At 53.0% G+C, this 243,793-nt stretch overlaps 4 protein-coding genes and 1 non-coding gene across 16 annotated transcripts; 4 read left to right on the top strand and 1 right to left on the bottom strand.

Annotated features, from left to right (window-relative positions):
* Positions 1–613: 613 nt before the first annotated feature.
* OTOG (otogelin) lies at positions 614–95,620 on the bottom strand. Its single transcript, XM_003365430.4, has 55 exons — positions 95,509–95,620; positions 94,795–94,889; positions 91,314–91,389; positions 90,123–90,215; positions 89,785–89,939; positions 87,905–88,023; positions 86,412–86,617; positions 85,423–85,553; positions 85,072–85,178; positions 84,548–84,657; positions 84,029–84,157; positions 83,065–83,173; positions 82,736–82,782; positions 82,130–82,275; positions 76,598–76,730; positions 75,532–75,709; positions 73,642–73,766; positions 72,536–72,748; positions 71,011–71,203; positions 70,046–70,120; positions 69,726–69,769; positions 67,921–68,074; positions 61,140–61,247; positions 56,103–56,241; positions 54,313–54,447; positions 53,858–54,004; positions 53,432–53,551; positions 51,431–51,547; positions 50,577–50,733; positions 47,878–47,904; positions 45,163–45,330; positions 40,724–41,002; positions 38,392–38,509; positions 37,586–37,665; positions 35,321–37,092; positions 34,308–34,476; positions 33,835–33,980; positions 33,187–33,276; positions 18,635–18,818; positions 16,129–16,349; positions 15,747–15,885; positions 14,172–14,366; positions 13,748–13,960; positions 13,052–13,156; positions 12,756–12,863; positions 12,277–12,378; positions 9,581–9,679; positions 8,470–8,510; positions 7,326–7,401; positions 7,025–7,203; positions 6,139–6,243; positions 5,864–5,983; positions 4,624–4,669; positions 2,308–2,387; positions 614–2,174 (listed from the first exon to the last, which is right to left on the bottom strand). Exons 1-55 carry the CDS (start codon positions 95,618–95,620, stop codon positions 1,974–1,976), a joined length of 8,736 nt encoding a protein of 2,911 aa, XP_003365478.3. The 3' UTR covers positions 614–1,973.
* LOC111774528 (small nucleolar RNA SNORD89) lies at positions 29,061–29,176 on the top strand. Its single transcript, XR_002809524.1, has one exon. It is a non-coding gene; the product is annotated as a small nucleolar RNA SNORD89 (small nucleolar RNA).
* A 2,486-nt stretch (positions 95,621–98,106) lies between the features above and the next one.
* On the top strand, positions 98,107–145,915 carry USH1C (USH1 protein network component harmonin). 3 transcript variants are annotated; one of them, XM_014741869.3, is made up of 26 exons: positions 98,107–98,482; positions 108,773–108,840; positions 110,231–110,374; positions 110,511–110,649; positions 114,219–114,327; positions 114,451–114,475; positions 114,666–114,723; positions 115,028–115,122; positions 116,462–116,546; positions 117,500–117,559; positions 117,716–117,772; positions 118,091–118,233; positions 119,262–119,327; positions 119,707–119,831; positions 122,976–123,049; positions 127,989–128,141; positions 129,409–129,525; positions 130,061–130,543; positions 133,874–133,993; positions 134,968–135,018; positions 137,626–137,667; positions 138,209–138,262; positions 138,599–138,698; positions 141,389–141,495; positions 142,834–142,889; positions 145,481–145,915. In XM_014741869.3, the coding sequence occupies exons 1-26, from the start codon at positions 98,447–98,449 to the stop codon at positions 145,491–145,493; spliced, it is 2,580 nt and encodes an 859-aa protein (XP_014597355.3). In that variant the 5' UTR covers positions 98,107–98,446; the 3' UTR covers positions 145,494–145,915. The 3 variants fall into 3 exon arrangements, with proteins under 3 accessions (XP_014597355.3, XP_070129523.1, XP_014597356.3); XM_070273422.1 differs by lacking the exons at positions 122,976–123,049; positions 145,481–145,915 and adding exons at positions 124,155–124,204; positions 144,219–144,357 and having other exon boundaries at positions 141,389–141,501; XM_014741870.3 differs by lacking the exon at positions 134,968–135,018.
* Positions 145,916–160,704: 14,789 nt separating this feature from the next.
* On the top strand, positions 160,705–236,227 carry ABCC8 (ATP binding cassette subfamily C member 8). 10 transcript variants are annotated; one of them, XM_070273417.1, is made up of 41 exons: positions 160,933–161,034; positions 161,129–161,425; positions 161,624–161,748; positions 163,274–163,415; positions 168,067–168,188; positions 173,317–173,483; positions 175,393–175,635; positions 176,531–176,719; positions 183,720–183,884; positions 186,617–186,772; positions 190,748–190,882; positions 191,230–191,392; positions 200,673–200,713; positions 201,927–202,072; positions 204,221–204,326; positions 204,483–204,599; positions 204,996–205,071; positions 205,815–205,920; positions 214,038–214,073; positions 215,693–215,728; positions 216,409–216,507; positions 217,581–217,665; positions 218,357–218,437; positions 220,042–220,179; positions 221,644–221,769; positions 222,667–222,766; positions 222,996–223,237; positions 223,328–223,494; positions 224,594–224,663; positions 225,128–225,285; positions 227,078–227,170; positions 230,985–231,087; positions 231,693–231,806; positions 232,165–232,285; positions 232,409–232,539; positions 233,077–233,155; positions 233,359–233,467; positions 233,868–233,971; positions 234,778–234,911; positions 235,396–235,458; positions 235,984–236,227. In XM_070273417.1, exons 4-41 carry the CDS (start codon positions 163,363–163,365, stop codon positions 236,119–236,121), a joined length of 4,512 nt encoding a protein of 1,503 aa, XP_070129518.1. In that variant the 5' UTR covers positions 160,933–161,034; positions 161,129–161,425; positions 161,624–161,748; positions 163,274–163,362; the 3' UTR covers positions 236,122–236,227. The 10 variants fall into 10 exon arrangements, with proteins under 10 accessions (XP_070129522.1, XP_070129518.1, XP_070129519.1 ...); XM_070273420.1 differs by having other exon boundaries at positions 160,949–161,034; positions 214,041–214,073; XM_070273421.1 differs by lacking the exon at positions 161,129–161,425 and having other exon boundaries at positions 160,705–161,034; positions 214,041–214,073.
* A 4,210-nt stretch (positions 236,228–240,437) lies between these two features.
* KCNJ11 (potassium inwardly rectifying channel subfamily J member 11) lies at positions 240,438–241,765 on the top strand. Its single transcript, NM_001257071.2, is given in 1 exon segment — positions 240,438–241,765. A coding segment is annotated over 1 exon segment (1,173 nt). The 5' UTR covers positions 240,438–240,592.
* The last annotated feature ends 2,028 nt before the right edge of the window (positions 241,766–243,793 follow it).

Here is a 243,793-nt window from a genome sequence, read left to right as displayed (position 1 = left end):
CAGGCCCTGGGAGTTTCCCCCTCTTGTTGGTGGGTGCTCCCTCAGACCTCCCCTCGCCTCCTCCTCCCCACATGGGACAACCCAGAAAAGCATTCTCCCAGTTGTCCCTTAGATGTACCAATGGTCCTTTAAAGTTGAAAGGTCACTAAGAACCCAATCCCTGGATTCCCCCTAAATCTAGAAGAGTCAACAGTGGCTGCAAAAACTTACTGAGCTCTCTGAGAGAACCACAGGGAAATAAATACAGAAACGTTGAGAGGCCAACATGGAACCTACACTTAGGGCCTGTCCCGTCCACATGCTGGGTGAGAGGCATCTATCTGTCCCTGGCCCCACAGAGCTGGGACCACAATTCAGGCCCCCTACCTGGGTGCCAGCTGCCCACCTCCCAATGTCCTCTTCCTTCTTCTCACCCCTTCCCCTAGAAGCCAGTCTCCTATCAGTTCAGTTCCAACCAGGAGACACCCACTGAGGGCCTGCTCTGAGGGGGGCACAGTGCTGGGCACAGGTGGGACAGGAGAAATCAGGGTGACCCCCCAGGGCCATAAAATAGGGTCTTCTCTTCACAGCTGAAACTACTTCAGATTCAAAGAAAAGCTGAAACCCTCAGAGATGCTCAGACGGCTGATGTCTTCCCGTGGTTTATTGGATATATAAACAGAATATAGATACAGGAACAAAGAGGCTGCCAGAACAGCTGGGGACCATCCTGGCACAGACCCCAAACCCCAGCCCTAGGGGCACTAGGGCAGCTACACATCTCCAGACATGTAAGGCAGTGGTGGGACCTGAACAACATCATGTTCACGCCCTTTGGACCCATCAACACAAAGTGGCATAGGGGGACGGGCGCAGAGTGGGGTGTGGAGGGAGCCCTAGCCCTGGCTTTAGGAAGGACACTCTGGTTCCGAGACAGGCTCTGACAAATGCTCAGAGACAGGATGCACACGTACAGGGCCTGCATTTTCCACCGGCAGACACTCTCCTGCTAAACAGTCCCATGAAGCAGAGAGCCGGGGATTGGCTGAGCCACAAAACTCACACTTGGGCCTCTCCAGAGACCAGCTCTGCTGTCTCCTTGGAGGAAAGGCACAATGCAAAGCCAGGAGCTGCCCTTGCAGGCTCAAGGTACCATTAAACCACCTAGGGCCTTGGATGGGTGGGCTGTTCACCAACATTGAGATGAGCTGTGCTGGACCCTCTCTGAGGAGGTCATTCCCTCCCATCACCACCTCAGGAGAGCCAGCCCACGTGGGAGGAAGGGGGTGGGGGGTGAGGGTGGGTACAGAGTAGCCATGGGCCTGCTCTTCTAAATCCTTTCCTGAATTACAACGTCAATAACACAATACCAGGGCATCCCTCTTGCTGCTACAGGGGACGTGAAGGTCACCAAGCCCACTCCCCAGTCTCTGTGCCTTCCTCACAGATGTCCGTGAGAGGACCTGGGCCTGGGAACACCGCCTTTGCTTCTGGGTGGCTATACACAGGCCTGCGTGTTGCAATTAAAGCCCCCTTTCCTTTCACTGTGTCTGTGGTTCTCCCATGGTCAAAAGGGCCAAGAAAGAGAATGGGCCACCACGTCGTGGCCCTGCACTTGGTGTTGGGTCCAGCTCTGGTTCCAGCTTCTCAGGAAAACCCTCACCCCCTCCCACAAACAGTTCAGCCAGTCATAGATGTGCAGGGGCTACCGCCCCTCATCTAGGCCCATTCCAGACCTCGAGCCAGGGGCGGAGCTGAGTTCCTCGAGCCCTCAGCTGGGGCACTTTCCCATGTGTGGAGAAGGGGGAACCCACAGAGGGAGCCAGGATGGGTAGGTGTGACCTGTTTCCGTCACTCTCTGTGCCTCTGCTCGCCATTCCATGCTCAGCACGGACAGCTCTCCACACCTTTAGTGCCTCCCCCAACCCCATCCTGGGCCCCTGGGCCAGCCGGATGCAGACAGAAGTGGTCCAGCCAGCCCCAGCTGCCAGGCCTCAGGACCACTGGCAGGCACAGTCGGTGGGCTCCTGCACCGTGTAGGGAACCCAGGTGGCGTTGGTGGCGCAGAAGAGCTGCACGGAGCGCCGCTGCAGGCCGACCTCGCGGCAGCACTTGCAGAAGCGAGCGTAGGCGTTGATGTTGTAGTTGTAGATGCTGGCGGATGGGCACCGCCCATCGCAGGACACCAGGTTCACCTGGAGACAGGCAGGCCAGTGAGGCCACTGTGTAGCTCCCACCCCCAAAATCCCCTCCATCCTCATCCTTGGCTGCCCCTCCCCACTGCCAGGTGGGTGCTGCCCCCCTTCCTGCAATGTGGGTGCCACGTACGGGGGTGTTGCTCCTGCATTCATTCTTGCGAATGGTCATGCGGATGGTCACCTTCTTGCAGGAGCGCCCGTCCTCTTTACCTGGGGGGACAGGGTGGGTGAGGCAGCCGCGGCTAAGAGGCACTCCGGGGCAGCAGGACAGGCCACACTGGGGCAGTGAGTATCTGCTGGAGAGCCCGCTACCAGCCTAAGTGGCCCTGCATTAGAGCGCCTCCCCACCAGGGAAAGCCTGTCACTCAGCGCCCTGGGAGGAGGAGCAGGCAGGGAAGCAGGGGAGACAGAGGAGGAGGCCCGGCTGGCCTCAGGGCCTCTGGGCCAGTGAAGAGGATTTGGGGACAAAGCAGGCTGCGTCCCCACCCCAGCCCCAGCCCCTGAGCATGTCCTCCCCCCTCTCTGAGCTTCAGCTTTTCTACTCTGACAGGGCTTCTAGCGTTAAGATTCTGCGATTTCCTGAAGGAATGGAAACCCCAGTCCCTAGCACGAAGCTTGCAGACAGTAGGCTCCCTCAGTTTTCTTATCCATCAGATGGGGCCAGGGAGTCACCCACCTCACACAACATCACAGGGGTGGAAACTGATGAACTTCCTCTGCCTGGACCACGCCCCCTACAGACAACCAATCGTGTGGCTCGTTCACACCCTCACCTGCTCAAATATCTCCTCACCGAGGCCTTTCCTGATCCCCTTCTTGAAACTGCAACGTCCTCCCGCATCCAGTCCTCCCTCCCTGACCCTCCCGGGCCTTGTTTCTATCTAAGGCACTGTCACCATCCAATCAGAGACACACTTACAATGATGCCCGTGGGACATAAGCTCTAGGGCTTTCTTTTGCATGGGATCCTTCCACAAATTCTTGTGAATTCTTTTCTCATTCTAACTAAATAATCACTTCCACACCTCAATTTGGATTTGTAAGTTTGTGTTCTTTTTCTTAATGATGCCCCCTAAGTTTCAGGCTCCGTGAAACCAGATGCATCCATCCTATTATATATTTTACAGTCTCTCCCACTACAACGTCAGCTCCACGAGGTCTCATTTATGCTGTGTCCACTGTGCCTAGAACAGGGCCTGGCATACTGGTGCTCAATAAATATTTGCCGGATGCATGGACTCGCTCTGTGAGCCCAGGGTGCCCGCCGGAAATGGGGTGGAATCCTTTCTTCTGGCCTCTGGGCCTCACCACAATAGATTTCCTGCCACACCGGCTGGAGGACTCCTGATACTCTTTCCTCCCTCTCTGCTCCCAGGAAGCAGGAGAAGTGAGGTTGTCCTGGCCTTGGCCCTTTGGGTGCTGGACTGAGACCAGCTGAGTGACCAGCAGGAGCAAAGCTGTGGTGGCATTGGGCGTTGGTGGGCACCAGGTGAGCGGGCACCGCTGAAGCATTCCCATGAAAGCCCAGGGGATGCAGCTCGCCACCCAGCGTGCACTGTTGGCCCAACAGCCTTCACCAGAGGCAGGGAGCAGGGGCACTGCCCTCCCCTCCCCCACCACCAGAGCGCAGGGCCACCTAGCAGAGGGGACATTGTTGGAAATAGCCATGCGGCTGCCCGCCTCCAGCCCCGTGGGCTTCCGAGAGGAGTACCTGGGCTGCAGTGGACACTAACCCGAGGAGGAGAGGCGGGGCTAACGGGGACCACAGGAAACAGGGTCCCCGGGGAACCTGGGGAGAGGGACATGCGTCACAGGTCATAAGGGAGCACACGGGACATTCAGGGAACATGAGCTGTGGGTCAGGGATCAGCCAAAGAGGCAGTGAGCAGCTTTCTTAGAGCATGTCATGGGGGCACAAAAGGGTCCCAAATCCTACCGCCCTCCAAGTTAGGCTCTGAGGGCCCTGGGGGAGGGGAGGAGTGTGGGCAAAAGTCCTAAGGCTGTTGGGATGTGCATGCACGTGTGGTTGGTGGCTGCAGGCTCCAGGGCCCGTGTGCGAGGACAGAGGCACAGAGCTCTCACTCAAGGTCAGTCAGGGACCCTGCAGGCCTGAATCCCACCCAGGAGGCACCTCCAAGACAGGGCTCCTGACCACATGGGGGAATTCACCTGGGGGGCATCTGGGCTGGGGGTCTTGGCAGGGTCAGGAGGAGGCAGAGTGTCTGACCTCCTGGACCCAGGGTCCCTTGCCTCCAACAGGAAGCAGAGGCCTGGTGGTGGGACAGGGACATGAGCGTTGGGGGGATGTGTCATTCCTTCATTTACTCACCCCTGAAGAGCTACCACCAGAGGTGCCAGGCAAGGAACCTGTCTCTCTGAACCCAGCCACGACACCCTGTCCCCCCACCAGAGCCCCTCACTCCTGCGCCCCACCATGCTCACTCACATGTCCTGCAGCATCCTTCCAAGGAAGGTACCACTGAGCCCCCAACCTAGAGGGAGAACAGGGGAGGTAGAGGGAGACCCCACCCCAGGCCAGGAGCCACCGTCCCAGCAAGAGGCAAAGAGTCCCAGAGCCTTGACTCTTTTCCTCCCGTGATGCCCCAGGGCAGGAGCTCCAGGCCCTGCCGGCCATCAGGCCCTGACCAGCAGGAGAAGGGGCCCCTGGGCTGACCATGGGAGAGGCATGGGGCTAATGTCACTGGTTGGGACACTGGCACTAAGGCTGCCCATGGCCCACAGTGCGGCCGGAGGCTGGGTGAACGAAGATGGTGTGAGGCCCTGTCTCTCCAGTGGCAGCTCCCCTCATGGCCCCTCCTCCATCGGGGCTCCCTGGCACAGAGGAGGGCAGTGGTGCAGGGGTGGACCCACTTGGTCAGTGGCCTGGGCTCTGTCTCAGCCCTGGATAAGCTGCCCCTTCCCTCTGGGCTTAGTGTTTCCATCCCTAAAATGGGGACAATTACCCCAATCGCCCTCCTCCTCTCTTGTGACATGGATAAAACAAAGCATGTGACAGTTCACTGTAAGTCACTGTGTGTGTGCGTGTCTCAGTGCATGTGTGTGATTGAGCATGTGTGTGCACTTGTGTGATTTTTCGCATGAGTGTGTGTATGAAAGTATGATTGGGTGTGTGTATATGTTTTCTAGATAAGATCAGAAATCTTTAAATGTCCAATATTAATCTCAGGAGCTTTAATAATTCAACAACAACCCCGAACCCTCCAGGAAATCCTTTTCCTTGAGTTGTGCCCAAGTGACAGCTGTCCATGCTCGAACTGCGTGTCTGTGCGGTGTGTGTGCAAGAGTGCCTTGGTGTGTGACGGTGTGTGGTGTGCACACTCGCGTGCTGAGGTGTTAAGGGCCCTGTGCAACGTGTGGTACGTGTGAGTAGCCGACTACCTGTGTTGGTGTGTATGTGAATGTGCCTAGAACATGTGACAGTGGATGTCTGCGTGCACCTGCTTGTGGTTGTGTGATGTGTGAGGATGTGGGCTGTGATGCGGTCAGAGCAAAAATGCATGGAGAGAGGTGGCGTTGGGGTGGGGAGCAGGTACAGGCTCTAGGGAACCCGCCTCCTACACCCCTACACACAGGACCTCCCCTCCCTCCCCTGCAACACCCCCATGAGCAAGACAGTTGGTGCCCCTGGCCTCAGGTCACGCAGCACGGAAGGGGCTGGCACTGACCTTGGCACACTCGGTCTCGTTGAGTGGTGGGCAGCTGATGGGCGAGCGGACCAGCACAACGCCCAGGGGAGTGCTGCTGCAGTGGTGGCGGGCGCAGTCTGAGATCCACGACGCCCCGGGCTGGAGGGCACAGAGGTGGGCCATGAGGACTTGCGGCCAGATGGATGGCCTGAGTGAACTGGCAGGGCACAGCTCTGAAGACCGGTGTGGCCCAGGGCCCCGTCTGGACCCAGCTCTGGGGCACCTTCCCGGGTGGGCAGACGGGGGCTGCATACCAAGAACAGGGAGGTGGTGCCGTTGGGGAAAGTGAAGAGGCAGGACACATTCCTGCAGGAGCCGCAGCAGGCCGCCAGGTCCCGTGGGTGCTCATACTCCTGGTTCTGCAGGGCGGGGCAGGACCGGGTGGGCCTCAGCCACACGCCCACCCCTACCCTCCTGCCTCCCCACTGTGTGCTTGCCGCTGAGCCCAGAGCCCAGAGCAGGGCCCCCTGCAGATGCTCGGGCAGGGGCTCTCAGCCTCCTCTGTCTCAGGCAGGAAGGTCGCCCTTGTGTCTGCCCTAACCGTCCTGTACTGCAGTTCCTGGGCCCGGCCCCGGGAGACAAAGAGCATTTCCACCCCTTTCAGAGACAGCATTGCTGGCGATCAACGGCGCTGGTTTTGGTTCCAGATAGGCCTCGGTTTGAGTTCCAGTTCCTGTGGGACTTGTGACAAACAACTGGACCTCCCTAAACCTCAGTTTTCTCATCTGAAAAATGGGAATAATTCTAACTCCTTTTATCCAACTAATATTTATTTAGCCCTTACTAGAAGCCAGTCACTGTCGTGCGTACTGGGCATGTAGAAGTGCTCGACAATGGTGGCACCACAAACACACCGACCACGAGGACCGGGAAGGTGCCAGGCACGAGCAGGTGCTTAACAACGTGTGCTGTCTCTGTCGATGCCCACCTTCCCTCCTGGCCTCTCCCAGCCCAGCCCAGCCCCCTTCTCAGCACTTTCCACAGAGGTCTCTGAGGTCCGGCCTGACGCCCACTCTCCAGACTTGTCTAGAGAGCTTGGGGCAAGTTCCAAGGGCACCCACCACCCCGATTCCTGGGGCACCTGGGTTCCCAGGCCAATCCTCCTGACCCCCCATGCTCCCACACCGCACCGCACCCTACCGCCTCGCAGCGGACGTCACACAGCACGGAGGTGGTGTTGATCTGGTAGAAACTGGTAAGAGGGTCGAGCACGTCGGTGCAGCGGGAGGTGTGGCACACGCCATCTGCTGAGAGCTCCACCACCGTCTGGCCTGGCTGCATCACCCCCAGCTCACGGCTCAGACACACGGGGGCCTTCACTGGATGGGCATGCAGGGTGGCAAGAGTCACCGAGAGCCCGGCACCCTCCCACCCGGGCCCAGCCGGGCCCTGTGGCTCACCCATTCCAGCCCTTCCCCAGGGCCCTCTCTTCTCCACTCACCACACTCATATTTGGCGCAGCCACACACGTTCTCCATGCTCTGCATGAACTCCTCGTCCAGCTGGGACTTCTCCCACTGAGTGGGGCAGAGGCATTCAGCACCCTGGGGTGGGGAGGCCCAGCCCGCCCCAGGGAGCAGTCTGCCACCTGGGCCCCTCTCTGTCAGTCACCTCCTGGCAGCTGTAGGCCTAGGGGCCCCTGGCACCCTCCCTCCGAGGGAGAAGTGCCACGTGGCTCCCGAGCCTCCCGGCTGAGGAGCACTCCCAGCGTCCTCTCCGGGGCCTCAGGCCTCTCCTGTCATCCCAAGCACCCACTGGCTTCATCAACAAAGGACCACTGCGTGGCTCATACTATTTCCCTTCCTCCTTCACCAGCTGAGGGGAGAAGAGGATGGGACAGGGGACAAAGTGAGAGGAAACGTGTGCTGGGGTGGGGGGAATACATGGAATCCAGAAAACTATGTAAAAAACATAACTTTAAACATAACTTTACATTTCTTAAAGTATTTTCACTTCCCTCAGTGGTCGTGCAGCCTGGTGGTTAATGGCATAGTCTCTGGGGTCAGATTTCCTGGATCCCAATCCTGGCTCTATGATTTACTAGCTACATGACCTTAACCTTAAGTTTCCTTGTTTGTACAATTGAGAAAATTACAGAATTAACCTCACTGGGTTGTCACGAGAATTAGTAGGATAATAGGAAAGTTCCTGGCATGTAGTTAGCTCTCAATAAACATTAGCTACTGCCATGAGTATTGTCATCACCATCGTCACTGTCCTCACCATCTCCACCATCACCAGCAGCAGCATCATCCTCACCATCATCACTACAGGATCACTATCATCATCATCCTCACCATCTCCACCATCACCACCACCACCACCACCACCATCATAACCAGCATCTTTATCATCATCCTTGTCATAATCATCATCATCATGGTACTTAATCCTCACCACAACTCTGAAGCACGATCATGCCCACCGCTCCCAGAAAGCAGAGCTTGGGACAACAATGCTGACTTGCAATCAAAGGCTCTTTGCATCGATTGAAGGAATAGGGCCTCCAGGGGAAGGGGTGGATAGAGAGGAGAGGAAAGGGGGAGGCAGACCAGGGAGAGTAGGGAGGGCCAGGGTCTCCATACCAGGTGGCACCGAGGCACCGGGATTGTGTCGCAGTCACACTCTGAAAAACAGGAGGGGCCAGGACCCACCTCACCAGAGATGTCCAGGCAGAGGTCCCCCTGAGCCTCCCAGACCCCTCACTGCAGGCATAGCCCCTCCTCCAGCCTCGCTCTATCCTTGCATGGGGCTGCAGCTCCCCTTGCATTGGTCAGGTAGCGCAGTGATGGGTCCTAAGGCCAAGCCGCACACCGGGCATGGAGTGAGGATAAACAGGCACACGGACCAATCACAAGTTCCCTTTAGTCATCGGGGCTTCATCCCTCCCCGTGCTCCAGAGCCCATTCTAGAACTGACGTGGAGCCTCTCCAGGAAGGAACACGGCAAAGGAGTGAGGGAATTCTGACCATCTGCATCTCTCAAATATATCTTCTGCCAAGCTCAGTTTTACTGCTCCGAGCCTTTGCCTGTGGGCAGGTCCAGCTCTAAGCTATGAGGCACCAGCAGCAAACTGAAGGGACACACCAGCTCTAGCTTCAGGGTGAGGAGAGAGCAAGGTCAGAGGGGCCGGGAAACACCCTCTGGGTCACTCACTCCTGCAAGTGCCTGCTCAATGCTCTGTGCTCTGGGGACAACACAATGAATGAAACAGACTAGAATCTCTGCCCTCGTGAGGTTTACATTCTAGGCCTGGAAAAGGACAAGCAAAAGATCCAGAAGCAAAATAGAGTTTCTCAACTCTTTTTTAAGTAGCACTTTTATATAAAGTTCTGATGTTCATTACTGATCCCTGACACTCCCACCTGCTTCCCAAAAGGATTTGCGGTGGATTTTAATAAAAATTATGTTTACTATCAGGCAGTTGAAATAAAGCTTTTTAAGATGGAAAACTTTTCTGGAACAAAGAACTTGCTTTTTGCCTTTTTTTTATCCTGAGGAGAAAAAGATGTAGGAATGCTGGGCACTCAGAGATTCGGTGCAGGGGGCAGGAGGGCAATCTGGGCGGCTTCCCTCTGGTGACTCTGGAGGGACAGAATCTGAGGCACGTGGACAGTGGGGGGCCTCGGGTCCTCCCTCCTCACACGGGCCCTGGGTCCCCACCTGTGGGGAGGGTGTCCCCGCCCAGGGACCTACCACAGGATTTGTAGGGGCAGCAGCGGTCTGGGCTCCACACCTCCACCAGGGCTGTACCCATGCCACACTGCACGTGGGGGCAGCGGAAGCTCTCACACACTGCGTGGGAGGGGAGGTGGGGGACACGTTTGTCACAGATGCCTCGGAGCATGAATCCTCAGCAATGCAACATCAGCTAAGAAGGGGTGCCTCCGGCTCCTCCTTAGGTCCCCCCAGTGTCCTCAGACACCCTCCAGGGCTGGAGTCCAGAGAAGGCCGGGCTCCTGCAGTCTCCCCGTAGAACTATGCCGACAGGGAAGGTTTCCCTCTAGGGGAGGACACGAGTCCTCCCACCCTGTGGAAGCCATCCCCTTGTAGCCCACGCCAGCCTGTGGCTTCAGCCAATGCTCCGCTCGGGCTCACACTTCCCTTCCTACTAGTGTCCAGGCAGCCCCCTCCTGACTTAGGCTTCCTCGGCCATTCTCATCTACTGAGAGACCAAGGCGAGGAGGGAGGCAATCTCTGGGCACAACTTTGTGGTGGGGAGGGGAGGTGAAGATGAAAGACTGTGAGACTTATGTGACTGACTACTAGCAACATTATTGGCACAGGTGAGGACTATCAACCGGTGTTTCAAACAATTAGGAGGTGGAGGGGGAGAAGGACATTCATATAGCGTCAAAGTAATAGGTTACTTTCTGGCTGAAAGAGGAAAAACGAAAACGTAAGATGAAGGGATCTGACAGTCACCACCCTGATCCATGGCCAAGGTCAACAGCACTCACAGTGGCTCAGCCACGCAGTCGGTGTCGCCCGATGTGATGTACTTTGCAGCCCGTGTTCTGTCTAGCCAAAAACTTTTAACTTGAATCCACCAAGACTTAGATCGAAATTCCAGTTTACAGGAAGCACAAAGCGCCGAGGAACAAGGTAAACAGTACCAAGAGGAAGCAACTGGATAAATCCAGAGGGCGAGACCTTCTGCAGGACTACAGCCCAAACTCTACAATTTCGTGTCACACAGAAAAAGAGACCTGTGCTAGATGAAAAGATATTTAAGAGATATAATGTTAATGTGTGGCCCTGGATTGGGTCCTGGATTGGAGAAGCCAGAGGAATCATGGACTGGGTATGACATAACTTGAAAATTTATTAACATGGAAAGGTAAAGATCATGTTTTCCCAGCTAAAAAAGAGCGTGTACAATACGACCTCTTTTTGGTAAACACACATATACAAAGGCATAGAGAATATCTGGAAGGATGTGGACTAAAGCGTTGACAGCGGAGTGTCTGGCAGGGGGAAGGCAGTATTTTCTTTTTCTTGTATTCACCTGGACTTTGTACTTTCTACCAGGGATGGACAGTGCCCTTGTAGTAAAAGCACAATGAAGACCGAAGGTAATAATATCAACAGCCTCCATTCACTGAGCACCTACCGTATGCCAAGGACCATTAGGTACCTCACACGTGCCATCTCTAACCTTCCCCCTTCACAACAGCCCCTCGAGGCACATACTACTACGGCCATTTTACAAATGAGGACCCTTGGCTCGGAGGGTTAGCACCTTGCCCAGGCCACACGGATAGAAATGGCAGAACTGGGACTCAAGCCATGACTGACTGACGAAGCCTGTCCTCAGTCCACAATACCAGACGACCTCCTGAGAAACACGGGAGGCACGTGAACAAGAGAGGGAGGCTGAGGAGGAGAGTGAAGAGAGAAGCAGGAAGAGGAGAAAAGAGAGGAGAAGGACACTGACGCTCTGCTCAGATCAGCTCTGTGAACACTTGTGCCCAGTGGCCTCTGAGACTCCGGGTGGAGCCGACGGGCCAGGTGTGGCCTGGTCTTGGGGGACTCTCCACGGGAGTCTCCATTGCTTCAAAGGCGGTTCTTGACATTGAACCAGTCAGGGCTGTCCGTGGGGTGTCCTGGCCCCTCACCTACACTGCTCTGTGCAAGTGAGGTCCACCCCACGTTTTTCCTACAGTCAGTGTGCAAAGCAGTGTCTGTGAATTAAATTAAATTTAACCATTTTGTTAACTTTCACCCATTAGGTTTGCTTAAAGTCCGTAATGCTGGCTGTACTATTCTTAATACGTACTACTAAGGTTCCATGTACACAGTACACACTACACAAAGGTACTATGTACACAGCACATGGTATGTACATCAAACACACAGTACCATGTCCTGTAAAAATATCAGAAAGGGCCCACTCTTGTTTATCATCACAAAATAAAAGAGCTTCAGAGGCTTCAAAACACAGGGTCTCCAGGAGCAGCCTCCAGGAGCGGGCTCTGTGGTAACAGTGGTGAAACGGACCCTGAAGCAGGGCGCTTGAGTCAGGCAGAGAAGGACTGAGGATCCACGCTGGGGGACTGGAGTGGCCTAAGCATGTGTCCCTCAGCCTAGGCCTCTCCTGGCCCTTGAGGACCTCCATGGAAGAGGCAGGGAGCGTCTTCGTGAAGCCTCAGAGCCATCTGTGTCATAGCCTGGACCCCCATCCACCTCCCATGGCCTGGCCCAGCTTCCTCGGGTGGGGCCTCCCCCCATGGCTGCTCCACGCTTCGGAGCACACCCCTTGGGCGCTCCCTGTTACCCTCTGTCCCATTCCCATTGGTCCTGGGGGAGGACTTTGTGAAGGGGCCCAGTGACACATAAAAGGGCCCCTGGAGCCCCTTCTGGCCACGGCCCCATGTCCAGCCAGCACTCACCACACTGGTAGAGAGGGCAGCAGAGCTCCGTGGTGTTCCTGTCCACCGTGAGCGCCTCTCCTTCCTGACACTCGGGGATCGGGTCTGGGCAGTCGCCACAGGCTGAGCGGGGAGAGGGGCCACCACTGTCACAGGCAGTCCCCTTCACGGGGGGCACTCAAAAACCCCGTTGCAACATGAGGTAGACTAACGGCACCGTTTCACATCTTATGTGACCTGTCCTGGAGTCAGAATCTGGAAGTTCTCCCTCACGTTCACCGAAAGTCTTGCACTAAACCAGCACCACATCCCCACGCTCAGTAATCTACAGGGGGATCCGCCTTCTCTCCCTCCCACACCACTTTCTGGACTTCTCCCTGTGCCCACCCATCCCGAAGAACCCCACTCTTTCCTCCCAGCCACCCGAGGAAGCAGTAGTGAGGAGGAGGGGGGCTGTGGTCCAGGCGTGCATGCTGACACTGGACGGCATGTCCACCCACCACAGAAGTAGGAGGTGCAGCACGAGTCCCCCAGGCGGCCCGCAATCAGGGTCTGGTCCTGGCGGCAGCTGGGGACTAGCTCGGCCTCACACAGGTCTGGGTCACACTCTAGGGAAAAGACAGAAGTTAGGTTGGGAGCAGATCCTGCCTGGCCACATCTGGGCCCCCACCCCAGCTCTGCTTTAATCTCCAGCCAGAACCCAGTCCCCAGAGCTGTCCCTGCCCCCTATCCTAGCTGCAGGGCTCCCCCACCCCCAGGTGGTGGGTACGCCCCTTTCCCGCCCAGGACCTCTCACCGCAGCTGTAGCTGGGGCAGCAGGAGTCCTCCTGGAAGTGGGTGAGGAGCCGGTGGCCTGGGCGGCAGGTGGGGGCGAGGCCTTCACACAGGGTCTGGTTACACACTGGCCCGGAGGCCACAGGACCTGTCACTTGGAGGCCGGGACTCCCCCCAGCCTCCAGCACTGCCCAGACACCCTGGACACCTGGTCCCTGTTACTCCCCCAGGACCCACGTTTCTGGAAGGGGCCTCCCGAGGTCACACAGAGGGTCCAGGATTGGGACAGAAGAGCAAAAAGAGTTAGCATTCATCAAGATGGACCATGTGCCAGCTGCCGTTCCCCATCAGTTCTGACTTCTGTAATTCTCACAATAACCCAGAAGGTGGGTACTATGACCAGCCTCGTGTTACAGGAGAATCCACTGAGGCACAGAGGATGTTAAGTGACCTGCCGAGGCCACAAGACTTCTGGGAGGTGGAGGAGGAATCTACCAGGCCGCCTAGCCCCAGAGCCCGCGCCTTGACGCCCTACCACACACTGACTCAGAAGGCGCAGCGGCTGCCTCCCAGGTGGGGTTCGCCACTCCCCCTAAGGCAGTCCCACAGACACTTCCACCGCCCCAGGCCTTGTCCTATCCATCAAGGTCAGTAGGTCGAGCAGGAGCCTTTATCCGTCTCATGGGTGAGGTCCAGGGAAGCGAAGGGTGGGACTCACCACAAACAGCCCCCAGGCAGCAGGGATCCTCGGTGGGCAGGAGCAAGGCCACCTCCCCGAACCGCGGGCAGCTCTCGGGGCGGGGACCTGGGCACTCCAGGTCCACTGGGACGATGGTGTCTGGGGCTTGGCACCGGTGCTGGCAGCATCCACTGAGGGAGCTGTTCCATGTCTCCCCTAGGGCCCGCGGCACCCCCGTGCTGTCGGTGCAGGCTGCAGTGGGGGCATGGCGGGGCACAGGGGACTGAGGATGGTAGGGAGACCCAGACTGTCCCAGGCTAGACCCTCCCTGGGATGCTGACTACCCCTAAAGCAGACCTGGAGGGACAGAGATGGACCCCAGCCATGGGCAGCAGGAGGGTGAAGGAGACCCTAGGGGGAGGCCAGCTTTGGAGGGCCCCACCCCGGGAGGGGAGGAACCTACCACATTTCTCCTCAGGGATGCAGAGCGCTGAGTGGCGCCGGTGCAAGATGGTGCCCTCAGAGCAGACGCAGCCCTCTCCCAGCACCTGGCACTGCTCCGGGTCCAGTGGGCCCAGCATCCCATCCTGGCACGTCTTGGGGGGCTCGCAGGCTGCCACACATGCCTGGTATGTGGAGTCACTGGAGCACAGGAAGGCTGCAGGGGCACAGCGGGCACCAGGCCTAGCTCAGACCCCAGGCAGGGTGAGGAGTGGGCTCAGAGCATCATCCGTGCCTCAGTGGACAATGCAGAGGGGTTTGGTGTCATTGCCTCCTTTCTCTAGGTCAGGAGTCAACAAAGCACAGCCCACAGCCCAAATCCGGCCTGCAGCCTGTTTTTGCAAATAAAGACTTATTAAAACACAGCCACGCCCATTCATTTACCCATTGTACTACAGGGGCAGAGTTGAGTAGTTGTGACAGAGACCACAGGGCCAGAAAAGCCTCAGATATTTACGATCTGGCCCTTTACAGAAAACGGTTGCCAACCCCATGCTCTAGATCAGTGTTTTCAAACTTTCTTGACTGTAAAAACTAGATTTTACATTGTAGTTCAACACACACGTGCATGTGGAACAGTGGTCCACAAACCTGCTTCAAAAGAATCACTTGGGAGCTTTTGAAAAACCACTGCCGGGACCCCAGCCCAGACCCACGGCGTCCGACTCTCTGATTGCGGGGCCTGAGCATTAGCACTTCTTGAAGTTCCCTGGGTGATTTCAAAGGGTAGCTAGGACTGAGAATCACTGCTACATTGAAACAAAAACCTTTATCACGAAATAAAACTTAATCGTTCTAGGTACAGTACACACTAGCATTTTCTATTCTACTCTATTGCATTTCTAATGCTGGTGCTGACCCCCAAAACTGATTTCAGACCCACTGAGTTGGGACCCACAGTTTGAAAAACACTGCTGTAGATGATTTGCTCTTTTCCTCTTTTATCCGTCTTACTATAGGTGTGGTCTTTCCGGGAGCCGTTTCCAGCCTTTCTGGACATGTTCACATTTATAACTCAAACTGCTGGGCCGGTCCATCCCTGCCCACTCCACTAATGAACCCTGCTGGGGGTGGAGACGAGGTGGGTCTCACTTCCTTCCTCGAGGAAGGAGGGGAGAAGCCGAAAGAAGAGAAAGATGACCAAAAACGAAGAGAAAGGAACTAATATACGCTGGATGGTAACCATATGATGGGCGCGTGCGAGGTCTTCCATACGCATCATTTCATATCATCTTCAAACAACCCTAGCGGGAGCTATTATTACTGTCCCATCGTACAGATGAGGCAAGGAGACTCAGAGCAATTAAATAATAAATAAGTGAGATTTATTTGACATATCAATATAAATTATAATAAAAATAAATTTGTTAATTTATAAGATATTTCTAAATTTATTAATTAATATAAATGAATGAATAATTAAACCTGGGAAAGCCCAGTCTTGGACTTAGGTCTGTGAGCCTCTTCTCACTCTGACAGGGGGTGGAAGCAACAGAAACCACAGAGGAGACCCTCCCAAGCCCCCACCTCAACTCACGGCAGTAGTCGGAGCGCCGCCACTTGATGCACACGTGGAACTTGTGGCACATGGCCACGTACACAGTCAGTGCCACGCAGGGCTGCTGCACGTACTTGGTGTCCCGGATCCACAGGTCACAGAACGACTCTGGGGGTACCTGGGCACACGCAGCAGGCAGTGTTGCCTACCCGGCTGCCCCACATTCCAGGGCCCAGCCCCTCCCAGCCCTGCCCAGGGGACACCAAGCCTCTGCGGGCTCCCAATCTGGTCCCAAGCTCAACACCTCCGGGAGCTCACCCAGACTGACGCCTCCCTGCACCAGGCATTGGTCCCTGTGCTGGCAGGTCCCTGCCATTCCCAGCCCAGGGGTCCCCCCATGGCAGACCCAGTTGACACATACAAAGCGGTGGCAGGCGCTGAAGGTGCGGTTGGACACCATGCGCAAGCAGGGCGAGCAGTCGGCCGTGGCACAGCTGTCTGGGCGGAAGCGTGTCTGGCCCACTGAGGTCAGGGAGCTGGGCACCTGCCAGCTGTCCAGAAACGGAGCAGGATCCTCAGCTCCACTCACCACAGAACCATCCTGCAGGGTGAGGTCATTGGCTGCGTCCCCATCACAGATACCTGAAAGGGCAGAATGATCCCCATAGCCATAACAATCACCACCACTCCCAGGTCCCCAGCTGTCACTCTGCATATTCCTCACAACAATTCTTTGAGGCTGGTATTACTATTATCCCCATTTTATAGATGAGGAAAATGTGGCAGAAAGAAGCTAAGAAACCTGCTGTGTAAGAAAATGTCTTTGTTCTTAGGAAATACACACCAAAGTACTTAGGGATAAAGGGATACAATGTCTCGAACTTACTTTCAAGTGGTCCAGAAAAAATGCATATATATATATATATAAATATTGCATATGCATACAAAAATGCATATATATAAATGTATATATATAGAGAGAGAGAGACACGCAAATGGGGCAAAATGTGAACAATCAGTAAATCTCGGTAAAAGGTACATGGGAGTTCTTTATACTATTTTTGCAACTTCTCAGTTTGACATTCTATCAAAATAAAAAGTTACCCCAGAAAACCTGCGTTAGCAGAGACTGCTAGTTAATTATCACCCCTGTTTCTTCCTCCTCCTGGGAAGTCAGCCAGGCTATTTTCCCAGGCTCCCTGTGGCCGGGTGAGACCATGTGACTGAGTCCCAGCCACTGGAATGTGCATGAAGGTGATGGGCACCACTTCCAGGCCCGGTCCATAAAAACTCCCCAACTCTTTTCCCTCCTGTGGAGTTGGAAGCTCGTGCTGAAAATGGCAGAGCCACAAGACGGAAGGAATCCAGGTCTCTGAGGCATCACTCTCCATCTGGGAATAAACTATTGTTATTAAGGCACTGAGCTGGGGGTAGGACTGAAGTTTATCTGTCACAGCTTCTAACATGATCTGAACTCCCAGCCTCACCTCTCACTCCAGGCTGTAGACACACACACTTGCCTGCCCTTGATTGAAACACTTCCACAGAAGTCCTCCCTTCCAGGGCCCCTCAGATGCACCCGTCCATGGCCTTCCCAACTCTGTGTACAAGGTTTGGTTTACAGGTCTGTCTTTCACAAAAGCCTCCAGCTCTGAGTGCAAGGACTTATCTCCTTTAGATCTCCCCCTCCTAGTGTCCCCCAGGTTGCCTAGCAGGGTGCCCAGGAAACCAAGTGTTACTTTGGATAAAACAGAGATATAAACTAGCTGACTTTGCTCTGACAACCCCAGCCACCGGTTTTGTGAATATAAAGCACGACTTAATACAAAACCCTTAGATTTTATCAACGATCCGAATGATCACATTTTTGGTCTTGGCATGGAGTCACTGAAGGGTGTCACAAACGCATCCTAGGGAGGAAGTAGCCCGCAGGATTACTGCTGACCACAGCCCTCCTCCTCAGGCACAAACAGTAGAGGAAGAAATGGCGAGAAACGGATGGCAGAGGTGGTGGTGATTGGGGGTGTGTGTGTGTGTGTAAGGAGACTTGTTTGTGTCAGTAAGAATGGGAGTTTCGTAAAACAGGGATTTTTGTTTGTTTTGCGTACTGTTCTGCCCCCAGTGACTGGTACATGGTAAATGTTTGCGCAAATGAAAGAATGAGCATGGAGCAGGCTTACATGTGTTAGTCCATGAGTAGGGGGCATTTTGAATACAGGGGCGTGAGAGTCAGTGAATGAAATGGGTGCAGATTTATGAACAGAGGGCATGCAAGTATGTATGTGTGTATCCTATGTCATCCATCACCATCATCATGGCAGTCTGTCATGGAGTGCCCCATGGGGCTCACATCCTTCTGTCTCTGCAAGGAGCAGTAGTCTACACTTAGACTCCTCCCGTACCCCTTTTTCTTGTCAAAATACATCTAGTCCCTTAAGGTATGCTCTCTGCAATCATACTGTGGTCTGAAGAGCATTAGTTCTATGTGTTGTGGCAGCTCTGCTGTGTGACCTTAGGCAAACCACTTAACCTCTCTGAGCCTCCTTTCTTCTTTATTTCAATGGCCAACAGTCAGGACTGTTGTCTGGATAACCTAGAACAAATGAGATCAGAGCGTGGAAGTGCTTTGTGAAGTGCCCAGGCATTTGCGGACGGGAAGGATTATCTGGTATTAGGGAGTTATCAGGGGAGCTGACAGACAATGTCGGCTGAAGTGACAAGAGGCTGAGGACAGAGCCCTGTGCCATCTCCCTGCTGCAGCTTCAGCCCCAGAATGCAGGACATTAGTTCTCAGCCCTGGCAGCCCCCCTGGTCCCACCTCTGGCCTGGTGCTCTGTCTCAGCTTTCCCTGGTCCAGGGTGCCCTGTGTCTGGGGGCAGAGATGGACCCAGGAAGCAGCCCCCTCCCCCAGCTGGGTCCCACCTCACCGCACAGGCCACGGCCCCGGGCCTCGCTGGCTTTGCTGGCCTCCAGGATCATGAGTCCCGAACTGTGGAGCCACTGGATCTGGATGTGTGATGGCGTCTGGATCACGTACATGTGGCCTGTGTCCTCAATTCGGAACCCGTATCTGCTCACTGGGGGCCACACAGCCTGAGAGTCCACAGTCACCTTGTAGGGGGGAGGTGTTCAATGTGAGCATGGCTTGTCTGTCTGTCTGTCCATTCCATCCATGCATTTATTCAACAGACATTTATTAAGCACCTGCTATGTGCCAGGCTCTGTTTCAGGCACATGCAGCCAAGACACAGCCCAAGGTGGCACGGGAGAATTCTGAGAACATTTTTAGGAGCACAAAACAATGAAACAAGAAATGCAACAGCTGGAGGCAGGCTGCATCTCTTTGCCCAAATAAACGCTGATCCTGAGCTTCCTCATCATTCTACTCTTTCCTCATTCTGCTCAGATCATTTCTTCTGGGATGTTCTCCCTAAACCCTCAGCCTCTGGGTTGGGCGCCCCTTCTCTGAGGTCTCCCCATCTCTGCACTGGCCATGAAGACAGAATCTGTCTGTTCCCTCATCGAGGCCCCGGTGGACTGTGAGTTTCTTACGGGCAGAAACTATGTCTCCTTCACCTTTGGGTCCCCCGCATCTGCCTTTGGGCCCGACACAAACCGGGGTTCAATCACTGTTTGTTAAATACGCAACATACTCCAAGTCTCTCAAACACTTTAAATTCAAAGCTACAACCTCAGCTGCCATGTTGACAAGGTTAAATTTGGATGTATTATGGATTATTAGTTTTACTTTTTAGAAATTGGAGATGAAAAGATTAGGGTGTTAAAATATTTCTAATGACTTTACCCCTCCTCCAAGAATCACTGTTTTACTAAGCATTTGGCAAATTATCCAGCCCATGACCCACTGTGTTGAAGTAGAGGGCGCCTCAGCCCAGCAGTCAGAAAACTTTGACCTTGGGGAAGTTCTGGGCTCTCTCAGGGCCTGAGCCTTCCTAGCTGTGCAGACAGGGGCTTGGGCTGATGACCCTGGGGCGCGCTCCCAGCTCTGGGAGTGAATAATCGTATCTGAAGCCCAGAGGTCCTCACCTGTGTTCGCAGGACTCTGGGTCCAAGTAAGGACCAGGGACAAAAGTTTCAAAACTAACGACTTGGACTTTGGCTTCTGAGCAAGATGGAGTGACAAGGACTGGATTTACCCTCTTGCCTTAAACAACCAAAAACCCTCACAAAATCGATGGAACAACAGCTTTCAGACACTGAACAGGCGGCTGTGCAGGAGAGCGATTCTCAAGAAGGGAAACAAACGCGGTGAGCCTTATGACTGCCAAGCTCACTGCTTAGAGAAGGTGCCCAGGCCACGGGGCAGGAAGGAGGAACCCAGGAGAGCCCAGTGGTCTCCCCAAGGTCGTGAGACTAGCGTCGGGAGTTGACAGAGGCCAAGAGAGCTCGACTTTTCAGGGCAAGAGCACTGAAAAGGAGAGAGCTGCGGAGAGTGAGTGAGAGACACAGAGAGAGAAGACAGCTGGGGACAGGGAGGGAGGGAGAAGAGAGAATACTGAACAGTGTATGCAGATGAGAAAACTCCTTGCGGCCAGGGAAAGACCCACCTGATGCAAGCAGACAAAGTCCTCAGCGCTTACCCCAGGTGGGAACAGCTACAGCTACTGCCAGCTAGAGAGGAAAAAACCCCTAATTCATAGGGAATAAGCCGAGGATGCAGAAGGCGGCTTCAGTACTGAGGAATTATTCCTCAGAAGAAAGAATAAAATCACACTTAGAGAAAAGGCTACTCTGGCTCCACCCAATGGGCTTAAAAGCAAGCCTCAAAAGGATCAACTGTTTCCAAGCAGTACAACTGTTACGAAGCTCAAGAATATTTCTAAAAAGAAGAGAAACGAGTATCCAGCATCCAACAAGACAAAACCCACAATGTCTGGAATCCAATGAAAAAAACTGTCAGGCATGCAAAGAAGCAGGAAAATACAACCCACAACGATGGGGAAAATCAATCCACATTGACACATTTAATAGAATTAGTAGACAAGGACACAAAAATAACTATTAAAACTATATTCTATATGTTCAAGAAAGTAGAGGAAAACATAAGACTGTTAAGGTGAGATGTGGAAGATTAAAAAAGACCCAAATCAAACTTCTAGAGATGAAAAATACAATTAATGTCTGAGATAAAAAATACACTGGATGGGATTAACAGATGATTAGACACTGTAGGTGAAAATACTAATAAACTTAAATACAGAGCAACAGATGCTATCCAAAATTAAACACGGAAAGGAAAAAAGACTGGAAAAAAATGATGAACAGAACATAAGTGTGGAACAACTTCAAGTGGCCTAATATACATGTAATTGGAATCCCCATAAGAGAAATGAATTACCAGGCATATCATAACCAAATTGCTTAAAAACACTGATAGAAGGAAAACTGTAAAAGCGGTCAGAGGAAAAGACATGTACAGAGGAACAAAGATAAGAATGACAGAGGTTTTTTATTAGAAATAAGCAAGGCAAAAAGACAATGGAACTCCATAGCAGCACTATTTACAACCGCTGCCAAAAGGCAGAAACAGCCCAAGTGTCCATCAATGGATGAGTGGGAAAACCAACTGTGGTATATACGTAGAGTGGAATATTATTCAGCCATAAAAAGGAATGAAGTACTCATAGATGCTACCTCAAAAACATGATGCTAAGTGAAAGAAGCCAGGCACAAAAAGTCACATAGTGTATGACTCCATTTACATGAAATATCCAGAATAAGCAAATTTATAGACAGAATGCATATTGGTGGCTTACAGGGGCTAGGAGATAGGCAAATGGGGAACAACTGCTTAATGGGTAGAAGGTTTCCTTTTGGGGTGATGAAAATATTTTGGGATTAGATAGGGGTGGTGGTTGTACAACATTGTGAATGTACTAAATGGTGCTGAACTGTTAACATTAAAATGGTTAATTTTATGTTATGTCAATTTCACCTCAATTAAAAAGAAAAGACAGTGGGGCAAAATCTTTAAAGTACTGAGAGAAAAATTAAAGTCAACCTGTAATTCTGAACCCAGTGAAAATAACTTTAAAAAATGAAGGTGAGATCAAGACTTTTTCAGACACACAAAAGCTGAAAGAATTTATCACCAGCAGACCTGCACGGTGAGAGTGTTAAAGGGAGTCCTTCAGGCAGAAGAAAGGTGGTATCCAGTGAAAATCCACATCTACCCAAAGGAATAGCCAGAAACGGTAAATATGTGAATAATATAAACTTTTCTTATTTTAAAAATCATGTTAGGGGGCCAGCCTGGTCACATAGCAGTTAAGTTCGTGTGCTCCGCTTCGGGGACCTGGGTTCACCAGTTTGGATCCCAGGCACGGACCTGCACACTGCTCATCAAGCCACACTGTGGCAGGTATCCCACACATAAAATAGAGGAAGATGGACACAGATGTTAGCTCACGGCCAATCTTCATCAGCAAAAAGAGCAGGGTTGGTGGTGGCTGTTAGCTCAGGGCTAATCTTCCTCAAAAAAGAAAAACCACATTAAAAGATAAGTGGCTGCTTAAGGAAAAAAATAATCACAATGCACTTGGAGTTTATAACAAACATAGAAGTAAAATGTATGACAACAGTAGCACAAAGGCAGGACACTGTTATTAAGGTTCTCATGCTGTACGTGATTGAGTATATTACTTGAGCTTGACTGACAAGTTAAAAATATATACTAAATACATTTAAAATACTATACTATACTATAGTAAAAACTCTACAGCTGCCACTGAAAGAGAAGAATAAAAATGTATAGATAATAATCCAATATAGGAGATGAAATGGAATCATTAAGAATAATCCAAAAGAAGGCAGAAAAAGAGGAAAGGGAGGGGAATGAGGAAGAAATGGGACAAAGAGAAGACAAATAGCAACATCATGGTACATACAAACCCAACCATGTTGATGACCAAGTTAAATGTAAATGGTCTAAACATCTGCAATTAAAAGGCAGACACCTGCAGACTAGATAAGAGCAAAAGAAGATCCAACTATTCACTCCCTACAAAATTCCATCTTTAAGTAAAAAGACACAAATAGTTTAAAAGAAAAAGGATGGAAGAAGATATATCTTAGATATAGACATTAGGTAAACATGCTAGCACTAATCAAAAGAAAGCTGGAGAAGCTCTTACAGACAAGTCAAACAAAACAGAATCCAGACGAAGACTTTTACCAGGATAAAAAGGCCATTTCATACTGATAAAGGAGTGAATTCAAGAGGACATAACAATCCTAAGTGTTATGCACCCAACAACAGATTTTCAAAATTTGTGAATAAAAAACTGATAAAACTCCAGGGAGAAATAGACAAATAAACAATTATAATCAGAAACTTCAACATCCTCTCCTCAGTAATTGATAGAACAAGTATACAGACATAGTAAGGATTAGAAGGCTTGAACAACACTATCAGCCAGCTTGACCTAACTGACATGCACAGAACACTCCACCCCACTCAACAACAGAATACACGTTTGCCAAGATAGAGTATATTCTGGTACGTAAAACAAACCTCCTCAAATTTAAAAGGGTTCAAGTTAGACAAAGTATGTCCTCTGAACACAATGGAATTAAATTATAAATTAATTACAAAGATATCTGGAAAATCACCAAATATTTGGGGACAAAAGAAAACACTTATAAAGAACCCACAGGCCAAATAAAAATCAAAAGGGGAATTTAAAAGTATTTTGAGCTTAATGAAAATAAAAACGCAACATACCAAAATTTGTAAGATGCAGCTAAATCACTACCTAAAGGGAAAATTGTAGTACTAAATGTGGGTTTTTTTTGTTTTTTTGGTGAGTACAATTCGCCCTGAACTAACATTTGTTGCCAATCTTCCTCGTTTTTTTTTTCTTCCCAAAGCCCCACTGCATAGTTGTAAATCCTAGCTGTAAGTCATTCTAGTTCTTCTATGTGGGATGTTGCCACAGCATGGCTTGATGAGCAGTGTGTAGGTCCACACCCTGGATCTGATCTAGTGAACCCTGGGCCACTGAGGTGGAGTGCATGAACTTAACCACTCAGCCATGGGGCTGGCCCCCCAAAGGCTTATATTAGAAAAAGAAGAAAGGCCTTAAATCAGTGACCTAGGCTGCCACCTTAATAAATCAGAAAAAAAGAGTAAAGTGAACCTAAAGTACGGAGAAGAAAGAAAATAATAAAGAGCAGAAATCAATGAAATAGAAAAAAAACAATAGAGAAAACCAATAAAACCATTTTTTTGAGACAAGCAATAAATTTGATAAACCTTTAGCCAGACTGGTCAGGAAAAAAAGAAATGATACAAATCACCTGGGGCCGGCCCCATGGCCAGTGGTTAAGTTCACATGCTCTGCTTTGGCAGCCCAGGGTTTCGCTGGTTCGAATCCTGGGCGTGGACATGGTACCGCTCATCAAGCCATGCTGAGGTGGCATCCCACATGCTACAACTAGAAGGACCCACAACTAAAATATACAACATGTACTGGGGGGATTTGGGAGAAAAAGGAAAAAATAAAATCTTAAAAAAAAAGAAAAGATACAAATGACTAATATCAGGAATGAGACAAGGTACACAGATACAGATCCTACAGACAAAAGGATAGCAAGAGTATATGAAGAACAACTTAATGCCTATAAATCTGACAACTTGGATGAAATGCACAAATTCTGTGAAAGATGCAAACTACCCAAGCTCAACAAAGAAGAAATAGGCAACCAGACTAGCCCTATATCTTTTAAAGAAATTTAATATGTATTTTAAAACCTCCCCAAAAGAAAACTCCAGGCCCAGATGGCTTCACTTGAATTCTACCAAATACTTAAGGATGAAATAATAGTATTACCATGTCTACACTAACTCTTCTAGAAAATTAAAAAGACATGTATAGAACACTCCATCCAAAAGCAGCAGAATACACATTCTTCTCAAGTGCGCATGGAACATTCTCAAGGATAGACCATATGTTGGGAAACAAGGCAAGCCTCTATAAATTTTAAAAAATTGAAATAATAACAAGCATCTTCTCTGATCATAATGCTATAAAGCTAGAAATTAATTACAAGAAAAAAATCTGAGAAAGGGACAAAGATGTGGAGACTAAACAATACACTATTGAACAAGCAATGGATCATTGAAGAAATTAAAGAAGAAATCAAAAAATATCTGGAGACAAATAAAAATGATAACATGCCATACCAACTCATATGGGATGCAGCAAAAGCTGTATTAAGAGGGAAATTCATCGCAATACAGGCACACCTTAACAAACAAGAAAAATCCTAACTAAGCAATCTCAAATTACACCTAACTGAATTAGAAAAAGAACAAGCAAAGCCCAAAGTTAGCAGAAGGAGAGAAATAATAAAAATCAGAGCAGAAATAAATGCTGTTGAAACAAAAAAGGCAGTAGAAAGGATCAATGAAACAAAGAGCTGGTTCTTTGAGAAGATAAAATTGACAAACCCCTAGCCAGACTTACAAATAAAAAGAAAGAGAAAGCTCAAATAAACAAAATCAGAAATGAAGAAGGAGAAATAACAACAGACTCCACAGAAATACAACGGATTATAAGAGAATACTACGAAAAACTATACACCAACAAAATGGATAACCTAGAGGAAATGGATAAATTCTTAGACTCTTACAACCTCCCAAAGCTAAGCCAAGAAGAAGCAGACAATCTGAACAGACCACTCATAAGGAAAGAGACTGAAACAGCAATCAAAAGCATCCCAAAGAATAAAACCCCAGGATCAGACACCTTTCCTGGGGAATTCTACCAGACTTTCAGAGAGGATTTCATACCCATCCTTTTCAAGCTATTCCAAAAATTAGGGGAGATGCAACACTTCCTAACACATTCTATGTGGCTAACATCACACTGATACCAACGCCTGACAAGGACAGCCAAAAAAAGAGAACTACAGGCCAATATCGCTGATGAACATAGATGCAAAAATTCTCAACAAAATTTTGGCAACCCGAATTCAGCAGTACATCAAAAGTATCTGGGGCCGGCCCGGTGGCGCAGCAGTTAAGTGCGCACATTCCGCTTCAGCGGCCCGGGGTTCGCCGGTTCGGATCCCGGGTGCCGACATGGCACTGTTTGGCAAGCCATGATGTGGTAGGCATTCCACATATGAGAGGAAGATGGGCACAGATGTTAGCTCAGGGTCAGCCTTCCTCAGCAAAAAGAGGAGGATTGCCAGCAGTTAGCTCAGGGCTAATCTCCCTCAAAAGAGAAAAAAGGTATCATACATCACGATCAAGTGGGATTCATACCAGGGACACAGGGATGGTCCAACATCCACAAATCAATCAACGTGATACACCACATCAACAAACTGAGGAATAAAAACCACATGATCATCTCAATAGATGCAGAGAACGCATTTGACAAGATCCAACAGCCATTTATGATAAAAACTCTTAACAAAATGGGGACAGAAGGAAATTATCTCAACATAATAAAGGCTATATATGACAGACCCACAGCCAACATCATCATCAATGGGCAAAAACTGAGCACCGTCCCCCTGAAAACAGGAATGAGACAAGGATGCCCTTTATCACCGCTCTTATTCAACATAGTACCGGAGGTTTTGGCCAGAGCAATTAGGCAAGAGAAAGGAATAAAAGAAATCCAAATAGGGAGGGAAGAAGTGAAACTCTTGCTGTTTGCAGATGACATGATCTTATATATAGAAAACCCTGAAAAATCCATTGGAAAACTAATAGAAATAATTAACAACTACAGTAAAGTTGCAGGGTACAGAGTCAACTTACAAAAATCAGTTGTTTTTCTATACTCCAACAACGAACTTACAGAAAGAGAACGAAAAGTATAATTCCATTTGCAATCGCAACTAAAAAAATAAAGTACCTAGGAATAAATTTAACCAAGGAGATGAAGGACTTATACAAAGAAAACTGCAAGACATTGCTGAGAGAAACTGATAATGACTTAAAGAGATTCCTTGCTCATGGATTGGAAGAATAAACATAGTTAAAATGTCCATATTACCCAAAGCAATCTACAGATTCAATGCAATCCCTATCAGAATCCCAATGACATTCTTCACGGAAATAGAGCAAAGAATACTAAAATTCATATGGGGCAATCAAAGACCCTGAATTGCTAAGGCAATCCTGAGAAAAAGGAACAAACCTGGAGGTATCACAATCCCTGACTTCAAAATGTACTACAAAGCCATAGTGACCAAAACAGTGTGGTACTGGTACAAAAAGAGGCACACAGATCAATGGAACAGAACTGAAAGCCCAGAAATAAAACCACACATCTATGGTCAGCTAATCTTCGACAAAGGTGCCAAGAACATGCAATGGAGAAAAGATAGTCTCTTCAATAAATGGTGTTGGGAAAACTGGACAGCCACATACAAAAGGTAGACCACTATCTCACACCATACACAAAAATAAACTCAAAATGGATCAAAGACTTGAAGATACGTCCTGAACCTATAAAACTCCTGGAAGACAATATTGGTAGTATGCTCTTTGACATTGAACTACAAAGGATCTTTTCAAATACCGTGTCCTCTCAGACAAAGGAAACAAAAGAAAAAATAAACAAGTGGGAATTCATCAGACTAAAAAGCTTCTGCAACGCAAAAGAAACTAGGATCAAAACAAAGAGACAACCCATCAATTGGGAGAAAATATTTGCAAATCATATATCTAACAAGGGGTTAATCTCCATAATATATAAGGAACTCACACAAACGAACAATAAAAAAGCAAACAACCTGATCAAAAAGTGGGCAGAGGATATGAACAGACATTTTTCCAAAGATATACAGATGGCCAATAAACACATGAAAAGATGGTCAACATCACTAATCATCAGGGAAACGCAAATCAAAACTACACTAAGATACCATCTTACGCCTGTTAAAATGGCTATAATCACTAAGACTACAAATAACAAATGTTGGAGAGAGTGTGGAGAGAAGGGAACCCTCACACACTGCTGGTGGGAATGCAAACTGGTGCAACCACTATGGAAAACAGTATGGGTATGCCTCAAAAAACTAAAAATAGACCTACCATATGACCCAGCCATCCCACTACTGGGTATCTACCCAAACAATTTGAAACCAACAATCCAAAGTAACATATGCACCCCTATGTTCATCGAAGCACTATTCACACTAGCCAAGACCTGGAAGCAACCCAAGTGCCCATGGACTGATGATAAGATAAAGAATACGTGGTATATATGTACAATGGAATACTCCTCAGCCAGAAAAGAAGACAAATTCATCCCATTTGCAATAACATGGAAGGACCTAGAGGGAATTGTGCTAAGCGAAATAAGCCAGTCTGAGACAGACAAACACCAGATGATATCACTCATGTGGAATATAAACAAGTACTGGGACAAAGAAAATAGCTCAGTGGTTACCAGGGGAAGGGGGGGCACTAGAGGTGAAGGGGAGCCCTTACATGGTGACAGTCAAGAAATAATGTACAAATGAAATCTCACATTGATGTAAACTATTATGAACTCAATAAAAAAGAAATAACCAAAAAAAAAAAAAAGATTCAGAAGAACAACAACAAAAAAAGGGGAGGGGAAATATTTTCCAATTCATTATATGAGGCCTGCGTTACTCTGGCATCAAAACTAAACTAACATATTATAGGAAAATTTAGACTAATACACCTCAAGGAGATGCAACAATATATAAAAAGGGTAACATATTCTTATCAAGTGAAGTTAATTCCAGGAATGCAAGACTGGTTTAACATTTGAAAATCAAAATAATTCATCATATTAATAGTCTAAAGAAGACCAGTGGAATATTATTCAGTGCTAAAAAGAAATGAGCTATCAAGCCATGAAAAGACATGGAGGAAACTTAAGTGCATATTACTAAGCAAAAGAAGTTAATCTGAAAAGCCTACATACTATATAATTCCAACTATCTGACATTCTGCAAAAGGCAAAACTATGGAGACAGTAGAAAGATCAGCGGTTATGGGGAGGGGATGAACAGGCAGAGCAGAAAGGATTTTGAGGGCAGTGCAAATACTCTGCATAATATTATAACGATGAATATATGTCATTATACATTTGCCCAAACCCATAGAATGTACAACACCCGGAGTGAACCCTACAGTAAACTATAGACTTTGGGTGATTAACATGTGTTAATGTAGGTTCATCACTGGTGACAAATGCACCATTCTGGTGAGTGGTGCTGATAATGGGGGAGGCTATGCATGTGTAGGGGCAGGGGTATATGAGAAATCTCCGTATCTGCCTCTCAATTTTGTTGTGAGCCTTAAACTGTTCTAAAAAATTAAGTACAAAAAAATAGTCTGAGGAATGGTGACAATAAAAGGCTAAATTGTGGTGTCTCCATCAGTAGTTTGCTCTCTTTGTGGGTGCCCCACGACAAAATCTCCTGAAGCAAACCACTGGTCTGACCTCAGTAACATCAAGATTGAAGTTCCATACCTTCAGGAAGCTTTCCAAGCAGGAATGGTCAAGAAAGGCATTCTCACAGACAGCTCAAATACTTTTAAGAAAAAATAATCAGTGAAACTCACACAACATTGGGGCCTAAACGAGCAGTAAATACCTCTCTGTGTACTTTACAATATCCTTGCTGAATCAAGGACTGCCAGAATCATAAGACAATAATAATAACAGACCTTCAAAATTGGTAATTGGAAGATATTAAAGCTGGAAAATTGAAACTAGAAAATCCAGAGAATCCAAGAATTTTTTTAACATGACAGTTAAATTGAACTCATCTGATCACACTTAAAATTTGATTGCACAGTTATTAAATCCCAGGATTATAGTTTCTTTTGCTTAAGGTAAACTGTCTTCTACTTTTAAACATGTTTAATGAAGAAACTTTTTCTATTGTTGTAAATGTTTGACTTAGTTTTTTTTTAAAATAAAATGTTCTCTAAATAAAACTATTCTTTGTAAGCAATTTATTAAAAATAAATTTGAAAATCTTTCCTCTTTCATGTAAACACAAAAAATATTGTGATCTTGTAAAAGAAGGTCTAAAAAAGAAAAAGAATATGATTCTCTCAATAGATGCACAAAAAAAACATTTGACAAAATTCAATAACTGCTCAAGGTAATAATAACTCTCGGAAAACTACAATGAGAAGGAGACTTTCTTAACCCGACAAAGGACATCTACCAAAAGCAAATAACTAGCTCCATTCTTTACAGTGAAAGACTGAACACCTTCTCCCTAAGATCAGACACAAAACAAGGATGTTGGCTGTCAATCCCTCTTACTCAACATCATACTAGAGGTCCAGCTAGTGCAACGAGCAAGAAAAATAAATAAAAAACATACACATTGGCAAGTACGAAATAAAACTGTCTCTATTTGGAGAAGACAAAATCGTCTATCTAGAAAAAAATGAAGAATCTACAAGAACTAATAAGTGAGTTTAACAAGGTTGTAAGATACAAGGTCAACATGCAAAAATCATGTGTACACACAACCAGCTAAACAAAAACTCAATGGTGTTTTTACAAACACAAAAATCAGTTGTATTTGCACATATTACAATGAGCAGTTAGAAAGCAAAATAAAAACAATAGAATCATTTATAATAGCAGCAAAAATATGAAATATTTAGAGATAAATCTAACAAAATATGTGCAAGATTCTTACACTGAAAACTAAAAAACACCAATGAAAAAATCAGAGAAGACCTAAACTAATAGAGAGATGTACCATGTTCATGGATTGGAAAACTCACTAATGTTTAGATTGCACTTCTCCCCCCAAATAACTATATATTTAAACCAATTCCAATCAAAATCCTAGCACAATGTTTTCTAGAAATCAACAAGCTGATTCTAAATTTATATGGAAAGATACAGGATTAAAATAACCAAGACAACTTTTGAAAAGGAAGAAAGTTGGAAGACTCATACTATCTAATTTAATAAAAAGCAACAGTTATCTGGACAGTGTGGCATTGGTGAAAGGCCAAATATATAGATTAATGGAACAATATTAAAAGTCTAGAAATAAACCCAAACATTAACAGTCAATTGATTTTTGACAAAGACGCACAGACAAATTCAATGGAGACAGGATAGCCTCTTCAACAAACGGTGCTGGAACAATTGAGTATCCATATGCAAAAAAGTGAATCTTGACCCACACCTAACACCATTTATAAAAATTGACTTAAAACACAACATACACCTTAAAGTAATGCCTAAAACTATAAAACTTCTAGAAGAAAACATAAGAGAAAATCTTTGAGACTTTGCCAAAGGTTTGTTAGATCAACATCAAAATCATGATCTATAAAAGAAAAAATTGGTAACTGGACTCCCTCAAAACCAATAACTTCTGGGAGCCAGCCCAGTGGCATAGTGGTTAAGTTCACACACTCCATTTCAGCAGCCCGGGGTTCGTGAGTGCGGATCCCAGGCATGGACCTTCACACTGCTCATCAAGCCATGCTGTGGCAGCATCCCACATACACAACAGAGGAAGACTGGCACAGATGTTAGCTCAGGGACAATCTTCCTTACCAAAAAAAAAATAATAATAAATTAAAAATAAATTTTTAAAAACATCTAATAACTTCTGCCCTTTGAAATACACTGGTAGGGGCCAGGCCATGGCCAGGTGGCTAAGTCTGTGCACTCTGCTTCAGTGGCCCAGGGTTTCGCCAGTTTGGCTCCTGGATGCGGACATGGCACTGCTTATCAGGCCATGCTGAGGTGGTGTCCCACATGGCACAACCAGAGGCACTCACAACTGGAATATACAGCTTGTACTGGGGGGCTTTAGGGAGAAGAAGAAGGAAAAAAAAAAAAAGACTGGCAATAGTTGTTAGCTCAGGTGCCAATCTTTAAGAAGAAAAAAAAAGAAAAACACTTGTAGGTGAACAAAAGAACATGCCATAGGTCAGGAGATAATATTTATGTCTAATAAAGGACTTGTAACCAAAATATACAAAGAATTCCCAAACTCAATAAAACAGACAACATAATCTTTAAAATGCACAAAAGATTTGAACAGACACTTCGCCAAAGAAGACATACCATGGAAAATAAACCTTTTCTGAGTAATTAGGGAAATGCAAACTAAAAACGTGAGATCCTATTATACACTGATTAGAATGACCGAAAAAAATAAAAGGAAATGGATGCTACAAAGTGCTGGGAAGGATGTGAAACAACCAGAACTCTCACACGTGGTTGGCAGGAATGCTAAATGCCCACTTTGGAAAATAATCTGGCAAGTTATTGTAAAGTTAAACATCCCCTTACCATACACCCAGCCATCCACTCCTGGTGACTCTATCCATCAAAACCTTTACATAAATGTTTATTTGTTTTCACCAAAAACTGGAAACAACCCAAAGGTCTTTCAAGCGGCAAATGGGTAAACTAATGGTGGTATATCCATACAATGGAATACTACTCAACAACCAAAAAGACCAAACTACTGATATGTGCAGCAACATGGGTGACTCTCTCTACACACTCTCATTCCATTTACATGGCATTCTGGAAAAAGCAAAACTATAGGGACAGAAGACAGTGTTTGTCAGGGGGTGGGACGAGGGGTTGACAACAAAATGGCACAGGGCAATGTTTGGGGGTGATGGAGCTGTTCTACATCATGATTGTGATGGTGGTTACACAACTGTGGTTGTTTGTTAAAATCTGTAGAATTGCACACAAACAAAGGTAAATTTTACTGTACGTAAACTATACCTTAATTTTTAAAAGTGGAAAAATAAAAATTAGTAAGGCATGAAACCAGGGAGTTTTTTTTTTTTTTTGCTTAAGCTTCCATCTCCTAGAAAATCCACTGCCCTGAGCCCTGCTCCTGAGAGCCCCACAGGACGTGGTGGCCCCTGTGTTTGGTTCAAGGGCAGATTCCACCAGGAGCCCTGCAGGCCTTGGCTCACGAACGGGTGGGGAGAGGCAGGAGTTTGGGACCTAAAGAGGAGACGAATTACCTCCTCTCGCCCACCTCTTGGCAGGAGCAGAGGCAGACCCCCGGCTGAAGTATCTCATACCCGGCCTCCTTGACAGAGCCGGGCTTCATGTGAAGTTAATGAAGCTTAAATTTAGGACTCCTCACTTACATAGTGCCCTTCTTGGGAGGGGCCCTAGGAATGTGTTCACATGGCCGTGTAATTTTCTAAAAATTGCAGAAGCAAGATATTTTAACCACAATCATTTAAGGCTACTGTCTCTTCCACCCTAACTTCCTCTCCGTCACAATATTCCTCCTGGTATTTTTTCTCTCTTGACATCAGGTGGACACAAGTATTCTAAGTAAAATCACTTCCACTCATTATTTTTCTCTAAGAGGGTCCCCTCCCCACGCCTGCCTCCAGTCGTGCACGGGCCTCAAGGCCCCCGGCCCACGCCCTGCCCCTCTGCTGACTGCTGGCTTGCCCGGGGCACCAGCTCTGCGATGGCCTCACCTTCCGGTTGAAGCGGTCGATGATGACCTGATGGGTCAGGTGAGTCACATTCAGCAACACCAGACAGAACGGGGGCCAGTTGAGGTGTCCCTGCAGAGAGAGCCCAGCCCTCATCAACCCAGGGCCCAGTCCTGCCACATCCTCACCCTGGACAGCAAGTGCCAGCACTCCCTGACCACGCCCCCCTCCAACAATATGCCGGGGCACCCACGGGGACTGTGCAGATGGTACAGGATCCCACGGAACATTTCTGGCTTCACCTAACCTCACGCAAGCCCAGCTGAAATAAAAAAAGCTGCTTCCTTCCACCTGGCTCAGGGGGGCATCCTAGCAGGCGATCCCTGCAGCTGGCACCCTTGACCACAGGCCGCATCCCTGGAGTGGCACCCCAGTTCCTGGGCACGTCAGTGCTGGCCACATGGGTCTAGGCAGCTGGCACAAGCTGGGGTGGCGCAGACCCCGGGAAGAGCCAGGAGTGGTACACTTCACTCACCCTTTCCCCATGCACCCCTTCCAGAACACCGCTGGGGGAGAGAGGGAGCTTCTGCATCTGTCCTAATGTCTGACCTCTCAAAACCCAACTCACTGCTCAATCTCCCCTTCAAGCCGAGTCAAACCCCTGAGTCCCGAAAAGCAGGGGGCAGTCACCAGATTGGCACTTTTGCAGTCAAGGACGTGGACGGTGACAATTTCGTCTGGGCTCTGGCTGAGGATGTAGATGGCCTCCTTGAACAGGGCAACATGGCTCCCATCGAAGGTCACGAAGCTCAGGTCAGGGAAGATTGAGCATCGGCCTGGGGGAGGGGCACGGATGAGAACAAACAGATGCCACCAGGGCCAAGGCCGCCCAGGAATATGGGGCAGGTGTCTGGGCCTTTTCCTGGGTGATTTGGAGGCCCTGGGGGCTGGAGGGACGCTCAGAGCAGGCGTCACACAGAGATCAGAGGTCGAGAGGGTAGGAAATCTGCCAGGTCAAGGGTCACACTGAGAGATCCCACGGGAGGGCACATTCAGATCATTGTTACCCTGAGGCCAGGGAGCACCCAGGTCAGGGGCAGAGGTCACGCTGGGGTGGGGGTAGGCAGGGGACCCAGGAGGCTCAGGTGGACCCCAGGACTCACAGGCACATTCCCAGAGTGGGCAGCATCGGTCCCCGCCCACCCTCACAGCGAGGCCCAGGACCCCACAGCGAGGGGGTGTGGCACCCTGGGGACAGTGCTGGGACTGGTTCACACGGATCAGCTGGCCCTCCAGGCAGATGTGGCGGACGCAGTCCTGCTCGGCGATTGGCTGGAGCACAGGGTGGAGGGACAGCCTGAGTGCAGCCCCTCTCTCCCCTGCCTCACTCACCCCCGGCCTGAGGGCACAAGATCCTTTCCGACCCAAGCTCTAGGAGGGCAGGGGCCCTGAGGGGAAACTCCAAGGGAGTGGTGCCCTCACCCTCCACCCACCCAACATGCCACTGGGCCCGGGGCTAGGCTGAGCGCTAGATCAGGGGTCAGGGGACTGACTCCAGAGACTTCTACCTGGCCCGTGCCAAGAACTCCGGGCACACAGACGTGCAGACACACTAGCTCACACTCACAGAAACCCAAGCACACCCATATGTGTTTGCACACATGAGCACACACACATACAACACTGTTTTTATCTCTCTTTCTCACAAATGCACAGTTACACACTCTCTTAACACTACATAACACGCACACGGGTATGTGAGCACTCCCACTGAGTCTCACCCATGTGGACACAAATGTGTGTACACATAGTCCCACACAGGTACACAGACACAAACATGCACACCCTGGCACACCCATGCTGTCACACTCTGGGAGTTACACGGCACCATCCAATCAGCCCCTGGGGCCCAGATGGAGCACAGTGTGACCCTGCTATGGCATCAGGGGCCCAGAGGAACCTGGAGGATTTTTCAGGCACCAGAAGCTTGGGGCAGGGGCGAGGACGGCAACTAAACCGTCTCGCAGCCTGGCAGCAGGTTAAGAAGAAGCTGCAGCGGGCCTGGCCCCTCGCCCAGGAATGTGAGGCCGTGGGGGCGTCTAAGCCCAGTGGCACGGAGGAGAGCAGGCACAGACGGTCCCCATCCAGATGGCCAGAACCCTGACGAGTCACTCACGACACAGGCGGCAGATGTATCGGCCTCAGCGGTGGTGGTCGAGGCCGCGGCTGAACTCTCCGTGATGCTCTGGGCTGGGGCCGAGCGTGCAGACTGCTCAGTGGTGGCTTCCCCCACTGGCTCTACCGGGACCTGTCCCGCCAAGGTCCCTTGGGCCTCAGGCAGCAGAGGGAGTGAGACCAGCGCGCTCTCTCGGGAGGCCGTCCTGGCTGAGACGCGGCTCGGTGGAGAGGACGTGGGCACCCCTGGCGCCGTGCTGGCCCTGGGGCCCTCGGCCTCGGCTGCCAAGGTGGCAAGAGTGTGGGCCACAGCAGGCACGAGCTCCATGGGCGCGCCCTGGGGCAGAGACACCTGCTTGGACAGGACAGCCATCTTTTCCGTGGTGCTCTTTCGGGGGGCGACTGACACTGTGGAGGCTGCCCCCTCAGCCATGGCCACCACTCCAGAGGTTGGCAATGTGGCTCCCAGAAGCTGGCTTGGAGCTGTGCCTGTGGCCTGAGGGACTGTGTGACTGGGCGGGTGCACCTGGGCCATAACAGCTGAGGTGACAGGCAGTCCTGGGCTGAGTGTCCGAGCAGGTGGGGTCGTGGCCACGGAGAGAGATGTGGCCTGTTGCTGGAGTGGAGGGGAGCTGATGGAGCCTTTGGGGCCTGGTGTGGCCACTGGGGCAGACGTGCCCACCTTGGCCAGGGGCAGGCTGGTGTCGGGAGGCAGGCCAGAGAGGAGCTGGGGTGGCCGAGTTGACTCCAAAGACATGAAGGATGTGGCCCCCAGCCCATGAGCCACTGTGGACAGGCTGGTGGCAGCTGGAGTCCCTGCAGGCAGAGCTGGGGGCTGGGTGGCTGTGGTGGTGTGCCGGGCGGGGCGGGGCGGGGCAGTGGGGAGCGGGCTTGGAAGTGGGGACACTGGCAGGCCCATGGGCTGGCCGGGCCCAGGTTGGACCTTCTCTGTGGATGGCACTATCTCCACTCTCTTGGTCACCAGGGGACTGACAGGAACCTGTTCTGCTGTTCCAGCTTTGGCTGGGGGGCTGCTGGGACTGGAAAAGCTCTGGGCCGCTATGGGCTGGGGGATCCCTGTCCCATTCATGACCTTCGTTACTGCAGGTGTCAGCAAAGCCTCCTGGGATCCTGAGGAAGTGGGGGGCCTAGAGGTCACTCCAGGGGAAGCCACAGGCCTGGAGGAGGGACTTGCAGGCAACTCCAGGCTCGGAAGAGGCTGGAGGGGTGTTGTCTTAACAGGCAAGGAGCCAGGGCCTAGGACCGTCACAGCTTTGGTCGTGAGTGGGGAGTGAGGTCCGGGGGTTGGCTGGGACAAGACTGTGATGTTGGGGCTCCCTGCAAAGGTCACAGTCACCCTGGTCGTCTCCATGGCACCCGACTCCATGCCAGGTGTGAGAGTCCTTCTCAAAAGGGGGAGGGATGAGGACTCTGGGGCATGGGCAGTGGCCAGGCGGCTGGCAGTCACTCTCTTGCTGGCTGGGGCCTCTGTGGGGTGGCCAGGGAGGTTAGATGCAGTGACCCCCAGCGGCTGCTGCAGAGTGGCCTGGGTAGGGCCTGGAGACAGTGTAGGCCCCTCAGTGGCTGCCATGGGTGGGTTCAGGGCTGTGGTGAGTGGGGCAGCTGGGGTGAGTGCTGGCCTGTGGGAGGGCACCCCGGGAGTTTCCTGTGGAAACTGTAGCTCCTTGTCACTGGGGGTGGGCAGCTCTTGACTGGGAGGCAGGGTCTCATTGCCAAGGGCCTCTGTGGGAACCAAGACCGCAGGCTCCACACCTGGGGCAGACAAGAGAAGAGGCGCAGAGGATGGGGGTCATTGCTGGGCAGGGCTGTGATGTGGGCTTCCTGGACTGGCACCCTAAGTGAGGGAGGGAAGGCAGCTTCCAACGTCCAGTCAGGCTGCCTGACCAACCCAGCGGCCTCCATCACGTGGCATTAGATGACTCAGAGAACTCAGCCTGTCTGGATTCTGTCCCATACCTCAACCCCTGAGCCCAGAGTCAAGAGACCTCAGGTCTAAGTCTGGCTGTACTGTGTTCTCACCATGTGACCCCTAAGCCAGTTCCTTGCCCACCCTGGGCTTCATTTTTCCCGTGAAATAGGGAGAATGGACAGGATGAGGTCTCCGCCTGCTCTACAGGGTCCTCCCAGAGGGCACTGTGCTGACCCTGCATTTCCAGGGACCTGGGGCTCTGGGCATGACTGGTCAATGAGACTCCGGGAATTTTCAGGAAATCCAAGGGAGGGGTGAGAAATCCTGGCCACTCACAGTCCTCCAAGTAGACGCATCTCCGTGTGACTTCATCCAGGACCTTGGGGGCGGGGCACGCAGGCACACAGCCTTCCACCCTGAGGACAGAGTAGGGAGCAGGTAAGCGGTCTGCAGGAGGGGAGGGTCACCTCTTCTCACCTGGATGGAGCACAGGCCTCACCCTTTCTTATGACACATGCGTGTGTATTTATCACGTACACACTCACATGAGCCTCCATGAAGACACTGTGTGCAAGAGCATACATACCCAAACATAGATGCCACACACTCGGCCCCTCCGACGGAGACGGAAACAGAAACAAGGTCTGCGTGTGCACACACCCATACACACTCACATGCATCTCCACTTAGGCACATTCTCACCTACCTCCTCCACACCCGCAGGACTCAACAATATTCACACAGTTACATATATGTTCACACAGACTGCCGAAACAGCGGTGTACACACCCTCGTGCAAACACTCAGCTGCACCAACACCCAAATACATGCAACTCATACGCATGTACATATGCACAACTGTGTACAGCCCATGCACACTTGTCCACCCACACAAACACACACAGGGCTCAGCTATATGCACATTATGCAAGATATTCACATACGTTCATATACAGCAGGTTCACCCTGGTACGCATATCTCCATACACACAGCACACGAAACATGCATACACAAATATATGAGTAAACACACACACCTCAGTACACGCTCACACCTACACCCACAGACTACACATGAGCCCATTCATGCCCGTGTATGCCCAAGCCCGCTGGTGCACACACTGGACCCCACGCCACCTCACCTGGGCACGTCCCGGCAGCTGGCTGCCCAGGGGTCCCGGCAGGTCTGGAAGCAGGGACTGGCACAGGCATCGTAGCGCCACTCACAGGCGGGGTAGGCAACCCCCGAGGGCCTGGCATCTGGAAAGGTGACCCGCCCCGGAGTCCCGAGACAGAGTGAGACTGGGCATGAGCTCCGGGTCAGGTGCCAGAGCGCAGAGGGAATCCAGCTCAGACCCTGCCCACCCTGCCCCGTGGGATGGACAAATGGACTCACGCAGGAAAAGCGAAGACAAATAAAAGCCAACCTCAGAGGAAACTGTGTTCCTGAGAGTTGGGGTCGGCACCTGGGGGATCCTTGGGATGGGGCTCTGGGAACTTGTTGAAGGGGCTGAGGACTGGGGCAGCTGTGGGGTTCGGCTTTGAGGGGTGGCCAAGGAGGAGGCTGGGGCCCCTGATCTCGGCATAAGGATGCCCTGTCACCCTGCCCCTCTGGGACATTGGTGGCCAGGCTTGCCCCGCCCCCCAGGACACAGTCTCCTCCTTGCCCTGCCACTGGCCAGGCCACCGCAGACCTCCATGGAGGCAACAGGCTTCCCCTGGAGTGGTGAGGCCTTGGGGGAATCCCTTCCCCTCTCAGCCCAAGGCCCTGCGACAGGGGAGAGCTGCTCTTCGCCAGGCCCTGCCCTCTCTGTCCCCAGGGGGCCTCCCTGGACTAGCCTCCTTGTAAGGCCATCTCAGGCCCTGGCAGGTGCAGTGTGTGTCTGAGTCTGCCCTTGTTGCCCCCCATTGTTGGGACTAATAACAATAACAACAACAACAGCCAACTCTTAAACAGCACCAAGCACTATACTCAACCTTTCCCAAGGATTTCTCCCTCAATCCTCACAATAACCTCACGAAGCAGCTCTATTATCATCCCCATTTTATGAATGAGAAACTGAGGCACAGATGATGCTGGGAAAACCAAACTCTCCCAGGGAGATTTCCTCGAGAAAGGCCCTCTGGCCAGTGCCTTGACAAATGAGGGCCTCAGGGAAAGTCTGTAGCCTTGGGGGGCTTTGAGGCAGACAAGACCCCAGGCTACCCTGGCACAAATGACCAGTCTCTGAAACCACGGCCTGAGCAGGGAGTGCGGGCAGGCCTGAGCAGGCTGGAGGCAGCAGCCCCTTCCTGATTTCCTAATCCCCACACTGCTGTGGACTGCGAAGAATTCTGCTTTTCCAAGATCCTTGAGACCAGAACTGAGAGCTTATGTATGGGGCACACCTGCTACGAGCCAGGCCCTGAGCAAAGCCTGGGAGAGACAGTCAATCCTCCCAATTACCTTTTGTGGTAAGTACGCCCGTCACACAGGAGAAGAGAGAGTCAGGGAGATGCGGTTCTCCTCCAAGGGCTGAGGACCAGGGTCAGGATTCAAACCCAAAGCTGTCTAGCTTCAAACCTGGCCTCATTCCACTCTTGCCTGGTGTCTTCCGGAAGGGACACAAGTCCTGCCGTTAAGGCAGAGAGGAATCTGCCCTGGGTGGGGTTCATTGGTGGACTCGACAGATGATGCTGAATGTGAGAATGAGCTGGCCCCGCCCTGGTGTGTATATGTATGTCTGTGTGTGTGTGCATGGGGAGCGAGGGGTGCAGGGGTGATAAATGAAAAGGCTGGCTGGAGATACATGTACACATGGGCATATGTAAACAGATCTACGCATACAGCATGAGGTGTCCTCACAGGCATGAACATACATGTGCACATGAAGGAGAGAGGCTGGCCTGGAGCGGTAAAGAAACTGTGATCACTTGCTCCAGAGTTTAGGCAGAGAACAAATACTTTTGGGACAGACCCACCTGGCAGGGGGCTGGCAAAGCCCTGGAACCCATTGGTCTCAGCTGGAGAGGGCACAGAGCTGCCCTATCACTGCCCAGGGCCCTGGGCCTCCCAGAGGGGACAGGGGAGGCTGCTGCCTCCTCAGCCTGGTGCCCCAGTGGGCGGTCTTTGAGCTCGCGGGGCAGGCAAATGTCCCCATCAGCAAGAAACCTGAGCCAGCGGGCTACACAAGCTGCAGCCACCATCACTTCTCGCCTTGCTTCCACAAGGGCCACCCTATTTTTAGACTGTGTAATTGGCCTGTGGGAGTAGGCAGGACCCAGGAAGCTGGCTGGGCCCCAAGCCACACTGCCCACGGCTCCCTAGGCCGCCAACATGGAGGCCCGGCCACCTCCCAGCTCAGGGGTAGCACCCATGTGTCCTCCCTGTGCCAGGAGAGTGAGGAGTTGGTTTCTTGGGGGCAGTTGGAAGGGTGAGGTGGGGAGAGGGCAGCTGTGCAAAGGGCCGAGGGTGATGGCAGGGTGGACACCTACCCAGAAGGCGGAAGAGGGTGCCCCGGCGGAATGCCTCTGTGTGCTCGTACACCCGCAGGACCAGCGTGGGGCCCGACACGTAGAGGAAGCACCCGGGCTCCGCCAGGGACTCCAGGGCCACCAGGCCTGCCCGCCACATTCCCCGGTGCAACGAGAAGGAGGCACGGTGGTGGAAGGCATCGCTGCCCTGCCACTTAGCCAGCTCCAGAGACCCATTGGCTGTGACGTGGAGGAAGAAGTTGGGTCTGTCCGCTGCCTCCAGAGATACCACATCCAGGTCTGCAGAGAGCCACGTGGGTAAGGTCAGTGCAAGAGGGGTGCAGATGGGGGGCAGATGCCCAGGCACGCGTCTGCACTTTCAGTGACTCGGGACAGCAACACACCCTGTGCATCAGCTGGGCCCTGCTCCTCCGTGCCTGCCTCACCTCCCCTCGGCCCACCTACAGCTGTCCGCTGGCTGCCCCTCTGGCACACCATCTCTTCCCGAGGGAGGTGGAAGGACAGAGAAGCTGCCCACTGCCACACCTCGGGGAGTGATGGACTATCTTCCCCTCTCCCTCTCCCCTTCTTTCCCCTCTCTCCTTTCTTCTTCCCGCCCTCCCTCCTTCCTTTTTTCCTCTCTCCCTCTTGCAGACATTTCTGATGACCCTCCGTGTACCAGGTGCTATTGTAGATGCTGGGCATACAGCAGGGAATGGGACAGACAGAAATGGCCAGGACAGACAGAAATGGCTGCCTGGTGGAGTTGCATTCTAATGGACACACTGGACAAGCTGGGGTTTGGTGACCTGCCAGGTTTCAGTCTTCTTGGTCCTGCTCCTCCCAGAATCCCAGAGGGTCAGAGCTGGTGGGCCTAGGGGACGTTGAGGCCAACCCACAGAGGGGAACACAGCATCCCAGAGAGGGGAAGGGGCTTGCCCAGAGGCCCAGAGCTGGTCTCCAATGTCCTCTCTCCTGTCTCCAGAAGGGCCCATTTCTGGAGTGGGGCTTGCTGCTGGGTGGCCCGTCCCCAAGCCCACAAGCAGGTGCACAGGATGGGCCTGAGTCTGGAGTCCCCACCTACCACGCTGGCTGTGTGGTGGGCAAGTGAGTCCCTGCCTCTGGGCCTTGAGGGCTAAACTGTGTGACAGGCCTAGCCTGGGGCCCGGCCCGTGTTCCCTCCCTTTTATGTGCCCCTGTGTTCCCGGGAGGGACTGTGGAGAGTCCCTGCTGCACCCCAGGCGGTTGTGAGGGACCATGAGGCAGCTGAAGGGAGAGCTCATTAGTAACGTCAGTAACGACAAATGCTCTTCATGAGTGACTCGCCACGTGCCAGGCACGTGGCCCAGCAGGCCCCCACCTGCAGGTTTTATTAAATTCCGGGAGAGCCCTGGGAGGCAGCGAATTCACTCATTCTGCAGCTCACGCTGACTGAAGGCCCACCGTGTGCCAGGCACTGTTCTAGGCAGTGGGGATGTGACAGGGACAAAACAACAGAAATCCCTGCCCTCATGGAGCTTACATGCAAGTGGCGGGAGAATAAACATAATGAACAAGTCACTTCTATAACTTGAGAAGATGATGCTGCGTTATCCCATTTTACAGATGAGGGAACTGAGGCCTAGAGTCACCCTGATGGTGGAGGCAGGATTGGAACCCAGGACCTTAATCACTGAAGCCAGCCCCAAGGATGGGTTCCAGGAGCAGGCAGGACAGAGGGTAGAGCACCAAGTCCCAGTCCCAGCTCTGCTCACATTCACTATGTAGCCTCAGGCAAGTCACCTCCCATCTCTGGGCCTCGGCTTCCTTCTCTGTGAAGACTGGGGTTGGCCTAGATCAAGGGTCTCAAGTGTTTGCCCTGAAGTCCTCCTAATGGGAGAGAGGCTGAGACCCAGGCCTTGAGGGACAAAATATAGGGTTTTACCTTAAACATTCAAGTGACTTTTGCCATCCATTCTCTAAATTTCATTTTTTAAAAAATCTGTTTGGGAGGCAATATGGCATAGCATTCAAAGAGAGGACTGGAGCCAAAGGCTGGCTGCTGTCCCTAACAAGCGATGCGCCCTTGGGTGAATTACCCAGCCTCTCTGGGCCTCAGTCCTTGCATCTGTAAACTGGGAAAGTAACGGCACCTGCCTCCTAAGACCGCTGCGAGGATTAACCAAGTTATTCCACATGAAGCACTTAGCGCCTGGCACAGGCTAAGTGCTACAGAAGATGAGCTGTTATTATTAATAAATAACCTCCCCCCAAATCGTCAAGTAAAATTGAGTTTCCAGGGAGATGTGCCAGGCTGGGGCCGGCATCCCTTCAGCACACTCTAGAGGACATTAAGGCCCCGAGAGTGAGAGGCTCAGGCTAAGTGACTACTGAATCCTCCTCTCTGTGAGATTCTTTTCTCCATTTCTTCCCATCACCACCTTTCCCATCCCTCAAGGCCCAATGCAAGGGACACCTTCTCCATACAGACACCCCAGATCTCACCTGGAAGGCACTTTCTCTTCTGCTGTCAGTACCCTGGGCATGGTACAAGGGAAAGAGCACAGGATAGGGTAGGCTGGGAGCCTGATTCCTCACTGGGCCCTGCCCCCAGCTGCCATGAGACCCAGGCCTGCCTGAGATGGAGGATGGACTTCACAGCCTCGGGGGATGCTGTCTATAGTGATGCTCTCCAAGGCCAGGCTACTCAGGGGTCCTGCTTAACATGCCCATAAAACTTCTGGAAAATCAACAGCCCCTCTGGACTAGACCTTGTCTACGGGACTAAAACATTGAATGGAGAAAAGAAAATCCCCAGTAGGGAGACGGCCTACTGCACCTGGAAGGTTGTAAGACACCTTCCTTCACACAGGACCACACAGATCTGGGGATCAGCAATGTCGAGGGAGGGAGCATTCTGTTTTGGGGTACTGGGGCGCTTCTGGCCCCTCTGTGGCCCAGGCCCTGGCTCCTTACTCCCGGGTTTTCTTGTTCAGTGGTGTGATTCCTCCTGGCACCTCCTACTGTACCTCCGGCTCACAGCACCATGAACATCACCGACAGCTGGGGACACTGGCTGTGCCCAGGGCTGGGCAGGAGCTAGGGTCCCTCCCTTCTTTAAAGCCCTTCCATGGCTCCCCACTGCCCTTGGGATAAAGACCTAACTCCTGAGCTTGGCTTACAGTCTCTTCCTGGCTCCTTCCCACCCCTTGAGGGAACAGCACTTATTCTAAGAAGCCTCTCCTGACTCCCCAAGACTGAGTTAGGGGCTCCTCCCAAGTGTTCCCAGAGGACTTGCAACTGCCTTTGACCATGTCTGTCTCCTGGACGGGCCTGTGGACTTCTTGGGGACAGGGATGCTGTCCCTTACATCACTAATTCCCCACTGTCCAGCTCTGTGCCTGGCATGAGAATGGGGCTCAATGAAAGGGAGGGAGGCAAGGAGAGAGGAAGAGGGTGAGAGGGAGGGGAGGAGGACGGTAATGCGGGGGGGGGGGAAGAGAGAGAGACCCTCATAACTAGATAAACTGCAGACCCTGAGCAACTGAGAAAGGAAATTCTTAGATTGGGATAAACTCTCTGATAAGTGTCTTGGTTCAACATTCGAGTGGATGCTGGGATTGGCTACATGGACCATCCCTGTGATTAGGCAGATACTGACTAGACGAGGCCAGCAGGATATGGGGAAGAAACCCTGATCACAGAGATGACACACACTAGGATACACACAATGGCCACAGAAGAGAAGGCTTCCTAGCACTGGTGGACTGAGGCTTTGGCTGGCCCAGGGCCCAGCACAGATACCACCCAGGGGTCACTCCCCAGCAGGCAAGGTTCTGCCACCCCTCAAGCACTACTGGACTCTGAAGAGAGGACAGTGCCCGCTAAAAGCCAAGTCCTTCAGGTCTACTGGCGGTCTGAGACCCAGGAGGCTGGGGCTGGTTCCAGGAGTGCTCCAGTCTGTGTGACCCACAGCCAAGAATTCAGGATCATACCCTGAGCAAATCAAGAGCCTGCTCCTCTATTCAGAGGAGAAGGCCCCGCCTGAGTCAATACATCAGCATGCTCCCCTCTGGCATGGAAAGTCTATCCAGTCTTAAAAATAAAGGGGGGAGGAGGAGGAGAAGGAGAAGGAGGAGGAGGAGGAGGAGGAGGAGGAGGAGGAGGAGGAGAGAGAGACAGGGAGAGGAAGTAGTCGTCGTTCCCACCCGGCTTTTCTGGAACATAGCCTTTGTGTCAAGCAAGGTACGAAGGTACATCTGGACCTTGGCCTCCCTGGTTTCTTCGGGAAGAAGACGGAAGGTGTTTCTTTGAAGAGGCTCAGAGGCTGACCCGGAACCCTGTCTCACCTGGGAAAGGGGCACCGTGGGAGCCCCACATTTCTCCGGCCACCTGGATGGCTTAGAGCCCAGCATCCTCCCCTTCCCTGGCAGCTGCCTCCCTCCACCACGGGCTGCAGTGGGGCCGGAGGTGGGCCTTACCGTGGGCCTTGGCCTTGTAAAGCGCAGCCGTCAGCAGGAAGTTCACGATGTCCCTGGGTACCACATCCTTTGCACTCACTAGGACTACAGCACCGCCCGCCACCTTCACAGCCACCAGGGCACCACCGGCCGCCAAGCTGGCCAGCTGGTAAGGGCCCTTCCCTAGTGCTGGAGAGAAGGGGCCCAGTCACCAGCACTGCCTCCCTGGCCCTTGCCTACCTCTCATCCCTACCTGCCCACCCCCACCAGAGGTGGGGAAAAGAGAGGGTGCCGAGGAGGGGCTCTGGGTCACTTCCCTCACCCCAGTCCCCAGGGACCTTGATTTGCATGAGAAGGAGGGGACAGGGACCCCAGGCTGTTAGACCCTGATGGGAACTGACCCTCTACACAGCACCTGAATCGTTTCACAGGGAGCCTGGGAAGAGGCCACCCATGGGGAGCATCTCAGCCCCCAAAGTCTCTCTGTTGGCCTGTCCCACTGCCTGAGACTCTGCCACTCCAGGCACTGCTCTATCAGGGGCGCCGCTGAGAGAAGTCAGCAGACCTAGTCCCTGCCCACCCCAGGGATGAGGCTGGGAAGGCCTGGGCTCCACGTCAGGGTTTCCTTATTGCACACGTGTGTCAGTCTGGTGTCTCCTGGGTTCCTGCAGCTGCTGGTATAGGCTGGCGCAGGGCATGGATTTCCTGGACAACTGCAGCAGCCTTGTAACCCACCTCCCTCCCTCTGGGGTGCCCCATGCTCCAGTGCCTCCTCCTCACAATGCCTGAGTCACCTTCCCAGCCACACTCCCTGCTGGGACAGGGCTCCTGTCCTGTTGATGGCTCCCCATTAGCCTCAGGATAGACTCCAAGAGCCCAGCTTGAATTCAGGGGGCCTTCACGCCCCAACCCCTGCCTACCTCCCACCTCCCCACACCCTGCCCCTGCCTCCCTGAACTTCTCCAGCTCTTCCTTGAAAGAGCCCTGCTGTGTCCCGCCTCATGTCTCCACTCGTGCTGTCCCACCCACTCAGTGTAGTCCTCCCCGTTTTGTGCCTGGCAAATGCCTACTCAGTCTCGGGCCCAGCTCAAATGTCACCTCCTTGGTGAAGCTGTCTCTGCACCCCCTCCCACCACATACGAATGTCATCTGTCCTCCTCTGCACCCCGCCAGCCCCTAGAGCACAGCGCACACTGAGCCCAGCTCTCATGACAAGGGTCTTGATCGGGGCTCCACGTGTGTTTCCCCTACTAGACAGGAGGCAGGCGGTGCAACGCTGGTAAGTGGTTAGCAACCAGCTCTCAAAAAACAAACAAACAAAACCCCAATTTGTAGTGTTTGCTGATTTTCATGGTGTAAATACTCCCACCGGTGGCCAGTTTCAAACCACCAACCGAATGTGGAGTCGGACACACAGTTGGTTCTAGGGGGCCGGTGCGGGCTGGCTCCAGCGCACCCCTGCTGCATCTCATTGACCACTGCTTCCCCGCACCTGGCAGGGGCCTGGACCAGAGAAAACGTTGGCAGAAGAACAGAGCAAGGAATGGATGGGTGGGTGGTGGGCGGGTGGAGGATGCTGGAAACAGCCTGTCCTTTCCCAGTTACTGCCACCTAAAATGCCACAGAAGGGAGAAAACTCTGCTCCGAGCTGTTTTGCTGAAATGTCTTGCCTGATGTCAGACAGACCTTGCCTGTCCCAGGGATGCAAGTCTCCCAGTACAGACTCATTCCTTTAGGGCTGAAAGGTTTCGGCAGTCAGGAGCTCCTAGGCACTGTGGTCACCGTGAATCACCATGCTACTCCCTGGCCCAGCCCTCATCACGCAGACCCGCTAACTGGTATCCTTGTCTCTAATGTGCCCCCTCCATTTCACCTGCTATACTCTGCCAGGGGGATGTTTCTCAAGCCATAATCTGATAATGCAGGTAGCTGAGGACAAAGCCTCGGGCCTCTCTGCTCACATAGGCCTGCTTCTGGCAGGATGATGCCTGGAAGGAGGGGTGGGGACTCGAAGTCCAAGGGGACTGGTACCAGGGCCTGATGAGCATCTACCTCCGCCAAGGTCTGACCTCAGCCCAACTGGACAAAGATCAGTGCTGAAAACTACTCCCAGGCAGCCTCCCCCACTGTCCACGACCCCAGGGATTAAACTGACTAATTGGCTCTAACACTGGACATTAACCTTCCTGGGGTCCTTAGTCATGGCCAGTGTTTTCACCCTCATGAATACAGGGGTGGGCGCACATCCTGGTGCCCTGCGAGCTTGACGACACTTGAAGATGACCTGACAGGCTGAGCTGAGCCATAAGCTTTGCCCAGCCATCCTCAGGAAGGGCAGTTTGTATTTGCCTGGTTTGCCAACTTAGACCTTCAGGAAACCCAAGACGATGTTCCGCGGGCCTGATGAGCTAGACTGTGAAGGCCAGAGGGCAGCACACTGGTGCAAATTGGGTCTTTACTTCCTGTGAAGCTGCCCTGGCTGAGCACAACCCCTGGGAAGCTGGCCTGGCCTGGGCTCCTGACAGAGGCTGCAGGGGCTGCTGGGGACAGAGCTCTGGGGCATCCCTGGCCCCTGCACTGTCAAAGCTCTCTCTGAATGATGCAGTCCCTCCCTGCCCCGTGTCAAGGCTCTTCCAGGGCCAGCGGGGCCTCAGGATGGCTGATGCTGCTGTGGCACCAGGGCAGAACTGGCAGTACCCCAGCCCCCGAGGCTCCACTTGGGTAGGTCGGGCTTACCTTTGTTAAAGAAGTCACAGTCATACGCTGAAAGAGAGGAAACAGAGACTCCTTGAGAATCCTAGGATGGATGGACAGAACCAAGTCCCCCAGCATCCCAGCTCTCCCTCCTTCCCCAAGGGCGGGACCTGGCCTGCCCCCCAAACTCCAAGATTCAGGCACGGTCATTGGATTCAGATGTCTTAAGGTGTAGGAAATACAAGGGCTCCTCTCTGCGCCCCCAGCACAAAGCTCAAAGCCTTGCCCAGAGGAGGCACTCAGCATGTATCAAAAGAATGAATGAATAAATGCTGGACGGGAGGGTGTGCTTTGTGTGGCACCAAAGGGCAAGATTAGAATCAAGGAGTGGAAGCTCAGTCAGAAATGTTGTGGAGGTCCTGGAGGAATGCAAGCACAAGATGTAAGTCGGTCTTTCAGGAGCCCCAGGAGAGAAGGGACCAGGGGCCTCCAGGATCCAAGACTTTTTCAGGCCCCTGCGTGCAGTCTCCATCAGGCTCGGACAAGCTCCTCAAGCGTGTGCTCAGCTTGCCCTCTAGTGGCCCAGCCCAGCACCACAGCCTGTCCCTATGGCACCTCGGCCATGGATTCCGCAGTCCACTGGGGAAAGCTGGGGTCCTTGCAGGGGGCACCTAAAGCCAGGAGCAAGGCCATGAGGAGCCAGTTGGGTAGACTTGGGACAAAGGCTGAGGAGGGGCCTCCCTCACTGATAGGCGTGGTCTGAAAAGAGACACTAGCTCCGCCCCATACCCCAAACCCCGTGATCAACACTATTCCTTTGCATCTGGCATCGCGCTCTGGAAGGAGCTCTAGGAGGCAGGAGATTGACCCACCATGTGGCTATGGCCAAGCCCTGCTTCTCCTCACTTGCGGACTCAGAAGACTGAACATCTCTGAGGCTCTGGTTTCAAGTATGCAGCAGGTCAACAGGAGGTAGCCCAGAAAAGTCACCAAGAGCCAGCTCTCTAGAGTCACACCTGGGTTCAAATCCCATCTCTCTCACTCATCAGCTGTGCATGCTGGGACAAGTTACTCAACCTCTCTGAAATTTAGTGCCCTCCTCCTTGAGATAGGCCCACCACTAGTATCTGCCCCATAGACCTGCGAGGCCTGGACCAGGGCAAGGGAAGTTCTCACCTCAGGTGCAAAATTTAAGAGGGTGCCAAAAACCTCAGTAATCAAGATATATAATATTTTAATACAATATTCTTAAAATTTAAAAATTAATGCAAAATATCTATGATGAAGAAAATGTCCAGGTTTTAAAATAGACTGGATCGGTGACAGTGTCTTGCCAAGCCATAACTGGAGCCTGAGGCAAAAGGAAATGTCAATAATATTGATCCTGTCATTACTTGCAACTTTGATATCCTGTTCATCAAAGATACTTTTCCATTAGTTTTGATTTTTAAGAAATATTGTCTTCAAATATGATTTCTCATGAATACTGAGTTTTTTGGTGCCCCCGTAAATCTTGTGCCCCAGGGAGCACCTCGCTCGCCCGACCATAGTCCCTGGATATTAAGTGAGTTGCTGCACAGTGGATCCTCAGTGAACGTGTGCTTCCTCCCTCTGAGGGATTTATACGGGAGAAGCAGAGGGAGAAGCAGGCTGACAAGGCCGCAGGGCATCTGCGGAGGGAGGGGCTCAGGCAGAGAAAGGAGCCGAAGGCAGGTTCCGCTCCATCTGCTTCCTGAGGTCGTCCTGCTTGAAGCCCCGGGCTCAGGACACCCCAGCACCCACGTCCCCACGAAAAACGACAGCAACCTCAGCAGCAGCCAGAGCACCGGGCCAAGAGCTTTCCCTGCACAATCTCACTTAATCCTGCCTCACCTGCCAGGCAGGGACAGTCTTCGACTGTGACCCAGGGTGTGAGGGACGTGCCCCAGGTCACCCAGCCTGGTCACCAGATGGTCTGGCCCCAGAGCCTAACAACCACAGCACCGCAGAAGGAGGTGTGCTCGCACCAGGAGACCCACTGGGGTGCAGGAACAAACAACGTCCCATGTATTTTATTTCATCTTTCAAATATTTACTTTCGTATCTGTTTTGTGATACACATTTACACTACCAATACTATACATATGTATGTGTATTTATATATGTATATATATGTGTGTTCAAAATATTTTTACCTCGTAGGAGTATGCAACCAAAAGCATCTGCAGACCACTGCTGCTCTAAATAAACTGATATCTTGTGCTGCCTCTGAGGGAGCCTGCGTGTCTCAGCTGACAAAGGGCTTATACATTCACTGTCGCATTTGATCCTCACAAGAAACCTGGTTGGGCAGGACTATTCCTATTTTTCAGATGAGAAAACTGAGCTCAGAGAGGTTGGGCGACTTGTTTGAGGTCACACAGCTTATAAAAGGTAGCTCTAGGTCTGGAACCCAGGGCTCCTGACTCTCTAGTAAAGTGGTTAGGAGCACAGGCTTGCAGCCAGATACTGGAGATGAGGCCTGACTCCACCACTAACCTGTGTGACCTTGAGCATGTTACTTAATCACTCTCTCACCTGTTTCTCCAATTGTGAAACAGGAACAGGGTAGTTGTAAGAATTCAATGAATGATACACACAAAGCGGTTGGTGTCTGGTACACACTAAGGACGCAGTAAGTGCTAGCCAGAGGGATGGTACCCACAGGCCTGCCCACAGAGGGGTTCCACCCTCCCCCTCAGATGATCAGTCTGGACACTCACGGCAGAGGCGCGGGGTCCGCCAGTCAATGGCCACCCCGTGCTGGCAGCACTGGTGGGCATAGGCAGACACACTGGCACAGAAGCACTCACAGTCACCGCCCCGGCTGCACCCACACGTGTCCGTCAGGCAGTTTGAGTAAAACCAAGTGACGTCAACCTGGAGGAGGTCAGAAGTCAGAGGTCAGAGGACAGATCCTGGATGTTAGCCCTGCAGCTTCTCGGCTGATGCCAGTCAGCCTCAGGGGGCAGCATAAACATGAAGGGACCACAGGATGGAGTGAGCTACCGTGTGGGGTGACAGAAGGGCGGTGAGTTCGGAGGAAAGCAATAATTCCATGGCCCAGGCAGACCCCACCTGGAGAACTAAGCTCTCTGCTTCCTTGGGCCTGGGCTATTGGATCTGGTGGCCGAGGAACAGACACGGGGTAAGAATCGCTGGCCAGGCCAACAACAGCCCAGGACAGTCTGACAACAGCCTTTGAGGCCCTGGAGCGTGCCAGGCAGAGCCAGCGCCGGCTCTCCCGTCTCCACTGAGGGCAGAGCAGGCAGGGCCGAGGGCACAGCAGGAGGGGTTCGGGTTTACTGCTCAGAAGAACTTCCCAATCGGGAGGGAGGGTGGGAGTGAGACAGGCTTGCAAAGGGCACAGAAGCTCTGTTTGTCTGGCCAGCTGTCCCTGGTTGTCTGGGACAGGACAGACTCAGCCGAGTAGGCTGGAGGCAGGGGAACAGCAGAGGTGGGTCTTCCCTCTAGACCTGAGGGGGTCTCTCCTGAGGTGTCGGGGGGGTGGTCTGAGAGCGGCAAGGGTCCCGGGGAGCAGAAGGGGCTCAGGAGCACGGGGGCTGAGTCCACTCACCACAGGGTGGCAGGTCTCGAACACCTCACTGAGCAGGACGTTGCACTCCTTTTTGGCAAATGGTTCTCGGAGAGGATTCAGGACACATGTGTCCCGGGGGTCGAGGGTGTCTGGACACTGAGGGTCAAAGGCAGGGCTGTTGCCCTCCCTACCCTCCAGATGCCCGTGGCCTCATGTGGCGAACAGATGCCTAGAGTGGCCCCGTTGATCTCCACCCCCTGGGGTTCAGATCCTTGTACAATCCCTTCCCGAGGGACCTATGACTTGCTTCACACCAACAGAAGACAGCCGAGGTGACGGGACAGATGTGGTCAGGTGCGTGTTATTACATGCTTATGGTACACGAGACGGTAGAGCCCATCTTGCCGGAGTCTCCCCCTTGCTGGCTGTGAGGAAGCAGGCAGCCATGCTGGGGAACCTCATGTGGTGGGAATGGGGGTGGTCTGTATCAGCTGAGGGTGGTCTCTAGCCAACAGCTAGCAAAAAGAATTGAAGCTCTCAGCTCTGCGGTTGCAAGTAACTGAATGCTGCCAAGAACCACGTGAGCAGGAAGCAGATCCTTCCCCAGCTGACCCTGCAGATGAGAGCCTGGCCCTGGCTAACAGCTTGACTGCAGCTTGTGATGCCCTAAACAGAGAACCATGCCACGCCGTGCCCTGACTCCTGACCTGCAGACACTGAGAAAATACGTGTGTGTGCAGTTGCATGCTGCTAAGTCTGTAGTAATACTGTTACACAGCTATCGATAACTAATACAGATTTCCTCAATGTCCACCAACCTCTGCCTGCAGGCCTATTTTCACTGGAGCCCCCAGGGTATGCCAAAGGTGATTCTCAAGAGAGAAACAGCAGTGGTGGGTGAGAGGAGGGGAGCAATAAAGGTCAGCCACCTACTCAGCTTCTCTAAAATGGGGACGGGTTAGAGCACACCTTTCTGAGGCTGTGAGAACGGCCTTGTCCCATCCATCTCAGGATTATACTGAGCTGCAGGCCATGACTAACTGCTCCCCCAACCCAAGTCTACACAGGTTCACCTCCGTCTGCTCCCCAACGGAGGATTAGGGACCTAAAACCACTCAATCCAGGAAAGGCAAATATGTAACACTCATATCGCCACTCTCCACAGCTGCACTCACGGCAGACAGAAATAATCAATCACAGTTCTCCTTCCAGCTGAGCCTGACACAAGTCTTAGGTATTTCTCAACAAAGCTTCCCAGGCAGCCTCTTCTGACTGATCAGAGCTGTCACACGAGGTCAAATCTATTCATCATCCTTCTCCTGGCATAGCCCCTTCACTTCACAGAGGACGACAGAGAAGATGGGACTTACTCAGGGTCACCCAGCAAGTCACTGGATGATCCGAGACAAGAACCCAGGCCTCCTGCTCTCAGTTCAGTGCTGTTTCCCCCACAGCTCACAGCTTGGCAGCCTCAGTCAGACATCTCCCAAACTTCAAGGACACCCCCCTCATTGCTGCCTCTGCTAATGTCGTCCTCCCTCTCAGAGGCCTTCTCTCTGTTACAGTCATCCTTCCAAATGTGGCCTATCCTTTAAGTACAACCTAGTCCCACCCGCTTCAGGAAGCCTTCTCTGATCGGCTCAACCCACACTGGTCTCTCTTGGTTTCTCCTCGTCACTAGACTTAGTGCCAGGCACCGAGGGCTCAGAGATGGGTAAGACAGTCATGCCCCACAAGGCTCCCCTTCCTTTCTAGTGCTCTTCTATCCGAGGACAGAGACTTTGTCTCCTTCTATTTCCCACCCTTCCACTAGGGCTTGGTCCAGGGCAGATGTGCAGCCCAATTTGTGAGATGGGACTGTGCGTGTCCTCAGGCCACAGGACAGAGTCTAGGGCTGTGGGTGCCGGGTCAGAGGCGGGAGAGCAGCTGCAGGGGCAGCCTCCCACCAATGGCCCTCTTCCCTGACCTGGGGCCAGTTCTCTCAGCCCTGCCCAGGGCCCAGCTGGGTGACAGGAGTGAGCCCAGTTGGGGAAGCTTTACCTCGACTGCAGCCCAACTGCTACCAAACTCCTGGGGGTTAGTTAACTCGAGGTTCTCTGGGGTCCTCATCTCATTGATGGTTTTTAAGTCAAAGTTCCCACAGAGTCCCGCCAGCTGGCCCTGAAAGAAGAGAGGACACCAGGGTCAGTTACAGGCACACGAGGGGTGAACCATGGGCAGAGGGGTCACCACGAGTCCAGGAGTCTGTCACAGACCCAGTCATGACTCCTGGGGTCATAGTGTGAAGAGGGACAGGACAAAGGTCAGAGGAGAAGGGGCACAGAGCAGTGTGGGGAGGACAGGACAGAAAGCATGACGCTCCTGTCTCCTCAGTGAGGGTACAGTTCACCCAAGGACACTCAGTGGCTTGGCTCATCCCCAGGCAGGAGCAGGGGGCCCCTTAAGAGTTATTTGTCATGCAACTACCTGCCACTGTGGCCCAGCCTGGATGTGCACCGTGGTCCTCTGGTCCCATAAGAGGGTGATGTGCTCCCGTGGGAAATGCACCAGTGTGAAAAACCCTGCTTGCCATGTGTGGACCTCCTGGTCCTCGTCCAGGAAGCTCTCAGGACTCTAGGGGGACAGAGATGGTCATTCCTGAGGCCTGAGTATCCCCCAAAACCTGGCTCAGCTGGGCCTGGCTACCAATCACTGCCCCCGCACCCCCACCAGGACCTCACCAACTCCTCTGCCGCCCTCACGCCCTGACATTGACCTCTGTGTTCCTGACCCTGGCCAAGGAATTCAGTCTGGCCTGCTGACGCAATGGTGCTTCAAGAGAAAGTGCTGTGGCAAAGAAACCAGTCCATAGCCCTCTTCAGCCCTCAGCCCCCGTAAACCTGCAAACTGTCTACACAACCTTCCCCCACACCCGCCCTTACGGGATTTCCTGAGTCGTCATGAAAGAGGATGAGTGAGTTCCCCACACTGATGGAGACAAACTTCCTGCAGATGATGCCAGAGCTGTAGCAGTTTACATTCTCTACAATCACGGAGAAGCTGAAATCTGATGTGCTCTGGGGAGAAAGTAACTTAGTTCAATAAAACTGGGGAGAGAAGAGATTCCGCTGACAGGCACAGAGGTAGCGGGACGTGGACTCGGAAGTCAGGTTTTTGATCCACTTCTGCTTATGAGCTGTGTGACTTTGGACAATTTAGTTCAGTTCTCTGAAGCTCAATATAATTTTTGGGTGCCTGGTGCAGTGTTCAGCATATAGTGATGTTCCAAAAAGTATCTGATGAATGAATGACTGAATATATAATAGGGATGACTGGGGTTGACAGGGGTGTGGGGGAGCGGTGCTGTCTTACATGCACTGAAGAGGGCACTGTAAGCCTCTCCCGAGGGCAATTTGCAGGCAGTGAACAACATTCTCAATGTATGTAACTTTTTATAGCAATTCCACTTCTAAGAGTCTAGAGACATATCCACACAAGAATTCACTGAGCATTTAAATATTGGCAACAACCTAAATGTCCATCAATGGCAAATAATAAAACAAAGTAGAACACATCTTTTCTATAGAATTCTATAGAAAGAAGAAAGAAAAAGTATGCAACGACTGTATGAGATTATGTCCAAAGTATACTATTAAGTGAAAAAAGCAAACTGCAGAATCCTATTCATACAATCTGAACAAAGTATGTGTGTGTGTATGTGAGTGCGAGCACGTGTCTGTCTCCTGGAAAACGATCTGGCAGGATTCACACCTGACTGTTATGAGTGGTCATTCATCAAGGAACGGGAAGAGAAGAGATGTGAAGAGGAATTTTTTTTTTTAAGATATGCTTCTGTACTGTTCTGAATGTTAGTGACAAGCATGCATTACCTTTGAAATTCAAAAAATAAAATAAAGTCAGTAATCTTTGTCTTGTGGAGTTATTGAAATTATGTGAAAGACCCCAGTAAAGTGCCTGCCCCACAGGTAGGACTCACTCCATAACAGGTTTGTTGTCATCATTATTATTATTACTGTTATTTTCAGTATTATATAATGAGATGGACAGGCCCTTAGCAAAACCAAGGCCCCCTGGCTGTGTCTCTGGCACTCTCCCACCTGCCTTGTTGGCACCCTTTTCTCCTTCTGGAAGGGATCCTGCCTCTACTGTGCCAGCCCCACATCACCATTCCTTTTCCTCCAGGTGAGCTGACAGCTTTAACACGTGGCTCCTCAAGCATATCAACTCTGCAGTCAGATTTCTTAGTTCAAACCTGCCCCCAGTTCTGCCACTGACTAGCTTCCCTAGGCTCAAGTTGCCACATGTATCCCATGCGGTCAGTAAACTCTCCCTTGTAGTGTTGCTGTGAGAATTCAGTGAAGCAATGTTTGAAAATGGCTCAGGTGACCACCAGGCTTATACTAAAGGCTCTAAAAGCATCCACTCTCACTATTACAGACAGAAAAACTACTGGCCCCGACAGGCAAGGTTATATGGAGAGTGGACAGGCTGTGGGGCACATTATGACTGCTGGGCTCTGTCCAGCCCTGATCTTGCTCCTCAGCACTTCTTTCAGTGTCTAGAGAGCCACACCCCAGGGCTCAGATCTCCCCACGACCCAATTATGCGTCAGACTGCAGTCCAGAACATCAACATGCCCAGAGGTCCTCAGCCTCAACCCCTCTGGTCCCCACGGAGCCTGCTGGGCAGACAGACACCTCCAGGAGCTCACCTTGACCAGGTGCACTTTGCATGCCCCCACGAAGTCAAACGGGAGCCCATCAAAGGTGCGGTAATGCCGGTCGCCGTAGGCCGTGCAGGTGGAGGCACAGGGGTGCAGGGTGCACTGGAAGGAGCCGTGCTGGCATACGCTGAAACACACACACCCAGACCAGCTCGCGGGGCACACCCACACCTGGACTATCCACCACAGAGCCAAGCCTATCAGGTGCCCACTATGTGCCCCTGGGCCAGGGGTCAGCAACATTATCAGCCTCCAACAGAAGCTGCCGAGTGGGACTGCGAGTCCCCATTTTATGTAGGAGACACAGGGCTCATGGAGGTTAAGGAGCACATGGCCAATAAATAATGGAGCTGAGACTGAACCCAGAGCTATCTGACTCCAAAGTCCACATGCTCTTTACCACTCCAACCATTCATTCATCCATTCATTCAACAAGTATTAGGCACCTACCATATCCCAGGCATTATTCCAGGAGTTTGAGACACATCAGTAAACAAAATGGCAAAAACCCTCTGCCTTTGTGAAGCTTAGATTCTAGAGGGAGAAGATACACGCTAAATAATAAAAATAAGTAAGCATGAGTAAGTAACACAGCGTGTTAGAAGGCGACGAGTGCTATGGGGGAAAGGAGCAGGATCCAGGGGATTGGGAATGTGTGGGGTGGCACGCAATTTTAAACAGGGTGGTCAGAGGGACATCGTGCTTTGCTGAGAGAAGGAGTGTTTGGGGGATTTGATCACGGGGATGACATGATCTGAAGCAAGTTCCACGCTGGCTGCCATGCTGAGTCTAAGCTGAAGGAGGCCGAGGACGGAAGCAGGAAGACCAGTTGGGAGACTATTCCACAATCAGGGAAGAGATGACGACAGTGGCTCGGAACAGGGTAACAGCAGAGGAAGGAATGAGAAGTATCAGATTCTGGATCTACTTGGGAGGTAGAACCAGAAGGATTTGCAGACAGCTTGGATGTAGGTAGTAAGAGAGGATGTAGGTAGTAAGGACTCAGGGATGACTCCAGGTTTTTCAGCTTGAGCAACTGGAAGAATGAACCCAGACCGGGGAAGCTGAGCAAGGAGCAAGTCCGAGGGAAAGATCAGGTGTTCAGTCTTGGACATGCTGAGTTTGAGACATACACGTGGCGATGTCAAGTGGGCAGTTGGGGGTGTGAGTCTGCAGTTCAGGAGTGAGATTTGGACCACAGGCAGAAGTTTGGGAGTCATCTGCATATGGATGGGCCTTATCACCTTGAGACCAGGTGAGTTCACCAAGGGAGTGAGTATAAATACAGAAGCTTCTTGGGGCACTCCCAACACTAAGAATTTGGAGAAGAGGAAGAACCAGCAAAGAAACCTGAGACGGAGCAGTAAGAGAAGTAGGAGGAAGACCAGGAGGGTGGGGAGTCCCAGAGCTATGTGAAGAAATGCATGAAGGGAGAGGGGATGAAAACAAGGGATCAATGCGGTCAAATGCCGCCAACAGGTCTAGGAAGAGGAGGACCACGAAACGGACATTGGATATAGCAATATGGAGATGACTGGTGATCTAGATAGGAACAGTTCTGGAGGAATGGTTAGGAAAATGCCTGACTGCACTGGGCTGAGGGAGAATGGGAGAAGAGGAATTAGAAACAGCAGGTATAAGAAACTTTTTTGAGAAGTTCTACAGTAAAAGGGTAGCAAAGAAATGGAGCCCTTACTGGGGGGTTGGAAGTTTTTCAAACCTCTTTTTATGTTGATGGGGATGATCTAGTGAGGAAGGAAAAACTGACTATATGGGAGAGAAAGGGGAGGCATTCTTAGTGGTGCCCTTGAGTGAGAGAGGGGTGGGATCTAAAGCAGAGGTGAAGGAACTGGCTTTAGATCGGAGCACAGACACTCAGTTCATCTTTGGTATAGGTGGAAGGCAGAATAGAGGGTACAGAGTCTGGAAAGTTCTCTCCTGATGGCTTCAATTTTCTCAGTGAAACAGGAAGCAAGATCATCAGCTGAGAGTGAGGAGAGGGGAGTTGGTGCCGGGGCTTTGAAGAAGGAGCAGAAAGTGTGAGCCAGTCACCTAGGGGGATGAAAGAGAGAACTAGACCAAGGAAACATAGCGTGAGGGCTGGCCAGCCTGGAGACCTTTTCCGAGGTGGAGAGTCACGAATTTAGAGTGAGATGATGCTGCTTGGTTATGTGCTCCTCCAGCCACTCTCAGCTGCAATGGATGCAGGTGCAAAAGGCGGGTGTCATCAGGGGACGACTTCGCCAAACAAGTAGGGCCAAGCTGGAGAAGGGCAAGAGAACTGAGGTTGTATTCAAGGAAGTGGGCACAGTGCCAGACTGTGGGCCCAGAACAAACAGAAGGGAAGATATCAAGGGGCTGAGAGGCAGTGGAGAGCTGGTAGGGTCCATGGATTAGAAACCTGGCTGGAGGTGAAGGATTGAGGGTGTCAGGGTACTAGAGGGAGTGGAGGAAGACAGAAGGTGAGGTGAGAGGCATGAAATTTGGATATGGGCTGGCTGAGTTATTGGGAATGGCACAATCTAGGGGATGACCACTCACACCGCTAGCTTGGAGATAAGATCACTGGAAAAGAGAAGATGAAGAAATTATGATGTCAGGATAGCATTAGCATCTTTAATGGATACTGAAGTCTCCAAGAATTAGGGCAGGAGTAGGGTTGGATAAAGGGGACGGTATCTGGAGCTAAAATCTTCAGGAGTAAAGGGCATGACCTGGGGCTCCTTGTAAGACAACAACAATGAGGGGCAGGCTCTCTCCAATCACACACCATATACACACCTGGTCATTCACTGAGTCCTCACTCCCTAAGCCTGTGCACACATCCAGTCACACACCCACCTACACGACTCATTACAACCCAGGTGTGTAAGCAGTGCTGCCAATGCTCCCACCATGGCTGACTTCACGCTACCAACATGATATCACTGAACATGGAGCTGGGAAGAGATGGAAGCCAGGCCCCATCCTGGTAAACAGATCCCATCCAACACTCAAGCCCCATCAGCCCAGACACCCTTCAGCACCCACCTCCCCAGTGGAGAGCAGCCGGAATGTGAGTCACAGTGCCGTGTCCTTCCAGAGGGAGTGTTGGGAAAGTTTGTACATGTATTAGGAAGGTGGAATGTGAAAGACTGAGTTAAAACGTAAAAACTTGCCCAGATGTCTCTCAGTCCATTAAGGGAGAAAAGAGCCACTCTATGGCCAGTCGGCCTCTTGCATAAAGACAGAGCCTCTTTACGTCAAGGTTCTAAACCCTAAAATAACCCCAGCCTTTTGGTCCTGGCTCCTGATTCTCCCCCCACCATTTCACAGCACAAAGTGCTCACAGGAGAGGATTCAACAGAGCACAGCCATCCTCCTGCCTGGGCCTGGGAGTGCTGGTACGGTGGCTGGCATCCCGTGAAGTGACCAAGTGAGTCAGTCCTTGAGCCTGAGCCCGCTGGGCGAATCCAGGCTGGCTGGCCCCATCTCTCACCACACTCACCGGGCACCGATAGTCAGCTCTGGCCCACCAGTCACAAACTCCCACGAACACTGGAGTACACAGCCTGCACAGAGCTCTGTGTCCTGACTTACACCCACAGACTTCTGGGGTCAGACAGCCAGAGCTCTGACCTTATAAATACACCCTGAGATATCTGGGGAAACCAGCCTTGGAGTGGATGGGCTTGACTGTGACTCTGCTGCTGACATGGAAAGAAATGCCATGGCCATCCTGTGGGCCAGAGAAAGAGGACAGTTTCAACCCCAGCATGGGATAGAGACTGGGGACCATGCTTTAGCTAATCGGATGGGTCTCCAAGATGGAACCTCCTCCAGCTTCTCTGCTGGGCCCTTGGGCCCCAGTGCCAGGGACTTCCAGCCCATCCAGCCCACGTCAGGCCGCCCATGGCTGGTCTTGACATTGGAACGGTGACCAAGTTTTCTCCCCCAAATCAGGGTACCAGTTTATCATTACTCACCTCCTCCCCTCAGAGCTCTCTCACTCCTCCATTGTTCCTGACCCTGAGGCCAAACGAGGCTGCCTCCCACACCCCTCACTGTCATCTCCACAAAGAACTGAATGTCCCTGAGATGAGGAAATCTCACCCAGAGGTAGGGGAAGGAGCCAAGCATCTTCTCAGATCTTAGTGTGGCTATGACAGCAGCGGGACAACAGAGGACCTGCTCATCCCCTCGCCACACCTGGGACTCCTCAACGCAGCCAGCTGGAGCACACGTGCCTGTGCACACTCACATGTGCACACACTCACTAAGCTGAGAGAAATCCCTAGGTCTAGGAGGCCTTCCTTGGCCTGTAAGAGATGAAAGAGTTCAGCAGAGCCAGCTGGCTGGGGACACACTCATCTCCAAACACCAGACTGGGAGCCAGTACACCAAGCTACTTCACACAGGATCTTGTGCCCAGCCTGACCGCTTTGGACAGTCATTGGAACATGATGTGGGACTAGGGCAGAAAGAGGGTTCCACTGGTTGGGGGACTCTGCTGGAATGAGCTGAGCAGACCTCTCTCAGGGGTCCTGGTCCCATCTCCTTTTCCTCCTCATCTTAGCCCCACTATCTAGCTGATGTGCTCTGGTCATTGTTCGGAGAGTTGCTCTGAGATGTCCCCTGGGCCCCTGGGTCCTGGAGACACATCCAGGGCTGAAGGGGCACTGGGACTATCTAGTCATTACATGCATGTGCAGGTGCATTCACATATCCAGTCTATGCATTTTGGATTTGTGCCCACATGTGTTCATACAAATATGCAAACATACTGTCATGGTTACAAATATGCATGTACACATATTCATATACATGTCTGAACAAATTCACATTCATGAAAATACTCACAAAAATACCCCCCAAAATTCTTTCTATGCATACACTTGTATATGTACACAAACTCTACATAACACAACACAAAACACGAATACAAACATAGTGGAAGGCGGAATGCTAGACCGGGCTCATGATCCTGCATCCCATATCCATCCTCACCCCTAGCAAAAGGCAGAGCCTAGATGGAGCCTGACTTACCAGGTATGGCAGGGGGATATAACCTGGTCCCCAGGGAAATACTCCTTCCCCTTCCAAGTGCATGGGCACTCCTCTGGCAGGAAACATGCGTCCCCATGTCTGAGTAGGCTGTAGGGACATAGCAAGCGGGTGGTCAGGACAGTACCTTTCCCATATCTGCCATTTGTGGAGGACCCTGCATCCTCATGGATGCCCTGGGGTAGCTGCCAGTAGTTACCCTAGAAGAGACTGGCCATGTACCCACTACCATCCTGCTGCTGCCCAATGGGATTCAGAGGTTCCTTAGTAACTGGAAAAACCAGAGACAGACTTGGCCCATCTTGGAAGTCTCTGCTATCCACCAGGAGCAAGGCTCAGCTCTACCAGCCACATCCCCCCGGCCAGGCTGGATGCCAGTTGCCTCTTAGGCACAAGCTACATACTAACGAACAGACCACAGACGTGACCATTGACCCTCCCGCCCAGGGTGCCCATAGAGCAACCAGCAGACCTGCACTGAAAGAAATGTTGAAGGGAGTTTTCCAGGAGGATGGAAATTCAGATCCACATGAAGGAATGAAGAGCTCCCAAAATGGAAATTATATTGGCAAATATAAAAAAAAAATTATTCATTTCTTTAAGAGATAACTAAGCATTTAGAGCAAGATTATTGTCAATGAATTGTGGGGTTTATAAAATATGTAGAAGTAAAATGTATGACAATAATAGTACAAAGGACAAGAAGGGAGTAAATAAAAGTATACTGTTGCAAGTATTCTACACAAAGTGGTAAAATACCATTCATGGTAGACTGTGATAAGTGAAAGATACATACTGTAATCTCTAGAAGAACCACAAAAAATAAAAAGACCAAGACATATAGTTAAAATGAAATAAAGGAGACAAAATAGACTACTAAAAAATACTTAACCCAAAAGAAGGTAGAAAAGAAGAAAAAACAAACAATAGGACAAACTGATAACAAATAAGATGGTAGTATTAAACCTAATCCAATTACATTAAATGCAAATGCAATTAAAAGAGGAAAGGGTGACATTGGCTAAAAAAAGCAAGACGCAACTATATTATTTTTATAAAAGACACAACTGAACTATAAAGGCACAGATAAGTTAAAAGTAAAATGATGGAAAATGATACCAAGCAAACAACAATCATAAGAAAGATGGAGCAACTATGTTAACATCAGACAAAGCAGACTTCAAGGCAAGTAGCATTAACAGCAATAGACAGAGATATTTCATAACGAGTCAACTTATTAAGAGAACATAACAATCCTAAATGGGCATGCACTAAGTAACAGAGCTTCAAAAAACACAAGCAAAACTCACTAAACTAAAAGGAAAAAAGAGATAAATCCACAGTTGTAATTGGAGATTTCAACATGCCTCTCCATTAATGATAGAATAGGCAAAAAAATCATCAAAGATGTAGAAGATTTGAACAACCAGACCTAAATGACAATTAAAGAACTATCTAATAACAGCAAAATGCACGTTATTTTCAAGCATACATGGGAAGTTCACCATGACAACTATATTCTGGACCATAAAAAACTCAATAAATTTCAAAGGTTTGAAATCACATGAAGTATATTCTCTGACCACAACGAAATTACATTAGAAATAGGGAACAAATCAATATAAGGAAAATCCCAAATACTTTTAAATTTAGTAACATTTTTAAATAACCCATAGATCAAAGGAAATTAGAAAATATTACCAAAAAAGAACGAAAGCACAATGCATCAAAATTTGTAGAGTGCAGCTAAAGCAGTGCTTACAGGGAAATTTATAGAATTAAATGCTTGTATGAGAAAATAATAAAGGATTACAATCAAAATTTAAACTAGAAATATAAGAGCAAGTAAATCCAAAGTAAGTAGTAAGAAGGAAATAATAAAGATAAGAGCAGAAATCAGTGAAATAAGAAAACAGAAAAACCAGAAGTTGGTTCCTGTTCAGTCTAGCTGAAAAAAGGAAAAAAATAAAATCTTTAAAAAGAAAATGGGCAAAAGACTTGAATGGACACTTCAAAAAGGAAGATATATAAGTGGCCAAAAAGCACATGAGAAAGTACTCATCATTAGTCATTAGGGAAATATAAACTGAAACCACAATGAGATATGACTACGTTCTCATTAAAATAACAGAAATGAAAACACCAAGTGTTAATGAGCATGTGGAGCAGTCAGAATTCTCATGCGGTGAGACTGTGAAATCATACAAATGCTCTAGAAAATAGTCTGGCAGTTTCTTATGTAGTTAAACATAAATCTACCCCAGGACCCACCCAAGAGGAAGACATTATAGCCTTATTCAAAACAGTCCCAAACTGGAAACAACCCAAATATCCATCAACATTTAATGGATGAAGGAATTATTGTATATACATACAATGGAATATTACTGAGCAATAAAAAGAAACAAACTACCAGAAAATGAAACAATGTAGGTCAACCTCACAAACATATGCTAAGGAAAAGAAGCCTGACATGGAAGGGTAGGTACTGTATGACTAGATTTTCATGAAGTTCTAGAATAGGCAGAGCCTATCTATGCTGAAATGAAGAACTACAGTGCGGGGGGTGGGGGGGGTTGCGGAGAGGATCGCCTGGGAAAAGACATAGGGCATGAGGGTATTTTTTTGAGGTGCTAGAAGTGTTCTAGATCTTCATGGGGGTGTGGGTCACAAGGGGGTATAAATTTGTCAAAGCTTAGCAAACTGTATACTCAGAATCTGTGCATTTTACTGTATATAAATTATGCTTCACTTTAAAAAAATTAAAAAAGGAAAAAAACCCTGTGAGGCATCAAAAGCTGATTGGAAGCTCCCTATTTAAGGGGGGGCCAGAATTTCATTGGGGAACCCCCAAAACATGAATTTCTGTAGTTTTTTTTCTCTTGGCCCAGCCAATTTTCGAGAAAAGAGTCCTCTTTTTCTCTAGCCTAGGAGGCAAAGGCTTTGATGCCACCATCCTGGGAACCAATGTGGGGAAGAGGACAGGGTCCCTGTAGGCTTTCACTTCATCTCCCTGTTGCATCTTATTCCTCCTGGTGCCCCCAAGATCAAAGTCTAGAAACTCTTACCACCTTTCTCCTGCGAAATGAGCCTGGGGCAGTTGAGTGACCGCAGGGGGTCGCAGAGGGAATCTGGAAGGTTAACGGCTCCATATATAGACTTGCAACTCATCCTCCTGTCTCCCTCCCACCACCCCATCTTCTGAGACGCCTGGAGCCTCCTGTTCCTGAAGCTGTCAACACGACATAGGTTGCTTCTCCTTGAACTTCTCCTCTGCAGGCATCAGCTGTCAACCTCTGCTCCGCAAGGTCAGTTCCTACACATCTACCCTCATTCCTTCTTCAAAACTATTGACCCATCTCATGCCACCAACACTCCCACTCCTGTTCTCTTTGTCCCTAGGGATTTATACTGTTTTAAACTCCATTACCAACATTTCATTGTGGTTGTGGGAGGAAACAGTAAAAAAAAAAAAAAAAAAAAAAGCATGTGCTTAATCCACTATGTTTTCCCTGAAGCCACTTAACCTTTCTAAACCTTTGTTTTTTCATGAGTAACATGGGAATAATGACACCTTCCCCTCAAGGACATTAGGAGAATTTAATTATAGACCTGGGCACACTGCCTAGCGCCTAGCAGATACACAGCAGTGGCTTCTCGGCCCTCCTTTCCCTAGAATTGCATCAGACATCAGCGATGGGCTGGCTCACCACCTTCCACCTTCAACCCCAGGCCCTGTCTCTCGCCCCTTCCTGAGGGGTCATGCCGCCGCCCACCGTCCGCTCCTGGCCCTTTGCAGACCTTCCTGCATCCATGAGCACCTGCTGTGAGCCGCCCCCCCCCCCCCCCCCAGAGAGGAGCATGCAGAGAGGAGCTTTGGCCTCTGTCCTCGAGGTGCCCTCAATCTGTGGAGCATCCTCGTCTTACCTGTTAGGGAACCCTGTCCTTCCGGGATCCCTCAGGGGGCATTTGCAAATGCACAGAATCCAAATGAAGGAGGACAATGCTGTCTACTCATGTAGAGAGCTTACTCTGTGCCATTCTACAGATGGGCAAACTGAGACTCAGGCATGTTGACTAACTCATCCAGTAAGTAGTGGAATCAGGATTCAAGCATGACTCCAGAGTCCGTGCTCAAAATCACTATGCTACACTGCCGAGCGGCCCCAGAGCCCTTGGCTCAGCACCAAGATTCAAAGAAATCTGGAGAGGCACAGAACGCCCCAGATGCCTGCAGTGGCCCAGGGTCATTTGGAGCAATACAGAGCACCTAGAAGTTCCTAGAAACACTATGGAGAGAGGCGTGGGGCCCAGGGGCCCAGAGGTCCTGGGCAGGGTTGTTATGACAGTGCCCGGGCGTCACTGGGAGCCCTATCCCAGCTCCCAAGAAGATGTTCCCGGAGGGCAGGAAGTGTCTGCCTTTCCTTCACAAGTTGAGACTGTGATAACTTCCCTTTGACAAGCACCCGTGGGATGTGTGTAAGCTCCTCATGGGGCATTTGATACAGCACATGAGCCACTGGGGCAGACACCCCAAGAGGTGATGAGGGCTCAACACCCGGAAGGGGAAGGAACAGTCTTACAGAGCGCTGACTACACAGAGCTGGGCTCCCTGTGGCCATTGTCCCAGTTAAATCTCACAGGAACCTGTACGGTGGGTGTTACTACCCTCCATTCACAGACGGATTCAGAAAATTAAGTGACTTGTCTGGCGTCACATAGCTAGCGGCAAACATTAAGGTAACTGGGTTGGGGGCCTGACGGCCCCACCCCCACCCCTTTGGCCCTGGCCCTTGGATGGTGGATGCTCTTGGCACAGCACCAGGACCTGGACAGAACTTCGAAAGGCCTGGAGCAGAGGAGGATTTTGGAAGTGCCCACTCAGACTGGTCCTGCAAACAGCCAGTGGGGCCTGAGAGACGAGAAAACTGATGCCCAAGTGGCCCTATAACTTGTCAAAGGTCACCCAGCCTGTTAGAGCCTTTGGAGCCTGGCACTGAAAAGGGAACCCCCTCTAGCTTTGAGATCTTCTGAGTTAAACTAACCCCTAGGGTCGGCTGATGCTTTAGAACCTTGCTCCTCAAAGTGTGGTCCCCAGACCAGCAGCATCGGCATCTCCCGGGAGCTTGTTAGAAGTACAGAGTCTCGGGTGAAGATCCAGGGGCACATTCACGTTTGAGGACTACAGCCTTAGAGACTACAAACCACTTTCATGAAAGGGATCTTGCCGAATCCTTCATTCCCCAAGCCCCTCTGGGAGGGACCGTCAACCCCCATTTTACAGATGAGGACGCGCTCAGAGAGGTCACACAGAGTCACTGGCAGAACCCAGCCCAGCTCTCCCAGTTCGGTCACCTCTCCCAGTTCCACCTTGCCTCAGTGGCCTTGCCATCATGTTTGGCAGCGAGTGACCCACAGTTCCTGACCCCAGAGGCCCTGGTCCTCCCTGTGCTTGGACTGAGAGGCAGCTTATGCACACAAGGATGGTGCCACAAGAGGCCTTCAATGAAAGACTCTCCTCACAAGCTCCTCTGGGGCCCAAGTGGCAGCAGGTGGTGTCTGCACCCTGTGAGTTGGGCCTAGGCTCCAGTGCGAGTTCTCAAGACCCCACAGGAGTCTCTTGTGGATACCCTTGCCCGGGAAGGGGCAGGCTCATTAGCTACATTGTGACCTCTGTGCAGGGGACCAGACCCTGGGCCTCACAGAGCTGGCACACTCTGGCCAAAGGGCAGGGTTTGGAGTAAGCTGAGTTAGGTTTGAGTCACAGCTTCTTGGGCAGACCACTTCCCTTCCCCTTGCCCCGGCCTCAGTTTCTTCATCTGCAAAATGAGAATAATGATCCTCCCCTCCCCTCTCCCAGGGATGCTCTGAGATTGAAGGAGATAATATCAAATTGTTTTATAAATAGTAAAGCTCTGACTGTTCCTTCCTCTTCCCACCTTAGAGGCCTGGCCCTCATTTCACTTCCCCTGGTGGCCAGGCCTGGGCCAGGGCTCCCAGCTGACCACTGGTCTCGGCATAGGCTAAAGGACACAGCAAACTGCTGCCCAGTCACGGGATGAGGCGCCCACTGTCTTCTCAGCCCAGACCTGAAGCAAGACCAGCACCAGGAATGAGAACTGGCAGAGGGGGGCGCTGGGACCCTGCCGCCACCTAGGCGTACGGAGCACCCATGAGGCACCCCACCAGACTCAGCACGTACGGACCTCACAGCTTTAATGGTGGTGCCGGGCACCCAGGAGGGAGACGACTTCCACTGGCTGAGGCCTTTCTTTTTTGAGTATTATGGGACACCAGCCCTCCACCTGGTATGAATTTTGCAGGGAAAGAGGCTGACAGCTGAAGCACGGGAGTGTTTCATGGTCTCCAGCCCATTAGATTTCTAGAGCACACGAGACACCCCACCCAGTGCTTCCAATTCAGCATCTCATTTAATCCTCACAACAACCTGCTGAAGTGGCATTATTATTATTATTATTATTATTCCCATTTTACAGATGAAAAACTGAGCCTCAGAGAGGCCAGGCCCCTTCCCTGTCCAAGGCCACACATTGGCAAGCAGCAGAGCCAGTAGAATTTGCTCCAGGTTGGCTCCCCATGCCCCTGCTCTTTCTCAGATTCCTCGCTGGCATTACGTTGTCACTGGCCAGCCCTGGGCTAGTGCCTCCATGCAAGCCTGTGTGAGGTCTTCCCTGCCCCTCCTGATGGTCCCTGGTTCTGCCAGCCTCCAGGAGTGGGAGACCGTGGCAACATGGATACACACCCTTGGGGACAGGCGCATCCTGAGAGGCAGGGGCCACGGGCTGGCACGCTCAGGTTCAGCAGCTGCTGCTCACATGTCCTCTCTCTGCTCAGCTCGGGGTCCGTGTGCTGGTCACTGCAGTTCACGAAGACCTGGCCTGCTGGGCAGGCAGCAGCTGGAAGAGGAAAGGGTGGGTGCTGAAAAGAGCCTGGACACTCAGCAAGATGCTTGGAACACCTGGGCCTGGGGGAGGACTCCTGGGCGGCAGGGGTGGCCAGGGAGACCTAGAGAGCCGGCATCTGGGGAACTCAGGAAGAGAGGGGACTCTGATGCTTTCTCAGGCCCGGCCGCTCCTGAGGCATTCCCTGGGCTCCCAGATGCACATCATGGGGAGCAGGAGGGATGCATGCTGTCACACAGCAGGACAACCACCGCCACTGCCAGTACCAGTTACTGAACATGTCCTCTCCACCAGGTACTACTCCAGGTACTTCAAGGGCATTTTCTTATTTAGTCCTGCAACAACTCTCTGTGGTATTTTCGTCCCCCATTTTCCCATATAATGGAGAGAGGCCACTTCTGCTTTCAAAAGGCAAGATCAAGCAAGAGGAAGCGCCCCAGAGGATCTGGCAGAGGAGCCAGAAAGAAGACAGTCATGAGTGTGGCAGGGTGGCCTGAGGACTTTTAACACAAGGAAGTCAATTTCACATTACCTATACAACAGTCTCCCTTTATCTGCAGAGGACACATTCCAAGACCCCCAGTGGATGCCTGAAACCGCAGATAGTAGCAAACCCTACAGCAATCACCCCCTTATCCGCGGTTTTGCTTTCATCATCCGCGGTTTGGCCATCCAGGGTTAACTGAAACCGCGGAGAGTGGAGGGCACATTCATACCTGTGTGAGTGAGGTTTGTTCAGAAAGATCGATACAAGGAGCTGAGTTCTATGCCCAGCTGGAGATGGAGCAGAAAGGAATAGCACAGGAGAGGAAACGAAAGTCCCAAAGAAGCGGAAATCTGAAGCCACAAGCTACAAAAAGAAAACCACCCTTAGGAATATATATATGGATCATGGGGCGAATGTAGGAATCTGAGTTATATACAAAAGAGGAAGTGAAGGCTCAGAGGGAGAGGTGAAGTGAGGTACCCAGGGCTGCACAGCTAGTGAGGGCTGGGCAGGATTTGAACCCAGGGCTGCCTGACTCTGGAGGCCCTGTTCTTTGCCACCTGCATATGATTATTCTCCCACCCTCTCTGTGCCACTCCCTGTCCTTAGTGGCCTCTCCCACCCCAGGAGGCCCTCCCTGAAGGCTCCAGCCTCCTGCTCTACCACCTCCAAGCCCCTCACAGGCTGACCCAGCACCCTGCCAGCCCACCCCCACCTCCACTGCCTGGGAGAGTCTTAAAGGCCCGCCCGTGCTCCCCATCTCCGTGACCCCACGTCCAGCGCTGCGCCAGTAGAGAGTCAACCTCAGGAGACATGTGACGGCTCAGATCAAGGAAAACCAGGACCCAGGGGAGGCCAAGCGACTGTCCAGACACCCTTGCTGGTTGCCCCTGCGGGAGACAGTCTCAGCCTCTCCTCAAGAAGCAGGAGGGACAGCCACAAGGGTGAGGCAGAGGTTGGGACAGGATTTCTGGGTGCCACCCTCCAAGATGGAGCCTTTCCCGAGAGAGAAAGGAATACAGAAGGCTCAGCGTGAGGCATGATGCGGGTGAGCTCTCCCCGTCCTGGTCTGTCCTCAAGTTCCCCCCTCACCTCTCCGTATCCCCACTACCATGGGGGAGCCCCCAGAAGAGCCCATCCCCTTCCAGCCACCCTTACCTGGGGCTCTGCTATCACAGCTCATGACTCCATCTCTGCAGTGGCTGCAAAAAGAGAGAGAGAGGGTGGCACCAGGGTTAGCCGACCCAGTCACTGCAGAGCCCAGACACGGAACCCCGGTCACTGCAGAACCCGGCGTCCCCGAGTCGCTGCACTCAGAGCACTGCAGGGTTCAGACAAATACCCCCACTTCTGTCCCTGGTCCCCGCACAGAGGCAGGGGTGGGTGTCGTTTCATGGAAAGTCCCGCTCAGCTGCATTTTCTTCAGTCAGCAACGTCCAGTTAGAGAGGACAATAATGTTGTTACCTAGGGAGCTCACCAGTGGCCCAGAGATGGGATGTCGCTGTCTCCAGGGGGGTAGTCCACTCCTTGGAAGTGGCAGGAACACTGGTTCCTATAAAGCCCGGGGAACAGAGAAAGGTGAACTCAGAAGCTGGGGCAGGGACTGCCAAGGACAGGGACCCCACCCCTCAGCCAGCCAGGCGCATAAGGACACAGAGAGAAGTAACAGCAACTACTCTGACATGTGACACTTCTCTATGGAGTGAGGAAGCCAGCGTGGCACCGGGACAGAGGTCAGGGCTGAGTCCCAGATTCGGGGGCCAGCCACCAAGCTTAGACAAGAACATGCCCACAGCCCGGCCTCGGGACTGTCCCCTCGTCACCTCTGCTGGGAGCACTCTTCCCTCAGGTCTCTGCTCAAATGTCACCTCATCAGAAAGGCCTTCCTTCCAGCTCACCTCATATGACACAACAGTAGCCCCTCCCCGCCCCCAGGATCCCCTGTCCTCACGCTGCTCTATTTGGCTTTGTGGCTCTTGTTCTCACCAGACCCCTCAAGTGTCTATCTTATTATCTTATTATCTGCCTTATCTTATTATCTGGCTTATTATCTGCCTCTCCACCTAGAAGGGGAGCTCCCCAGGACAGGATTCTGTTTTGCTTGTTGCTGAACTCCCAGGGCCTGGAAATATCTGGAACTTAGTGAAAAGTCAATAAATATTTGTGGCAGAAGAGGGAGATGAGGGGAGAGACGGTACTGGCCCTGTGGGGTTGTTCCGTCTTGTGGGCAAGCCGGCTGGAGTGGCCTGAAGAACCAGAGTGGAGGCAAGAGGCCTGGGAGTGGGGAGGGGTCCAGAGGAGGGAGCCCACCCATGAAGGTCTGCCCTGCGACCGTGAGATGAAGTAGGGACAGGAGAGGCCCAGGCAGGCTCCCGTCTCCGGTGCCTTGGAGACCCCCAGCCTCCTCATCACCTCACACAGGGGTCAAGACAGCCCGCTCACCTGGGGACACAGAGGTCAGTGTGGGTATCCAGATAGGTGTCCGGTGGGCAGGCACAGCCCTCCACACACTCGTCCCTGCTGAGGTCACTGCCACCATCAACCCCACAGGCCTCAGGGCTGGCCAGGTCCTGGCAGGTTTGTCCACACAGGGCCACGCAGGGGCTATATTCCTTGGTGGCCTCACAGGACAGTGCTGTAGTAGGAAATGGAACTGTGCTTTGTCTCCCTTGTCCCCACAACCGTGTGGGGTGGGGTCATCATCCTGATGAGGAAAACTGAGAACCAGAGAGGTTAAAACACTTGCCCAAGGTCACATGGCAGGTCAAGGTCAGAGTTGGGATTTGAACCCAGGTCTGACCTTAGCATCCCGCTGTCCCCACTAAACCAGATGGCAGAGTGGCAAGAGTGGGACCAACCTCCCAAGTTCAGCCTGGCTCCTGCCATTGGTGTTTCTTTTTCTGCAGGGCATTCCTTTGAGGTAGTGATATTGGGGGAGGGGTGGAGGTCACTGCCCCCTGACAGCCCTACACCCACCCCATCACTCTCACAAACACCTGTACACGCACAGGTGTGCATTACACACCCTTCTGCACCTCTCACCTCTATGGCTATAACACACGCGGGCTGTGAAGATCAATTGTGCCCCGTCTAGCAGCCTCTCGGGGGCCTTCTGTCCAAAGACTCAGAGCTGCCCTCTTCTCACCTGGCCACGCCCCCTCCCCAGGGTCTCCCACACCCAGTCAGAGGCAGCAGATCCGCTGAGTCTGTCAAGCTCAGTTGTTCTCACCTAGGCTGCACGTCAAAGCTACCTGGGAGCTTTTAAAGATGCTGATATCCGGCCCCCACTGCCAGACATGTTGCTTTCATTGATACTGGATGTGACCGGATATGGATGTTTTTTAAAAGTTCCCATGGTGAGTCCAACATGCAGCCAGGGTTAAGAACCACTGGTCTTGTCCAATCACCTCTGGAGAAACTTTGACTCAGAAAGGGGCAGGGCCTTGCCAGGGACACACAGCAATTACCTGGAAGGCTGCAGACCTCCTGACACCCAGTACTGTGCCTCTTCCATTTATCTAACAAACATTTGCTAAAAGCTTACTGAGAGTGGGGCCCTGTGCTCGAGCTGGGGGCACAGAGACAACTAAGACGTGGGGAGGGGCGTGGCCTGGGGTGGAGTGGGCCCCATGCACCTGAGGGCCACGGGAGCCAGCGATCCTGAGGAAGCTCACTGTGGCTGCAATGAGAAGAGGCTGTAGGGAAGCCTACTCGGTAGCTCTGACAAGGGGGTGGCCATGGAGGTGGTGAGAAGCTGGTGACTTTGGGATTGACAGGACTGGTGATGGACTGAAGGTGAGGGTAAGAGAGAAGCAGTCACATGTCACACATCCCAGGAGGAGAAACAGTTTGTGAGGAGGGGTGCCAGGTTGAAGGAGACTGTGGGATGGCCTGGGGTTGGCGGGGAGCAGTGCACGGAGGGGGCAGGTGGACTCGGGGCTGGGGCTTGGGCAGGCCGGGCACTCACCACAGGCGGGCAGGCGCGCACGGAAGGGCACAGGGAGCCCATGGCGCCGGCACAGGCGGGCATAGTGGGCCAGCGTGGCACACAGACAGGGCTGCCCGCAGCGGCAGGCGTCCCGGCGGCACTGCTCGAAGTAGGGCACAGGGCTCAGGTAGGTGGCGCAGGGCGCAAACAGCTCGCCCGTGAGCACGCTGCAGGACTGCACCGCATAGGAGGCTGGAGGCAGGACAGGGGTCGGGGCACATGTCTGGTTTGCTGGTGCCCCAGGCCCCAGCCTCTTCCTCCCTCCCGAGAGCTCAGGGGTCTGTGTGGGTGGGAGTGTGTGTGCGCGTGTGTGTACGTATGTACATGTGCACATGCATTCACGCAATGCATTCCACCTTGTGCCACCAAGAACCCATATTGATGGAAGGAGACACAGGAGTGCACAGACAGACAGAAATCCCTGCCAGCATGGAGCTTACACTCTGGTCGGAGGAGAGCATCACCAAACAATTCAGAGAGTAAATAAGAAGGTGAAGACTCTAAGAAGAGAGAGAAGGCTAGGAAGGATAGGGAGTGTGAGGTGGGGCAGGAAGGACAATTGTGACTTTAAATCAGGTGGTCAGGAGGCCTCAGTGGGTGGATGATGCTTGAGCAAAAACTTGAAAGAGGTGAGGGAATGAGGCACGTGTTTATGAGGGAACAGCATTCTAGGCGGAGGGAACAGCAAGTGCAAAGCCTGGAGAAGAGAGCAGAACTGGCCGTGTAGGAGGAACGGCAAGGATGCCAGTGGGGCTGGAGCATGGTGAGGGGCAGAGGAGGAGGAGGCAAGCTAAAGGGATGGGCAGAGAGTGGAGGGCCTGGGGGTCCACTGTGAGGACATGGACTTTTGCCCTGAGGTGGGGGAGCCAGTACAAACGTGTGTGACAAATGTGACAGTGCTAGACTGTGAGGGTTCTCATGTGCCTAACCCTCCCCAGAAGGGGACTCCAGTCTCCTCCCTGCAGCTCCCCCTTTTCTGATCACTCCAACCCCATCTGACCAGCATCCTCATGCCCAGGGTTCCCATCCCCTCTCCCAAACCAGTCCCACCCACTTCCTCCCCTCTCCCCCTCCCGCCACCTCACCGGCTTGCAGGTGCACATCACAGGGGTCCAGTGAGGAGCCAGAGACCAGCGGCGAGCAGGCAGACAATGTTTTCCAAGAATTGCCAAAGAGTTGTGCAGTGCTCTCCGGCACACCCACTGGGGACCTGAAGCCATGGCACAGCCACATTCACACACTTGCTGGTGTGGACCCAGGCAAACATACAGCACACACCCAGGTAAGTACTACTTAGTCATGTACACACACACACACACACACACACAAAGCCCAAGCACGAGCACACACCTCAGAGGCACACACGCACCCACTCAAATATCTAACAGACATAGGCCCACATACACCACTTGCACAAACCCTCAACACACACACACACACACACACAGAACAAATATATGCCAGACATGCAAACAGCCAAGGGGGTGTAGCCAGTCACATTCAAACACATACAATTATGGATGTGCGCATGTGCGCACGCGCGCGCACACACACACACACACACACACACACACACACACACACACACACGACATTTAACAGGTTCCGAAGGGGTATAAAATGGGCTTGGGGGCACACTGTGCCCTGCCTTCACCATCCACCCCCAGCTCTTCATGTCAGAATGAGAGAAACAGGGATACCATGAACCAAGTTTCGCTGGGTAAAGACTTCCTCCTCCCTTCTCCACCGGCAGTTCCTGAAAACTCCTTTGCCCTGTCTTTCTCTCTAGGTAGGACGTAGTCACAGAGGGGCAATAAAGGGAGGAAGGGGGAGAAGCATGTTTCCAAGACATCACCAGTCTCCAAGAGCCACCAAACCTAAGTGTAGATGGTAGAATGGAGAGAGATTACGGCACCCATGGAGGGTGGGGGGCGGGCTAACCCGCATTACTGCTCCAGGGAGCAGTCGGTTACACAGAGCAATATTTTCCCCCTGAGTTCACATTTAGGAGGGTGGCAAGCAGCCCACACACTAAACCAAGTCCTGCCCCCACCATTTGGGCCAGCTGCCCTGACATCAGCCCCACCAGGCAAGACACAGCAGAATGCTCCATTTAAAAATGTGCACGCATTGAAAGCTCTCAGCTTTTTCTCGTTCTTGTTTTTCTGACCAAATCTGAATTCTCATATCTGGCTCAAGAAGGTCTCTCCTGTTTCCTTCTGCATCATCTAATTTACGTAACTCGAAGGACTGGCCAGAACCTCCAGCCTTCAAGATGAACCCTTTGTTCTCCTTTCTGGAAGGTGGGACTCTTGTCCCCTCCCAAGTTCCTAAACTGTGTCCACGCCCAGACAGTCTTCCTCTCAACTCTCTGTCAGCCCGAGGGGATAGCCTTCCCCTGAATATTGGGAGGTTTGCAGGTGCAAACCTCAAGCACCAGGCAGGAAAGGTACGCGGGTGGACTGGCCCTGTGGGACAAAAAGAAGGAATCTGGGCATCACTGGCTCACTGGGGGTTTACACTCGCCCAAAGGTGTTCACAGTCAATTAAAACAAAGAAAACCACGAGCCAAATCAAATCCAGCTTGAGGACCACCAATTGTAAGACCTCACTATAAAACAGCATTTCTGAAGGTATGGTCCACAGACCTCACATACTAGAATCTCAGTGGTGCTTATTAAAAATGAGATTCTCGGGCTCCACCCTAAATCAGATTGAGGGGTGGAACCCAGGAATCAGCATTTCAACCAGCTGCTCCCCAGGTGAGTCTACACAGAGAAGACTCTGAACACTGCCTTGAAGAAACATACTTAGAGTTAAACGTAGAGGAATAAATACTCAACACTGCACGTCAGGCACCGCGAGAACTCAGGGAAATTTGGGAAAGAAGCTTTCAGGTAGCGCCTTCGGAAGCTCGGCCCTAAGGGGCTTCCTTCCCCCCTCCTTCGGGTTCCGGGGCAGGGGGGGGCACGTACAGGAAGTCGTCCTGCGTGTTGCCGTTGAAGGTGCCGCAGAGGCCCACTGTGTCCTCCACCCATCGCTGGTCCACCTGCAGGTACAGCCGCAATCCTTCCCGGTCGTAGAGCACCTGCACACCCACGTTGGTCCTCACCCGCAGGAACACGGAGGACAGCCTCCGGATCTCAAAGGCGTCTGGGCACAGAACCGGAAGGGGGATGTCGGAAGTTTCGCCAACGGGCACCACACCCACCGCCTCCACCTGCGTGACCCACTCCCACCCCCATACCTACCCAGACCAGTCTTTGCACATGGCCAAGCCCTGCCAAGTGGCTGGTTTGGGGAGCCGTGAGGAAACTCTGTTCAATGATGAAATCAGGACCCAGGGATTATCTACCATGGCAGCCCCAGCTGAGACATATCTTGTAGCATCAAGTGCCAGTTAAAGCTTTGCTTCCCTAAGGAACTGTTTCTTTCTCTAGCAAAGGAGATTCTGTAACTGCCCGTTCTTTTCACAATGGCCACCAGGATGCTCACAATATGATTTATATTCAATTATAGCGATTTTAAATTTTAGATTCAATTGTAGTGCATTTTACAGCCTTTGTGGCTTGCTTGTCTTTGGCCTCTTTATACCCCTTTCTCCCCCATTCCTTTCAATCTTGAGCCTATGTTCTTTATTTTTTATTTTCTCTGGTGCCATTTTATTTCTCAATAGTTTTGCCATTTTTGTTATTAGATGTGCTTCCTACGATCTACCACAAATCCCTTTTGGAATCAGACAGGATAATAAGTAATTAATAAAAGAATAGTGAGAGTAGGGATGGAAAACAGCTCCATTCGTATCCTAATGTTAGGAGATGCCATCATACTTCTATGAAGCCTATTGTCATGGAGTGGGGACAAAGACCATTTTATGAGTCCAGAGTCCACTTTCCTGGGACCAGGGTGCCCCCTGGCCTGATTCACCCAGTACTGGAATGTGAGCCCTTGTCCATGTGGCAGTGCCTCTGGCCAGTGGAGCCTGGAAGAAGAGGCCTAGGCAGCCAACTCCGAGCTAGCTGTTGTCCACCAAAGCCTTACCATCCATGTAGGGTGGGGTGACCTTGTACTGGTCAAAGAGAAGGACATCCCCCGCTTGGGTCAGGGTCACCTGCCTCCGAGGGTCCTGATGCAGAATCACTGACACTGACTGGACACAGACTCCATCCCGGTTCTGGAGAGAGAGAGGAAGGCCAATGGGGCAGGGTCAGTCTGTTTGTCCTGCTGGTCCCAACAGAGCCCTCCGGGAGCAGGGAGTCTAGGGCAGTTTGAGGCCAGGGGTAGGCTCCTCATAGTAACAGAGCCCCAAAGGACACCAGGGGTCCTCTAACCAAATGCCCTCATCTGAGGAATGGGAAGGCAGGGGCTCAGACTGGAGAAGGTTAGTGGCAGAGCTGGGATAATGCAAATAGCAATGACAGTCAGCTCTCAGTCTCTGCTCTGCTCTATGATGCAGAGAAGAGATGGACCCTGGATGGCCCAGGGGCTAGCCTCAGAAACAATGGCCTCCCCACTCGACTGCAATCCAGGACTTTAATTTCATCCATTTATGGGTGTTTATATAGCACTTTCCCATAGAGTATCATACTCCACTCAGAGGCAGGCAGGAAATGGGCTAATATTCTCTGGGCCTCAGGTTCTCATCTTTGAAATGGGTACCACACACTGGGCCCATTCAAACCTCCCTTCCACAGGAAGACATCCACCCAATCATACAGTGATGACATGACAGATAGAGTCCCTGCCCTCATGGAAAGTACGTATTCGTGTGGGACACAGATATTAAACAAGTAGTTACAAAGGAGGTTATTTAATTATTATTGTGATCAATGCTGCAAATAGGTATAGGGTGCTAGGAAAGCATATAGCAAAGGAACCAAACTTAGTCTGCAGAGGTAGGAAAGAGCATCCTAGGGAAAGATAATAATGTAAAAATAATCACAACAATAATAAAACTCAATAATACTATAATTTATTATAATAACAGCTAACTTCAGTAGAGTTACTATGTTCAGGCACTGTTCTAATCTTTTTATATATACTTACTCACTTAATCCTCATAGTAGTCCTATTCAGTAAGTACTAGTAACATTCCCACTGTGCAGATCAGAGGCATGGGGAAAAAGTGACATTTGAGCTGAGGTCTGAAGGGTGCAGAGAAGCTAGCTGGGCAAAGGGAGATGGGGAGGAGGGAAACTTCCAGGCAGAGGGAGGAGCCTGTACAAAATTCCCTGACACAAGAAGGCACCGAATGCATTCAAGGACATCAAAGAAGACCAGAGCGGGCAGAGCCCACTGGGCAAAGTGGTTTAAGATAAGGTTCAAGGGGTAGTTAGGGGCCGGCCTTAGGCTGAGCTTTGTAGTATTTTTGGACTTTATCCAAAGTCCAAAGACAACTACAGAAAATGTAACAGGAAAGGGATACAATCAAGCAGTGACATGAAATGATCAAGGCTTGAAACTTTTCAGAAAGACATTGTGCAACAAGCTACAACCTTCCTTCCAAGTTCCCTCCCAAGGGGACAGAAAATCCCCGAAGAGCTCAAAATTATTGTGTCTAAAATATCACCTCCTTTGTCAAACCCGCTTATCCTCCGGTCCCCTCTGAACATGTCACTGGTGCAGGAAGAAAGCCTGTGCACCCTTTAGTTAAAGTCTGGGGTTCAAGTTCTGATGTCACCGAAAGCTCTGAGACCTTGAAGAGCTCACTTCATTTATCCAAACCTCAGTTCTCTCCTCTGCAAAATAGAGATACAGCAATACTTGGTTGCTCTACCTGGTTTGACATAGATAAGCAAATGTGCCTGAAATACTTTGGAGCTTGCATTTGTCAAAGCTCAGAGAGCTTTACAGCATAAAGAATGAATCTTAATGTATGCAATTTAAAAAAATCTTGTAGGAGGTCAGGGGATCCCAGGATGGAATGCTGACTGTGACAAAAGAATCTAACGGTGTTATAAACATATGGAACAACCTCACTGAAAGGGTGCAGGGAGTGGCATTGACCTAAGTAACTTTGGAAATAAGTGGGCTTACACAGTGCATAAGCACTGTACTCTAGTTGATGAAGTTATTTCCCCTGGAGACATGGGACAATAATTCTGATACTCCTGTACATATATACTGGAAATGAGCAGTTAGATAAATACATGGCAGAAGGTGGAAGCCAGATTTCTGCCTGTTGGAGTGGGTATTTACAGATAAGCAAGGAGAGGAGGCTAGAATGATCCATATGGTAATGGATTGGAGTTGGCACATCAATGTGAATTCATGTTTAGCACATACAGATAGAGGGGAATATTTATAGAAATGTGGATGGATATACATTGATTATATAAGGATATACATAGGTTATACATGTGTTTCCTTTCTCTGTCAGCTGAGAGGGCCTAAAAGAAATGATACCCAGGTAGCCATGAGCACACCTAGTGCCCCAGATCTTGGTTTCTAATGCCATTCCCCAATAAAAGGAAACAAGAGAGCCTGGTAATATTTTTGCTGAAATGGCTGATTCTAGGAATGGGACAGGAAATATACAAGATGAGCCTGGTGCATCTTGTAGGACCACAAAGTAAAAAAGTACACGCACACACAATGATGGGGGCATGTCAAAGGGACAAGGAGCCAACCAAAAGACTGCCCAATAGCCAAGCTGGAATACTTTGAGTAAGAAAATAAAGAAGTATTGGATTATTATCCAAAGTATAAAATAAATATCCATGTGTCCATGCTGATAAAAATAGATGATTGAAAAAATATGTGAGGGAGAAAAAAACAAATCTCCTATGCAGAAAATATTCCGAATAATTTCTGTAGATTCTCTGCCTTCGAGGAGAGGGAACATAACTCCCCACTCTCTAAGTGTGAGCTACACACAGGGACTTCCTTTCACAGAGCACAGGATGGAAGGGGGGAAAGGAGTAACTTTCCAGTAGAGAGCCCCGACAAACACGACCTCAGCCAGGTGACTAAGGTCAACATCAACAGTGGTAAACCACGTTGCTTGTATGTACCCTTGATAAGATGCAATGAAAATGTCACTTTACCTCTGATAGTCCTCCCCAAAAACCACAACGCTACTCTAACCATGAGAAAATCATACAAATTCCAATAGAGGGGGATTCTGCAAAATGCCTGACAGTACTCCTCAAAACTTTCAAGGTCATCATAGATAAAGTCTGAGGAACTGTGACAGCCAAGAAGAGCCTGAGGAGACACGATATCTCAATGTAATGTGGTTTCCTGGAGCAGAAAAACGACGTGAGTTTAAAAAAAGGAAAAGAAAATCTGAATAAGGTATGGACTTAGTTAATATTGGTTTACTATTTGAAACAAATGTACCATACTAATGTATCATGTTTAATAACAGGGAAAACTGGGTGTGGGGTATACGGGAACTCTATAGACTATCTTTGCATTTTTCTGTAAAACCTAAAGCTGTTCTAAAAAATAAAGGCTACTTAAGAAATACTTTGAAGGCTGTAAACACTACACTGATTCTGGGGTGGGTGTATCAGGAGGCTGGGACAGGCTTCCCGGACAACATCCAACCTTGGGTCCGGCTCAGCTCTGCCTCCTGCTGGCCGTGGGTTCAGGAAGGCCCCAACCCTCTGCAGGCCTGTCTCATCATATTTAAAATGGGGAGAATAATAACAACTACCACGCGAGGATATCTTGAGCCTTAAACTAGAGGTTGTATGCAAAAGTGATCAGTCAACGTTCAAAGCACTGTGCAAGCATTTCATCATCCTCCTCCTGTCTGTTAATGTCCTCACCCACCCCATTCTGTTCACCCAGGATTGAAACCACAACTTCATCTTTGACTCTTTCTGCTTCTCTCCCACACACTCTCCACTTTACCAGCCACAGTTAGTCAGCTGCCAAATCCTTCTGCTTTTGCCTTAATGCATTCTAGAACATTCCAACCTCACTGCTTTTCTCATATGATCTAATCCTCCTCGAGTGCCTGTCCTCTCTATCCTCAAACATGCATTTCTTACTTCTATTTATCTTTTTAGGCCCACTTTTTAGGTCACTCAGCTCCAATGCCACCTCTACCATGAGGCTTTCCCTGAGTCTTTCTTCCGACCTGTAGGAATATTTCTTCCTCCACAGAACACCCCACTTACAGCACTGATCACGTTGTGTCGTATACTGAACAGCCGACCTGAGGACATGACTGACTCCCCCATCAGGCTGTGAGCCCTAGGGACCGGGGTCTGATTCGTCTGTGTAACCCTCACCGTGCTCCACACAGGGCTGGCACAAAGCTGGCCCTCCTTCGGTTCAACAGCTTGGATGAAGTCACAAGGAGGAGACCTGGCTCGCAGTATCGAGAGGCGCAGTCCAGCAGCGTGCAGGTTACCTCAGGCCGAGGCTGGCCGGCCACCATCAGGAACGTGGTAGAGAGGGTGCTGGGTAAGGGACCCCTCAGGTATTCTAAGACTCAGGATGCGGTGAGCAGGAAGGAGCCCAGCGGGGCTGTCTCTCTCTGCTTTGCCTTTTCTTTTGCCACCCTCAGATGTGACAGGAGTGACCTGACTTTTGAGGATAAGTATTCTCCTGACTCAGAGAACAGTCAAGGGCAGGGCCAGGCTATTCTCTGGCAGAGAGAGGGGAGGGGGTCACTGAGGCCTAAAGAGGAAGAAAGCCCAGCCCCCAACCTTTTCCACAGCCCAGCCCGGGTTCCCAGGGCCAGGGAGGGCACCTCCAGCGGATGTCTGCTCCCACTCAGGACCCTCAGTGCTGGGGTCTGGAGAAGGCCAGGGAGGTGGGATTGGGGGGCGGTTGCCTTGACTGTGGGGGTGAACCTTTGCTCTGTTATGAGAGTGGAGCTTGAGTGCAGCCCAGACCAGGGCTTGTGGGTCAGCTCAGCACGGGCAACTCAGGGGCAATGCAGTCACCACTGAGAGACAAACCGACCCACATCTACGCTAGACCTGCAAGGTGGCCATTTTCTCGTTATGTTCACAAGTGGCTGACACAAGTCAGGGGTCACCTCCTCTAGGAAGCCTTTCCTGATCCACCCCCTCCTCCTGCCTGACGCCCGACTAAAACAAGCAGAAGTTCCCCCATGGAGATCTACCGGTACTTTCCACGTTGTCACAACTCCTATAACACAGTGGGTTATGGGGTCACTTGTCTGCCTCACCCACTAAACTGTAAGGCCGAGGAGAGCAGAGCCAGGTCTAGTTTATCACCAAGTCTCCAAGACCCACATAGCTTCTGGCACAAACAGATGTTCAGTGTTTGCTGAATGAATGAATGAATGAATACAGAGATGTTGAAGGTACAGTCCAAGGAAGCAGAGCAGATTAAGTTGAATTAGACCCATTTTAGAGATTTTTTAAACACTGAGGCCCAGGAAAGTGAGTGACTCTTAGCCAGCAGATGTTCTAGAGCCAGAACCCAGACTCTCGGCGCCTGTCTCTGCCCAGAGAGAAGAGACAGCAGGGTGAGTGGGCTGAGGAAAGACCTGGGGCCCTGCCCAAAATCCCCAGCCTCTGTAGGGGCAGATAGGGGCAGAGGGCAGGGGTGGCTGGCTGGATTGGGCCTGCGGTCCCCAGTCCTTACCAGACCACATGGGGCGTTCTGCAGTGTCACTGTGAAGGTGCCTGAGGAGCGGCTCTTGGCCAGGATGTACTGACACGTGGCAGGGAACGTGTACCGGCGGCCATCAAAGGTCGTGAAGTGGATGTCGCCAGTCACTGAACATTCGGCTGAGGGGCAGAGAAAGGCAGCTGACCCGTGGGAGCTGTCCCAAGGGACTGCCTCTGCCCTGCAGGCTCTGAGCACGAGGGGGAGACAGCATCCCGTCCTCAGGAATCAGGGCAGTGTGGGAGCCCCGATCAGTGGGGAGACACAGCGCCGCCCCACAGTCCTGTCTGACGGGAGATGCAGCCCTGCCCTGGGCATCTCCCTCTGACAGGAGACCAGGCTCTGAGTGTGGAGGCCTGTCTCGCTCCAAGCCCCCAAGCTCAGGAAGGTCCTTAGAAATACAGGACCCCATGAAAAACCCTCCCTGACAAGGGGGGGAGCAATCTTAATCAGGCCAAGCGGCTCTGAGGAACTGAGTGACCACCCCCTGTCCCACCAGCAGGCCTGGCCTCGCAGAGCACCTCTGCCCAAAAGCTGTGAGGCTAGAGTAAGGGGCAGCGTGCAGGCGGGGGTCAGACGTACCTGGGCAAACAGATGTGCTGCACACCCACTTGCCCGCAGTACAGGTGCTGAAACACAGAGATAAGGAGGCAGGGCTCACCTCCAGGCCTGGCATAGATGCTGGTGGACCACAGGGTCCACAGAGCTCCTGCCCCCCGCCCTCAGCCTTCCCATCTCTGAATGGGTGGTGGCAATTCCCCTACGGATTAGATCTAATGAGATCTCCTGCGACTCAGGGATGCTGAGTTAAGGTCCCCATGTTGTCAGGGCTCCCAGACCCCAGAAGGGCAGCCCTAGTGGAAGGCCCTGGAAGTCACCGCCTCTCCCCACCCCCAGCAGTGGACACAGACCAGGCATTGCAGTCTTCTTTCACCACAGAGCCAGTTGGGTACAGGGTCCCACGGAACTCACAGGGACACTCAGCTGGTGCCACGCAGCCCCCGTCCTCCAAGATCAGCCCTACGATGACAGCAAAGGCCCACTTAACTCACCCCTACTCCTGTTCACAAACCTTTCATGGCTCCCTACAGCCTGTGATAAAGATCCCCTCATCCAAGCTCTTTCACCACCGAGGCTGCTTTCAAACTTTCTCCTGTATAAATCCTTGGCTCAGGCCAGATCTGAATCCCCTCTGAGCAACTAATCTCACCTCCAGACCTCTACTCAGAGAACTACCCACCTCAAACAACCTGCATACTGACTAACTTCCCCCTCCACTCTTGAAAGCCTGTCACTGCATCTAGAACTAGCTTAGGAGCCACCTCCTCCAGGAAGCCTTCCCTGACAATCTCTCCCCCAACTGAATTCCTGTCTCTCTTCTTGTCTGAACCCATGAGCTGGTCCTCATCACACTACACCTTAGACTGGAGCGTGCATGTAAGTGTCTTATCACTGCAACCAGACCCCCAAAGTCAATGAATGTATCTTTATATTTTTTTATCCCAACCCCCCCCCCCCAGCCAAGTGAGCTGCACACTGTAGGTGGGCTGCAAATTTATACACCGTGAAAACAGTACATGGATGAATGTTTACACAAATGCATGTATGATGAGTGAATGAATGAATGACTTGTCCTCATCTATACACCTTAAAAAGCTCAGTCCTGATACAATTAAATACCCCATGAACCTCTCAAGAGCCTAGTTCCGCCACACCCTCACCTCCCTTAAGCCATTCATTCATTTATTCATTTACTGGTCATTCGCCTCTTCCTTCATTCATTCCACAAACAGGCATCCACTGAGCCCTTGCTTCACGCTCATCCGTGCCAGGCCAGGAAGACTCTGACAGGCATCCACTCTGCCCCTAGCATACCATCGGGGCAGTAGCAGCCGTCCACACAGGCGATCTCGCTGTCCACGCAGGACGCCCGGGTCTGGCAGGAGGCGGGGCAGCAGGCGATGCACTCATTGTAGACAAAGCCCTTCTCCTTGCAGCGCACGGCTCGGGAGGAAGGGAGCAGCACGCCTGTCGGCTCCTTACTGGCCCCTGCTCTGCCAGGCCCAACACAGCCCCTTCCCCAGGCCCTGGGGTGGGGGTGAGGGGGCTTTGCTTTTCCTGATCCCCTAGTTCCCATGGGAACACTGGGCAACCAGGAAACTGGCGAGAGCCTGGGAGGCTCTGAGAACAACCCTCATCCTCCTCTGGGGCCCAGGCCAGGCCCTTCCGCTCTGAGCCTCAGTATTCCCATCCGTCACATGAGGACAGGACCTCAGGGCTTAAAGCTCCGACAACCATGGCTCTGAGCGGGACAGGATGTTGAGCTGAGGCCTGAGAATGCCACCTCCAGCCCTGGGCTGCACCCCTCCCTGCCCAACCCCGGGCTGCACCTACTGCACTGCCGGAGCTGGGTCCTCCAGCCCTGCAGGGGCCGCCCCGCCTGGGCACACGCCCTGGCATACTCCGCCAGCGCCCGGCACCAGGTGGCTTCATCACCCACTGACCTGTGCGGGGAGACTGAGGGTCACCCTGGAGCAAGGCCCGATCTGCCCCCAGCCCTCCAGCCCCTCCAGAGACTGCCAGGGCTCAGGGCACCCCTCCTCCCCACACAGCTGGGAAAGGGAGCCAGGGAAGGCATCGAGGCATACTGAACCCCGACTGGAGGCAGGAAACCTGGGTTCTAGTCCCAGCGTTGCCACCAACTCGTGTGACCCTGAGGGGGTCACGCCCCATTTCTGGGCCTCGGTGAAGAGGAAGCCCTGTCCCACCCATGCAGATAAGAACTTCAGAGCTTTGGGAGGCCTGTCCATCTGCCTGGGATTATCAGGCTTAGTGGCCCATGTGCTGAGCCTCCCGCAATACTGGGAGAGGTCTCCCCACAACCCAATGCCGCCCACTCACTGCAGCTGCCCACTCACTGGCAGAGATCGCTGGTACAGCTGGCCGTGAAGGGCAGAGGGCTCACGTAGGGGTGGCAGGCATCAAAGGGCGGTCGCAGCAGCACCTCACACTGGTCGTACACACCCTGGGGCAAGGGCCGGGAGTGGAGCAGGGGCTTGCAGGGCCAGGCACAGCCCTCTGACTTCGCCAGTCCCAGATGGAACACCAACTCAGGCCCCAGAGAGAGAAAGAGGAGGGTGGAGAGGAGAGGGAAGGGACCATGGGCACAAACAACCCTGCGTCCCTGCAGCCGGTGGGAAACCAACCTAAGCCAGGCACTCAGGTGGGGGGTCAGGAGCCAGGGTGGGGGCTCTCCCCAGGGTCCAGACCTGCATGGTTCCCGGGCTCTGCTGCAGGCACGGTGGGCGAGGCAGGAAGGAGGTTGTGGGCCCTGGAGGCTGGTTGGGGGCCTGCGCTTGCCAGCTGTGCACAAACTCAGCCACATCATCCGTCAGCTTCCCTGTCGGGGAAAGCCAGCATGACCATGGGTAGGGGGCGGGGCAGGGGGCACAGAGGGCTCTGGGGGAAGGCAGGTGGAGCCACAGAGATGCCAAGAGTGAGGCAAGGAGTTGAAGAATCTGGCCTCCTGAGCTCCCATCCCAATCTGCATTTCCCAACAGATCCACTCTCCTGAAAAAGGTGATTGGTAATAAAAGTCAAGAATGCTCAGAACTTGCAATAGCTCCCTACTGCTCCAAACTCAGGGAAGGCGACGCCCTGCAATCAGAGAACTAGCATGTGAGCCTGGACAAGCTCCTGCACTGCTCTGAGTCTCAGTTTCCCTATATGTCAAATGGGGCCGACAATCCCATGAGACTATTGCTATAAAGACTACATGAGATGATGCATGTGACGCGTTCAGCATGTTCCCTGTGTTCAAAGGTGTCACTTCCCTCTTCAGGTCACAGTCCCCACGATTTGACCCTGCACCCTTCACTTTTACTTCTTACCACTCCTCTGTAGGTACCGTCATCTGCAGCTGGGCCCTTTCTCTTCCTGGCTCTCTCTGGCTCTCTGCTCCCTGCCCCCTACCCCTCACACCCACACCCACACACCTCGCAGGGTCAGTCCCATTAGATCCTCACACAACCCCGGTGAGACTTCTCATCAGGACTATTTTACAGATGAGGAAACTGAGGTCGAGTGGTTAAGAACGTGCCTGAGGCCGCACCCTTGATAGTAAGGGGCTCTGGCTTCCCATTAGGTCTTTAGTACCCTGACCCCAGGGTCCTGCCCCAAGGCCTCTCCCACCCCTCGGGCATCACCTGTCCCTCACCCCCACCAAGACCCCTCAGAGGTCACCCGCCTTGCACCTCACCATAGCTGGTCACCAGGTCATCCTGGGGGTCGGCATTGTTGTTCCCACACAGCCCATGGGTCCAGCCCAGGAACTCTGGGCTCATCTTGATGTAGACAGCCGAGGCGCCATCCCAGGCCAGTGTGAAGGCCGACTGATGCTGCACGAGGACGTAGCCGGCAAGCCGCTGCAGACGCACGCTCCCCATCACGTGTGGCAGCTGGACCCTGCAGGATACAGCCCAGAGCCTCAGGGCATCCACACCACCCCAACTAGCCCAGTCCCTTCACCAAAGGACCCACTGTCCCTTCCTGCACGACCCATCATGTACACGGCACCTGCCTCATCCATGCAGCCACTGGTACCACAGGATCCGAGGACCCCACTTTCCCTCCCCATGACCTCTTGGGGGCCCAGAAGTCCACCATTAGAGAGGGATTCCTTTGTCTTCAGAGTTTTAAAATTGCTTATTAAAATTGCAATTTCCCTGGCAGGGATAAATCTCAGAGTTCCCTTCTCCTAGACAGGAGAGATGGTATAAGCAGACACCTACTTTATTTTTTGTGTAGGGAGGGCAAGAATGGAGTGGGGAGAGAAAAAGCTGAGAGAGAAGAACAGGGGGTGAAAGAAAAGACGCAGGGCCACAGCAATCTTGACACTGTCCCAGTTTTCTGGTACAGGGTTTCCTTGCCAATCTGGAATTTGGCGATTTTCAACTCAGCTGAAAGTCAGGAAAGGAAAACAATAGAAGCATCTAACCTGCCAAAACTGGTACCAAAAGATCCATACGCCAACCCTTATTCATAGGAGGAACCTTGGGCCTTCACTTTATGCCCAGCCCCAGCAAGCGTGGTTACCCCATTTCCAGGTATGAAGCAGGAAACGAGAGAGGGGAGACGGGTCATTGCAGGAAGACCACTCACCCCCAGGAGCAACATAAAGGGACAGTGGACAGCCAGGGAATGAAAGGACAGTGAAGAAGAGACGAAAGAAAGATTTCAGAGAGGACCACCGTCTGGGGCCATTTAGGGTGGGACCAACCAGTCCCCATTCCTCATGGGGCCCCCCAACAAGGTAAGTGCTGGGACATCACTTGTCTCTGTCATCAGAAAAGGGTGAAAGCGTGCTCAGTATGTGCTCTGAGGAGACTTGAACTGTGTATGCTCTATTCAGGAAGATTTCTTTCAAATTGTGGAAGAAAAAAAATGAAGCATTCTTATAGTGGAAAGCTCTCAGCTATCTAGAAAACTCTGCTATTTTCCTGAAAACCCACTGTCTGGAAACCCATGGGGCCTGAGAGTTCCAGAAAATCTCGAGGGACTCATCTTTCTGCAAACCCTGCAGATTAGAAACCCGGCTGGTCTGCCAGTGTGTTCCTGCCCTAATGGTGGAAACTCTGCTGTTTGCCCCCAGAAAACAATTTCCTTTAGGTTTGAGAAGGGCGAGTGCTCACCCATCCCCCACCAATAGTGCCAGCAAGTAGGAGCGCTCAGGGCGGAAGGTGTCATAGTTACCTCACGCCTCCATGGGTGACCTCCTTGGCCAGATGGATCTCCTGCTCACCCGCCAAGAAGAGGCTGACAGACCTGGAGCAGGTGTAGGGCGAGGAGCCACACTGCGGGTCGTTGTGCACCTGTGTGGGGGGTTCAGAGGCCAGTGTGCAAGGTCCTGCCACAGCCTGGCCCTGAGCTTCGGTTCTGGGCCCAGACGCCCCTTATTGAGCTTCCGCTAATGCTAATCGCCTGCCCTCTGCGTGCCAAGCACCCTTCCTCTGTGATCCCTCCCAGGCCCCACCACACCACAGGCAGGTCAGAGCTGTGATTATCTGCATTTCAGAGAGGAGGCAGCTGCTGCTCAGACAGGTGGCACACACACAGCCAGGGTGTTAACCCAGGTATGACGGCTCAAATTCAGGGCTCCTTCCAGTACATTGTGCGGTCTCTTTTTTTCTGGATTTTTTTGTTTATCCATCCCAGGTCATCCAACCAGATAGAAAGCCCAGGTAGACACTCACACTATCTGACACTCATGCAGAACGAACACGCCTCCCTCACATATTCACTCATAGGGCACCCTCAATGCACACACTATAAACACACTCCTAGCACAGCCCTGGAGGCACAGTTAGGCCCTCCCCTGCACACGCAGACACACACGGCACTCCTGTGCCACCGTCACACACACATCTCCTCTGCCCCCTGCTCAGACAGAACCCATACCTCCAAGGCCATAGGACCCAAGGGGGTGGGGGGAGGCTCCCGGAGTTCAGAAAAAGGTCGCAAATGTGTCTCTTCCACGTGTGGAGACCCTTCCCAGGAGTGAACCTTCCACTAGATTACTCTTAAATGTGGTCAAGCAGGCTGGAGCCACTTCAACTAAAAGTGGGAGCTCTGAGAGCCATCCCATAGTCTAATCAAGTATTTTTCAAACTTTTTTGACCATAACCCACAGTAAGAAATATAAATATATACATAACAAAACAAAAGTTTTACAAAATAATATTTACCCCATTAATGTGTAATGCATTCTTATAATATTTTCTAGTCTCTTTGTTTTTTCTTTTTTCCTTTTTTGGTACTGGTTGTGACTCATTAAGTTGATTTCATAATCCAGTCCAATGCGTGGCACCCAATTAGTCTACGTAATTGTGGCACATCCATCATGAAATGATGTAGTCATCAAAAACTCTCATGTGTGGTCCCCCAAGGTAGAGAGGGCAGAATTGGTCAGAGTCCCCAGCCCATCCAGAGCACGGCCCCCAGGGCCCAGGGCAGCCTCTTGGCAGGTCTCTGCCTGAGACAGAAGGGGCATGCCCCGCTGGCAGAGGGGTGACACTGAGCACCAGGCTCTCCCCAAACTCCCAGCTCTAGGCCCTAACTCAGTACTGACCAAGGTGCCCTTCAGCAGAGCTGGCTCCCCAGGTCGACCTCTCTCCAGGTGGAGGTGTACTGACCTGCGCCTGAAAGTGACTCCCCGTGCATCACACGGGGCAAGCGTGTAAATCAGGTCTGCCAGACAGGGAGTCACACACGTGTTCGTATACAAGACAAACTTTTACTGAGCACCAATCCAGGTACTGGGAACACAAATGGAAAGATGTGGCCCCTGGGCTGGAAAGCCTACATCTGGTAGAGGAGACCAACCCAGAAACAGACCTCTGTAAGAGAAACGCAATGGCAGTGTAATGATGTGGAACTTTGGCTACACAGGGAAGAGCCCCTGAGCGAGCTCAGGAGTTCAGGGCATCCAGGAAGGAGTGGGTGAGAGAGAACTGTGGAGCCCCCAGCTCCTTCCAGGAGCAGACTGTCTAACTAGGACAAGCAACGCCCAGGCCAGCTCAACCTCCAGGGCCCAGTGGAGGCTTCCAAGACAGGCAGGGCAGGGGAGACCTCACCTGGACTGAGAAGGTCTGCCCCTCGGGTTCATGGCGCCCCATCAGCGTGTAGCTCCCCTTCCCAGAGAGGTAGTAGTAGAGGCCATCAAACGTCTCTACATGGTGCTGTCCCCACGCCCGGCAGATGCTGTCCCGCTCAGGGCCGGCATTGTACACTGAGCCAGGGAAGAGAGAACGCCTCTGTAGAGCTGCAGTGGGCATCAGTCAGAGACTAATGGATTCTAGCCCTGGCATGGCCACTCCCATCCCCCCACCAGCCCAGGATCCCCAGACCTCATGTCCACAGCTTTTCCTGAACCCATGGCTCATCCCAGGAGTGGGATGGAGCCCAGACCCACCCATCTGGCAGCGCGGCCCAGTGGCATTGAAGCGTCTGCAGTCACAGAAGGCTGGGTGCACACACTCACCACCGTTGAAGCAGGAGAACAAGTCTGTAAGGGAGACACAGAAGGCACCTCCCTATCAAGCCGAGATTGGCAGAACCCAGGGACGTAGCACCTCCCTCTTGCGAGGGCACCAGGCCCCAGCCCTCCCAGGGCTACACAGACCTCAGATCCCCATCACAGGTAGCCCACACATTCCTTAGGAGATAGCCTTAATGGGGGCACAAACAGTGCCTCAGATGACTGCCTGGCCCCCTCCCTGGTAAGTAGGTAGGGTGGGGTCTCAGAGAACTTACCTTCGAAATGCACCAAGTGGCCCCCAGGTCAGCCCACCTGGGCCTTCAGCTCCCTAAGCCAGAAGTTCCTGGCTGCCAGGCAAGGCAGGCAGAACTGAGCATATGGAGCCTGCCTATGGGGAGAGCAGGAAGACTGCTCGAGATCGTCAAGTACTGCTCTCCTCACTGCTCATAAGCTCAGGGGACGAGGCCAAGGCATAAACCGGGGGCTGCAGGAGAAGCCTCATACTTGGAACACCGTAGAGAGAAAGGCCACAGAGGATGAGAAGACAGAGCACAGCAAAGTGCGGTGAGGAAAGGAGCCATGAGGTGAGAGGAGAGGCCATGGACACAGGACAGGGTGAGGGGAGAGGCCACAGACACAGGACAGGTGAGGGGAGAGGCCACAGACACAGTACAGGGTGAGGGGAGAGGCCATGGACATAGGACAAGCGAGAGGAGAGGTCACGGACACAGGATGGGGTGAGGGGAGAGGCCACAGACATAGGACAGGGTGAAGGGCAATGCCACAGAACGTAGAAAGAGGCCACAGAAACAGGGTGATGTGGAGGAGACAACAACCACTAAGCACGGAAGCACAGCATCACTGGGATCAGAGACTGTGAGTGAGGAAAGCCACAGGCCCACGGTCATCAGAACAGGACACTAGAGAGGAAGTGCTCCTTGGTCAGCAAGGGGAAAGCAGAGTGGAGTTGGAGGCCAAGGCTTGGGACGGTGGAAAGAGGCCTCGTGCAAAGAAAGGAGGTCACAAGAGGCCCCGAGGGAAGCCCTGACCTGCCGTCACAGGCCTCTCGGTGGGCCAAGGTCCTCCCTCGCACAGCCCACAGGCCAAAGGGAGGCAGCCACTTACAAGATGGTGCACATTTGGCCCGATGCAGCCGCCTTTCCCAGGAAGACATGGCCAACGAGTCCAGGGCTTCAGCCTTCTTTTAAGACAGAAGGAAGAGAAGGCGATCAAGGGCTGACCTCAGGGAGGGCAACCTTCCTGGAGGTTACAGCCCTTCCTGTCCATCACCTGGATGGAGGGAGGCCCCCTCGCCCTCAGTGCCCCTCCACCTCCCCAGGCCCATCTCCGAGAGGTATGAAGAGGTATGGATTTTCAGGCCTGCTCGAGGCCCAAAGGAGTGAGGCTGGTTTTTACCCTCCAAAGTGGCCTCTTGGTGGCCTGACCACACCCCCTCCCCTCCATGCTCCAATATCCCCCAGTCTCCCCACCTCCTCCCCTCCCTAGTAAACCTTTGTGACCGCCACAGCCCCACACAAAACCCCCTTGTCTGGAGAACAAACACAGTTCCTCCTCGCCACAGAAACCACATGGGGCAGAGCTAAGAAACAAAGGCAGCCCCTCACCCCAGGGCAAGGGAGCATCTCACCCCACCTGCCACCCAACCTTCCTTTGGGGCTCTTCCAACAGCAACAACAGTGCCTCACAGATCACTACCCACGGGCCTCAGAACTCAGCTCCACGTCAGGACGCTCCCTGACACCACAAATGTGAGGAGGACACAGGCAAAGCATAGCTCAGAAACCCTATTTTCCGGACCAGAAATCCCAATGCTTGGTCTCTCGAGATATAAGCCATCTGAAATTAGGGCTGTACTGGACATAACATGCATTCAGTCACCACCGCATGGCTAACTGACTAGGAGACCTGGCCTCTCGGAACTCCTGCCTAATGTCACCTGGACTGGGGCCCTGGGCACAGCAGTCTCTCCCTCTCGGAGCCTCAGACTCCTCATTTGTACAACTAACCAGAGCTGCCCCGGCCAGACGCACAGAACAGGATGAAGTCCCTGCCCTCACAGAGCTCGTGTTCTCGTTCCCAGGGCCAAGAAGGCACAAACCACACTGAGCGTGTTTGCGTCATGTGTCTTCCTCCCCCTTGTCATCTCCGCAGCCCCAGACTGAATCCCCAGCCTCCAGTGAAGAACTGGGAACATAGAAAGTATCCAGAACCTTTGGTCCCCGAGCCCAACCCCAATCGTTGCCCCTCCTTGCTGGCCAAGTCTCTCCACCTCATCCCCGGGCACTCGTCCCCTCCCTCTCACTGTCCTGCTGACCCCCTGAGAGGTCACTGGCCCCTCCTCGGCCAGGATTCTCATCCCACTTTGGCCGTGGTTCCTGGGCCCTCCTGGACTCTCCTGACGGTGCAGACCCCAGGAGTCAGGCTTCCACCCTGGTCATAAGCGATCTCATGGGGCCTCAAAGACCACAGGAAATGGGAAAGAGCAGCGGGGAAAATGGCCAACACCAACGTCCCACGGTCCCCAGAGAACCCAGTTAAACTTGGTCTTTGTATCTCTTCACTCTGCACCTCCACCTCCAATGTGGCCTCTGAGGCTGTGGTTAGAGGGCAAGACGGCCTGATCTGCAGAATCGAGGCCACTTTCTGGAGAAAAGTTTAAATCCTGTCCAAACGCTTAGCTTCACCTTTATGCGATGAACCCCTCTGACAATCCAGTGAAGCCTACAGGCCCAGTCTCAGAATAATGTTTATAAATATATAAAATAAAGTGTAAGATGACAAAGGACATTGACTATATTGCACTAAGGTTATAAAAATATTTTGTAAAAACGTGTGACAATAATATTAGTACTTCTTTATTAACACATTAAATAACAAGATCTAAGCATCAGGTCCTATCACTGCCAGAATTCTGAAGCAGTGAACATAAAGGAGAGCGAGGGACATCAACGCCACCTGTAAGGTGATATGACAATATCTGTGATTTCTGTTGGGGACAGTTGCCAACACTGCTAATACTCTTATGGTTTGTAGCCTATAGCAATAAATGAAGGGAATGCTAAATTTCAGCTAGACTAAGATTCCTGTAAATAACAACGCATTTTTACCCATCCAAGTTCGTGGACCCTGGGTCTACACCATCCATTCTCTGGGGAATGACTGAGCTCTGTGGGAGTGAGGCAGCATTGAAATGAAGGTCGGTGGGCTGCTGGTCTGGGACCCCCTCCCGTACCCATGAGGGCATTCCAGGCAGAAGCCTTTGAAGAGTCCCCGGGTTCACTTTCTAGCTAATGGCCTCAATCCCCTCAACTCCAGTTGCCTTAAAGTAGGGCCACTCCAACCCTTTATTTGTTCTAAGGAGTAATGTGAGAAACCTGCTGGGGTTGCCTGGTCCAGATGCTCCCCAAGGAAAAGGCGGGGGCCTACCCTGGAATCTAGCAAGGAAAGAAACCCGCCAGGGGAATGAGCTGCTTGGGTAAGGATCATTTCCTCCACTAAAATGCAGAGATCCCTTGAGTCCTGTGGGGCATTCATGGTGTGGGGAGACAAGCCAGCTCCACCTGCTCCCTGAGGGCCCTGGCACCTACCTCGATTTCCCCATCGAGAAACAGAAGGATAACATTATCTTTCAACTCAAACCGTACCTGACTGTGATTCTAAAACTTAGCGCCTGGAAAAGTGGGCAAACGAGAAATAAAAAACCCAGATAACTCACAGGTTAGAGAACGATTGCCCCCTCCCACCTTGGGACCTTCATATCTATTTCCAAAGGACAGGTATCTGGAACACATTGTTTTCCATTATGAATGATGCTCCCCAACCTGCTGGCACAAGGAGGTACCCAGAGCTAATCCCTAGGGCCAGGGCGCATGAGCTGAGGCTCAAGACGGTCTAGGGACCAGCTGCAGGTGGGCTGGATTTGTAAGATGTCTGCGGTTATAGAAAGCAGACAAATGCAAGCCAGGGTTAGACAGAGAACCTGAGACTCCCGGTTCACAGACCAAAGACATCTGGCAAAGGGGGAGAACAAGCTGCCACCTCTCCTGAGAGCATGGAGGAGCTCGCGGGGTGGGCAGTGGGGAATGGTCAAGACTCAGAGTACAGAGTTCGGGGCTCTGCTTCTCAACCAACCTTTCCTTGCAAACCCCACCAGGTGGCCGAGGTTTTGTCTCTCCTCTCAGGGCAGCATTGCTGGGGCACTGCTCGGGGAATGGAGAGGGGCCTCTGACAGGGTTTAGGGTTTTCCATGCCAGGCAGGGAAAAGAGAACTCCAGTCTCCCAAACCTTCACCTTCCTACTTTCACCCAGGGGAGGGGAGAGCTCAGCTGTCTCCTGATGGTGCCTTCATGCCCTCCTCCTCTAAAAAAAAAAAAAAACTCAGCTGGCTGCAGGGCCCCAGGAGATTAGGAAAGTGGGAATGGATGTGTCTTATGAATTTGCATACTTCAGACACCTACTAGGAACCTTGTGAATAGCTGCAGAGACAGCCATCCTGCAACCTCTAGAGCTCCCAGCCAGCCTCTGACCCAGACAGAAATAAGCTTCCATCCACCCAGTGAAGCCCCCTTCCCTGGGCCCTCCTTACCTGGCCTCCCATCACTGCTGTAGCATCCCCTACGGCAAGGATCGCCTCCTGATGGCTATGGCTGGATGAGAAACAAGATTGGCATGGGCGAGGGACTAGGAATGGGCCATGCCTCCCCACCTCTCCCAGACCCATCCACCCTCTGTGCTAACCCCTGGGATCACCCATACCAGGAATAAAGATGGGAGCAGCGGGTGGGGCAGCCACAAGCTCCCACCTACTCACCTGGGATCCTGGTTTGGCTCAGGCTGCAGCTCTGCATTGCCCCGGGGTGTGGGTGCTGCACCTGGGGAGGGGGTTACTCTTCACTCAAGCTATGGCTCCCTTCGTTGGGCCTCCCACACGGGTCCCCCACCTGCTAGGAAGCCTCTCCCACATCCCCAGGCATCCCCCCATTCTCTCTCACCACAGCCTTCTCAAATCCTTTCTCCCCCTCCCTGGCGACTCTTCTCCAGCAAGGGTCTCCCTCTTTCCTCCCACTCTCCGTGCCCCACTGTTGTGTAGTTCCCCACCTTGGGTCTCTTCCACCCATTGCCCTGGCTGTCGCTGGCCTCTCTTCCCTTCTCTGCTCCCTCTCTCCCCGACCCTCTCCCTGGCTGTCCCCCTGTCCTCCCTCAAACCTTCTCTCCTTCCTTCGTCTCTCGAACCTGCCCAGGCCCTTTCGCCTAAACGTTCCCTCAGGCCCTGGCCTCCCCTAGCCCACCCCTCTCTCACCGAGAGACTGGACCCGCAGAGACTGCCCTGCGGGCTCGGCCCGGACCTGCCAAACGCAAGCGAGCAGCAGGCAGAGCGCCGGCGCGGGGGTGCGCGGGGCTGGAGCCCCCATCGGGGCGGGGGGACTGGGAAGCCTGAGCGCGGGCCGGGATCGGAGTGCCTCTCCCGGCGAAGGCAGGGTCACACCTCCACCCGTTGGCCGCTGTTCCTCCAGCTCTCTAGCCCCAGGGTTCCCTCGGCCCCTCCTCCCAGGCGCTTGGCTCCTCCCCGACCTTGAGAAACAGGACTGCCCAGCTCATTACCATAATTTAGGCGCCTGACGGTGGCCCAGCCTTCGCCCTCCTTGGCCTGGGGCTGCCTCTCCCCAGGGAGGCTGGATTCAGATCACTCAACCCTAAGTCCCCTGGGGGAGCAGGGAGGCAGCGTGTGCAGCCTCCAACATCCCTTACTCCTCAGAGATCCACAGCTCAGGAACCTGGGTCCTGGAAGCCCCTTACACCAGAGCCCAAATGCTGGTGTGAGACTGGTCTTCTGTTCTCCTTTTACAGAGGTCCTGGGACATGCCACTCAGTGGTCAGTGGCCAGTAGCAGAACCAGGGCTCAGGCCTACAGAGTCCTAGCCTGTGCTCCCACACTCCCCATTACAGCCTCCTGGGTCCCCAAATCCCCACCCTGCTCCCAGCTGTGAGCCCCTCCAGGGATGGATCCTGCCTTAGTCTTCTGCATGTCCAGCACTAGCTCAGGCCCCAGCTCTACAAAGGCCGACTGAATGACAGCAGTGCCTCACACTCCCATATTATTGCTCCCATCAAAGCCAGTCTTCTGCAAAAATAGCTCTAATTTTGTGATCAGGTATGCTCTCTCTCCAGGAGGAACATTAAAATAGTGGAAATGGGGGCCTGAGAGCCTTGGTAGTCTTTGTATCATTCTCTTGGCCAACTGAGCGGTGGAACACCAACTAGATGCCGGGACTTGCTGCTGATGATGATGACAGTGGTCGTGGTGGTGATGATGGCCCCAGTAGATCCCTGGGCAGGGGTATAGATTTGGGATGCATGCATTCATTCATTTATTCATCCATTCAACAAATTTGTTGAGCACCTATTCCTCGCCACACACTATTCTGGAAATATAGTGGTAAATAACGCACACATAGCTATTCCCACACAGGGCATTTGAAGCCATGGGCATGGATGGAAAGGTGAAGGGAGAGCCAAGGGTGGAGACTTAAAGAACACTGGTTAAGGAACGGGTGGAGGCAGGGCCGTCTCAGAGGAAGCTGGAAAAGGAGCACTTGCAGGAGAGGAGAACCAGGACCCTGTGCTGTCCTCAAAACAAAGAGGGGAGCATTTTAAGAAGAATAGAGTCTGGGGGGGGGGAGGTCATATAAAGTAAGGACTCGCGTGCCAGTGGATGGCATTCCCCCTCGTAAGGGCAGTTGCGACTGTGTCTGGACTCTAAAAATTAAATAAACAGCCATATGACATAGTTATGAAATGTAGGGAATGAACAAAAAGAAGTTGGAGGGAAGAATATTTTATGTGTCTTTCCTGGACCCTTGACAATCCCACAAGTCTTTCCCTTTATCTCTGACTTAACTAGTTAGTACTAAGGTGAGAACATGGATAATATTTTAAGGTTTTTCTCAAGGAGGGATTTACATGTTAAACTAGACAATAATTTAGCCCAAATAAAAATAGTCTGCTGCATGACTTCCGCTTTTCGGGGTGGGATGCAAAGGAGGGGGTCTTTAGGCGCCCCTGAAGTTACCCTGATTTGGGCTGCTGTTCATCTCCTGTCCCATGCCCCCGACATGGTGCCATCAGGTCAGGCCCCCACCCTGCGGCAAATCCAGGCAAAAGTTCCATATCTAAAGGTCCCCAGTCTCCCCATTCACACCTGGTTTATCGCCCCTCTTCTGGGCCCCCGATTTCCTCTCAGTCTGTCCCAGGCTTGGTTCATTGTCTGCACCCCAGCACTAGGCCTAGGAGTTGAGCAAACCTTGGTTGAATTGAATCAAATGAACTAGATGGATCTGGGCCCTGGGTAAAGGTCAGCGGTAAATCAGGACGTCATTGCCAGGCCTTTCCATGCTTCAGTGAGTGAGAGAGAGAGAGAGAGAGTGTGTGTGTGTGTGTGTGTGTGTAGAGGGCACGTGGACTGGGGGAGGTTGGTTGAGGAAGGGCACTCCAAGCTGGCTCAGGCCTCTGCGGGCCACAGTAAGACCCAGCCCCGAGGAATTCACAGATTAAAGTGAGAAAGGCCCACGGAAGAGGCCATTTTGGAATGTACGCTGAAGGTGAAATGCGTGACAAGGGGTGACAGCCTCAGGCGGGCGAATGGGCCTCTATTTGTGTATCCAGAGAAAACTGACTAGATTAGCCCACCCCCTACCCACCGATGTGAGAGTCTCAGGACCTCTGTATTCCAGCCCCCACAAAAAAGTCCCAAACGTCCTCCCCAAGCCTCCCCGAGATCCTCTCCCTCCGCCGCGTGTGTTTGGGGGCCATTCCAAGAGGCGAGCAAGCCTCGAGTCCAACCACCGCCACCGCCGCCGCCACCACGTACACACACTCCAACCGGTTTGCTCCCGGGGCGTCCGTGGGAGGCAAGGAGGTTCAGGACAGGTGTCTCCGGCCTCCCAGCTACCCCGCCCCCGTCCCCGCCCCCTCCAAGGCCCCGCCCCAGGTCCTGCCTCCGCCCGCCCCAGTCCCCCCATCACCCCCAGGCCCCGCCCCTGCCGCTCAAGGCACCGCTCCCGCCTCCTCCCCCTCCAAGGCCCCGCCTCCGCCCGCCCCAGGCCCCGCCCCATTTCTCCCAGGCCCCGCCCCCGCCGCTCCCAAGCTCTGCTGGTCGCGGTTGCCGCTCCTGCCGGGTCCGGCAGCCAGGCACCCGAAGGAGGGAGTTGTGCAGCGACGCGGCGCGATCTGGCCCAGCCATGGACCGAAAGGTGGCCCGAGAATTCCGGCACAAGGTCAGAGCTGCTAGGGGCGCCCCAAGCGCCCCGGATGCCTCCCTTTTCCATCCGGGCCTAAGGGCTCTGGGTGGTCTGGGACACCACCCCTGCCTCCCCCTCCCCCAACCTGCCCCCAGGGTCGTTTGGTTGCCAGCAGGGATCCCCAGTTAAATAAGGGAGGAGCACTGAGACTCCAGGGGTGGGAACCGCTAAACTGATCTCCTGCAAGTGTTCTTTCTCCTTCTGCCCTCTAGGGGCTGGCACTTGTCTGGGGTTGGAATTCCTTCTAGCCTTGGCCTAAGATAGGACATTTCTCTGAGATGCCCCATAGTGGGCAAATCCCGCAGCTCCTAGTGCCCCCCAGCTCAATTGGAGCATGTGGAGAGGGTCCTGGGCAGTGTCTGAGAAGTGAGGATTCCTAGGAAGGGGAACTGGGTGTCTCTCTCTGTCCTTTGACCTCAAAACACCAGTTAGAAGCACTTCAGGGAGCCCCTGCCCTGCTGAAGGGCATTTCTTAGGGCCCAAGAAGCAACTGAGGAAGTGGTGGTGGCCAGGGGCAGTGGGAGGAAGGGAGGAGGTACAGAGACTCAGCCAGATCCTTCAGGCAGAACCACATCTCCCCTACTGTGGCCCACTGAGGGGCCTCACTGGGGGTCCAGGATCCTCAGAGACCACCACTGGAAGCTGCTGGATTTCACCCAGGGCATTTCCTGAACTGTTTCCAGAGCACACAAGAGCTGCTGAGGCCCTGAGCCCAGAGAGACCATTGCAGGAAACCCAGCAGACTCCCCACCAGGTTTTAGGATGCTTCAGAGCCCAAGGGTGAAGCTGGGGGTGTCTGGAACTACCCAGACGCTCTGCCTGAGGGGCAGGTGACTGTGTGCCCTGAGGCCCTCCCAGAGCCCAGAGGGGCAGTGACTTTAGACCAAGCCAAACCCCTTCCCAGGCCTGAGAGGCAGAGCTCAGGTAGGCAAGGTTAGAGTGCTTACCCCCTCCCTCCCCACAGAGAGGCCCAGGGGAGCCGAGGACCCAGCCAATGTGGGGGCCACGGGGGCTAAGGGCCAGGGGCCAGGGGTCAATCATTCACTTCATAAACAGGTTTTGAGCACCCGTTCTGTGCCAGGCCCCGTCTCTGCCCTCAGACTGCTGGTTGTGTGGGTGGGAAGCAGACCCTCCACTAATAATTACCCGTGGCTGGGTGCTGAGTGTTGGGATCAAGGTTTGGTGGGGGCACAAAGGGGACAGCTCACAGTGGCAGAAGCCTCCTAAAAACGAGGCCTTGGGCATCCCAGGGGTGAGAGCGAGCTGGAAGTTCAGCGGGAGTTTGGGGGGCTGGTGCATAGCCAGGAGAGCCTGGGACAGTGTTCACCAGCGCATCCTGTTGCGGAGGCTGTGAGGGGAGAAATTTCAGCCGCCAGGACGTTTGGTAAGTGTAGGTTTCAGGCACCTGCCATGAAGGAGCACAGCCTCCCGTCCGCCACCCCAGACTCAGGCTTCAGTTTCAGCTCCCTGCCCCTCAGCTGAAAGTAAAGTGGGCTTCTCTTTTATCTTCTCTTCCTGGTTTTCTACAACTACACTTTGCCTCTTTAGAGAGAATTTCCTCTGGGGTCCCCAGTGTCTGACTGGGTCCCTGGGTTAGCCCCCGTTCCTCTTCCACAGGCCCCACAGGCTCCAGAGGGCCTCAGGCTTGTGTGTTTCCACTGCCCTGCTCTTCCCCACCGCAAGAGTCATTACCTATTAATGCCTGGTGTGTACAGGCAGGGCAGGCGCCGTGCTGGGCAAGGCCGGGGCTGGACTTTGTGCCCTGCTGCTTCAGAGACAGCAGCCACCTTCCCTCCCAGGTTGGAGATCATCTGGGAACTGGGGAGAGAGGATGAAGCCGCAGAGGATAGAGATGGGGGCACACAGACATACTGGGTGAAATTTGCAGCTTGCTATTAATTGCTTTCTAAATGTCTCTTCCTTAGTATTTCAGAGCAAGTTTACCTATTCCCAAGGGGTAATCTAAATCCTTAGTTATTGGAGGTAGCATTAAAGGTAGTGTATTGTCATGGAAAGTGCTGTGTGACCTTGAGCCAGTTATTAACCTCTCTGTACCTCAGTTCTCTAATTTGTTAAGTGAAGATAATAATATTTACCTAGTTAGGTTATTGTGAGTGTCGGTTGAGATCTACATGTGTGTAGGGAGCTTAAATAGACCTGGGCACTTAGTGAGTCCTCAACAAATGTCCACTCTTCTTGTCTATTATCTGAAGTTAGGCAGAACTGGGGTCCAATCTCAACCCCGTCACTCACTGCCAGTCAGACCTTGGGCAAGCCGCTTAATCTCTCTGAGCTCTAGTTTCCTCAGCTGTGAGATGAGGTTCGTAGTGCCTCCTTACAGGACAGTTAGGATTAAATAGGAATTCAGGTGCTGGCTGCTCTGGGCCTACAGTCACCAGTTGGTCAGTGGCCACACTGTCCCAGCTGATGCCTGCAGAGCATCGTGTTGGACGAGCCAGCAGGCTCCAGGCTGCCGAGTAGAGTCTATTCCTCTGGGCTTGTGTGGTTTCCTCAAGGACGTCAGCAGCACTTGCGTGCTCTTCCGGTCACAGCTTTGGGCCCAGGGTCCTGAGGCGAGGGGAGGGGGCGTCTTCCCTGGAGAACCGACTTTTCTGAGGAAGGCGGCTCTTCTGCCACTGCCCCTGTGTGTTGTAGGAACTGGGTTACTCATTTGCTCAGAGTCTTTATTGCCTGTTCAGCAGTCATGCATTTATGGGGACTGTAGTGTCTCTTGCCCCAGGACAGGCATCTGGGTGGGGGGATAAATAAGAAGGTCAGAAAGAGCCCCTGCCTTCTAGGGATTTGCTAACCATTCATTCATGCATGCATGCATGTACACCTGCAATAAATACTGCCTGAGCTCCCAATACATGCCAGATAGTACTCTAACCACTGAGTAACAAAACAAAATCCCTGCCCTTGAAAGAGAGCAATGAGGAAGACAGACAGTTGACAAATAAACCAATAAAAGTATCATATAATACCAAATAGCGATAAATGCTGTGAAAAAAAATAAACAGGGTGAGGAGATGGAGAGTAACCAAGGGAGTCAGGAAGGCCTCTCTGAAGAGGTGATACTTGAGCAGAGACCTGGGAGAAGTGAGGGAAGGAGCTGTGGGGATCTATGTGGGAGAACATTCCAAGAAGAGGGAACAGCCAGTGCAAAGGCCCTGAGGCAAGTGTATGCTTCCCTTCTTTAGGAACAGCAACTAGGACAGTATTTCTGAGAGGAATTATGGAATGAAGAGTAGTGGGAGGTGGATTAGAGGGAGTTGGGGGCCTGGCAGGCTATGGTCAGGACTTGGAGTCTTGTTCTAAGTGTGATGAGAAGCCAGCAGAGGAGTGACATGACTGATTTACATTTAAAAGGGATTGCTCTGACTAGGGCCAAGAGTGGAAGGCCGACCACCGACTAGGAGGCTCCTGCAGCCTCAGCCAGAGGTGGGGGCTTGGACTAGGGTGAGGAGTGGTCAGACCCAGGATCCATGTAAAGGGAGCCCTGGCGGGCTTTGCCAATGGGTTGGCTGTGGGTGAGGAGAGAGGGGCATCAGGGGGGAGTCTTCATTTCGGGAGGAGGAGCAGATTGGTGGGGACAGAGCAGGAGATGCTGGAAACGAAGGGTCCCATTCTGGGTGTGTGGAGTTTGAGTTTGAGATGCCTTTGGGGCCTGTAAGTGGAGAGGTGGCTGAGAAGGCCAGTAGCTGTAGGAGTCTGTGGACCGGGGAGGTCTGCGCTGGAGATCAGCCTCAGTGAGTCCTTGGGGCATACATGGTAGTTCCAACCCCGAGACTGGTGATGTCACTTCAGGAGACAGTGCAGAGGGAGAGAAGACCCGGGACAGAGACTGCGGCACCCCGGACTTTGAGGAGAAGGCACAGCCGGTGAGCAGGAGAAGGAGGGTGTGATTGGCTCAGCCAAGTGCTCTGTCAAATGCTGCCAACTAGTTGGCAGGACACCAGTCTCTTGAAAAGGTGAAGGGTAATAAAACAGGAGTTGAATAAACCCGTACTGTCTGGGATGCACGCTGGGAAGGCCTCGGAGGAAGCGTGGCTGCATCCATTCCCCCACCAGCACTTCTGGAGGGCCCCCTCTCTGCCAGCTGCTGAGACTACAGAGTTTGTTTTCATTTACTCTTACTTAGTTTTATTTAACATACACTTAGAACTTACTGTTTGCCAGGCTCTGTTCTAAGCATTTAACAGTTATTAACTCATGAATAATAAAAAGCAATTATTAATCCCTCATAGAAGGATGATATGAAATAGGTACTTTTGTCCTCATTTTACAGACGGAAACTGAGGCACAGAGAGGTACAGACCCAGAAGAGGAAGGGGCTTGTTGACCTCGCCCTCCACACTCCCCCCAGCCTGTGTCTGGGCCTCACACAGATTACTGAGGAGACAGGAGAGTAAAGAGAGAAAGGACACAAGCTTATTGAGTCCTGTGGCAGGGGTGGGACAAAGTGGTGTCCTGTGTGCAGAGAGTGACAGGACAGGCTTTGGGGGGAGCTGAGGAAAAGCTTGACCAAGGACAGCCGACACTGAGGCATCTTAAAGTGGGAGGGAGAGCTCACAGACAGGAAATGCTGCTGGCACCACCACAGCCCCACCGGCTAGGGTCCTGGCAGGAAGCCGGTGGCTCATCCAGCCAGGAAACGCAGCATTTTATGAGGGGCAGGGACACAGGAGCTGACAAGGTGTGGTAACAGCCTGGGAGCAGCAGCAGGAAGCCAGGTGCTCCTGGAGGGGTAAGGGGAGAGGGGCTCCCCAGGAGAGGAGGAGCCACAGCTGCAGAGAGAGGCCCAGACCTGCCACAGGGCGGGCATCAGAACCCCATCCCCTTTCTCCTCATGCCCGCTCCCTGCTAGGGTGAACACAGTAGGAAGCAAGGGCAGGGAGCCCTGGCAGAGCTTCCTGGCACGCAGGGCAGGTGCAGAGGCTGGGGAGCCAGTCTGCAGGCACAGAGGACGAAATCCAGCATGCATTTTGGAGCCCTGGTCACTGTCCTGTGTACTTTACATATATTCACTCATTTAATCCCCACAACAGCCCGAGGAGAGTGGAATTACATGCATTATTTAATTATTCTTGCTCTCTTTCTCCCTCTTTGGCTGGGTGCACACGTGGAGTTGAATTTGCGTGAGCTGAATGTTGTGTGCTTCCCCTGTGCGGCTGTCCTGAAGGGCCAGTCCACATGGAGGAGCTGGGAGAGAAGGCTCGAACCCAGAATTTGCCTCCAGTGCCCCCAAAAAGGGGGCTGAACCCCACTCCACCTGAGCACAGAGCACATAGCACAGAGCCAGCAGAGCATCAGCTGGAGAGCGCTGATGCTGATGGAGGGGACCAGACTCGAGGTGGGCGAGGATGGGGGGTTGATGTGATAAAGAGCCTCCCCCCAACAGTTATTTGTAGATGATGGCCTTCTTTAGGGTGTCTGTGCCCATATCAAGAGGGATCCAAGACAAGGAAAATCTTTCCAAAGGTAGTTGGAGAAGGAAGACATGGTGTCTTGCACACAGGAGGTGCTCGATAAATGTGTATTAGACAAATGCAGACAAAAAGTTGTATCTGGTAGCTGGATGCCATGTGGTAGTTTGAAAAAAAAGCAGGGGTTTTGGAACCAGCAGGCATGTTGGAGTCAGCTCTGCCACTTCTCTGAGCCTCTATTTCCTCGTCTGTCAAACGGGGATAATAATACCCTTCCTCCTCAGAGGGTCAGTGGGAGGTTGAAGATAATATTGTAAAGGTCCTCTGGCGTGGTGGACGGTCAGTCAGCACAGTCGGGCCCAAATGAGGGAGCTGGACAAGAAGGGCCTCAACCGGGCAGGCAAGTGAGGAGTCTCTGGGCTGGGCATTGTCAGGAAAGACTCTAGATGGGGGGCTCGGGCTTCCCTTAAATGAAGGCAGGGATCAGGACGGGAGAGGAAGGGCAGTGTGTCTTGAGTGGGTCTAGAAGCTACTCTTTTGTGATGAGCTGGAAGTGATCTGAGAGGAGACAGGTGCAGGAGGCTGCAGCGGGTGCATGCTGAGGAGCGATGGGAGGTGATGACCCTGGACTGGGCCAAGGGGATGGAAGGAAGGCTCTAGACTAGAGCAACTGGGGTTCATTCATCTTTCAGCAGACACCACTGAGCGCCGTACTCCGGCGTGCCTGGCACGGTGCTGTCGAAGACCTATGCACGCCAGGCGCCTTCCAGGTGCCTGAGCTCAGGGCCTTGGGAGAATGGTGGAGCACGCCCTGGAGCAGGGCCTCCCGGAGCTGAGCCTTGGGCTGGGGCCGGGCACACCTTCCCAGAGGGTTTGCTTGAACTTGGAGTCCAAGGAGGAGGGGATACCGTGTAAGTTTTTTAAATATTTAAAGAGTGAAATTCGAATTACCGTGATGATGTTTACTGCATGTTCAGGCTTCCAGAGAAACTCCCTTCTTCCTCAGTTGTCTTTCTCGGCACCTTTTGAAGCCAAGAGGGTGAGATGTGAGTGTGCTTCCACTCGGGTGTGGTCCGAGAACAAAGCAGTGCTGTTGTCAGTGAGTCTCTTTGGAGACATTTCCGGGCGGGGGGCGGGTGGGGTGGGATGGTCAGGGTCGTGACATGACCTCCATTTCGATTCATCACTTAGATTCGTTCCTAAAGGCCATTCCACGTAAACCGGGTGCTTTCCCAGCTGTCATGGTACATAGATAATTTTTAATTTATTTAATTTATTAATTTATTTTTTTAAGATTATATTCTCTTCAGAAGATATTGTTTATTTTTTTTTGAGATTTTTTTTATTTTTTCCTTTTTCTCCCCAAATCCCCCCGGTACATAGCTGTATATTCTTCGTTGTGGGTCCTTCTAGTTGTAGCGTGTGGGACACTGCCTCAGCGTGGTTTGATGAGCAGTGCCATGTCTGCGCCCAGGATTCGAACCGACGAAACACTGGTCCGCCTGTAGCGAGCGGAGCGCGCGAACTTAACCACTCGGCCATGGGTCAGCCCCTAGATAATTTTTTTAAATGGGCAAGTTGGATTATGGAGGGAGACGGGACATTCGGAGTGAGGATGGGGAGGTGCCAGTGTGTTGGGGGAAGGGCCTGCTCACCTGTAGCATGAGGCCCACTTAGGAAATGATGGAGATGACCCTGGAGAAGCGGGTCAGGGCAGAACTGGAGACCAGGATTTGAGGGACCTGACTGGTGAGAGGGGGTGGAGGTCGGGCTAAGGAGCTGAACTTTGCGGTTGCCTGAGACAGAGATGGGAGGACGAGATTTCTGGGTGGGGCGTCTGGATGCAGCCATCAGCATTGCAGGGCTGCCTACAGCCCCCGGGAGTCTGGGTCCCAGGAACGGGCTCTTTCCCACAAGGATCATTTCCAGGTGATCTGTGCTGGGCCTGGGGAAGTGGAAAAATGGAATCCTAGACTCTGCTCTTGGAAATTGCCTGAGTCTTCCACTCCCACTTCCACCCAATGCCCAAACGCTGTCTACCGAGGACGCTCCATCACTTCTTAAGCCTAATGATGCAGCGGGAGGCATTTCTGCAGGGAGGGGTGAAAGAGGGCGTCAGTCCTAAGGCCTCGGCCAGTGAGAGGCTCCCTTTCCGATCCATTTCTCAGTGTCACCAGGAAGCCCTTTGGTCGGGGCATCCACACTCCAACAAAAGCAGATAGGATTTTACGCTCCCCTCCGAGAGCAGAATATCAGAGAGTCATTTGAAAGATGTCTGCTTCCTCACTCATTATGGATGGAGCCAAAGGGGTTTTCTTAACAATGTGGAGGAGAGAGATGGGGGTTCGAGATAAGGAAGATCTTGAGAGCAAAGGGTTTGAAATTTCGACCTAAAGAGGCCCTGGAGTTTTTCTCTGGAAGACTTGGGTCAGACACTCAGTGGTGCCTCAGGAGGAGCGTGGACTCTGGAATCAGATAGACTGAGGTTCAAATCTTAGCTCTGTTTCTTATTTGCTGTAGGACCTTGGGTGAGTTGATTATCCTCTCTGATCTTCAGTTTCTTCATCTGCAAAACAGTGGGAGAACATTTGTGAGATAAACCAATGGAAGAAAGCCCAGGAGCAGCTCCTAGGGCTGTCCCGTGGGGCTTCATGGGGACTCTGCAAACATGTATGTCCCTTCCCCTTCTGTGCCTCTGATTCCCTCCTCCCATCTGATGTGGACGGGCATACCAGGAGCCCGGAGATGGACAAGGTCACTGCCTGCTTACTTATTGACCACTTGCTGTGTGTTAGGCACAAGGTATTTAGAACAAAACAGACCTCATCCTTCCCCTCATGGGGTTTTCTGTCTGGTGAAAGAGACAAACCAATGCATGAAAAAGCAAGCTTTTAGTTTCAAATTGTGATTGTTGTAAGGAAGGAACTGGAACATCTCAGGGGGAGGGGAGTGGATTGTGTTTGGGTAGGTGAGCAGGGACGACCTCCCTGGGAAGGAGGCCGGCCATGCAGGGAAGTGGGGAGGCAATCCAGGCAGAGGGAACAGCATATGCCAAGGCCCTGAGGCTGGAGCCGGTGTGGCCCATGGGAGGCACTGTTAGGGAGCCCGTGTAGGCAGGAAGAGTGGCAGGAGGCAACGTTGTGCTTTGATGAGTCAAAGGAAGGAATGTGGATTTGAGTTTTGTTTTAAGTACAATGAGAAACTGTTGAGCAAGTGACATGATTAAATTTATAAGGATATTTCTTGTCCCTGATCCTAGGGGAGTTCAGAATTTGTCTCTGCTCAGACTCCTCCACCATAGCCAAATGTGGGCAACCCAGGCCTGTCTCGGTGAGGTCCACCCCTTCTCCTACAGGCCCAGGCAGAGAGGTCCTCATGGAGATGCACTTTCAGAGGTGCCCGCATACGTGGTATGTGCGAGAGCCCGGGCTGCCACCCTAAGATTTAGGACCACCTCCTCAAGCAGGTGCTTCTGTCCTCATCTTCTGGCTGGCTGGGAGCCCCTTGCCTGGAGGAGAGGGGCAGTGATGTAGGAGAAAGCAGGAGGGCCCTTCTTGGAGCAGGTGGGGTGAACTCCTCTAGCAGCTGAAGCCCGACCATGAGTCAGTGGAGGGCAAGCCTCCTGGGTTGTTCTCATCTTCAGTGAGATGCTCAACCTGATTTGAGAGGGAAAGGGGATACTGCCTGGTGGAGGCAAGAAATCTGCATCCTGTACCCCCTGCTCAGGCCAGAAATCCCAAGGGCAGGGCCCTGCATGTCCTCTCTGAATTGGGAAGACAGACTTCCCCCAGCCTTCCAGAACCCTTGAGACCCCCACAGGAGAAGAGCAGGCTGCTCCGGCCCTCCTCTGAGGACCAGTCAGGTGGGGGCTTGCAGCTTCCAGCAGCAGCTTCTCACTATGGGGAGCTGAGGCCCTGGACCGTGCTGTTGGGCCTGAAGGCTGGAGGGGAGAGGGACCCAGTGATCCCTGGAGCCTCCACCTTGCCCTCCTACTCAGTCTTGGGCTGAAGAGAGAGCCAAGGATGCGATGTGTAGAGAGTCACACTGAGCTGTTTCAGCGAGTGGAATCTGGGACTCCTGGCCCACCAGCTCCCCTGGGGTTGAGGTGCTAATGAAACAGCTCCTGACCCCGACCTTGAAGTCCCAGCCATTGACGTCAGCAAAGTTGAAATGATGTAACCTGACTCTCCCCCTGTTGGGAGGGGGGGGATGCCCTGCAGGGACCTGGGGAGGGGAAGGAGTGGCCAGAAGTCAACCAGCTTAGGCCAGGACGGGCCAGGGCAGAGTTGCCCTTGGCATTGGTGACGCAGAAGAACTGGGTGGTAGGGTGCTCCCCCAGGTGGGATGTGCTATCTGAGCGAGTGGCCCAAATCCTTCCTGAAAGCAGTTCTCCGGCACTACAGCCACCATCAGGTAAGACAGTGGACTTCTTCCAGACCGGGGAGCCAACATGGGCATTGCTGCCCTGGACATGGGTGACATAGCCATGGGGGTGAGCGGCTGCACTGCTGCCATCAGAGTACATCACTGTCACGTGGGGGTTCACCTGTGCGCATATGTGTGTGGGTCCCTATGTGCATGCATGTCACCCCCCTGGGGATGAGGCTTAGCCTGCCATGTCTGGACGTGCACAGGCATGCCTGTGACCATGCTAGGCTGGTCTGTATGGGTCTGATGTGTTGGGGTCAGAGGAACAGCCTGGCCTCTGGCTTCCCTCCTCTCCTCACAACCCCGGCCCTGAGGAGCTGCGGAGGAGGTCCCCGTGGCGGCCTCCCCACCCCTGGGGCCTGCTGTCGGGGTGCGGAGCCTGGAGCTGTAATTCGGCCCTTGGGTTTTCCAGGTGGATTTTCTCATTGAGAATGACGCGGAGAAGGACTACCTCTACGACGTGCTGCGGATGTACCACCAGTAAGTGTGCTGCGTCCGGCTCCTGGGCACCACCCTGGGGCCCTCTGTCTTCAGGGAGCCCTGGGATGGGTTGTTCTGATTCAGGAGGACCTCCCCTCCCATCCTGGGGATCTTGGAGCGAAGATGCTCAACGGGAATCAGATGGACACGCTCTTTGTTTCAGCAAATATTTACGCAAACACTCTGTGCGTGTCTCTGTGCCAGGGGCTGTGGGTGCACATGTGAACAAGACGGACTGGCTGCTGCCCTCAGGTTGCTCACAGTCTGGCGGGGAGGCTGTCAAGCATCCAGACAGATTCAGTAGTGTGGTTGCTGGGGTATGACGGGAAGGGGCAGCTGGCCTCAGTGCCAGCATCGGTTGCCTCCTGTCACCCACCTGCTTTTTGACTCATTCAACATCCATTTATAAGTCCTGCCACTTGCTGGACACCATGCAGAATCTGGAAATGAATAAGATTTGCTTTCTTCCTCGAGTAGCTTATGGCCTAGTGGGGGAAGATGGACGGACACTACAAACACTTATTGTGATATACGTTACGATAAAATAACTACTAACGAGAAGTAAGAACAGGATGTGAAGAAAGGAGTTGTCACTTCTAACCGTGGGGAGAAGGACCGAGAAGGCTGGCGCTGGGTTTTGAAGGATAAGGATTTTGATAGGTGGAAATATCAGAGAAGGACTTTCCAGGCTGAGGGATCCACATTAGGGAAGTGTGCAGACGTGAAAGCAGAGAGTGTGAGTGGGAAGTGATCAGTGATCTCGGGGGGCAGAGCTCGGGCCCCACCGAGACCACGTACAGCCACGAGCCCCCAGCAGTTCCACAGAGACAGGTCGTGGAGGCCCTGAGCCTGCCAAGGAGAAGAGTTTGGGACCTCTGGCAGTAGGGAGCCATCGAAGGGTTTTGAGAAGGGGATGACTTACATTTAGAAAAGATGAGAGTGAGCAAGTTGGCAGGCAGCTGGAGAGGTGCGGGCCAGACACGCGGAGGGTCTGAACAGTGTAGGGTGGGGGCCTGGGAGAGACATTGCGAGGGAGAATTTACAGAGTTAGGCTGCCGATCAGAAGTGGGAGACAAGGGTGTGAGAGGGGTCACCACTGTTTCACACAGAGGTTTCCCATCGGGAAAGATCCTGAGCTTCAGAACTAGGCAGAGCTGAGTTTGAATTCTGGCTTGGTTTCATCTGCAAGGTGGGCTAACGATCGCTACCTCACGGTTTCCTTGCGATGCTTACATGAGAGAACAAAGTCTTCTGAGGCACCTGGCCCAGAGTTAGGGGCTCTGGGCTGTTCAGGAGAGTTTTCCTCAAGTTCAAGGCTTCCTCTGAGAATCCTTGGGTCTCAGAGGTCACAGCCATGGGTGAGCATCCAGGTGTCCCCATGTCTCCACAGGACCATGGATGTGGTTGTGCTTGTGGGAGACCTGAAGCTGGTCATCAATGAGCCCAGCCGCCTGCCCCTGTTCGATGCCATCAGGCCTCTGATCCCACTGAAGCACCAGGTGGAATATGACCAACTGACCCCCCGGCGCTCCAGGTGGGGAGGGAGCCTCCAGATTAGAAGCAGGGGGAGGGGGAGGTCACCCTGGGGTGGACAGGGGCACTCACTAGTGGACGGGGCAGCGTTGGCAGTCAGGGCAGAACTGGGCCGTCACCAGCCTCTCCCGTGGCAGGAAGCTGAAGGAGGTGCGCCTGGACCGGCTGCACCCGGAAGGCCTGGGCCTCAGCGTGCGCGGCGGCCTCGAGTTCGGCTGTGGGCTCTTCATCTCCCACCTCATCAAAGGTGGGCAGGCAGACAGCGTCGGGCTCCAGGTGAGCAAGCAGAGTCTGGGGGATGGGGGCCAGGGCCTCACTCACGCACTAGGCTGTGTGGCATGACACGGTCACTTCGCCTTTCTGACTGAGCCTTTGGGAGAGGAAGAGGCTGACGCATCCTGACAGATTCTCCTTAGGCCCATAGAAATCAGGCTGCAGGCAGCTACCTGTGTTCTTGAGTGGAGCTGGGAGCCCGGCCCCAGCGGCCACTGCTGCTGCCCTTCACTGCGCCCCCTGCTTCCTGAAGGAGGAGAACAGTGATGTCCTGGCCCCTGAAGCTTTGGACACGTAGCCTTTTACTGGAAGGGGAAAGGAAATGGCAGGGTAGTGCGGTGGCTCAGAGCAGGGCTTGAACTGGCTGTCCTGGCTGTGCTGCTCATTAGCTATGTGACATTGGTGAAATGACTTAACCCCGTGCCTCAGTTTCTTATCTGTAAGATGAGAGTGATGATAATACTCCCGACCTCATCAGGACATTGTGAGGAATAAGTGAATTCATATCACACTTCTCATAGTGCCTGGCACATCAGTGCTGTGCATTTGTTAGGCAAGCAGAGAGGCAGGTTCAGTGAACACCTATAATGTGCGGGGTGGCACGCTCACAACCAGCTCTCATTGTACACCTTGGCTGTATCACCCCCATTTTACAGAGTTGATAGGGGCTCAGAGACTTGGCTAGAGTCGCAGCCAGTTAGTGGCAGAGCCACAATTTGAACCCAGGGCTCTTGACTGCCAAGCCCAGGGATCTCTCTTCAGCACCCCAGATGCCTCTCCCTTGGGGTCCCCTCACCTCAGTGTCTGAGCAGAGATGGGCAGACCTCGAGGTCTCACTCCTGCCAGAGCCAAAAGCTATGTTTTTGTATGTCCAGATAAAAGAGGCCCACCCTCCCCTCTCACCCCCTCCCAGAGCTTCCAGACGTTCCTTATCAACATCCCAATCCGGCTGCCAAGCCAGGGGCTTCAGGGGGCTCAAGGGCTAATGGTACAAGACACCATGGAGTGGGAGGTGGAAACTAGGAGCTGACAGACATCGCTTTGTTCTAAATCCCTGTCTCACGGCTCCCCGGAGGCGTCTGAAATTTCAGCCCCTTCATTATTCCTCTCCTGTGCAGCACAATTTTCCAGCCCAGAAACGCAGCCAGAGAAAGAACATAATGAGCTCCTCTCCGGGCATCGGCTGAGGGCCTCTTTTTTCCAGGGTGAGCTCTCCTCTGAGGCCAGGCCTTTCTCAATGATGCCTCCGTGGCTCGGGGCATCAGGCCGTTTTAATGAAACTTAGTTTTCCCTTCCTGCCCCCTTCTCAGGCTTATGAAGTATCCGCCCTTTCTCGGGCTGACAGGCTCATCTCTCCTTTGTGCCGCTGTCCCTCAGATCGTCATTTCACGATGGCCCTTGCACAAAGGGCCTTTTGCAGGGCCCCACCGGGGAGCCAGACGGAGAGGAAAGTGGATCCCGCCACCTGAGCCGGGGGCTGTGTGGGAATCATTCTGACTGGGTCCCGGCAGGTGCCCTTTAGGAACAGGACGGGGAGCTTCAGGACTGAAGGCCCAGCTGATTTGACCTGGGAGGCTGAGCCCCAGGTCAGGGGCTTTGGACCCACCAATAGGACTGACCCAGCCCTAAGACTCCAGCTCTTTGCTCTGGTCCCCCTACTGGAGATATTTTAGATGTTTTTTCAAGTGTAGCATATCTGAACCTACGTCCTCTGCCCCACACAGGGCAGCCTTGCTATATAGTCCGGGGCTAGAGAAAGATTCTGCATGCCTTGGTAGTCCCAGCTGTAAAATGGACAGAGGAATCCCTGCCCTTCCTCTGGCACTTGAGGGCTCTGAAGGGCTGGCAAGGATCCAGAGAGGGCAGGACTCAGGGAACTGCAGCCAGGGTTGGCCAGACGCCCAAGAGACAACGCTTGTTGTCTGACTTCAAATCCCAGCAACAGTGTGTCCTAGCTGGGTGACCCTGAGCAAGTCACTTCACCACTCTGAGCCTGTTTCCTCATCTGATTCACAGAAACGCAGGGTTGTTGTAAAGAGTGGGTGCAAGGAGCTAGTCCAGCTCTTCTCCTTACATGAGATGTCCCCAGAAGCCTGGAGAGTTCTTTAGCAAGCCCCTCCGTGTGGCACCATTTGGAGCCCCATGCCACTCCTGTGAGGCCCCCGAGAAGATTGGGGTCTGTGTCCAGGTGCGGAAGGGATGTGCCCAGGTGGCAATCACGAGAAGGTGATCTGCGAGGGTGTTGCCGAGCATAGGAGTTGTCCTAGAGGACCCCTCAGAGGCTGTGTGCCCGCCCACCCGCAGACCCTACAGGGAGTCAAGCTGCATCCCCCACATGTGCCAACAAGTCTCCAAAGGATCAGCCATGTGGTGTGAGTTCAGCCCTCAGCTGACCTGCGCTGGCCTCAGGCTGGAGAGGAGTGTCCAGCCACACAATGGCGTGTGACCTTGGACCAACATCACCTGCCTGGGCCCCAGTTTCAACTGATGGCTGAGGTCCTTCCAGGCCTGCAGTTACTAAATGAGGAAAATCAAGACTGAGCCCCAGGGCCCAGGGGCTTGGAGGAGCCCACCTCAGTGTCCAGCGGGGGGCGATCTCATCACAGACCTGTCTCCAGGGCTGGCCCTGCAGGCCCCTGAGCCCCGCTGTCTCCCCGTCTAATAAGGCCTAAGTCTGAGAAGAGGGATCTGAGTGGAATATTCAGGACTCAGGCCTAATTAATGATAACAATAGCAACCATTTATTGATTACTTACGGTGTGCCAGGCACTGGCTGGCTTCACGTGTACACGCTCAGTTAATTCTCACAGCAACCACAGTATTTCCCCATTTTACAGATGAGGAAAACTGAGGTTCAAAAACTTCAAGAGACTTGCCCAAGCTCACGCAACTAATAAGAATAAAAGCAGAGGTTTGAACCCAGGACATCTGATGCTGAAGCCTTGTGTTCATTCGCTGTTCTTTGCTTACTCCCAGAACAGGAACTCAGAGGTCAGGGCTGTGGCAGAGTTAAAATGTCCACTGAGTGTCCATCGAGTGGAAAAAAAGAGGTTGTGTGAGTGTCAGTGACGTCAGCTTGAGTCCGCAGACAAGGGAGTTCCCGCCCAGACTCAGCTGTGGTGTCATGGTGATTAACAGGGACAGGAGAGTCTGCTCCTTAGGTGGGGTGGGACAAAGGGCAGGGAAGAGCTGCTGGGATCTGGGTGAAGGGTTGCCCTTTGCATGGATTCCAGAACCTGATGGTGTCCCAACGCGGGAGAAGGGACACTGGAGTGAGGGTACTGAGTCCTGAGTTCTGCTCCCCACTTTCTTTGGTACCCACTTTCCCTCACCCCCATCTTAGTTCTCCCATCTGTAAAATGGGGCAGAAAGACTGCTTGGAAGTGCCACCTGCCCTAGGATCTCTCAGGCTGAGGGAGGGTGGGTTGGTTGTAACAAGGCACTAGGACACATGCCAAGATTTCTTCCGAGGGGAGGCATGGTGGTCATGCCCTTTCCTGGAGAGCAGGCCCAGAGCATCTGGCGATGATGCTCCCTCAACCTGGGGCTCATTTCTTCTGTCTGTGGCCAAGGTCGGGGACGAGATTGTCCGGATCAATGGATATTCCATCTCCTCATGCACCCACGAGGAGGTCATCAACCTCATCCGCACCAAGAAGACTGTGTCCATCAAAGTGAGACGTGAGTGAGGCCAGAGGGCAGAGGGGCATTGCTGGTAGAGGGGAGGGCAGCAGGGAGCCCAGCTCCTGGGGGAGGACAGGCGGGCGGAGGAGCCGTCCTCACCCCTGTGCCTTTCTCCCACAGACATCGGCCTGATCCCTGTGAAGAGGTGAGCAGGACCGTCCCCTGTAGACTGACTCTTCCCCGTGGGCTCAGCACTGGGCGCTGACTCCCCGAGGCCAGCAGGGCCCCTGGGCCAGTGGCAGCTGGAGGCTCCAGATGAGGTGGATCTGGCTTTGGGGCCTGGTCCTACAAACGTCTCTCCCTAATGACCCCGTTCTACTTTCCCTTCTCATCAGCTCTCCCGACGAACCCCTCAAATGGCAGTATGTGGATCAGTTTGTGTCGGAATCCGGGGTGAGAGTCAGCACCACCTGGGACGGGGTCTAGACAGGGTGGTCTCCAAGGAGGGATGGCCACTCCTAAAGGCAGGGCTTGTTCTAGAATGTGCCCTGGGGGCTGCATGTGGGCCCCAGTGCATCCAGAATGCCCCTGTGGGCAGTGGGCCCTCAGCCGGGCACAGCTGGTGCAGACACACCCCCGGGACAGAGTGATAAGCTCAAGTGGGGACAGCAGCACTCGCCCTGAAGGCTTTATGTGCTCTAGAGGCCAACTGCACACATGTGCACACCCAGTGACCCTTGTCCTGTCCCTCCTCCAGGGCGGGCGGAGCAGCCTGGGCTCCTCCAGTGGTCAGGACAACAAGGAGAAGAAGATCTTCATCAGCCTGGTGGGCACCCGGGGCCTCGGCTGCAGGTGGGTGGCAAGGGTGCCCTGGGGCTCACTCATGGCCAGTGGACCCCGGTGGGCCCCTACGCCTCTGCCTGTCTCACTGCTGCTTCCAAGGAGACTTTTGTCCACTAGTGGTGACACTTCTTGGTGCATGATTTCCTCTCTGAGCTTCACAACAGCCCTGTAGGGCCAGAGGGCCAGCTCTAACAGATGAGGAAACTGAGGCCGAAAGGCAGAGTCGTATTCCTTTGGTGGGTCCTCGAGTCACTGCCAAAGGAGCCTGTCCAGCTGCTCATCTCTGTCACAGTTCCCTTGTCACTTATTACCTTGTGGGCTTCCTAAAGAGGCATCCAGGAAATCGCAGAGACATCAGTCCACATGGGTGTTCTTGTTAAGCACGCAGGTCCTACTGTCACAGATCTAGGTTCCAGCCCCTGCTCTGGCACCTATGAACTCTAGAACCTTGGACTGGTTACTTGACCACACTGAGCCTCAGTTTCTCCCTCTATAAATTGGGTGTGTGATAATACCCACATCACAGGGTTGCTGTGAGGAGGAAGGAGATGACAGAAATAAAGTACCAAGCTTAGTGCCTGGCAGGTAGTAAGCAGTTGGTAAATATTAGTTATTATTATTTGTTTATTATCATTATTTCCATTCATCCACATTTATTCAATACTTTTCAGCCAAGTATAAGTGATAAAAAAGTCCCTCCTTTCTAGATTACAGCCCAGAGTAGAACCAACCACATAAATAGTTACAGTATAGAGTGACAAGGATGGTAATGGAGCTACATTCTAGGTCGGGGATGGCAAATCAGTAACGTATCCTGTGCTATCTCTGTTCACTTAGTCATGGCTGCCTGAAGTACTGTCTTGAAAAGTACTTTAAGGCTTTATCCAGACTTGGTGAGAAAGAGTGCTGTGATCGATTAGTGATGTCTGCCACAGACCTGGGAGGGGAGAATAAGAGTACAAGTGCCATCCTTGCTGTAGGTGTTTTGGGAGCACTGAGAAGGGAGCAACTAGCTTAGTCTTGGGATAGAATAAGACCCTGTAGAGGAGATAGCATTTGAATCTTAAGGAATGAATAGGAAAGTGCAAGAAAGAGAGAAGACAGCACATGCGATATATTGGGTGAGGGGTCAGGTGGGGGGGATTACAAGTAGTTTTCTGTGGCTAATGCCACAGGGAAATGAGGCTGCACAGGTAGACAGTGGAGTGCCTTGGGCACTGAGCTCGTGGGTCGCCTGTATCCTGAGGGGCCGGAGCACAGGACACGTAGGCAGAGGGGGCAGGACACAGAGTGAGCGAGGCTGCAGGGGTAAGCCGAGCCTCACCTGCATTTCCCATCCCTCCCACAGCATTTCCAGCGGCCCCGTGCAGAAACCCGGCATCTTCGTCAGCCATGTGAAGCCCGGCTCCCTGTCTGCCGAGGTGGGGTTGGAGGTGAGTGACCCGGGGCCCGTCCCGTGGGGCCCTAGTGGGTGTGGGGTCAGCCTGTGATCACAGGTGATGGAGGTTCTTCCCACACACCGGCTCTCGGCAGTCACCAGCTGATGGTTCCCGCCCGCCCCCCAGGGGAAGGCTGCACAGAGGGCGTGACATGTGGCCCTGTCTACGGCCCTCAGGTCTGAGAGCCTTTGGTCCTGAGCTTAGGAATGTAGTAATAATAATCAGAGTTGACATTTATGGAGTGTTTACTGGATTGGCCATTGTTCTAAGCCCTTTAAAATTTGCAAGAACTCTGAAAATAAGGTCCTATCGTTAGCCTTGTTATACAGATGAGGAAACTGAGACCCAGAGAAAATATATGATTTTCCTAGACCTTGTGCCCAGCGTGGTAAGGCTGGGATTCAGACCTAGGTGCTCTGATGCCAGAGCTGGAACTCTTAACCTCTGCTTTGGACAAGTTACTTCCTGTTCCTGTGCTTCAGTTTCCTCTCCTGTAAAATAGGGGTAAAAGCCATCCTTCCAGGGTCGTTGTGGGGATTAAATGAATTAATACATAGGCTTAGAACTGTGCCTGGCACATAGTAAGGGATCGATGAATCTGGCTATTTTACCAATTATTGTTATGACTCAACACAGCCTCTGCTATGTGAGAAGCCCAAAGGCTCCTATGTCTACAACCTGAGTTTTTGAAGTAAATGTCATACATTCAGCCAAAGAAATGAACTTCTAATGGTGTAACACTTGACAGCTGATGAAAGAGATATGAGGTTGAGGGGTATTTGGGGTCCTCCCAAGGCCCCATCAGAGCTTTCCAACTGCTCTGCTCTTTGGGCAGAGTTGAGGTGCAGCCCAACATCTGACCCTGGACCCCAGGGGGAGCCCTTCCTGTAGATGAGTGAGTGTACAAATAGTGCAAACACACTGATCTCTCTCCATTTCTCCACCAGATAGGGGACCAGATTGTTGAAGTCAATGGCATCGACTTCTCCAACCTGGACCACAAGGAGGTGAGATGAGGATCTTCATCTGCTGGCCATGATCCTCTCTGCCCCCCGTTTCTCATGCCCCTCGCCCTGCCATGGTGTCTGAGACCATCTCTGCTCTCCAGAGGCCTAGACTGCTCTGCTGTCAGGCCTCAGCCAACTGTCCACCTGTCCCCACAGGCCGTGAACATTCTGAAGAGTAGCCGCAGCCTGACCATCTCCATCGTAGCTGGAGCTGTAAGTTCCGGAAGGAGCTGGTGGGGGCCCCATGACCCCTGACCTCCATCCCAGCCACTCAGAGCCTTGATCTCTGCCACACACTCCTTGGCCCCTTGGGAAAGGCCAAGGGGTCTCCTTCCCTCAAGCTCTGACAGAGCAGAGGGAGAGGATCTTTGCCCCGCCAGAAGTTTGGTCAAAGGCAGCAGGAGCCACAGTGCCTCACAGTGGGGGCCACAGCCGTGAGAAGACAACCTGCATCTTGGCCCCCAGGGCTGTGGCAGGGGACATGCAGGTTCCCCAGGGGACTGAGCAAGGGGCTTCTTTCCTCCCCACGAGGGCCGGGAGCTGTTCATGACGGACCGGGAGCGGCTGGCAGAGGCACGGCAGCACGAGCTGCAGCGGCAGGAGCTCCTGATGCAGAAGCGGCTGGCGATGGAGTCCAACAAGATCCTGCAGGAGCAGCAGGAGATGGAGCGGCAGTGAGTGTGGCCAGCCGGGCTGCCCCTCCCCACCCTCCCTGACCACCATATGACCCCATTGGCCTTGCTTCCTGCCCTCGGCGTCCTGGGCCAACTTGATCCCTTCCCCCTGAGGCCTGTCCTCAGGGCTCAGTGGTGGTCAGTGTAACCATCCCTGCCTCCAGACCCCTGGGCTCCTCCCTCCTTGCTGAGGAGAGCCTCTGATTTCCAGGAATATGGAAAATGAGGATGCCACTAGCAGTTGGTAACATTTTTTGAGTACCAGCCATGTGGCTGGCTGTGTATGAGGGCCTTGTGTATGTTACTTAATTTCAGTCCCACAATAGCCTGGGAGATAGACAGCATTAACCCATTTTACAGGTGAGGAGTTGAGGCTCAGAGAGGTTAAGCCACTTGTGTACAAAGTCACACGTGACCAGCCTGGGCTTTACACCCGTCTGTAGTGATAAAGCCACCCCCTCAGATGGTCGAGATGATGGACTGAGAGAATCAATGGGGCGAGCAATTCATAAATCAAAACTATCAAAACCCCAATCCCGATGCATCCTAGGAGTATGATAAGAACTTGGAGAAGGAAGGCAGGCAGGATCTTCCCATCACAGAGTTAGCCTGGAGAACCACCCTGGGTGGCACCTCTGCCCATTGCCCTGGCCTTGGTTAGTAGCCCTGGCTACCTGGGGTCTGGGGCCCTCCTCCAGGAGGACCTCACTCAGGCCAGGCCCTGCCTATCATCAGTCAATTTATCTAAGTGTCTGGAGGTGGACATGTAGAGTGTGGCCCGCATTGACCTACCTCCCAGCTCCAGCAGTGCAAAATCTCTGCTCAACGGTGCCAACCAAAACCACAAAGAGTACAAAGCCGGGGCTTTGTCAGACCCGCAACCTCAGCATCCACGTCTGGTCCGGGAATCCTGGGAAGGGAGCCTGGAAGAAATATTTAAAACTTTTCTCAAAGCAGAAATTAACCACAAGGAAGAGTTAACTTATCTTGCCTAGACTCCAACAAGCCAATCTACATTTGTGTTTCAGGAGGAAAAAGGAAATTGCCCAGAAGGCAGCAGAGGAAGATGAGAGATACCGGAAGGAGATGGAACAGTGAGTGCCCCGGCTGCACGTGTCTGCACACGCGTATCTGTGTGTGGACGTGAGGCTGCTCTCAGGAGTGTGGCAGCCAGAGGCCACCTCCAGGCCAGTCTACCTGGCGGATCTTCTTGTCCCTTGGTGGATCCTCCTTTATTTGTAGCTGTCCCATAATCCTGGTAAAGCCGATCTCATTAGGGTAACTAGAACAGAGTCTTATAATTGCCGGGTGGCGTTCACACTCTGTTTAGAACACAAATGACAGGGACTTTGTTTTCTTCACCACGACTAGAACCGTGTGGCCTCTCCCGGGCTGGTTGCGGTTCCCCGACAGGCAGAAGGTGGGCCCGCGAAGGTTCTGACTCCAGTCACAGGCGTGGGGGTTTTATTTCAGGATCGTGGAGGAGGAAGAGAAGTTTAAGAAGCAGTGGGAAGAAGACTGGGGCTCAAAGGAGCAGCTGCTCCTGCCTAAAACCGTCACCGCCGAGGTGCACCCAGGGCCCCTTCGCAAGCCAAAGTGTAGGTATCATGTGCCGGGGGAGAGGGCTTCCTCCTGCGGCCGGGGGATGGGGAGGTCCAGACAGAGATGCTGGTCTCCCTTCACGCACCACCTCCTCCCCAGGTGAATAGCCCGTGGCTCTCTGGGCTGCATTTCCTTCATGGAGAGGCAGCCATGTGCCAGGGGCTGTCGGCCAGGGCATTGGGGTGGGTGGGGTCCGTCTTCCCTCCTTGTCCTGAGGGCTGCTGCCAGGCTCTCCCCCATGACACAGACTCAGGTGGGCAGACCCCTCCCCTGCCCTTGGGCTGCTGAAGAAGGCATGGAGAGCTGTGGCAAAAGTGAACTGCTCATGGGATTATGATCTTAGTTGTTGGGTGTCGTGTCCTCTCCCAGCCTGGTTCTGAACTGGGGCTGGGGTGAAACAGCAGCAAGAAAGAGGGGAAGGGGCTCACATTAGAGAGGACTCTAGTGGTCCAAGATTGATGGCGACTGTGGGAGGAGCTTACCTAAAGTGCCCCTGCCACCTGCGTCCCTGTGCATAGACCTTGCGTGGTCCCACCACACCGAGGATGGAGTCAGGACTGTGAGACCCCTTACAGGCACCAAACCATGGCCACCCTGGTGCCTCAGCTCCCTGTGTCCCCCCACCTCCTTTCTTCATCTGCCCTGCGATCTCACCTCTAGTTTTAGTCCAGACCTCAACCGACTGCTCCCTGTCCACTTGCTCTCAACCCCAACTCCCAGGATGTGTCTTCAAAGGGCAGCTCACACCACCAGGGCAAAGTCGGGGGCTCAATCTCAGTGCTTCTTCAGTGGGCTCGTGGTGGGGAGCCGAGGAAGGCAGCCGAGGGGCCGTGGCAATGACGAGCGCAGGATGCCTGATGGGGCCTTTACTCTCACTTGGCAGCTGTTCTGATTCGTACCTGACGTGGGGCAGGTTCTACTCCAGCTGATTGTGCTCAGCTGACCTGGGAGCCCCCAGGTTTGGGCTGAATCTGCACCCAGGAACCAAGGGTCCCCATTTCTGTCGTGTGGCAACCATTTAGGAACCTGTGATGGGGTCTAGACAGCTCTGGCTCCAACTTTGAATCATACCTGAGCCCTAGAGGGACCTCAACTTGGGTCAGTGAAGAGGTGAAGGTTATCTGGATGGTTCCATATCACCTCTCCGTGGTGCAGGGCAAACATCTCCCAGCACATTCCTTCCTGGCAGCAGAGCGCAGTGTCACCTCAGGGGCCTCTCGGAAGGACAAAGTGTGCTCTCATCAGCCTCCCCCAGGACATTCGGTATTAGTTGAAGATGTGGTCAGAGTTAAATTCCCAGTGAATAATCTGTTTTCAGACAGGGAGCTAATTTGCTCTTATGAGTGAAATAGGAGCTTGAGAAGGAGAGAAATCGATTTTAATTGCTTTTCATGAAAGTAATCCTAGTCAGTGTGGTACCTTCCTAGAAATTGGGTCTTGGCTTCAGGGCAAACACACCCTCTCAGGAACTATAGAAAATAAAAACTCTTTCTCTAGCAAGCTATTTATTTAGTGCTTTTAAACCAGATCGATCTTCTTGAATAAAAGGATCTAGAAACTTCCCTTTGCTCAGGTATAAATGCTCTCTAAGGGAGCGCTGCGAAGCAGGGGATTGATTGATGACCGGACTTTGCCAGCCTGAGCTGGGGCAGCCGCTGCCTCCATCCTTCTCCGTATGCACCGGCAATTCAATTCTCATTTGGAGAAAATTCAGGAAATGCAGGAAGGCGTCTGAGCCAGCTCAATTCCTGCCTTTCTCCCCATTCCCGGGAGGCAGGGATGGCCTTGGCTGTGTTGGGCCAGCAGGACCGGGCTGCAGCCAGCCCCTCCCTGCCTAGTCTTCACCTCTGGGTCCAGTTAGCCCAGTTTATACCTGACCCAGGTGTCTGTGCCTGTGAGAATGGACCCTGCATTTGTGAACAGACAGGAACGAGTGTGGAGCATCTCTTGCCTGGAAAATGAAGCCACTCATCCTAATGATGTAGGTGGGACTGATGGCTCCCCTCACCACCACCTGTCCCAGGGCTCTGCCTGCCCACTGTGGCCAACCCAGCAGAACCCCAGCATTCCACCCAGCCCTCAAGTCCACGACACATTGTCACAGGGGCCCCCAGAAGAACTTTTCTTAGCTAAAGCAATGGGGGAGAGGGATTTTTATTAAGGATCCCAGAGCTGGAAGGAGCCTTGAGAGATGAAAAGGTTTAAACAAGAGGTTTCCATCTTCTCTCCCCATGAAGGACCCAGTCAGTCAGCCCCCACCCCCAATAGACCCCATGGTTTAGAAGTTGAATTTTTTCCCTAGCAAACTAAGTAATCATTTGTGTTCCCATTGCTTTATTAAATAGACATTCTTGTTAGCAAGACAGCATCAGTGCTCCACTGCTGAATAAACATAAATTGAGCCAAAAGCAAAGGAACTTAACTTTAGGAACTTTAAGGGACTTGAAGAACTTTCGAGGCTTTTCATAGATTAATGGACAAGTGCTTCTAATTAATACTTTGAATTATTAATAAGCAGCTCACAGGAGACTCATCCACTACCCTCCACGGTCCCACGGAGTCCAGGTTGGAAACCACTGGAATGGATGGCTTGCTATTCTCCACCTTATGTCAAAATTCACGTCTCCCTAACCACTTTTACCCTTTTGTGCCCCTTTTACCCTTTGGAATCCCCTCACCCCCTCAGCATCCCCACCCCGCCTGCACAGCTCCGATAGCCCCCCGGGACCCAGAGCTCCAAAGGTGCTAAGAAGCAGCCAGGAGGATCTGTTCCCCCCTTGTCAGCCCTGGGCACCAAACATGTATAATACCCAGATGTTCCCGTCCCCTGCACCCCACTCCCAAGTTTCAACCGAGTGCCCTGCAAAGTGGTTCTCACTCTGCTGCCAGATCAGAGGCCCCTGTTGTTGGCCCATTTTACAGACAAAGAAACTAAAGCTGCCAAGGTGGAAAGCACTGCATGCACCATCCCAGAGCAAGAAACCTTTGCTCTGGGCTCCTGAGCCCTGTTCCTGCCCTGACCTCACAGCTCCCATGGCGGAAGCTGGTCACAGGTCCCCAGGCTCCTCGGAAACACCTCTGGCCTCTTGGTCTCCTGGCTCCCTCTTGGCTCACCAGCTTCCTCCTCTTTTCCTGGGTAGATGATCAGGGAGTGGAGCCCGAGCTCGAGCCGGCAGACGATGCAGACGGAGGCACGGAGGAGCAGGGAGAGCAGGTTTGCAGCCCCCGCTTTGCTCCCTGGCCTTGCTGCTCTGCTTGCCCTGCCCGCCGTGTACTGCTAGCCCCGCAGACACCAGCCCCAAGGGGCCGGCACGTGGTGGGGACCCCTGGAGTCTATGAGGCTCCTCCAAGCCCCAGCTTGGTCCAAGCACTGCACACACAACCTTGAGGACAGGATGCACAGCCAGGCTGAAATGTCAGCTAGCGCACACCAGTGCAATTGAACTGCTGGTTCGAGCATTTAAGTACTGCCCAAGCCCAAGCCCTTCCTCTGCTGCTCTGGCCTCTCCCCCCAGACTCCCTAGACCTCCCCAAGATCCAGCAACTAAGGGAGTAGTGCTTGGTCCAGCAGGGGGCTTTCAAGATCCTGTTCCAGAACTCAGGCTGGGCAGGGTGGGTAATTATGGAAGCCATCGCCACTGGCCCGGGAGCTTCAGGTTTGAGGCATTACCCCATTGCACTATTGCCTGGGGAAGGCAGGGCGCTGATGCCCTGCTTATCTGGCCTGAATATGCTTTTCTGGAGGGAGATCTCCTGCCCACTGCTGCCTGAGCTGTCCTTCCCAGAGCTGACCGCGGCCAGTGCCTTCTCTTTCGACACTGGAAGCAGAGGACATGGCCTGCAGCATGAGACGAGACAGTTTTGTTCTGTCCGACAGCAGCTTTGGGCAGACACCTGGGCTCCCTTTTGTCTGGGGCCATTTCTTGGATGGCCGGGGGTCAGGAGAGGCCTCGTTCTCTTTCAACGGGGCTTTTTGTTTGGAGAACTGTGGGAAGAGCTCATCCCTCCACAAGGGGCTTTCTCTTCGATTTTCTGGCACTGACTTCTGAAGCCAGTGTCCTGGGAGAGGCTGTTGACCGTGGCCCAGGGCCTGGGCATTGGGGCCTTTCTGAGGAGATCTTGGGCCTGCTTTTTACCCCAGAGGAGGCCAGGTAAGTGGGGAGTGGGGCAGAGGGAGCAGTTTGCTGCTGGGTCTGCTGGCGCTGTTCTTCATCTCACCAAACCGTGCGTTCCTTGGGAGCCTAACTCCCGGCTGCTGCCCGTGGACGCTCTGGCTGAGCTGAACTGCTCTCATCGCTTTGTTCTCTGTGTTCCTACAGCCTTTGGGTGGTTTTATCGTTACGATGGCAAATTCCCCACCATCCGGAAGGTAGGACAGGACTGGGTGCCGTGCAGGTTTGCTGCTGAGTCTGCTGTGGGTTTTGGCCTTTTCCAATCTGTGCTTCTTTTCCTGTTGACTCTCAACAGTGTGACCCGGCCTGTTCATTCAGAGGGCTAACCCCCCGTGCGCCTCTCTGTCAGGGTGACATCACAGGCAGGGCGCTGTCACAGAGGTATCGTGGGGAAAGTGTTCACCGGCTGAGACAGGTACCGCCGGGCACCGTCTGGGTCAGCACCAGCCCCGGTGGGCACAGGGCAGGGGCAGGGCCGAGGATAGCTTCTGCTTTGTTCCTCTGTCAAGTAGAACCAGAGGCCAAGACCAGAGCCAGGGACAGACGGAATGAACTACCAGGTTGGGTGTGCACAGTGCAACTTACGAGACTGACGCAGACACAGACTGGCTGCCGGGGGGCCATTTGCTGCCTCAGGTTGGGACAGAGAGCCACCCCATCATGACTTTCTCCTGGAAATATCTCTGCGTGTGCCCGGGATAATGCGTTTTTCTGGTCTGTGGGGCCTTGAATTTTCTCTTGAAATCTTATTACTGTATCTCCAGGCCCCATAAAACTCTGCCGTCCTTTTTCTTTCTAAATCACTTCGGCATTTGATTACGAAAATGCCCCTGTTAACGTCTGCAGACTGGACATTCCAGATGACTTGGCATTTGGGAATCAGGCCTCAGCATCAATCTGGGTAAACTAATTTAGGTGTCATCGCTCGACCGGCTCTTCCTGGCGGGATGTCAGTCCCCCAGAAACCAAAGCACTGGCAGCTGGGTGACCTTGATGATGTGGAACTTCTCCCTGCCTGTAAAATGGGAATATCGGAGGTGCCAGAAACGTCCACCCGCTTCCTCCAGCTGACACTGTTAAGATAACAGACAGCAGCATTATTCCTGACAGAGGTGAACGTCTTTACCCAGTAGCACAGATCATGATTTGCATGACAGTGAATAAACTTAGGACAGAGCACCTCAGGGGCTCCTTGCCGCACCACTGTGGTCTCAGAAAGGGCTTGGTCTCCTACGACTGTCCTTTTCATTCTGCAGGCTGCCTCTATGGCTTAAGACGTCTTCTGGGGCTAGATTTCTAATTCTTCTCTGTATACTGTCTCTACTGGAGCTCAGCTAGAGAGGACAAAACACACACGGGATTTTGAAAAAATAATAAAAGGAGACAGGCTGGTAAACTGGTTTCCAGCCACCAATAACCGGGTAAATGTAAGAAAACAAGCATCTCCTGCACACACTTGCCTCCCCTCGGAAGTCGTGTCACTTGAAAATCACTGTTGGTCAAGACGTAGCCCTGTTCCCCCCATTCATTAGTTCACTCATTCCACATATAGCTGGTATTTTGGTATTCATTTCATTTCTTATTGAGAGAAAAATTGCATTTAGGTAGAAGCGAGAGCATATCCACACCCTCTGCCTCTCCTCTCAGTCGGGACCAGAAGAAATATTTGCCATAAATTTAACTGACACCTGAAGGACAACAGAATCATGTCTCTCGTGCTGGCTCTGAAACTCTGTTGTCTTTTTTCCCAGAACTGTGTGAGATGCTTTGTCTCACAGCAGCTGGAGCACCAAGTCCAGGTCCTACAAGTGGCTCCCTATGGCCATGATTGCCAATGCACAGAATTCCTCTTGTTTGAAAAGATAACCACTCAGTGTCTTCTACTCCTAACCTGGCAGTGAGTTCCTTGGGGGCTCAGGCCTGTAGCCCCACAGAGTCTGTGCCAGGGCCTGAAGGATTGATTCCTGGTTCTGACTAAGCCTTTTCACCGGGACTGCTTGAGTAAATCAAGCAGACCAGCCTACTTAGGAGCCCACCTCTGGCAGGGGAGGCAGATCCATACACAGCTGTGTAACCCGTAGGGAGGAGGCAGGCAATGCGATGGGTAGCTAGCCCTTCTGCACTGGAAAGCAGGTGCTACTTTTTTGGAGAGGGGACAGAAGCAGTCCCATCTGCCTGTCCCACCCAGGAACCCTAGCTCTCAAATCGTAGCACTGCTGGGTATTTTAAGCCAACAGAAGGGCCATTCCTATCATGGTGGTCCCTGTGGGAGGCCATGGCCTTACTCTAGCAAGCTGACATTAAGCAGAATGTTTCCAACTCCTCTTGGGGAATTGCTGTCTAAATCTATAACATGATGGCAAGGATTCATCTATCAACTGAGCCAAGAGTCTAGTGAACAGGGCGCGCAAGGAAGCAGGCAGGACTCTAAAGCAATGAGAACCATTTTCATATGTGGCTCAGAGACTGCTCTGGGGTGGGTCCCTATCCCCGAGATGAGGGGCCATCTACAAAGCACATTACTTGTGTACAGAGGCAGGGATGTGACTCGGTCATAGGTCCAAAATGACCCCGCAAGTCCCTCCAGCTGTGGACAACGTTGTGTGTCCATTGCTGGGAAATTCAATTGCTCGTTCCTGGCCTTGGATGCTGGGATGATTCCAGAATTCTGAGAGCAGGCCCCAGGAAGCTTGCTGGGAGCGGGGGTGAGCTCAGTGAAAACGCGGGTTTCCCTCTGCCCCCAGAATTTCCCAGAGTGTTGACTGTCTGCTGTCCCCTCTCCTGAATGCTCTGTCCTCCATACTGTGTGTGACGGGGGCTCACACTCCCTCCTGCCGTTCTCCCAGTGCCCCCAGCTCATCAGGGCACAGTAGATAATTTGTGGGACCTGGAAAGACTCAGGTCCAAATCCTGGCACCACCACTTACTGGATGTTTGACGTCAGGCAAGGGACTTCACGTCTCTGTGCCTGGGCTCCTCCATTGGGGGAAAGCGGATGAGGCCTACTGTGGGATAATCAGTCAGTCCCTTGGCACATAGGCGGTCCATAGATGTTTATCCTCTTCCTTCCTTACTCCTTGGCTTCCCTGCAACCGCACTGGAGAAGCAGGCAGGGAAGCAGGCTTTGCAGGTCCAAATCCAACAGGAAGAACCAGGAGTCTGTGTGCCCTGCGTCTCCCTCCCAAATCCTCTCCAACACCGACAGCAGGAAGAGCAGTGAGCTGTTCTCTCCCCTACCCCCAGCTCCCAGTCCCCTAGGTTCTGGCCAATCCTCAGTTCAGGGGCCTGGTGCAGAGGGAGCGTGGATTTGGACTCTCCGGGATGAAATGGTCTGGAGCTTTAAGCATCAGGACAAATCTGATGTCCCTGGCTCTGGACTCCCAAGTCTGAGGCTGATGCCTCCTTTCTCGGTCAGGACAGAGGGTCTCTGCATGGGGCTTGCCAGCTCTCCCAGATTTTCTGTAGAATCTCCCAGGATGCATCTGTGGCATCTGAACATGAGACACCTTTCCATTCAGATGATGGAGAAGGCATGTGCCCAGATACTTGGACATTAATACAATGCCTTTTGTTTATACAGCACTTGGAAGCTCACAAAGCTTTTTCATAGATATTATTTCACTGGCTCTGGATGGCAAGCCTGTGGGGCAGTTATTTTCCCCATTTTGGAGATGAGGTGAATCAAGACCAGAGAGGTTAAGGAACTTAGCCAAGGTCACACAGCTAGTTAGTGAACTAGTAAGCCAGTTTTTATGACTGGCAAAAGGAAAATGTCTCCCACTCTGCAGTGGGTAGCAGTGACCTGCCTGTCCTAAACCTGAGGTCTGATGCCCAGCGCAGAGGGGCAGAGCTGGGGGAGGAGCTCACCATAGGCTGGTTGCCTGCTGTTGTCTGAGGGCTGAATGCCCTGTTTGCTGTGCTGTGCCAGTGTCAACACTACCTTGTAACCCTTGTCATGTAAATAATGCCACATCTGCTCAGAAAGGGAAGGATAAGAAGAAAGCCAAGTATGACAGCCTGCAGGAGTTGAGAAAGAATAAGAAGGAACTGGAATTTGAGCAAAAGCTTTACAAAGAGAAAGAGGAAATGCTGGAAAAGGAAAAGCAACTGAAGATCAACCGGCTGGCCCAGGAGGTGGGTGTCCCGCTCACAGGCCAGGCGGGGATCCCTGGGGTGCTGTTTGTTTGTTCCCCACCAAACTCCCAGGGAACCAGCTGGAGCTGTTCTCCCCAAATGGAGTCCAAGGAGGGAGTGAGCCCTGCACCCCTCCTGGAGAGAGAGATATCCCCCCCGCCCAGGGTCGGCTGAGACTAGCTTCTGGCTTAGGTGTATGTTTGTTTGGGATTGAGTCTAGCCTCCTTGCTCAGGTGTGGGTCTGAGGCTAGCCTGCCTGCCCAGACTGTAGGACTTAGGTTAGCCCTCCACATACCTGGCGAGAGGTTTGAGTCTGTCCCCTCCACCCCCACCTCACCAGAATATGAGTCCAAGGCTATGCCTCTCCACCCGAGGTGTGGTTGTGAGACCTGTCTCCCTCCTCAGGGTGTGCGTCTGAGGCTAACCCCTCTGCCTAGACTGTAGATTTGCAGTTAGCCATCCATCCACCTGTCATGAAGTCTGAGTCAATTTGGCCCCCTACCCAGGATATGAGTCCAAGAGCAGGTTTCCCCAACCTGTCTCAGATCTGAGGGTCTGGGTCTGAGGCTAACCCCTTTGTGCAGGCAGAGTGTCTGAGGCTAGACCTCTTCAACCCAGGAGTATATCTAAGGCTGTCCCCTTGAAGACATGCCAGAAGCAGTCTTCCCACATGAGTAATTCCCATTTCCTAGGTGAGGCAGATGACCTTAACTCCCCAGCTGTTGGGGTATTATTGGTTCTGTTTCTCTTTAATGTTTCCATGAATCAGAATGCCAGGCTGATTAGATTACAAAACCAGAGTAGTCCTGGAAAATGTGAAGTGTGCCAGGTCTGGCATTAGGAACAAATTAGCTACAAAATTAAAAATAAAATCAAATTGTGTTTCTGAGGACAAGGCAACCTTGAGTGGGGAAAAAAAAAAGAGTAAAGTTAAAATCTTGGAATGTGCCAGGAGCCTACGAAAGGACCATTCTTGGAGAATCTTAAGAGCCTCAGCGTTTGCAGGGTCTTGGGGGCCAGTGAACCCCACGCAATGCCTGAGCCCTTTCTCTGATTGTGCCTGACGCCCCAACACCCTCTCCCCCTAGTTTCTGCCTCCTCTGGGGCCAGGAGGAGCAAGCTGGGTCTTTTTCTAGAAAGCTGACATACCCCACACTACTCTAGGTTTTTAAGAAGTGTTTCTGTGCCGCTGACTCAAGTGTGCCACCCACGTGTGACTCTGGTGTCCCCTTTGTCCTCTCCTTTTCGCGCCGGCCTTGGGTCTCAGGTGTCCGAGACAGAGCGGGAAGACCTGGAGGAATCGGAAAAGATTCAGTATTGGGTGGAAAGGCTTTGTCAGACGCGCCTCGAGCAGATTTCCTCTGCCGATAATGAGATTTCAGAGGTAACGGAGGCCTTCTTTCCACAAAGACCCCTGCTGCCTTCAGAACGACCGCCCCGGCGACAGCGGGAGGCATGATGGCCCGGGCAGGCTTCCGTGTCCAGGGGCCCCCTCACCAGCCCACTCTTCCTTCCTCTTGTGAGGAGGGGGACGTGTCTGTGTACCTGCTTATCTCCAGTGACCACTGAGTCCCAGCTCGTCTGAGATGGTCCCTGTTAGGCCTGTTGTCCTGGTCTAATTACTGAGTGCCCCTTTCACTGTCAAGTGTGGTCCAGTTTAGATGATAAATTATATGGTCACCTTACTTATCACCCACATCTGGCGTTACTTGGGACTCTCCTGCATTTGGGCCTCCCTACTGCCCGTCTGGTATGCGCCTAACTGGGCACCCAGGTGACAGAGAAGCGACTCCCCCGTGGTTCTGGTTTGAGGGTGGTCGTTCTCCAGCAGCCAGAGAAACAGATAAGAGCATTGTACTCGATGCTTTGTGAAGTGGAGCCCTGTCTGACAATTACAGCACTTGCTTGCTACCCCCCAGATGACCACAGGGCCCCCGCCTCCCCCGCCGTCTGTGTCTCCCCTGGCCCCACCCCTGAGACGATTCGCAGGCGGACTGCACCTCCACACCACTGACCTGGATGACATCCCTTTGGACATGTTCTACTATACCCCCAAGATGCCTTCTGCCTTGCCTGTGATGCCCCATCCTCCGCCCTCCAACCCTCCCCCCAAGGTCTCGGCGCCCCCTGTCCTCCCCTCATCAGGCCGCGTGAGCACCTCGTCCTCGCCCTGGGTCCAGCGCACTCCACCCCCCATTCCCATCCCTCCCCCTCCATCTATTCCCACCCAAGACCTCACTCCTACCCGCCCGCTGCCCTCGGCACTGGAAGAGGCACTGGGCAACCACCCCTTCCGCGCTGGGGATCCAGGCAACCTAACAGAGGACCGGGAGGCAAAGAACCATGGTGGGAAGCCTGCCAACTCCCCCGTCCCTGAACGGAGCTTCCCACTCCCCCCAAAGGTACTACCCCTGTGCTGCATGCTATGTTGGGAAGCGGGAAGAGTGGGCAAGGCTGCTGTTTCCCGTGTGCTCCTCTGCTCCTATGGGCAGAGATGGGAGGAAACATCACCCCACCCCGCTTTCTAGGGATGAGCTCCCCAGCCTGCATGTTTTGGTCATCCAGCATGTGGGTGGTCTCTGCTGATTTTGAAGTACTGTATTGTATGGTGAGTTGCCTGTGACACTTGGGGTGGATGAGCAACAGTGCATCCATGTTCATCGCTCTCTCTGCTCCTCTTGCCTAGTATGGGCTGGTAACATTCAATGCAGTACTTGCAAGCCTATGTTAGTGAATAGTCAGAGCTCTGAGTCACAGCCAGTAATTTCTTGATATTAGCCCAGAAAGCCTTGATTATGGGAAATAAATCCCTGGTTTAATGGAGGGAAGGGGGGGTGCAGTGGAGCACTATTAGGCTCTGTAAATGAGGTGACAACACTGTCCAATGCAGTATTAGGACATTGCAGTGCCATTTTCTATGGCACTAGCCAACCACATTGGCTTGAAGTATGATACTCAGAAATTTCTGGCCAACTTCCAGCTACAGAAAAAATGAAGATGGAGAGTTCCTAGAAATCTCCAAATTATCCCTAGCTAAAAGACTAGGGATCTTTTTCTTGGATGTCAGGAGGCAGAAGAGTGATCTTTCCCAAAAAGACATATTTCCTATTAATTGTTCTTAATCCAAAGACTATTTTGGAAGAGGCAATCCCCAGGGAAGACAGAGAGCTTTGATCTCATGGAGGGAAAAACAAAATATTCCTTTGTGTCAGTAGCCCTGGGGCCAGGCTTGAGACAGAGCTAAAGCAGCTCATGTCAACTGCGTAGGGGCTGGGGGAGGGCAGTCTGTACCTGATCAGTGGTTTTCACTAACCTTCCCTGCATGGATTTGAGTTCCTGCATGAAGGGCAGCATAAGCACTCAGAGCCTTCAAGAGAGCTCAGGGAAGAAAGGTGGGAGTGAAGAAAGTGCCAGTTGCCAAGGCTGCAGCTCCTGGCTGGGGATTCTCAGAGGGCCTTCCTCTGGACCTCCGGTGGAATCCTAGCCCTGCAGCCGACAGAGAGAAGTCTGCCTGTTCCAGGGATGTCTTGCCCCAGAGCTCAGCCAGGAGCCGGTTCACAGGGGGCTGAGTTAGCCTGGCACATCCTTCTTGTGAGTGGCCCCCACCAAGATGGGCGGCCGCTTTTCCTCAACAAATTTGATTCAGCAATCATTGATTGACTGGGCACCTGCTTCATGCCGCTCTGTGTAAGGGGGGAGGGGAGCAGGGCTGAAGGGTCACAGAGGAGAGTGGCACACCTGTGCTCTCTAGGACTTTGCATTGGAAGGATGAGCAGCTGACCACGCAGGATTCAGCTGTGAAACTGGCACTGGCCAGGTGCTGTGGGAGGGCTTCATACCAACGGGAGGTTGAAGGCACCTCTGTAGAGTAAAGGGCTTGTGAGCTGAGCCTTGAGGGATGGTGATACATGGAGGATGAGAGGGAGGGCACTGCAGGTGCAGGGAACATAAAGATGGCAAGGAGGAACCACCTGAGTGTGAATCCTGGCTTGGCCACTGGCTGGATGATTTAGAGCACGAGTTACTTCATCTCTCTGAGCCTGGGTGGATGCGAGTGCTAATGGCACCCACATATTATAAGGGTCAAGTGAGTTAATACATGAAATCATTCTAAGTTAACACTTTGGAGAGTGTCAGGCACAGAGTTGGTGCTCAGTAGACGTTAACTATGATCAGTGACAGATCAGGGTACAAGAAAATTTGGATGAAGCTGCCCACAAGAGATTGGAGGCAAACTCTGCAAACTTTTGAGTCAGGGTCAAGATTCAAAACAGGGTCCAGCTTTCTCGGATTCCTCCAGGAATCACGAAGTTCCCACTGTAAGTTTCCGATCAGAGAACAGGGAACATTAACAGCTCCCCCGACACCATGAGCCTCTGAACAACTGGACCATAAGAGCTTAAGTGACATCAAAGCCAGGGTTGTCCCTGACATGAAGGCCAGGGGGGCTGCCGTTTGGTTAGCTGCATCCTGCCTGGGTCAGCGCTTGGCCCTGGCACCACCTGCCCAGCCCCCCCCATTCTCCTGGCAAATTGTCCTCAATGCTACAGCAGAAAGTGTGGGTGATCACACACCTGCACAGCCAGCCCAGCTACCAGCAGGCCTCAGGTGGCGGAAACACCTGTGTCAGCTTGGCATGTGTGCCAGCCACACCAGCACCTGCCTGAGGAAGGGTTTCAGGGCCATATCTACCCCCAGGCACTGTCCCCTGGGCCCACCATACTATTGAGTCATTCATTTATTCATGCAGCACGTTTAGTGAGCACCCAGTATATGCCAGACTATGCTGGGCCCTGGAGAACCACCCCAGCATAGGCAGTCCAGGCCCTGCCCGAGACAGCCCGGCGGGAAGTCAGTCACAGGTAAGCAGAAACTACCACACTTGCAGGGGAGATGGAGAACCACAGTGCTGCGATGAGGGGTGGTGGTGCAGAGGAAAGCTCAAGGAGTGCTTCCTGAAGGAGGCAATGATACCCAAGCTAAGACCAGGGCAGGTAAAGCAAGTGGGATGAGCATATGCAAAGGCCCTGAGGCAGAAACCTGGCATTTGGGAGGCTAAAGTTAGGTGGTGCGAGGAGGGTGAGGAGTGAGGGATGATGCTGCAAAGGAAGGTAGAGAAGCTCATGAAGGACCGTGGAGGTCAAGCCAAGGAGCTCAGGAGTCAGTGGAGACCCATCAAAGGTTGGGGGCAGGGTTGTGACCTGATCCAGTTTGTTTTGCCCTAGATGCTGAGGTGGGTTAGAGCAGACAGGTTGCATGAGCTCCTCTGGATGCTGCTCTCACTGGTCCTCACCCCCAGCCTCCAGAGACTCTGTGCCCACCCACCAGGAACAGCAGATGCTTCGAGTGTAGTCCAGGACTAGAACTGTGGCCAGAAGAGAGAGCCCTTAGGGAGAGAGAAGGCTGGATGACACTCAAGGCCGCTGGGAGCGAGTCTTGAAAGTATGTCCTCTGAGTGACAGTGGCTGCTGGGGCCCCCAGCACTGGGCTGTGGCTCAAGTGCCTGGTTCCTTAGAGCCACCCAGTAGTTTGTGTGGCCTCAGAGCATGCTGTGGCCAATGGACTTCTCGTCTCTCTGCTGAAGGTCACACCCCTAGGACTTCCGGTGGGATGCCCACACCAGGCTGGTTCAGCATGTGCATGGTATTTGCATGTGATTTGAAGTGCCATGGTTGGCCCAGGCCACCCCCACCACGACCTCTCATGGGTCTCTCTTAAACTAACCCCTGTAGACATTTTGCCCAAGCCCGCAGCCTCCAAGAGGCCCTGGCGTGTCCACCATCTCCAAACCAGTCATGGTCCACCAGGAGTCCAACTTCATCTACAGGCCAGCTGTGAAGTCTGAGGTCCTGGTAAGCCCTGGGGTCCTGCCTAGCGCGTCTCCTGAGGAGCAGACAGGGGTTGTCTCCCTTGGGTTCTGCTGGAGCGAGAGTGAGGTGGGCCGCAAACTCACATCAGGGGCCATCTCCTACCCTCCTCATTGGCCAAGAAATGAATCTACGTGGGTGTAAGCGGCTCTGCACGGTCTCACTGAATCCTCCCAACAGTCCAGTGAGAAGGTTCATGTTGTTCTCCCTGTTTGCCACTTGAGGAAACTGAGGCTCAATAAGGTTAAGTCAGTTACCCAAGGCAGCGTCTTTCTGACTCCAGAGCCGAAGCTCTTACCTGCCTTGTCAGATTGCCAAAGCCTACACTGACTCCACTTACCCTGGCCTCCGCCCCTAAGGTCTGGTGGCATGGAACCGCCTCGATGAGGGACTGGCCAGAGCAGATCCACTCCCTTTCTCCGGTTCACTTCTCACTCCTCGCTGGGACCAGGAGTGTGAGGTGTGGTCCTGGGGGAGAGGAGAGGGTCTGCCCACCCCCGGGCTCCTTTGGCTCAGCGAGCTGGGACTCATGTGCATCCCCCTCCAGGGGTACAGGCCCCTGACTGCCCCCCACAGTGGGAGGAGTCATGTGAGAATTTTTATGCCTCCTTCAAGGAAACCCTATCCAAATGTCAGGGTGCAACAGCTCAGATACTTATTTTGAGCCTTAGCTGTCCTGGCAGCTCCCCACAGAGCCGAGTTCGTGCTCCTGTGACAGCCTGCTGATGCAGCCGCGTCGTGTTCTCTGGACGATGACAAGGGGTGGTGTCTGCCTGACTGGAACTGGGTAGCTGCTGCGTCTGGGGACATGGAGCAGACCCCTTGCATAAATCAGGCTGTGGCTGTCTGGGGAGGGATGTTGGCAGGGCAGCCCGGGCTGGCAGGCCCAGGCTCTGGCACCAGGGGGCAGACGAGACCCGTTGGTAATGTCCAGTGTGGAACTGTCTTTTTTCTGGCAGCCACAGGAGATGTTGAAGAGGATGGTGGTTTATCAGACAGCATTCAGACAAGTAAAACGATGCCTTCTGTGTGTCTGTGGTCCTCCCCACCACCCCCATCCCTCCCACCCTGACTTCTCTCTCTGGGAATGCCGGGTCGGCTCTGAGGCGGCCCGAGGTGCCGTCTGCCCGGAGCCTCAGGCCAGAGCTGTGTCCTCGTTGTCCGTGGCCAGGGGTTGGGAAGGGTCTCATATCAGGTGGGGACTCTGGGCTTCTTAGACCCCCATGACCCAGCTGAGAAAGCAGCAGGATCCCCGGGGACTTGCTCTTTTGCTGCTGTTTGTTCACAGAGGAGCAGGCAGAGGGAATCTTCGGGGGTCCCAGAGGCCAAGCTGGGCGTTTGCTCAGCCCTAGGAAAGAAGAGGCTGCCTGAGGTGTTCCCCCGTCTTGTCCCCTCAGGCAGATCACAGCTTCACCAAACCCCACCTGGCACTGAACCAGCATCAGGAAGGAAGTGGGGGCCCGGGTCCTCCATCTGCCCGGGGTGCACAGGGCTGCAGGAGTCCTTGCTGGTCCATGAGTGGCATCAGGCAGGCAGCTGCTTGTCCCCCCTACCTCCTAGGGCTTACATCCCAGAGCCAGCCCTGGGATTGGGTGTCTCACCATTGATGAAAGAGACCCCAAGATGGAGATGTTGCAGCCAGCCTCCTCATGAATATCCCACCCCCCAACCACAGGCTGCTTTGGCTACAGGCAGGGAGCAAAGAGGTGCCAGCTGTACAGTGAGACATGATGGGGCAGCGACAGGCAACAGCTAACACTTAGAAGGTGTGCTGTGCTGAGCACTGTTTCTAAATATTTCATTAACTCATTTACTCTTTACAACAACTCTAGTGGCTAGGTGCTGTATCACCCCCATTTTGTAGATGAGAGACCACAGCAGAGAGATTGGGAGACGTGCCCATGATGGCTCAGCTAGGGTCAGACCCTGGGTTTGAGTCCAGGAGGTCGGGCTCCTAAATGCTCCTCCTTCCTGCCTCCCAAAGCCCCATGATTATGAAATGGACATGTAAGGCCTTGTTGTTTAGGATGCCAGCAGGTCTCGAGGCAGAGAGGCAGGAAGGTGAGGAGTCCAGGGAAGTCAAACCCTCGCTCTACTGCCCACTGACTGGGTGACCTTGGGCATGAATGTCACCTCTCTGGGCCTCAGTTTCTCCATCTGTTGGATGAAGGGTTGGGCTCCCTCTTCAAGGGCTGACCAGCTGTAGTGGCTTATAGGTCTCTGATCTAAATTCACGCAAGATCTGGCCCATCCCTGGGAGCAGATTCTCAGGGGGAGGGAGAGAAGGAGGCCCATAGCCCACACTGCCCAGTTTCCAGAAGAAACAGCTGAGGGTAGACAGGGCCCTCTCCTGGAAAGAGAATTGACCCCAAATCCCGCCTAATAGCCCCTCTGACCCCTGGATTTGCTGCATCCCTTCCTCTGCCTGCTGCCCTGACACTCGCAGACTGAGCTGGGGGTGGCCTCAGAGCTGGGCCAGGCCCTTTGGGGTTGAGCCTGGGTGATGAAGGCCAGTGGGGAGGGAGGGCAGGCAGGTGCCCAGGGATCCATCTGCTGATATTTGGCCTCATCTTGTACCCAGAGCTTGGTTGCTGAAGCTGAGCATTAAGGGGGCTGTGGCCTCCCCGTGATGCTGACCGCAGGCCCCAGGGGACACTTGGTGTGGTCTAGGGAACTATGTGCTTGGGGTGGCTCCACTCGGTCCAGCAAGGCCTGTGTGGGCCCCTGCCACAGGGCCTCTCCTTCACTCCCACCTCCCCACGGGGACTAACCGAGGCTTTGCTGCCCTCGGGCTTGGCACGCCTGGCCCCTCGGCCTGCAGACGAGGCTCCCGCGCTCTGTGTGTGACCCCTGGGAAGGCGGTGTGTTCTGGCTCTGCCCCTTTCTCCCTTCTCCCCACCCTGTTTCTGTGTCTTCGGGATACTCTTCCCACAGGCCCCACAGAGCCACGTCCCCCGAGCTGCGCATCCTCTCTCCTCCTCCCCCGGCTAAGGCTCTCGGGAGGCCTCTTGCCTTCTAGATAAGCGTTACATTAACAGTGCCAGGCACCGGGCGAGCACAGACCGCCCCCCACTTTCCTTTTGATGCCTGATGTCCCTTTGCCTGCCTCCCACTGACATTTTGTGGCTGATTTCCCCAGGGAGAGCAGCCTCTAGCAGTCTTGGTCCTTCTTTGGGGTCAGAGCACTGGATGGAGAGAAGCTGGGCTTCACGCCCCAGGGCCTGGACCCAGCCTGCGTGGGAGCTGAGGGAGGGCCTAAAAGACCTGAGGCTGTGGGCAGAGGAGACTGCAGCAATGCCCACGCTGCCCGCCCGGACCACCTAGACGTCAGCGGGTGCCCCTGCCAGCCACATGCCCACCCCGCTGGAACAGTGTGGGGTCTGGGGCCAGGGTCCTGCAAACGCTTCAGTAGCTTCCTGCTTCCGCAGGGTAGGGTGCTCTGGCTGGTGGGGCTGCTGGCCTCCTCCCTGCATCCCCCTTGAGGCCACACCTGGCCCCCGACTCCCTCCCCTACCTCCGACCCATTCACCGTTGTCTTACTCTGCCCTAAGCTTGTTTCCTGAGTGACCCTCAGGGGCCTCTGCTCTGCGGCCCTAAAACCCTGCCTTTGCTTCCAGGATTTCCGGAAATATGAGGAAGGCTTCGATCCCTACTCCATGGTGAGAGAGAACCCCTCCCCCAGGGAGGAACCCCAGGAATGGGGTGGGGGATTACAGTGTTTTTGGTGGTGCATTCTGGGCCCTGGGGGTCCTGGGATGAGGGGGGCGTGGGAGGAGCCCCAAGGAGGCCCAACTGCTCTGTCCTGTGAAGGCTCCTTTCAAACGGGATTCCAGTGCATTCCACTGTGAGCTAAACGGCTGGTGTGTGTGTGTGTGTGTGATTCATTACAACGGTAGGGCTCACTGAGCGCCAACTAGGTGCCAGGCACCGTGCTGTGTGTTTACAAGACACGCTCTCACCCAGTCTCACAATATCCCCAGCAAGAACAGACCTGGGATGTGTGTGGCCACCTCTGTGTGTGTGTGTCCATGTGTCCCCCATGGGGCTTGGGACCCCCAGTTGAAGACCATTAGGCGTGGGGCTGGGAGAGGTCCCCTTGTCCATGTCTTCTGCGGGGCCAGTGTCCCACAGGTGCCTGCCCCCCCCGCCCCCCCCCATCCTTCAGACAGCCTCACAGCTCCCCCTGTCTTTTCCCTCCAGTTCACCCCCCAGCAGATCACAGGGAAGGATGTCCGGCTCCTGCGCATTAAGAAGGTACCTGGGCACGTGGAGGAAGGGGGGCCACCCTCTTCTCTGCCCTGCCCCCTCCCCTCTTGGTCCCCTGCTTCTCCTGCTCTCAAGATGACTCCTGGGTGACCTCTCAGATCCTGACTATTCTGCTCTCTCCCACTGAGGATGCCCCCTCCTGTGCTCGGACTGCACGCCCAGGCCCCACTTGGCGTCCGTGCCTCATTTTCTCCCTTGGGGCCCTGCCATTGGCCCCATGGCTTCTCCTGCCCTCTCGGTGGCCCTGTTGAGAGGCTCCTGGCTACCAGGTGCCCACAGGTTTCTGTCTGCTTGGCTCCCTAAGGCCTGTTTTCCTCTCACCAGGAAGGATCCTTAGACCTGGCCCTGGAAGGCGGTGTGGACTCCCCGATCGGCAAGGTGGTCGTCTCGGCTGTGTATGAGGGGGGAGCTGCTGAGCGGCACGGTGAGTTTGGGGATGGTGTGACGGTTATACAGGACTCTCCGGGAAAGCCAACAGCTGCCGCTTGGAGCGGGTCAACAGTTGCTCAAGAATGCCCCCCACCTGGATCCGTCCATTCATGCACTCATCCCACACTTTGCCCGTGGGCATAGGATGGTGCCAGGACCTGTGGGTACGCAGGCAACCAGATACCACCCGGCCCTCCAGGGGCTCCTTGTCCTGTGGCGAAATATGCTCAGACCTGCCAGCAACTGAGGGTAACAAAGCGGTCTAAGGGCTGACAGAGGACTAAGGGGGTAGAGGGAACCTATGGGAACCCGGAGGGGTCCTTTACCCAGCGAGGGAAAGGGGGCTGCCGGGAGGGGTCCCTGGAAGGTTGATGCCTGAGGTGAGCCTTGCGAAGCTGGGAAGGAGCTTTCCAGGAAGGAGGGACAGCGCACGTGGAAGCAGGGGACAAACCATCAAAACCTTCCCCATCCTTTTAATAAGGATGAGAGCCAACGTGTGTCAGGAGTGAACCACATGCCGGGTGCTGTTCTAAGTACTGGCGCGTCATCCTGTGTCTGAGTAGTTCATCTGTATCAACTCATTTAATCCTACAACAAAAGTAGGTACTCTTATTATTCTCATTTACAGCTTAGGAAACTGAGGCACGGGGCGGTTAAAGTGCTTGTTCAAGGACCCACGACCAGTAAGCGGTGGAGGCGGGACCTGAACCCAAGCAGCTGGGTCATTTTGCTTTACTGCCCAGCATGAGTATGGCCTCTGCCTCGTCCCCTCCCGGAGCGGCGGGGCCCCCATCCCGGGTCTCTCTTGCGGCACGATCTTCTTGCTTTGCTTTGATCCCCGAATCAACAGACACACGCTCTGCTGAGGAGTGAAGCTGCGCCGACCCCAGGCACAGACTCTTGCCTCAAAGTATCAACCCCTCTGCCATCAGACAGTGTCTGAAATGCCACCATAAGGGATTTCTTTTTCCATGTCCAGGAGGCTTCTCATACTCCCGAGCCTTCTGTGAGGGAACTGGCATCCTCAAAGGAGGAGCCCCAGGCCCCTCACCTTTCCAGGCCAGAGCAGGGAAACCCGTGCTCAGATCCCTTCTGGGCAGGAGATGGAGTGACGAGCATGTCACGGGGTCGCTGGCAGCCAGGCTTCTGGGGGTTACTACAGCAAGTCCCGCCCTGCCACCCACGGCCTTGGGGGCCTCAGGCCCCTCCCTGCCACACTCTGAGCCCTCATTTCAGCTAGAGGAGGGGGCCTGCTCAGCTCGGCAGCTGCCGTGGCCCACACTGCCCCCCACCCCGGCCCCACGCCCTCCCCCTCTGTCCTGTTTCTGTGCCTGTTGAAGGACGGGCCGCTGCTTGGCCCGGGGAGGCCACCTGTCTGCGTGTCTAGCAGGGAAAGAGGACCAGGATGGGCGGCTGACTTTTCCTGGGCCCTCCCCCCTTACAAAGCCCCAGCCCGACCACTGCCTTATTGCCTCTGACGCTCCATCTTGGGTTTGTGCAAAATGAAACCGTGAAAGTCACCCGTGCGCAGGCCCACTGTCCAGAGGAAACTGCTCTCTACAGCTTGCTCCCACACCGCTTTGGACACACAAGCAGCTGGTGAACGTTTCACAGGAGCACACGTGTTTCAAGCCCACCGGGCCACCATCTTCAGTAACACACACTACATTCCTACCGGCCTTCATGCCCACAAGGCTTCTGGGTGATTGTTCTGTGGACACCAGCACTGCAGAAATTCCTCAAGAAAAAGGTTCTGAGGTTGAAGATTTGTGGGAAACCATGCACAGTCTATCCACTTCTTGGAGAGCCACATACATATTAGCATGTTCAAGGTTCTGACAAGTCCTGCAGTGAGTAAGTGTTTAGCTTATAACTCAGCTTTTCCCAAATTTATCAGATCACAGGTCATCTTATCCAGGAACACCTTCAACATCGTTCACTTATTCAAGAAATATCCAGTTGAATTCCTATTCTGTGCCAGGTTTCTGGGGATACAGTGGTGAACCCAAAAGAGAATTCCTGCCTTGTGGAGCTGACAGCCTGGTGGGAGAGGCCATCAGTCAACAAGTAGATAGATGATTACAACTTGTGAGAAATGCTATGCAGGAAAAGACCCGGATGCTGTGAGAGACTAATAGGAAAGACCTGCTTTAGAGCGAGTGGGGGTCAGAGAAGACCCCTCTGAGGAGGAGACATTTCAGCTCAGACCTGGAAGAAGAGAAGAAAGAGAGCAAGGACAAGTGTTCCAGGTGGAACAGCATTTGAAGGCTCTGAGGCAGGACAGAGCTCGGCCTGCTCAGGGACCTGAGGCAGACCAGCAGGGCTGGAGCACAGGGAGGGACGGCTCGCAGGACTGGCTCGTGTTTCTGATAACTTCGCTGGAAATGCTGCTCTGCGTCCGTCTGCAATAGCAGAGGCCCATCCGAGAGCTGGGGCAGCAGAGCTTCAGCCCTGCTGCCCCGATTCTGCTGGGCCGGGTATGGGCAGACAGATGGGTGGGAAGGAGGTGCCCTCTCAGTAACCTGGTGGATCGTTTCCCCTCGTGCTTTCTGAGCCCTTGTGAGCCCAGAATCCAGGAGCAGCTTCCCTCTGGGGCCCTACAGTGACCCTCTCTCTCTGCCAGGCCCTGGGCCAGGCATGTGTCACTTACAGCCCAGTTGGTCATTCAGCTTCATCTTCCCGCAGGTGGCATTGTGAAAGGGGACGAGGTCATGGCAATCAATGGCAAGATCGTGACGGACTACACCCTGGCCGAGGCCGAGGCCGCCCTGCAGAAGGCCTGGAGTCAGGGGGTGAGCGTGAACCCTCCCCGCCTCCCTTCCTTGCCTACCCCTGGCCCTGCAGCCAGGGTGCCCCAGCCCAGGGCGGGGGTCTGGGGTCCAGGCAACTCTTGGGTGACACCCACATACCCCATCCAGACAACAGTCTCAATCTGACAAGATGGGCTTCAGAAAAAGAAATGGCAGTCCCTGATCTTGAATCCAAAAAGCAAGTGGCACAAATCCAGACTGCAGAAGACCAGGCGTGGCAACCCACCCAAGAGAAAGACTTAAGGTCTTTTCTAAGTGCACTCTGAACAGGAATCAAGAGAGTGCTTGAGGCCACTAGAAAGCATTAACAGAAGTAGAGGGCCCAGAAAGGAGGAGGGGCTGGTGGTAGTCTGCCCTGTCCTCATTAAACGCCCACCTGGGTCAGGGCCACCACATAAGATCTCCAGGCTGTGCACTGCACAATCCGAGGTGGTGCCCTCCTACAGACTACAATGTGAATGGTGCCCACTCATGTTGTGCAATGCACAACTTGTGCAACTGTATGCAGGCAGCCGAGCCTGAGGTATTAAGTTCAGTGCCGAGGAAGCTGACCAGATGGGCCTGGGACTCACATGAAGGGATATGGAGAAGAGAAGACTCACTGGTAACATAATGACTATCTTTGATTATCTGCAGGGCTGCATTAGGGTAGAGGGAGCAGAAGTGTTCTCTGTGATTCTTGAGGGCAGAACTGGATTGGATGGTGGGAGGTCCTGGGAAGAGATTTCAGTCCAGTATTAGGAGCTATGGCATGGTAGAGGGTCCACTGATAGTTCGTATACTTTTTATTGGATACACCCAAGCCAAGGATGGGCAACGATGAGTAAGCCAAGATGGCAGTGATGCCCTTGACAGCATTCAAGTGTTAGGATCAAAAAGCTAGACCCAAGTTCCCCAATTGGCTGTGCATCAGAATGACCTAGGGAGCTTGTTAAAAATAATCTTTCCCAGGACCTACCCTACATTTCCAGGGGCCAAGTCCATGAGTCTAGAGTTTTAAGAAATTCCCCAAGTGATTCTGAGGTTGCTGCCTGGCCCTGGTCCACAGACCAGCATTTGGGACCTTAGTGTCGTTCAAGGGCCTGGGAACCCAGGCCTCAATGGTTCTGAAGCCTCAGAGACTGGAAGCTTTCCCAGCCCATGGGACTCCCCAGTGAGGCCTGTCCCTACGAGGCAGACCTCCAGCCCCACCTGAGCCTGCCTCCCCACGGGAAAAAGGCCCCAGCAGGCTGATCCTGGGCTGAGGGGCCCAGGAGTGGGAATGGAGTGTCAGGGGGGACCCCTGAGCATGCCCCAGAGTCACACGGCTTCTTCCCACAGGACTGGATTGACCTTGTGGTTGCTGTCTGTCCCCCCAAGGAGTACGACGATGAGCTGTAAGTGCATGCGGGCACCTGGCCCACTACCTGCTCTTTCCCCCTCTCCTCCTGAATCTTGGCTCCCTTCTCCCAGCCCACCCCCAGCCTTCATCCAGCCTGAAGGAGTGGCCCAGTCACACAGCTTCTAGTAGTAATTGCTCCCAGGAAGCTCCTGGGCTAGAGAGAGCCTAGAACTAAGTCACTGTCCTCAAGTTGTCAGAGCTGCCTCCAGGACTGTCTTGTCCAGAGTCTTCTTTCCGTGTGGAAAACCGAGGCCCAGAGAGGTTCAAAGTCTCAGACCAAGTAAATGATGGAATTGGGACAAAAGCCTCAGGCTTTGGTTCCCCATTCAGAACGCCGGCACCATCAGCAGCAGTTTAAAGGTTTCTGCCTGTTACGCTCTGGAAGATCTTCCTGATATGCGGCTGCATTCCCTCTTTTTTTTTTTTTTTTTTTTTGAGGAAAATTAGCCCTGAGCTGACTACTGCCAATCTTCCTCTTTTTGCTGAGGAAGACCGGCCCTAAGCTAACATCCATGCCCATCTTCCTCTACTTGATCTGTGGGACGCCTGCCACAGCATGGCTTTTTGCCAAGCAGTGCCATGCCTGCACCCGGGATCCAAACCAGCAAACCCCGGGCCACTGAGAAGCAGAATGTGCGAACTAAACCGCTGCACCACCGGGCCGGCCCCTGCGTTCCCTCTTGCTGCGTCTCCAGGCAGCCAGGACCGCAGGCTTTGGCCCATCGTGCAGGCTCTCCAGGGAGCCCTGGCCCAGTCTCTGTCTTCCTCTGCGATTCCCTGTGTGTCTGTCTCTCTCTGTATCTGTTTCACGCCTGTCTCTGTATCTGTGTGGGTCCTTCTCTTTCCCTCTCTGTCTCTCCCTCCCTTCCCGCTTCCTTGCTGTCAGCCTCTGTCTCTCATCTGCCCTTCTCCGCTTCGTCCTCCTTCCCTCATGCCTCTCCCCCTTCTCTCTTACCCTTTCCTTTGCTTGCTTCTCTCTATCCTGGCTCTGAGTCCCTGCTTCTCTGTCTTTGTCCCTCTGCATCCATTTTTCTCTCTCTTTCTCTGTCTCTCTGCCTCTGTGGTGTCTGGCATCCATCCTCACCTCATGGTCACCTCCCTACCCCTCCACACCCTCTCCACCCTCTGCCTGCCCGTCGTGGCCGCACCTGCTTGCTCCCCCTGCCCAGCAGAGGCTGAGTTCTGTGCATGTCTTGGAGAAACTGAGGCCTTGTAGCAACTGGTTCCCGAGGCAGGAGCCAAGTGAAGGGAGAGGTCCGGTGGAGCTCTGCCTGGGAATAACCGAGTCCTGTTTGGTGTTTCCTGCTCTGCTCTGCATACGTAGCTCTTCTCTTCCCTCCTTTGCAGCCGAAAGCCCCCAGCCGGTCCGAAAGCTCCTTGCAGACTGTGCTCCCCTGCATAGACACGGGTTCCTCCCGCAGCTGGCGCCTGGCAGCCCCCGATGGTGAATAGGCAGGCGGGCTGCAGGCCCCGTGTGTCCATGCTGCTGTAGTGGCCGTCTGCTGCCCACGCCGGAGGCAGGTTCTTTGGATTGGTGTCTGGAAGGGGGGCGCGAGGCACCATCCCTGGAGTGCTGCCTGAGCCTGCTGTTGGCCACACTGGAGTTCTGTCTGACTCAAAGGCCCCCTCCCTCGGGGGAGCTGAGCACAGCCCAGTTTGTAGCACGCTTGGGACCTGTGCATCCTGACTCACCCCAGCCTTTGGGACCTGCCGTGGGGCCCGCACAGCACCCGAACAAGCTGGATAGAGCAGTGGCACCATGCTCTGCTGGGCAACAGGGTGCCTCAGACCAGGCATAATGGGCTGGGTGAGCCCAGAGGAAGCACAGCCTGGATTTCCCCGCCCCTGGGAGCACCACCCTCTGGGAGCCCCTGCCCCACGGGGCTCCCGTGCCTAGCAGAACCAGGGCAATTAAGAGGCGATTAGTCTGGTCCAAAGAATCAGGGTCGGCCTATATGGGAGTTGTTCCTGTCCTATTGTGACCTATTGTGGTCTGAGCCCTGCTCAGACCATCCGTCCTCTGTGCCGTCTCTCTCCCCTGGCTCCGGACTCTGTCTGAGACACTGTGGAGCCCAGCTTTGGGATGTATTTCCCACCCTGTGACAGGGCTGTGCCCGTGGACAGAGCTGGCAGGGGGCCGTGAAGCTGGCGTTTGGTGTGGCCTAAAGCCCACAGCTGGCAGCATCTGGGGCAGACCCAAGCCTGGACTTGTTGACTTTTCTGTTTCAAGTTTCTCGAAACATTATGGCCTCATGTTCCCAAGACAGTCAGCCTGCTCTGCTGTGGCTTCTGGGATGGCCTCAGTGGCTCTGTGTTTCCGGTCACTTGTCATCTGCTCTTTGCAAGGGACTCCAGCTTCTCTGCCTTCTGGTCCCCTCCTGGCTCATCCCGGGTGTCCCTCTGCCTTCTCCCTGACCCCTATGTGCTGTGGCTGGTGTGTAGCTGCACAGGGTCTGCACCAAGAGGGGCCTCCAGAGGTGGGCAGGGCATCGTGCCCCCAGGGGGTGCTCCCTGCTGTCACGCTCTGCCCTGGGCTGAGTGTGTACCCACAAGGCCTGCACCCATACCCTTTCCTCTTCCCCACAGGACTTTCTTCTGAAGTCCAGAAGGAGAAACCAGATTCACTCCTAAAAGCCAGTGAGCTCTGGACCCGCCCTCCTGGACACAACCTGGAACCAGCCTCGAGAGACGCCAGCCCACAGGCGCCCTGCAGAGCCCCAGCCAGCACCCGGGGTTCAGACTCCCCGGGGCCACTCTTCCAAAGGCCGAGAGGGAGGAGGGAGCAGCCGGCCCTTCTGAAGGTGGCTTCTGGGACCCAGACTCCCTTGGCTTTCCCCTGTCATGTAAATTTGGTCTCTCCCGGCCCTGGAAGCCTCCCCCCTTAGATCTAACAGGACCTGACTCTCGGGTGTCTCTCTGCATCCCTGTCCTCTCTCTCCTGTTGCCGTTGCTGCTAAGATTGTTGCCACAGACCTTACTCTGAACTCATTAACCAAATAAACAGACTTCTTTTCCAACTTACGGGAGGGAGTGTGGGTGTGGGCAGCAGACTCAAGGCTGTCAAATAAAGTCCTAAGGTTTTGGCCCCTATTCGAGAGCGAGAAACAGACCCGGGTGCTGGGATCTGGGTCTGACGTTAAGGATGTGATCAAATGGCCGGGGGCTGGGCAGCTGGGCTGGGCCTCAGTGTCTTCTCAGCAGAAGGATGGCAGGAGATGAAGCCCGTGTGGCTTCCAGAAAGCACAGCAGAAGGCAGGAGCCCCAAAGCAGCACCTCAAGGTGTGGGGTGCCAAGCTCCTCTCAGCGACAGCATGGCCACAGCTGCTCCTCCTGAGGTCACCCAGACAGGATGTGAGGGAGGGAGGTGCAGGGGGTCCACTCCACCCATGACAGTACAGCCGGGGGAACCTCATGGAAGGAGGCAAGGGCTTGAGGCAGGAGGATGTAACTCCAAGGGGCTGATGGGGGGTAAGTCAAGGCCCTCCTGGTTACAGGGCCCAGGGACACTCTTGGGCTAGCTCCAGGAAAGAGAGTGGGGTCCTGTCAGTACAGACATCTCATGGAGATCCAAGACGAGGAGCCATGGTGTCCCCAGGCCTCCTGAGAATTGGAAGTGGAAGGCGGCTCTGTGGAAAGTGTCTCGGAGGAGCAGTGCTCTCCAGTTAGCCTCCTGTCGCTGCCACCAGCCTCTTCTGTGCGCTCAGAGCTCGGCTTGAGCATGCCATCACGATCTCCTGCCTGACTCTAGGTGACCTTTCATCTGTAGCTCCACCACCACCACACCTGGCTTCGTCTGCACTTCCCAATTCCAAATTCCCGAGGCACAATCTGGTTGGGCCAACTACCTGAGTGGGTGGCCCTTGGGGTCAGGGACCAATCCCAGGTCCAGTCCACTGTGGCTGGTGGGTGGGGTCACGTCCCACTCAGCATGGCTTCTGAGGCAGCTGGGAATGTGGGCAGCGAATCATGATCAATGGGAGGGCAAAGAGGGACAGAAAGAGAGAGAGAGAAATTGCTGGACTTTCTGATCTCGGTGGAGACAAAGCCACAAGGACCTTCTCGTAGCTGGCTCCCAGAGACAGCAGCTAGGCTGAGGAATTCTCTGTGTTTTCTTATGGAGTTCCTAACCTGGCTCTGGAGACAATTCCACACTGAAGGTAAAAGGAGGGGCTCCTATTTGCTGACCCCTACTCTGTGCCAGGCCTGGGCTGGACCCTGATGTCTGCCATCTCCAACTGCAATGACTGGGATTGGTGCAAGGCCGCCCAAGGAGCCTGGTGATAAGAGCCAGCTCTTAGGTAGCATTGACCATATGCCAGGGCCTGTTCTTATCACTAAGCTCATCTCCTCCCCTCAACAGCTCCACGAAGTGGGGACTGCTGTGATCACCAACCCCCTTTTATTAAGAGAAGATTGAGGTACAGAGAGGTTAAGTGACTTTTGCTAGGTCACACAGTAAGGAAGGAGTGGAGCCGGCATTCAAAACCCAGGTACTCTGGCTCCAGAGACCACACCCTTCTCCACTCTATGCCATATAGGGCAGGGCAACCCTCACCGGAATGTCTCAAGTTCTGGACTGCTGGCAGAACAATTCTCCCCACAACTGAAGAACAGCTAATGTTCTGCTATTCGGTGATGATTACCCCCTCTTGTGACCTACAAATACTTCTGCTGAGGCCTTCAAGTTGCTGATGCCTGGAATCTCACCATTTGAAATTCATCTCCAGCTATTCTTAGTTATTGGCACCTCAGAGTGAGTGAGTTTATCAGTGCTTATCAGGACTTGATGAGTGAGACAACAAAAAGGACTTTGAGCCCCTGGTTAGAGGAGAGGGACAGGGAAGATGTGCCACTAGGCAGAGTGGGAAGAGGGAATGAGGGGAGAGTGGGGACGTGGGTAACATAAGTCCTGAGCCATAAGGTCATCTAGGCTGGCAGGGTGTATGGGCTACAATGGGCTCCGCTTTCCTTTTTTATGAGGCCTTGACTCTTTCTTCACTGTCATCAGAAAATCAATTCTCAAGTGTTAGAAAGTTGTCCCATGTTGAACCCCAAGTACACAGCTCTCCCCGACAGACATTGGCATTAACCAGGTAAGAAGTGGAAAGGTCCAGAAAACTTGTATAGAGGTGGGAGCCTAAGACAGTTCCTGACCACCCGTGGGGGCCATGAGGGACACTGCTGAGGCCAGAGGCCAGAGCGGGGCCTGAGCCAGACATGGGAATCCATTTCAGTGACCCAGACCGAGTATTCGGGACTAAAACCCATCCAGGCCAGGACCGCCCAGGCGCCACCCGTTCTCTGGCACAGGCTTGGCAGACATCACGTCATTCCCAGTGCTCTGTCTAACCAGCCAACTAGGCAGCTACAGACAACCAATTAACCCTGGCTCACTAGATGAACCCTATTTGCTATCTTTGAATCTAACCCCCATCATTGGGTTTTCAGGAAACGAAGCAAAGGAAGGAGGGACGTGTCCAGGGTCCCCCTAAGGTGGCGGCAGAGCTGCCATTTCTACTGCACTACATAGTGGAAAAAAAACTTTAAAAGGCTGGGAATTCAAGGATGCTCTCGTGACTCCGAATTTTAGCGTTTTATCCATCTCATTGCAGTTGCTTCCCCCAGCTGGCTCCCAGGCTCTGCTGAACCGCTTTGAGCCTCTCACCTCTGCATCTGGAAGTCAGAGGGAAGGGCTGAGTTTACAGCCTCTGTGCTTCCGACACCCCCCGTGGGCCTGCGCAGGGCTGGGAAGCTGGTTTTCGCCCGACTCTAGCCTAATTCCCAAGCCTGAGATTTGGAGAAGAATCTGTTTCCAGAGCTGAAAGCCCTTTACTTGCAGTGACCCGTCACAGCTCCCTGGGGCCCAGGCTGGTCTTGCCTCTGTGAGAACCCGAGGGGCAGGCGCAGCCCCCTGGGAAAGGCAGGTGGGGCTGGTGCAGGGAGAGGGCAGAGGGCCAGAGGGCCTGCCACAGCTGTCCTCCTGGGGCCTGGCGTTCACAGCCCAGGGGCCCACCCACTGGCTTGGGCGGAGTAAGAGTGCTGCTAACCCCTGTGTGTTTACTGCGTGTCAAGCACTGTGCTGAGCCCTAAAGATGTTGAGTCCCCTACTCGTTACAAGGATGCTAAGACGTAGACGATGATGTGATCTTCACCGAGGAAGTGGAGGCCCCAAGACTTAAGTAACACACCTGTGATTAAACAGACACTGAGCGGCAGAGCCGGGATGGAGAGCCGGCAGGAGTCCAGGAGTCCACCTCATTACCCACTGTGCTATCCTGCTTCGAGCAATTGAGAAAGATATGACATTTGGCATAGGATTTCGCAGCACCTGGAAAAAGTCCAGCCATAAGATGATTCCTCTCTGCTGCAGTTTTCTCTCTGCTTCATTGTGTCCTTCAGACTGCAGAATGAACAAAGCAAAGCCTGAACCGCATCATATTCATATTTAAGCTCTGCTTAAAACTCTTCCACGGCTCCCTCGCGGCCCTCAGGACAAAGTCCAAACTCCCCAGCCTGGCATTCAAAGCCCCACACCACCCAGCCCCCGACGACTTCTCCAGCCCAGTCTCCTGCCAGTTGCTTCTTTCACTTCAGCCACACTGAACTCTTTGGTTTCCTGGGCATGCCACGCTCCATCACTTCTCTGTGTCTTTGCACATGTTTGCTCTGCCCTGTCCTCCTCTTGCCCACGTGAACTTCTATGTATCCTTCAAGGCCCAGGTCAATTTTATAAGGGAACACTGGGCCTGGCGTGGAATGAAAGCTCAGCCAGTATGAGCTCCTGCTCCCTCTTGAGATGGACCCTTTGGGTTGTAAGTGACAGAAACTCAACTCAAGATGACCATTGAAGTGAAAATCTAAATTCAGGTCTGGCTGGATCCAGGCGTTAATGACATCAGGAACCTGTTCTGGTCATCTGTAACTGTAGGGGGCCTCCAGAGAAACAGAGAGAGAGAGAGATTTATTTTAAGGAATTGTAAGTGCAAGATCTGTAGGGTAGGCCAGCAGGTCCCAGGGAAGACTAGACGTTGTGTACTGAAGGCAGGCTGGAGGCAGAATTTCCTCTTCCTCAGGGAATGTTATTTTTCTATTAAGGCTTTCAATTGATTGGATGAGGCCCACCCACGTTATGGAGGATAATCTTTATTCAAAGTCTACTAATTTAAATGTTAGTTTCATCTAAAAAATACCTTCGCAGCAACATTCAGACGTGTTTGACCAAATACCCGAACACTGTGGCCTAGCCAAGTACCCATCACACCAGCTATTGGCTCTGTCCTCCACTGGCTGGCTGGCTTTACTCTCAGATGGGCTCTCCCCATCTGATGCTAAGATGGCTTCCAGCATACAAGATGGCATCTCGAATTCCAAAAGAAGTCTACCGAGTAGTGCAACCGCAGTGGATAAAGCACACCTCTGGCCTCATAGTTCCAGCTAAATCCCGAGGACCTGCTCGGGTGAGCTTGACCTGGGAGTAAGGCCTTCCCTGACTGGCCAGGCCTGGGTCCCACACCCACTCATGTCGCCCCACCAGCACCCCACAGACTGAGTGCAGGGAAAAGGTGGGTTCCAAAAGGAAAATTGGGGTGCTGTTACAGAAGAAGGAAGGGATCAGGGCAGGCATAAAGCAGTGTCCACTAAGGACCTCTCTCCCCAAAGCCTCCCTCCTTCCTTTCCTCCTGCTCTGCCCTTTCGTCTCCCTGTGACCTTCTCTAGGAGGAACCTGGGGCTCAGGAGGCCAGGGGCTAACCCCCGAGGTGTGTGGAACCCTCACCAACTCCCAGCTGCCAGGCTGGCTGCTCGGCCACCACTTGGTGACAAGAGATAGGGAAACGAGGGGTCTGCTCTGTCCACAGAACCCCCAGGGCTGAGGTGCAGGGGTTCCAGCACTTGCTCCCCAAATGTCCTGAGAAGTGAACACTGAAATCTGACCTTGGCCACATTACTTAACCTCTATCTCTGTTTCTTCAACTATAAAAGGGATAAAAACAGTAGCCACGTCATAGAATTGTGAGAATCAAAAGGAATCTAGATGAAGTGCTTAGACACAGTTCTTGGATCGCAAATTAATGTTAACTTTTTAAAAAATCTGGGATAGACGCTGTAGAAAGAGCAGCTTCGGGCTCATTTCACTCCTCAGGGTGGGGCTTCCCAAAGGCAGGTTCTGGAGCAGTGCTCCTTGCCCTGCCTCTGTGCCGCCCACACTCACAAGGATAGCACCTGTGGGCGCTGTCTCGCCCACCGCAGGTCAAGTGCAGAAAGTCCTTGAGCACCTTCCCTTCCCAGGGGAGCAGCACTTGCTCCCCAACAGGCCACCAGCTGAGTGCTTGTGCCTGTGTGCGCGTGTGCATGCGTGTGCATGTGCACACGTGTACAGGTGAGGTTTTTAATATTCATCTTTATTAATTTTATCCTGAATGTACACATGAGGTATTCTAGAACAGAGACAGACGTCTTATCAATTACCTCACGGTAAATGATAAATGTGCCTGCCTGCCTCCCCCTGCCAACATTGCCCCAGACCTTCCCCTTGGGGTGAAGTGATGAAAACCAGGTGGAAAAATCTCCTGCATGAGTGGTGGGACACTGCGTAGGTGAAGGATGGAAAACAATGGATTTTCTCTGTTTATACACCGGAGAGAGACAGCCGTCCTCTCCTCCAGAAAGGGGGAGAAAAAATAAAAGACAAAATCTTTGCTTCTTTGAGAAGAGATGGAAAGGATCGTGGATTGTCACCCTAAACTTCTGGAATGTGCACACCTAGGGGAATAGTGCTCTGGCCTTCCTGGCCCTTAGGACCTGGCCGCAACCCTTCAGCCCTCTCGGGGAAATCAGAGAAGTTTCATTATTCTTTTCGTAAATTGTAGTAAAACACACATACCATGAAATCGACCATCTTAATCAGGTTAAGTGCACAATTCAGTGATATTCAGGCCTTCACATTATTGTGCAGCCACTACCACCGTCCACCTCCAGAACTCTTCACCCCACAGAACTGAAACTCTGTCCCCATTAAGTAACGACTCCCCATTCCCCTGTCCCTCGGCCCCTGGCGACCACCGTTATACTTCCGTCTCTACGAATTTGACTACCCTAGGTACATCATAAATGGAATCATACAGTATTTGTCTTTCATGACTGGCTTATTTAGTTTAGCATAACGTCCTCAAGGCTCATCCATGTTGTAGACTGTGTCAGAATGTCCTTTCTTTTTAAAGCTGAATAATAGTCCATTGTATGGATAGACCACATATTGTTTATTCATTCCTCTGTCAATGGACACTTAGGTGGCTTCCACCTGTGGCTACTGTGAATCATGCTGCCATGAACATGGGTGCACAAGTATCTCTTTGAGACTCTGCTTTCAATCCTTTAGGCTATATACCCAGATGGAGAATTGCTGGATACATTTTATCATCCTTTTAGATCAGAACAATTATCCAGACATATGGCTACATATCTAATTCTCATGGTACATGAAGGGCAAAACGATTCTGGGAAAATGAAAGTAAAGATGCCCTATCTTCATATCCTGTACACGTCCAAGTCTCAGGAGGCTAGGGCTGTTTACAGGAACACTGAGAAATCCAAGGAAGTTTTATTTCCCCACAGTCCATGTGCTGGTCACACATGGGCAGCCCACGGAGGTTCTCAGCAAGCATCACAGGCAAGCAATAAAGGCAGCCACCTCAGAGGAAGCAGAGTTTCCCCTGCTCTGCCTATATGCTGCACAGCTGGCCACTCTGACCACAGACTCTTCGTCTGTCAAGGGTGATCCTAAGACCAGCGAGTCAATTCAAACTGCACTGTTCAGGCCTCATCACTCACTTGACAGGAACCATGGAGCAAAATTATGCCTGATGCAGCTTCAAACCCCCAGCACAGTCCAACAGACACCCACCCGGCAGCCACCCCAGGCCTAAAGTTCCTAACTCAGGGTCCATGGGTGGATTGAGGGAGGGTTTACCAACCCCCAGCTTTTGAATCTCTTTTTGGAGAAGTGGTCCATAGCTTTTATCAGATCTTCAAAAGTATCTCTGACCCAAAAGAGGTTTAGTCCACTCTCATAAAAGGGTGACAAAACAAAAAACAAAAATCTTAATAGTGAGGTGTTGGGAACTCCCAAAACATGAAACAGTGAGCTCCTCGGAGCAGGCCCTGTATTCACCTCTGTATCTCTGGCACTTAGTAAGGTGCCTAGCACATAGCATGCGCTCAGTGAGAACATGCCAACAAATGAATGAAGAAGGATCTGTCAAAAAGAAAGAAAATGCACCTCAATGATATGACATAAGTCAATGGGAAAGTGGAATCCAATTTATAGACATCAATTCCTCACTTAGCTGGGCAAGTATACAGCTGTTATGTCTGTGGGTAAACATTGTCACTGATCAATTCGTCCACTCATTCATGCATTTCACAAATATTTATTGAGATTGAGCACCTACTCTGCTCCAGAGCCAAAGCCACAGAAGACTCAGGCTCAGCCCTCAAGCAGCTCCTTGTGGAAAGGTCAGGGAAGGCTTCCCTGAGGAAGGGACAGTGAGCCCAGTGCTGAGAGCTGAGAAGCAGGGAGTCAGTGCAGGAGGGAGCCTGTCTGTAGCTTCCATGCTGGGGGATGGGCACTCACAAGGCGTGCCTCCTAGACGTGGATTGTAAAGGAACAGTGGCCACAGTGGCCATCTGCAGGGGTCAGTCTATGCAGGGAGCTCCCTGGCTGCAAGTTCCAGAGCACTAGCAATCCAGCCCCCCACCCCCCACCCCCCGTTATCCTCCACGACACCTAATCCCAGCGGGACTCATCGTTTCCCCGCTGTGTCTGGAAAGCCTGCCTCCAGCTCCCCCACCTTCACACACACTGAGATCCCTCCCAACCCCACCATCTCCCGCTTCTTCACCTGTGCAGGCTGGGCCATCCCTCAAGGCCCCTTTCCCCTTAGAGCTTCCAGCAGGCTATCTCTCCAAGCCCAGTCACCTTTTTTTTTTTTTTAAATAAATGTATGTTTATCTTGTTTTCTCAATCGGATTGTAAGCCCTCTACCCCCAGAGTTTCAGATTTAGTAGGTCTGGGTGGGCCAGAGGATTTGCATTTCCAACAAATTCCCAGGTGATGCTGCTGGTCCAGGGCCCACACTTTGAGAACCACTGGTATGGGAAGCACACAGGTTCCAGACCCAGCTGAACCCGGGTTTCAGCCTAGGATACACATCTCACTAGCTGCGTGAGCTAGGGCAAGTCCCTTAGCCTCTCTGGGCCTCAGTTTCCTAAGGACACAATAATACTTACTTTGCAGGCTTACAGGGAACCCAGTTGGCACACAGTGGATACCCATTAAATGCCTGTTAATTGACTGGCTAATTGCCTCAGTTATACATCTGAGCAACCACTGGCTGAGTCAGGTTATTTCTCCCAATTAGGGCGGCAAGCAACACCTCAACACCCTCCTCTCCCACCCTCTCCCGCCTGGGGGCTGGACTAGCAGAGGAATTTGATTTGATTTCTCCGGCTCCAATGGAAAAGGCGATGCTTCTCTCCAAACCACTGGGCTCATCCTTCTTAACAAGACTTCTCCAGGCTCTGCCCTTCGTCCAAGTCCCAGAGCACCCGCATCATTAAATGATTATCTTCTCAAGAGCACACTGCTATCTAAAAAGCTCCGAATTGAATGCATTCACCACTTTGAATTTTTAATGTACTCATTTTAGCTAAAAACAGATTTTGACCCTACCTCAGGTATGAGGGAAGTTCTTCACTAACGCTTCCTTCAAGCAGGTAAATGTAAGGTTGTGGCTGTGAGCCTGTCTCCCTCACCCCCAACCCTCCCTTTCTCTCCCTCTCCCTTCCTCTCCCTCCCTCTCTCCCTCCCCTTCAGGTCTCTGCTTGCCTGAGTGGAGAGGTCTTTCCTCGCCTGAGCACCAGAGAGAAGGGTCTTCCTCCCTCCTCCCCGACAGAATCACAGTTGCAGGCAGGCCCACACTAAACTCTACACACTGAGTTTCCACCAGTGCACAAGGAAGTCAGCCACATACATCACGTATAGGCGCAAATTCAGGCGGCCAAGTCTGAACAAGGACCGTGGGCTTGCTCTACAGACACCACCTCCAGACAATTCACTCCACCCAACCTCGCACCCGCTTCCAGCTGGAGAGCTCTCACTCCCTTTGCCTTCCTTGTTACCGCAGCCCTACCTCAGCTCCCCCGTTTCTCAGCAGGACGTCCTAGTGAGAACCAGGCTCTGTTAGCTCCTTTGCTGGGGGGCCCTGGGCAAGCAAGTTTTCCTCTCCTCCTTATTCTCACCTGTATGATGACAATTATACCACCTGCCTTAGAGGGAGATGATGATCAAGCCAGATAAGCAATAAAGACCTGGGCACTTTGTTCTTGCCCATCTAAGTTTTAGCTAAGAACTCAATCAGTGATTAAAAATCAATAAGTGTTACAGCATTATTTACCATGGCCAAGACACGGAAACACCTAAGTGTCCATTGACGGATGAATGGATAAAGAAAACGCGGTATAAATAAGCAATGGAATATTATTCAGCCATAAAAAGGAGAACCTGCCATTTGTGTAACATGGATAGACCTTGAGGGCATATAGTAGGTGAAATAAATCAAAGAAAGACAAATACTGTATAATCTCACTTATACGTAAAATCTAAAAAAGCCAAACTCCTAGAAACAGAGAACAGATTGGGGGTTAGGGGCTAGGGGAAATGGGTGACAGTCAGAAGGTACAAACTTCGGTTGTAAGATAAATAAGTCCTGGGGATGGAATGTACGGCATGGTGAATATAGTTAATAATATCGTATTGTATACTTGCCAGTTGCTAGGAGAGTAAATCTTAAGAGTTCTTATCACAAGAAAAAAATTATAACTACGTGAGGTGACGGATGCTAACTAAATGTATTGTCATAATCATTTCACTGTATATATGTCAAATCACTATATTGTACATAGTAAACTTATACAATGATATATGTTAATTATATCTCAATAAAACTGGGGAAAAATCAGTAAGTCTTGGGATTTGGGGAAAGAAGCCCTCAGCTGATCGGAAAATGGAAAAGCTAGATGCGAGGTCTGCTGGGCGCCAGGCTTTCTCACACGATCCTTGAGGGAGAGATGAGTCTTCCTCTTTACACTGAGGCCCAGGGAGGTTGACTTGCCCAAGGTCACACAGCTGGTCAAGGGTAGAGCTGGGACCTGAACTTCCCCAGCACAGAGTTTGGGTCCAGGCAGCCTCTGCTCAGGGGACAGAAGCTGAGGTCCCTCTGGAGGGGCGGGGAGTGAAGGGAAGGTAGGTTACTCAGCAGCCCCCCACCTCCCCCGCGTCAGCCCCAGCTCCGGCAGGACCCTCCAGGCCCAGACGGCTGAGGCTGCGCTGTGCCTGTCAGAGGCACCTGGCAGGGGCCAGGCTCTGGCTGAGACGGGCGTCCTTTATGGCTGGGCCCAGGCGGAGCATCTGCGGCAGTGTGGCCTCCGGCAGGTAGAGGGGCGAGCCGGCGCACCTTATGGGACCCCTCTGCAGCTCACAGGCGCCCACTCCCCTCCGTCACTCTCGGGGGCTGTCTCCACAGTGAGTCAGTGCAGGGTCATCTGTGTGCCTGCTTCACACAGAGGGTGAAGCCCAGTCAGCAGAAGCCCCTCACACTCAAGCCCTCCCCGGCCCTCGGACTGATGCCAGTGTCTGATGCCATTTCTGGGCATTCTGTCTGGTTTCTAACACAGAGAAAAGGCAAAGTGCTCAGATGCACAGGTTTCCCCAAAAGTCTGTTCTTTGGGGCCTGCACTCCCTCCTCAGAGGCAGAGTAATCCTCAGACCTCCGGCATCGCTTTGGGAAGTGGCTAACAGCACAGGCTTTGAAGCCAAGCCTATAGGGGTTGGAATCCCTTCTCCACCAATTCCCAGCTGTGTGATCCCTGGAAAAGGGCTTAACTCCTCTGAGCCTCAGTTTTCTCTGATAATAGTAACTACCAGGCAGTTACTCTGGGATTTAAAACAGGCGAAGTGTGTGGCGCATACTGAAAACTCAACAAACGCTGGTGAAACAGAAGGGAGAAAATCTTATTCTCTCCCCTTCTCCCGCATTCTTCTGTCCAGAGAGAGAGCAGTTGAGGATGGCAGGCAGCTGGGGAAGGGGAAGAAGGCATGCTCGAGAACCCTGAGCGGGCCTGCACGCGGAATGCAAACGCTGAACAGCTCTGGGGAATGAGGGGCATGTTTTTAAGAAGAGACTCTGTGGAAGAGAGGAAAAGGAGATATAAGTTCACACACAAGGGAGAAGACCCTTGAGGGTAGAGCAAGGGGGGAATTTTACTAAGTTTCTGCTGTGAGGTATGCAAATCATGTCTTTCTACCGCCTCATGAAGAGTTCAGTAAAGCCTCCTTTTTTTTTTTTGTGAGGAAGATTGGCCCTGAGCTACCACCTGTTGCCAATCTTCCTCTTTTTACTTGAGGAAGATTGGTCTCGAGCTAACATCTGTACCAATCTTCCTCTATTTTGTATGTGGGACACCACCGTAACATGGCTTGATGAGCAGCATGTAGGTCTGTGCCCAGGATCTGAATCAGTGAACCTGTGCAAATTTAACCACTACACCACTGGCCGGCCCCCAAGCCTCCACTTTTAATTGATGCAGTGGAGAGGTGGATCTCTTGCGGAATACAATGAGAGACTGCATTTGACCTTAAGTGGCCTCAAGGGTGGAGAGCAACCAGGCCATGCATGGAGTTGCCCTTCTGTTACTGTAGTGAGGGTGATCTTGGACCAAAACTTAAGTGCGCAAAAACAAGAACTTTATTTCATTTCTGCTTCAAGGCCCCGTCCCATCAGGCTGGCAGAAAATGTTAACGCTGGGCTTTCTCGGAGTTCCTCCCCAGCTCCCCAGTTATGTGGTGCCAAGAGACCCGGGAGGATCCAAGGTGTTTCTGCATCATCTGTCCATGCAGGGATGGCTGAGTGTCCCCTGTCTTTGTCAGTCTGGTGGCCCTGCTCTGGGCTAAGAGAACCTTTGTTCACAACAGTCCCTGTGTGGGTTTTCCAGCACAGTCTACACACAGCAGGTGGGCAGGGAGGCTGGGCACAAGTTCCTGCTCTCAGGAGCTTCTCTCTGCTCTTCCCTCCTCCTGACAGTAGGGCAGGATGGAGCTGGAAGGGGCGATGACACCTCTCCCAGGTTCCAGCCATGACATTCTGTCTACAACTCCATCCTCTCTTTGTGATTGACAGTCTTCTGCGTCCCCCTGTGGACACAGGCATTGACATGCCAGGTGTGTGCTTTCCACCTGGCCACAGCTTCACAGTCATCTGCCTGAAGCTGGAGGGTGGGGAGGAAACATCTTTCTAAGCCAAGCCATTACAGGTGGCCCTACTGTATTCTCTGTGCTTGCTGCACAGTATTCCTTAGTATGGATAACACCGTGATTTTCCTTTTTGTTTGTTTTTAGCCAGTCACTATTGATTCAGGTTATTGAAAGGGTTAATTTCTTGAAATATCACCCCACTCTATTATGTCACCATTAATATCCTGATGACTCCGTCTGCAATATCTGACTGACACACCAGCAAGATAGATGTCAGATGGTCAGATAGACGCCATATCTATCTGACACACAGCCAGATAAAGACAGGGCCCTAAAAGCATGAACAACATCCGAGCTGGAGGTGACTTTTTTGAGGCTTTGTGCCAAGTCTTCCACCGCACACAGGAGGGGAGGGGCCCTTTCTGAGGCCACACCCATGCAGTGGGCCGCGAGCGCGAGAATCCAGGTCCCTGAAATCCATCCCAGGCTTTCCGTTCTGCCAGGGGGATGGCTGAGAAATCTCGAAGAAGAATCCCCTTGCAGCGGGGCAGCTGCGGGAGCCCGGTCCTCCCGGCGTGCCCTGCAGGGGCAGCGAGAGGTGTTGCTGCGGGTGGGAAAGCCCCAGACCCAGGGCCTCCCCACAGAGAATTGTGTGGCTCCGTGTCTGTTTCTGTTGTAGAAACAAACGGTTTCAGGCAGCACAGCCTCTTCCACAGCTGTGCCATGGACATCTTTTCATGTCGCTATATATAACCCTTCTTTATTCTCTGCACTTGCCTCACAGAGTTCCACAGTATGGAGAATACCATGTTTTTCGTTTGTTTTGTTTTAACCAGCCCTCTCTTGATGGACATTGGGTCGTTGACAAGATTATAATCCATGCTACAGCAGAAGTCCTTTCCTGCCTCTGTGTGCACCTGACTCCACACTTTTCAAAATAACTCTGGCACAGGCGGGCAGTGTGATGGGATCCTCGCTATCAAGCTAGGTGTAGGGCAGGGTCACACAGTCGGTTTATACTAGATGACAAATGTGGGACCCCTCTCTTAGTCCCAGGTGACGCCCCCTTAATAGTCCTGTACACTTGGGTCCAGGTGGGGTTGGTGGCAGTGTTTTGTTTATTTCAAATGGCCCAGAAGAGGCAACGGGGTGGGTTGTGCCAGGCACTGCGTGCTGAGTGCCAACAGAGGGAAAGACCACTAGACAACCTTCATTGATTGAGGGGTTCCGTGTGTGCACCCCCAGGGCATGAAGCAGCCCGGACCAGCTCCCTGCTTACAAAGCACGTTTACACCTGTGATCTCATTTTAATCCTCTGGGGTCCGTGTTATTATCTCCCCCATTTAAAAATGAGGAAATGGACACACAAGAATGGTGACTTGTCCAACATCACACAACGAGTAGTGGTGGAGCCAGGACTGGGGTCTGGTTCTTTAAAAATATATACATTATTTACTATTAAAGGGGAAAATATCATCGCTGAAAGTGTGAAAAACTGAAACTGTAACTACAAAAACAAAATGGCAACATTGCAGAAAGTTTCAAAAATCTTGGAACCCAACAAAACTAAAAAAAATCTTGTCAGATGACCACAGGCACATCTTCTCATCTCTCTGAACCTCAGTTGTCTAGTTTTTACAGAAAGAGAAGGATAATAACAATAGTGATAAGCACAGGAAAGGGAGCTAAGACACTGCGCACGACACTAACGCAGCAGCCATTTCCGCCTGAGCCCGCCTGCAGGCTCACATTCATACACACAGATGTAAAAGGGTGCGACCATGGGAAACAATTGTTTCCTGCCTTTTCAGCTGACATCGTCTCATAAGCTTTTCCCACTTGGCTACCTGGACTCAGTGGTCACCTGTTCAGCGGCTGCATTCACCCAGGTTAATTTAACTCCTGCCACTGGTGCTGGACATTTACTGCCACCAAATTTTCACTATTTTGGCTGAAACTAACGGAAAAATCTTTCAGCTTCAGAGAAATTCCCAGAAGTCAGAGACTGAGGCCTTCGGGCCCTGAGCTTCTGCCCTCCCTAGGCTGTTCACCCAGCACCCCCTGCCCTCTGCCCTGGTGCCTGGTTCTGCCCGGGCCTCTTGCAGGGGCTGAAGCAGAGCTGAGGCCTTGCCTGATGTCGTCCTGCAATGGCTCAGAGCCTCAGTGATCTTCCCCTGGTGGCCCCTGGCCCCTTCTGGGAACATATGCATTTATGCTTCATACACCTAACTCAGGAAATTCCTCTAAAATCTAACCTAAAATCCCACTTTCTCTTCTTTCTTCATAGGACATAAACATTTTTGGCCATGGACCTGTGAGAAGTTCTCCAAAAAGTGTAGGAAGGCAGGACACTGTGTTTACAATTTCACCAGGTCCTTAAACACCTTAAGCCTGCCTGTGGCAGGTTAAGAACACAGCTGTTGGTGACATTCTCTCTTTCCACCTCTCCAGGCTGCCTCCCATTGCTTTCACTGGATACAATTGCACAAGCGCCTCTTTTTTTAGCCTTGAGGGGGACCCATTCTACTCATTCACCTGCCAGTGGCGGGGAGGTTTCAACTTAGACGCGTGCCTGAGGGAGATGGGGGTGGGGGGACCGGAGGAGCTGGGTTCAAGTTAGGCTTCCCCACTTGCTGGCAGTGAGACGTTGGGTCAGTCCTGCAAATGCCCTCAGCCTGTGTCCTCATCAGAAAAATGGGAGAAATTGTAACCTGCACTCAGCAGGAGCGTTGGGAGATCCCGTTTGTGAGAGCGCTGGATACGCTGGAAAGCACCTGTGAGCGAGCGCCCCGCGCCTGGGACCACTTTTGAAGATATTCAAGCGCCCCCCGAGGTAATGTTCTTCACCGCTTTTCTTATCCACATGGGGTGGGGGCTTGCTCCGCTCTGCCCCCACCAGGTCGCTCCGATCTAACTACATCCACCAGCCCCGTGCCCAGGTGAGCCCCCATCTCAGGCCCCGGGCAGTGAGCTCGCACTCGAGACGCGGAACACGCCCGCTCTGAACCCACGGGGACCCTGCACCTCTCTTCTGCACCCCCGACTCTCCCATCCAAACTCGAGCGTGCCCACACACCCAGCCAGACCTCTTCCCAGCCCACGCGCGCAGGGGGCACTCACAAAGCGTCCCCGAGCGCACCTGGGCGCCCGGGCCGCCACGGCTGCAACGCGGACCCCGAGCGGCCAGGCCGGTGGGGCTCCAGCCGCCCTTCCGGGCCCCGCAGGTAGTGGAGCACGCGGGTGGGGGGAGCGCGGGGGGCGGGGCGGGGCGGGGCGGGGCCGGGGGTGGCGAGGGCCTGACGGCCGGGCCGGCGGCGGAGCGGAGAGGGACGGAGGCGCGGGAGGCGCGTGGGGCAGCCGCCGCCGAGCCGAGCCGAGCTGAGCCGAGCCCGCGCCGCCATGCCCCTGGCCTTCTGCGGCAGCGAGAACCACTCGGCCGCCTACCGGGTGGACCAGGGCGTCCTCAACAACGGGTGCTTCGTGGACGCGCTCAACGTGGTGCCGCACGTCTTCCTGCTCTTCATCACCTTCCCCATCCTCTTCATCGGTGAGCGCCGCCGCGGGCCGCGAGGAGGGGCGGGCGGAGGCGGGGAGGCGGGGAGGCGGGAGGGGGAGGCGCTGCGCGCCGCGCCGCTCTGTGTGCCCTGCCGGCCCCGCGGCTGCCGCTCGCCTCGCTCCCGGGGTCCCCGCGCTGGCACACCCGCACATCCCCTCACTGCCTGGGGTGCCTCCGACCCCGCTCCAAACACAGCCGACGCTTCTGACCCAGGAGAACCCCAAGTTTTGCCACTGCAAGGCCAGAGCTGGGGTGGAGAAGGGGCAAAGAAGAGGTTTCTGTACGCGATGGAAGGGTCGGGCGGGGATCGGGCTGCACCCTCAATGGTGCGGTGTAGGGAGCTGGGTCGCCCCTCCCCCAAGCTCCCTCCGTGTCAGCCGCAGCTGTGCCCAGGGAAGAGCGCAGCCTGCGCCTCAGAGGCCGGGATGGAGGCTGCGCGCTCCTGTGCTTCCCCGGGGCTGAGCCAGACAGTAGTCTCTGACAGTCCCGGGGTCCCCCTCGCCCTGGGCGAGGAGAAGTGGGAGCTGGGGACTTGGATCCCCTTCCGCTGCTACCCCACCCGGCGTGTGTCTCCAGAGGACAACTTCTCAGCCTCCTTGCCTAGCAGCGACCCCAGCGGCCCCCAGTGCCCCTGCTTAGGAGACATCTGCAAAGTTGGGCACCACCACCGGGACAATTATGGTGCCTCTTCACCCAAGGTCCCCCTCACCTCTCTTCAAGACCTCAACTTTCCCAAGCAGGCTAGCTCTATCAATTCATAGGGTGTCCCTTGCCTCTCCAAACATGTTAATTTACTTCAAGGAAAAAAGCAAATCAACATTGATAACAGATTTTGGAAAGAAAGGGAAGATTGCTACAAAATTAAATGAAAAAGAGGAGGAATCGAGGTGGCCCAGTTGCGTAGTGGTTAAGTTTGCACACTCTGCTTCTTGGGTGACTGGGGGTTCGCAGGTTTGGATCCGGGGTGCAGAACCTCACACCGCTCATCAAGCCAAGCCACCGCTCATCAAGCATGGTGGCATCCCCATACAAAATAGGGGAGGATTGGCATAAATGTTAGCTCAGCACCAATCTTCCTCACCAAAAAAAAAAAAAAAGAGAGAGAGAAGGAAGATGCTGCAGAAGCCAACACAAATTTATTGACAAAGATAAACAATTAGACAGAAATAGGAAGGAAGCAAGTGCAACATATGCTCATATGTGTATCAAAAATTGTACCAGTGTTACTGGTATTTCCGCTTCTGTTCTCAACCAAATGGTAACTACATGATAACTTGTCACACAAGAGGTTAGCATATAAAATGGACACCTGCATAGGTGGACCTGCACGGATCCAGGCTTCATGCTCGGATATTTAGTTCATATGTACCAGACTCAGGCATCCTTATGCACAGGTGTTCAAATGGGTACACTCCTCACCCCCACTCTGGACCCAATGCTCCAGCACCCTCTGGAGGTTCATACACCATCCTCCAGGTGAGCCAGGTGTCCCATCTCTTCTTGTCTCTCCTTGCAGGATGGGGCAGTCAGAGCTCCAAGGTACACATCCACCATAGCACGTGGCTCCACTTCCCCGGGCACAACCTGCGCTGGATCCTGACCTTCATGCTGCTCTTTGTCCTGGTGTGTGAGATCGCAGAGGGCATCCTGTCTGATGGGTGAGTGACTCTCAGAGGACTCAGGAGAGGATCTGCTCCACGTGCTTCCTGAAAGGCCTGGGGAGACCTCAGCTCACCTGCATTCCGTGAGCCAGTATCATTTGCTAATAAATTGAGTAACTGTTTACTCAACATCTCCCGTGTGCCTGGCTCTCTGTGCCCAGGCAGTGGACACAAGTGAGACCAGGCTCTGCCATCAGTGTGGCAGGGTAGAGGGAACCCATATCTCATGCCAAGACCCAGTGAAATAATCCCAGAGCTTATCAGAGTGCCCCAACTCCTGTGGAAGATGCCCCGCCTCTTCCACAAGCTGCTGGAGTTACCATCCCGGGGGAAAAAAATCATTCTTGCTTAAGATCTTTCCTTGGTTCCCAGTTGTTTATGAAGTCCCAAGTCCTCAGCCTGGCATCCAAAGTCCTCCCAGTCAGGCCCCCCTGCCTCTAGCCTCATTCCTGGGCACTTCTCATGCCCACCTTTGCTCTGGGCCTCACAGCGCACTCCTCATACCTCCGCCCCAGCGGGATGTACAGTAGGTTGCAGTTTGTGTCTGTTTGCAGTCTCCCCCTGAGACGGAAAGGCCTCAGGGTGGGAACTTGGGTTTTATCGTCTTTGTATTCACAGAGCAAGGCACATGACAAAGTCCCCTAGACGTTTATTGACTCTTTAAGAGAATCAATGAAATAATGTCACAAGTAAGTACTCTGGGAGGAGAAAGGAAGGCAGCGTTGGGCAAGCTTCCTGGTTGAGGGGACTTTTGAGCTGAGCCTGGAAGGAGGACAGTCAGAGGAGTTCAGAGAGGGAGGGCCAGTGGGGCTGGAGGGAGGAGGAACAGGGGCACCATGAGGAAGGCAGATGGGGTGGGAACAGTGCAGCGGGGCTGAAGCGTGAAACACGGCTGGGGAGCGATGGAGGCTGAGACTTGAGCGATGGAGGCTGAGACGTGGGGAGGGGTTGGGCGCATCTCCAGGAGGGCTTCGAATGCCAGGCCGAGTGTTTGGGTTGCATTTTGTCAGCAGTTGGGAATCAGCGCAGCCGTTTTAGGTGAGAACCTGAGAGGGTGTCCGGGGGAGGCTAGAGGCAGGGGTGGCTGGAGGTGGAAACAGTGCTCAGGAGGCGACTGCAGCAGGCTAGGTGAGAGAGGACTGCTCCAGAAATGGTGTGTCAGCAGTTGAGGGCGCAGGAGAGGAGGAGATGAGGCAGCCATCTCACCGAGGGAGAATGAAGAATTGGCGAGCTCAGGGATGGCCTCGGTGAGGGGGTGGTGGAGGGGGAGACATTTGGCTTAAAGACCAGAGGTCCAACCCCTCTGAGCTGGAATCAGACCGTGCCCAGACTCCACCCCTGCCAGGCCCCGCTCCTGCAGCTGGATTGCAGGGGGATGGGATCCCCACGCCCTCCCTCACCCTCCACCCCCAATGTCCCTGCGTCCTGGTTTCCGCAGTAATCTCTGTGATAACTGCTTGCCTTTGATAAGCCTCCTGATTATCCAAGTCCCCAGACCAGCAAGAAGACCAACTGCATACTGCCACCTAATTAGCAAGGGACAAGTCCCCCTCCCAGCCCCCGCCCCCAACACCTCTTCCAAAGCAGCAGAAACTCTGGAGAGGGGAGGGATGCCCTGTGAGCCCTCAGGCCAGAATGTACTCAGGGGCTTATAAGGTTATAATCATCGAGGTGGACAGAGAGGAAAACACCCTTCCCGTGGGGAAGGCAGACCTGGGTCTTCAGCTAACGCTTCTGCTGTGGACAAGCTGTGGGACTTTAGAAAAGCCACCCAGCCCTTCTGGGCCTCACTTCCTCTACCTGTGAATTGAGCCTCATCATCCTGCCTTGCCTGCTTCACAGGGCCGTGGAGGATGACATTAGAGATGGACAGAGTGGCAGAGCCCTGGGCAGATAGTATATTCCCGGAAGGTGGGAGACTGGAATGAATCAGGTCAAGGACTCCCTCCTGCGGGCTGTCCAGCAGCCCGTCCTGTGTGGGCACCTGTACCCCAAAGCTCTCCAGCTCAGTGCAAACCACCATTCCCTCCCCAGCGGGCAGGTCGGCTTCTCAGCTGGGCCCTTGTCACCTGGCCTTTGCTGGCCTCCATCTGTGGGTCTACACCCCTGGGCAGGCAAGCCTGAGGGAGGGACATAGGAAGGGAACAGACCCTGCCCTGTGGCACCCCTAGTCTGTCCCAGCCTGGGTTTGCAGACATGCCTGGAAGTCTGGAGGCAGGTGGGAGTGGGGGCTGGGTAAAGCAGTGGTCTTCAAACTTGACTTTGGTTTAGGGTCAGCCTCATTCAGTGGTTAATTAAGGCATCGTTAACTGATAGGCCTTCCTGCCTTCCTGTGGATATTATTTCTGTGTGATGCTCAGAATTCAGAACAACCAAAGCAGCATAGGTTAGTGAGGATTTTTTTTATAGAGAATGTTTTCCTAGACCACTATACACTGGGAAAAGGCCAGATATAACACTGTTACCTAATTTCTTACCTAATTCAGTGTATATTATCCAGTAAAGCAGCCAAAATCTATCTTATTAAGTCATGTCATGAAATATTTACCTCAATTGTGGTTATTCTTCATCTTATTTAACTTTATAAAATGTTTATCATTTCTAACTCCTATTGGAAAAAAAGAATTTATTTAAACTTTAATATAACACTTTGGATATCACTTAAAAATATGTGAGGGTGTATAGGGTTTTCTAAATTATTTCAAGGAGTAGAGAGGCAAGAGTTTCGAAGAGCCCTGGGCAGCGTGTTGCTTGTTCCCAGCATCCCCACCCGTGACTGATTGCCTTGTACCTCCTGTCAGTCTGAAGACATTTTGTTGAGAATATCGACCAATCAAGGCTTAAAGAATATCGACACTTACAGTGTCATTTAATAAGAAATCCAGAAGTCACCTTTTCTGGTTGGTTTGATTGCTTAGTGATGGCATCAGGGAGCCAGCCTCTTGCCATCTTTCTAGCCAGCCTCTGTGTGTCCACCACATCTTCCCCATGGTTACAAGATGGCTGCCCAGCTCGGGTATCACTTAGGCAAGGGCAAAGGGGACATGCTCCTCACACGCCTCCTCTTTACGCAGGAGATCCTCTTCCACAGACTCTCCTTTACATCTCACTGGCCAGAATTGGGTTACACAGCCGCCCTTGGACCAATCACTGACAAAGGGGTGTGGAATTGCATGGCTGCTTGAACCAATCAGCATTCATCCCCTGGGGCTGGGCGCGTTGCTGCTGGAGCAAACTGTGGTTCTTCTAGCCAGGCAGAAGGGAGCATGCTATTTGGTGAACTGCTCACACTGGCTCTACGCCCACACCCCAGTCCCACCAGACCACTTGGGGTCCCAACATGGCTCTCATTATGTCCCCACTCCTCTGTTGAACTCCTGCTCATCCATCAAAGTCCAGCCTGGTGCCACCTCCTTTGTGAAGCTTTCCCTGGTTGCCCACCCCCTCCTTTGTGCTCTCAGCCTTCTGTCCATTTGCAGTCTCACTTCCCTAGGCTGCCTGGTCAAACAGTTAGCTCTGAGCATGGTTGCCACCCACCCCCCCACACATAGAGTCAGCTTCTCGAGGCCAGGGATCCTTAGAATGCTGGATAGAAGGAACAGCACAAGCAAGGGCAGCACTGAGCCAGGAAAGTGGAGGAGACCTTCTGGGAAGGGAGGGGGTCCCAACACAGCTTCAGCAGAAAGAGCAGCTGGGCAGTGCTGGAAAAGGGACTTGAGGCCATATCACTGGACCTTTGGAGCCAGGCTGCGGACTAAGGGTTTTGCTATCTGTACGAGGGAGCCGAGGAAGGGCACGATCAGGCCAATTAAGGCAAGCCTCCTCACCAGTCATGGGGAAGCCTGAGGTCTGGGAGCAAGCTCTGGCCTCCATGGGTCTTATCACCAGGCCAGAGTCCACCACCACCAAGGCCTCTGTGAGTTAAAATGGGGAGGGAGTGACCTGATATTGGCTGCCTCCATCCCCTTCCCAAGGGAGGGAACACAGGCAGTGACCCTGGGCTTGTTACTTAGCCTCTCTCTGACTCAGTTTCCTCCGCCGTAAAATGAGGAGACTGAGAGTACCAATTTCATGGAATTTTATGAAGATTAAATGAGTTAATATACATCAAGTACTTAGAACAGTGCCTGGCACAGGGTAAATGCCCAATAAATATTGACTGTCAGTGTTGTTATTACACTGCCTGGGCAGGGCTGTCAGTGCCACCTTATGCTGTTCGTGTTAAATGTGGCTGTCACTCAGTGAGCTGTGGTGTACAGGCCCCTGTACTGCCCAGGTGACCCCAGGGACAGGGAGCCAGTTGCGTTCATTCCCAGAGAACTGGTTCCAGGCCAGAGGCTTTGCAACTGCAACTACCAACACCGGCCTCCCTATGCCAGGTTCCGTCATCCTGAACCCAGCGAGAGAAGTCCGTGAATTCCGGAGCCTGTGTGCCGAGCCCTCACAGCATCTATGTGTGGACTCCTGGGCCCCTTAGTTAAGCGGCCTGTCTGGCATATGGGCTGGGCAGAGACGCTCGTCTGTGGAGCGGAGCTGTGCATGTGAGCTAGAGGCCCGGCTGTGTGCTGAGCCCGAAGCAGAGGCCTGGGCTGCTCTATTGGGGCACTCAGCACATCCCATCTCTGTCTCTCTCTCCCCTCCATCTCAGGGTGACTGAATCCCGCCATCTCCACCTGTACATGCCGGCCGGGATGGCGTTCATGGCTACCGTCACCTCCGTGGTCTACTATCACAACATCGAGACCTCCAACTTCCCCAAGCTGCTGATCGGTAAGGGGGCGGGGGCGAGAGGGACCGCTACCTCCATTCACTCCTTCAGATAATGTTCACTGAGGACTTACTGTGCGCTGGGCACTGTTCTAGGTGCTAGAGGTTCAGAAGTGGAGAAGAAAAACATCCCTGCCTTCATGGAGCTTACAAGTCGGTGGACGAGACAGACAGGCAAAGACAGTAAATACACAAACAAACAGTTAGATAGTGATGATGCTGTGAAGAAAATGAAGCTGGGTATGGAGTAGAGATGCTGGTGACGTTGCTGTCTATATAGGGTGCTAGGGGAGGCCTCTGATGAGAGTGAACATGCAGATAGTTGGGGGAAGAATGTTCCATGCGGATGGAACAGCATGTGCAAAGGCCTTCTTGTAGGAACAAACTTGGCAAAGAGGCCACTGTAGGAAAGCCAAATGAGCAAGGGGAAGAATGGTAGGAGATGAAGTCAAGGGGCAGGAGAGGAGCAAAGATGACGCCTGGACTCCGTGCCTGAGCGCCTGGGCAGATGGTGGTGTTAATAACTGCCAGGGCAAGGGAGCAGGAGCTGGGGGGTTGGGGCATGTTGAGTTTGAGAACAGCCTACTCACGTGTCAGGTGGGCAGTTAGATGAAAGAGCCAGGCATTCAGGGGAGAGCAGGCCTAGAGATAGACATTCAGCAGTCCTGGGCTTCCAGTGCATCTAAAGCTTGAGCCCGGATGAGGTCACCTGGAGAAAAAAGAGAAAGGGCCCAGGACCAGAGCCTGCAGTTTGCCAACATCTAGAAAGACTCAGGAAGGAGTGCATGCTTAGATCCTCTGACCCTGTGTGGCTGGGGTCCATGCAGAAACAACAGTGATGACTGTTGACGTCTACTGAGCATGTCCTGTGTGTCAGGCTCAGTGCTAAGCTCCCCACGTGCATTCTCTCTCTTCATTCCCACCACCTCCCTATGGTTCTGTTGCCGCCCCCATTGTGCAGATGTGGTCCTCGAAACTCAGAGAGGTCAAAGATGATAACAGTGAGCACTCGCATTGCCCTCACCAGGTGTCAGGCACAACCCTCAGGCTTTTGCATACATTGAGTCCTTTAATCCTGGCAACCACACTGTGAGGCAGGGACCGTTATCATCTCCCCTGACGGATCAGGAGACCGAGGCTCAGAGGTTACCTGACTTGCGCGAGTCTGCCCAGCTAGTCAAGGGGCAGAGCCTGGCACCCAAGCAGGTCCTCGACCGTCGCTGAATCTGCGTATCTCAGGGTCCGCAGACTGTGCCTCGGCCGCAGGTGGGCCTCTGTGTTGGGCTCCGTCGCGAGTCTAAGGCTGAAGCTATTAGGCTGTGGTCAGACTGTGTGTTGTGAAGTCAGACTGTGATTTTTAGGCGTCGCAGCATCTAACTGACATCCGGAGTCTGGAACACTCTGTGCTAAGCCAGTGACAGTGTGGTGACGTCAGGGGGCAGAGAGCGTTTCCTGAGCTAATTGCAGGTCTGCTTTCCATGTGAGGTGGGGGCTGGGCTCCAGCAGGATCATCCAGGTGACACCCCGACCCCCACCCCAGGGGCCCCCATGCGAGTGTGGTTGGGGGACTCAGGGGCAGCTGATTGAGAGATGTTAAATACAGGCTTCAGAGGGCCTCCTGCTCCAGTTTCGGAGGCAGCTTCTCAAGTGCAGGGAACCCGTCACTAGCCACCAGGGCCTGGCTGACCGGCGCCCCTGGAAACAGCTGTCTGGGCATCTGGCGAGTTCATTCTCTCATTCTCTAGAACGCACATGATGTTCTGTCCCTAAAGCACGAATACCACCCATGGCTGGATCAGGACTTCTCCAAGGAACAAGGACTAACTCCTTCCATTCTCCTTTGTTAGAGTTTTTCTCTCCACGGAGCTGGACATTCTAGAACAGGGAAGACTGAACAGGATGTACCCATGAGCTGCAGGGAGAGAGGGCAGTGGGTGTTGGGGGAATAGCTAGCCTATGAGGAGGCTACTGTCTGGTCACAGGTCTGGAGTCTTACAAAAGGGTGAATCATGATGCAGTTTACATTGTCCCATGAAACAACTTTGATCCTGGGACCCCAGATGAGATCAGGAAATGTTCTGTGAGAAAGTCATGTTTGAGCTGAAAGCTAGGTAGGAGCTAATTCAGAGAAGGGAGAGGGGAGTGCTTCAGGCAGCAGGAACAGCATGTGCAAAGGCCCTGAGGCAGGAGGAGCAAAGCACATTAGGAGATCCAGAAGAAAAGCAGTGGCTAGAGTGCAGAGAGCACAGGGGAACTGAACTGAAGGCTGTAGTGGTGGGTGGAGCCTGCACCAGGCAGAGCCTTGAAGACCATACACAAGCCTTGGTCTTTATCCCAAGGACCCTGGGAAACCATTGAGGATTGGGTTTTGGTTTTGTTTGTTTGTTTATGTGTGTGTGTGTGTGTGTGTGTGTGTGTGTGTGTAGCAACATATGCATAACAAAATTTACCTTTTTAATCAATTTTAAGTGTATGGTTCAGGGGCATTAAGCACATTCATATTGTTGTACAACCATTACCACCATCCATCTCCAAAACTTTTTCATCTTCCCAAACTGAAACTCCATCCCCTTTAAATAATAACTCCCCATTGCCCTCTCCCCCGACCCCTCACAGCCCCCGTTCTTTCTATCTCTGTGACTCTGACTCCTCTAGGTACCTCATATAAGTGGGATCATACACTATTTTGTCCTTCAGTGACTGGCTCATTTCACTTAGCATCATATCATCAAGGTTCGCGCATGCTGTAGCATGTGTCTGAATGTCCTTCCTTCTTAAGGCTGAATGACATTCTGCTGTGTGGATAGACCATTTTGTTTATGCGTTCATCCTTCGAGGGACACTGGGGTGCTTCCACCTTTGTCCATTGTGAAGAATGCTGCTGTGCACATGGGGCCTTGAGGTCATATTTGATTGTATTTACTGCTTTCTGGAGGCCAGATGGGAGGAGGGGAGGCAGGGCAACCGTGAGAAAGCTCTCAGTGGTCCAGGGCAGACATGATGGCGCCTGGGACCCAGGTGGCCACCCAGATGGAAAGAAGTAGATGGATTCAAGAGAGCCAGGAGGTAAAATAGAGAGAATTCGGTAATGGGCTGGATGTGGGGCTGAGGGCGGGAAAGGAGGGAAGAAGCGGGGAAATGGGAATTCAGAGCGTGAGCTCCCCAGCAGCCCCTGGGTCACACCGTTTTCTTTCTGTCTCCTTTTCTCTCTGTCAAGCACGAAGCTTTGGCCGAGTGTTGCTGTGTCTGGCAGCAGGCTGAGGGCACAGCACTATGAGATAGGACTGTGGAAGTAACCCTGGCTTAGTCCTGGCTCCACCACTGACTCCCTGGGTGACCTTGCACAAGACACTCAGGCTCTCTGAGCCTCAGTTTCCCCTTTCGGTCAGGAATAGTAGGTCCCTGCCTAAGTCACAGGGTTGTTATGAAGATCAGTTCAGAGCATGTCTGTTAAGTGTTAGAGGCAAGACCAGTGAGAGGCGTATTTTCAAGCTTGGCCCAGAAGGTAGCCCCGACTAAGGGCAACAGAGGTTCTGATGCCTGGGATGGAGTACGCCTGGGGGAGGGTGGTATTGTAGCAGGGGCACGGCCTCCAGCTGTGGGATCCTTGTGACCTGGAGACAGACTGAACTGAAGGACCATCGCCCCAGTCCTGAGGGCTGGGACCGTGGGGCAGGCGCTTCTGCCCTCTGGGCTAATGCTCTCCCCCAGGGCCTGAGACCGAGGGCGTCTGCCCTCCCTGGGCAAGTTCAACGTCTCCACCTAGTTCCCAGCCCAGAGCCCGCCTAGGGCAGGCCCCAGCTTTTGTCCCCAACAGATGTGCTGGCATCCATGTCCAGGCCCACCGAGGGGTGGAGGGCAGGGTGCAGGTCCCTGCGCCGCTCCGCTGGAGAGGAGCTCTAGGGGGCTTAGGCCTTGCCTGCCGGTGACGCCAGGGAGTGAGAAGAGAAGGAGCCGCCTGTGCTGTTTTTGGTCGTTGCCAGCTGACCACGGTTGATTGGAAGGTGGTGGTGGGAATTACGGGGTTAGAGTCCACTGATAGCTTCTGACGGTCATGGTCCCGGGTCTGAAATCTGGAGATAAAAATATTAACAGCTGATGTTCAAAGAGTACCCCTGCGTGCCAGGCTCCCTGCGCCGAATGCCGTCCAGACGTTGTTCACAACTCTTAGAGGCAATGCTATCATTATCCCCATTTTACAGATGAGGAAACTGAGGCCTGGATGGGCTAAATGACTTACCCAAGGTCACACAGCTGTGTGGTCACAGGATCTGAGCCCAGGAGTATCTGGCTGCAGGGCCAGCTCTAACCACTGTCCACACTGCCTCACAGGACTCTGACTCACTTTTTTGTAACCCCCTCCCCACTCCCCTCCCCCAGGCTCCCTGAGGAGCGTTGTCATGCTGTGGTGGCCTCTGGACTAGGGGCCAGGGACCTAGGCCCTCACCCTTTCTCTCTCATTAGCTTGCACTGAGCTTGGGCAGGCCACCTCCTCTCTCTGGGCCTCAGTTTCCTCATCTGTGAAATTAAAGGGCTGGAATGAAGGCCCTTTAAGATCTTCCTGGCTTGGAAATCCTACAAGGAAGCCATTGTTGGGTGGGGCCTCCTGCTGCCCTGCCACTTAACGACTGTGTGACCATGGATCAATTACCTAACCTTCCTGAGCCTCGATTCCTTTGTTAAGTTGAGGGTGTGACACAATACTTCCCTCGCAAGGTTATTGTAAGGAATAAATGAGATGATGTGTTTAAAGTGCTTACTTGGCACAGCGCCTATAACTTAGTTAAATTCAAGAAAAAATTTTCCTATTTTTCTTCTTATTATTTATTGCAAAGGGAAATTTGACTGACCAGCTTGACTTGCAAGATTATTAATGCTTTTGAACATGCCTATCATAAATGTTTTAATGTATATACGTCATCTCAAAATGACACACTCATATGTTCACATACCACACCTCCCTTTACTCAGAAATGTGCACTCACACCCAGAACACTTGCATAACACACACCCCTCCTGTGACACACTCCTTTTCTTCCCTTTGCTCTCGCATACTCGCACACACGTGAGTGCACACACATGCGAAGATGTGCACGCACGTCCCCTGTGCTCTCCCGTCCCTGCTCGGCAGCCCTGCTCGTCTACTGGACCCTGGCCTTCATCACCAAGACCATCAAGTTTGCCAAGTTCTACGACCATGCCATCGGCTTCTCACAGCTGCGCTTCTGCCTCACGGGGCTGCTGGTGATTCTCTACGGCATGCTGCTCCTCGTGGAGGTCAACGTCATCAGGGTGAGGGTAAGCTGCCGCTCCTGGGCTGCCCCCCGCCTGGGGACACCCCCCTGGGCCAGCGCGGGCCTTCTGAGCAGTGTCCTACCCCTGGTGTGGGCCCCCGCCCTGCTTCTTAGCCAAGCCCTGAAAGAGTCAGCTTGTTTTACCTGCCCCGAAAAGGGGATTGACGCCAGTGGGAGAATTTTCAGAGGAACATTCCATCTGGCCCGGCTGCCGTCTACCCCAGGCCTCCAGAGGGAAAGGAAGGGACAGGAGGTGTTAGCCGAGGTTGGAGGATTCTGGGTTTAATCCTGTAGAGAGGGGAAAAAGCTTCAGGGACTGGCTCCTCTGAGCTTTGCTGTTTTGGTTTTTCTGGGGAGGGAGTGGGGAATTGTTTTTATTTTAATGTCTTCATATAGTTACGCATGTATGTGAATGAGTACATGTGGCTTCATCTGGGTCTTTTTTTTGTTTTATCATTTTTGTTTGTCCCCTCCCCCTCCCCCGACCTTTCCCTCCCAGCTACCCCAATTAACAACGTAGTGTATTATCCTTCTGTTCCTTGCTTTTATTAATATCGTGCCATGTACTTGTATCTATTTAGGGTTCTTTTTTCTCAACACATATAAGTATACAGGTTTTCCCCCTTAATATTCATCTTCTAAAAATGGTTATCAATACACTGGTTTCTACAACTTGCTTTTCTCACCCAACAGCGATCTCTTAGGAGATAGTCTCCCCTCCAAATCTGGTATGGTCAATTTAGTTTTCTTTTTTTTTTTTTTCAAAGATTGGCACCTGAACTAACAACTGTTGCCAATCTTCTTTTTTTTTTTTTCACTGCTTTATCTTCCCAAACCCCCAGTACATAGTTGTATATCTTAGTTGCAGGTCCTTCTAGTTGTGGGATGTGGGACACCGCCTCAACGTGGCCTAATGAGCGGTGCCATGTCCGCGCCCAGGATCCGAACCCTGGGCTGCCACAGTGGAGTGTGCAAACTTAACCACTGGGCCACGGAGCCAGCACCCAATTTACTTTTCTTAATGGCTGCGTAATATTCCATCATGTGGATGAGCCACCATTTATCCAGCCATTACCCTATTGATAGGCATTCGTTTTGTTGCCAAGTTTTTGCCTTCACAAATAACAGTGTATTAAACATACTTATGTCTTTATATATTTCTGCTTTTATTCTATGGGCGAGAGTCCAAGGAGTGGAGTTGCTGGTTCAAGGAGTCTTTTAAATTTTAATTGATGTTGTAGATTGCCTTCCAGAAAGGCAGTAATTTACCAGTAATGAATAAGAAAACTCTTTCCCTTCCTCCAGCAGTGGGGGTATAGCCATTTCTAATTTGGGCCATTCTCACGAGTGTAAAGTGCCACTTTAATTTGCGTGTCTCCCACTCCTCTGCTTTTAGTCAGTGATTTGCAGGGCGAAGGCCTTCTGTGTTCCCTGCCTCAGCTGGCCCTCACAGCAACCCCGTGATGCAAGGATCACCCCCTTTTTAGGTGAGGAAACATTTTAGAAGAGACTTGTCCAAACACACCTTGCTAGTAAGTGGAAGAGGCAGGATTTGAACCCAGGTCTGCATGGCTTCACATTCTGCAAACCCAGCATGAAACATGTTGGTGTCCTCAGATCGGTGGAGAAGATGGTATATGGAGACTCCTGCTCTTCCCCAACCCAACTTAAACCCAACTCAACCCAGCCAGGGGCATTCTGAGTAGACCTCAACGAAGAGTTACAAGTCAGGAGGTCCTGGCATTGGTGGCCAAGAGATGTTGGGGGGTCTTTTTCCTAGGAAGAGGCAAGAGATGGCCCTGTCTGTTAGAGGTTGAGGACGGGATGTCATGAGCCCACATCTCTGCTGGGGTTAAGTGGAGAGTGGTGAGAAGTTGCACTTACCCATCCCCGGTGGCCCATGTGCTCCACAGAGATATATCTTCTTCAAGATGCCAAGGGAGGTGAAGCCCCCTGAGGACCTGCAGGACTTGGGGGTGCGCTTCCTGCAGCCTTTCGTGAACCTGCTGTCCAAAGGCACCTACTGGTGGATGAACGCCTTCATCAAGACCGCCCACAAGAAGCCCATTGACCTCCGAGCCATTGGGAAGCTACCCATTGCCATGAGGGCCCTTACCAACTACCGGCGGCTCTGCGAGGCCTTCGATGCCCAGGCGGTCAGTGCGGGCACAGCCACACCATCCATTCCCCACCCTCCAGTTTAGAGTCATAGATGAGGACCTCAGAAAGCATCAGGTCAAACCCCTGGTGAGACAGGTGGGGAAACTGAGGCCCAGTGAGGGGAAGAGGCTTGCCCTAAGTCACACAGTGAACCGGGGACAAGTCAGGACTAAAGACTCATAGGATGGTCACAGCTGGAATGTCCCTTACAGTTTAGGTCATCTGATCTAGTACCTTCACTGTCCAGATGGGAGACTGAGACCCTGAGAAGGGAAGTGACCCTCTGGATTCCCCCTCTGTCCTTCCTTCTGGAGCTCAATGACTATGGTGGGAATTTTCACCCATTTTGGAGCAGGGGTTTTAGTGGCCTGATCCGTATAGTAACTCTATGAGTTGGGCCAGGCAGGGGTCTCCCCCCTTTCTGAGCTGGAAACTGTGGCTCTGAGAAAAGCCATGAGCTGCCCAGAGCTGGCCCGCAGCTGGTGGGTGGCAGAGATGGTCTCCTACCTCCCAGTCCAGTGCTCCTTTGCTGCGTCTACCCTAGCACAGCGGGGAGAAACTGAGGCAGGTGCCGTGGCTGGTGGAAACCGGAGAGCGTGGCACATGCCGCTCCCTCAGTGCAGTGCTGTGCTCATCACAGTCCCTGACCAGCTGTGTGGCCTTGATCAGCATCTGGCCTGTCTCCCCACCTGGACCACGTTGGCATTGATAGGGCACATCTGGCCGTGCACTTGATGGTTCCATGATTTCTTCCTGGAGTTCACCTGTTTGCAGCAGATGTGGCCACTGGGTTTCCCCAGGCAACAGGAACCAGGGGCTTCCTGGGAGGCCGGGCCCTGCCGTGAACAGGCCCTCAGCCACTCTGACCTGGCTGTGGGTCTCTCTGGACAGAGAAAGGATGTGCAGAGCACGCAGGGTGCCCGGGCCATCTGGAGAGCACTCTGCCATGCCTTCGGGAGACGCCTGGTCCTCAGCAGCACTTTCCGCATCTTGGCCGACCTGCTGGGCTTCGCCGGGCCACTGTGCATCTTCGGGATCGTGGACCACCTTGGGAAGGAGAACCGCATCTCCCAGCCCAAGGTAGGCTGCCCCAGGGGTGGAGCAGGTCACCCTTTGGAAAGTTCTCACTCCTGCATGAGAATGTGCAAGAGGTCAATGTGTGTGAGCCGCGGCCGCCCTGCAGCAGCTTCTCACACATGCACAAAGCCCGTGGCTGTATCCCCCTCCGGAAGATGCTCTGCATCCAGTCGTCGGAAATGCCAGGAGGTAAGCTGGTGCCCCAGGAGGATCTATGGTGCCCTGCTCTCCTCACCACACCGTCACCACCGTAATACCTCTCCCAGTTATTTAGTCATTCAGAAAGTTGCAAGAAGCATTTACCCAGTGTCCAGAGCTGCTATGATTTGTGGGATGTGTTGGCTTTTAGTTAATGTCATCTTAACAGACTCTGAATAACTTTTCAGGGGTCTGTCTTCTTCAGTTCTGTAGATCCCTAGCATTCGAGGTTCTACAGGGCGTCTTGGGGACTGACGTTGGCGGTGAGGGGAGTGGGGAACCTCCGTGCGTAGGGTTTTTTCACCCCCGACTCCAAATTTCATTCAGAGCTGCCCCAGTTCTATTAATATGTGAGACTGTCCCATTAAAAATTATTTTTTAAAAAATGTTCCATCTTACAAATAATAAGGTACAACTGAAATTTCACAATGCTGTAAACTGTTATGAGCTCAGTAAAACAAAAAATTAAAAATAAAAATACAAAGGGATGATAAAGAAATGTTCCACGTCTTAAAAATAATTGAAAACCATTGGACTGGATGATATCCAATGGCCTTTCCAGCTCTAAAGATGCTACAAACTGGAATTTGTAGGACAAAAGGACAGAAAAGCTTTCTAAGGATTATTTTCCCCGCTTGGGGCAGTGGCATCCGCTCTGGGGTGCAGGTTGGGGTGGGCTACTTAATTCTTCCGTCTGTTTCTTTGCTGCCACTTAAGTTTAGGTGGTCAGAAAATGGCAAACTTTTCACCTCTAATAAGACTGAGAGTTTTATTTTCCTGGCAAGAACGTCATTATAACCTTTTAACCACAGAGTCCAAAAATGATACAGAGAATTAGTAATTAGGGAGCTTAATAATTTATGTCGCTCTCTTGTGTAATGTTATTCATCTCATGGGCTCCAAATCGCAGATAGGATTTAACCCTTAGAAGGTTTTTATTAATTTTCCAGATATATAATTAATCAGCTGCACACTTTTGGCCAGGAATAGGAGACACTCTATTTGTCTGATTTATTCAGCAGACATTTATTTAACCCTACTATGTGCCAGACCTGGGTTGGGCTGTGGGGATACAGAGGCAATGGTTATGATGAGGACTTTAACAATAATAATAACCACTTGTTGACCCCTTGATACATGCCTGGCTGCCTGTGAGAGTTATCCATGTGTTATCTCGTTTGATCTCTAAGACAACCTTTTAGGGTATTTTTTTGTAACAGCTTTGTTGAGATATAAGTCACATCCCATACAACTTATGAGGTGGGTATTTTCATCCCCATTTTGCAGATGAGGAGCTTGAGGCTCAGAGAGGTTAAGTAACTTTCCCTAGGATCTCTCAGCTAGTTAGTGACAGTCAGGATTTGATCCTAAGTCTCTTTCACTCCATAGTCTGGGCATTTACGACCATAATGCTAAATTGACTATTATTATCAAGCCATCACCTCTGGCTCCAAGGACTGTGAAATCCAATGGAGGAGAGAGAAATCTAAATACGATATTTTTGTACTGTGCGTTAAATACCACTATTAGGAGGTATATACAGGGAACTATGTATGGGAAGAGGGAGAGACTAACTCAGCCAGTGGTCATGACAGCTTCAGAGAGGAGGGGGTATTTGAATGGGGCCTTGACAATTGAGTATGAGTTGGCCAAGCTAAGATGGGCAGATTGCTTATTCAATCAAGAATGTGAGGACTCTTTGCCTATTTAGACTTCAATGGCTTTTGAGCCTCTGAACTTCCCTTGGCCCAAAAAGAGAGGGGAAGAGACTGCTTCTCTTGTCCACAGGGGTGTCACCTTCAGTGGTAGTCTGACTATAGGCGACCCCAGAATGTTCTACATTGATAATCCCGCAGCAACATGGAGCCAGTGTTAATATCAGGGGGAAGTGACACAGGGAGAGCCTTTATCAGCTTGTCCACATCATCATCTTCTTCCTCTGATCCCCAAAACTCGTATGGGAGTCTCCTAAGGAGACAGCTCTGTGGCAGGATGTGCCCAAGAGGTGGTGAGAACGCTGAGGATTCTAGTCCGTCTGAGCATCAGCTTTGCCTTCTCTTCTCTCGTTATTTATGCACAAACTCTCCCCTCGCTGGAATGCTCTCGTCCGGGTTCCTTGTCAGCACATACATCCCCGAGACAGATGGCCCTGCCTCGGTGGCAGCAGGCCTTATCAGATTTAATATTTGTTCCCTGCAGCCCAAGTACAATTGGCAAATTGCAGACAGGGAAACGAGAGTTGAAAGTACATCCAGTCTCCAGTGTCAGCAGCAAAGCCTCCTCAGTCGTGTGGTTGCCTGGGAGAAAGCTTAATTCTCATTTGGGCTTCTGGGCCCAGAAAATGAGGAAAAGGGGTCATTTATCCAGGCTATTTGATTCATCCCTGTGCCTCCCAGCAGCTCTAACCCAGAGAGGCAGGTGCTATTCTGGTTTTTATGAACCTACAAAAAAGGAAGCACTCAAGCTGCATGTGGGGTGGTTAACAACCAGCGAGAAGGCCTTCTTTCCGCTCCGCCTGAGTCCGTCCTGCTGCAGCCTGCACAGCTGGGCACCACTGTGTATGCCACTGTCAGTGGCTGCCTGTCCTCTCCTCCCTTCCCAGGACACTCACAGTTGGCAGGAATCACACTGCCCTCGTCATCTCAAGGACAAACATTTCTTACTTCTTCTTTAATTACTGGAAGTGTCTCATGGTCTGCTAGATCTTTGATGCTCTTGTCCCCCTTGTCACTCCCCAGGGAAAGTTGGGACCCAGTGCAGCCTATGATCTATCTCTTTCCAGCCTCCTCTCCCGCCCAACCCCCACCCACAATCTGTCACCTGCCATAGGGGCCACTGATCTGGCTGGAGGGCCAGGGAATTGGATTCATAAAGAACTGCTGGCATCTGGAAGCTGCCAGCTCTGCCGTGGGCGGTTAGCTGAGCAGAGAAAGAGAACGGTCTGGGTTTGATCTAGGGGCCAAAGCTTCAAACGGCCTCTAAACCTCAGTGGGAGAACGTGTGTAGGTGTGTGAGTGTGTGTGTGTCTGCTTCTGAATGAGTTCTCCTGGGAACTGCTTATGGTTCTATATGGGTGTCCTCCTGATTGTCCTGTGTCTCTTGGTCTGTCTTTTTCTGGGTGTCTGTGTCCCCATTTTGGTACACTTATTTGCGGCTATCACTATGGGCAACTTTGTGAATTTATATGCATTTCTATGACTTTGTGACGTCACTGTGTGGGTTGGTCTCTTCAGGACGATGCCCAGGCAGCTGCTCTGGCCTGGCATGCCTCCCTTCACCTCACTAAGCCTTTCTCAGCCACCAAGACTCAGCTCAAATGTCACCTCTTCCAGGAAGCCTTCCTCCTCTGTGCTCCCATAACATCCCATGCTTGCACTGTCAGAGCGTTCCTCGTCTCTCTCCCCAGCTCGACCCTGAGTCTTCTAAGAGAGGACCCAGCTCCATGCCTGACACTCAGGAAGCACAGGAGAAATGATTCTTCAACAAATAATGCAGAAGTTACTGTATAGTGAATGCTTACGCTTACTGAAATTTTTTTTATATTACATACCTGCATTGTTACATTGAATTCTTACAACTCTCTGAAGTGGAAACCCTGAATGGCCTCATTTTGCAGGTGAGGAAACTGAGGCTCAGAGAGGTTAAGGAACTTACCTAAGGACACAGTGGCTAATATATGACGAGTCAGGACTCAAACTCAGACATGGCTACCCTCTAAGTCTAGGCTCTACACCACCGTGTTGGACTGCTGTGGACAGATGGCTGGGTGTGTTGGTCCGTGAGTGGTCAAAGATGGTTCTCACTGGTTTTACCCAGGGCCTTCCAGAGCTGGGACCCATGGTCACTTCACCTTTTGGCCCTTGCCAGAATCGAAGTGAGAGCCCAGGTGACCCCCTCTCCCTTGAGTCCCAGAGGACAAGGGAAGGGGGCCTCTCCAGTCACAGCTCTGCCGCAGGGCAATGGGGTGAGAACTGTGGAGTCAGAGGCCGGGTTCTAGTCCTACCTCTGCAACGACTCTGCACTCGTCAGCAGTCACTTGCAGTCTACAGGCCTGGGTAGGCTTGACTGCAAAATGGGGAAATGTGTGACAACTTCTGAAGGAAGTAGATGGGGGATGAAGATCATACGCATTGATCAATTGGAAAATACTTATTGAACACTGCTGGAGAAATCTCTGAAAACAAATACAGTTTCCACCCTAAGAGCTTGTGAAAATGTGAGACCAGGGCATCTGGTCTTCCACAGCATTTACCTCCCTCCTCTGTGAAGTTGCAGGTTGTTGGCCTCTTCTCTCTGGCCTTCAGGGCGCTGGGCAGTGGCCAGTGCCCTCAGCCCCACTCACGGCTTCCCAGGGCCCTCTTCTCGCTAGACTTCACCAGGCCCTGCCTTCCTTGGGCGGCACCTAGGCCTCTGGCTAATCTAGCACCCACTTCTTAATCAAAACGGTGATTCTGGGCCCTGTCCCTTTTAACCTATCTCTTTGAAGAGAGATCAAATAATGACCTACTGACTTATACCTGCAGGGAGATTTTCATTTTAACAGGTCACAGAATTCTTGATCCAAAGGAATATAGTTTCTGACCCTCGTGGGTGTGTGTCGCAGGGGGAAGGAGTCAAGGCTTTGCCTGTAGAGCTGCACAAAGAGAATTTGTTGCTTTGTTTAAGATGTACGAATACTGATGAGTGCATTTAGCAAATACCACCCGTAGCCCAGCCAACATTTATGATCTATTGGTTTTTCCAGCCCTCATTCTCCAGCCTTTGTGTTTTTGATCATTGTGACACAGCACATGGCAGGCGTTCTCTGCTGCTCAAGAGCTCTCGTGATGATCAGTGTTCTTGGCTGCGTGGCGTTCCCATGAGTATCGTGATGCGCCTAACTGTTCTCTCTGTTTGCACATTTACATGGATTTTTCTTCTCTCCCCTGCTCTAATCTAGAGAGAGACATCTTTGCATGTACAGCCATTTCCTTCTGTTAAATTATTTCCTTTGGGAGGAATTCCCATGATGTGCTTTGTTACTTGAAAATAATGGACTACGTTCTCCAGAGCTGGGTCCCTCCAGAAGATGGTAGAACAGAAGAATCCCAAGGCCTGTTAAGAGAAGCAGGTTTTCCCAAGCCCGCATACCTTCATTTTTGACCCAGAAACAGCCAAGTGGGCATGTTTCTGTCCTCGACAATCACAAGCTTGTAGCTGACAACAGGAGACTCAGGGTCAAAGCCCAGATGAGGCCAAGGCAGTGGGTCCAGGGTAGTGTTTTGGCAGATGATAGTGCCATTTGACACAGGTTCATGTTCACATATTCTCCTTGACGAGCACATGACCTTGGGCCAGCCATTTGACCGTCCTGAAACTACATTTCCTCAGGTATAAAACTGGACTAATAATGGTATGCTTCTTACTAGGGTCTGTGAAGATGGAGTTCTGCACCTGGTAAATACCTGTCCGGCTTCCCTGTAGGGTCAGGTCTCTCCCCTGCAGCCTAATTTTGAGGTCCATTTTGCTGCTTCCAGCCCACCCGCTCCCTACTCCTTCTCCCTCTGCCGTCCCGTCTGCAACTTTTCCAAATGAGAAAGAGAGTCGGAGGCTTGCGGCCTTGGTAGGACCTTCCTCTAAGACTCCTGCGTGTATCCCTCTGTGGTCTCCCTGTGTCTGCTTCCTGTTATCCCCACAAGGGAGAAACCCCTGTCCTTCAGAGCAAAGGAGAGACAGTAGTAAGCTGGACCGGCTCCCTGGAGCAGTGCCGGCTGGTTTAGAGGGCCCTGTTGAACCAAGATGCAAGATCTTTTCCACCCTCAGGAAGCCCTGGATCCAGGATCCAGGAATTTCTGACTCTAGGAAAAGAGCTCTGCTCAGACTCCTGCCCCTTTCAGCCTCATCCTGGTCGTGGACGTGCCCTGGAGCTCCTTCTCATCACTTTGTTCCCAGCAGTCTTTACCCTGCGGCGGCTCCCACACCCTTCCAAATAGCTTGCAGAGTTCAGGGCAGAGTCTCAGAAAGGGGAGAGTTCTGTCTTCATGGAAATATTGATGTGGCCTTGCTGGGGAGCAACGGACTTAATCAAGATCACAGTTCTCCTGGGAGCTGTTGATGTTGAATTTGGAAACAGACATGCTCTTGATCCCTGGTATCTTTAGGAAAAAAGTTGAAACATTCATTTTTTTCCACTGCTTATCATCTGAGATCTTGCTAGAGGTGCAATAAGAGAACCTTAAATTAAAAGGAGGTCCCAGGAGCCTATGAGGCTGGGGCATGGGTCCGAAATCTCTTTAGTCTGTCATAGGCGATGAGTTCCCATCTCTTGCCTGGGAGCACTAGAGTGCCGTGTTTGCCACTGGGCTTCTCTGCCCGGAAATTACTGCAGAGCAGCCTGTTGGGGAGCGTGGGCCAAGGCCTCAGCTGATTCCATTTTTGTAGGAGAGAACACACGTCGTGGGATTTGTTCTGGCGGTTCTGGCTTTGGCTGCTCTGGGATTCGCTCTTTTTATTCTTGTTCCTTCCGAGTGAGCTCCCCTGGGCCCGGGGGCCACCATGCTGAGAGTCCTATTTATGGGCATGAGGTTAGAACCGCGCCACCTTCTGTGCCCCTCGGTGGGATGATGCAGAGGATACAGGCAGCCCTCCCGCCAGTTAGAAGCGTGTTTAGTTGGGTTTATCCATCTGGTTTTTCACTCATAAACAATTGCACCAGGCTCTGCAAGCATGGAGGGTCCTGTAATAACAGCCGTTAGGGCACAGTAACAACTACTGATGGCGGTCATTTTGCTGGCAATGACAGCACCTCAACTTCTCTTTCCAACAGACAAAATTTCTCGGGGTTTACTTTGTCTCATCCCAAGAGTTCCTTGCTAACGCCTACGTCTTAGCCGTGCTTCTGTTCCTCGCGCTCCTGCTGCAAAGGACATTCCTGCAAGCATCCTACTATGTCGCCATCGAAACCGGCATTAACTTGAGAGGCGCCATACAGGTACTTCAATGATTGTTTTTGCACTTCACAGTAAGAACCGTGTTATTCATCCTCATGGACACTCAAGAATAATTCTGCTGTGGATTTACTTTTCTGTTGCCCTTTAAAGATGTTTCAGAACAATAACCGTTGACAAGGCAGTGTGGGGTGGTGGGAAGTGCCCTGGGCCTCCACGGTTTCCAGCCTTGAAAGTGGTGGACGTCACTAATTGATCACAGCACTCTTTCCTGCTGAATGCAAATGCAGCCTCAGAATCCTTCCCAGGAAGCTGTGCCAGCATTCTGCTACCAGACAGCCTTCTTTGGGTGGAAAAAAGGAAACATGTATGACGTAGCAGGACTAGACAGCCTCTGAGATCTGTTTGAGCTCTTCTATCTTGGATCATAATGAGAGAGACTTATCTGGCCTGATGGGTCCCAGGGTCCAGCCTCTTGCTGCTGCCTCCTGTGGCTTTCTTCTCAGAGTTGATTGGAAGGATAATCAAAGTCAGGGAGGACTCAGGGTCCCTTTAGCACGGTGGTGACAAGAGTTCTCCAGGCCCCAGTGTCTTCATTAGCGTCTTGGTTCAGCTGTTGGAATGGAGAGACCGAGGATTATGGTAGTTAAAAAGGATAGAGATTTGTTTTCACATTTAGTGAGGGCTGGCCTGGCAGCTACACAGTCATCAGAGACCTTGGCTCCTTCCCTGCTATGGCTCCGCCAACCTTCTAGAAATTCTCCTTGTGAAAAGGAAAGAATGGATCCTAGGGGACAACTAGCAGATTCTCCCGTACGAAGCTATTCCCAGGAAGTCAGTAGAACCCTAGGAAGTTGTGTCTAAATCCCAAAGCCACCTCATTCTTCAGAAATGTTCCTCATTGACTGATCCTCTGGGAGCCAGGACCAGAGGTTTTGCAGAAAAGGGGCTGAGGAGAAGGGGATAGCCTGAGCTGGGGACAGTGGCAGGGTCCAAACTCTGGTTATCTTGGTATAGCCCATGTGCATGGCGCCCCCTACAGTATGCAGTGCACAGCCTGTGAAGCTGTACAGGACAAGGCTGCCCATCCCCAGTGGTTTTTCCTTGAGAAAGCACAGCCATTTCCTCAACGATGTCATGTGAGCATGGTGGGAAAAGCCCAGGAATATCTAAGACCCTCTAAGATTCATAGGAGCTCAGAACTAGGAGGCACCAAGCTATTGCTCAGTTCAGAAAACCCCTCTGAAAATCTCGGCCTCTGCCCAGACCTCCCTGTGACAGGCAGGCATGCATCACCACAAACAACAGGCAATTTTGTAGTCAAACAGTTTTGTAATTGAATCTACTCTGTATTTGTATGTCATTAGTTGCACACTGGCTCAATATTTTCCAATTACACTAAAAGATCCAAAAATGGCTTTATAATGTATTAGCATCTAATTGTTTTTCTCAAACTGTCTGTACCTTTTGAATTAATGAGAGATTAATTCATATGCTACATAATTAATGCTGGTATTAATTATGCAAACAAATTAGGGAAAAAAAACCTTTCAGAGATTTACAGGAAATTATGGATAAGGATCTATGTCTTCATGAGTTTGAGAATAACCACATTTCCTGCATGAAAAGTTAAGAAAAATTCTTGTATTATACATAATTTTTGAAATATACTAGCTATCAGTCGGTTGTATATTTCTGTGTATCCTGGTCTTTACTTAATAATGCTTTATTTGATAGATTGCTCTATGTCCCTACTTCACTGAAACAACATTTATTATTAATCTTTGAAGACCTATTTCACATAACCTAGGGTGTGCATAGATTTGTCCAAAAATGTCATTGCCATTATTTTAAACCTTACCCATGGTATGTATAAAATCACAAAAAGACATAGAATAGTTTTGTGCTTTAAGCAAAGCTGACCCACAAAAAAGCCTGGGTTTACGCAAAAGATGACTTAAGGGCTAGGAATCCACAGAATGCACAATAGAATTTCATTCAAGAGCAGGACTCCCTGGGACGTTTACGACAGGAATGCATTTTCCCTTGTTCAAGTGCACACAGCCTGGAAATTGCTGTCTTTCTGGGAGGCATGACCACTCTGCACATAGAGCTTTGGGGTTCAGAGCTGATAGGGAGCCATTACTGTGCTGCCCTCCATCTCCCTGGGAGGCAGAACAAGGTCCTCGGCGGGGCTGGACCCCGGGACAATGCCAGGGCTGGTCAACACTCATGCATCGTTTCTCACATACGACCATCACAGGCCAAGCCCTTGTTTTGTTTTAAGGCTCAATTAAGCCAGGACTTGGCCCCAGAGCGTACCCCTCCCCTGGCTGGAGATGACCATATTAAAACAGACGGCTGCCCCACTTCATTATTTTTATGACTCAGAAGTGTGTTCTCCACTGGCATCTGGTAAATCGGGAAAACACAAGGACATAAAGATCTCCTTATAAGACTTAAGAGCTAATAAAGTCCTGCCCCGAGGGAGAGGTCTTGCTTGCTGGGGAGGTAGCTCGCTGTGCTGCCGTGGACTCCTCCTTGAGTGCTGCCTCTCTGACTTGTTTGAGCTGTAATCAGAGCCCTTTGCCTCTCTGAACCTTAGGTACCTCATCTGTCAAATTGGAGCAATAACGCAGTACCCCTTCAGGGAGCTGCTGTGGGCCTCCGTGGGGAATGTCTGGGAAGTCCCTGACACGTCATGGACGTATGACGGGGGTGTGGTGATTAGGATGATGATGATGACAAATGTGAAACACTCTGCTCTCATTTTTAGACCAAGATTTACAATAAAATTATGCACCTGTCCACCTCCAACCTGTCCATGGGGGAAATGACTGCTGGGCAGATCTGTAACCTGGTTGCCATTGACACGAACCAGCTCATGTGGTTTTTCTTTTTGTGCCCAAACCTCTGGGCTATGCCAGTACAGGTAAGCGATGTGTGCTTTGCGGGGGGGCGGGGGGGGGGGGTCAAAAACCAGAATCCGCTGGTACATGTCCAGTGACTAGTAGCTTAGCATCTTCCATTCCATGTTTCCTGTACTTTCCACCCTTTGGGGTCTCCAAGGGGTGCACCCCTGGGTCCCTATTCTGTCTCACACTCTGCAAATGGTGTGGCATTTCTCTTGATGATCAGAGAAGGCATGTCATTAAGACTTTTAAAATGCAGGCAACCTTAAAAAAAATTTTATAATAATCACGTGTGGAACACTTTTGCAGACATTAAAAGGTATGTTGTAGCAAAGTACTTAATTACATTGAAAAGTGTTCACGATGTGTTTTTAAGCAAAAGAGTAAATTACAAAATAGTACACTCAGTGTGTTTCCTACTAAGTTGGAATGTGTCTATGTTTACATTGGCACAGAGTCACACAGAAAAAAGAACTGGAAGGCCACATGGCAGCATTACAAGAGATTTTTATTTTCTTTATGTATTTCTAAACTCTCCAATAAGCATGTATTATTTTTGAAAATCCACAACATGATTGTTTTTCAAGCCAAATTACATTTGGGGCTGGCTCTGAGGGAGGCACGCTCTCCCCGTGACAGTGGGAGGATGCCCGGCATGGTTTACCTGATCCCTGGCCTCTCCTGCCCTGCCTCCCATCGGAGCTCTTCCACCGTGGGGTCTGTGAGTCCTGTCCTGTGCCTGGGAATGAAGCTCTCTCTTCTCCGGTGCTCAGGCCGGAGGCAGACCCATTCCCAGAGGGCCTGTAGGCTCCACAGGGGCTGCCTGGCATAGAGGAAAGTCTCTAGACCTGCATGAGAAGGCTGATTCAAATCCTTAACCTCTCTGCACCTCAGTTTCCTCGTCTGTGAAATGGGGGTGATCCCTCTCTCTGGAGTTGCTGTGACGATTCGGTTAGACGGTGTAAGTAAAGCACCGTGCAGAGGGCCCCGCACAGAGCAGCCGCTCAGTGATGTCAGACCCTCTGCCTTGCACTTTTTGGTGGGGTGAGGGCTTTCCCTGTGCAGAAGCCATTGCTTCCTGGGATGCAGATTCCCTACCCCTTAATCTCAAGCGGCGTTTTTGGTCCTCCTTGCTTGTAAAGCTTATATTTAAAAGACGTTAAAAGGACATAGGAGGAGAGGCTCGCACGGAGAGGCAGCTAGACAAGGTGGGAATGTAGGGCAGGGAATCTGAGGGTCCTTTCTACAGGGACAACCCTATAGGCCATGCCCCATTCCTTCTTACCCAGGCCCAGACCCCTGGCCCCCCTCCGCCCTGCCAAGCTGGATCAGTGACTATGAAAACTATAGGAGGGCCTGGAGAGTTCATCCAATACAGTCACCAGCCTTTTATCCTTTCTGTTGTGTCCCGTGAACAACCTGTTTCAAAACATTTTGTCCACCAAACCTGCTGCACTGTTACCGTTACTATTACTTATATTGTTTATTGCACACGCACCATTGCCAACAATACTAACACTAAGACCTAATAACTCTGCCCTGTGGCTGGCCTGCCCCAGCCTCTGTCACCTGTGTAATTAACCCTTACAACACCGGGGTGGGAATTTTTATCTCCACTAATCACTTACCTTTGCTTATTTATCCTGAAGTATGACTTGGTTTTCCACTTTTAATTCCTCAAAGACTACACCTTTGCCACTTACAGCTTTGACCAGCCCCCAATCCCTTCAACCTGGTCAGGATTCCCGGTGCAGCCTGGTTGGTCACAGGGCACGTGAAGCTTTTGATAATATTGACGTTAGCTCAGGACCCCATTCCCTTGTCCCCAGGGGCTCTCCCTGGTTTGTAATCTTTTTTGGGTCATGTATACCTTTTTTTTAAATAACAGCTTTATTGAGATTTAATTCACCCATTTAAAATGTACAATGCAGTGGGTTTTAGCATATTCACAGAGCTGCGCAACCATCATCAAATTTTAGAACATTTTCATCACCCTGAAAAGAACCCACACCCATTGGCAGTCACTCCTCATCCCCGTCGCCAGCCCTAGATAACCATATATATATATAATATATATATGTTTTAAAAAATCTAATGAAACCTTCTCCTTGGAAAAACAAATGTGCATTCACACATTTTGCCTACAATTTCAGGGGCTTTGTGGGCCCCCGAAGCTTATGGACACCAGGTCACCAGGTTAAGAACCTTGGCCATAGTGGAGGCCTCTGTGTTTCCTCTTCCCATGGGCGTCGGAGGCCCAGAGAGGGCAGGGCCTTACCCTGGGCCATACAGCGAACTGGTAGCCGCATCATACCCAGGTGTCTCCTTTCTGTGGTTCTGTAGAGACAGTGACCCCTAAATGAGGCCTGTTTGTTTAAGAAGGAGGATCAGCCACCTTGCCTCTAACCATGTGCCAAGCACTGTTCTGGGTGCTCATCATATCTGTTCATTTAATCTTCACAACAGTCCTTGTGAGTGGGCATTACACTCACCACTTTAAAGATGAAGAACCCAAGACTCAGAGAGGCTGAGTGACTTGCCCAGGATTGCACAGCCTGTAAATGCTGGGACTGCATTCAAACTCAGGGCTGCAGACTCCAGGGACTGTGATCTCCCCACTACTACACGAGATTGCTTTCCTAACCCACGAATAAGAGACAAAATAGCCCTTTTATTCCCCACACTTGCTTTGCACACTCAGAATCTTTGATTTCTGGTATGTTCTCCCATGGGGTCCATTCAGGCCCCTGCAGAAGAGAGGAGTGGCCAGAAGAGGGATGGGCGGAGCATGAGGAGGAGCTGCTCCTGCCCAGCTCCTGCCCAGCTCCTGCCCAGCAGCTGCCAGCACTTGAGGCAGTGGGAATGAGGCACCGACCCTGGCTGGCGCCCTGGTGGTCACTCTGGGAGTGCTTGGTGTCTGGACCAACCCAAGTTGGCTGGAGGGCACGCTGATTGCCTCCATATGAGGACAGCTGACGAGAGGACTGGATGGCAGGGATGCTTTTCCACGGGGGTGGTGGGAGCAGGGCCCAGCAGGAGTAGGCGGTTCTTCATCTCCTAATGCGCTCCTCTGCCCATCTGTGCCAGCATTTAACATCAGTTAACCACTGGGAAGCAGGTGGTGAAGGGGCCATTCAGCCCCCAAGAACCTGCTGATGCAGGAGGCATTCTGTAATAACGGGAATCACAGAGCCACCCACCCACTTCTCTGTCCTTGGGATGCCACAAGCAGCTTCGGCCGACTTGGTGTGGGGCTCGGGGAGTGCTGGGCTAACCCAGGCAGACTTTTTTTTTTTTTTTTCTCTTAAGGAAGACAGCACATCTGTTCCTCTAGAATAAGCCCTGAATTTAGAAGTGCCTGCTTTTGAAGGCAACCTGAGAAATTGTCATCTTGATGCTTTGGGGGCTGGGGAGAGTAATTTACACTTTTCATAAATATGCAGAAGCAGGCAGTCATTTGCGTAAAGCTAGAAGCAGAGAATACCTTCCAGAATCTCTAAAAAATTAAACAGGCCAGGAGCATAAGAATGAAAAGTAAACTCTCGGACTCTGGACTGGTTTTGTCTGACATGGATGCTGCCATTTGGCCCCTTTTCTCGTGTATCACTTTTTTCCAACGAGAGTGAAATGTCAGCCTTGATAACCAGCAAGCAGAACAAAAGGCGTTGTCACACTCAGTTGTGCAACCTCAGCTCTGAGACTTCCATCTGGAAAATAGACTTGCAGAGAGTTAATGCTTCAGCCAGCCTTGCAGATAAATGCAGTGAGTTACCAGCCCAGAAACTCTCTGTTCGTCTGCGAGCCCATCGTGTTAATCCCTCCTTCTGAAATTGCTTTGTCTCCCCTCCTCCTCTGCCCCCCAAGACAATTTGGAGACCAGGGCACCAGGCACGTCCCACTTAAGGGGACTGGGGACCGGGGAGGCAGCTTTTGCCAACACCCCCTAGCAGGGCAGCCACTGGGTCAAAGAGAGCTCATCCCCTTCTCCCTCCCAGATCATCGTGGGTGTGATTCTCCTTTACTACATCCTCGGGGTCAGTGCCTTAATTGGGGCAGCTGTCATCATTCTGCTGGCCCCTGTCCAGTACTTTGTGGCTACCAAGCTCTCTCAGGCCCAGCGGAGCACACTGGTGAGTGTCCACAGGTGTGCACATGGCCCTTTTCCCCATCCTTCCCCCATGTGTTTGCCTGCTCCCTCCTCTGTCACATCAGCTGGTCTTCTCACTCTTCCCCGAGATGCCACCAACCAGTCCCACACACACATCCACACTATCATTGACCTTCAGCAGGTCACTTCACCCATCCAGGCCTCAGTTTCTTTGTCTGTGAAATGGGTTTAATGGAGGAGACAGGGAGCATCCCTGTGGGACAGGAGCTGGGCATATCTGTGACATGGTGAGGGCAGTGACTCGGCTCCTTCCTCTTGGGTGGGATGGGGGCAGAGGAAACCCTTCTCTGACTCGGTGACCCCTGGCAGGAGTATTCCAATGAGAGGCTGAAGCAGACCAACGAGATGCTCCGTGGCATCAAGTTGCTCAAGCTGTACGCCTGGGAGAACATCTTCCGCACGCGAGTGGAGATGACGCGCAAGAAGGAGATGACCAGCCTCAGGGCCTTCGCCGTCTACACCTCCATCTCGAGTGAGTCTTCCCCAACCAGCCACCCCTGTGTGCTGCTGCCTGAAGGCTGGGGTAGGGTGTCAGGGCTCTGGTGAGGGGGTAGGGGCGGCAGAAGCGGGTGCCTTTGGGATCATCCCCTCCAGGCGGGGTAGCAGAGCCCCCCGAAATCAGAGTGTTCTTTAGTCATTTATCCAGCAAATATGTGCTGAGAGCCTGCTGTGTGTGGGGCCCTGTGCTGGCCCTCAATTTGCAGTGAGGAGAAAGACACACGAGGTCTTTGACATGTTGTTGTGCTGATATGTTAGTAGAGGCAGCAGTAAACGAATAAATAGCAACTGTTTTGAATTCTCCTAAGTGTGAGGACTTCTCAGTAAGTCAGACTGAGCTCCACTGCCCTGGGAAGCTACAGGGAAGCTTCCGTCCACCTGGGGCTGTGAGAAGGAGACACTTTCTCTTTCAACAACAGAAGCTCCAGTTTGAGGCACTCACAGGTGTGGTGCCTGTGCTTTGGGAACCCCAAATCCAGAAAATAGAGAAAAGAAGACCAACACTGGTAAAACTCGTAGGGTCCTGGCAGACGCGTGTATTAAAACCACTTTCAAGAGAGTGTAGAGCTCCTACGGTGAACATTCCTGTTGAAACAAGGAGCTAATAATAAAGAAAGAAAAATCCACCAGAGGAAACGCTCCACCAGAGTGAGAGTCAGCAAAGGAAAAAAAAAATAGAATCAGTCCCTCGATACCTGGAGATGACAGAAGGGTCCTGAGGGAGATAAAAAAAAAAAATATGTTTAAAACAATGAAAGAGCTAAAGGAAGTATAAAACCCACAGGACAAAACAGGAAAGTATTGTGGGAAAGAGAGCCAAAAGAACTTCTAGAAATTAAAAATCTTGTTGTTGAAATAAATTTGGTGCATAATAGTCCCCAGGTCAGAGTGAGGGCTGATGGAGGTCAGGTGACCGATGGAATCCTGGCCTGAGTTTGTCTCAGTTGGTCCAGCGGCTCCAAGGACGCAGCCTGTGGTGGTTACTTTCCAAGTGCGTAGTTGGGATGCAGACGTTGAGCAGCTGGCAGACCTCACACTGGTTCCCTGACCCATCCAGTGTAAGGACCATTGCAGTAGGAAGGGTCAAGAGGAAGCCCCCAGAGAGAAAAAACTAAAAGGAAACAAACAACTCAGTGTACAGGTGAAATGAATTAACATGGCTGAAGAGAGAATTTGGGAATTAAAGGGTAGATCTGTGGAAATTAGAAGGTGGGGAGGAGAGGTAAACGGAAAATGTTTTCTGCAGGTTGGCAGAACGGTTTTACAGATGGGAAATTGAGGCCCAGAGGGGTTGCCTTCCTGAGGTCAGGTCACTCCTGAGGTTGATAGCACAGCTCAGACTGGGTCCTCTGGAGTCTCTTAGCTCCCAGCCTCATGCTGTTTTCCACACAGAGCTGGGAACTTGTCTGGAGTGAAGAAGACAGGACACAATGGGCACCATTTTTCAGGTATTTTCTCTTAGTAGAAGAGAAAGAACGTAGAATGGGCTCTGAAAGGAGTGGGAAACAGGGGAGGAAGGTAGGAGAGATGGACACTACTGACCACCTCGCCTGCTGAAATTGGTTCTTCTGGTATGCCAGGAAGGGACATGCCTGTGGGGGTGGCAGGTGGTGGGGAAATAGTGGAGGGTGTGCTGGCTGTGTCTCCCAGATAGACTTGTGGAGAATGAGATGGTCTTTCAGGTCATCTGTGCATTCCTGGAGTCCCTCCTGCCTAGAGAGGGTCTGGTGGGGCCAGGTGGCCACCATCCAACCCGAAGGTTGGACTTGCCCTGAGCACCCCAGGTGTCCCACCTCCCTGTGTCCAGCCAGACCATGGCGTCTGTGCCTCAGACTGGGACCCTGATCCGGTCAGCAGTGGCCGGGCCATTCACCACACACAGCACCAGCCATGGCATCTTTCTGCAGAAAGTCCTGCTAGGATCTGATTTTCTCAGAATGGAGCTGTGAGCATGGCAGGCAGCCGTTGCTTTCTGGATTCCTCACCAAGACACTCTTGGTTCCTGGTCTCGCCCCTTTACGCTCATCCCTGATCCTGTGGTGCTCAGAGGCTCTCCATAGGACAGGAGAAATTGGGAAGGACCATCTGGGGAACTCAGACATCAGTGTCCACAGACCCAGGCTCCCTTCATCCTTCTCTCTGCCATTTCTGCTGCCCCTGGGTCTGGTTGCGTTAACAGTAACACCACACTGCGTACAGCCCCTTGAGTTACAGACACCTGGCCTTCAGACACCTGGCTTCCAGACACCCATCAGTGGGAACAGCTGCTGAGGTGGGGGGGCTTCCCCCCGCAGCCAGGTGACTTCCTCTTCCAGCAACAACACAGCAGGGTGTGGTGGGGCAGGCTCACCGTTGCTGCAATGAGAGAGAGGGGAGGGAAGCAGCAAAGGAATTAGGGGCACTGGGTCCCCAAGATTCCTAGCAGCAAAGTGGGGGCAGCTCAGGTCATATAGCTGGGGGCAGGTGCCAGCTGCTTTGCCTCTGGAGATGTGCACTCATTTCCTGCATTCCAAACTACAACGTGGGCCATGTTTGAAGCCTATCTAACAGATGCTCCTTGTCCCAAGGGGCCTGCAAAAGACAAGCCATGGCTTTGTGAAGGGCCTGGGGCCAGGAGGACCCAGGGAAAGGAGATTCCATGTTATCAAAAGGTGACATGACTCTGGAAGGAGGGAAGGGCTCTGGAGCCAAGAAGGTGTCTGCTCAGGGCCCCTCACCTGTCCAGGACTTGGTGACGTAGAGGATAAACAGGGCAGCCCAGGCTGGTCCCTGGAAAAGGACACTGGGGAGGGAAAGGGACAAGCCCTCTGGGAGGCTTTGAAAGCCAAGTGCTGTTTGTTCAGCGTTCGCCCACCTTTCCTGGAATGGGTTTCTTTGTGTGGTGGACAGTGGGGCAGGGAGAGATGGGGTAGGGTGGGGGCACCTCCCAGCTGCAGGTATATGCTTTGAGTGCATTTTCATTTGCCTCCTCCCGGACTTCCTGCCTTCTGCTCTCTATCACCAGGGATCTGGACACAGGTGATTAGACATGAGGTAATGGGGCATCTTCATTCTCGCCCCTGGCGCCAGCCAAATGGTCTTGGCGCCACAGAAGAGCCCCAGAGTCACGTTTCCTGATGGGGCCCATCCTGGTGCTACCTGCTGGGCTTTCAGTCTGCTCAGCGAACTCCAGACTGTTGGGCAGACAAGGTTACCTCTGATGCTGTATCTGATGGCATCACTGAGAGCGCTTGTGCGTGGAGCCCTGAGCTGAGGCAGAGCAGGGCAGTGCAGGGGGGCTGAAAACAAAGTGGGTACCATTTCCCCACCATCAAAATCCAGAATCAAAGAAAAACAGAGATGTAAGTTACTCGGTGAGTGTTGCGTGAGCCCAGCCCTGTGTGCCTGGCCCTGGGCTAAGCCCTGGGAGGGATACAAGAGACAGTAAGATGTGCTCCCCGTCCTCAGGGAGTTTATACTCTGCTGAGAAGTCAGAGCTAACCTACATGAGGCGGTGTGGCAGGCTCTGCGCTGGCCGCCTGGCAAACCTGACTGAGCTCAGTCCTCATCACAACTCTGTGAGGTATATAGCTCGCTGTCCCATTTTACAGCATGGAAAACCGAGGTTCAGTGAGGTGTGATGACTCTCTGAGGTCCTCAGCCAGCAAATGGCAGAGAACAGAGGAGGAGGAAGCACCCATGAGCTGGGAGTTCACAAAGAGCTTCATGCTGGAGGCGGCTTGGGCTACACCACGCAAGACAGGCAGGATTTCACTGAATAGAAGATAAAGTGGGAAAAACCTGGAGGCAGGTGTTGTGGCCACCCCCTTAGAAGTCAGTTCAATCCTCATTTCCTTGCAGAAGCAGCACAACTCTAGATGTCCAGCCCAGGCATGTGTTTGAGGACAAGCTTTGCAGCAGTGACGGAGGGGTCCTAGGCCCCACCAGTCAACCAGCTGACATGCTGCCAGTTCGCGCGGTCCTTTGTACAGCATCTGTTCCAGAGCGTCTCTCGGTGCCAGACTCTCCTGAGGCCCTGGGTGTTAAAGGAGAGGCGGGCATGGTCCTCACCCTCACAAACTTGTAGGAGACCATGCCACGAACGCTGGCCATGCACGTGGTCAGAGCCATGGGGTCAGTTCCAAATGCCCCACTTTCTCTTTTGTGTTACTCGTCTAGCCCCGGCCTCTTTTGTTTCTTTCATTCACTTATTTAACAAGTATTTACTGGGTACCTACTGTATGCCAGGCCTTGTGTTAAGTGTGGGGGATGCGGTGGTAAAAACAAATGTTGGTCTCTTCTAGTAGAGAAGCAAGAGATGCAGCTGTACCATGCATGACGGGAACAGAAAGGGGTGTTCTAGGTGGCCGTGAGAGTTGCACCCTACCTAGTCTTAGGGCTGCTGGATGTCAAGGAAGCCTTGTCAGAGGTGAAGCCCGTTGCTGATGCCCAAAGGATGACAACAACTTAGCCAGAAGAGGGGAAGAATATTTCAGGCACAAAGTCCTAAAGGTGAGAAGGATGATGGTTTGTTCCAGACTAGAATGTAATTCGGTGAGGAGAGGGTGACAACAAGACCAGATCGGGCAGGACCCTGTGCGCCGTGTTCAGGCCTCCGGCTTTATCCTGAAGCAGGGGACCCAGTGAAGGAGTTTAAGGAAAGGAAAGATGTGTTTGCCATCCCGTCCTGTGTTCTGTGGTCAGGGGTCTTCCCTCTTCCCAGTCAGGTCTGAACCATAGTCGGGTGGGCCCTCCTCGGATGAATGTGACTGGCCTCATACTGTGTCCTGAAAAACAAAAAAGAAACCCCAAACCCAACTCTGCCATGGACTGGGTGGGGAGTGGGCAGGATGGTGCTGGGGAACCCCATTCATGAGCACCCAGCACCTGCCCCCCTCCACAACCCAGGGCCTGACTGTTCTTGGCAAGTCTTGTGCTTCTTCTGTCCTCCTCGATGGAGACCCTGACTCAGAACAGCCAGTGTTGGGGGACAAGGTGACCTGCAGACCTGGTCCCCTTCCTTCTCCAGTGTCCCTGAACCTCTTCAGTATCTGGCCTTCCTTCCACCAGCTGGTGCAGCCACGGTTGGTTGCGGGGGCATCCCGGCCTGCATGAGAGGGGAGGTGGCTGGTGGAGAGCTGGGGAGGTCCGTTAATTAAGGAGGCAGAAATCAGTGGGACTGTGGGCTTCCTGCCACGTTTCCACCCCTGCTGCCACGGCGCACACACCGTTCCTTCCCCTCTGTTGACTTTGCTGACTATCCGGCTGAATGCAAAGTAGCCTTGTGCACTTCCAATGCATTTCTCCTCCTGCAGGTGCTACCTGCCGTCAGGCCCAGGCTGTGGGCCCGCAGCCCTTTCCCTGGCCTTTCTCGGGGGACAAAGATGAAGTTAACCAGAGGCACAGATGGCTGGCTGTGCCTGCCTGACACATGGCTTCTGAAATATTTATCGAGGCTTTGGAAATGAAAACCTCCTTGTATTGCAGCGCTGGGCCGCCCCCGACGAGGCCAGGCAGCATTCCTTGGGCAAAGTCATGGGGAGGGAAGGATCAGAGCCCAGCTCTTGTGTCAGTTGATTTGTTGTTTTGTTTTGTTCGGGGGGTTATGAAAAGCTGACACATTGTTCACTACTGGACCCGCAGAACCCAGCACAATGCCTGGAACAGGGGAGACCCTCAAAAAATAATTTTTGAATGAATATTTCTTAAGGGATATTTTTAGGGGGTATGAAAACCACACCTACCCATATCTCTACACCATTCCAGAAGGCTTTCACTTTTGAAGGTGACCTTTCAGGCCTGCCTACATGCAACCAAACTTTTCCATAACAGCTTCACACTCACACATCATTTTGTCATCTTCTGCTTGCACTTAGTGTTATTTCTCAGTATTTCCTGCCCCCTAACATTCAAGATTTGAGCACTGTCATGTGCTTGCTTCTTTTTTTTTTTCTTCCCTAGAGCAAATCAAAGTGAGTCAGCCCACCCTGTGCCAAAGTTGGAGAGAAATCTACTCTTGGTCATATTTCTCACCCCTCCACCACCTTTAAGGTCTCCCAGGGCCTTATGTGGTTCAGGAAAAGGGAGGCAAGGCCACAGGTGTTCAACCCAGGACAGCTGGGGTGCCCGCTCCCTTCCTTCCCCACCCGCACTAGGACACAGGCTGTCTGCTGAGCTCAGAGAGATGGCAGAGCCTGCAGCATTTCAAGCCGCCCCATCTCTGACACTGACATCCCCAGTCCCAGCCATGTCCACCCCAGCGCCCAGTGGGCTGATCTTCAGAGAGGCCTTTAAAACACAAGCATCTGTGATTTCATTCCCTCGACTCCCACCCCAGAGAGAACCAGAGCTCCCGGCACAGGGGCTGTCCCTCCCGGGCAGGGTGAGGGAGGTGGAAAGTTGCACGTTCATTCTTTAGTGTCTCCGTACAACAGCCAGAACAGGGCAGAGATTAATTCTGTCCTAAGCATTCTCCATGTTGCTGCACCAGCTTTGGAATGCTCATTTGCAAATTTATTTATAGCTTGTGTCGTTCCTCAGAGGAGTTCAGGCAGCTTCAAGAATAGAGACAATAGGGGCCGGCCCAGTGGCCCAGCAGTTAAGTGCACACGTTCCGCCTCAGCAGCCCGGGGTTTGCCGGTTTGGATCCCGGCTGCGGACATGGCACCACTTGGCAAGCCATGCTGTGGCAGGCGTCCCACATATAAAGTGGAGGAAGATGGGCACGGATGTTAGCTCAGGGCCAGTCTTCCTCAGCAAAAAGAGGAGGACTGGCAGCAGTTAGCTCAGGGATAATCTTCCTCAAAGAAAAGAATAAAGACGACAAAATAGAAAAAATATAAGTTAAAAAAAATATGACAGGGAAGAAATGGAGTGGAGTAAAATGTCAGTTATCCCACGTTTTCTGACTGCAAGATCCCCCTAGAGCTGAGGTACCACGTTTACTGGAGCAGCCCTCGTGATGATGCTCCCCATGCATTTCGTTTCAGGACGTTGGTTGCTGTGGTTGTGGGTTTGTTCTGCTGTGACAAACAGTGCTGCAGCGAACACCATCTTGCTGAGGGCTTTGTGAGTGATTATTCGGGATAAATTCCCAGGACAGGATTACAGGATCAGAAGGTCTGGACTTCTGTGTGGCTCTCGCTCCAGAGCACCAGCTTGCTTTCCAAGCAGAGTTGGGCTGATTGACAATCTGACTCGGGTCAAGCCTGTTCTTTAGCTGGGAGTTGAGCCCAGAACGTGTGGGAGGGGTCCCGGGTTGGGGCAAGGGGCCAGGGTAGGGGGAGCTGGGGGGAGGTGTGGTGCACAGGTGCCTTCTGTAGCCTGAGCCCCTCCTCTTTGATAATCGATGGGGATGGGCAGGAGAGGAACAGCAGGAGGCCGGTGCCCTGAGGGAGCTCTCTGGAATAACTGGCCCTGGAGGGGAAGGGCAAGGCTACCTTGTGCTTAGAGCTACGAGGTTGATGCCGGTGAATGGCCCAGGCCTCGTGGGCATCCTTCTTCCCCTCCCTCTCCCCAGCCAGTGATGGCTGTGCTATGTCCTGTGTGCCAGATTCAGGTCCCTTATACTGTAGGAAGGCAATAATGCTTATGCTGCCCCCTGCCAGGGACTATGAGGAGAGAGGGCTATGGCATTGTGGTGGCACTGGGAGACCATGGAGCCTTCTTCAGGAAAGGCAGTTAAAGCACAGTCAGGTGTGATATTGGTGTTGCCAAAAAGCCTTGTGGTCAGAGAGATTAGCAAGGCCTGAGAGCTCTAGCCATATCTCCTCCCTGAGACAGGGGCTGTGTCTTCCCCATTGGATGAGGAATTCTCCAAAGATGGGTGCAGTATCTTGCCTCTTTGCTTGGGAACTCCTTAGGGGCATGTTCCCTGTCTCCCCATCATATCAGGGGCTTCCTGGGAGCATAGTTCTGTCTCCTTTCTCAGACTAGAAGCCCCCTGACAGGGGCCATGTCCTTCCACCTGCTTGGGGCCCCACATCTCCAGCATACGCTGTGTATTACCAGTGCATGTAGGATTCTTAGAGTAAGTGGACAGTCAGCTTCTTGGAACGGTGTTGAACATCTGTACTTCTTCAGAGTGTCAGAGACTTCGCCATTCGTTAGACAGGGTCCATGTGCACAGGCTGAGCCCTTGGCCTCTGGCTCCTGGCTTCTGGCTCTTTCTGCTTTAATTTGGCTAATTATAGAACCAGACCCTTTCTGGGCTGGCCTGGAAGAGACTCCTAGAAAGAGGGAGGATGAGATGGGGAGGTGGCAGCTAGGATGGTCGTTTCTTACTCTAGGAGGGCTGCCCTCTCTGGAAGTTGAGGAACCCATGCCCAGACCTCAGATATCTCACACCTTGGGCTGGAGGAGCAGCGAGCTGTGGCGCAGGGCTAAGCTAGTAGCCCAGGAGGTGTAACATTCAGACAGTCCCTCTGGCTCACAGAGCCTGTTCCCTACATCACCTCCTCTCACCTTGGAGAGAGTCAGAGTGTGTGGACAAGTAAGTACAAATTTACAAAAATCAGGTAAAGAAACGGAGGCACAGGGAAGGTAAATGACTTGCCCAACGTTACACAGCTTATATTTAACAGGAACTGCACCCTTCTCTGACTTTAAGCCCAGTTCTCTTTGCTCTCTGGGGTCCTTTTGAAGGATCTGAGGGCCACAGTTTAAACAGAATAAGGAGAAGACCCCTGAGGCAGCAAACCAACTACCCCACCTGGGCGTGGAGTCTAAGCCTTAGAGCTAAGGGAGACCCTGTTTTAAGCTGTCCTTAGTCGCTAATACCTAGTGTGAATGAGTTTGAAATCCTTCCCAAGAGCCATGGAGATTAGGAAGCCTCTAAACCTCAGAGAGAACCTGGCCTGGGGGGATACAGGGACCAAAGGCAGAGGAAGGCGTAGCAACTTGGTGCCCCCAGAAACACACACTGCTGACCTCACTGTTGACAGGCAGCCAGCTCTCCAACTCCCCCTCCCACTGCTTTCTCCTGGGGCTTCCTCACACTGTGCATGTGGAGCAGAAGAGGAGCATTTGAGCCTTTCTTTAAATGGTTAAGTCTCAGAGACACGGAACAAGAGTCCCGAAGGAAACAGGACTTCAAGGAGCTGTGTAAGGAGCTGTGTGAGGAGCTGGAGGTGCCACAGGGCTACAGTTCTGCTCCCACCCTACCCAGCTCCACCCCGCAGGCTGGGGAGAGGACCCCAGAGGCTGAACTGCCACCTGATCACTGTTTTTAGCAGCCTCATCCCTCCCACTAAACTTGCCCTGTGCTTCCTCCACAGTTTTCATGAACACGGCCATCCCCATCGCAGCCGTCCTCATTGTAAGTGGATCCTTTCTCCATCACCTGGCCTGGTGGGGCAGGGGAGGGTGTCTGTGGTGGGAGGCCCCCAACCCCTAGGGTTTGGTCTTCTCTGCACAGGAACTTCAGCGGGTGAGCTCAGCAGTGGGTCTGAGAACAGGGCGATGGATTGAAAGTCTGTATACGGAGAGGGTCCCTCCCGTACTCCAGCAGACAGGGCCCCGGCCTCCAGGCCTGGAGGACCTGAGGCTTAGTCTTTAAAGAAATCTTTAAAAAATAGCTATTGAACTTTTTAATTATAAAAGTGAAACATGTTTATTGTAGAAATGTTGGGAAACTCAGAAAGGAAAGGGCAAAGAGAATTTAAATCACCATAATCCCACTGGTGACATCTTCAGTGTGTTTCTTTCCCATCTTTTCTTAAGGCACATAATATGACATTCTTACAAAAATAGGATTGTGCGACACAAGGTTTTGTAACCTGCCTTTTAAAATTTAAGAATATCGCACAAACAATTCCCCACATCATTAAATATGACAATGGTGGTTTCCTAAAGGGATTTTGACCAAAGCTGTATGTGAGCTCAGCAGAGGAGACCTGCAATGAGCCCTTCAGAAGCACCTGGGCCCCCACGAGTCCCTACCATCCCCCAGGGCTCCCTTCACTCTCTTCTGTGCTGGCTGCAATTTTTTAAAAAGATGCATTCATTTCCCCCGGGGGGGGGGGGGGGGGGCCGGTGTCCCTGAGCTGCAGCGAGTTCACAGCCCATCAGGCAGGTTTGGAATTCACTCTCCATGTGATTTGTTGGGCTGGTTCCTGGCCTGGCTCTCAGGGGAACTCTGGGTAACAGAGGCCGCCAGCTAGCCAGGTGGCAGGGGGCAGGCAGGACGAGGAGGCGATTCTGTAACTGTCGGGTTTATATTTTCCCCAACTGAGAACTGCTGTCTGAGGGGGAGGCAGAGCTGACGTAACCTGAGGGCTTCTCCCTGGTCATTCCTGGCAAGGAGGGGGCAGGACAGGGAGGGAGCAGCCCCGGCCCTCCAGCTTGACGTCTTGAACTTGCTGGGGACGTTGCCATAGAGACTGAGGATGATGATTATGTCTTTGACAGAACGGTCCCCTTGGGTCCCTATTCCAGCCTTCTCGTTTCCTTCCTGGGGGCTGAGTGCTGCGGGTGTGGGAGGGCCCCCCCTCTGAGGCACCCCCCCATCTCACGTGTGCCTCTGTCCACAGACCTTCGTGGGCCACGTCAGCTTCTTCAAAGAGGCTGACTTCTCCCCCTCCGTGGCCTTCGCCTCCCTCTCCCTCTTCCACATCCTGGTCACGCCGCTGTTCCTGCTGTCCAGTGTGGTCCGGTCTACGGTCAAAGCTCTAGTCAGGTGAGAGGAGAGTCCAGCAAGGGCACAGGACAGGCAGCTCGTGTGGCAGCCCCAGGGCTGGCTCCGGTGACCGCTGCAACCACAGCTGTTGGGCCCAGGACACAGGTCCCCATGGACCTGGGCCTCGCTGCAGCTGGTCGTGGTTGGTCAGACAGACGTACACCATGTGTAGCTTTGCTCCACGCAGTCCTGAGAAAGGACTAGTCAACTTGCTAACATATCTCCAAGAAGAGGGAACTCAATGTCACCTCCAAGACAAGTCTGTAAAAAAAAAAAAAAAAAATTCAATGTTGAGCCCAAATTAATATATCCTCAAAAATTCTACCCATTGGTCCTAGTTCTACCCTCTAGAGCCACCCAGAACAAGTGCCATCCCTCCCCCACATGACAGCCCCTTGGATTTCAGAAGGTATCCACTGAATCTTTGTCTTCCCCGGGCTGAACATCCGCATTCTTTCCATGGGTCCCAGAGCCTTCGCTGGCCAGGGGAGCAGCTTCCCCCATGTCCCTGCCCATCCTGTCCCCAGTTGGCCTGCGGCTCTGGGAGGCCCCCGACTTCCAGGCTCTAGAGCCCAGTGGTGACTCTGCCACTCGCCCAGAGGCATTGCCTTCTCGGGAAGGAAAGCCTGAAGGTAGAGGGCAGAGGCTCTGGCTGGGGGATACCATGGCTAGAGTGTGAAGATTTCGTTGGGCCTCTGAAATAGCTCCTTGAAAGCAAGGGCCTGTCATGCCTCTTGTAGAGCTAGCTATGTCCTTTCCCATCGCAAATAGAACCAGATAGTAACAAATGTCCTCTGTACTCTTGCCCCTTCAGCCTTGAGGAAAGTGACACCCCTGTCTAATGGGACCCTGGCGGGTCCCAGGCAGCCAACAGGGAGGAGTAGCCGTTGGAATGAAGCAGCTGATGGCAAGAGCAGCTTGCATGAGGGAAATCTCCCAGGGGTTCAGGATGGCAGGGGGCCTAACTCATCAGAAGTGTGGGCATAGGAACATCTGACCAGGAAGTAGCTGGCTGGAAAGGGCTCAGCTCCCATTTCCAGGATCGGCTGTGCTGACTCAGTTTTACCGGCCATGGCATTGTGACTTCTAATGATCACGCCTCCTTCCCCACCCCCACCCCAGCCCTTCTGTAGAAACCACAGATTCAAGGATGCTACACCTGTGGGAAGTCCTTTGCCTGATCCAGAAACATTTCCATATGCAAACATTCCTGGTCTCACTGTCTCGAGGGCAGCTGAGGCCTTTTTAAAGAGGGAGAGCAGACTCTGGGGAAGGTGGGAGCAGGACACGGCCTAAAGCTTTACCCAAAGCTGGCTCCATCTTTCTGGTTGCTGCTGAGGGAGTGCTGGCGCGAGGATGGCGGGGAAGCTGGCAGAGGCTGGCAGTCTGTTCTTGGTTGGGGACGGGGGTTGTGCACAGAACAGAAACCGGGGCCACAGCTCCGTTAGAGCGTCAGACTGTTCTGCCTTGAGAGTTGGAGGGCTTGGTGGGCCCCGGGCCTGTTGGACATGTGGACAGAATGGAGGAAAGGAGGCTACAAACAATTCCCAGCTTCCACACCCCCAGGAAGAAGAGAGAACCTTCCCTAGCCTCCTGGGTCCACAGGGAAATTCGAGGGGGTAGGTGGCTGGCCTTTTCCTCCCAGAGCTGGGAAGAGTAAAACCTCCCCACACCTGCCCCAGCAGGGGATTGAATGATGTGCTTGCAAAACATTTAACACAAGGTCTGACGTACCATGTGCTCAAAAACATTAGTGATTGTTAATAACCAACCCTAATCCTACCCAACCTTAACACTGACCAGCTTTACCTCTAACAGTCACTGATAAGGCCCAACGCCAACCATCCTTCAGTCTAATAACCCAGACTAACCAACTTTAATATTAAACTAACCCTAAAGCCAGCCAATCCCACCCTAATCCAGACCCTAACCTACTCCAGCTGACCAGTCACCCCTAACAAACCCTGGGAACACCTATTACTGTCCCCGCTATGGGATGCTCATGTCCCCCTCCAGTGTGGGCTCTGTAGGGGCCACACCTAGGACCCAGAACCTTCTCAGAGCTGCTCCCTCAGGCCTCACCCTCCTCGCTCTCCCCTCCCCTCTGCCCCTGGCAGGGTGAGGGGTGTCTCTGTGCTTCCTCCACAGTGTGCAAAAGCTGAGCGAGTTCCTGTCCAGTGCCGAGATCCGCAAGGAGCAGTGTGCTCCCCGGGAGCCCGCGCCCCAGGGTCAGGCCAGCAAGTACCCAGCGGTGGTGAGTGCCCGGCCTCCGCTGCCACTCGTGCTTTCTCTGGTGCCTGCTGCTCTCGCCCTGCTGCTTCCTGCCCCAGCCTTTCCTCAGCAAGGGGAGCTCCATCCCCTGCACAGCTCCCAGCCCCGTGGGCCCTCACCTCCTCCTTACTACCCCCAGCCCCTCAAGGTTGTGAACCGCAGGCGTCCAGCCCGGGAGGACTGTCGGGGCCTCACGGGCCCATTGCAGAGGCTGGCCCCCAGTGCAGACGGGGATGCTGACAACTGCTGTGTCCAGGTGAGTCCTGAACCCTGCAGCCCCACGCCCAGCCCCCCAGCCCCATCTCCAGAAGGGAGCTCAGCACCTGAAGGGCCAGAGATGGATGTGCTGAGTCCTCCACCCCAGAGGTCACTCTACCTGCCTGTAGGGTCCACAGGAGTCCCGAGACCAGGGGCAACACTTCTATCTCCACCGGGGGGGACCCATGGCGTCTCAGGGTTGGGAGCCTCGAGCAGGGATCTGCATGAGAAGGCCCCCCTCCCCACCCCACCCCACCCCACCATCCTGGAAATGATCCAAGGACTGGAATCAGTGTTTTTGACTTTCATGGGGGAGAGGAGGCAAGAGACTATTCACACTGAGAAACAGCTGCCTTACTGTTCTCTTCCACGTGGTGGGATGCTACGCACAAAGATCATCGGAGGCTTCTTCACGTGGACCCCCGATGGAATCCCCACACTGTCCAACATCACCATCCGTATCCCCCGAGGTATGGCCCAGCTCACCCCTCCATCATGGTCTGGGTCCCCGTTGGAGTCATATCTGAAGCGCCCCTCCCCATGTTCCCCTGAACGACATGGAGAAAAATCAGCCTTCATTGAGTCCCTGCTCTCTGTGCACACTCTCGTGGGTGCTCTGGGGAGTGAACGCTAGAGAGGAGGTGGGCTACACCCTCGAGGTGCTAGGTAGGAGTGCAGCAACAAGGACGGGGCAAGACAGCGGGGTTTTGATGTCAAACCATCTGTTGCAGACAGTGTGGGCACTTCACAAAGAGAAGAGCAGTCCCAATTAGCCAGGGAAGGTGTTGTGGAAGAGGTGGGGATTCTGAGAACGAGGAGGGTCCCTCGGGCCGTGCGGCAGGGTGGGCATCCAGGGAAAAGCAGCACCATGAGCAAAGCATGGAAGTAGGATGGAAGTAGGACCCCGGGTGGCCTTCGTTGGGACCATGAGGAGCTGGGCTCACAGTGGGGAGCATTGGAAGGAAGAATTGAGTGCTTAGGAAGGGGAACGGGGATCAGCTGTGGAGGAAGGACCTGGCGAGCCAGAAGGAGGATGTAGGTTTCCAGAAGGAAACCTTTCTCGAAGGGGGACAGGACTCCCTGGGGATTCTAGGTAGGAGGAAAGCAAATGAAGGCCCCAGGTTGGGTGTATCTGTCTGTCTGTCTTTCAGGGTGGTGGTCGTTCAGACTCCCTCCTGGCCCCGCTCGCATCTGCTGCCCTCCCTCCCTGCAGGCCAGCTGACCATGATCGTGGGGCAGGTGGGCTGTGGCAAGTCCTCTCTCCTCCTGGCCACGCTGGGGGAGATGCAGAAGATCTCAGGGGCCGTCTTCTGGAACAGGTACTGAATGCACCCTCGGGGCTCAGTTAGTGGGGAGAGACTAACAGTGGCCAGGTGGGCAGTCCCCCTTCAAGCATCCATCTCAGTTGAGGATGCACCATGTATTTATTGAGTACCCGCTGTGGGTTCAGTGAGTACTCAATAAATGCAGTCAATTCTTATTCTCATTATTATCATTGGTATTTCTTAAACTCTTACTATGTGCCAGGTGCTTTGCTAAGTCCTCTGCACGCATTATTTCATTTAATCCTATGACAACCAGCTAGGTAAGTACTGTTAACGGTTCTCGTTTTATAAATGAAGGTTAAACTATGTGCCCTAATTCACCCAGCTAATAAGTGACAGAGCTGGAATTCGAACTCAGTTCTGTTTGACTCCAGATCCCATGGTCACTCAGTTGTGTCACCCCCCAGAGTGAGGAGTAGCAACATAAACATTGGTTTCCGGCTTGGTCATCAGCGAAGCTGACACAGACCATTCAGTGTTTTGAGGAGCCAGAGATAACCCAGACAAACGTGGGTGTCTGGGCAAAGACCACTGTCTTAATTAAAGAGCAGAACCCCAGGCTGAGTCAATCGTGAAGGTATTGTTTATACCCACCTACTTCCAAAAAGCACTTGAAACTCGTTGATATGAGATACGTATAAAATAAACACCTTGTTAAAGGTAGGAAAAGAAGAGCTGAGAAATGCGGAGGGTGGAATCGGTGTTCAGAAACCTGGGCAGGGGATGGCTGCAGAGGAGGCCGGCAACGCGAAACCTGGCTCGGAGCCCCCCGTAGCCCAGGGAAAGAGGGACCTGATCCAGGTTTGTAGGGCCTCCCTCAGGAACAAGGTCACAGCTAGTGCAGCAGAGGCCCAGGAAAGCAGTCCTTTCCAAGGGAAGTTGTCCTAAGTTTTCCTAAGTGTGAGCACAGAACTGAGCAGAGAGAAGGACCTTGGGCCCAGTGTCTGCATGCCTGTGTGCACCCCCATTTCCTGCTTTTCCAAAATGTCCTTGAATGGGGCATCCAACAGATGGCAAGTTTCCCTCCTCAGCGGTGCTGTGGACTGGCAGACGAGCCTCTTGGCTTTCCTGTGACCTCAGTCTCTGGAGCCTGAATTCCATCGGGGACTGTGGTGCATTTGGGGCCGAGGGGTCTCTGCCTCCAGTCCCCATCTTGTTTGGGGATTTCTCATCACAACCTGACAGGGAAGGTCCAGGCGTTGGGTTTGGGGTCACTTTGCCAGTCCCTTGTACCAACTGCCCCTCAGCTTTGGAGCGAGGAGCCTTGCCCGTTGGCTGACAGCGCGTGTCTGTGCCAGGAAGACAGGAGCCCCAGGGAACTGTGAACTGAGAAAGCAGCCAGTGCTGACTGGGTGCCTGCTATGGGCCAGGCCCTTTGTGAAGCACACTGCACGCATGAACTCATGAAGCCTCCCGCTGGGTGTTACCACCCATTTTGCAGGAGTAGGAACTGAGGGCAGAGAGGTTGGGTGACTCATGGGTCAGTGTGTGGAGCAGGGAACCAAGCCCAGGCTCCTTCCCTCGAGCCTGGCTGCTGCCTTGGGCTGGGGTCCCCTGGGTCCTAGTCCCAGGGATTATTCTCTAAGTTCCATGTAGAGGGCAAGCCTTTTCTAGATGGGATTACAGAGCTTAGAGAGTGGGGCTGCCCCTGGATGCCCCTCTCTATGTCCCACTCAGCCTGAGTCAAACTGCCTGTGAGCCTGGTCCCTTTGCCCCACTTTCTTCCTCTCCATCCCACCATCCTCACCCTCGGGTGGCCTCACACCAGCATCAGCACCAGTCTGTCCTCTGTAGAGGCAGAAGGCCTGCTGGGTAGCAGCTCATGCTCCTCAGCCCTGCCCTGCCTCAGCCCCACCTCTTCTCTGAGCTGGGCTGAGCCTCAGGGTCTGACTGCTGCCTCCGCTCTCTTCGGGAACCTCTTACGTGTGCAAGGCACCGTGTTGACTTCATTGTCTCAGTCAGCCTTCACCGAACTGTGAGGTAGGTATTATCATTATCCCCATTTAACAGATGATGAAACTGAGGTGAAGCAGGTTGCCCACAGCACCCAGCTTTTGAACAGCCAAAGAGGGATTTGCACCCAGGTGCTTGAGCGCATGGATTTTGTGGTGTGTGCTTACGGGGAAGGGGCTCCAGAGCAACAGGAAGAAATAGCTGTCCTGACGGTCCAAGGGCCGGCAGCCCCTGTGGCCGGGACACATCCCCAGCCTCATCAGCAGACTCCCCACACGGATGCTCACAGCTCTGTCCTTGTTGACACTCACGATCCTCAATGGGCAGCCTGCGCCCCAGCTCCTGGCTCTGTTCGAGGCTGGGGGAGGGGGTGCGGGTGGTGAGAATGTTCTCGTTTCTCCAGTTTGCCCTCCTCCCTGGTGCACTTTCCTCCCAAGCACGGCGAGGCGCATCAGGGTAGCTGGCGGCCAATGCTAGGAAATTGTGAGAATTTGTTCTGGCTGAACTCATGCTCCGGTCTCTCTGCATTGATATATTCACTCACCCGATATTTATTGAGCACCTACTGTGTGCCAGAGGTTGGGGACAGCAATAAGAATGCAAAGATGATTAAGACGAGGCCCCTGCTCTTAAGGGAGGGGAGAGGAGAGCAGTGCCATAATGGAGCACAGAGGAAGAGCAGTGAACTCTGCCATCAAGGAGAGAAGTCTCAAGTGGAGGTGGTGTCTGAGCCTCAGAGGATGAGTATGGTGTCATCAGTTGGAAAATGCAGGAGCAGGAGAGGAAGGTGTTCCAGACAGGAGCGTCAGCGTGGGCAAAGGCTGCTGCTGTGAAAGAGGTGCCGGAGCAGGTGGTGAGAGGGGTGCAGTGGGGAAAACGGGACTGACAAAGGGGGCTGGGCTTGGGCCAGACACCCCTATACGTCAGGCTCGGGAAATAAGATTTAGCCTGTAGGCTGTGGAAGCATCATGCTGGTGAGACAGGGTGAGGGATCAGACAGAGAGAGACTGCAGGAAGGGACACCAGTTAGGAGCTCATGACAGTGGCTGGGAGCAGGAGGAATCTGGGCAGACACAACTCAGCTGATTTCATCTGCTCTTTGCCTCTCAAAATTCTGGACACATACACAGCTCTGTCCAGCCCACCTATTCTGGGCAATGAGTTAAGTGTGCAGGCTATGTATTGTGGGCCCCCCCTCCATTACTTACAGGACCTCCGTGCCTCACACACTAGGCCCCAGATCTGCAAGGCGATGTTGCGCTTGCAAAATGAGCCAAGTGCAAAACAGCGTTTGACCTGGGAGCTGCTCCCGCGGGTCTGCCTGTGTGCAGCCAGAGGCGAGGGCAATGCCAGGCTGCTCTGATGTTTTTCTTCCATACTGGGGCCGAGGCCTGGTGACCAGGAAGCCAGAGAGTGTCCCAGGAGGCCCAGGCGGGCCACTGGGGGATTAGGAAGTGCAGAATGGAGGATGCTCTGGGGAGATTGGTTTGTTTGTACAACCATTCGCTTATTCCCTTCAATGAACAAATGAGCAGTAGGGCTGAGCAGACAGGAGCAAAAGCTCTGGAGGCAGGGTAGCTGAGGTCAAATCTGGGCTCTGTGCTCTGGGAGATTCCATGGCCGTTCTGTACCGGTTTTCCCATATTAGCCATGGAGTTGATGTGAGGCTTAACCTAGCACATGGTTAGTGCCCTATAAATATTACTGTAAATATTATTCTTCGATGATGTACTTCTATGCCAGGAACAAAAGTCCCCTGTTACTCTTTAACTGGACTTCAGCCCGTCTCCCAGGAGAGACTGTAGTGAGCTCCCTGGGCACAGGGACCATAATTTACTTGTCTCTCCATATCCACAGATCCTTTGCTAAATGAATTCATTTGCTAAATGAATGAACCAGGAACCACTGGTGACCTTTGAGAGAGCCGTGATAAAGGCGTCTTTACATCTCTCTCCTTCCCACGTGTCTTTGCCCAAGCTGCTCCACCCAGAATTCTACCACCAACTTCTCCGCCGACACCGGGAATGTAGGAATCCCCTTAGTGCCCGCCTCTCACTATGTGACTATCTGCCGATGCGTCCGTCTCCCCCATGACACGGAGCTCCTTGAGGATGGGGCGTGAGGGTTGTCCACGTTGTAGCCCAGGTGCCCAGTGCAGGATGTGTATTTTGTGAACCACCCTGTATAAGCCGCAAAAGAGGAGACCTGGCCCTGCCCTCAGGGGGCTCACCAGTCCTGGGTGGACAGACACATGCAGACAGAGCCCTCGGGTGGGCACGGAGGGCCCCCGGGGAAAGGTGCTGAGCTCTAGCCAGGAGAGTTACATGGCAGCCCTGAGCAGATCTGGCACGCCAGCCCCCCAGCTCCGGGTCTCAGGGAGAGCCGTGTGGCTCCCTGACATTCACTTTAATAATAGTCACCTGCCCCTGTCTGGCCCTTGGCTTCAATGCACTGTCAGCCTGGGAATTTGTAGGCTCTTTATTTAATCTTTAAGAGGAAAGCATTTTTATAAAGAGTCAATTTTAGCAGATATACTCAAGTGAAGTTCTTTGCTTGGAAATAAAGAATAGGGCCATTAATGTCCCCAGTGGAATGATTTTAAATGTCCCCGGGGAGCCAGCAGGGAGCAGGGCCCCAGGAAAACACTGAGGTGAAGTTCCCACCTCCTAAGAGGAGCTGCAGATCGATCCCCCTGCCCCATCGCCTGCCAAGGCCCCCGCGTACCAACGATTTATCACTTCTGTCTGTGCCGCTCAGGAGGCCTGGGCCCTGCTCGCCCAGGGCTGCCCCAGAATACTGTTGCCCTGTGTGACAGCTGACTCTGAGCCCCCTGATCTCCCAGGGGTGAGAAATAGGCTCCTCCCAGCCCTGCTCTTTGGTCCGTTCTGCCCATACAGTTCCTGGAGCCTTTGGAGAGTTGGGGTTAGGGGCTCAGGTGCACCCCAGTTTTCCTGGAGGGGCAGTGTGGTGAGATGGAGGGGAGATAGAAGAAGGGGCACTGTGTGGATGTGACGAGCCAGGCTTGGGAACCAGATGGTCTCTGGTTATAGTCCTTACTCTGCCACTCGCCTGCTGTGTGACTTTGGTCAGGTTACTTCACCTCTCTGAGGCTCAGTTTCCTCATCTGGACAATGAAAAAAACCCTTTGCTTTCCCGGAGACTTGGCATGAGGACCCAATGACATCAATTGTAAAGGGCAGCATGGGTGACAGGTAATAGGCTTCAGGGCAGCGACAAGCCTTTCTAGGGCAGGATAAATGGACTGTGGAGACTTGTAAGTCTGAACTTCTCTCCTACTTCAGTTTGAACGTCTCCCCTTTTTATTGACTGCTGGGCTCTTAAATGAGCAGTGGGGCCGTTCCATTCCTCCTCGGCCTGCACCTTTGGGACCAAGCACTGAGCTGAAAGGACGGTCCCCCCAGCTCTCCATTTTCATGTCCTTCCCTCCAGCCAGCTGGGAGCTGTATTTGTAATATATTCTCCCAGTGTTGCTGTGAGGTTTATACCATTACCTCAATTTTATAGACAAAGAGAGGCTCCCCTAAGTAAAGGGACTTGCCGAAGGTTTCACCACGAGTGAGTGGAGAAGCCCCTCAGATGCAAACCTTAGAGCCCATTTTCTTTGCACTTCTCCGCACTGCCCGTGTTCATCAGCTGCCTCCCCCTCCCACACGGAATTCCGTCCCTGCATCGCCACCGTCTCCATCCTTCCCTTTCAAGGTTCAGCTCAGCTGTCTCTTCTAGGAGCCCTTCCTCCCCTTCTCAGATTTCTTCCTCCCCCAAACTCCTTTTTAAAAAATTACATTTTTCTCTGATTCTAAAAGAAAGTACATTAAATTAGAAGAGATACACAAGTATAAAGAAGGTAAAAGTCACCTAGTATCCCATGGCCCAGAAGTTTCCAGTCTTTTCTCTAAGTATTTGCATACAGTGTGTGCTTTCCCCCGACATTTCTATAATACTTTCTTGCTCCCAGTTTCCTTTTGGCCCTGAAACTTTCTGACTTCTGTACCTGTCTGATTGGCTCTGCAGACGGGGGTCCCTCCCGGGCGGGCTCTGTGCCTTGACTCAGGGCACACACGCACCCAGCTCGGAGCTGGCTGGAGGGAAGGACACGGGGTTGGAGAGCTGGGGGAATGGTCCTTTCAGCTCAGTGCTTGGTCCCAAAAGTGCAGGCCAAGGAGGAATCGAATGCCCCCAACGTTCATTTAAGGGCCCAGCAATCGTGGAGAGAAAGTGCCTGCCCGTGTACCATTCTTTACTTTTCAGATTAAAACATAGATGCACAGAGTCTTGGGGAGGCTCGTTCTAGGGAGGCTGGGACCACACAGGAAAGAGATGATGAACCTGGATTCACACCCCAGCTTCCCCTCTTCCCAGCTCTGTAACATTGGGCACATTGTGCAAACTCTGGGCCTCAGTCTCCCCATCTGTAAAATGGGAATCCTAACTCGTCTTTCTAGGGTTGTTGTGAGGATGCAGTGGGGAATACAAAGAGCTTCCCGCAGTGCCGGGCATGAGGACATGAGGACTGCCGCATGGAGTGCTAGGCTCCCTCCCTCCTTCCCAAACGATTGACACGTCAGTTAACAACCTCCATTTATTATAGATCTGTCTGTCGTGTGCTAAGGACTGTGGGGGCTGAAAAAGATGCTCTTCCTGCCTTAAAATCCCACTGGAGACAAAAGACTTACGCAGGAGCTGATTAGAGAGGAAGGTAGTCCATTATCAGGGCTAATTGAGCAGCCCAGACAATGATGCAAACTGAGTTAGGGCCGAGAGCTCATTGCTCGCTGGGGTCCTCAGGGAGGCTGCAGACGTGCTTTCCTCCAGATAAATAGCAGCCATTGCAACTCTGGAAGCAGTCAAGGCTGAAGACTCCAGAGATAAGCTGATCTGGGCCGTGGCCGCAGAGTTGGAGTGCGTAAGCTTTGGGGTTTTCATCTGTCTTGCGTTATCAGCTGGTCCATAAGTTAGAGCCATCTGATGGTTAGGGAACTCGAGGTTAGGTTGGGTTGAGAGAATGAAATGAGACCACAAAGATCAGAGAACAGGATCTGGTGATTACATCCCACTCAATTCTGTCCCTCAGTGGAGGGCAGAGAAGAATTTCATCAGGCTTCTTCCCATCCCTGCTTCCGTCCATCCTGGTTTTCCTGACAAAAAGGCGTTTATCAGAGCTACAGCATGAGTAATCACCGTGGAGTAATGTAGCGTGGTCATTAAGAGCATGAAGCTTTGGAGTCAGACAAATCTATTTTCTCTCCTACTTGTTGGCTGTGTGACTTTGGGTAAGTTAATTAGCCTTTCTGATCCTCACTTTCTTTGTAAAGTGGGGTCAGTCAAAACTCCTTCATATGGTTATTTTGAGTTTTAAAATAGCTTTTAAAAGTGCTATAAACATTAGCTGGTTTTAGTATTATTAAAGTAAGATCTGTATGACAACAGAGCAAATCATTTTTCCCCAAACGTGCAGAAGTACACATTTCACTCTCAGGAGGCCGCTTCTGGAAGGTTGAGCGGTGCCTGGGGCAGGAGAAGGAGCACTGGCAAAGTTGGCATCCAAATTCAGGTCACCTTGCTCAGTGGTTCTCAGAACTTTTCACTCTAATCCACAGTAGGAGGTGCATTTTACGTCACAGTCCACCACATTCGTGCATTGATGGATAAGGGGGAAAATCCACACAAAAAATACAAAAAAAAAAAAAAAAACACAGGCAGTGCACACTAGTTTTTTGTTTTTGTTTTCATTTTTAGTGCAGTTGCAATTCACTTATTTCAGACCCACTTATTGGGGCCCACAGTGTGAAAACACTGCGTGAAATGACCACGACCTTGGGAAAGTCACCGTCCCTCTCTGAGCTTTAGCTCTCCCAGCGGTGAGACGGCCCTGGTGCCCAGCCGGGCTCCCTCCTGCTCTGAGTCGGGCCAGGAGCACTGAGCAAGCCCTGCTTTTGGAGGGTGCCCAGCCAGGTGCTGCGGGAGGGACAGAGATGGAGAAGAGCACTTTCTGCCCCCGAGGAAGCCACTTGGGGACACTGAGGGTGGGTGGGAGGGGTGGGGGTTGTGGGGATTGCTTCCCCAAAGACACAGTGTGTTGGAGAGAAAGACAATGGAGTGAGAGGTAACTCGTGGTGTTTTTTCCCCTTTGTGCCCAGCAGCCTTCCTGACAGTGAGACGGGAGAGGACCCCAGGTACAGCCTTGGAACTGGGTGGGAAGTGGGTCCTGATAAAGGGAAGGGGCTGGGTGGGGGCAGGGGGTGCCTCTGGGGGGAATCCTGAGTATGGACTCAGGGGCATGCAGCCTACATAATGTCAGAGGCATGAGGCCTTGTAATAAGGCATACGTTCTCAACAAGGGCAAAATCTGGTTCTTAGGGAAAGAAAAAACTTAGATATTACAATGGGCCACAGTATATAAACAGATACGCAGTGTGTCTGTGGTATTAAAATGTCATGGTGGGTAGAGTCAGAGAGTAGCTGAGTGGTTGCCATTGGCGTGTGGGAAGGGAGGAAGGGAGTGGCTGCTAATGAGTATGGGGTTTCTTTTGGGGGCGATGAAAATGTTCTGGAATTGAATAGAGGTGATGGTTGCACAACCTACTGAATATAATGAAATCCACTGAATTGAAAAAGAAATGTGGCAGGGAAAGGACAATTAGAAAAAAATATGTCTAACATGGCCCTCGGGGGTGCTCACGAAAAAAAAGTTGGGAAACACAGCTGTAAGGAGAAGAGATGGGTATCCCCCAGTCCAGGCAGAAAATTTGGTCTGGTTGCTTTCTGTTCAATGTGCTTTACATTCTTGTTGTCTAAAAAGTCCAAGTGAGATAGATTAATGAGGCTCTGAGGCCCTCAAAACCCTCCCTAACCTCACCTCTCCCGAGAGCATTTGAAACTCGCTGGAGGTGGGAGGCAGGCTGGGAAGGTTGACTCAACTTTATAAATAAGTTTAAGCTTCTGGCCTTCACTCTCCAACACCAAAGAGGTTTCCCTTCTCTGTGTTTTCTCTGCCCTTTCCCACCTTGTCCCAAGTGCCAGGGTGTGATGACAGGCCAGCCTCTCTAGCCAGAGTGATCGTATTTCTTGAGCCAAAAATCAGACCTCATGGTATGTGGCGAGGACGAACGTGTGGATGAGAACAACAGGACAGAGCATTTGACAGTGGAGCAGTTTGGGGCAGTCCAGGGCACATGGGCTCCGCAGCTGACTGTCTCTCCCAGCAGATCCCCCGATTCCACGGCTGTCTTCTGACGGGGCCACGTGGGGCTGCAAATTACGCCTGGAGCCCTTCTCGGCTCTCTAGGTGCCACCCCGAGTTCCATCGGCTGTAGGCCCCCACCCACAAATTGCGGGCACCCTGTCGGCCTGCCCCGCCAGGCTCTGGCCGGAGAGCACCCTCTGCCTCAGCTGTGTGTGCAGGACTCCCGGCCGGTGTGTTTGCGCCCAACACAGAGCCTGGGTCTGGAGAGCCCCATGCTGGGCCTGGTTCTCCTCTGACGCAGAAAGTTTCCCCCCCAGGAGCCTACACCAATGATGCCTTCCCCGACTCACGATCTTTATTTAACCAGGTCCCCAGGGCCCTCCTCACACACCCCATGTGTATTCTGGACACTGCACGGGTTCAGGCAGTGGAGGCTCCCCCAGGATGGCCACCCCCTGCTCCTAACCCCTTCCTGCAGCGTGTGTGGCTGCAGACTTGGTCCCAGGGATTACGAGGGCACTCAGGCTGGGTTTGAGGGAGCTCAGACGGCTCTGGAGAACTCGGCCACCGCTGTGAACCCTAAGGTGCCTCTTTCCTCCCCTGCTGCAGCCCCGAGCGGGAGCCGGCGGCCGACGCGGACGTCAGGTACTGTGTCCTGGGAGCACTGCCTCGGGCAGGCTTCCTCTGAGGGGCTCCAGGACCAGGGAGTCACTGAGCTCTGGGGGGGCAGCCCCCAGGTCCAGCCCAGCTGCAGAGGAGGCCAGTGGCGGGGCTCTGCTCCCTCAGCTGGTTTTCTCCCTTCACACCAGAGCATTTTTATCTAGTGGTCATCTTTTCCTTTTTTCTTTTTTTTGTCTTCAAGAACCACATTGCGCTAAATGTGGTTTCCTTGGCTCCACTTTTTTAAAAAGTCCTGTTTGGAGAGTTACCTGCTTTCCAAAGTCTTATCAAAGTGGAGTGCTTTAAGGGCTGCTCAAGGAAGGAGGGACTCAGGTGTCCAGTGGTTACTTGGTTTGGTCACACTTTGGCCTCCTCCCCAGCTCTGGGTAGAGACGCAGGAAGGAGAAGGGACTGCAGGGGCGGGGCAGGTGGGGTGTAAGGCAGGAGGGGTTGCGGTCCCATCCCCTCAAGGCAGCTAAGACCCGGCACCCAAGCCTGCCTCCAGCCCTGTGGGAAGGAGAGGCCACCAGAGGCCACACAGAGCAGGCTTCTACCAACTGCACCTCCCCCTCTCAGCACAGCCCCCACCCCCGGGCCTGGTCTAAGCCATCAGCTGGACAGCTGCCCTGAGAATGTCTCCCCTACTCCCACCCTGCTTTTTCTAGGAAGAGAGGCCCCGTGGCCTACGCTTCTCAGAAACCGTGGCTGCTAAATGCCACTGTGGAGGAGAACATCACCTTTGAGAGTCCCTTCAACAAACAACGGTAAAGGCTCTCGGTGGGAGGCGGGCTGGGGGAGGGGAAATTGGTCATGGGCAGCATTAAGCACCTGCCCCATCCCCACGCCCCAGGCAGCTGCCCTGCCCCTCCCTCCATCTCCACACTCAGCCGTCCCGCTCCCCAGCCCCCTTATCTGGATCCCAGTCTGTTCCATATGGTCCACCTGGAAACGATCCAGATGTGCCTGTGCATCAGGGCAGTCAGCTCACGTGGGTGAGGGGGCAGCGGGGGAAGGGGTGCTGGAGCCCCGCCCCCTGCTCTGGCGGCTGGTGGGAGGACTGGCCAGCTCTCCATGACTCTCCGTTCTCGTGATGCCCTCCCCCCAGCTCTGCAGCCTGTGCACTATTTTCCCTCCTGTGATAATAATAACAGCTGACATCGACTGAGCTTTTACCAGGCACCAAGCTCTTTGTACGCGTGATTTCCTCTAATGCTCAGGCAACCCCAGTAGGCGGGTACTGTTATCATCCCCATTTTACAGATGAGGAAACCAAGCCTCAGAAAGGTTAGGAACTTGCCCAAGGCCACCCAACCAGTAAGTGACAGAAATGAGTCTCAAGTCCAAAGCTGCCTGACAATCAAGTACGTGTCACCAAGACACTCTGACGCCTCCATGAAGCCTGGCTGGCATCTGCCTGGGTGAAGAGCTGGCCGGGGAAGTATGAGAGGAGCAGGCTGGGCAAATATTTGCCCAGCCATCATCATTACTGCCGAAACCAACCAGCAGTGATTTCCCATGGCAGCGCCCCAAGCCTGGGCTCTGGCGGTAGCCTTTCCAGCTGCACAGAGGCCAAGGACCCTCTCTTGTCACTTACGTGGCATATTTGCCCCCATCCAATTTCATCCTTCAAATATTTAACTTGCTCCGAGACTGTGTGAGGTGCTGCCCTCAGCTCTTTTCGGGCTCACATCGTGTTTGCTTGCCCTCAATCGGGAGGCCCATTAAAGCCATTGCTCACCTCGGGCACAGCTGCCCAGAGGCTAATGGCCCTCTGCAGGTGCTCAGGCACAAGTCTGTCCAGGCTGATCCACTGTGTCCCCACCCCACCCTGCTCCAGGTACAAGATGGTCATTGAAGCCTGCTCCCTGCAGCCGGACATCGACATCCTGCCCCATGGAGACCAGACCCAGATTGGGGAACGGGTTCGTAGCAGCCTCCATGGGGCTTTCTCAAAGCTGGGGCCCTCCATCTCCCCTGCTCCCCACCCATCACCACCACCACACCCTGAGATCCTTCTCAGGGACAGCAGGTAACTGCGACATGAGAGAGGGTGACGGCTGAAGAGTTGCCTGCAGTGGGGTCAAAATGATCTCCTTGAGCCCTGGACTGGTGGCTGTCCTTGACCAGTTTTCTGCCCTGCCTGGTGCAAAGGTCAGCTTAGCGCCTTCCCAGGCTGGAGACAACTTGACCTCTCCTGCATTCACGTCCAGACTATATACCCAGAGCCCACATGGCACAGTGCTGGCTCAGGGTTGTGTTTTTCCTGTTCACTTTCCAGGCGGGGCCCCTCCTCCATAAGCTTAGAGTAGGATTCCCCCATGGCTGTCCTCCTCGTGTATGATTTCAATCCCTACTTCCTCTGTCTTGGTTTTCGCTGGTCAGATGGCCCCTAGCACCTACATGATGAGTCTTCAAAGCCCTGGGGATCATACTCCCCACTTCCCAATGAATTCAGTAAACATGTACAGGTTCCTCCTCTCGGCAAGGTGAGGAGGGGCGCAGAGGTGGAGAGAGCCCAGCCTCTGTCCCAGGGAGCCCGCTGTCGAGTAGGGGCCAGGTCAGTCTCTCCTGAAGGGCTATAAGGGCATGACCTTTCCTTCCCTTTGGTGACAGGGCATCAACCTGTCTGGCGGTCAGCGCCAGCGAATCAGCGTGGCCCGAGCCCTCTACCAGCACACCAATGTCGTCTTCTTGGTGAGTGCACCAGCCGGCACCTCCTTGGGGCCCTCGTCTCTGGCTGCCTGCCTGGTTCATTATCTGCACACACATGCACACACACACACGCCATCACCAGACAACCTCCCTCTCCAGGGCAAACGTCTCCTGCCAGAGACATTACCTGCCCATCTGGTTGATGGGAAGGCTGAGAGGGGAATAGGGCAGTGACCCCTGTGGACCTCACACGGAGCTCTGCAGTAGCGATGAGGGGAGGTGAGTAGTAGTCACAGGCCGCCTCCCCGGAGGACAGCCCCCACCTGTCAACCCTTATTTCACCCAACTGTAAGAACTGCAAATATGGGAGTGTGTGTGGCCACTTCCCACCTCATGCCCACAGCAGACATTGCTGGTTGATCATGGCATTCTTTCCCACGGAAATTTAACTCGGCCTGTGAATCCTTCTCAACACAGCACTCCAGGTAACCTCTAGAAATCAAACAGGAGATAAAACATATTAGCTGTCCCTGCCCTACTTCATGTCAAGCTGTGTGTTAGGTGCCTTGGTTGATACTGAGGAATTCTAAAACCCAACCGTTGGCCTCAAAGGTTTAGAGTCTGATTAGGGAGACAGAGCTCACTCACACTCAAGAGCCACAGCCCACTTGAAAGCCAAACTGTGTGGCACAGACTATGAGGGCCCTTGTCCTGGGAGACAACTGTGAGGGCTAGAGTAATCAGGGAGGGCTTCCTGGAGGAGGGCCTTGAAAAGTGAATCAGTTAAACAGAAAGAAATTTGGGAGGCAATTTGGCACAGGTCTCTGATCCAAGCTTTATTCCTTCTCCCCCTCAACACACACAAACCCTCCCCACTGAACACAATTCATAAAGTTCATGGTTTTTATATCATCTGACACAGACACAACACTCTACAAAGTACTACCTTGTTCATGACCCCATGTGAGCTTTAAACAACCTGGTTGGAGAGAAGTAAAGTGGATATTTGAATTTATTTCAGCAAACTTTTATTGAGCTCCTACTCTGTACCAGGTATAGGGACAAGGGGTCTCAGTTCTTGGGGCCTCACAGTCAGGAGGGGACAGACTATCATATCTAGCTTTGTGCAGGTACCATGGGGGCAGAGAGGAGGAAAGGCTAGGCGTGGAGGTCAGGAAAGGACACAGAAGCAGCTAGTGTTTGGGTGGGGCACTGAAGGATGAATAGAAGTTCATCAAGCAGGCAAAACACTCCAGGCAGAGAGAACAGCTTAGGCAAAGGCCTGAAATGGCAAGTTCCCTGGAAACCTGGTGTGTAGAGAGCTTAGAAGAGACAGATGAAAAGTGAGGCTGGAAAGGAAGACAGAGCAGGCTGTAAAGAGCCTGGACTACTGCTAAGGAATTCGGACCATTGGGGGTTCAGGAGTCGGGAAGTGCTTGTGATCAGATCTGTTTGAGAGTGATAACTGATAACAGCCCCATTTTAAGATGAGGCCACTGAGGCCCAGAGAGGTAAAGCACATTGTCCAAGGCCGCACAGCTAACTAGTGTCAGTCCCTAGACCAGAGCTGGTATAACTCACTGGTTTTTATACTCACTGTTACTCCCTCCCTTGACACTTGCCCCTACCTTCTCCCCTCTGCCCAGGATGACCCCTTCTCAGCTCTGGATGTCCATCTGAGTGACCATCTGATGCAGGCTGGCATCCTTGAGCTGCTCCGAGACGATAAGAGGACAGTGGTCCTAGTGACCCACAAGCTACAGTACCTGCCACATGCGGACTGGGTGAGTGGCCACAAGAGGCTCAAGCTGTGGAGGGCTGAGGTTGAGAGACAGTTGAACATCTTCCAAAGAGTCGATCAGCATCTTAGCAGCAATTGCTGAGGGCCACAGAGCAGGCCACAGTCAGCACTGAGTGGCTTGATGCAGGCTGGGCATCTCAGGGAGACCCTGCACAGCCCAAGGCTTTGATGTCACCTAGAGCTGCAGACATTCCCATCCTGTGCGGCCGGTACCAAGAGGTCTCAGAAAGAAGCAGACACTCAGTTCCTACCTTCTGTTTCCTGCCCAGCGGATGACTCATCCCCCTGGCCTTGGCAAGTGCCCTTTTGGATGGGAGAGCCATCTTTCCACCCTCTGACCCACTGAGGGTAGATGGATTCAAATTAGGATCAGATGGAAAATCTGGAAACAAACAATAGCAAAGGTAATAGAAACTTCAGTGTTATCAATAGAATGCAATTTGGGGAAAGCCCACATTAACTAAATTCCCATACTCCTCAACATGTAGACATTAGTTACTTTTCAATTAATTGGAAAGCGTCTAACTTTCAAGTTGGAAATCACGTGACTTGAAATCTGGGCCTTGCCTGACTCCTATATAAATGTGCCTCTGAAAACTGAGGCCCTCCGTGAGCTGCAGGCCAGAGTCAAGTGGGCCTCCTCGTTCTCCCCCAATTCTCCCCTCTACATATGGAAAAAGACTTTTTAAAAATCCAGATTAAAAGCCCTCCCTCCACTATGAAGAGGGTTTTTAAAAAATCAAGTTTTTAAAAAAAGCTATTAAAACGTGCACACGGTTTGTGTCTGAGTTTCGGTGGTGACCCTGGTAAGGCAGATCAGGACAGTCCTTCGTGCAAAGAAGGCAGACACGGAGGTGCCTGGTTCCTTGAAGCATCCGTGAACAGGACTCCCGGGCAGCCTTCCCTAAACACCAGCACAGAGCCGGCGAGGGCGAGAGGAGCAGGGTGGCTTTCGGAGTTAATGACGAGTCTACATAAGTGTGAAAGATGGAGTGTTTCAAATAAAATGTTTTGTTGATGTCAAAGAGGCATAGCCACACACACTTAGACCAACAGGTGCTTTGCCGAACACTGGTGGAACCTACCAGACCCTCCGTCAGGAGGAGCTAAGGGTAGTGTGCAATAGCCTGTTAAGTGTACAAAAACGCCTGCCACTGATGGAGTCCTTGCGGTTAACCAGACAGCTCGACCAGGATGCACTGATTTGCTATGCTCTTATCAACCATGGAGCAGCCATTGAGAATTACCCCCAGGTGGACCAACCTCTCAGTCCTGGGAGTGTGTTGTGGGTGTAGGTTATCACTCCCAGCTCACTGGGGTGGGCGAGCAGCAGGCCGTTTGTCGGGGGGGTTGAGGATGTGCGCATGCCCGCCTCAAGCTCCTCGATCAGGCTGGTGTGTGGCTGCCGTGCCTCCTCCCCAGCCAGCCCCCATTTCTGCCTTTCCAGATCATTGCTATGAAGGACGGCACCATCCAGAGGGAGGGCACGCTCAAGGACTTCCAGCGGTCTGAGTGCCAGCTCTTTGAGCACTGGAAGACGCTCATGAACCGGCAGGACCAAGAGCTGGAGAAGGTGAGTATATCCTGGGGCCAGGCAGCCACCTCCTGAGGGAAAGGTTCAGCTGGAACCTGAACACATAAAGGCCTTCCTGCCCTCATTGCCCAAGGAAGGCCCCCAAGGACCAACATGGGAGCTGAGCATGACCTCGCTCCTACCAGAGGAGAGCCAGTACCTGTGCCCAAGGCAGAGTCACGTGGGTGCCTTTCCCTTTCCTGAGACTGTCAGATACCATTTAGTTACAAAGTTTCAGAGAATCAACTCAAACCGGCTAAGCAAAGAAAAAAAGAAGGGAAGTTAAGAATTTATTGGCTCACAAAACCGAAAAGCCCAGGAAAGTCATAGCTTCAGGTGGAGCTGGATCCAGGTGCTGAAACAATGTCATCAGGAGTCTGTTTCTCCCCATCTCTTGGCTCTGCTCCCCTCAGACTGGCTTCGTTCTCACGGTAGCAGTGAGGGCCATTGGCAGTCTCAGACTTACATTCTCCCAGATCAGCAACTCTGCCAGAAAGAGAATGACTCTTCCACGATAGGTTAGCAAAAGTCCCAGGACTGTGTTGGTCCAATTTGGTCATGTACAGAGCACTGAACAGCCGTGAACAGAGCACTGTGGCCAGGGATGTGGAATGTACAGACTGGGCAGTCCTGGGGCACATGCCCACCCTGGAGCCAGGGAGAACGATCAGCCGCCCTGAGTCGCGGAGACTAGGAGTAGGGGTGAGGTGGTCTCCCACAGGGATCTTGGGGCTGTCAGCTGATGGAGGGGAAGGAGCAACTTCTGGGAGACACACACGTGTCTGTCTGGATGCTCCCCCAGGCAGGGGCAACCTGGAAACTGACACTGGTCATCCCCAGGGGTGGCTTTCCCCTCTGCACACTCTGAGGACCTGGCCAGCCCCATCTGTCTTTCAGGAGACCGTCATGGAGAGAAAAGCCACAGAGCCACCCCAGGGCCTACCCCGGGCCATGTCCTCGAGAGATGGCCTCCTGCAGGATGAGGAAGAGGAGGAAGGTACAGACAGTGGGACCAGGAGTGAAATCACGGCCTGAGGTCCCATCAACCGTGGGAGGACTAAGGTTTGAGGTTCTGGGAGTGGCGAGATAGTGCGCCTTTGAGTAAATCCCTTCCCGTCTGTGTGCCTCAGTCTTCCCATCTGTAAGTGGGGAATAACATACCCCCTGGTTCACCCTTGGAGGGATGTGAACTGTGCGGCCACAGGGTGGGTTCTTGCGGCCTGCAGAGGAGGCGGCCGAGAGCGAGGAGGAGGACGACCTGTCGTCGGTGCTGCACCAGCGTGCCAAGATCCCATGGAGAGCCTGCGCCAAGTATCTGTCGTCCGCCGGCATCCTGCTCCTGTCGCTGCTCGTTTTCTCCCAGCTGCTCAAGCACATGGTCTTGGTGGCCATCGACTACTGGCTGGCCAAGTGGACCGACAGCGCCCTGACCCTGAGCCCCACGACCAGGAACTGCTCCCTCAGCCAGGTGCGGCTGGCAGCCCCAAGGCAGGGGCCGGGGGGAGAGGGCTGAGCCACGGACACGCCTGGGACCCCCCTCATTCTCTGCCCGGCCCAGGACTGCTCCTTCGACCAGACAGTCTATGCCATGGTGTTCACCGTGCTCTGCAGCCTGGGCATCGTGCTGTGCCTCGTCACGTCTGTCACAGTAGAGTGGACGGGGCTGAAGGTGGCCAAGAGGTTGCACCGCAGCCTGCTGAACAGGATCATCCTGGCTCCCATGAGGTACCCCTGTGCCCCGGCTGTGCTGAGGCTGTGGGCAAGTCACCGCTCTGGCCTCAGTTCTCCCACCTATAAGAGAAGGATGCACGACCTCTGTCACGGGCTCTGGGGGTGACCCAAGGAGACAGTGTGTGTAAAAGCATGCTGCTGGGTAGAAGAAGCAGAGGGAAACTGGCATTTACCCTGCCAGACATGATGGTAGGCATGCTACATGGTTACTCATCTAATTGTCAGAACAGCCCTTCAAAGTGGGGGTCTGCAGGCTCTGTATAAATGCTAGTTTCCCTTCCCCAGTCAGGTACCATCTGCCCGGCTCCGCCCACGGGTTCAGCTCTCCCCCTCCCCACCCCGCTCTCCTCCCTCAGCCAGCCTGCAGGCTCTGACAGTGGGGACATGGGGTGCGTGTTCTAATCTCCTGTAATGGGATGGATAAAAACTCCGAAGCCCGCTTGGTGTAAAAGCGGTTTAAAGCTGTCGCTGCCCAATTGGCTGGCCCACTGAGTTTAACACCAAACAGGCAAACAGGTCATCTGACCCGCGTCAGTGCCAGAGATCACCAGCTGACTGCGTTTTTTTACTTTGCAGCCTCGTGAGCTCTGTATGGCCCACAGACATGGCCTCAAAGTTTACTCACCTTCTCTATTTGCCCCAGATCTGTGGTTCTGAGATTCTCTGGTTGGGGTTGGGCCGACTCCTGGTCACGGCCAGAGTGATAACAGCCAGAATGGCCTCATACGGTCAGTCAGCCTATAGGCTGTCCCCAAGGCCTGTTCCCCCTGGCAGGTTGTCCCTCTGGAAAGGACTGTGTGTCCCTGGGAGGACAGCTGCTGAGTGAGTCAGGCCGAGCAAGTGGCCCAGAAAGGAGGCAGTGGTCACACATGGGCTTGAGGGTCAGAGAGGCTAGCGAGGAGCCAGCACCCTTTGGGAGGCTGGGGGAAATCTCAGGGACACAGGCCAGATGCCTACAGACCTACACAGGCAACCACCTTGGGAAGCCAGACCCGGGGATGACTCCAGAGACACTAAAATAACTACCTTCATTCCACAAACAGGAAGGAAATCAATAAACGAATGAGTAACTGTTCTTCTGGTTGCCTCTTAGGTTTTTTGAGACCACTCCCCTTGGAAGCATCCTGAACAGGTTTTCATCCGACTGTAACACCATCGACCAGGTATACAGGACTGTGACCCATTTCCCTGGTTCAGAGAGCGGCCAGGCCCCTGGGACCTCTCCTCCCAGGCTGGTGCTGGCTTCCCCACGTGGAGTGATCAGAGCCCTGTGGGAGGAACCTAATGCCCAGATCTGATTATAGTGCTGCCGAAGGGATGGGGGCCTCCCCTGTGAGACCCTCATAATAAGGCTGAGGGAAACCACTTCCCTTTGGCTTCCATCCAAGACGCCCCTGGCTCCCTCCAGTAAGGTTCCAGCGTGTTCTGAACCAAGGTGACTGATTTTGTGGAGAATATTCATTTTGATTCAGCCTGTGTTCTTTATTTACCATCGTACTAAGTGGTGAGGAAACCAAGTCCTGATTCCTGCTCTCAGGGAGCCTACCGTGTGGCTGGAGGGATGAGACTAATGCTGCACAGAATTGAATACCAGCACTCACCTCCTCCCCCCCCTCCCCTCCCTCAGCACATCCCATCCACGCTGGAGTGCCTGAGCCGCTCTACCCTGCTCTGCGTCTCCGCTCTGGCCGTCATCTCCTATGTCACACCTGTGTTCCTTGTGGCCCTCTTGCCCCTGGCCGTCGTGTGCTACTTCATCCAGAAGTACTTCCGGGTGGCATCCAGGTGATGGCAGCATTTGTGGCCTCAGGGGGTGGGAGATGGGACGTGCTTTGCAGTGGGCGGTTTGGTACTTTTACAAAAGTCATCATCATAAAAGTAGTAGAGTCGTGATCCCCCCCAAAAAAGGAAAATAGAAATGAAGGACATAGGAATAGTCATAGTCCACGACCCTAATATAACCACCTGTCAGCACATGCACACACACACACACACACACACACACACACACACACACACACCCACTGCTGTTAATCTCTGAACTGTTTCCTTGGGAGATACACCAGAGAAATGGAATTGCCAGGTCAGGGTATATGCACATGTGTATGCCCTTCATTCGTTTTGCCAAAATGCTGCCTAGGAGGATTGTATGATTCCAAGGGAGGACCAGGCTGATTGCTGATATGTGAAATCGGCGGGTAGGGATGTGAGGAATGTTATGGCAACCATCCCTCGCAGCCCACGTGGGCGCAGAGCGTGGCTGCAGGCCCGGACTCAAGGGAGCCTCTCACAGCCATACTCATTGATCATATTCGTTCACCCTCATGAGCCTTGGAGCCACACCTGCCCCCTTCCTACTCAGAATTTTCTAAGAACGTTCTCTAGGAGGTTCTTCCTGGGAGTGATTCTGTTAAAATCATAGATTCAAAGAATTGTAGGGAAAATTTTAAAGAACCTCTAGGCCAGCGTTTCTCAAACTGCCAGTTACAACCTATCAGTGGGTCGTGAAATCACAGATCGCAACTAGCGTTTTTAAAAAATGAAATAGAACAGAAAATGTCAGATTGTATTCAGGTGGTAACAGCAAGCTTTGCTGCCTGAAATCTTTCTTTGGGTCACGTGGGGGGGTGTGTGTGTGTGTGCGTGCACTGATTTGTGGTATAAAATGTATTTCTTACTGCAGATTGTGGTCAGAAAGGTTAAGTTCCTTTCCCAAGTGCACATAGTTGGTTGGAAACTAAAGTCAAAATGGCATAATAATAATTAAATTTAGATACATTCTGGCCACAGTTACCTTGCCCACAAGGATCAGGATTTGTATAAATGGCTTTTTACCTGGATGATCCGGATCCCCTGACACCCATGAGGAGCAGAGCACGTTCATGTTTTGTGATTCACAAAATCACAGTGGCTTTTAAACACTGTACAAGCTGTTGTACAAAGTTCATTTCTTCTGCCAAACAACCCTGTTCCCCTGGCACCCACTCTGGCCCTGGAGACGGTTTGTCCGAGAACCCGTTTCCCACCTCCCAGCCCGGCCCCCCTGTCACTAATGCGCTTGTCAAGTGCAGCTGTGGGGAGCAGGTGCAATGCTGTTGCCATGGAAACCGCTGGCCTTTCCCCCTCAAGTTGCTCCTTAGACCCTGGCCTGTGATGTCCTGAAACCTATTGTGGTTGTTGGAAGGGGACAGAAAGCTTTGAGTTGGTCTTTCCATTCCTTTGACTGGCCGCCTTGAGGTTTAGCTTGTTCGCCTGTGAAAGGGAACTAACGCCGAGCCTTACGGCTGAGCGAGGCCGCACAGCTGAAGTGCACGGACAGGGACACGGGAGGTAGATGGAACCCAGGATAACAGTGACTGTGCCAGGTGCTCTGTTTAAGCATTTTACACCAGTGAGCTCATCCTGGCCTCACAACAGCTTGATGTCGGGGGAGGAGGGTACTTTACAGGTGAGAAACTGAGGCCTAGAGAGGTGAGGCCATTTGCCCACACTGGAGCAGGTGGAGATAGGATTCAGATCCTGGCTAAGCCACGCACCTGCCCTCTTAACCATTCTGCTCTTTCCCCGCCTGGCACAGGGACCTGCAGCAGCTGGATGACACCACCCAGCTCCCGCTGCTCTCGCACTTCGCTGAAACTGTGGAAGGCCTCACTACCATCCGGGCCTTCAGGTACCAGAGTCACCCCAGGATGAGGTGGGGGAGGGGTGGAGCCGAGGTCACAGGTCACGAGATTTGATTCTCAGGGCTCCACTTAGGAAGGCCCAGGACACGCCTCTCCCAGCCCCTCCTCAGGCCCCAAGGCCCAGATGCTGTCCACCAGAGGGGACAGGCCAGGTAGGCTCCAGCTGTATGATCCAGAAAGGAGAATCGCAGCCCAGCAGCCAAGCCCAGGGCCTCTGTGAACTAAGGAGGAACATGAAAAGAAGCCAAGGGCTGAGTCCTCACGTGTCAATGCTGGAAAGGCCCTGACGTCCTGTGGGCCAGCTCCAGGCCACCTTTTATTGAGACTCTCCTGTGAGCGAGACACTGTGCTAAGTACTTTACATGCCAGTCTCGTTCATTCGGCGCCTGCAACCCTAAGTGGTGAGCATGATTATTCCCATTCCTCAGATAAGAAAACTGAGGCTGAGAGAGGTTCTATAACCTCTCTGTGTAAAGTCCCACAAAGCCCAGACTTGAACCTATTCATTCAATCAACAAACATTTACTGAGCTAAGCCCCATGCCAGGCACCAAAAAGACAGAGATGAGTCAGGTGAGCCCCTACCCTGATGGGATTTACAGTCCAGGCTTTGAGCAGGCCAGGAGAAACCCATGTGATTGGTACTCTGAATGAAGTGGGGGACACAGGCTATGAGAGTATAGAAGGGAGCAGTCATGGGAGGCATCATAGAGGAGGTGTTATTGGAGATAGGACTCAAAAGATAGGTAAGAGTTCACCAGGCTACAGGAATTCCCTGAAAACTTCAGTGCCCCTGCCATCCTGTTGCCACCCTGAGTCATGTTGGGCTGGAGGGGCGTATCTAAGGCTGCCGGGGAGGTTCAGGGGGAGGTGGGCAATTGCTCCCCGCCCCAGTCTCTGTGTGATGTGTTAGGGCATCTCTCCTCCAGCCAGACAGGCCAGAGACCCCTGACCCAGATAGTTGGGCTCTGATCTCTAAGCCTCACCCAGAGAGTGACTCCAGGTTATTTTTAGGATGGCACAGCTGCCTGGGGTGTGACAGTAACCATGGGACACCAAGCCCTGTGTCCAGGAGTAACCCTAGGGCACAAAGACCAACTGAGGGCATCCAAGGAGGCTTACATCTCCTCCCTCCAACCCCCAAAGTTCATCTGAAGCGCTGGGAGAGGTACCCAGGCCACTGGAGCAGCCCCTGTTCACTCCCTGGGCATCTGGGGTCAGTGGGAGGCCCTCTGAAGGGTCTTGTCTAAGCAGAGCAAAGTAACACTGAGCCCTGCCCTGGCCTTGGCTCTGCTCCCCAGATGCCCCCAGCCCCGGTGCAAGCCTGTGCTGGCTTCCACAGGGAAGCTCTTTGGGGCCCGGCACAACTGTGGGGCCTCCTCCCAGCCCCCTTCTTGTCCCGAGCCTGAAGTCCCCAGTTCCTCTAGCTGCCAGGCTCCTCAGCGCTCCTGGGCCTCTAGTCTAAGTTGTGCTGATGTCCATTTTATGACTGTGTTTTGGAGGCCTTCGGGCTGCGCCTGGGGCAGAGAGATGGTGAGTTTCCTAGAGTGGATCAGACCCTCTCGGTAAGATCTGAGTGGGTCCCAGCATCCTGTAACCGGCCTCAGACCAAAGCCTGTGGTCAGCGAGGAGCTGCTGCCCAGCAACGCCTCCCACACCCTGCACTGACAACGCTGGATGATTGTAAAAGTTGAATGAGGGACTTTTTAATTGTCCCTTGGATGTGTTTAACTCATTGGCTTTTGCCACACAGCCTGCCCTGTTGAGAGCTAACTAGTGTGTGTTGATTACACACTTACCTCGTAAGGGACGAGTGAGCCACATTTTACAGGTGAAGAGACAAGACCCAGTGAGGCCGGGTAACCAACCCCAGGTCACACAGGATGAGAGCTGGTGCTGGGCTTAGAACCCAGGCCTGTCTGACCTGGTATTTCCCAAGAGGCCTTGCTTTTTCCCAAAGGAATTTCAAGAGTGTCCAGCCCTGGGCTCAGTGTTGGGCTCAGAGGTTGTCTCAGTCCGTGCGGGAGCTATTACTGTCCCCATCTTATCGATGAGGAAACTGAGTCTCAGTCCTGACATGCAGCCAGTAAGTAATAACGCTCACACTCCAACCTGGGTCTGCGTGGCCCCAGCTGGGGCTCTTCCCACCATCCTAACCCCATCCACACCTATCACAGAAGCTCACGCACATACACCCCGCAGACCAGCCACACATCCCTCGGACTCTCCCATCACGCATACATGCGCTCGCGCATACACTCTTCCACGTGCACTTACTCCAACCCTTCAGACGTACAGTTTCACACTCGCCTCAGACACATCACCCGGCCACACATACCCACCCCAGAGTGTGTGTGCGATCGGCGCTCTCTCACAGCTCAGAAACGCCCTTCCCTCTCCTCAGACGCATAGCTCAGTCACGGGCCCTCCACCCGGAAATAATCAAGGCAGAACAGACATCTTCCGAGAAGGAAAAGCAAATGCCCGACCAGGCTCGTCTCGAGTCCCTCCGAGTCCCCTCAGTTTTGTCCCTGAGACCGGTGCTGAGACGGCTTTCATTTTTTCCTTTACTCATCATCAAACGAGTGCTCCTGCCCCCTCCTCTGGGCCCAGCTCCAGCCATCCAGGTCTGAGGGGTGGCCGAGGAGAGAGAGGCCAGGAGCCTCGGCTGGTCAGAGAGAGGAGGCAGATCCATGCGAAGTAACACAGGCAGGACGTGATGTGGGCGCGGGGGCAGGAGAGAAGCCTCTGGAGCTCCTTGTGCAGGGAGGTCCCATCCACCTCGGAGAGTCAGGGGAGGTTCCACTCATTCATTCTTCAACTATTTATTGATAGAACTGGGCGCTGGGGATACACCAGTGAACAAAACAGACGTGGACTCCATCCTCATGGAGTTCTCAGTCTAGGGAGGGAGACGGATCATAAACAGCTAGATGAATGAGTGTACGCGCAGAGCTTATGAAACGCACAGGCTGCAGAGATGGAGAACAATAGGCCAGTAAAGGCTGCTGGGAGGAGGTGCCATGTACGGTAAAGCCTGAAGTTCGAGAGGAGTCAGCCCTGTAAAGAGCAGAGGAGAGGCAGTCTGGGCAGAGAGAACGTCTTCCCCTGGGGTGGGGAAGAAACTGGTACTCTCGCAAAACTGAGGAAAGGCCAGAGTGGCTGCAACATTTGTGGCCTGGAAGGAGGCTGGTGAGGTTGTCAGAAGCCAGCTCACACAGGCTCCTGGCAAGGAGAAGGTTCTTTATCCTAAAAGCCATTGGCATTCAGAGAAGAGGAGAAATAGGATGCAGTTTATGACTTAGAAAGATGATGCTGGCTACTGTGTGGAGAGTGGATGGAGGGCGCCAGCAGGTAGCCCTGTCTGGAAGCTGATGTGGTGGTCCAGGTGAGTGCGTGATGGGCAGACAGCAGGAGAGAGGCAGGCAGAGGCATGGGCTATTTTGGAGGTAGAAATAAGAGGGTTTGCAGACGGATTAGATGTGTCTCCAGATGACTCCTGGGTTTCCGGCCTGAGCAACTGGGTGGGTGGAGATGCCTTTATTGTAACACGGAAGCCCTGGAGAGAAGGACAGGTCTTGGGATGAAACAAGAGTTTGAAGGAGGTGGGACTCTTGATAGGTTTGAATAAGTCAAAAGGAGCTGGGAGGGTATTCCAGAGAGGAACAGCGTACATAAGGTGGCAGAGGTGACATGTCTGGGGGCTGGTGAGGCCCAGGTGGCCTCCTCTGTAGGTAGAGAGAGTCCCAGGGGCTACGTGGACCCAGATTATTCCCTCAGATCCTCCTCGTCCTCCCTCCAGGTACGAGACCCGCTTCCAGCAGAAGCTCCTCGAATACACCGACTCCAACAACATCGCCTCCCTCTTCCTCACAGCTGCCAACAGGTGGCTAGAAGTCCGCATGGCAAGTGCCACCCTCCCCAGCCCCAGGCCCCAGGACAGGGGGTTCTAATAGATGTTTGGAGCCAGAGCAAGGGCCAAACACAGACAGTGGGTGGGAAGAGAGGATAGACAGCCAGCTCATGTGTGCACAGGGTGGACACCAAGCCCTCCTGCTTCTCCCAGCCCTGGAGGTCCTCCCTGTGCCTGACCTGAGCCCCCTCTGACCCATATCACTGCCCACGGCCTTGGGTATCTGAGACGTGTGCCAACTGCAAGAATAGTTGTGTGTTTAACTGGGACGAGTGTGTGTCTGAAGTGGGTCATATGACATACATATGTTGTGCACATGTGTGTGCCAGCTGGTGAGGCATGTGTGTTCAGGCGTGTGCAGGAGGCTGGGGAGTAGTGGGAGCATGTGCTGTCTACATGTGTTGTGTCCTGGGGCTCCAGCCTTCACAGACCTCCTGGGTATCTAATGTTTTGTATGTGAGTTGCGGGACTGGAGTTGAGTCTCGGCTGAGCTGCTCTCTGCCCTGAAGGGAGTAGTGCGGGGCGGGGTGGGGGGGGTGCTATGGCTCCAACCCCTGGGCCCGGGAAGGGCCCAGGCCAGCTCCCTTCCCTCCGCAGGAGTACATCGGTGCATGTGTGGTCCTCATCGCGGCCGTGACGTCCATCTCCAACTCCCTCCACAGGGAGCTCTCTGCCGGCCTGGTTGGGCTGGGGCTCACCTATGCCCTAATGGTGAGTGGCAGCAAATGGGGCTAGGGGAGCAGTAAGACACCAGCACTCAGGCAGTCCCAGGACACCTTCCCCAACTGAAACACCAGCCAGGCCTTACCCCAAGCTACTTTGAGTCTGATGCCAAAAGGACCATGTGGGTGGGAAGGCTGACTGCAGGGCCCCAGACGGTGGCAGGTGAGGAGCCACATTCATTGCAACCCTCCCTGTCCCTCCAGGGAGGGCCACCCTGAGCAGCCAGACAATGGGCAGCAAAAGGCCTCGGGGGGCCCTGGCCCCTCCTCAGCTGTAAGAAGAGCCATCCTGGTGGCCACGGATAGGATCATGTGATCGCTGACTGTGACTGGCTTACTCCCCACAGGTCTCCAACTACCTCAACTGGATGGTGAGGAACCTGGCGGACATGGAGATCCAGCTGGGGGCCGTGAAACGCATCCACGGGCTCCTGAAAACTGAAGCGGAGAGCTACGAGGGGCTGCTGGGTGAGGGGTGCAGGAGGAGGACTTCTGGGGAAGGGGTTACAGGGGACCACAAAGGAGCCTGGGGGTGGGGCGGATACTGGCTGTGGCCCACGCCTGGGTGCTGACCCCCAGCCCCACTCCCAGAACCATCCCTGATCCCGAAGAACTGGCCAGACCAAGGCAAGATCCAGATCCAGAACCTGAGCGTGCGCTACGACAGCTCCCTGAAGCCGGTGCTGAAGCACGTCAATGCCCTCATCTCCCCAGGACAGAAGGTCAGGGGGCAGGGAGGGCACAGGGCTGGACAGCCTCACAGAGTCACCTCATGGTCTCTTTGTTACTATCTCTGCCTCTGTATCAGTCCTTTACTGTCATTTCTGTTGGTACCCAAGGACCAGGAAACGGTGTGGTTAGAGATGACTCCAGTTTAAGGTGGGACACTCAGACCCATCCCTGCACACCACAGTCAGCCCCTCTGTGCCCTCCTGCCACACCCATGCACAAAGAGACACAATACTGCCCCTAACTCCCCTGCAGCCACATATGAGGCACAGCCAGCCCCACACCCAGGCCCAGGCAAATGGACATCTACACCCTGCATTTACCTGTGGGTCCTCGTGGGAGGCCCCTCTGGAGCCACTGCAGGAAACAAGCCCACACCCCAGGCCCACCCTTGGCTGAGGAGAAGCTGGTCTGAAAACCAGGACAAGGAGAGATGCTGCGACCTCCCACGTCTGCGCACTCCCAGAGCCAGCACTAGAGTCTCCCAGCCACGCCAGGTTCCCACAGTGTGCCTGCTCATCTCTTTCCAGATTGGGATCTGTGGCCGCACAGGCAGTGGAAAGTCCTCCTTCTCTCTCGCCTTCTTCCGCATGGTGGACATGTTCGAAGGTGAGTTGTATGGTGGGCACTCCGTGTATTCCCACAGCCACCAGGTGCACCTCAGTCCTTGTGTGTGGTCAGACATCACAGGAGGCCCAGCAATCACTGTCTTTTCGTGCATCTTTGTTGGGACCCATCTTCCAGGCTGAGCCCATCCCCAGCTCCACCATCCCCCTCCGTGGTGCCCGACCTGTGACATTGTCTCCATGCAGGGCGCATCATCATTGATGGCATTGACATCGCCAAATTGCCTCTGCACACTCTGCGCTCGCGCCTCTCCATCATCCTGCAGGACCCCGTCCTCTTCAGTGGCACCATCCGGTGAGTCCCCCAACCCCACCAAGCCCACCCCAGCCCCAACCTGGCTCCACTCCATCAGATCTGGAGCATAAAGAGGAGGCGGGTGGCGAGGCCAGGAGCACTCAGCTGGGTACCCACCTCCCTGGGCAAGTAGCCCTGCTCAGGCTCCAGGCACCAGGGGCTGGCGCTGGTTCTTCACAGGAGTTTTACCCTCATGCTTTTCTCTTTCCCGTTAGGCCTAGGCAGATACTGGTAGGGGTACCCCAACCCTCAGGTCAGGTATGGTGCCCGCGCCCAGCAGGTCCCCAAGTCAGTCAGTCCTCACTGCCCCCTTCACCAGCCTCGCCCCCTGTGGGTACCCAAGGGATGGAGCCAGGATGTTGCTCCCCTCCCTGAGGGGCCTTTCTGGATTTCCCTGCAGATTTAACCTGGACCCAGAGAAGAAGTGCTCTGACAGCACGCTGTGGGAGGCCCTGGAGATAGCCCAGTTGAAGCTGGTGGTGAAGGCGCTGCCAGGAGGCCTCGGTAACTACTGCTGGCTGAGCAGCGGGTCTGGCACTGAAGGACCCCATAAGGGCTGCAGGGGGAAAACTCACAGCCATGTCTCAGGCTTTCCCAGAGTTTAGAGTCTGGGGTCTGGCAGACCATTTAGTTCTACCTCCCTCCATACAGAAGCTCAGAGAAATCAAGTGACTTGCCCCAGGTCACACAACTAGTCAGTTCAGGGTCTGGCCCCTCCTGCAGGGCACAAGGAAGACAGTAGGGGTGACGGTGAGACAGAGCTTGCAAGGCCCCTGATACCATGGCAAGATATTCAGCCCTGCCCTTCCCCGTCCACCTGTCTGCCCAGTTCTGCCGGAAGGAGGAAGGAAAGGACAGACTGGGAAGTCACAGGCACAGGTCACTCATTGAGGCTACTGGGGAGACTCTGCCCCCACCCCAGTGGTCAGCAGAGCCCTGGTGTATTTGCTGCAGTCCCTGGGGCAGTGGGGGCGGTCACCAAACCTTGGCTTCAGAGAAGCCCCCATCCAGGCCCACCCACCTGCAGCAATTCACACATTCACACTCAGTGCACACGCCCCCTCCCAGAACTGCCCAGGGCCACAGCAGCACACAACTCCAGGGGCAGCTCTTCTCATTGCATTCCATGCACATGGCATCTGTGTTGTGGTGTGAGGTGCAGCAGCCCTGCACACACCTGTACTTGTGACACTCGCCCACATTTTACCCCTGTACACATGTTTCCTAGCACCCCCCAAGCCACACCATCTACTCCACTCGTAGCACAGGATTAACTCAGCCCTGCTCCCCATCCCTGGGGCTCATTTCAGATGCCATCATCACCGAAGGTGGGGAGAATTTCAGCCAGGGCCAGAGGCAGCTGTTCTGTCTCGCACGGGCCTTCGTGAGGAAGACCAGCATCTTCATCATGGATGAGGCCACGGCTTCCATCGACATGGCCACGGTTGGTCCTTGGCACATCCCTGGAATGGGGGTCTTGGAGAGGGTTTTCATGAGCTATTAGGGAGAAGAATGCACAAATAGGCCTGAAGCTCAAGTTGCCTTTACCATCCAGGGCCACTTGTGGCCGAAAAAGCAAAGGGCCGGGGAGACCCTGACTCCAGCTAGCCTTAGGGCATGTTCATAAAACGCACACACACAAGCTGCACACAGACCCATGAAGACTTCACACCCATCACACAGTACACCCCAGCCACACCATGCACATACGTGCACAGAGCTGGGCTCCCAACAGGTTGAGGCCAGCCCCTGAATGCCGGAAACCTGGTCAATCCTATGGGGACTAGGGCCAGACAGAGGGAGGGGGTGGGGCTAGGATCAGGGTCAGATGGGAGCTGGGCCACAAACCTGGGCCCCACATCCCCAAAGCCAGGCCAGACCCCATCCACTGGGCAGGTGAGCCAAAAGCTGTTGCTCCTGCCTGGCAGGAAAACATCCTCCAGAAGGTGGTGATGACGGCCTTTGCAGACCGCACCGTGGTTACCATTGCGGTAAGGGCCCCACTGACGGGGGAGATGGGGCACCCAGAAGGAGCGCTGGTCTCCTGACGCTGTCATCAGTGGGCATCCCCTGGGCTCACCTGGGACTGGTAATGAAGAAAGCAGTGCAGGGCCAGGAGTCCCAAAGCCTTGCAGGGAGCCTGGAGGATTTGGGGTGAGGGGAGATTTCCACCTGCACTTCCCTTGGTGCTCTGCATCATTCTCCAGCTTCCAAGGCCCACCCTGTGCCAAGGCCTGTGAGCTGGGCTAGGGTTACTTCTCCACAGGAAGTTGGGGAAGGGGGAATGGGGGATCCCTGAGTCTTGAAGTGTAGAGGTGAGGGCAGAGCTGATACTTAGTGAGGCGAGAGCATGTCATTAGTGGATGGAGGGCGTGGAGTCACAGCCACCCCAGGAAAGGGCAGTCATCACAGAGACAGGACATTCCGGCCACATGCCTCCTCCTCCAAGCTGCAGGTGCCCTCAGCTGCCCTGCCTGGTCCCCCACCCCCCTCACCAGCCCCTCCTGCCCCCCCAGCACCGTGTGCACACCATCTTAAGTGCAGACCTGGTGATCGTCTTGAAACGTGGCGCCATCCTTGAGTTCGATAAGCCAGAGAAGCTGCTCAGCCGCAAGGACAGCATCTTCGCCTCCTTTGTGCGTGCAGACAAATGACTTTTCGGAGCCCATGTGCCATCCCAAGCCCCACACTGCCCCCGCCTCCCACCTGGGGTTTCTAACTGTAAATCACTTGTAAATAAAGAGATTGGCTATTTCCTAACAGGCCTTGGGTCCAGCCTTGTGCTCCAGCAGAGCCAGCCTGACTTTGGCATCAGGCAGACCGCAGACGCCGTGTGAGCGTGGGCAAAGCGCGTTTCTTTATCTGTGAAATGAGGATGCTATTAGCCTGCTAGGGCCGCCATAACAAAATACCAAAGACTGGGTCTCTTCAACAACGGAACTTTATTTCTGACAGTTCTGGAGGCTGGAGGTCCAAGATCAAGGTGGCGCAGATTTGGTTTCTCCTGCAGCCCCTCTCCTTGCTTACAGACAGTCCTGGTGTCTCTCTCTCTCCTCTTATTAGGATACCAGTCGTACTGGAATAGGGCCCCACTCCTATGACCTCATTTAACGTGATTACCTCTTCACAGGACCTATTTCCAAATACAGTCATGTTGGGGGCTTCAACATACGAATTGAGGGCCTCAAAATATGATTTTGGGGGCTATAACAAGGGTATAGCATTTTTGTGATTATCTCATCAGATAAGGTAGCAGATCTCCATAGCTTGAGCTCCTTCCTTCTCACTTGAATTCTTGGATTAAAGTTGTGGGGCCTTGAGCACCCTGGATTAGTACTATTTCCCTTGCAAGCGACAGGAACCCATCTCCAAGTGGCTTAAACAAAAAATGGAATTTATTGTTGTGTGTGACTGAGAAAGCTAGAAGGTGTACGACTTCAAGAATTGCTGGATCCAGGTGCTTGACATCAGGGATGTGTCTCCATTTCTGGGTTCCATCTTCCTCTCCCCCCACAATGACCAAGGACCACTAGCAGCTCCAGTTTATATCCTACCCCTCTGAAACAAGACGCTCTTTCCCAATAGTTCCAGCAAAAATATTGGGAGCAAATCTCAGTGGACTAAATTGGGTCACGTCCCCACCCCTACCCAATCACTGTGGTCAGAGGGCTGAATACACTGACTGGCTAGGCCTGGATCAGACGTCCCCATCTCCGTCCCCAAATAGGGGCATTCAGAAGTGGGAGAAGGGTGGTCTTTCAGAGGGAAAGCACAATGTATATACCACAAGTCAGCCAGGTGGTGGCTGGGAGATGCCAGAGCCCAGACAGAAGGGAGACCAAAGCAACAGCTGTCCTCAGACTCCATCCACATCATGAAACAGGAGTGCATACCTGCCCTCAGCCAAGAAATGGCAGGTGCTCATTTACATATCATTTTATTATCATTTACATGTTGCCTTCAGTACTGGCTGTACCAGGCCCTGGGTTGCAGACCCAGGCGTCTTGGGCCTGCATCTCTCTTGACTGTGAGGGGTCAGAGCCGTACAACATAAGGAAAATGCCCCAGTCATTGGAGAGGGGCCCAGCACAGATCCTTCTAGATGTTCCTGGGGCCAGAGGAACCCAGGAAGTGAGAGCCCTGCAAGACCTGGCAGGCCGCCTAGGAGAGGCAGGATTTGAGTGGAGCAGGAGGAGTAGGAATTGGATAGGCAGAGAGTTAAAGAGCCCATGGTCGGGGGAAGGGCTGGTGGGAAGTGGAGTTGGGGAGGTGGGAATAAGAACAGAGAGCCCTGAATGCCAGGACAAGGAGTTTGGGATAAGCCAGTGAACAAAAGTGGAGGAGGTTTTTGAGCAAGAAAGGGGCCTGACAAGTGCAGTGTTTGGGGGAGAGGAGTATGAGGAGGTGCAGGATAGAGCAGAGCAGGAGGCTGAGCCCTCCAGGTAAGGGGCTCAGCCTCCTGGAAAGGGTGGGGCCTCAGGCCCACACGGTGAGGCAGGGCCTGCCCTCTCCAGCACTGAGACGCCTCCAGGGGCCCACTGGCTCCCTCCCTTGTAGGGTCTCCCAGGAGCAGAGCCTGGGGAGAGGGAAGAGAATGCCCACCACACCCCAAGGGATTGAAGTGAAGTGGCAGGGGGCCTGCCCACACAGCAGTCTTTCAGGATGCCCAAGGTCGTTCTGGCCCAAACCCCTCTCTAGCATCCCTGATGGTCTGCCAACCTTGACTCAGATACCCCACGGATGTGGGCCATCTCTGGTTATTAGAGACTCTTCCATATGTGAAATCAAAGCCCACCTCTGTTCCACTCAGTAGTTATACTGGTTCTATACTTTGGGTCACACAAAACTACGAGTCCATCTTCCCTGGACCCCAGGGGTTTCTGCAATGGGGCCCAAACCCCTTGGGGAGCTCTCCAGGGATCCTTTTCTCATGGCTGAACAGCTGTAGTTGCCCCAGAGGTTTCCTGCATAACCCTGTCTCCTTGAGCTCCCTACTTTGCTCATCCTGTTTTCCCCTCCCCACCCTAGGCACTGCACCTCTGATAATATAGCCCAGGATCACACTTACCCTGAGTAGCAGTGTTTACTCTGCCTGCAGGTGGGTATGGAAAAGAAAGAGGAAAAAAATATGGAAGTCACACCCTGCTCCGCTGTGGCCCATATCCCCACTGTCCCTATCTTTCCAGCCCCTGCCTCGAGCCTGCCTCCAACAAATGGACACATATGGGTCAAGGATTCCTCCATAAAGATTAAGCCCCAGAGTGGAGGTGGGGCCATTACTGCCATAACCACAGAGACTCAGAAGGCTTTCCCTCCTAGCTGAGAACTGCGGGCCTGCCTTGGGGCCCAAGCCACAGGGCAACCCCAGGCTGATGCCTACAGTAGAAACACCACTCATGTCCAGGCCAAGGGCTTGAGTCTCCCAGTGCCCAAGCCAGCCCTAATACAGCCCCTCAGACCCAGGTGGCCCCATTACCTAAGGTAGAAGAAATAGGGCTGCGGGCGTAAGGAGGTGTAAACCGAGTGCCAGTGGCTCACACCCTCTTTACAACACAGAGGTGGGGTCGGGGCTGGTCACGATTGAGAAGACGCAACCAGCCAGGGTTCCGGGCTGCAGCACCTACCATCCCCTGTGGGCGGTAAACTGTGTTTCTACACCTACGAAGGTACATTTTTCTCTGGGGAGAGAGTCCGCGACTTTCATCAGATTCTCAAAGGATCCATGACTCGGAAGGGACCATGAGCATCCCCAGAGACCTCTTTCTTCTTAGCGGTCAGTTGAGAAGTTCTCGGGCCACCTAATCTCCCCCAGTCACCGGGCTGGTGACGTCGCCCCTCAGTGTCTCCTTTCGCTGGGAACCCGCAAAGCCTGGCGCTGCGCGAGAGGCGGATATTGACCCCACTGAGGATGAGAAAATTGGGGAAGGAGACAGGGACTGCGGTCCCCAGACTGGGAGGGCGGGTCACGACTCCCTTCACTACGCCTTCCCCCCCGCCCTAATTTCATAGACTGCAGGCGGGAGGAGCCTCTTTGGTGCATCTGATTGGGCAAACCCCCGAGGCCGGGCTGCGCGACCGGAGGAGGAGGGCAGAGGGGAGGTGAATGGCGAGGGGAGGAGCCAGCGCCCGCGCCCGCCCCTCTCCGCTCAGGAACAGATCGGGCTCCCCCTGGCGGCCCCGGCCCCCACTCTACTCCTCGGGCGCCCCCAGCCCTCGATCTTCTACCGCCACCTAGCACAGGTTGGTCCCGCGGACCAGCAGACTGACAGACGGACGGAGCGTGGCCCGCCGTGAGCGCCCGGGCGCAGGAGGGGGCGGGGAGGCGGCGGCTGCGGCTTGAGGAGCAGGAGCAGGTGCCGCGGCGGCGGCGGGCGGGGCGGGCGGCGCGCGGGCGGGGGCGCGGCGCCGGCGGGCGGGCGGCTGGGGGCCGGAGGCCGTGACTCCGCGGGAGCCCCGCCGGGTCGCGCCGGGGGCGAGGGGATCCGGAGTTGAGCCGGGTGGGGTGGTGGCTCTGGAGGGCACAGGATCCCAAGGAGACAGAAAGGACGAGAGCTGGAGGGGGATTTGAAGAGCGGCGAGAGCGCTACGGGGGTGGGGTAAGAAAAAGGGGGCATCCCTGGAGGTGAGATTGAGGGTGGTCAGGATATGAAACTGGGACTGGCAGGGGGGCCGGGGGCAGAAATGGGTGAGATGGGAGACACGGTGGGGGTTGTGTGAGGTCTGGCCAGTTGGTAAGATCCAGAGGTGGGACGTTCCGAGGTGAGGGAGGTGGGTTGAGAAGGAAGGCTGGGTGGGGAGAAGAGTTCTTAGGGGGACGCCCAGGGAGGTCAGCCGGTGGAGGAGAGTTGAGCTGGGATCCAGGGCCGGGTGGAAAACAGGTAGGGGTCTCACTAGGCAATGGGCAGGTGGGCTGAGGTGTGAGGCTGGAGTAAAGAAGTGAAGCAGGGGCCAGGTGGTGGTGAGGATGAGGCTAGTTGGGGAGGCATCTCAGAAGTGAGGCCAGCACAGACTGAGGTGGTCCCAGAGTGGAATTGTGCCCAGGGAGGGAACCCCACAGTGAGGCCCTAGATTTGGTCGGGGGGCACCCCCCATGGGGGAAGCCTCTCCCTGGTGGTCGCTGGAGCCATGCTGTCCCGCAAGGGCATCATCCCTGAGGAGTATGTGCTGACACGGCTAGCAGAGGACCCTGCAGAACCCCGGTACCGTGCCCGTGAGCGGAGGGCCCGCTTCGTGTCCAAGAACGGCAACTGCAACGTGGCCCACAAGAACATCCGGGAGCAGGGCCGCTTCCTGCAGGACGTGTTCACCACGCTGGTGGACCTCAAGTGGCCGCACACATTGCTCATCTTCACCATGTCCTTCCTGTGCAGCTGGCTGCTCTTCGCCATGGCATGGTGGCTCATCGCCTTTGCCCACGGCGACCTGGCCCCTGATGAGGGCTCCGCTGTGCCCTGTGTCACCAGCATCCACTCCTTTTCATCCGCCTTCCTTTTCTCCATTGAGGTCCAGGTGACCATTGGTTTTGGCGGGCGCATGGTGACCGAGGAGTGCCCGCTGGCCATCCTAATCCTCATTGTGCAGAACATCGTGGGGCTCATGATCAACGCCATCATGCTGGGCTGCATCTTCATGAAGACTGCTCAGGCCCACCGGCGGGCCGAGACCCTCATCTTCAGCAAGCATGCAGTCATCGCCTTGCGCCACAGCCGCCTCTGCTTCATGCTGCGTGTGGGCGACCTCCGAAAGAGCATGATCATCAGTGCCACCATCCGCATGCAGGTGGTGCGCAAGACCACCAGCCCCGAGGGCGAGGTGGTGCCCCTCCACCAGGTGGAAATCCCCATGGAGAACGGCGTGGGTGGCAACAGCATCTTCCTGGTGGCTCCCCTCATCATCTACCACGCCATTGATGCCAACAGTCCACTCTATGACCTGGCGCCCAGTGACCTGCACCACCATCAGGACCTTGAGATCATCGTCATCCTGGAAGGCGTGGTGGAAACCACGGGCATCACCACCCAGGCCCGCACCTCCTACCTAGCTGATGAGATCCTGTGGGGCCAGCGCTTTGTCCCCATTGTGGCCGAGGAGGACGGCCGCTACTCTGTGGACTACTCCAAGTTTGGCAACACCATCAAAGTGCCCACACCACTCTGCACAGCCCGCCAGCTTGATGAGGACCACAGCCTGCTGGACGCCCTGACCCTCGCTTCTGCCCGTGGGCCCCTGCGCAAGCGCAGCGTGGCTGTGGCCAAGGCCAAGCCCAAGTTTAGCATCTCTCCGGATTCCCTGTCCTGAGATGTGGTCCCTGGGGTCCCACACCGCTTGTGTGCACACGGGCAGTGTGATATGGTATGTAGTGTGGACGTGGTGTGGGCCCCTCGGCGAGGCCAGGACCTGGTGTGAGGCTGGGCCCTCCTCAGCTCAGCCTCCCCCTCTGCTGCTCACCCAGGGTGTTACAAGGCACTTGTCACTACGCTATTTCTGGCCTTGGCAGGAGCCTGTACTGGGTTATTTTTGTCCCTGCTCTTCCCAGCCCCAGCTCAGGACTGGTTGGTGTTCCTGCCCCTCCACCGCACCCCCCCCCCCCAAACATCCCAAGGCTAGGGAAGCTGTGGGAAGTGTCCGGCCCTATAGCTGGGTCTCCTGCCCCTCCTGAGCCCCCATGATAGACTGGCCAGAAGTTGGGCAGATGGCTGGGGAAGAACGGTCCCCAGGTTGGGGGCCTGCTGTTCTGTTTCTATGGCCCCAAGAGATGCCTGTGGTCAGGCCACAGCCACCCTTGGTCCCTGAAAAAGTGATGGGCTTCAGGGTGGGCCTGGCCAGCTGGGGAGGGCAGTCACTGAGGGAGCACATTCCAGCTGGAGGGTTGGAGGTGTGGAGCCTACACAGACAGGCACGGGCTGAGGCCAACAGGACTCTCCTCCATGGGGCAGGCTTAGGCAGAAAGGAAATGGGGCATGAGGACCCTCAGTTTTGCTGAGCACTGCTCAGGCACAGGGACTCGGAGAGGGGCCCCTGTCCCCCTGCCTCTTGCCCCTGACACCAAGGCTTCTACAGTGAGGGCTCCACGGGCTGGGGGTGCTGCGCCTGCCTGCTCCATTCTGTACCCCTGCCTGGGCTGGGGCAGACACCAGCGTGCCAAACAGAAAGAGGCTGAGGAGAGAAAGTCTTGGGCCTACCACTTGCTGGACCTCAGGCCAAACTCTGATCCTGGCTCCCCACGGGTGGCTTCTACTCACTTTGTCCAGAGGCTGGCTGTGGAGGGTCTTTGATTGCTAGAAAAGGCAATGTTAGAAAGCTCAGGATGGTGGGGGTGAGCGAGGTCCCTGAGGCACAGAGGCCCTTGGTCCTGACGGGACTGACCCCAAGCCTGGACTCTTGGAGCAGTGCTGTGTGTACTTGCCCAGAATTCTGCCTTCGTCTCTGTTATCAATAAAGCCTCCCCCTTCATGAGCTGAACTATGGGCTGTTCTTGCTGGGGATGTGCTGGTGGACAGGGAGGGTGGGGCTGCCGGCCTACATTCCAGAGATGCCATGGACCCCAGCAGGGAGGCCAGGAAAAGGACCTGAGGCTGGCCCTCTTCCCCTGGCTCAGAGACACTTTCCCCGTATGCCTTGGGTAGCCCAGCCCTGCCAGCCTGTCTGGCCATCTTAACCTTTGGGCATCCACCAGGCTTACAGCCCTGGGTCCTGCCTCCACCCCCGGGGATCTTCTGGAAGTTTGGGGTGCTCAAGGAGAAAGGCAGGGACATCTTATGTGTTAGCGTAGTGATCGGAGCATAAGCCAACTGCTTGGGTTCAAACCCTGGCTCTGGCTCTAAGACCTTGGTCAAGTAAGGTAACCCTCTGTGCCTCGGTTGCCTCCTCTATAAAATGGGGATATTAATAGGACCTACCTCATGGAATTGTTGTGGGAGTAAGTGGAAAACATATACAAAATGCTTAAGTGCCTCGTCCATAATGACGGCTTGATAAATGTTAACGGTTATGATTGCTGTTGAATCAGCCACACGGTGAGACAGCTGACCAAGCGAATGTTAAGAGAGAAGGTGCTGTTATGTGTCCCCTCGGTGCTGAGTTTCTCTGCCTGTTCTTATTTTCTACACGATGTCCCTGCCCAGCTCAGAAGCAGATGACGGGCTGTGGCAGGGTCTGTTACCTGGTCTTGTCTCTATCTCACGTCCTACAGTCCATCTGCCGTGCAGCCGCCAGAGCAGTCTTATTAAAAGGGCTGCGGTCATTCCCTCCCATGTCAGGTACCTTCGGTAGTTCCCCACGACCTTCTGGGTCATAGCCAGGCATTTCGGGCTTTGCCTGCTTTCC

The sequence above is a fragment of the Equus caballus genome, chromosome 7 (assembly GCF_041296265.1).
Source record: "Equus caballus isolate H_3958 breed thoroughbred chromosome 7, TB-T2T, whole genome shotgun sequence".
Classification (NCBI taxonomy): Eukaryota; Metazoa; Chordata; class Mammalia; order Perissodactyla; family Equidae; genus Equus; species Equus caballus.
Note: the sequence above shows the minus strand (reverse complement) of the source record. Positions and strands in the feature narration are given on the sequence as shown.

Excerpts from the sequence above, each read along its gene's own strand:
- OTOG (XM_003365430.4), bottom strand. The coding sequence starts at position 95,620 with ATGGGGGCTCCAGCCCCGCGCACCCCCGCGCCGGCGCTCTGCCTGCTG. Across the intron at positions 71,204-72,535 it reads TGCGCGCCTGCCCGCCTGTG|CACTGTCCTGTGAGGCCACC; the intron begins GTGAGTGCCCGG and ends TTCCTACTACAG. Across the intron at positions 69,770-70,045 it reads ATCCCATCTCTGGGCCACTG|CCACTGCAGAGATGGAGTCA; the intron begins GTGAGCTCCCTA and ends CTCTTTTTGCAG.
- USH1C (XM_070273422.1), top strand. The coding sequence starts at position 98,447 with ATGGACCGAAAGGTGGCCCGAGAATTCCGGCACAAG. Across the intron at positions 114,724-115,027 it reads AGTTTGTGTCGGAATCCGGG|GGCGGGCGGAGCAGCCTGGG; the intron begins GTGAGAGTCAGC and ends TCCCTCCTCCAG. Across the intron at positions 141,502-142,833 it reads CCTGGAGTCAGGGGGTGAGC|GACTGGATTGACCTTGTGGT; the intron begins GTGAACCCTCCC and ends TTCTTCCCACAG.
- ABCC8 (XM_023646131.2), top strand. The coding sequence starts at position 161,601 with ATGCCCCTGGCCTTCTGCGGCAGCGAGAACCACTCGGCCGCCTACCGG. Across the intron at positions 190,883-191,229 it reads AGGCCCAGCGGAGCACACTG|GAGTATTCCAATGAGAGGCT; the intron begins GTGAGTGTCCAC and ends GACCCCTGGCAG. Across the intron at positions 204,327-204,482 it reads CCAGCAAGTACCCAGCGGTG|CCCCTCAAGGTTGTGAACCG; the intron begins GTGAGTGCCCGG and ends TACTACCCCCAG.